Here is a 281,349-nt window from a genome sequence, read left to right on the forward strand (position 1 = left end):
AAGTTTCGCTTTCATAAAATTAGATCGGTAAGGATTTCTAGAATGGCAAGGATTTATATAATTTTTAAAAACTATTTCTAATATCATTAATTATAGCCATGTTCACAAAAAGAGGTGAAATGAAAAATCATTAAAAGATTTTCTCAAAGAGATAGTGGGATACAGAAATATAGAAAGACGTAAGGTTAATATTGAAGACAATAACATAGTTTCTCTTTTCCATGCTTCAAGAACAATATGGCATGACAATAAGGTTCTGTTTTTAAGCCAACCAGTAACTAAAAGGAAAATAACACTTATTAATTTTAATTTATTTGGAAGCATAGTGGCAATTTTATTTATATTTTTTGGTTATCATTCTTTCCATATGTTTGTTTCTGATAAAGCATAGATTAATGAAGCGTAACATGGAACCCCCTCACCAAAAAGATTTTAAAAAAAGTTGGGCTAGGTCTAGGCAGATCTTTAAATTGATGAAATATGGTTGGTTGACCATTATCTTCCCAAAAAACTAGTTTCCTAATACAAAATAGGAATAAGATTTCTTAAGTTCTAGCTATTGCTCTTATTTGAAGAAATCTAGAACATAATAAAAGTCTTTTATGTAAAGATGAATTTAACCTCTCAATTATCAGCTGACCTCTAGGAAGTCAATCATAAGAAGAATGTTGATATCCCTTCCCTTCTCCTTATATGTCTTGGCAAAGTTGCACAAGATCTCTTATAGTCTCCTCTAAAATTGTTCTATGGAAATATTTGGTTTCTCAGGTTCCTAAAAACAAATATCTATAAATCATAATTCTCTACAAAACATATATGTAAAAACAAAGGAATCTATGTTTCTTCATAAAACTTATTCGTCAGGTTTCATGACTTGTCATTTTAGCAAAACAAGATTAAGAAAATAACCAAACTACGAATTTTATAAAAACCATTCATGTTAAGTTTTCTTTATATCCATTTTGATAGAACTTGTTAACCAAATAGCCTCTAAAAGTATCTCCATTATACTCATTATTGTTCTTCAAACATTATAGTCACCCTTTTTAGTTGAGGGTATGTCCTGTGCCCCTAAACTTGAAGTGAATAACTTTTATATAGGATTTTTCTTGCTATTGCTAATCTAGCTATTCAAACAATTTTCTCTCGATTTGCTTGTCTCCCTTGGGAGCATACTGAAAACTTTGCCAACACTTTTAGATGTTATGATGCCTCCTTTAACTTCTCCTCAAAATAGAAAACTATCTAAGTCCTCAATGACATACAACTAAAATACCATATTTTTTTCTTCTAAGCTTGAAACAAATAACTTGTATAACCTCTTTTATAGCAACTCATGTTATCATCCTCCCACTACAGTCAAAGAAGTTGAATAAAAATATGATCTTAGATAATCAAGGAGAAGAAATCCATGCTTAAGAATAGTCTCCATCTCTTTTTATATGCCCATCTGAAAACCTAACAAGTGCATTTAAATATTATATGTATAATTTTATACATATACATATGTGAATCTGTATATATATACATGCACATATGCATATATACATACATATACATACACACACACATATACATATACAAACATACGTACATAATATATATACATATACATATACATACACATACATATATATATATACACATACATACATACATATATATATATATATGTACGTATGCATGTATATGTATATACATACATATAAATACATATATTGAGAGAGAGTTAGGCTAGGATCAACTTGATGCATTTAGCCTCAAAATGTTTCCTAGTGGAAATCAATAATGGACCTTTCAAAATAAAAATTGATATTGTTAAACATGATCTATGATGCATAAAATTTCTTGAAACAAATAACAATGCATCTTCAAGATCTTTTACTCATGCATCAAATTTGTTAAATTTTTAATAGTATGGTGTTATGTCTTCATTTGATATGTACTCTAGAAGCATCCAAATTAGGTTAAATTTGATTTATATATATTTTAAAGTATTTAGATTAAGATCAATGATCTAGATTTGCAAATTACATACTATATATATCACATACTTTAGCTCACTAGCAATACCATAACCATTCATATTGTGCTTGAAGCATACTCAGAAGACCTCTAAAATAAATGAGTTTTTGTCTCTATGTATTGTATACACCTTAAATCATAATCAATGTGTCAATTTTCATTTTAAGTGGTATACTATTGATTTTCATTAGGAAGCATTTGAGGCCAAATGCACTTGAGCACATCCTAGTGTAACTCTCTTTATATATACATACAGACATACATACAAACATATTTATATATATAGGCATTATTATTATTTTTTTCAAGATACTATGATTTTTATATCAAATTTGTTTCTCGATAAAATAGTATTTTATAATGTTTTCTTCTTTTGTATATAAATAGGTAGGATAGGAAGTATTGGAATTTTAAATTTTTGTATGACATGACCAACATTGGAATTTCTTGAAAGCTTTTTTTAGCCCATATCTCTTAATCCTTAATTTTTCAAGGAATCTAATATCAAAAATATACTCTTCATTTCTCCTTGACCTCCTTGTTGCCTCTCCTATATATTCTATGTCTAATGATTCTTTTAAAAAAAAGAAATGAAGAAAAGAGAAAACATAGAACAAGCGACGATCTATTTGCTACTCCCAAGCTATCTAGCTAATCCTCCTTCCTTTTGCCTAAATTGTCTATCAAGCCATTCATATCTACATATGTGATTATTTATGTTTATTCTAAAGAAGATAAAAAATAAGAAATATCCCAACCAACTCATGTTTCAATCCAATTCAAGACTCTCATTATTTCCTATTTTGATGGAAAACATCAACCAATTTCTAAATCTTGACCAAGTTTTATGATACTAGGGACATCATAATGAGATTATAACATGCACATCATGTATAGAAAATTTTTATCTTTGTTGCTCTCCTTTTTGATTGTCTCATCCATGAGATATAAACACACCCATCATCCTAGCTATCCACAAAAAAATTGCATGCCATGAGTTGCAAACTAGTCCATTGATAAGACTCATTGTAGCTATACCAAAGATTAAAGATTTATTTGCCACCTTCATCAAGATCTGTGTGGGTTTAGGGTTATCAAACAAAGCAGGTATCCATGTCTTGCTTTTTATTCCCAATCCTAAGAAATAAAAGATCAAAAATAAAATAGATGAATCAATATATTGCTTCAAGTTCAAACATACCAAATATATACTAGCAAATCAAACATAGATCAAGACCATAACAAGATTCAACCTCTATGACCTTAAATATCCTTATCAAGCTAATAAAAATATGTAACCTAAGTCTACAAATATAAATCAAGACCATAACAAGATCCAACCTCTCTGCCTTAAATATTCTTGTCAAGCTAATAAAAATATGTAACCTAATTCTACAAATATAAATCAAGACCGTAACAGGATTCAACCTCTATGCCTTAAATATCCTTGTCAGGTTAATAAAAATATGTAATCTGATTCTACAAATATAAATCAAGACCATAACAAGATTCATATAAAGTGGCATCAGAAGAAAAATGCATTTCATCTAAAGTAATCAAACAAAATTAAAAAAAATATACCTTAATCGGCTGAACATGCTTCTATCCTCGTTTGATACGATCGATGAAATAATATCTTGATATACTACAAAAAGAAAAAAAATTAGAGAGAGGGCTGAAGAAGAAGGAATGGCATAAGATTTGTGAAGAAAACAAGAGAAAGAAGAAAGGTAGGACTAGAAGAAAGAGGACAGAGAGGAGGATAAGGATGAGAAAAGCAGGTGGTTTACCCCCACTAAAAAAGTTATGGTTTTTGTTGTTGTGCAATTTGTTTAAAAGGATAACTTATGGTACGTACCAATTTAAGCTAAGGTGCACGCCTTACGTGGCTTTCAGTAATTGATTTATTGGCATTTTAGTTTATCAATCACTAGTTGGAATATAACAATAAAAACACAACAGCGATATATCAGATTTATTTGTATAATATCTTTATGAGAGAATCAAAAACTAAATATACTGAATTGAGATATATGCTGGAGCCAGCTAGTATATTTAATTCTGCCATTGAATACCTTTTTAAATATTAGAATAAAAAATACATCATGCATGTGATTAAGGAAAGAAGAAAAATATCTTGGAGCTGGTGTATATCTTAAATTTTGAAATTTTAAGAAAATCAAAATTGTTGTGATGTGGAGCTTGTAAATGGGAGTCCTTTAAAACTTAAAAATTTATGGAGACTTGGTATTCAAATTTGTGGTAATATAACTAAAAATATTTGGCTGTATTAAAATAACTCAACTATAAAAGCTTTCTATCACTTAAAATAATTTAGATTGACAGCTCACTTGGGCCACCATTTTAAGCTAAAATCCAATCACCTCAGGGCTTAAGTAAAAGATGCTTCACTTGACCCAAACTATAGTTTGAATGATGGAAAACCAATCCAAATGGGTCATATTGGATCGGCTCTATTTGAGATTGCGATGTTTCCTTGAGTATCACATTACAAAATATGAGGATTAAAAAAACTTGATTTTAGCACTTAAGGCAAGGGGTTCCTATGATTCTTATCTCTTTTCACTCTACTTCCTATCCGAGATAAAATTCTTTCGATATATTTTAGAAAAGTATAATTTATGATGATAAAATCAATTTATTATTTATCGAGGAACAAGACTTTCAGAAGGGTCTTTGGCTAAGGTATAAAGCCTCACGTATGCATATATTTGCCCCTTTGCTAGAGTTTTATAGGCATTATTTTTTTTATTTTAAGGGCTTTTAGTAAGCCAATGTTCCTGACATACCTTATGTTTTTGGGCTCCTCCTGTTAGATGTATACCCTAGAAGCCAATATGGCTGACACATTACTTTTTTTGAGACTTAGTTTTGTACTTAACTTTGTTATTATTTAATAAGATTGGGCATGTTTTTCTATTCATGTTGTGTATGTGTCCATGAATCGTCCAAAGAATTAATAAGATGATGATATATATTCTTAAGAGTTGAGAATTTGAGGCATGTATCATTGGTGATTAATTCCTAAATGCTCCTGATCGATGGATCATCACGGAGACGGTGATAGATCTGATTAGTGCATAGATCGCTTTTCTTTTATGGAAAGACGAGTCTCGAGTTCACAGTACAGGAATATTGGAGTGATAGTGCAGATGCTTGTTAGAGAAAAAGGGTACCAAGCGTGATCAATATAAGAAGTCATTTGGATGTCTATCCACTCGTTAGTGACTTACTTGATACTGCAGTGGTAGGACTAGTCCTTTGACTTGCGGTGCCTCGCCTATTCACAATGAGATCGCTGTAGTTTGACTGCACATATATATGGTCTCTAGCCATATGGACCTTGTGGTGCAGATTGGTTGCAATAGGTTCACTGTAGGAATAGAGTGTGCACCTACATAAAATTTATCGATCTTGGTAGATAAGGAGTGGTCTTATGTAATTTATGAGACTGAGTTCGAAAGATCTCGATCGGAGCAATATGTACAGTGAAAAAAAAAATTTTCCGCTCTCGAACTAAAGTCGAATAAATCTTGATATATGATAGACGATGGAATTTGGCGAGTTATGTATGACTTCCGTCTAGTCGGAATCCACGATAGAAGAACTGTATCATACAGTAACTGCACCTAGAGGTTCATCTATTTCATTCTGCTGAGTTGCCACTACATGCTACTAGGTGTCACTGGTGGATGGTGAAACTCACAGGAATTATCTTGATGGTCAATAATTTCTAGTGAGATGAGTTGAAATTGTTCCAATCAATTGAAAAGAGTTTCAATGATATTATGATAGAGATCACAATATATCTAACTACCAAACAGAATAGAACTTATGTGATCCTACATATAAGAGGTTTTGATCGATCCGATGGTTGGATTGCGATTTGGAATCGCAATAGATTATAATTATCAATTTGAATGATAGTTGGTTTAACCTACTAAGAGTTAGTGAGTTGAAGAAGGAAGAATTACAATTGGATTGCAATTTGATTGATTCAATTGGATTAAATAAATTGGGCTTGACCTTATTAGATAAGATTTTAGAGTCTTACTTAGAGTAGGACTCCTAAAGTCCTAATTAGATTAGGATTGAAAGTTTTAATTGAAGAGTCCTAATTGCAATAAGACTCCTTATTAGATAAGGATGAAGAATCCTAATTGCAATAGAACTCCTTATTAGATAAGGATGAAGAATCCTAATTGCAATAGGACTCCTTATAAGATAAGGATTAAGAGTCCTAAAGCCTATGATTGAGTCATGTTCTAAATGGATTAGGTCACCTAATCCTACTTAGAGGAGGATTCACGCACGCAAAGAGGAGGGGTGTGCGCCCCTCCTTATTTGGGCTAGGCGTGGTGATCCTCCTAATTTTTAGGGGACTCCACGCTAAGGGCTAATAAAAAGGAAACGGTGGCCTCCTGCTTCTTCTCCCTCTCTTGAACGGCTTCCTCCTCTCCCCTTAATCCTTCTTCTGCAAGCAAGAAAAAGAAAAAGAAGGGGGCGGCCTCCTCCTCTCCCCTTTCTCCTTCTTCTTTCTCAAGAAAGCAATCAAGAGTTGGTTGTTTTGTGAGAGATCTTCAACCATCAAAGGCGATCTCTGCAAAGGAGCTAATACCCCGGTGAGATCTAAGTGCTTGGATCAGTCTTTTTCTCGTGTGGATATCCTTAGAGCCGGACACATGTGCGGCTTCAAGCGAACCTTTCAAGTTATCCACGATCATCATATTGTAGTGAAAATCTATCCGCACAAGGTGAAGATATGAACCCTTTCTTATGTTTTAATCTTAATTTATCTACAAACGATTTTTGATTTGTTCATGAGATGAACAACCGTGCATGCATCTTTCACCGCGATTTTTTGCAGCGTGCATGGTTTTCCAACACCTCCATCTTATGGTGGAGCTTCTTTTGTTATCTTTATTAGTTGATGAGTGACAAACTATCTAAATCATTATATTTCTCTTTGATTAGAGGGAAGGATATTTTTTTTCAACCTTTTCAACTCGTATCCCTCAAATAAAATAATAAATAACAAGAATTTTAGAAAATGAGGCTCTAATCCTTCTACTCTCATTAATTTTTTGACTCACAAATTATGGTACATTTTATAGAAGAAAAAGATAGAGTTTTTAGTCTTTACTTTCCTCCTTCTGTCAGGGTTCTAGTAGAAAAAATAGAGTGCATGCCTTTTATTTTCACTCTCGTTATTCACGTTCTCCAAAACTATTGTATATATCCCCTATCTACACTAGTAACATCCTCCTCATTTGATTCGAATTCTTCTTCTAGTTAAAAAAGGAGAAGCTACAAGTTCTTCACTATTCTCTAGTGGTCCCCTTTTTATTTGAGTTGGATTCCTCTTCTAGTTAAGAGAGGATGAAAATTTTCATCTAAAGTCCGATCCTAATCAAATTGGATTCCTCTTATAATTAAAAAAATAAAATATAATAATAATACTTTCTTTAAAAAAAATTTTAAATTTAGAGAGGAACTAGATCTTAACTTTTGTATCTACTTTATCTTTAGCCACATTACTAAATAGTTTATAGATTAAAAGATATGGCTTCCTAAAATTTCAATACTAAACTAAGTCTCGGATGTGGCAGATCTTTCTCTAAAGGCTTGTCCAGACATATCCAAAGTGGCTAGATTAGTCCATGATGAGTGAAGTGATCCTGTTAGATCACCCTTAATGAGCTTTATTTTTATTTTCTCCTCAAACAAAGAAGTCTAAGTTTTGGTAGTTTGCTTCAACAATGTATAATAATTTGTTTGCTTAGCAAGTGGATGCCTCATTTTTATGCCCTAGAAGAAAGATGTTTATTGCACCTGTTAACTCTAATTTGGTTCATTTATTAATATATTTTTGCTAAATAATCCTTCAACATTAAGCTTAGGTGCCTCCTCTTACTTGGATTGATTCAATGTAGCGTAGTTTACTCAGAGGATTTTTTTTCTTAATATACTGTGTTAATAAAAAAACCTAAAAAAGAAATGCTTGCTTTATATAAGGTTGGCAAATACCTATCAGCATTTTATGAAAATAGCAATCAAAGTACAACCACAAAAGTAGGTGTATATTTAGATACCTATAGAAAAATTTTCCTTGATATATTCTATATATTTTTGAAAAGTGATATGGAAATTTATGGTTCCAGACCCATCGATCGAAAATAGTCCATTCTCATATTTGTAAATAGTTTCTTGCTCAACGTTCCATATATTATTGGCAAGATTACTAACTTTATACAAAACTTATTAGTCAGATACTTTGGAAGAATTGAATTTCTATTTATAGATGTATAAGTAATTCCTGCAATGCATCTATTTTCTTTATAGTACAAATTGCTAAACTGTCCATCTGCTAGATACCTTCAACTTTCAGTAAATTTTATATTTCTCAAACCATATGCATCACAAAAGCCACAGCCTAGAATACTATCATCTCTACAAGAAACCTGCAACTTAAGAATTTTAGGTGAAACTTCATCAAATTGGAGACATGGAATTGATCTCATATGAAAATAATTGTATATCTATTTGGGGACTTATGATAAATTTTCTCGTCACATGCCATATTTCCATCGGCACACGATATGCAGTCTCTATACACTATTTGTAACGTAGAATCATTTGTAAGCAATTTAAAGTTCTGATAGGGACGCAAAGGTAATTTTTTCATTTACTTAACTTTGTGGAGGCCCCCACGGTAGGCGTCGGAGCTCCATCTCTTCCGTTCCCTCTCCTTCCTCCGTCGCCCTCCTCCTCTCATTCGTCATGGTCTTCTTCTCCTCCAATCCACGGCGATCACCGAAGCTCTTCCCAAATCCGGAGCCTTCTTCAATGGCTATAGCTTCGCCTTTACTCCGGAGCAGGTAAGCGATCCGAATGCGTCTAAGTGCCCTTCGTCTGATCAACCCTATCTCCCATGGCTTTAGATTTCGTGGTATTGAAGGAGTAAAAGAACTCATGAAATAATCTTTTCCTTCTTTTATGCAGTTAATATACTTCAGATTGATGGTTGCAAAAGATTACAAAACTGAGGTTCTGAATAAAAATTTAATCTTCTTTATCCTCGCTTCTGTGTTTGTTCTCGCTTTGGGTCAATTTCAAGGAAGGTAACCAATGTTCTGCTGTTTCCAATCTGGGAATAATTAGCCTTTGTTATTAGAAGTTCCGTGTGACTGCTTGAAGAGTATGCTATGCTTAGTCTGGCTATACTAGATGACCATGATTAGAAAAACTAATAATATGTGATGAAATGGACAATGAGAGGCCAATGATTTAACTAATGTGAATTGAAGCTAATCACATTGATTTGGAAAATTACGCTCTCAACCATGAACTACAGTAGAGCAAAAGGGAAAGCCAGAACTGCGCACTGATATGGAGAAGTGTTTAGATGTTCTCCTGAATTAACTGACAAATGAAATGAAGCCGTCAATGGTTTTGGCATCAATCTTGAAGGAATTAAACAATGCCTTTTTGTCGATGCCAGTTGCCTAGGGAAGCGATGTTGTGCTGGCGTTAGCATCGCTGAATGCTGAAATGGCTAAAAGCATTTGGGGAAAAAAAGGTAAAACAAATCCCCAGTCTGAAGCAGATGACTGAAGAGCTTATTGTTGGAGTTGGCAACTTGGATTTGTTTGATTCTTGCTTGACGAGCAAAAGCTCCACTAAATGAGGACAGCTGTGGGGTGCATTGATACCCCCAGCAGCATACTGTAGCATGGCATAGAAGATGCTCTGTCCCATGATTGCTAGGAAACTTCACCTGGTTTGCTTTGATCACATTAAATGATGCATGCTTAAATGCGCCCCACAAGGCTTGTTTGAGGCTATGAACCTGAGCCCCATGAAGATGAAGCAGTTAGCATTTAGAGGGGATTCTGATCAGAAAAACAGAATCCAACAAGATATTGGGGTTGTCTCCATCTTCCATGGTGAGAGGGTTAGTGACTGCAAGCATTCATTGGAAACCATTTCTTTTGGACCAAAAAGATTGGTAGATGATTGGTGATTGTTTTCAGATGATAAAAGCGGTTACAAATAGACACTGTTAGAGAATTAAGAGGAAGAAATTCTCAAGTTACCGTACTTGGTATAACCTTACAAGTTACAAGATTAGTAAAATTACTGGTGAGTCAAATAGACACTGGTAGAGAATTAAGAGGAAGAAATTCTCAAGTTGCCAGACTTGGTATACACTTACAAGTTGCAAGATTAATAAAATTACAGGTGAGCCAGGCATTCTTGTGATGTTCTCAGCACTTTACTCTTTTGATTTGACATGATTTCAACTTGATACGGCCCAATTTATTCTAAAAACTCAATGAATTGAAGTGAACTATGGATTCAAGACAATAGTGAATGTAGAAACGGACAGCTGATATAGCTAAGTACATGACGATGATATTGATTACTGTTTATTTGTCTTATAGGGACAGTTACATCACTGAAATTCATCCCTTATTTTGAGGCGGCCATGGATGAATTGATAGTTGATGAAAATCCCCTTACATTAGCATTTTTATTATACAACTCCTAAAGGTAACTAGTTTTTCATGCTTTTTGTTTGCTTTTTTGTGTCACAGCTCTCCTCCTTTAGATTACATTTATGTGTCTAATGTGAATGTCTGGAGAATCTATAAGAAGCTTGCTAGACATGGTTGTAGATGTCCAAAATGAAAGGCCCTTTACCATCATTTGTGCAAACAAGAAGCACTCTCACAACTCTTCATGTCGTACTCTTGAGCCACCATTACTAGGTTAAGCCATTAACATGCCCTTTAGTTCATGTGGTATGCCTTTGTCACCCTCAATCTTTGTAGTTTGGACACTTCTGAGTATTATACTTTAGCCTTAGTTATAGCTACAATTATGTGCTCCACATTTAGGAGCAAGCTGGCTTGGGCTATAGAATCGATACTTGGAAAAATTGATATTGCCAAAAATTCAAATAGAATCCTAAAAATTAGAAATGGAATTAGAAAAATAAGAAAATGAAGAATGTTAAATTAATGAGACATTTATATATTTATTTACTTGAAAAGAAGCATTAGAGGAAAAAAGAGCAATAAAAATAACACAATCATTATAAACAATAGCATATAGCATTGCCAATTTGTACACTGTAAAGGTTTCTTGAATTAGTCATGAATAATTTGTTAAATAAATCATTAAATCTTTGAAAAGTTCATGAGTAATTAATATATCTTGATTGATGAGTTTATTAGGAATAATTTGGAGAAATATATAGAAAATGAAAACATTCGAGAATGGTATGAAAATATTTTATTAATTTGCAGAATATGGTTAGTAGTTAAAGCAATGATCGCTGAGCTGACCCAAACCAGGCAGTTTGGCCCATACCGAGTTGTATTAATGCCGGCCTAGGACAGTTCAACTGCTGGCTCTCTCGTCCACTTGCTCCCGAGAAGTTGCCTTTGATGGTATCAATGCTGCTGGATGCTGCCCGCTCCTTTGATGTTGGTCGTCATCGGTAAATCTCCCACCCCCTCTCTCTCTCTCTCTGTGTGTGTGTGTGTTAGGGTTAGGATTAGGGTTTAGCCCTTGGCCTTCCGCTTCTTTGTCCAATGTTCTTCTCTTTTTAGTCGCTCTTCTTTATTTTCGGGCATTAGGTGCGATGTCACTGAGACTGAGTGACTTGCAGAGGTCTCTCCTTCCTCCCTCCCTCTCTTCTTCGTTTTCGAGCATCGGGTGCCATGTCACTGAGTCATTGGTAAGCCTCCCCCTCCCTCCCTCTCCCTCTCCCTCTCCCTCTCTCTCTCTCTCTTCCTCTCTCTTCTCCCTCTCCCTATTTCAGTGCACCTCGAAACGGCACGATACAAACCCGTACTATACTGAACCGGCCGTCGACTAGTACAAGCCCCAGTACTGGTCCGACAAACCTAGGGTTAAAGTAGCTCCTTCAACCCTATTTGGATGCTAGGACTATGAGAACTTATTGGCCCAATAAGAACCTCCTAACTAGTTTTTATTTTGAAAATACTATGGAGAATGGATACTTTGTAAGAGATCTAGACACCTTGGTAGACATAATTAATCCATAGTTTAAGTAATTGCTTTTCTAAGGTGATTTAACTTATCCCTTAATTTTTGGATTAGTTGTGTCAGTAGGTAAACCAATCTAAGGTTCTACTCAACCACCAAAGTGCATGACAAATTGGTTCAAGCCAGAAGCCCGTCAAGGTGTGCTAATTCATCAATGTTCTTAAAATATTATCTTTTTCTTTATATTTCTATTTAAACTGATCTTCTACTATGTTCTAACTTCTATGTTGGTGCGCAGCGCCCAGCACATGCACCTTAATAGTGGGCTGGTGTTTCCCATGCTATTATTTGCAGAACTCTTTTGGATGGAAGAGAATCTCTAGAGGGTAGAGAATAGGGACACGATATTATATGTTGTGTAGTTAACCTCATGCGATGCCACATCCCATGTCAATAGCAATCACCTCTTAGGTCCTCATCCTAACTTGTTGTCCTTTGCTTGCGGATGAGCAGGCTTGCTCATCCTTGAAGCTGGATTGATCCTATTGACTTGTGTATGAGTGCTTTGGATTATGCCACTGGTTGCACCAGCTGGCAATATTATCTCATGATGACATAACATAATTCTACAATATCTAAAGTAACTTATGTGAACACCTAGGATACTGTGATTGTTTGTAAGAACATCTACTTACACTTCGTCGAGTGTGAGCTATGCCATGTTGCTTATGGAGATACGTCTACCGTTAAGTTAGTAGACAAGATAGCATTGTTACAAAGTAACTCTACACTAGAACCATGCATCACATTCCTATGGCAAGTTTACTCTCTTAATGGGACTAGATAACATGCATCACATTCTATGTGACAATACCTCTGAGATCTGAATTTTCCTTTTTCTTTTGTAAGAGAGAAAGGGAGGGAGTCCCACCAGCGCTGTAATTACTCAAGTTAAAAAAAAGAATTTTTTAAAATGCACCATCCAAGAATCGAACCCAGAACCTCTGTTTGCTAATCGGAGGGGTGTGACCACTGGGACAAAACCCAGTTCACCTGGATTTTCCAGCCTTAAATGGAAGAATTGGCTCTAGAGTCCAGAAGATCAGCTGTATTGGTTTAGCTGTATGCTAATGATCCAGCCTTTTACCATCCTCTTTTAATTAAAACTACAAATAATTGATCATCTGTAATTCTGCTTTCAAAGGTTATTTAGCAGTGCACTAAGATTTGATGCTCTAATATTATGCGGAAGCACTTCAAGAAGTCTTTTCAAAGAATCTGGTCTAATTAGAGGTTTCTAGCAGTCCAAATTGGTATTTTTCAAGATTTTTGCTGTTCAGTCTTCTAAAATGCGTAGTCTTTGCTGTTAGCAACACCATCTAACTTGGGTAAGCTGAAAAATCTTGTTTGCATGGTCTTTTCATAGTCTTGGTCGAGGAAAGAAGTTTGTGCAACAGCTGTGATATCCTCAAATCAAATGTCTGAAGGAAATTCTCATTTTTGTTAACAATGGCCTTAGAGACTGTTTTTATTTGTCTGTTCTGTTTCTTGCAGACACAATTGGACTAAAATGGCCCTCATAAGATATGTTTCAATCATGTTGCTGCCTATAAAAACATTTCTGACCTTCCCAAATATCTTTCGCATGTAAACAAGCTTTAATTCCATCTCGAACTTGATGCAGGCCCTATACTTTGGCCACAATTGCAGGCTATTCTTTCAATGTTAACTGTAGAATATTAAGATGTGTCTTTTTTTGGGTTTGTATCAGAACTAAAACAAAAATATTATATATATGCTGAAGAATACATTTGTAGATCTCATATAACTTTAATAAGATTATAAAGTATCAATCTTTCAGTGACCTGTTGTACTCATATCACAATAAACTGTAACATTGAATAATTTTCAGTCATAGTTATGCTTTAGCCTTGTGGTACGTGTAAATTTTTTGAGCTCTTTGTAAGTCACAAACTTTTGAATTTTTATAGTTTTCAAATGATGCGACGTTATAAGGGTTTAGACATCAAGTTACAATTGACCAATTCCTGTCCAGGCTTTAAGAAACATGTTGTTGGCTAGAAAGTTGGGATCTGTAGCATCTAATGGCATCACACAATAATTAATCTAACAATGTATAAAATATTAGGGATACGTGGGATGTGTTAATGGCCTTTTCTTTTATATGTACATAGATTAGGCTTGCCTTTTAGTTGTTCATTCATGAATGTTACCCGGATACATAAGTTTTGCCTAAGTATCCGAACCTGATATTTAAACATTAAGATTGATATGACACTTAGACAAGCCTCCATAAGAAGCGACTTAGATATGATAGGGCCCGATGATTAGACATGCAGCCACACCTGAGACACCAAGCGAAATCCCAACATAGATTTTGAAAGGGAGTAGATGATGCATACGCATCAAATGCACTGAGTCATTTTAGGATTTCTAGAAGGATATAAAGGCATGGATAGGAATATAATTCTTTGATGGATGAGGCTATCGTGCTACATCTTGTATCAACAAAGTATCAAGGATTCCTAAGGAGGGAATGAAAAAGAAAATAAGGCCGAGCGTCAAAATATGCATCTAATGGACTATGGTAATAAAAGTTCCATGACTGTAAACCAGGTTTTCAAGCGCCACACATGGAAGGTTGGCGGTTAGTTGTGGCCAAATTGCCAACCTTGCTCTTGACAGTTCAGAAAAAAATCAAATATGTTTCGGAGATGTTTTGGGGAAGACAAAACATTTTCCTATTTGAACAGAGCAGGCACACATGGTGCACATCTTAAGCTACCTTTTCATGATTGATATTTAGCTCATTGGAGCAACCGGATGGCTGTTGTTAACACCCGTGATCTCGTACAGGTTGGTTAACCTCATTTGGATTCTATCCCTTGTTTTGAGGTGGCCATTATTGAGTTTTTTAGTTGATAGAAACCTATTCAGAGTAGCATTTCTTGTACTACTAATACCATATGCTTCAAGACAGCTACTCTCATTTTTTTCCTGTTTGTTTTGTATGCCACCGGCCTCCTTTAACCTCCATTTATGCAGTTATTACAGATGTTTGCAAAATTTTTAGGAAATCTGTTAACCGGTTGTAGAAGCGAGCCGGCCCTTCACCGTTATTCATCTACCGAAGGTGACCTTCCATGACTCTTCAGGTTTGTCGAGCACACTGACTCTTCGTTAGGTCACTAACAAGTCATCTAGCTTAGGAAATTATGCCTTCGATGTGTTGCCGACATGTACTTAGTTTCAGACTCTTCTGATATTGGTTTTTGTCCTATTTCTGAGTTATAGGTTACTGCTTCATGCTCTCTTCTTGCTGTATCTACACCCCCATTGCTCTCCAGTCATCAACCATGAGGCTGCTCCTGCTGTTTGTTAGGGATGATTGGGGGCCTGGTTGGCCGTTAGTTGGGGATTGGGCTGGGTCCATATGTAACTCATGCATGTCTGGCCCCAACTCGGACCTAATTTGGGTTAGTAATCTGGGCCCTACGCATCCACAAAAAGGTTTCAGTTTAGCTGATGCTTTAGCTGGCTCAGCTGAATCATTTTTCACTTGGTCAATCACATTGGGACCAACTCAGTCCAAGCAGCTCGGGGATTTTAAGCACAATCATAGTTTATCTAAAGTTACTGCATTCCTGAATATAAAAATGCATCACTTTTCCCCATGGATGATAAATATGTTATGTATGTTTACAAATCCTTAATACTACGACGCAGTTCAATTCTTGAGCAAGTTTGTCAGTATTCCTTGTCCTGCTTGTTATATGATTCTCTTGAATAATAAATATATCATAATAGGGAGGAATCACCACTTGCTATCATGTATGCTCTCATCTCTGCGATCAAATTTGAGTTTTATCAGATGCTGCTTATGTTGATGATCCTATTTATTGGTGTTTTATTCGACTTGTCTTTTAAAACTAAGTTCAAGAATCAAACCGAGCCAAAGAGCCACACTTGACAGCCTTCCATTTAGAAGGGGGAAAAAGCTTCCTGTTGGGCATCCTTGCTGTTTTTATGCTTTTGTCTCTGCAAATTAGTGAAGTATGACATGTAGATTGATGTCAAACACAGCATTTCCATAAAATTTCTGTTCTTCCTTATATATGTTTTCTCTCATTTTTGAGAGCATGATACCAAACGGCCCCTTAGTTTTTTTAAAAAAAATTGTTGAAGTAAGGGGAGGGGAAGTCTTCCTCACTAGGTAATAGGAACTAACATATCTACATCTTTCCTTGGACTGCAGAAGAATGTGAAAAGTTTTTCTCTTGAAAAAAAAAAAGAACATGAGAAGTTCACCATCCTAACCTCACAAGAACAAGAATCCTCTCCATCAAATCTCTTTCAGTTATTCCTTCTAAATTGAGGAAGATCTTCTTCAAAGAAAAACCTGGGTGAAGACAAGTTCGGTGGAACCTACACACCCTTTCCTCCAAGGCACAAAATTAAACAAACCATTCTCAATTTCATTAAACAAGTCAGAATCCAACAAGCAGTCGATGGAAGGTTTTTAATAACGAGAGAGAGAGAGAGAGAGAGAGGGGTGAAGAGAGAGAAAAAAAAGAAAAAAGAAAAGAGAGAAAGGAGAGCAAGATTACAAAAAACATAAAAAGAAAAAGAAAGCCATTTCTTGATTCTTCTCTTCTTCCTGTGTCTTCAGCCTTGCTGTGTCTGACCATGGAAGTATAGTTTGCAAGTTGAGAGCAGACCCTTCGAGCCGCACCCAATCAAACCAGTCCATCCTCTCCTCTCCAAGGATTTCGGAATACTCTGAACAGACCTTAAATGCAAATCTTTCCCCAAATCCAAATCCAAATCCAATCCAATCCACTTCCATTTCTCCTACAAACCAACTCATTCCCATCGGTCCTTGCAGATGAGAAACCAAGCACCATCGATCAAAATTCCCTCCACAGAAGTCATCACCAACCAACACTGTACAAAGAACAAAAGAAGGGAAAAGGAAAGCAGCCAGTCTCTCCCTCTCCACTCCAACTGCCATCTCCTTTGGATTTCACTACTTTCTTCTCCTATATACACTACCAGTCCATTCCTTCATTCATTCCTTCCCTTCTTTCATTTCTACCAGTACTTCTATGAGGAATAATACTGAAGGGGAAGAAGTATAGATGCCGACGGTGAGGAAAAGGAGTAGTAATACTCATCGGAGGAGCCGTCGGCCCAGACATTGGGGAATTCGTCCAGAAACTCCTCAGGGACGACGGGAGCTCGGCAGAGGGGGCAGGTGCGCTGGTCGTGCTCCACCCACCGGTCGAGGCAGCACCGGTGGAACACATGGCGGCAATTGCTCAGCCGCCGCACCTCCGCATCCCCCTCGAACTCGTGGAGGCACACCGCGCAGCTCTCCGGCATCTGGCGCCCGCCGCCTTCCTCCAGGACCAGGTCGTCGAACCGGAGCACCGGCAGGATCTCTCGGATCAGCTCGGCCGACACCGAATTGGATTCTAATTGGTGGGGTTGCTGCTGCTGCTGCTGCTGGTGGTGGTGGGTGGTGGTGTCTAGCCATTGGGCATCGGAGTCGAGGCTGCCGAGGCCGAGGGAGTTGAAGGCCCAGGAGATGAAGCGCCTCAGGTGGCCTAGGAGGAAGAGAAGGTGGAGGAGGAGCTTTGGGAGCTCGGAGTAGCCCATGGGGAACCCCATTTCAGAGCCAAAGCTAGAGGTCTCTTTAGACGCAGGGGAATGGGTGGACGGAGAAAGAAAGAGAGCGAGCGAGCTTGCGGCTGAGGGATCTCTAGGCCTTTCTTGGTGTCACACTTTGGAGTGCTGCTCTTGGCTTCCTTTTAAGCAAAGGAGAGCTATGGCAGCTACAGCTCATAAGGGCTGGGAGGGTGCAGAGATGTGACAGTGGGTTTCTCTCTCTCTCTCTCTCTCGTTTTCTCTACTTTCTCTGTGAGCCTTGAAAGCAGCCGGTGGTTTGGCCTCTTATACAGGGAGGGTCGTGAAGGCTGGGGCTGTCCCCTTCTTTGATGGGAGAATCCCATGTGATGATGTCTCTGGAGGGTAAACCAATGAGGTTGGTAGTTAATTGATTAATGATTCCAAACGTCATTTGTTTGCTGTGTGGCTGGACTTATCTTGTTTAATTTTTTCAAGGCATCTCTGAATGGTTTTCCAAGACATTCACATTGGACCTTACAAGTTCTGTCTACTAATGCATGCATTCGAGCTGAAGGAAATGTGACATTTAAGCGTGTCGCGAAGATATTATTGCTTGATGAAGACACACCGAGCGACAGAATCCAAGGATGCATGGGAAAAAAAAAAACACTATAATGATGAAAGATGGTGAAAAAACTTGTAGCTATAGTAAAATGTATTAGCTTAGATTGTAGGTTGGTGAAATTAAATCCTAACAAAAGTTAGAAACTTTGGAAGTTATTGGGCAAAGGATTGACAAGGCATAGCACAAGAGGCTAGTGCATAGTGAGATTTATAGAGTTATTTCTGAATTTTTACCCTAAGGTGACGCTAAAGAGGCCTCTATGTTGATGTCTACCAATCTTTATTTAAAACTGTCTTTATGTTGATCATTTGTCGAATCGTAGGGTCCAGATGGATCGTATATATCCCAAAACGCGTAGCGATCGAATCTGACACGTGCTCATGCGTCCGAGTGCCAATAATCATTCCTGCGAACAACTCGATTAAGGGACGATCACGGTCCCTTTGTCATGACACCTAGAGGAATAATTTAGGATTCCATGTGACATAACCAAGCTCGAACCATATAAAAAAATTCATCCTTCTCCCTAGTAAGAAGACATAGCCCACATTTCCCAATAGAGTATGCAGGAATTAAGGACACATTTGTTTCATGGTAGAGAAATTAAATTATAAGCTAACAACGCCATGACAATTGTTGGCCGGTGGTTGCATCTCCCGCTCTGAGGAAGCTCTGACCAAACCATGTTATCATGATCTGGATTTCACGTTCCCCATTCCTCTCCTTTATGGTACAGACTAACGGCTAAATTGGACCCAGGTCCGTACCGGAGCCAGGCTAAGGCACTAAATATTGCAAGGAACTGAGCCCGAGCTGATCTGCTGCACTGGATTTTGTCCACTGGGTGACTTGGAGCCAACCCAAACCTCTCGATCTAATCCCACCTGAGAAAAGCTACAAGTATGTGGGACAAGGACAGGCCAAAACAATTGCAGACTGGTACGCAATAATGTGGTGTTTTGTTCCTTCTGGGTCATGCCCAACCTGGAATGCACCAAGCCAAGTTCTAGATCCAGGATGGGGAAGGGTGAAGTGGCTTGCTTAATTAGGGTTCTAGGTGCAGCCTATGCTGGATCTTGTATGGCTTTTGGATCCATGATTTAGGATGAAATTCGACTCGTCCATATGATATATCTTGTTGGGTCGGGTTCCGGTTGGATGGATGGCACTTAGTCGAATTGTAGTTCGATATTTTTTTATAAATTATGTTTTCAGGAAAGAAGAAGAATGCTTTGTTTTATAGTGTTATTCGAATTCAAATACTCATATATGCACCACCTAGATCTAGCCTAGAATCTCATGCTGCTAGGCCGAGGAGTATTATAACCACTGAGACAACACTAGTTCTTATTAGTCTTGTTAGAAGCATGATCTATGCAAGTAGTCCCAAAATCAGATATATAGGTCATATCAATGGTCTCGCTGCCGGCCGATTAGTTTTTATTGAGGGGTGGTTAGTTAAGATACATAATCTAGTCTTTTAATGCATTATTACCCTCATATAGTTGGATATCAAAGTATGACAAGGTGAACAATTTTTTCTTCTTCTTTCTTTTTTGGGTACAATGGCGGCTTACATCCGATGGATATGAATGCGGCCAACAAAATCGAAAAACAAAAGGCTACAAAGGAGTTCTGACGCAGACACGTGGTTCATTCAGATAAAACCCTTCGAGTGATAAACAGCAAAGGAGGCAATCCAGTTAACAATTTTCACCTTGATACTTAAATTATTCAACTAAAAACCGGAAATGAAGCACATTCATTCTCCACTTTGATCTAAAACGATGTAAAGCATTAACAATCTTTTTTTTAAAAAAAAATCTGTTTTTGTTTGAATTGCATTGGATAAATGGAATTATAAAGTGTAGAGGGAGTTAGGTGACCATGAGTCATGACCAATTGTATGGTGCCCATGTTTAAAGGACAGGCAAGTATGGTAGAGGTTGGCCTTCTGTCCCCTGTTCAAATTTCCCCCCATATGAGAGAGAGAGAGGGCGAGAGAGAGAGGGATGTGGGCGGTGTGGTCCTTGAAGCCTATAATATTGTGGCATGGGCCGAGCAGTAGCATTCCTCTCTGTCTTTCCCTCCGTCGGGTAACGAGCACAAGAGTATGGAGAGGTTGTCTCCCCTGTCTTCTGTGCTGCTTGGGTGCCAAAATCCAGGATAGGGTCCCGTGGTCCATTGACAGACCAATTCATTTGGACAAATGACCAGAGAAAACCTCTCCTTTATAAAAGGAAAGAGGTGCAGAAAGTGCCCTCAGTGCTGCCAAGTAAACCTATCTGTCTAATAATAATTGACAGCAGTGTATTTGTACATCTCATGACTCATGAGAAAAGTGGCACAACTATCTAGAAAAAAAAATAGAATTTAGATCTCAACACCATGTCTAACTATTCTAAAGGAGAGCTTAAGAATTATCAAAAACTGAAAAAAGGGGGGAGCTTGTGATTTTAAGTCTATTTCCTTGTGGAAAATTAATAAAATCATGGTTGAAAATGACAAAAGCAGTTGGCCATATTTAAACTTTCAAGCAACTTCTGTTTATTATTATGATGGTGTCATGTGGCAGTCAGAATAGCCAAATTTTGGTAATGTTCATTGGTTTTAACTAATTCATTTGTTCCAAGATATTTGACATCATTAGTGCGTCTGCAGTGGCTATCATTGTACGTGAACAGCAGGCTGCTCAAAACCATGAAAGAGAGGCTCAAAATATCCTTTTCTTCAAAGGAAATATTCTTTAGCAATAACTGATAACCTTCTTCTTTTTCCCATCTCTTTAGCCAAATGAACATTTTAATCTCTTCAATCTACTATCTCCTCCTCCAACCATTCCTCTTAATCCGTCTCTCTAAACTTTGTATTACCTTTATTCTTTTAATGAAGTGGGTGGAATCTAACTCCTCCTTTTTTTAAAAAAATAATATATTTTTTACAGAAAATTATGGTTCTTCATAACCACACAACCGTAAAATTCAAATGCATTCATGTTCATTAAACATATATCAATTTCTATCAAATTTTAATTCTTCAGCAACAAGAATTGGTGTAGGTGAGTATGCAAGTATTTATATTGTGTTATGTTGTTGCGTTCTTAACCTCTTTCTCCATATGGCAGATTGATCCTCTTTTTTTTTTTCTCAATATCAAGCCAAAGATTTGGTAGCTGGCTTGCAACCAAAGCTAATACACTTGTCACGCCTCATGTTGTTTATATTGCTATTGGAATTGTAGACATAGTTGGGACTAGTACCTTATGGTTGCCATCTAAATCACATCTTGCTTTTGAAAAGATAAAATGGTCCAAAAGATGGAAGATTCACAAATCTTCTTTCACTTATCATGACATTGGCTCACATTAACACGTAGTTCTCTCGAACACCTTCGCTTTACATCAAGGATGCATGAATTGCATATGGATGCCCATGCCGATGGCACGTGGCCTCGAGCATGCGCTTTGGCAGAAAAGAAATGGAAGAAAGCAATGGAGCATTGGTGGTAGATAGCACTTTTGCAACAGAAGATGACAATGAGTATATAAAAATACAAAGGTCATGACGAATGGGCAGGAGAGAAAAGCTGGGTAAGAGTATGATTGTAGAGGGGAACATGAGGGGTATGAGCACTATAGTATGTTGCTGAAGGAAAGGGACAGCCCCGTGTGGGTCATCAGTGTCGTTTCAACAAATACTTGACGCATGGCCGAATTAAGGGGAGGGGGCTGGGGAAATGGGCAGTTTGGGCCCGGGCGGACACGGGGCTTTTGGGGCTTTTTGGCGCGGGGCGAAGAGGTTTTCCCCGCGGCGCCCGTCCGCCAACGGCCGAAAGGAGTGGGCGGGCAGCCCTTTATTTTATATATTGCTTGTTCCCATTGGATTTTGGGCTTAGAATTTAGAGGATTGGAGGGTGTGGGGAAGGTGGAGCTGTTCATGTTCTTCTTCCAAACATTTGGTAGGAGCCAAAGTAGGATTGGGTCCCAAAACACAAGGGTTATTTTTATTTTTTTAATCAACAAGTGGGGCCTAATGGGATGGCCAAGGATATGTCACTCACTGAGTTAATTGAGAATGTGATATTTTTTCAAATAATAATGGTGTACTATTTTGAGATTCAAGATATCAACCGTTGTAATATTTTCATGGTGCAAGCTCGATTTGAAATTAACTTTGAGCTTGCAATCAAGTTCGATTTGTTTACCATTATTTTGACCTAGTTTAAGCTTAATTTTAGATCACGTCAAATATGAGCTCAATCAAGCTACTTGATATTCCTAAGCTGAGGTGAAATCAATTCAAGCTTGATTTCAAGTATGGTTCAAAACTGAACTAACATTTGGTTAGTTCAAGAGTAAACAAATCGTGCATACTGAAATCTTAATAAAATGTTTCATTATCTATATAGTATATAATAAATAAAATAAATATGTCTGAACCTTTTTCAAGTCGAGCCTAATCATGCTAGGTTATTTTTAGCTTGGCTTGAGATTACCTTAAAGCCTATTTTTCAAGTTCAAGATTCATTTATTGAACTTAAGCCAAACCCTCACAAACCCAAGCTGCAAGCAAGCACAGAAAGATAAGATACATTTTAGTATTAATAGATACAAGAGAATTATATTTTCTCAAAAAAAAAGCAATATATTAATATATTATAAAGGAAGGTAGATGCATGCTCTCATATCTACCACACATTGTTCAATTCATTTGACCTCTACTTTGGATCTTCTCATATGGTCCCCTTGCGATCTCCTTTTAATGGCTATCATGATATGGAATATATCTTTCTTTTTCTCCCCTCTTTTTGTCACATATCCCATGATTATTTAACTGGATCCATTGAATTTGGAGACTAGTGAATTCTGTGGTTCTCATGAGCCATGGGGACCAACTTTAGTGTTCTATCTTGGTAGCAACAGTTTCCATGAGAGCATGGTTCTACTCCTCGTGAATCGCAGCTACTTCTGCCTGCATCTACTTTGATTATTAACATATGCGACCAATAATTTAGGAGTGAGATTGTGGCACTTAAATTTCAGGAGAGGTGTCAGCCAATGGGAACCAACTGCCAAGCCATGAAGAGCTGGGTGCAACTCAAGAGGAAGAAGGTATTATTTGATCACAACTACACCACAAGTATTACCACATCCATGCATCCCTTGGAGTTTGGGCAGAGAACCCAACATGGAATCTCTATTTACCTATAATTTTGAGACCATCCATGGTTCCATTTCATCTTTGTTTTGAAGCAGAATAAATTCTACATGCATCATTTTAAGATCATGTGCTTCCTCTTCCCTCAAGAAGAAGAAGAAGAAAAATAAAAATGAAAGAGAAATCCTTAATAAAGCTGAAGATCTTGACAAGTAAACCAATGACTTCTTGCTTTTTTTTTTCAGACTACTTTAATTCCTTAATAAAAATGAGCTTACCTCCTCATTTTCTTGGGATGGGGGGCCAAAAAAAGCTAAATTCAAGTTTGGCAAATAATATTCTTTACAAAATAATGAGATGGAAGACTTCAAAACCAATTCTTTTCCTTGGTAGATCTAGAGGGAATACCTCTTTTGAAACTTTCAACAAAGTAAAATCCTGCAAAACCTGTCCGAGCTAAGTTGTGGATCTTGATAAATCTCCAAGTTGTAAATTCATCACTATCCTCTATATACTTGATAAACAAATTTGCCACCCAGTCAACTTCCTTGAATGCATGAAATACTTGACACGCATAGTTTGCTATTATACCACTAAACCACCAGATCCTATCAGAACTCAGGCAAGCATATAGTGTAGAGCATTAGCTGAATATCCCTATATGAGAGATGACAGCAACTTTTAATGGCATTGTGATTACACATTGAAGATACGAAGTAAGTGAGCAGAAAAAGAGGAAGAAGAGACGATTCGATCAATAAGGTTGCACTTTGAAGATTAGCATGCAAATAAAAGTAAACTGTATTGAATAATCCTTCATCTGGTGGAGACAATTCTCTTAAAATTTTTTTATTAATAAATCAAAAGGCTACCATTTACAATATGATGTGAATATTTATAGGATATGGTGCTTTAACCCTAATTCGGTTATTAAACTCGACAGAGAATCATATTTGAAATAGAACTCAACAATAAAGAAACATATCAGAATTATTCTACTACAAATATGAAAATATTAAACCAGCTCATAAGCTTGCTCAAAGTCTCACGGGTTGACCTATTTTCATCTCTTGGTGTCACTCCATGCACCTAGCTCGGAGCCTTCATTAGGGCTAAGGTTGTCTGGATACACCAATCCGATGCAGATGGATCAGAAGTCTCCACGAGATCCAAACACAGCGAGAAAACAAAGGAAAGAAATAGACCTGTGGGTTCTCAAGCATCCTACAAAGAAATGATAGGATATCTCTATCCCAGATAAAATATCCTATCCCTACAAGACTATGATAAACCGGGATAATACTATACACACGGCGATCCGATAACCGCCCATGGTGGCCCTCCTGGCCTCGTGGCCGCTCCCTTCTTCCTCCTCTCGCTTCCGCTGCTGCGAGGACTCTCTCAGCAGCGGCAGGGTGGCGCCTCCGAGCCGGTTCCCGGAGCGGGCGGCGGCGGCGGGGACCGTCCCGCGGCCGCGGCGCATCATCCTTGTCCGCCACGGCGAGAGCGAGGGGAACGTGGATGAGAGCGTCTACACCCGGGTGCCGGACCCCAGGATCGGGCTCACAGCTCGAGGGTGGCAGGAGGCGGAGGCGTGCGGTGTCCGGATACGGGAACTCGTCTCTGGCGACGGCGCCGACGACTGGAAGGTCTACTTCTATGTCTCCCCCTACCGCCGGACCCTCGAGACGCTCCGCGGCATCGGCCTGGCGTTCAAGCCCTCCCGAATCGCTGGGGTCAGGGAGGAACCTCGCCTCCGAGAGCAGGATTTTGGTTAGTATTCGACGATTCCTCTTTCTTTTTTCTTTTTATTTTTTTTTTGTAAGTTTCTTAAGTGTTTGTTGTTGCGATTGAGCACATTACAATGCGAAACTTATTATATTGGTGAAATTTAGGATTTGGATTGCAATGGCATGTTTGGGTTGTGATTATCTACCAGGGGATTGAAGAAAGTTTGCAGCTTTGTTAAAGTCCAATTTGCTTTTAGTTGTTTGAAATCTGTAGGTTTCATGATTTATGGTGGCGAGCGTAACTGAATTTCTATACCGCTGATGCTACGGTTTGGATTGAGAATCCGAGAGGAGAGAAGAGAAAAAAAGAGGAAAGAAAATGCTAATTTCTCGTGTGGTTAGGAGAGGAGGGAAGAGAATTCTTTTTTCACGTTTAATTAGAAATTTAAGGAAAGAAGAGATTTAAATTCCCTCATTTGGTTAGTAAGCTAGGAGAGAAGAGAAGAGAAATGGAGAGATACATTTTCTCTCCAAACCCCTCTTTTAATTTCTCCGAGAGTGGAGAGATTTGGAGAGAAAAGAAAAACTCTTTATCTTCTCTTATTTTCCATTGTCCCAAGTTCTTTTCTTTTCTTTTCTCTTCTCTCGAGTTCAAGATTCTGTTCATCTGCTTACTCTTCTCTTCTCTCGTTTCCTTTCCTCTATGTATCCAAACAGGGCCTTAGACTTCAAGATTCTCTTCTTTTCCTTCTCTTTTTCTCTCCTTTCCTTTCCTTTTTTTTCCCATCTTCTCCTCTATGTATCCAAACTGGGGTTCAGAAGCTGTGGAGGAAACCTCAGATAATGGAGGGGGACAAGGATATTGAAAACACTTTGACTTATGGTTAACAGAAGTTGAGTTGAGGCATGAAGAAGCTCAAATGATAAAACAACAGGAGGCAACCCTAATACGGAACCCCCTTGTTACTTTCTTGTTTTAGTACAATTTGATTCGTTCCTAGATCAAACTTAGTTTTTTACGATCTCAGATTTATAGAAGTCTAAATAATTACAGTTCTTTAATGGATTAGCACCATTTCTTTCAGTGACAAAAGAAATTAAAAAAAGAAAAGAAAAGAAAAAGAGGATACAAAAGAACAGAAAGCAATTTAAACATGCAGATGAAGAGGGAAATAAATGAGGATGAGCCTTGGCACAGTGGTAAGGTTTCTCCAATATAACTTGGAGGTCATGGGTTTGAAACACAAAAATAGTTTCTCCACATGCAGGGTAGGATTACTTACATCTGACCCTCTTCAGGCCCCGCAATAGCGGGAGCCTTGTGCACTTGGCCTCCCTTTTTATGAAGAGGGGAATATAGATGGTGAAACACTTTTCAATTGCCACAACAAAATATGGTATCCTTTACGAAAAAAAATGGAGACAAGCAGGGCATTTCCTAGTGATATGGTGATGGTTACATCTAACCAAAGAAGCAACTTAGTGATTGCATCCTTTCTTCAGGTTAATTAATAAAACCAGTAAATTAGGTATTTTTGTAACTTGTTCTCCCAAGGAAGAGTTGAAATCAGATTAAAGGTCTTCTTAATAGGAATAATTTTATGAATGGTACTTTGAGTCTATTGTGTCTTAGGCAAATCCTGGTAAAAATTAACTTTGTTTGAAATGCATCTTTTGATAGTTGAACCCTCCATGAGTTGTTGTGATACCTTTGTTGTGGTACCTCTCTCTCTTTCTCATTCTCTCATCTTCATCATCTTCCTCTTAATTATCTTTGTAGAAAAATGAGGAGAGCCGAGAATACACCCTGCCAATCATGGGTTTGACACAAAGAAGGTGACAAATTGCTTATGCGTAGAAGTAAAGATCTGGAGTTTATTTCATATTTCATTATTTCATCTTTCATTATTTCATATTTCATTATTTCATATTTCAATCACAGTCTGCAGGTCTGATCTGATTATCAGACCGAGAAAAATGACCCCTCTCCTACCTGTTGATCTTAATTTCTAATCCCTTAATTTTAAGGTATCCACATCTTTTTCAAGCGTTAGTCTCTGGCATCTTTTTCTTTGCTCTTTTGATTTCAGAGAAAAAAAGTTAAAAACAATATGGAACACATTCAGATCCAGAAAGCAAGATATGGAATCTTTGAGCTGCAAAATTGTGACCCCTGAATGATGGGTGAAGTGTTAGAGAAGAGAGAGGTTAAATTGTAGACAACTTTGAGAAAATCATGAGGAGTGACATGAAGAAAGTATTCATTTTCTTGAGAACTTCTCTTTTGGTGGGTGGTATTAATAAAAAATGATCCATAAATATGGGATATTGCTTACTCTTGGATGGGTAGCCTGTTCCTTATATATGTACTAGTTAACTGTTCCCTTGTTTGTATCTTGAGTGCCTAATGAGTGTTGTGGCATAAAAAATCATAATTTAATTTTTTTGATGGCTATGAAACAATGATTAAGTCCATCTACAATTATTTTTTGATTGACAATGGATGCAAGGCCAATGAAATATTTAACTAGCAAAAAGCTTGAGTCCGACTTGTACAAGTTTGGCTTCGGACCAAGTTTGAGCCCGATCTATGTTAGTGATTATTTTGTGACTCTATAGGCTCATGTGAACTTCTAGAAGGTTTAAGGGCTGTTCCAACTCACACACCAATACCTATTTTGAGTGAACCCTTGGAAGAAGTTGTCAAAAGGGATACTATCTCGTGCTGCCACTTGGACTCTTTTACAAAGGTTAATACTATATCTTCTAGACTTTCTAAGGCTTCAGAGTTCATGTGAACTCCATGGACTTTAGCTAAGGAGCTATCCCATCAAGATGAAGACAATATAGAGTAAAAGATAAGTAGTGGACTCTTAAACTCCCATGTGGACACTAAATGGATGAATATGGGCTCTAGAATTGCATCATGTAAGATAATCCACATCTCTTTAGAATAAGATAAATTGATTTGCTTAGCACAACTATCAAACTTTTTCTTGAGCTTGGATTTGCTCTAGATAAAGGATGGAACTGGGGGACAAGAGGGACATAATTTTGCATACAGGGATGCTGTGGAAGAGGTTCTCTAGTGCTGTTCCGGGATCTTTGGCGACGTGTGCAGAAGGTTGGAAGCTTTGAATGACAAAGAAAACCAAACAGTGCATTGTAGACTTGATACAGCAGCACTAAGTCTTGTTTTATTTTATCATGACGTACAGAAGCCGCTAAATGGCCTATCCATGTAGTGATTGATCTTTCAACTTGTAACACGATCGTGTATGATATACAATATTTTATTTATGCAATTATTGTGATTTCTATATGATGGATGAAAATGTTTTTCTTTGTTTAATTTTTTTACTCTTATTAATTAAATAATAAAGAATTCTTATAGATCTTTAATCGCGCGCAGGTTGGGGGGGGGGGTATGTAGAGGTAACTACAATGGCTATTTTGTATGGCTATTGGAAAAATTGGTCTCCGGATTTTTTTTAAAAAAATCTTGATTTAATAATCAGGATGAATGAGTATTTTACATATTTAAAGTCCCATGATTAGGCTCAAATTTGTCTTCGCAATGAGTCAAAAAGTTTATACAAAGTTTCTTTGATTGATCTTATCAAGCACACTTTTTGTTGTGAAAAAGGAAATTTTCAAGACAGGGAGAAAATGCGAATTGAGAAAGACATTCGTCTTCGCTATGGCCGTTTTTTCTACCGTTTTCCCAATGGGGAGTCGGCTGCTGATGTTTATGATCGAATAACAGGTATGCCATCTGCTCAATTTTAGCTTTTTTGGATTTTCCGAAGCTTCTGAATTTATTCTCTGACATTGCTGGGCTATTTCTCTGAGTTGCTCAGCTTCATATTTATGCAGTGTTACTGCTACAGGCTTTAGGGAGACCCTGAGGGCGGATATTGACATTGGCCGCTTTCAGCCTCCTGGTGAACAATCACCAAACATGAACATAGTGATCGTATCACATGGCCTGACTTTGCGAGTTTTTCTGATGAGATGGTACAAGTGGACTGTAGAGCAGTATGAGGGCCTGCATAATATTGACAATGGAGGAATGCTGGTTATGCAAACGGGTAGTGGTGGAAGGTACTCACTTCCTACTTCATATGGAATCAACAATTTTATTATGTACTGCTTGTTAGAATTTCTTATTCTAGTACCTGCTAAAAGTTTTTTGTTCATTCTTTAATTTTAAATTGTGCCTCAGCAATTTGAACTGAAGTACGAAAAATAAATAACCTAATAAATTTTACTAGTAGAATATTTCTTTCTTTTTTTTTCAAAAGTGAACTAAAATCATCAAAGGTTCATGTTAATGTTCTTGCATATATAAAAACTTTTTGATTTGAATTGATCTCATACAGAGAGAACAAGCCTTATGAATTCAGCTAAAAATCACGACGAACAGTTTTCTTGCCTTACAATATTTTCTAGAAATACTTGTCTTTCATCAAAGAGTGGAGTGCAAGCATTTATTGGTACAAATATGATCATGATTTTAAGTGTGATAGCTTATCATTGTGAATATCTACAAACTGCTAATTGAATGATTAGCAAGCACTGCTAACTCATTCTTGAGATGAGATAGACAATTTGAAATGGCTGACTTCTTTGTGCTTCTCACCGGCATAAAAACCGGATTGAGAAGGTTGGAAGGGTTGTGGAGTTTGATACTGTCTAAAAAATGCCAGTAAATACAACAGTTGCAGCATCTTTAACTTATTGTTTGTTTGAGCACTTGAATCCAATCACCAGTTGTTGGAACATTATGAAATTGGACTACAATGAAGATACAAAAACATGTATACACACAAAATGTGTACCTGGATCACCTTCTTAGGCATCATTAGTAGCAGCAGACAATTGTTAGCTAAAGGTGCAGAAGGGTATGGCAGCATATGATGTATTGTCACTTGAAGTCATTCTGAAATATGCTGCAAGATATCTTGGAACTTGGGTAAACAATTTATTTATTTATTTTTGAATTTCTTTGGGGAAAGGTGGTGTCCAATGTTGTTAAGATCGGTATCAAGTCATAATTCATAAAGGGTTATGGATCGGATTGTGAATCTGATTGAAGATTGTAAGGTTTTTTCTGATTTTTTAAGAAATTTCTAAATATAAAAGAAACATAAAAATTTAGATACAAGTCAAATATAAAGTAGATGAATGGAGAATAAAAGAACTATAGTTTTCACGAAATTAGGACCATACATAGTTTATCTAATGAAACAAATGTTCTGTTTGGTTATTCATGATATTCATATACTATATGTCAATTTAATTATCATTTTATGCAGAATGCTTTAGAACAAACACGGATAAGAACATGTGGATGTGAAATACGAAAACTTGCATCTTATTTTTCAACTTTATAGTCCAATAATGGACTTGCTAATTTTCTATTTGAGATATATTAGTGATAAAGTAATTTAAGAACGGCATAGTCAAATAAATTATAGAAAATGGACCTCCACATGGTTTAACATATAAATAATATAATCAAATTGGATCCTATGATCCAAGGGAATGTATAGTCCATCATATGGATCTAAATCCTGTGATCGTAAACTGATCCTGATCCAAGGATGGGATCTGGATAGCTCAGGGCCATTTTGATTTGGATGGCAAGATCTGGATTGCGAATTATAAGATTTAAAGAACATGGGTGGTGTCTTTCATTCAAGGACATATTCCGCCAAAATCAAATACATTAAAGGGTAGTTATGTTAAAGAGGGAGAGAGACACTTCTCCTCCACCAATATAGTTGCTAAGGTATGCAAAGGGAAACCCGCTTAAATTTGCAAAACAAAAAGACGTAGACTAGGCTTATCAGAAAAGAAATTTACCTTTGACATGCATAGGAAAATGAGGGGAACAACTGAATAGTCTTGTGAGGACAAACCACAACCACAGTTCACCAATCTCTAAGGATTACCTTACTTTCTCAAAGCAAAAATTGATTGCTCTTCCAAAAGCATCATTCAACTTATGCAATTTTTTTTTTGTGTGTGAAAATAATGGAGCAAGCGTTTGAAGTTCGTAATATATATTCTATATACCTTTTGGGTCTATGTCCCCATATAATCATGATAAGGTTTTGTCTTGACTGGATTTCCAGCCTGGTCCTGAAACTTGCCAGAGTTTGTGCTTTTCTGTCATAAGTAATTTGACATAATTCCTGCAAATCCTGATTTCACATGCACCAAAATCACAAGCCAGACTATGTGCAATGATGAGTATTGGGGATTTATTATCTTGTTTGATATGATGTTTCCTGTAATCATTCTGCCCATATGGGCACAAGCATTGCATTTGTTGCATCACTAGAATATTAACTTGTTTTTTTTGGCTTATAATGATTAATCGGCAATTTCAAGTCTTCAATCTAGTACACCCTTTGATCATTATGATCAGAAAAGCAAGGAATATGTGCTACCTTGGATGCACACATGCAGGGGAAAAAATCTGGATCAACATTTATGAAATAACGGATATGCTCCACAAGACAAGTGATTGCTATCAATTTGCATTCTCAATAAAATGTTATTCATATATTTGCAGCTGCGGATGTCAATAAAGTTGTAGATGCACTGGTACTTGGTGTGACCTCCCCCCCATCCTACTACCCAGAAAAAAGAAAACCCCTCTTATCCATGATGATGATGCTTTCTTTGAAATTAATTTAACTGAGTTGGCATACAAAATTCTGATACTATGATAATGATCCTTACCAATTTCTTATTTCTGATTCTGTTTCGTCCTTGGTTCTAATCATATTTCGTAACAAGCTGCACCCTTTAATTTGTGGTAAGGATCTGTAAGATGTGGAAGAAAGTATATTGCTAATAAATATTATGGTTTCATCTTTCATTACAACAGGTACAGCCTACTCGTGCATCACAGTGTTGAGGAGCTTCAAGCATTTGGTCTGTCAGAACCGATGCTAAATGATCAGATGTGGTACTGGATGGTAGCCTTATGCTTTATAGAGACGAGCTCAATGTTTAATGCTTAGTTTGATTCAAGGACATTAATGATCCTTTTTTTTTGTTTTTGTGATGGCTGTAACTGCAGGCAAAAGACTGCAAAACCTGGTGAACTGAATTATAATTTTTTGACAAATGGACCTGCGTTCTTTGGACATTTTTGACTGGAAATTTGGACTGTTTGGAAAGGAAAAAGGCCTACAGTTTCATCTGCAGCCATATGACTATCAAGCTTGGATCCTTGAAGCTTTGTCCGACAGATATTTTTCCCGCATGCACCTGTTCCTCTCAATAGTGATTGGAATTGCCCTGACAGATGTCTTGAAGCACAGAAATTCATAATTTTGTAAAGTGTAAAAAAATAAATGTCACGATGAGAAATGCTATAATGAAATCGTTGTTGCAGTCTAATGGTGTTTTGTATATTTTCTATGTATTTCTTTTTTTTTGTTAGTTTATGAAATTACCCCTGATTTGTATTTATTCATTAGCAAACTGTAGAGAAATACGGGAGGAAAGAATTTCTCCCAGTTTCAAAGGAAAACTGAGACTTGCGCCATATGCTCAGTGTCACTGCATGGGTTCTTTAAGTTCTACAAAATCCTACTATGATTAGTGCACTTGTAAACCTTTTTAATTCGTGAACTTTGCCTATAGTTATGCATCAGTTCTCCCAGATTCACTGGACTAGTTATTGTTGCTCTCAGAGAGAAGACGAGCTCTAATGCATTATGGTCTCTTGATGGTTACGTCGGAGACTTGGGTCTAAATTCCATTGCACTTAGCATTTCTCTTGGTTGCTCGCATTAGCTAATCACCAAATTTGAGAGATAAAACTTAGTTCTTATGGTGCAGCTTTAAAAAGAAGATCATGGTTTAGCTTTGGGCATCTTAGTTTGTGGCTAATTCCTATGGTACTTTTGTCGGAATCTACTAACGGAAAATGCAAGAGATGTTTTTGAATGAGTTCAGCAGAACTTGCTCGCTAGATGTCTGCTGAAAGCCCTCAAAATTATCTTCCAAGTGACAAAATTGTTGGTTTGTGCCTCAAAAAAGAAGGGGCATTATTAGCAACTGGCATGCGATCTAGACTTTGGCCCAAATATGGGACTGGCCGGGCATGAAAAGCTGCTCTAATTTGGGTTGAGCATAGCCTTGGTACCCTCCGGCTCCATTTGGTTTGTACCCCAGCATTCACAAAGTAGGGGTGACAATCAGGTCGGATCGGATAAGATACGAATCGGTTTGGATACAGGATAAATCAAAAATACGTCTGCTGCGCAAAGTTATCTTTGAAAATGCGGACGCAATTAATGATGGCACATAGGGCCAAATGTTTCCACGGAGTTACTGGTGAAATGCGAGCAAGTCGCGCAAGACGGGCTAACATCATACTTTATATACATTCTTCTTCATTTGAGCACAATCTGAGGAGGGCTTTGCCCTCTCCATTACGCTTCAAAATAAATAAATAAATAAATAAAAACATCAAAACAATCTCCCCCACCACCATATCCGCATGCCCGCGCCGAAGGAATCCAGAAAATGTCAAATGGAACCCAAAAAAACTTCGAATTTTAAACTCATATTCACAGGATTGCGGCAGGATTGCAGAATTTTAACCGAGGCATTTGTTGATATCTTCTCTTGAAGGTCTATGCACCCATAGCCTAGAGTTCTTCAAAGGGGTGTAGCCTGTATAATTTGACGGGATCACAAGGACTAGCCGAATGAGAGATTCTAGGGCGTTCGCCTTTTGGATAAGAATCATATATAATCATCATACCATTCTTGAACATATTCATTGTATCTATTATACATAGATAACGTAATTGACTAAACTTTGAACTATTTCTATTCTATAATGACTTATATGCATTCTCGATAATACTCCAAGGGAATGAAATAACCAGATTTTATCTTGTTTTGACATGCTCAATCACCCACTTGTTATTTAACCTTATAGACAGGGAATATCATTCTCTCTAGATTGTGTAACTCTTACCAAATTTTCATTTAATGGGCATAGTTTATCGAACCTAGGGCTGTTGATGGGCCAGGTGGCCTGCCAGCCTAGCCCAAAATTTAGTAGCCTTGGGCGCCAAAAATAGGCCCTTGGGACAAGCTTGGGCAAAACAGTAAAGCCGATATAATAATTGGGCCGGGCCTAGAAAATTAGAAAAAAAGCCCGCCCGGGCCTAAAATTATCTATATAATATATTATAATTAAATAATAATATATTATATAGTTAATAAACTAATTAATCTTATATAAATAAATAGAAGTATTGCTTGGCTAGTATGTACTTTTTAGATCAGTATAGGAAAAACGGGTAATGCTGACGTATAGATGCCGACGCTAGGTAGAAGCGTCGACAATTTTGGCTCCGACACTTTTAAGCGTCGTTGAAGGCAAAAAAAAAAAAAAAAACGTAGATGACGCTTTTAAAAGCATCGTCGGAGGCTGGGAGTGGGTGAGAAGACGACGCTTAAAAGCATCATCGGACTCCCCACGACACTTAACAACCCCGTTATAAAAAAAAACCCCAATCCCATGGAAACCTAGCCGCTCAGAGAAAGAGAGAGAGAGAGAGGATGCTGCCGTCTCAAAGGCCGTGGAGGTGATCCATGCCCCGAAGGCTGATCCCTCACCATCTAGCCGCTCAGAGAGAGAGAGAGAGAGAGAGAGAGAGAGAGAGAGAGAGAGGATCCTACCGTCTCCGAGGCTGTGGAGGCGATCCACGCCTCGGAGGCCGATTCCACCGGTGAGGAGCATGACCAGGTCATCCAGATCTAGTCGTACGCGCGCCCGACGGTGGGAGAGGCACCGGTGAAACTGGCCGTGAAGATAAAGAAGTCGGCAAGCAACAAGTCGATGTTTGTGCACATTGAAGCTGAGGGGGCGGAGGTTGTTCCTCGATTGACGACGGTGAGGCCAGGGATCGGGCGGCGGGAGGCGAAGGCGGAGGAGGAGGACACCCATGCCGACGACTTCATCAATCCGTTCTAGCAGCAGCTCAAGATGGGGTTGGGGATGGGGCAGAGCACGATGGAAGGTTAATTCGGGGCATCTTTTTGTTGGTATTGTCCCTTTTTGTTGAATGGGGTTCCTTTTATTCGAGTTGCAGCTTTGAGGAGGGAAGGGGATCTTTTTGTTGGTAATTTGTAAATAGAACCAGATGGGGTTGGTAGTTTATTGTAATTTGTAAAAAAAATATCATTGATGAGATTGTTGTTATTTGTAAAAAAAAATATCATTAGCATCTAGATGAGATAATTGTTCTTTTTTTGATGGAGTTTGTAAAAGAAATATGTTTTCAGGCTTGAATTTTTTGAGTACGATCATGCCGCTTCATCGATAATAGACCTCTAATATTTGAAAGAATATTAGATATGCTGCTTCATCGACAACAGACCCCTAATATTTGAAAGAATATTAGACAGGAGGTTGCTCGGTAAAGGCTGATACTTATAAGCATTGGCGGAATCAAGAGAGCCTGACGCTTAAAAGCGTCAGCAAATCTTCCATTTTTGCCGATGCTTTTTAGAAGCGTCGGCAAAAAAAATTTCCACCCCCTCCTACCGATGCTTTTGCAATTGGCGCGAAAATTACAGACGCTTATAAGCATCAGCATTTGCACAAAAAAAAGCATTGGTATTGGCTCTAAAAACCATCGAGAAAGATAATTTTTTTTTGTAGTGGATGTTACTTTGCACTACAAAATTATATTGCACTTAGCCTATAATAGTGCGGGGAAAGAGGAAACTAGGTTTGATGGTCGGGCTTGGAATTGGCTCTTCAAGATTGGGTTGGGTCTGGGCAAAAATGTAAGCTCGATGTTCGGGTTGGGCCAGGCCCGGCATTGGCATTGGGCTAACTTCTACTGTGGAGCCTGGTTGAGCCTGACCCAGCTCGGTGTTTGATCAACTCCAATCCAATGCCACACACCTTACCAAGTCTAATGTTGCTTAATATATTGAGTTGACAAAATTCCAATATGATTTAATCTAATTTCCATCTTGAGTTACTTGCAAACTAAATCACCTATTAGTTTTGATCAAACTAGCGGTTTCCCAAGATATTGCTTTTTTAAAATTAAAGTGTTATTCAGTAGATCGATCTTTATAAAATTATAAATTATTAAATTGAACAAAAATTTTCAAGAGTTGGCTCTAGGCTTCATAGGCACATAGCAAGCTTAGAATGTGGTGCTAAGGATTCTTTTTTGGCATCAATGGCATTGAAATAGTCTTAGCATCACTACAAAAAAGCTTTCTGGCATTTTTTACATTCTTTACCGATGCTTATAAGCGTCGGTAAAGATCCGCCCGGTGTTGCACAAAGCGTCGCCGAAGCATCGGCGATACTTGAGTGAAAAAAGTTTTTTTCGATGCATTTGAAAAGCGTCGTAAAAGATCGGTTTTTAGCAACACTTTCTAGCCACGCTTAAAAGCATTGCTAAAAACGTCGGCTTTAGCCTTAATTTTTTTTAAAAAATTATTTTTTATGATTTAGGGCAAGAGGGAAGAGGGACATCCACATCTACATTAACAGAATACAAAATTTCTACCGTTCAACAACCCATCAATCATTTGATCGATGAATGCATCCGCGAGCTTCAGATTTTATGTCTCGATGCATACCCACCTATGATCAAAACTCAAGAACTAGAAGGTAAAAATTAAAGAATCAGAACATACTCGGCAATGGACTGGGAGAAGGAATGGAAGCCACCAAACTCAGCCTCTCCTTGTGGGTAACCTTTGGCCGGCTCTGCCTCTGCTTTCTTGCCCTCCAGATGTCGTCTTCCGGAGGACCCAACTCCCTCTCCTTTGTCACGATCTCCTTCTCTAGCCGCCTTTGAGCCCTTCGAATGTTTCTTAGGGATGCAGCAGAAGCAGCAACCCTGCTCTTTTCTTTCTTGCGATGGGCCATGGCCTAATCCAGTTTCTCCTCTGTCACAAGCCGCAGCCTGGGCCTCCGATGAGGGGAGGGTGAGAGGAGGAGGAGTTCTTGGAGGAAGATGGGGCTGCAAGGGTGGATGGAGAGGTGAGGGGGAGATGAAACTTACGAGATGGTCGACGGAGGCCTTGACACTCACCAACTTGGCCTCCATCTGCCTGCATCTATGGCCGCTCATCTCGTTGGACCCCAGCCCGCCCGCCGCCACCGCTGTATCCTCAGCTCAGAGGGGTAGAACACCTTTCTCGACGGCGCGAGTCGTCCTCAAAGCTCGGAGGGGGAGGGGGATCCAAAGCTCAGTGGGGAGTTGGGGGGAGAGGGGTAGCCAAGTTGGATCGGGGAGGAAGAAGGGGGGGAATGGGGTGGATTGGAATGATGGCGGCTGGGTGAAAGGGTTAGGGTTTGTTCTCCGCGTGCGAGAGAGAGAGAGAGAGAGAGAGAGAGAGAGAGAGAGAGAGAGAGAGAAAGGCAGGGGGATCAAGGAGGAAAAAGGCAGGGGGTTGGCTTTATTGCCTTTTTTTCTTCTGACATGCTTTAAAGCATCATCTAATTTGAATTTCACCCGACATTATAAAAAAAATGTTGACCAATTTCAGCACCGCTTCGAAATTTGCTGACGCTTTTTTATAGCGTCGGCGGGAAAGAGTCATAAAAAGTCTATTTTGTTGTAGTGCATGCATGCAGTGATTTGTCCACAGCTACAAAATGCATAAATAGAGTTGCATATTAACCTCTAAAACATCGTGGAAGCAACATTAGACCATACATAGTAATGCATGAGACAGGATTGCATGGAATGATACAGTTTGGGATGAAATGAAGCCTTTTCAAAGAAGTGGTCTCACGCATGAGCTGCAATATACGACTCATTCAGGTGGGTTGTAAACATTTGATAATGTGACTCTCATTAGTATTTAACACCATGATGGTAATCAGCTATTCCATTCTTAATCTCGAGCCACAAATTTACTCCATATCATATCCATATGTCAGAGTTAACTCCACTTACCTTCCTTCTTTGTAATTTCAGAATTCCACAACACAATGTAGGTCACGTACTCCCTCTTACAAGAGCATATCTTTTGCACTACTAGGGAAGTCCCTACACAATCATGTTAATGCCTCAAAGCAAATGCAATAAAGGAATTAAGAACGCAGATAATTTGGCGAATACTTGTATTCGTGAGATTAAGAAGGTATGTGCACATCTAATTCCATAACAAAACTTGGTGGGCATCGATAGACTTTTCACAAGAAAATGGCAGGGCATATATTAATCAGATGAAAACACAAACCACTGATCAAGCACTAGCATGGTGGAGCATTTACGTAATGGTTAAGTTCTTTGTAGTGCAGGAACTCATTTTCAACTTTATCCTTAATTTGATGGCAAATCATCCTTCTAGCCTACTGAAGAGCGAACATACACATGCTAGGTGCAGTAGGAAGATTCATACATAAAGCAAATTTATATATCCAAATTATCTCCAAGAAACTGAGCCAAGATGCTCTTTCAATTAGTCATATCTCTGGTGCATTATATGAACAAATCAAATAGATTAAGTAATAATGACACCTCGAATGCACGATAAAATAATTAATGAAACCCCCCATAACATTTAGCCCATTAAAGTACCGAACAAGAGTAGTGCATTTGCCTCATTTCATTTGAATAACTCCAATAAACCTTATTTATTTCATTATGCACGGTAGACAACACACACACACACACACACACGGGTATTTGATCTTTGAATGAAGTAGTTGTATATATAAATATATATCTTTGGTCCAACAAATTAAGTTTAACATGTATTAGTTATATAGTTGCACCTGACAGTGGCACTGCCCTCTCCAATTGCATAATATAACTATCGTATAGGATACAAATATAATACCAGGGGGAACCAATAAAGCACAAATTTATTTAGCCTAGCTACCGGCCAAAACAATATACAAAAAAAGTATAATATATCTGCTCTTGAGTCAGTATGTTTCTATCTTAGCCTTGCAGATTTGATGCCTTCTTTATCCTCTATCCTGCCAAGTCATGCAGCAACTGAGCCCCCATCATGTTCCTATAAGGAACGGTCTGTGCCTCCCCATCTAAGATGGCGAATTGGACCTGCTGGCCGTCGTCGACATGCTCTCCAGAGAAGAGGAGAGAGTGCTGGGAGGAAGGCGAGAATGATAAGCTCATGCCTCCCCCGCTGTGCTGCTGAAGGCCCAGAGTTAAGGACACGCCACTCCCCAAGTTTCGACTGCCACAACCGCTGTAGGAGAAGTCCAAGTTGGAAACACCAAAGCTCTCTGCCCTTGGAACCTGATGCTGCGGATTGTGATCTCGGGAAGCTTTGGCATTCATCGTATTTTTTTGATCGCTATGGTGGCTGCTGTTGATGATTGATGAGAGCGAGTCTGAATCATTGAGGAGCTGCACTGGCGCTGGCTTCTGGTCAAGCCCAGGGTTGAGGTTAGGGTTAGGGTTGGCATCGTCTTGCTGTCCAGTTGTGGCATTGGAGGACTGACTGTTTTGTTCTTTCGTCTCTTCCATGTACATCTCCTCCACCATTGGCTTCCAAAGCCTCACCCTTGCATTTATGAACCAATTGGAGACCTGGGGTGCAATCCATGCATGTAGTGAATATATATTTTTATGATCTAGAAATTTAAATGATTCCAGATATTGAGTGAACCAAGAACGTGAGAACATAGTCATATCTGCATATTCTATAAAGTTCACCAACATAACTAATTTGATTATATGAACCAAGAGAGCGCTTTCATTCTATATATATATATATAAGAAGAAGAAGAAAAGAAAAGAAAACAAGGGAGTGATCAAGGTAGAGATGAGGGATCAACTGGTATAAAGAAAGCTGTAATGCATTAGGGCATACCTGGCTTCTCGAGAGTCCAGTTTGCCGGGCTAAGATATGTTTGTCGACATCGGTGGGGTACCTGTTATCAAGAGCAATTGTTAAGTCCAACAATGGAACAAGTCAGTTGAAGAATGAGCAAACCTGGATGGTAACAGCTGTTTGTATTGGTTTTTCTCCCTAGTGACAAGGATTGGGTCTCTTCTATAGTTTATCACAAACCTAAACAAGGGAAATTGGCATGCCGTGCTAAAGAAAACAAAGAGCAGCTATCCAGAGACAGCTAGAAGGAGCTATGGGCAGCTTTACTGGCATCCATCCATGGGTGCTAGAGTCTTATTGTTTTTTCCATGTCTTATAGGAGAACCACCTATCAAAAGTTGTTGCATTGTTATGGGGAAACCGCTGCCAAAAAAATTGCTCTTAGTTTGTCATGCCAGAATCTTGAATGAGATGGAATACTTTACATTTTTTTTTCTTTATCAAGCTGAAAACATTGGATAAAGCCGCAGTATTAATTAGTTGCAGTCAAAGTAATCAAAATTAATTATGTTTTATTAGATCTATGGATATTTGTGGTTTAATCAATTATCCAAGATATTACTCAGCCAATTCCACTAAATAATGCCCTATGATCTTATTCACTTACATTAGAAAAAACCTATTTCCTCAACTTCTTTTTCGGATTTTGTCAAATACCTAATCAGAATTGTCAACTAACTACAAAGTTGGCGAATAGGACTTACGAGGCACAATAATTAAGAATCTACGGTGTATATTTTGTAAGCTAAATCCACGCATTATTTTCTGATTTGTGGCAGTCAATCAAAATGAATCCTATATGCTGGCTAAAAAGAAAGCCTCCTCCTTGTAGATCCTCCTCTACTTACAATTTAACTGGTCACTTTTATATTTCATATTATCCATTGAGATTTTCATAGAAACCAAAACACACACACACACATATGCACACATGCACACTCACACAGAGAGAGAGAGAGAGAGAGAGAGAGATAGAGCGAGAGAGAGGAAAGAGAGAGAGAAAGATATACGGGTGAAGAAAATGCTCGAAGAGCCAGGCTCGAAGAATCGAAACAGAGCGCTCGGGAAGGCCTCTTTGGGGCCGCCATGGGTGGTCTTCGAGCATCCCAGCCTGGTGAAATGCCTTCTGCTGCCGCAGGCACTGGTCAAGCAGCTTGAGCCGTGGTGTCTCACCTTTCGTCGTCCCTGGTGCAACTGCATCCTTCTCTCCGATCGCCTTTTCTGCGGCTCGTATCTGACCAACAATCCCATCCCTCAGGCACCGAAAGTGCCTCGACATGGCCTTGGATGCCAGCGTCGAATAGAATGTGGCTGCTCCTTTCCCGGCCACAGCCTCAAACGACGACACCACCGCTCTCATCTGCTCGCAGTATTTTCTGTATCTCCTATCCACCTGAGTGAATTAAAAAAAACAAATAAAAAAAGACAATAGTAATAAAAAAAAGGACAAATTTTGCAACCACTGCTCCTATATAATTGTACAGATGCATATCATGTTATGTTCCTTAGCTACTGCATGCTTCCAATAGTAATAAAGAACAAAGGATATGAGAGTACGTAGAAATCTTCTCTTGAAATCAGCATATTGCTAGAGACCATGCATGTGCTCTCATGAGGGGATGGAATTATTCATGGGGTTTTTCTCCTTTTCAACTTTGAATGGTAGCCATAGCCTTTTGCATAAAATGACCTAGCATGTGCCAGGTTTTGCACACTAGTGGTAAATAAATGATGACAACAATAGAAGGATAAATAACAACAGTGATTACAATAGTTACATTAATAACTGTTATGATAATAACGGAAAAGGAGGGGAAAAGATGGTGGGTTCCATTAAATAAAGGGGATGGAAGAATGGTAGGGCTAGATAGCTACGAAAAAGAAAGGGAATCGAGGTTTCCTGAAGTAAATAGAGAACCCCAAAACTGTCAATCTGTCCCTACCCCTGGCTCAGAACCACACCTGTGGTAGTTCTGCAGTCCCACATAATTGAACCCTCCAGATTCAAGCTTCTAAACCAATCAACTGGGATCCCCACTGATAAGATTAAAAAAAGAAAAAGAAATCTATTTTTTTCTTTAATTGTTGTTCAACCAGTAAGATGAGAAGGGGAAAGAATCAAGAAGAAGAAGAAGAAGAAGAAGAAAAATGAGAAGGAAGTATACTGACCTCTTCTAGCATGGAAAGCAGCTTAGCTCTCCTCCTTTGGAGCTCCAAGGGGTCCATGGAGTTTAGGGGTTGATGCCATGAAGAAGAAGAGGAAGAAGGACCACCTTCTTCCCATTGGCTTGCCTTTTGGGACCTCTTACTCGAGCTGATCTCTCCTCCTAGGTTGCAGAACTCAGTCAGAAGCTCCTTAGCTGGGCCCAAATACTTGGAATTCTTCAACTGAAAGGGCTGATGCGAATCAAAACCCCTCCCTTCCTGCATGAATATCTGCTGTTGATGAGAACTGGCTGCTCTCGAGAGCAACCCATCCCTGGAATCACTCTGATAGCAGGATGGAGGCACTCCGATGGCGTCGGAGGGCTTCGGGTTGAAGAGGGACAGCGACAGGCCCCTGTTGGGCTGCCCGGTCTCTTCACAGGGAAAGAGAGATCTCAGCGAGGAGTCGTCCACCTGCCACGGGCTTGCCGGTGCCACCGTCTCGGTCGTGACCATAAAGTTCTTGCTCGATGCCTCGGGGAAGTCTCGGGGGACGAAGCCTCTCCAGAGGTTGGAGCTTTGATGCTTGGAGGGTGCCCCCAACATCTCCATCCCACCTTGGAGACCATAGAGCTCCTGGTTGGGCTCGAAGCTTTGCATCGCCTGGTGGCCTGCAGAGGAGAATTCAGCGTAGTGGGATTCATGGGCCATCATACGAAAGCTCTAGGATTGATCACGGCCTGAAAGATAAAGGAGGTCTCCCTTCGATGGATTCACAGGAGGTCGGCATGGGGAGGGGGAGAGAGAGAAAGAGTGAGGGAGAGAACAGCCATAAAGCGAACCATTATAAATAGTGGTTTTTCTCTCTAGAAAAGTCTTAACGGAAGACCATAGGACGAGCTATGCTTCCGCTTGAGCAAGTCAAGTGCTCGCAAGTCTAAGGAGAGCCAAAGGAAACCAAAAAAAGCAAGGAAAGAGATCCTGGTACTTTAATTTGGAGAGCCTACCACCCTCTCCCCTCTTCTACACTTATTACGGCAGGACTTCCATAAATTGTTCTCTTCCCTTCTCCTCGGTGGAAAAGGTGGTAAACTCGGATTGGCTCGAATCCCAACTCCTCAAAAGTGAAAATTTATTTTTTCTTTTTTTCCTCCCTCCCTCCCTCCCTCTCTCTCTCTCTGCTTCCTCTGTCTCTCCTCTCTTCCACACTTAAAAAAAACTTTTCTCAGATGGGCTTCTGTCGGCCCCTCTGCTTTCTTTCACCAGAGCACCGAGATGAATTGGACCTTCGGAGATTTGTATCACTGCTACTCCTCTGCTACAAGTAGTACTCTTAGTGCTACTAGAGAGAAAGAGGAGAGGGGGGGGGAGAAAATATTCTGAATACAGGGGGCTGGCGCCGACGACCGAGGTTGGGGAAAGAGTGGTCCTGTGTTTCCAACTAATCCCCATTAAAACGGGTATTAAAGGAGACTTGGCCGCATGGGACCGCAGTCTCCCCCACTTAAAACAATTATCTTCTTCTACCTTATGAGAATTATTTTACTCTCTAGATGCGATTTTATTTGCCATCTTCCTCATCTACTACCAACCGGTCCTTACATGCATGCCTTTTTCTTTTGCAGTGCGAGATAGATTTTCATCATCTTTTTTTTATTATTATTGTATTTGAAAACATATTATAAGAAATGTATAAATAAGTTATTTCAGCAGAAATAAATAAATAAATAAGAGGTCAGTGAAGATAGCTGATGAATAATCCAATAGTGTCATATAGTATAAATTTATGATTATATCATGTTCATCATCAATTTATGATTGGTATGTTAATATCTCCTGAAAATATAATGCAGTATTTGTAATATGGATACAACAAAATCTCTCTTACTTTGACTATTTGAGGTCTATCTACTATGAACGCATGCTTAAAGACAAAGACCACCTACGGGTGTTGTGTGAGCCACATCTTACACTTTTCTAGCATGGCCCATGTTTGATTTAAGTATGAAAGTCCTGAAAGCATGGTATTGTTCACACATTGGACAATCTTGTTTACCAAGCAGATACTTGAAGGACGTGTTAGGTAGAGGGAATAGTAACCTATCCCCGATCTACCATACATGGGATAGTTTATCTCTTGAATTATGTTATGTTTTGGTGGTTGGTTGCAAGGATAAATCGTATTAGTATAAAATCGCCCTCTCATTTTTTTGATGTATTTGAAGAGTGGATAGGTGCAAAATTATAATTAGAAAGGATAAGTTTCTTATATTCTGTAGAATAATTCTATTCCACCACTTTGGTGGAATAGAACTATCTGCACAAGCGGTCTCCTCCGAATAAAGCTAGACCATGGTCTTATGGGCTGCTCGGCATAGGATAACCCCATTTATCATGTTTATCCTTCGTATTTTTGTAGCTATTTTGTATAACTTTTATATGTATTAAAATATTAATATGAAAGAAATATTTGCCATCATGCACCCATGCTCCCAAGTTTCTAGCCATCATTTATTACTTGTTTATCTCAATTTTTTTTATGTTTTAAATTCTTCACTGTTGCTACATCACGACCTCATATCGTCTCATGCATGCATACATTAATTTTATATTTAGTATAATTAATATCAGTATTGCATCCTTCTCTTTTCTCATGTTAGCTGTTAATCTTTGTCCTTAAAAAAGTAACTATATAGCTAAAAGAAAAACTATGATGGATTGGGTTTGTTTCTTTTCAGAAAGAATGATTCACTTTTCTCTGCACAAATCCCCCATGATCACTTACCACAAAGATCTCTAAGTGCTCCAAACTCTGTCATTCATACGCCTACACAGATCTCAAAGTAACCAATGGATGATCCAATTGTGGATTCATGCGAAGGAAGGTGAATCCTTCTTTAGCACGAAAGATGCACCCCGATCCAGCCATCATTGGTGCAAGTGTAATTGTTAGAAAAATATGTTAACAGAGGTCATGTCCTTTTTTGGTGTATGTTAACTCATGGTTGATGGATATTTGTGGTGTAATACACTCCATGCATATCATATATGCAGCAATCTAGAATCTAATTCAAAAGGACTAGCCAGAGATTATTATTTAGCTAAGATCCGGAATTGTTACAAATAGTGTCAGAACGGACTTGCTCATGACTCATGTATAACTAGGGGATACCATAGAATAAGAATTTTTGGGACTGATCGCTGGCCAATCTTGATGTTTGTAATTGGATTTGATTGGATTTGGATCTTTAGCATGGAAAGGATGTCAGGACTTGAACTAGAGGAGTATTTGAGGATAAAGGAAGCCAAATAATATTTTCTAACTAGTTTTTTTGGATAAAATCCTCAGTCATTATAGTGTACAACTTATGACTCTTTTCCTTGCATGGTTGCCCCCCATATATTTCATAGCGTCAAAGTTTTATGATTTACGATATATAAAAAGACTATGTTGTAATACTACATGAAAATGAGCACGTAGTCACGTCCATCATGTACTATATGAGGATATAATGGTCAGGTTTAGTTCTAGCTATTTTAGATGCTTGGGGTATTCGATTATGTGCATGCACTTCACATAATGTTATGGGGACGGACATCAAATAATTGTACACTTCACAAATCCCAGTATGTAGCCAACCACCAACTAATATATTAGATGGCCTATTAAGAGTTGAAACCGTTAGCTGTATTAATTTCTATTGTATGGGAGACTAAGAGTTGAAACCGCCAGCTTTTCTTGACTAGTGCATTTGATTCATGTAAAAGCCTGTTCTCAATACCTAATGCTTTTACATAAAATGCCCATCTAATGGAAGTTTAAAAAGAATGGAGGAGAATTTTCTAATTTGTATGACCAGTTCCATGCCAACATTCTTTGTCTCCATATATAGTGCTTGACTAATTTCACTCTTTGAATAAAATCCGACATATTATTACATGAACATATTCCACTTGCACTCCAACATTTCCCCATGGTTCACTCCATCTAATCACTAGATTTCTAAAGATCGCCGCTGATTAATTTAAAAAAAACTGATGATCATAGTTTTGAGGCCATCACTTGCTGAATTAGATGATTGTGCAAAATGTGGACTATGGACGGAAGAAAATATTAATCAAGACGTATGGGAATTGACAATGAGATAACGCTATTGGGATGAATTAATTCTGTCGTGAAATCCAGTAATCATATCACGTGGATGCAATTGATAAATGTGAGTTGGTCCTGAAATAAAGTTGGTATTATACTTATGAAAGCCAAGCTCGGAATGGTACTTTAGATTAGGTTACAGCCTTTTATGTAGCCTTCCTACCAAGATATTCACTACTTTCTACATGGAAAGGGATGGGTACTAGAAACTAGATAGGAGATATTGAGTATTTAAATGCTCTCCTCTATCTCATGCATGGACCTTGGTTGGACTAGTTCTTCACCAAATGTTGACTTGCTCCGTTATAGGATGTGGGTCAAGTCCCCTGCCGCACACCATTGATTTTGAGATCTTTGTTTGCCATCACCCATTAAGTGATGCACCAAGAAATGTGCATGGGAGCTACTCTTGTATCTCAAAACCCGCCATATATGGCAAGCAGACCCAAGGTGAAAAATTAACGAAGTTTTCACAATGGAGAGAACATAAGGCACATTCTCCGTTATGAGAGGCGGCAATGACAAAGCATGGTGTGTTGAATAATATTAATTCTGAGGGATTGACCATGCTATTCAGAATTGAAGGCTTCTCACATGTATTTACAAGGGGACTCTATGATAGTTATCAGATGGTTTTCTCAGCTCAACTACCTTCTGCTGATACAAGACTCTATCCTTTTTTTATAGAATTGCTGACGAATGATGCACATATTGCTCCTTATTGAGGTATCATATATCTATAGAAAAGCTAATAGTGCAGTCGAGTGGATCTACATTATTGAATTCTTCGATAAATCTTTCTATTTAATTGTTAAATATTTTATTTTCTGACTTCCATGGATGAACCTATACTCGAATATTTTAATTCATCCATTTTACCAAAAAATAAGATCAATTCTCCTTGTGTTGTATACGTCGACGAACATGTCAATCAGAGTTACATATTCCCTAATTTTTGATCCTTGATTTGTATATATGATTGAGTCAAAAAAAAAAAAATACTTAGGTGGTTGTCCAATAATTCATGAGACATTTTTCGCTTAAATAAACCATAAAAATACTCATAACATATTTTTTTTCCTTGTTGTTGTTCTCTATTTAAATATATTAACATTTTTTATGGATGTACATTTCAGTCATTTCTAGTTTCATTTATACTTTTATTTGTAATAAGGCTTCATGATAGTTGCTAACTTTGTTCAAAGCTACCGCAATGAATGGTGTTAGTTGCAGTTATATGACAAAATATATAAAGAACACATAAATTGGAAATCCATTTTATCAGTCATGAACTATGTAGCTTAAAATATCCATAGGTTCAAATCTAAAATGTCTTGATAACTAGATCATAGCAAAACCTAGTATCATGGTATTATACCTTTTAATTTATGCACCTAGTTAATGCTTAATATCTCTAGGCATTTTTTTATGGTAAAAGTCATGTTCAATTGTTCAAGTCTTACTTTTGAAATATTAGATTGGTAGAACTTTAACATTTATTATGCAGTCCAACTATACATATATGTATCCATATATCTTTTTATGAACATATACATAATGTACATATACATATATACAAAAGAAGTCTAATTGGCCAAAGAAGTAGGAGAAATTAGTTTTTTTTTCAATTTTATATTATATAAATAAATAATTTTTTAAGCAATCCACCAATGTAAATTAATCAATTCAACTCCATCTTTTTTCCTTTTTTATTCTCTCAAGGCAGCACATTATGAAACATGCAAGAATTAATAGAGGTAGGTTGTGGTCAGTATTAAACTAGCTTGTTAAATATATAAGTACAAGCACATATACAAACATACATATATAAATACTTTTTGAAAGTTATTTGGTGAAAATTATTTGAAAGTACTTTGAGAAAATTAAATTAATAATATAAATTTGAATTGAGGACTCCTTGCCATCTCAATTAAACTAAGATACAACCCAAAAGCTGGAACTTATATAGACTTGAATTCAGGACTTTTCTCAACTTTGGCATTATCTCTAACAAAAGGAAATTATTATCTGCTACACATAATGAAAATACATGTTCATAAATAATAATCATTTTACCTTTTTCAGGAAAGAAAAACAATAGCCATTTTTTCATGTTTGTAATGGCTACTAGAACAAATTCAATGCATCTTGACATGCTATATGCACACATACATATGTACATATATACAAACCTAGATACATAGATACATATATATATATATATATATATATATATATATATATATATATATATATATATCCACAAATACTTTTCAGAGCTTTTGGTCTCAAATGCATCCTAGTTAAAATCAGTAACAGACCTCTCAAAATCAAAATTTCTCAAAAATCTAAATCATGTATACTATATATGTATGAAAAAGGAAGTTTCAAAATCAGAGAATTTTCTCTCCTCATTCCATCTGTAAATTTTTATACCAAAAATACCCTACTATTTATCTTAAAAATATATTACTTACCCTACTGACTTTCTCAAATTAACACTCTTCCCTTCTTTCATAATAAATCTGGCTTCTCTCATAAAACTTCTAGAGGAATTGGACTTCATCTCTTCCTCTACTTCGACATCAAAACACATTGAAGACTCATATCCAACTACTAAATAAATCAGACTATATTACTAACTCAGATTCGACTGCATCTTGGATACCTGGTTGCTAGCATTATTTAATATGAAAACAACTGACATTAGTTTTTAAAATTTATTTAGCAATCGTCATTAGCCTAATAACAATTAGTGACAAAAAATTAATATCTAGAACAAATTGGGGCCACAAAAGGGAGAATGTTACAAATATAAATTGGACATCTTCTTTCCCTTTCGATATTTATACGGTATATACATGCATTTTAACTGTTCGACGCTAATAACTCAGCACCTTCGTGGTTGCAATAACCATTTTATTTTCAATCAAAAAGAAACTGGCCCACAAATGATATCCAATCCTAATGGTGCCACTAAAATTGTACTGCAAAGTCTGCTAGAGATTGCCAAGCTGTAGGCTTCTAGCATCAGCACCCAGTTTGATCTTGCATGTACTTCCCAGGTGGGCAAAAAATTTGCGACGTATGGGAGTATAAGGTGCACCAGACTTTTATGGGGGACATCATCCTGTCAAAATCCAAGAAATAAGAGAGAGATGAGAAGAGTAGCAGCAGCAGTAGGTTGCACTTCTCCTTCATGATCTGTGCTTTAGCTTGTGAGGCCCCCTCCCATGCCCCCATCTGAATCACGAGGAACAGTAGTCTCTGCATGTGAGCGTTGGGACGGGCCGGGTTATCAGTTGGATGGACGTCGCGTTTGCTGCTCCCACACGTTAGCATTGGACCCCGCTTTGTTGGAGATGACACAAAGCTAGCCCAACCGGGTCATTTGGAGACCAGTAAATCGACAGCCACCACATAATCTCTGAGTCTATTCGAAGTGGTTCAAGTCAAGGTTTTAGCAACTTGTATTCTCTAACACTAAATCTCTTTTGTGATATATTTTTATTTATTATTATTTATTAGATTCTGATATCAAACAATTTTTCTTCTTTCAGTTTGAATAAAGGACAAATGTTTCTCTAGATTTTGTTGAGTCGTTACATCCATTCATTGAATAAGAGATAGAGGCGTACCAAGCGCTTGCGCGAAGGAAGAAGCGAATCAATCAGAATGGAGATAGGGAGGAGAAGCAAACTGCAATTCGTTAGCTCCAGCTCTAATCCGAAAGCTAGAGAAAGGTTACACGAAACCAGATTGACTCTTTTTTTTATTCCTATCCCGATGATGCAAGTGTGAAGTGTTAACATGGCTCGCATGTGAATTTTTTTAAAAAAAAAGATAACCCTCTGCTCAGCAATCAACGATTCTAAATTTGACACATGGTGCATATATAAAAATTTGAAATTAGATAATTATAATATGAGGGAATATCTACCCTTTTCTCTCAAGAATAGAATATATGGATAATCGTGACCTTTTAGTGTGACTAGAAGCAAAAAGATGGATTTAAGTTTTAAAGACAAAATTTTTCCATATGATTTATTTGATTTTTGGTGAGTCGAACAATTTTCTTTTTAAGAGATACGATAGAGCTGAATGTTTAGGATTAATGTTCTTTTTCTGTACATTTTGTTTGGTTTACTAAGAGTCAAGCAATTTTTTTTAATATAATGACATGTGAGTTGAATTTCTAGAACCAACATTCACAAGGAAAATTTCCTTATATATAATACTTGTTATTACCTGTCCGAGCAGATATATTGAGAATATAGATGGTTGGTGGTTGCAATTTATTGATCATTTTTGAAAATTTAAAACTTTTTATTTTAAGTGTTATTAAAAGATAAAGCTTACATCAATTTGATATTATAAAAAAGATATTTGAAATGGAAGGAAAATTGAGACTCATAAAAAAAAAGGGCAACATAATAGAATGCAAGTTGGTTTCTTCTTTTTCTTAATTTTTTCATAGAAGAGTCTATAAATAATAAGCCATACAATAGGGGTAGCTCTTTCACTGAAAAAATATCTCCAATCCCTCCAATCGTAGTGAAAGCAAGATTCGATTATGGATCATCTGATCCAACCACCAAGAACTTTATCAGCTTAGTGAGCAAACACCTTCGAAACTTTCTTCTTTATGAGTTAGACATTGATGTGACGTAATTTAAAATTTTTATATTATAATATATAGATAAGAGATTATAATAAAATATTAATTATCAATATCTGAATTATAAATATTTAAAATCTAGTAATAGTGATTATCATTATTATAATAGCTATTTATTTGATAACATAAAGTAGTTGAAAATTTGTGGCATTGTATGTTTGATATTAAAAAAAAAAATTATTAACTTCTGTAGAAATTGGAATTGAAAGAAGAATGATCTAATTCAACAAGAAAATTGCTAAATAATGGCAATTATTTTTCAATATATTGATTTGGATAACAAAAATAGCAATCAGAGACTTTCATCTCGCCCCCCCACCCCCCCCCCCCCTGTTTTTCCCCCAAAAAAAAACAAGGACTTTCATTTCTTACCAAAATCAGAACAAGGGATCTATTCTAATTCTTATATCTCGTCATTTAACCAACAAGGCGACCTAGAACGTGGAGCCCACCTTCCACCGTAGTGGCGTCATAACAGGTTGGTGGGGCCCGGAGTAGATGCTGGAGGAGAATTATTTAGTACGTGGGTCCCATTTTTGGGTCCCACAGAAGAGTCGATATCCCGGTCGTACCGTTTCATTAGCCTCTCCACCACAACCCCGTTTCCACGATGGTCCCAACCACCTCGATGGCAGCTGGACGACGAACAGTGGACGGGAGAAGGTGGGGCCCTCTGAGCTCTATGATTGGTGAGAGGACGTGACGCCATTATTCCCGGGCCGCTTCCCCTTGTCCTCCCTACGCATTGAATCCGGCTTTTGTGTTTACAGAGACTGCCGATAATACCCTTGATAGCCGCTATGTCGCTTAAAATTATTTCAGTCATTATTACTTTTTTATATATATTATTTCGATTCGGTTTCAGATTAACAATTTAATTAATATTTTTTTAAAAAATTATAGAATAAAATATTGGATAAAAATAATTTTTTTAAAAAAAGCATAGATTTTTTAAACTTAAGCGTAATTTATCTTTAATCTCAATATGAATTTTGTAATTTATTTTTTTCTAAGCAGTAAATATGTGTCGTTTGAAATAACAGGATCCATCCATCTCGTACATGTAATAAGCAAGACATTATGTTTTATGAGAATTATTGAATTTTTCTTCATAGTCCATGTGATATGCGTATTGGTCTCTTATCAACTACCACTATTATGTATGAAACTACAAGGCATCGTTTCTTATCTTGTTGTTCATGTGATCCTGTAGTATTTGGTACTATATTTGATGGCAAGAGTCAATTTTTAATTTTTTGCACTATCGACACATTACAGGAGAAAAAAAACTACTTCTGATGCTTTCCAATGAATCTAATGACGCCTATAAGCGCTGGTATTTTGATTGCCGACATTTTTTAAAGCATCGCAAAAGTGCCGCTAATGTTAGAGTGGAAAATTTATTTGCCAATGCTTTTAAAAAGCATCGGCCTATCTTTGGCATTGGTCGACACTTATAGGCGTTGGAGCCTTTGCTTGCTAAACTGCAAAATTAGTTGATGCTAAGTGATGCAGAGGTTTTTTTATTTTTCCTTGGTGCTTGTTTAGCTTAGCCTTTTAACTATTTGGATAATCATGACATGTCTCTATCATTTATATAGTTTAACTGATCATAATGATGATTCTCTAATCACCAAGATAAAAACTACTTTGCATATTAAAAGTGTCTCAAAAAATTAATTATTTTCTTTTGATTACACTACTTGGATTCACATAATACACATGCTATAACATGTTGTTTGATGACCATCCATCTTCAGATGACGGCCGTCGACGGTTAAAGAGCATTCCATAGTGCGGCGTTTGTATAGAGAGAATCCATACTTAGAGAGAATTTATTGATATACTAATTTTCTTATTTATAGTAGATAATAACCCTCTACAAATACTTTAATTATTCTCTACTCAATAATATCATGCGATTTTTTATCAAAATGGCACGAAAAAAAAATCCATAAAAATTCACAGCATCCATGACAGATGGATCAAATCACCACATGCCAAACAACAATCATGCTAGTTATAGCTAGACTACCTGCACTTTATAACATAAGCCTCAGCTATGAAGTGCAAAATTAATTTACGCTATCAAAATTTATTTTGTATCATATACCAAAATCATACAGATATGCGAAAGAATAAATTGGTTTGCATCCTCCGCAGCCTAACAAAGAGTAATGTGCATCATTTGGCTAGTGAAGAGAACTGTATAGAGTGAAACAGGGAATGCAACAACTTTTGTGGTAATTCGACACAAATCAATACGTCAAAATGGAAGGAAAAGGTAAAAAACATTTGGAAGATCTAACCAACACGGAATCCAACAACCCTAAAAAAACATTTGTAAATTGAATCTAAAGCATACAAATGATTAAGGAGAAGAGGCGCCGAAGAGGAGGGAGGAGGAGAAAGAAACCTTGGGCGGAGGCGGAGCTCGATCAGAGGTTAGGGTTGGTCGGTCAGCGCCGGAGAGGAGGAAGGAGGAGCAATATAACTCGGGCAGAGGCGGAGCTCGATCCGGGGTTGGGGTCGGTTGGGCGGCACTGGAGATGAGGAAAAGGGGGCTAGGGCTGGTGGAAAATGAGGGCTGGTGTGGGTCGGGCACTTGGGTTTTGGTGATGGGGGAGTTGGCCTCCGATGATGCTTATAAGCGTCGTCTTAGGTATAGGCCTCCGACAATGCTTATAAGCTAAGTTTAGTATATTCATCCATAATTCTTGATTTGTCCTGGTCTTGCGATCAAAAAACTTATGTTGCTTGCTATAAGAATTTTTCATAGTAAGGCTTGCAGAGAATTCAAACTTAGATCCCATTTGAAGTATTAAGTAGGATTCATCGATCTTATGGACTGCGACATCTTATCATCTATTGCAGTAAGCAAGACATCATGATTTATGAGGATAATTAGATTCTGTCTCACAGTCATAATATTAGTATTAGACAGGAAAAGTACGAAGAGTACAATCTCAAGGGCAATGCTACAATGGCATGTAGAACTTAACAGCAGCTGATAATCTGCGAGAGTTGGGACTGCAGAAAATTTCTTTAAGACACAACTATTATTAGTAGGTTTATATACATAATTCTTGATTTATCATTGCCTTGGAATTAGAAACTCATGTCAAGTCCTTCAAAAATTTCTTACATCTATGCTTGTGGAGAATCCAAGCTTACATGCCATTTGAGATATCAAATAGGATTCATCCATTCTATGGATCGTGATGCAATAAGCGAGACTTCATGATTTATGGTTTTTGGATTCCACTTCAAAATCCATGTGGTACGACCATCTATTATAGTTATTAGTCTCTTCTTAACTACTACTCCTCTATACCAAATTACATCATTAATTGCCTGAATTCTTTGATCGTTCTTCATGTGATCCTGTAGTGTATAGTCTTATGTTTGACGTGAGAAGGGTTGATTTTTAACTTTTTGCAATATTCATAACTCTGTTTTGATTAGGTCATGATTTATGTATATGTTATGCTCGTGATGTTTCGCTAGCTTGCATTGCATGTGTCACAAAACAATTTATCAGATAAAATATAAATGCATAAATTTACTTGCAAAATCTTCACTTGCATAAAAAAATTGTTTTAAGTCTAGTTCATCAGATGATAACATACATTGCAAGCGCAAATTAATGATAACATATTGGAGCTAGAACCCCCAAAAACTTCATCAGGGCACATAGCTAATTTTAGTAGGCTCAAATATAATTGATAATTTGTCCTGATCATTGGAAATCATAAGAACTCTTGAGTCAATTTCTATACAGCTAGGCTTGCACTGGATTTCGCACCAAGGATTCAAACATGTTTGCTATTTGTGATATCAACCTGGATTCATCCATCCGATGGATAATGACATTTTATCATGTACATGATAAGCAAGATACCGTGATTTATGAGAATTGTCGGATTTTGTTTCGCAGTCCAGGTCATATTTGTAGTTATATGTGCCAACTTTTTTGGAGACGGCCACGACCACATTAGGGATAGGTTTGGGGTCATCATCAGCTCTTTAAAGCAAGAAATTTTTTAAAAATTAAAAGAAAAGGATAGATAAGGATAGACAACAAAACTCGAGCCCAGAGTTAAGGCATGAGAGTGCTATCTAAAAGGCTCAAAGTGACATATCTCCTATAGTTCTGGGCATGAGATTCTAGGCTCATACTTTCTTATAAGGAAGGTCTTAGGGAATGCACGCCATGAGCCTTCAGAAACATCCTTGAATGCTAAAATTAGGATTTAGATGGCATAAACGCTTTCTAAATGACAATATCAAAAGGTCTTGATAGTCACTGTCAGAAGTGACCCCTGTAATTCTCCTTGCAGTTGCACACTCCTGTTCTTTCCTCTTGTCTAGACCCACTCTTTCCCAATCCCTCCTTTCACCAGTAATGAGCTGAGAGCTCGTTCATTGTACCTAAGTTTATTAGCAATAGAGTAGCAACCGGAGAAGGTCTCCTTCCCTCATTTTTTCCTCAAGAAGAAGAAGAAGAAGAAGATCAAGGGTCTTGGATCTTATACACTAATTAACTTAGGTATCCTAAAAATCAAAAAGAAAGTAAAATTCTATAAACTACTCAATTAAGATACAAGAGTTAACAAGAAAAGAGAGATACAAATAATTTCGTCATTAAGGAGAAAAAAAATTTATTCATAGCAAGTCAATTACATACTATTTATGGAGATTACAAGATCAAAATAAAGAAGACATAATGAAAAAGGGAAATAAGCTTCTCCAATGATAGATCGGCATAATCCAACTTACTTCCTCCTTTTGTTTTTGAATTGGAGAAGAAGGGCTGAGATGATACCAAGTAACATCCAAGGATTGACTTTAGGAGAGAGAGCCATGGATCAAGATTTTAGTTCAAGGAATATGATATTGTCTCCTAGATATAATAGTTAAGAGTGCTTCCCTCCTTTTAATTTTAAGAAAGTTAATTAGAGCTAAAAAGTATCATATCTATTTAATATCCTTACATTTTTTTAATTTATTTTTTTAGCTTTTTGATGGTTTTTAGATTTTTTGGATAATTTTTGTTGGTGGGGTAGAGATGTTGAAAATGTGAAATTTTAATAGATATACTTACACTATAGGGGGAGGGTCTGTTTAAATTTGAGCTTAATCCGAGCTCATTTCATTTAGTTTCTAAAATGTCAAATTTAGGCTTAAAAGTTAACAAAGTTGGATACAATCAACTCACATATAGAAATTGACCAAATTGGAAATCCTAATTAGATCCTAAAATCTTTAGTTTGGATGGAGGAGAGATGGAATTGATGGGTAATTTGGAGAGAATTGGATCATATTAGTGAATCAAGTTAGTTCGACGAACTTGAGTTGGCTTATTTAGATCAATTGATGAAATTAGACGGAATCTCATTCAACTAAGACTATAATTGATCAATTGATGATGAAGTTAGATCAATAATTGAGTGAATTGGGTTTTAAATAAGTCATAGTAGGTAGAATAGGTTCAAATGAGGGGATTAGGCTTTATTTAAATATGATTGAGTCTAATTGAGAGCATAATTGATTAATTAGAGGTGTGATTGACTAATCTTTGGCTAATTGTAGGGCTAGCAAAATGTTACCTGACTCGTCAACTCAATCCAGGTTCGATCTGCAATAAATAGGTTTGGATTTGGGCTTAACAGGTTCGGGCGTAAAAAGATCGACCCGTTTAAATTATTTGATAATCAGGTCAGATTCAAGTTAAGTAGGATAAGCAGGCTACTTGTTTTTTGAATAGATTAACAGGTTAATAGGTTATATAGGTTATGTAGCTTAACAGGTTATACAAATTAACTGGTTAATATGTTAAGCAGGTTACTTATTAAATACGTTAAGCGGGTCAAATCGGATTACTGTTTATTAAATGTGATAGGTCTAGTTTTCAAATCCTGACATCTTTAATAAACATATCAAGTTCAGGTTTGGAATTTTCTAATCCAACCTCCATTTGACCTGACCTGTATATGATCTGATCCGACCTAATTGCCACCCCTAGCTAATTATAGCAAAGAATTGGGAGTTAATGAGATGAAGATCCACTAAAACCAATGAGCTTTTGATTTAAGAGCATTATCTTTGTTGATTTTAGGCTTAAGAGTGAATGCTGTTAGAAATAGCAACAGGGTAGGTATGGGTCAAGTAGACCATTATCCATATCCACCTTGCAATTAGGATTCACCTACCCATACCCATCCTATACATGACTCGGGGCGGGTAGAGTTAGATGGGATGGGTTGGAATGGGCTAGGGTAGGTAAAGCTATAAATTTTTTTTTTTTTGCATACAAATCAAACAAATTAGAAAAATAAATAAAAATAAGTCTCAGTACTTCACATAATATTACACAAAATAAGAGTTAAATTTATAGAATATAACAAATCAAAATTTCAATAATGATAGAAGTACCAAATAGAAATATTGTTTCTTAAAAAGTCAAATATTCCTTAAATTAAGAAAAGCAATCAACTAATAAAGTGAACAACTAAGCACGTATCTTGTAGCATTTCATATGATTAATCTTTCTCATAATCGATTACAATACTTTCTTTTATATTATCATCGTAATCGTCATAATTGATCGGGTTGAGTTTAGGGCAAGCATTGCTATTATCCACTCACCCCAGATCCACTAGGGTTTTAGAACGAATACCCATCCCCACCGCAGACTTTGAATAGGTTGGGTAAAACCCGTTCCATTACGGTTAGGTTGGGTTAGGTATCTGATAGAGGAGTAAATTTACAATATGTATTAGTTTCTTTTTAACTACCACTCTTATCACCAAACTACATGATTTACATCATGTTTGGTGCTTTATTTTTGACATGAGAAGAGTTAATTTTGAACTTCCTGCACCATTAATTTTGCTAGGAAGGTTTATTAGCTTGCATAATTATTGATTTGCCGTTGTCTCAAAATCAGTAACTCATTGGGGACTTGGCAGAGGTCACTCGCATGAACCTTAGCGAATCCGGCAATCCCCCCATTACATTAAGGTTCTGCCATAGCTTTATGAAGCAGCTCTATCTAATTATTTATTCTCATACTCTAATATCAGAAGAAGATCGATCGAAGATGCTTTCTGCCCACAAAAAGTCCTCAGTAGGTGACAAAAGAGCCACCTTGGAGTTCCTTTCGTTGCATAAAGATCTCAAGGCCATCGTAGAGTCATCGCACGTTGTAGGAACTGGAAGAATATATTGGAGATGTGGATCTTCCCACGTTGAAGGATGAGAGGAATGGCACAAAGCTTTCTTGTCGTTCATCACTTTGTTCTCATGCGGCACCCATGTATCCTACTTGTGACTTGAAAAGATCTCTCTCTCTCACTCTCTCTCGCTTGGATCTCGATTCCTTTTGAAGTACTTGCTTTGGTGTCTACACTCATCCATTTTACATTCTCCATCACCTTTTATGTATTTTTTTTATATAGATAGCATTTTATAGACTATTATGATGTTAGACTGAGCAGCTCTTCCTTGAATATAGTCATATAGAATATTTTGCATAGAATTGTACAAATCTCATCTTTCATGATAAGAGAGAGAAAAAAAAGACTAACGGAAGCAAACCATGCATCAACTTAATAGCTTTACATCATGAATTGGATTTTGAGTTTTCTTGTAGAAGATTTTCATGATGTTAGAATTTACATTCCCAGTGAACTTTTATGTACTTTTAGTATAAATAATTTTTTTTTGTACTTTTAACTATGATGTTACAACAAGCTAGCCTCTCCAAAAACATTGTTGCTCATTTGATCCGCGAAAGAAAAAACTCAACGAAAAAACAAAAAAATGTATCTTAAAAAAATAACATTTCTATAGAAATATGATTCTCATATTTCATAAGAAAGAAAAATTCATAGAGGATATGGTAAAGCTTCTTTTCCACCGATTATGAATTAGGTCCTCTCTTTTTTCCAAAAATATTTTTAAGCCATCAAAATCTATGGACAAGATATTTTCCTTTATTAAGGGTATAATAGGTATTTCATACAATCTCTCAAGAAAGTAGATATTCAACCAAACATAAGTCATACTCGGATGTCACTTCTCGTAATCAACCAAATATGCCAAAATCATTTTCTCAGGCATCACATTCTTAGGAAAAATATTCTAGTGAGAAAAAACTTTTCCACAGGACAAACGAGTCCAAATTTTTTTTTGTAGAATTCCTAACTTTTATGAAATTAAGTTTCTGAAAAATTTCTTAAAAATTGGAGAAAGAAAGTTGACTAGTAGAAGGAAGCCAAGCGGTATAATAGTTCTTAATTAGTTGGATACTTGAGCAAATTGTTTTTAAGTTGCTTGATGGATCTGAGATATAAATTTGTTTTGGTTATGATTCAGATTCTTTCCAACTCATATTTGAATATAATAAGTCTAGTGCAAACTAATTGCTCCTCATTGTTGTAACGCTAAACAGTGTCTGATTGGATAGAACACCATCTCCAATCGCTCACTGCTCCATGTTTTGCGAACAGTTCATTAAAACTTGCAACCGTATTAGGTGGTCCATAAATTCTTCCCGGGGCAAAGGTAAACTACTACCGTTTGGAGCAAAAGGCTATTGGGGTAAAGTACTCTTCGCACTAGAACGAAAGTAATCATAGGGTGATAGACAAACCTGATCAAAAAGTACGAACCAGGAAGCAAAAGCTAGCTGTCCACATAAGTGCTTCTGTGAGTATCATGTTGGTTTGAATTGACATATTTTAGGCACATTTATCACACCTTGGATCATAAGCAATTAGAGTTTGAAAATGGATAGGCATGGATTGATAGCCAAAATCTAGAAAATATTCTATAGCTCTTCTTTCTCAGGTTTGACGCTCTCCTGGATTCATAGCTTTCTTGTTTTCTCAAGATTAATTTGGATGGCAGTGTTCGGAATAAATATACTTATGGTAGTTTGGGCTTTGTTATTCAAAGCTTCATAGGTTTATTTATTGCTGCAGATGAAGTTGAGAACAATATGGGATGGTTTGATATGTACTATAAAAATTTTAAATGCCTTGTGTAATATTTTGGAAGTGAAATTATTTGATAATCGTTGGATGACTAATGTTTGCATCACTTTTTAAGGCTTGTTAGCATATGCTGGTATAAGATTGTTGGCAAATGATTGCTATCTTTCTTTTTTTTTTAGGCGGTGCATGTTTATAAATAAGCAAATAGTATCGCCGATTGGGTTGTTGTTTATATAGCCAATTATCCAAGAACTACCTTGCGGACCTCTTTTTCTATGATTCCCTCTTGGTTTTTGAATATTTTGCACTTTGTTTGTCATGGATGTATTTATACAAAAATTAGGTAATAAATCTAGTTCACACTAATAAAATCTAAAAAATATTAATTTAATTAATTTACATATTCTGATATTGTTCTCAAAATAACAAAAACTATAGAGAAAGACTTACGCACATTGCCGTCCATTTGGTGTCTGGAAAATGGTCTCCTTGCAGGCCTCAAGGATTACACTAAGTGCATCATTCAAACAAATAATTCAACAGTGAAATCACAATTACGTTGCTATCTCAAGATATATATATCTTCCAAAACTTTTTGATGGAATAAATTTTTTATTTCAGCTACAAGCCAAACTTATCATATGGTTCGCATTTATAACTTTCCCTTTAGTGCACTACGTTTCAGGATTTTTATATTCTTATAATCATAATGAAGTTGAAGGCGTACGTGCATGTCAACCATGTTGGCTAGGAAGCTATTTAACTAAATTCACGAGGTTCCAGCCCAAGTCCATGAAACATCGTGTCTAAGATATACTTGGAATTATGACTTCTCCATCTTTTAGATATTATATATATATATATACACACTTATTCCTCGCTAAAATGTAAGGTTATGAACTTCTTGGATGTACTTGGAATATATTTTTTAGATATATATCTTTTAGATATATGATATACTTTTGTCTAAGATATACTTCGTCTATATATATCAATTTTTTCTAGTATGATGCACATGAGAGGAGAAAGTGAAAGAAAAGAAAAAAAATACGCAAAAGTGATAGAGAGAGAGAAAGGTGTTGAAGATTAAGCGTTGGGAGACGCGGAGACTTTGAATTGTCAGTGTCTTGAAAGAGAGGATCTCCATTCGAGAATCCTCAAATCTTAATCTTATAAACCTTTTACTTTTTTTTAATAAATATAGATTTCATTCCTCTCTCCCCTCTCATCCTGGGAGCACGGAAAGAAGTGAACGGATGACTTGTCATGCACTGTAGACTAATTAACTGTGCTCCTTTTCCGTTCACATTAGAGGGTGACCTTCGCTAGGTCCTCAAAGTTGACCCAAATAGCCTGGTGTTCTTATCAGTGATTAAGGAGTTGAAGGGCCCTAAAAGCTTAATCACATGCCTTATGTTTTTTGAGGTGATGGTCATAAGCCATTTTTTCACTTTCCAATAAATACACTGGTTTAAGGGAAAGGACATCCAAAGAAGTGAAAGCATAAAACCTTACGTCAAGGGGTCCCCTCGCTTGGAGCTTGATGTGAAGGGCTACCTACGTGATGGTCCGGCTTGTTGTGCAAATGACATGAGTGGGGTTAGGGTCGTTGTCCTCGTATTGATGTTTATCTAACTCCAAAGATGCCCAAATTTGCTTACAATTACACTTGGATATGCTGCTATTTGGCTTCAAAATCCAATGATAACATTGGTTAAATGAGGGGAAAATGATTCCAGAGACAACAATTGATGTACACACTTGAGGGTCCCGAGTTTCTCGGGGGTTGTCTAGGTGCTTCATCCTCTGCCATGGAATTCAATAGTTCGACAATAATGTGGATTGTAGGTTAAGAAAGCACCTAGGGCTACTGATATCTCTATATACACATCTTTAGGTTTATCGATTTATTAGATATATAGATCCTGGGCTGCTGGAACATGGTAGAAGTGCCGGTACTTTTTATTGTTTGGAACCCATTGAAACTTTCAGGCCCTGTGCGGTGGTATGTTTGGTCCTATATTGCTTATACGTTGAAAAGATTTTGAACACTTATATAGGATCAAGAATATGAATATTAACTTCTAGTTAGTTTTTTTGGATAAGGTCCTGGATCGTAAGAAGATATAAAGAAGGGATGCACACCTTACATTTGCCTTCTAGATTCAGTTTGTGCACATAGGAGAAGATAGGAACTGCGCAGCACGACCATGCTAGCTCCCTTGGATCCTGGGGCCACATGAATTAAGTCGCCGGGCCTACTTACAGAGGTGGTTGCTTATACATTTAGCAGTACTAAAGTCGTAGATGCTAGAATCAATTATTATTTTGGGTAATTTAAAATAATTAATGGAATAAGACAAAATAAACCAAAGGATAATAGTGGCCACCATTGATATATATCCCCTTGTTTGTACCAAATGATTCATAACTTGCTTCAACTTGCAGATTGCTTGAAGATATATTTTTTTAGAGAACAGTTTCATTGGCTACCAACATGGATTTGGATTAGAAACTTATTGACGATAAATTTGGCTTGTAAGGCTAGTTGGAATTCAAATCGTCCAATTAGAATTGATGATTCACCATTCATACCCTGCATCTTGAGTTTCCTTGCCTTCTTGGATCCCATAATCATGTAGCTATCTCTCTTATCATGATTGGTTACACATTTGTACTAATGTTGGCATGCACACAGATCAAGCATGGCCTCAAGGCCTCATTTTTAGAGGGTAAAATATTGGCTTTAAATTGTTGTTTGACCCAGCCAATTTGCGTAGCAAAAACTTAGGTTAGGTTCAATAGGTTGAATCTAAATATTACAGGCTTTGAGTGGATGCAATTCATTTAGAAAATTCAGGCTTAGATAAAAAAACCAATGCTTTTCCAATATGATCAGACTTATGTTGACTCTGATAAACATCTATTTTATTTGCTTGCACCTTGCACACATATTCAATCCTTTTTTTGGGAATCATACATAACATATCCACTCATTCACCGAACAGTTTTTAAATTTTAATTCAATTTGGAAGCATCCTCATGTATTTTATATTACCACTAATTTTTTCTAAGAAATAAGCATCGCAACACAACACCCATAAATTTGTGAACTTTGGACCATCAAGCCATGGCTGCTTCCCCAGTGGTCAATCCATAGTGCCAAATAGACCTAACTTCCTACTAAAGAATTGTTAATGAAACATGTTGCCTCCCATAAGCAAGTATATATATGCCTAGAAGGCCAGCATTTCCATGCCTTTGTTGTAAAGGTCTCTCTCTCGTCCCTCAAAAGTCTTCACTGAAAACAAACACTAACATTCCTCAGAAAAGATGACAAACACAGCTTTCTGTCCCTTGCTCAATGTCTTGTAGGTTGTTTTATTGTATTTAACCCTTTTTTTTTTAATGAATATGGGATCTATTCTTGGTGGCACATCTGAATCTATAGCATCCCACTATAAACTAATTCAAGTGCATTAAACCTTGGTGGATTCCTTAATGAACAAGCATATGTGATTCTTGTTTGATCCCACTTCCTCAGATGACAAGGTTTTATTATGATAATGTGTCAATATACCTCCAAATCATGAAGTTACATGCATGCAACGTTTTACCCGCTTATGGAGATGTAGTTTTGATGCTCAAGCGGGCGGTACCGCCCCATTTGAGACTAGTTAACATTATTGATGTTTGCAGGCCAATTCAATGGAGGTGCCTAACATTTGAAGTATCTCATGTCCTTCATTAGGCAAATCAAGCTGTTGATTGTTTTGTTGGTTCTGGAGGAAAAAGGTAAGCCTGTCTTGATTTTTTTTAAAAGAAAGGTTTCTAGCTTTCTTACATGCATCCAACAATGATCCCAATGAGTTTGCCACCTTATATTTGGGGCAAATAGCAAAGTTTTTTTAGAGTAACACAAATGATAGCTTGGGCTTCTTCATACAAATTTCGACGAAGGGCTTTGAAACTTGCGATTAACTTAAAGAATGATGAGTGAGTTAAACGGTTGAATAGTGACCGACTTGAGTAATATGCGAAGTACGTCAACTTTCTTATGAACGTCTAGATGCAACTCGATACATATTCTATCCAATTTATGATGTTATGATTTGCATGTCCTCTTTTAAAAATCTCGAGGCATAAGGATTTGTCCCTCGTGCTTCTTCCCTTTTCCGTTAATTGTTTTTGCTAATTGGCTTTGTTTTCTCATAATGAGCTTTTTAGGACCTGAGCGCAAGTAATGCAAATGGTTCTTAAGCAGATCACATCATCTCATCTTGTGTTTTTCACATCAATAATCATGCCACCCAAGTTCTAAATCTCTAAATGTTATATTAACTGACTCGCTTTTAATGATCATACTCAAGAGTGTCCATTGTTCCAATACTAAAGTCCATGGGCTACCCCAAGCAGTCCCAGGAAAGCCCAAGTTCATATAGACCGGCCTCGACCTTGGGCTTTGAATAGGCCTGGCCAAGCCCATTCAGTTGCACGTGAAACTCACGTGCCTAAAACTAAGCACATTTTGCGGTCAGCCCTTGACTTTGTGATTGTCGAGTACTCTAAGCTCCTCGTCTCGTCTCATTGGCTCTTCGGAAGAAGTCTTCGAAGGATTTCTTGGAACGAAGTACCCCGAAGTTCACCAAAAAGTTCGCACTAAATCCTTCATAGGGCGTGGAACACCGGCAGCGCACGGCAGTTTGGCAAAATCGTTGGGCCGCGTACAGTTCATCTTGACGAACACGTCAGTTGACCGAGTCGTCGTCGTCTCCAAAGCTTGGAGCATCGAAACCCCTCCTCTGCTCTCCTTCAGTGTTCTGACCATTTATTTCCATCCCTCGAGCTCTCATCTCTTCGCCTCCACCTCTCCTCCTCTTTGCTTCCATTTCCAGTTCTCCATAGAATTCCTTCTCTCTCCGTCCTCTCGGCCGGTGGAAGATGGCGTTCTCGTCGCAGGAGAATCTGGAGAAGATGCAGCTGCGGCAGAACTACCGCAATCTTTGGCACACCGATCTCATCAGCACCGTGCGGGCGGACTTCCCTTGTAACTATTTATAATCACAATACTGTGGCAATTCCTTCTTTTCTTTACCTGTTTATTCCTAACTTCAGATCTCTATCTCTGTTTTTCTGATTAAAATTTCTCTGTTTTTTGCTTCTGTCTGCAGTTTGCTGCTTGGCTCTGTGGTGGTGAGTTCTCTGATGCTTAATTTTTTCCTTTCTTTTCTTATTTTTTGTCATTTTTATATTTTGACTGCGTTCTTTATACATCATTTCTTTTTTGGTGGTTTAGATTTGAGTAGTGGAATGATGGAGTTTGATATGATGTGTTTCAGATGTGCTTGCTCAAGTTTAATTTGAAGATCACTTGATTTTTTTTTATGCTTTGTTTTTAAGGATAGTAAAGATCATATGTTTCATTGATGATTATGAATTGGTAAAGGGATTGATGGTGTTGTGTCTATGAGTCCATCAATTGTTTCTAAATGATGAACGGATTCGATCTTTGGAGGTAACTGAGTGAAAAGAATAGCAGATTGGATGCATAGGGAACCAATGGGGAGGAGAAGGAGAATTTTAGCTTGGAAAACTGATCAATTGTCTCAAATGAAATATTTAGAGGCATCAAGACACTTCTAAACTGTATTTTTGACTTCAAAGTACCTGTTAACTGAATAAAAGGGTTTTGCATACTGATTTTGTAATTGTGAACAGAGGCACCTCATCTAACTCTGTTAAATGGTAAATTTGTGAGCTAGAAAATACCATAACCGTGGTCGATACAGAAGATAAACCCTAAAATGTTTTGTTATGGAGGCTATTGACTTTTAATCAACTGAAGCTTTATCTAGTGATGAAGATTTGGAGATGACCTGAAGACAAGCACATCAAGAATAAAGAATGGAGAAAAAATAAATTTCATCAATTTCGCTTATTCACTCAATTTAATTAGGGTTAGAACCATAAAACATTTTATTTGAAGAGCAAGGAATTGATTTGACAACTTGAAGTTTACGAACTATTGCTATCAATATGCTCCAAGTGTTCAATTGCTCAGGAATGTTTAAGACTATAGATTTAGAGAAATGACCTAGGGATGATGGGTTGAGGTATCCTTTTTTAAAATTATTCAATAATTGGCTCTTCGAGTCGTTCATATGACACTTGACAATGTTCTAAAAGGTTAAGTTTGGGAAAATTAGCTGCAGAGCAGACTATGTCAAGGAAAAAAAAACATTTGTTGATTTCTGGTAGTTAGTTAAATTATGAATGCATCTGAAATAATAGGAAGAAAACACTGATCTAGCTATTGAAGGATTCTGTATCATTGTTTCCAACATTCCATGTTATTTATCAAGATTCCAATAGAAAATTCTGAAATAACTCGTTAGGAAGATAAAAATTGGTATAATGATAAAGTAATTATGGATAATTTGCCCCAAGAGACAAAAACATCTTCTAAGGTTGAAAAAGGACAGATCCAATAAAACATAGTAAGGGGACAGGGATAGAGTTTAACATTTAAGGATTATAGACAGTCTGCGAAGGCGCACTATGGTGTTTGTTCTATCTGCAATTTTCCTTCCCTCACTAGCTAATGATATTGGTGTTGCCATTACAAAAGCTGCAGTGATGATCCTACTCAGTGAGCCTGTTCTAGTTTTCATATCACCATCATATTCTGGACTTCTGATTCAAGAGATAAATCTTTTGTTTTGCTTTGCACATTCTTCAATAATCTATCAGTTGAAATGAGCAAGGTTCGCTGTCTCGGCACCAGACCCTACATCGACACCATTCTATTAAAAATGTGTCGGTATGCGGTACAGTACAAGATGGCAAAGTGTACCGAGGGTCAGTACGATACGAGATTATATACTAGTTCGGTACCGGTATAGTACCGACCAGTACGACAAACCTTCTAATGAGTATGGCACTATGTATGTCAGCAATGGTGAGCGCTTGCCAATCTTATATACTGTCTGCTAAAATTTTCTTCTGCTGTTTTCTTAGGTCTTATTAATGCTGTTCATCTCACTTGAGTCTGGTCTATTTCTAAGTTGATAACAATTACATTGGCAAATTGTTTTTCCTTTGATGTTCTTTTGTCAAATAACTTGTAACATAAGCAGCATTGCTCCAATTATCTCCTTCTGTAGTGACTCCTTTTGGACAGTAATTCAAGCCCACATCGTGGACTTCAATTCACCATCATATACAACATCAACATTTAGATCATCCCTCTACTAAGGTCCTGTCTTCTCAATAATCTCATTCCATAGTTAATTATTAAAATTTTGTTGGTAAGAATCACATTTCTGAGTTTGCTAACTCGCCAAGATTAACTATCATTTGTCTATTTCAAGTTTGTAGTGTGTTTGTAAAGGGCGCTGCTCATTGTGGAGGACCAGGTCCAATGCTCATTCCTTTTTTAGTTGTTCAACAAAGTATTAAATGAGCATCATGCTTGTGGATGCACCACATAGCAACCCCGCATTTGCATGATGCATATCTTGAACATCCCATGGGCATAATTTGCACCTGAGTTTACATCAGTAGCCAAAGTCTGCTCTGGATCTAACTTCTTTGGAATGTGGGTACCTGCCTATACTCCATTAGTGGTTTTTAGTCATATGCTATCTTCATGGTTTATTACAGTAGATTAATATGGCACTGCCATATGCTTTCTAAATCAAGTGTATAACACCATGACTGAAAACATGGAGTCAACAACATAAAAGGCTTTCAAATTGATGGAGCACTTGAACACACTTAACTGCAACCAACAATTGAAGCATTCGGTCTATGCTGACCATGCTGAGCTGATGCCTGCAATGTGACACTTCTCTGCTGTCACCATGCGCCGGGCCACTGGCTACTGTTGAGATGTGCTGGTCTGCTGCAGGTCAATGTGGCACAGAACCAAGCATGTGCCATCCTGGCTAGTGGCTGGCACACTGCCAAGACTAGCACTTGGATCCTTTAAGGTTTACTTCGATATTTGTCACATTGACCTAGGAACATCCTTTGGTTACATTCCTTATAAAAATCATGCTGCAGACCACAAGAACCAGCATATACTAAGATGGGTTTGTTACTGCTCGTTTAGGCATATTTACTGAAACAACATTGGTTAGGGACATTTGGGAGAGCAGTTTACTGTTTACCTAATCATTTTAACTTCCCTTCAGTTCCATATGGAAAGTCTCCTCATTCAGCGTTTTTGTAAATCCTTATCAATTGCCCATACCTAACTATTGCCAGATCTGTGTTGGTATACTGTTCTAGCTTTCTTGGACTACTATGCTCATTACGAACTACATAGTTCAATGCAGGCTATATTTTCTAAAAGTAGAATACTTCCTACAAGAACATAGTTAATTTTGGTTCTTCATTACTGCTGTTACCTACTCAAATTTGATAACGTACACTATTCCTTTTGATACTGATTTGAATTTAATATAAGCGCTGCTATATGGAAAAAAAATTATTTGTATTACCTTCGATCCTTAGTTGACTAGTCTTAACAACTTGTTTAAGACTCTAGTTGATGGATCTTACTAAATATTGTTCTTTTTTTCAATTGCTTACCAACATCACATGATTGCATATTACTAATATCTAGATAGGGGACATCACCGAGTTATCAACAACCTTCTGTTCTCTTGACAGTCCATATTTAGCATTTTCCCCTAGGGCATGTTCTAATGAGTTCCTTTTTAGTTTTTCATTCTTTACCCAGTTCTACATACACATATTTTGATAGGCAGTAGTTTCATTGAAGCACTTTTTTCCTTGTAGTGCACCATGTGTGTCATACATGCTCCGCAAAAGGGCCCTTTATAACGACATGTCAAGGTAAATCTTCTTCACTCCTTATCTACAATTCAGTTTATGGAACATCATGATGATTTCTGATTTTGATGTTCTCATTTGTTCCTTTTCTTGTAGGTATGTCTGCTGTGCTGGTTATCTACCATGTAGTGGCAAATGTGGAGAAAGTCGATGCCCAGAGTTTTGTCTTTGTACTGAGGTATAAAGTTTGTCCTGAATTTCCAGTTTCACTTCATTTTCATGTAAAGTTCTTGTTGTCTCATTATATTTGCTGGAAGTTTATCATTTGATATTAGTATAATATGAGTGTTAGGATTGTAACATTAAAGTGGTAAGCAAAGAGCATTAATTTACAGTAAGCATATTTAATTCAACTAAACTAATCTGAGGTACATAGACCAGTTTATCAGAGTATCAGGTTTAGTATAAATAGCCTGGATATTATTCTGGACCAAGGTTCGCGGTACCGATCGTACCGACGTACCGGTCGGTTCCGGTAACGGTACGGTACTGGTGCCGAACCGAGCCGAACCGAGCCGAACGATACCGTACCGATAGGGCACATTCGGCCTGGTTTCGACCCCATCGTCGTTTTTTTTTTTGGAGTTCTTTCACTTTTGGATTTTTTTTGATGTTTTTATATTTAGGTTTAAGGTTAAAACTAGATGATGCAACTTATTACTTCCAAATGATTCAAATAATGAGATGACTAAATTTTTTTAAGCAATTTAAATAAAATATTAAAAAAACAATGTAGGGGAAAGAAATTTTACCTTATTTAGTTTTTGCTGGATTTTTCTTCAAGAAAAACAACGCTCTCCGACTCTTCTAATTTTTTTTCATGCCTTTGTCTTTGCCTTTCTCTTCTTTTCCTCCTCCTTTCTCTCTGCCTTTTCTTTACCTAAGCTGATGGATTTGGCTTTAGCATTCGGTCGGCTTTTATAGCCAACCGTTGAGGCACTGTGGCACTTTGAAAAGTGCCACTGTGAGCCACAGCGTGGCACTTTCGAAGTGCCGCACGAAGTGCCGCACCGGCACTTTCATTTGAAAGTGCCGCACCGGAGCACAAAGTGGCACTTTGAAAGTGCCGCAGTGTGGCACTTTCAAAGTGCCACTGGCCAGCCAGAGGCACTTTGAAAGTGCCTCTGGCCAGCGCTATGGCAGTTTCAAAGTGCCACAGCGCTGGCACTAAAATCCAGCACCGAACCGGTGCGAACCGAGCCCATACCGGTGCGACCGAACCGGTCGCACCGGTTCGAACATGTACCGGTTCGAACATGTACCGGTGCGAACCGGCAAACCGATCGGTTCTGCCCCAATTTGGATCGGAACCGATTTCCACCTCTGTACCGGACTGGTGTCAGTCGGTACCGGTCCGGTACGGGCTGAACCGACCGATACAGGTCGGTTCAGCAGACCTTGTTCTGGACAATCTGTACTTTAAGCTCCTTGACTTTGTACTCTTTTTAAATGTTTTGTCCTTTCTAGGGAAATTAATCTGTGCATGGCAAGCGTTATTTCACCTATTTTATAAAAAAATTATTTTCCACTACAAGCTCATGTGGACTTGTATCAAGCTCCTATCTCCAAAACCCTGCCTTCCATGTATTCGCTCATAGCAGTAACAACATTTATCTGAATAACTCTTCAAACAGCCATCTATAATATCCTTTTCCAGGCAAGTATTCTTTGCATTTCGTAGATTCATCGTTCAATCTTAGCTACAAGACACATGTACTAATAAAATTAATTCACTCTTCTCTTATGCTAACTTCAAAAATATGAAACTTATTGCTTATATTTCTAAACTCACCAATGTTATCCTCCTAGAGTTCATTTTCAGTGAAGGTGCTGGTTTACTTTGCTGCCAAAGGCTCTTTATGGTTGTACTAGAAACATAGGTTCAATTCCTGCCTTTACCAGGATTTAGGGGGGTGTTAAAGATATCTGATGGGGGGCTATCTCCTGTTGTGCAGCTCATTGCCAATGGACCTCTTTCTATCTATAAAAAAAGGGAAAAAAGAAAGTATTCTTATAATTATTTATTTTCAAGTATATAATATCCGTTTTCCTTCACAACAGATTTATTCGTTGCAATTTTATGTTGAAATCCACCCATTTCAACTAGATAAACAAATTTTCTTCTTATACGGTATGTTCTCGACTCACTCCAGGATCCCGTTCCTCTAATTGCAGCTGCATGCACATATTTTTGTGGGCTATCATGAACATGGTTCATTGTACTTGCCTAAATTGGGTAGCACGGAGCATACTGTATTGCACCGATATAGAGCATACTGTACCGGTTTGGTACTGGTATACGACATGGGAGATGTAATGACATTTGGTACACTGAAAATATTCCGTACTGTACCGTACCGATACAGTGCTAGTATGGCACCGGTACGGGTCCGATATCGAGACGGTGAATCTTGATCATGACTAATCTTTGTAGTTTTCCTGTTTCTCTATATAACCAAGTTGTGGCACATGGAGGAGTCCTAGTAAATGTTTGCCTACTCATTGAACTCAAGTCTATTGGCACCATGCTTCTTCAGAACACCCTGCCTAATCTGCTTAAACCTTCCAACATCTTCATTGAGTTTTGACTGGCAGTGTCTTCAATTAGTTAAAGGTCCATTAACTTTGTACAAGCAGAAATCAATTCATTGCTGTGACACTTAAACACTTAAGCACATACCCCGAGCTCGATGTTTCTGTCATGTGAGAATTGCATTAGTAGCAGCTCGACTTCTGCGCATATTACTTCCTCCATTTTGTTCTAAATGAATGTTTTTCTCATTCAGTGTTATCTGGACCCTTCAAAATCTTGGTTCTTTCTGTATCCAGACACTTGGACCCTCGGATGCTTCTGGACACTCTTTGACACTTCAAAACAGTAAACCATGATATGATCATGATTATATATCAACTTTTGTTATCTATTCCTAGAAGCGGTCAAGTCTAAAATACCATTTAGCAAAGGTTTTATGATGTTTCTATGAAATTAGAAAGCAATTGATCCAACAATCTATTCATAATATACATATATTTATACATATTTAAGAGTGCTTCTGTATAGTACGTGTGCGTCCCCATGTCCAATATTTTGAAAGATACTGTACCCAATGCTCTTGGACACTAGACACTTGTGTCATGTGTCCAGGTAGCATTGTGCTCATTGAGAAGATGGAAATGAATCTATATTTTGTATTTCCTTTGAATTTAATAATTTTAGCTTGAAGTTTTTGGCTAATAATGCTTTCTGAACTATGTTACTTTTTCAGGTTTTTCTCTGCTTTGGTAATTCAGTTGCCTCAACCCGCTTCTTGCTGCAAGATGAATTCAATATCCAGACAACCCAATGTGACAACTGCATTATTGTATCTCTCTCTCTCTCTCTGTCTCGTAAAATTTACCATGTCTGAAGCTAGTCTAGACTATATTAATAAATAAGAAAGGAATGTGCTATTTTAGATTTTGTCTGTCAAATTCTGTGATAAGAATAATCTTAGTTGCTCTCTTTCCAAATATCAGTAAAAAATTACGATAAAGAAATTAGATATATGATCCATGTGGGCCTCCATGTGTTTCTGTGCCTACTCAAATCAAATGGACTCTATTTAAAGAGTTCCACTCATCTTTCATTCACATCCCTAACCCACTGGACTCTTTTTTTAAAATTTAAAAACAAACAAAAATATCGACACTCTTTTTCTAATCCATGTGTTTTATCTTTCTTATCCTCTAACCTGTAATCTTGTTTAATTTATTCTTTTAACATGTATTGCATGTTTCCAGTTGCTAGTAGTAGAAATTAATCGCCACTATTCCATGCCCAATAACTGCAGGCTTTCATGTTCTTCCTCCAACAAATTGCATGTATATTTTCCATCATTGCAATGATTGTTGGAAGCGATGAGCTTCAAGAAGCATCGCAGATACTGTCCTGTTTTGCTGACATGGTTTACTGCTCGTAAGACTTTCCTCCCTTTTCCAACTTCCACCTTTTAATCTTCTTCTTCATCATAACAACATTCTTTCCATCGACTTTGCAGGGTCTGCGCATGCATGCAGGTAAGCAAAAACATTCTCTACACATTTGAACTCCTTCAAGCTTCTGCCTCAATGACACTTCATTGATATCGTTTTGGGATAAATTCAGACACAGCATAAGATTGAAATGGACAAGAGGGATGGAAAGTTTGGACCAGCACCAATTATGGCTGTACCTCCATTTCAGCAGATGTCGCGAATAGAGCAGCCCATTCCGCCGTCCATTGGATATCCACCCCAACAAGCATATGGGCAACCATATGGATATCCACCTCCCCCTCAGGGCTATGGCTACCCACCTGCTGGATACCCTCCGCCTGCTTACCGCTAGGCTCTGTACCTGTCGCCTGGTTATCCTCTTGCTGTCTTTACCAAGTAGATATGAATGCGTTTGCTCAAAGTTTAAGATGACTTTGATGTTCTTCTCTGAAAGAACTTATTTGTTTGCTGAAGTATATGAGGGTGCATCTATAGAAGTCATTTTTTGTTCATCTAGGATTTCAAAAATGCCAGGTTTCTGGTTTGTAGTTTTGTGAAAGTCTGAAAAATAGATGATGTGTGTATGTTGGTGATTGGGTGACATTTTCATCTGGACTGCTTTTCTTGTAATGTGTCTTGCTTGCAATGGTATTTGTCTTCCCCACTTTCCATACTCTTTTTCCTATGTACGAGTTGCAGCATTAGCTTAAAATATTTTGGACTAGTGTTTTCTACCATCTGACAATAAATACTTCTGATAATAATTCAAAGAAATCAACCGGATTGTGCTAATATTCTTTTTATTTGGTGTATACAAATATTGAACCAATTGCAGGATGTAACATTAGCTGGAGCAGATGTTATCTATTCTAGGTATAACTGATAATTAGCAAACCTTTGAATCTGCGTTCACATTCTACTGAAATTTGATCACCTTCAAAATTTATTGTTTAAAGTTCTTTAATCACCCAAGATCATTCCAGATGAACATCTTACTGTTACAAGTTCTCGCTGTAAGAATCTATGGCAAGTTGGCAACTGTTATATCAAAATGCCTAAATTCGCAAACAGATTATCACAGTCTACGATTGCAGGCATCAGTCCAACATTATTGCTATTGTCCAGGAATTTCTACTTACCATTACATGGAAATTTAGACCGTCCAAAAAACATATATAGTTTCATTTAATTGATGCTGTCCAATTTTTTAACCACTTGATACATGAGCTAAAGGTTTTCAAATCATATGAATTGTTGTATACAAGTATTTTAGATATAGTAGATCACATCCAATGGCTCGGATCATCAATGTAAGATCTCTATCGTTCCATCTAGACTTGATTAGATCTAAGTGGAGATCTATTTTAGTGTAGTCCGTCTGGCTATACATACATATAGATGTATGTATGTGTGTGTGTATATACATATAGATGTATGTATGTGTGTGTGTGTATCTATGATTTTATAGTAGTTCTTAAATGTGGACCAAATTCATCAGTTAGGGGGATGGACTACGTTCATCTCGAGAGAAGAGGATATCTATTTTTCTCGATTCTAAAATCAATAACAAAGTATCCAAATTAAAAATCATACATCTATCATTATCTACACCTTCAAAAATGCTTGGAAAACAAAAATCATGTATTTTTGGTAGTGTCTAACCTGTGCATCATGTCAACATAAAAATAGATATTTCTTATTGTGCTAGTGTACTAAAATATATGATAAAATATTTAAATTAAGAACCTGCCTTCTTGACATATTTGACATATATTAAACATGTATAGATTGATAAATAAATAAATTTTAATGCTTAGATCATAAATAAATATGATCTCATATTTTTTTGCCATTCATTTTTGTACTGATTTGATGTATAGGCTAGAGACCACCAAAACACATGATTTTTTATTTCTAAGAATTTCTAATAGTATAAATCATGATAAAAAATATGAACAGTTAGTTTGGAAGCGCTATTATAGATTTTAGAGCTGAAAGGAGTTGATACCTTCTTTTCTTGAGATAAGCAAAGTTCACCTCTTAGTTGGGATTCTATAGCACTACTAGATTAGGATTTCAGTAATTGTTAAATTTATTTTCTCTTTTTTTATATATTGGAACTGGGATGCTATGGGGCATGTCGGATATGTGTCTTAGTAAACCAAAAACCAGATGCATTGCAATTTTGGGTCGAAATTTGTTCTACACTCGACCTATAAAAGCATCGGGTCAAGATAATAAAAGTATTATGAGACCTATCGGATCTTAAAGTCAGATTCAAGTCCGTTAAAATCCATGCCCTATCCAAGGTTGGTGTGGATGGATATCGAGTAACAAGCTATATAATTTGAACTATTAATCAAATTAGAGCTATTCATGCTTTAAGAAGCATATCAGTGAAATATCCAACTACAAATCCCAAAAATTAAATCACCACAAACAAGTACTTGGCAGTTATTCAGATAGAAATGATTGATTAAAACTTTAAAGATACTCTTAGTTCTAAATCAAGTACAAACATCCAAATATGTTCTAACATGGTTATTTTTGCTCCTATCCCATTAAGATATAGAACAAATTTTTATGTTCCTATAGTTTAGAAATGAATGATATACAAGTATATTGGGTAAATAGTTGGGATCGGGTTGGATTGCGGGCTAAAACCTTGAACCTAGACCTGGTTCAATTTTTTAAAGGATCCAACTTTGGACTGGGATTGATGACTCGGTAAATCATTATTTAAAAGTCTATCTATAAAATAAGAATATAGTTACAAAGAAGAAAAGAAAAATTATAGTGATACCCTCTCAACTTTGAACGTGTTTTAGAGACGCCCCCTCAATTTAAAGTTTCAAGCCAACACTTCAAATTCGTAAGTCGTTCTAAAGTAGCCCTTTCATTCATCTTCATTAACAAAGCGGTGGCATGTGACCATCATATAACAGTATAAAGCAGTTGTAGGACAAAAATGCCCTTGATATGTATTGAATGGGGTGGAGTCTTAAATTAAAGATCTTTCGTGAAAAAATCTTAAGGCATCCTTAGTATATATGTGTCACGACCCCCGCCCCGTTCCCGGCGGGCCGCCGCGACGGTCCTAGGGTGCGGGTAGGCATAAGGCCACCAGCCACCGCATAGAACCCTACTACCTATCAATTATCAATAAATCTTGAAAAATTTGGCATGATGCATGCACAAAATGATCACTTTTCCTATAGTGACCTGTCAGGATTATCTCAATACATACAACACACTACCTGTCAGAGCAGCAATCATATAATCTGTCACATAATAAACCTGGACAATATATAGCAATACATTATCACAGGCACACAACTGATCTGCACACATATATATACCTGCTTCCCAATCCATCCATGGTCAAACCCATATTCACAACAGGATCTATGACTGTAACTATGCACTATATATTATAGAAGGTTTATAATACACCAAAAGGTATAAACCTCTATCTACATTATACTATACTATGGAGCGGCACAGCTAGCAGGCAATCTCTAACCCTGCTCCTCTCTATACAATACCTGCCCTGCAATAAAAAAAAAACCAAACTAGAGAGTGAGTATATGAATACTCAGTGAGTGGAGTAGAGAGTACTATGCACATGAGACAAGATATAATTATTGCTCGAGATGAAATCTCAAGAGCATATGAGCAGTCGTCAAGAACAGGGTACACATAACTCAACATAAGAAATAAGGAGTAAATCATCACAATCCTAATCAACTCATCTGGAGCATATATAGAATAATCAAATAAGTATGTATGATAATATAAATATGCTCAACAGGTCATCGTACTGAATCATATAAATCAGGTGTCAATAGGCTAAATCATCAACAAGACAGCTATCAGAAGGTGGGTTTTACGCCCCAGGCGAACCAGCAACAACTCTCTACTGCCATATGCATACATCGAATATGACACCACACCAATATGTAAATCATCACTAGACAGCTGTCGGGAGGTGGGTTTTACGTCCCAGGCGAACCAGCAACAACTCCCTACTGTCACATGCATATGCAGGATAAGACACCATACTGATAATGTAAATGCTAGACAGCTGTCGGAAGGTGGGTTTTACGCCCCAGGCGAACCAGCAACAACTCCCCACTGTCCCATGCATATGCAGGATAAGATACCACTAATCATGTAAATGCTGGCCAGTATCCAGAACAGAAATCCATCTCACATTTACATACTAAACGGCACCTCGCGGGAATTCTACATCCGCGGAAAGCCATACTGCACCTCGCGGGGTCTTACTATGCTCGGCGGTAAGCAGAATATAAGTCGTAGGACCGGCCGATCCTACGCCTTGGGCCGTGTCCCCCCTAGGAAGGGACTGGGCTCCGCCCACCCAGAAGGCTACTATGTGCACAAAGGCCGATGTTCAACCCCCATCGACTATAGGTGTCCTGCAGATACTGCCAAGCCATGCATAAATGCCATAATGCACCCTTTCAAGTTTCAATACTCTACTAAAAAGGAGTATGATCAAGACTACCATTCACTCGACTCCGACCCAATCATAAACTAACATCAGGGTTGGGAGTGAGGGGTCAAGAAAGTGCAATACAACTCAATATACCACTAAAAAGGCTCTACAAATCTTTGAAATAGAGGAAATGAAATTAATTTACAAAAGAAATCATTTCACAATTCGGAATCAATTTGATTACTCATCAACCCCTCGTAATTCCTCTCAATGTTCCCTCAAATGCATGTACAGAATAACCAAGCATGGAGAATCAAGATTTATAGAGGAATCTGCTACAACAATTAATCAATAAGCTCAGGTGGAATCAAGTCACACTTGGCAACATTCATGAAAATGAATAAGGAATGTGCTCATGGTGCAAAGTACAAACTCCCACTCACCTGTCAATCCGGCACAGCCCTGATACGCCTCCAAAAATCTACAGCTGGCAGTGGAGAACTTCTTCCTCTTGTTCCCTAGCTTCTTGCCCAACTGATACATGCATTTACAATATATTTAGTTTTGTATCAAGGGCTATAATCTACGTGCCAATTATAATATAGGAAACTTTAATTGATTCAACTCCCCCGTTTCCTAAATCTTTTTTTTTCTTTCTCTTTTTCTTTTTCTATTAATTAACTCATCATTTATGTGTATTAGGGACTCTCTTGCACGAGTACAAGGTCTCCCTTAGCCTAATCTAGGCTTAATACCCTATTTTGGCATAAAATTTCTTATTTTCCCACCCGGATGAACAGTAACCCGGACCGACAGCCGGTTACTTCATCCCGGGTTTGATCCACTTTCTAAACTCTAGATTTGATGAAATTTTTACCTAACATTCTACACTCATAGGGGATTCTAAAGAGGTAACATGCATTGCTATCGGAGGTCGTTTGATCCCTTAAATAATTCGCCGAAGTTGGGACTTCGACACAGTTTTTCCGTAGTGCCGGAAAAATTTGTCAAAATCCGATTCTTCCTCTTTTAACCGCCTCTACAACCCTTATCCGACCCCTCTAGACTATATCCACCCTTTGTATAGCCTAATGTCATCAAAAGACTAGATAGGGACGGATATTTACCTTTTTCTTTTTGGAAATCGAGGTCCTTGCGTAGAGGGGAAGGAGATCTACGTTTTTTCCTTCAGCTGGAAGTGCAACCGGGATCCCTCTCCTCCTCGAATCCCCTTCCTCTTCTTCTTTCTTCTTCTTCTTCTTCTCTTTTTTTTTCTTTCTCTCTGTGTTTCCACGCCTGAGACCTCCTCTCTGTGACTCTCTCTCTCTCGGTTTCATTCCACCGACAGCACAACCCTCCCAATTAAGACACATCAAAATACTATTCATCCTTTTTTTTAATATTATTAATTTTTCATTTTGCCCCTAACACTTCAACATATCTACTGTTATGCCATTAACTTTTGATTCCTTTCCAATTTTACCCTTACCACTTCAACGCATCTACAATTATGCCATTATCTTTTGATTCCTTCCAATTTTACCCCTTATATCAATTTTAAAGGACAATTCTATCCCTTTTTATATAAAAAAAATATTTTGGGGTTATTACATCCTCCCCCCTTATATAAAATTTGTCCTCGAATTTAAAAGAGTAAATTACCTAATTACTCAAAGGGGTGAGTGTATCTGCTCTTCATATTATGCTCGGTGTGGTATTGGGAATCAAATAAATTGGAAGTATTTTACCTTCTATCTCTACCACACAGGTAGGATACACATATCTCACTTCTATACTATCTCCTATAAGTTCTATAGCCCTTGCATCAGAACAGGGCAATCTCCGTATCATCTTTTCAGTCTCCTCCAGGAATCTCTAAAGATTTTCACCTTCTTCCCCATTAAACTCCGAGGTTCTGAGCCTCAGAAATTTCTGTACAGTAATCCCCTCATCATCTAGAGCCCGCCTGGCCAAACTTCTTGGCACAGGTACAGGAGGTGAGATGGATACTACTGACGGGGCAGGAGGTTTCCTCCGAGCAATCTGCTCTCTCAGAGCCTGATTCTCCGCCAGTAACTGTTCCATCAATGCATCTCTACTTCCTACCTCTCCTTGATCATTAACCCTCCGTCTATCAGCAGGAGGAAATTTTTCTCTTTGGGGCTCGATATGTGCGGAACCCGAATCCAATGCTAAATCTGGCTCCATCCTCCTTCCAAGACGAGCAGGTCCTCTCCTTGGAGGTATTTTTTTATATATCTACATACTGAGTCATAATATATTTTACTGAATTATAAATGACTCATAAATTAACATATAGAAAAATCCTATGCTCCATAGTATAATCCTATACTTAATCCTGACTCACCCTATTGCTCTGACAAGACTCTTCTTAACCTTTGCTCTGATACCAAGCTTTGTCACGACCCCCGCCCCGTTCCCGGCGGGCCGCCGCGACGGTCCTAGGGTGCGGGTAGGCATAAGGCCACCAGCCACCGCGTAGAACCCTACTACCTATCAATTATCAATAAATCTTGAAAAATTTGGCATGATGCATGCACAAAATGATCACTTTTCCTATAGTGACCTATCAGGATTATCTCAATACATACAACACACTACCTGTCAGAGCAGCAATCACATAATCTGTCACATAATAAACATGGACAATATATAGCAATACATTATCACAGGCACACAACTGATCTGCACACATATATATACCTGCTTCCCAATCCATCCATGGTCAAACCCATATCCACAACAGGATCTATGACTGTAACTATGCACTATATATAATAGAAGGTTTATAATACATCAGAAGGTATAAACCTCTATCTACATTATACTATATTATGGAGCGGCACAGCTAGCAGACAATCTCTAACCCTACTCCTCTCTATACAATACCTGCCCTGCAATCAAAAAAAAAACCAAACTAGAGAGTGAGTATATGAATACTCAGTGAGTGGAGTAGAGAGTACTATGCACATGAGACAAGATATAATCATGGCTCGAGATGAAATCTCAAGAGCATATGAGCAGTCGTCAAGAACAGGGTACACATAACTCAACATAAGAAATAAGGAGTAAATCATCACAATCCTAATCAACTCATCTGGAGCATATATAGAATAATCAAATAAGTATGTATGATAATATAAATATGCTCAACAGGTCATCGTACTGAATCATATAAATCAGGTGTCAATAGGCTAAATCATCAACAAGACAGCTATCAGGAGGTGGGTTTTACGCCCCAGGCGAACCAGCAACAACTCTCTACTGCCATATGCATACATCGAATATGACACCACACCAATATGTAAATCATCACTAGACAGCTGTCGGGAGGTGGATTTTACGCCCCAGGCGAACCAGCAACAACTCCCCACTGTCACATGCATATGCAGGATAAGACACCATACTGATAATGTAAATGCTAGACAGCTGTCGGGAGGTGGGTTTTACGCCCCAGGCGAACCAGCAACAACTCCCCACTGTCACATGCATATGCAGGATAAGATACCACACTGATCATGTAAATGCTGGCCAGTATCCAGAACAGAAATCCATCTCACATTTACATACTAAACGGCACCTCGCGGGAATTCTATATCCGCGGAAAGCCATACTGCACCTCGCGGGGTCTTACTATGCTCGGCGGTAAGCAGAATATAAGTCGTAGGACCGGCCGATCCTATGCCTTGGGCCGTGTCCCCCCTAGGAAGGGACTGGGCTCCGCCCACCCAGAAGGCTACTATGTGCACAAAGGCCGATGTTCAACCCCCATCGACTATAAGTGTCCTGCAAATACTGCCAAGCCATGCATAAATGCCATAATGCACCCTTCCAATACTCTACTAAAAAGGAGTATGATCAAGACTACCATTCACTCGACTCCGACCCAATCATAAACTAACATCAGGGTTGGGAGTGAGGGGTCAAGAAAGTGCAATACAACTCAATATACCACTAAAAAGGCTCTACAAATCTTTAAAATAGAGGAAATGAAATTAATTTACAAAAGAAATCATTTCACAATTCGGAATCAATTTGATTACTCATCAACCCCTCGTAATTCCTCTCAATGTTCCCTCAAATGCATGTACAGAATAACCAAGCATGGAGAATCAAGATTTATAGAGGAATCTGCTACAACAATTAATCAATAAGCTCAGGTGGAATCAAGTCACACTTGGCAACATTCGTGAAAATGAATAAGGAATGTGCTCATGGTGCAAAGTACAAACTCCCACTCACCTGTCAATCCGGCACAGCCCTGATACGCCTCCAAAAATCTACAGCTGACAGTGGGGAACTTCTTCCTCTTGTTCCCTAGCTTCTTGCCCAACTGATACATGCATTTACAATATATTTAGTTTTGTATCAAGGGCTATAATCTACGTGCCAATTATAATATAGGAAACTTTAATTGATTCAACTCCCCCGTTTTCTAAATCTTTTCTTTTCTTTCTCTTTTTCTTTTTCTATTAATTAACTCATCATTTATGTATATTAGGGACTCTCTTGCACGAGTACAAGGTCACCCTTAGCCTAATCTAGGCTTAATACCCTATTTTGGCATAAAATTTCTTATTTTTCCACCCGGATAAACAGTAACCCGGACCGACAGCCGGTTACTTCATCCCGGGTTTGATCCACTTTCCAAACTCCAGATTTGATGAAATTTTTACCTAACATTCTACACTCATAGGGGATTCTAAAGAGGTAACATGCATTGCTATCGGGGGTCGTTTGATCCCCTAAATAATTCGCCGAAGTTGGGACTTCGACACAGTTTTTCCGTAGTGCCGGAAAAATTTGTCAAAATCCGATTCTTCCTCTTTTAACCGCCTCTACAACCCTTATCCGACCCCTCTAGACTATATCCACTCTTTGTATAGCCTAATGTCATCAAAAGACTAGATAGGGACGGATATTTACCTTTTTCTTTTTGGAAATCGAGGTCCTTGCGTAGAGGGGAAGGAGATCTACGTTTTTTCCTTCAGTTGGAAGTGCAACCGGGATCCCTCTCCTCCTCGAATCCCCTTCCTCTTCTTCTTTCTTCTTCTTCTTCTTCTCTTTTTTTTTTTCTTTCTCTCTGTGTTTCCACGCCTGAGACCTCCTCTCTGTGACTCTCTCTCTCGGTTTCATTCCACCGACAGCACAACCCTCCCAATTAAGTCACATCAAAATACTATTCACCCTTTTTTTAATATTATTAATTTTTCATTTTGCCCCTAACACTTCAACATATCTACTGTTATGCCATTAACTTTTGATTCCTTTCCAATTTTACCCTTACCACTTCAACACATCTACAACTATGCCATTATCTTTTATTTCCTTCCAATTTTACCCCTTATATCAATTTTAAAGGACAATTCTATCCCTTTTTATATAAAAAAATATTTTGGGGTCATTACAATATGTGGCCCATATTTAAGGATCATCAACAATGCGGCTCTCAAAGCACTTCAAACCCCTTCATTCTTTTGTATGTACAGATCTCAAAGCATACTTAGTATATGACCTATGGTTAAGGATAACAGATATCTCAAAGCATCCAAACCTCTTCATTCATCCACTTTCTGGATTTCAAATCATCCTTAGTATATGGTTCATAGTGAAGGATCATCCACCGGACAGATCTCAAAGTACTTCGAACTTCTTCATTCATCCATGGTCAGGGATCTCCCACCATATAGATGTTAAAGCACTTCGAACTGCATACATCTCAAAGCACCCTTAATATATGGCTCATAGTTAAGGATTATCCGCTGCAGATATCAAAACACTCCAAATCTCTTCATTTATCTATTTGCACATATCTCTAAGCATCTTTAATATAGGGCCTACTGTTAAGGATCACCCATGATACAATTCTCAAAGCACTTTGAATCCTTTCATTCATTTGAAAATACACAAATCTAAAAATACTCTTAGTATATGGTCCATGGTTAAGGATCATTCACTGCATAGAACTTAAAGCACTTTGAACTCCTTTATTCATCCACATGGTCAGAAGACATTTTATAGATATATTAAGAGGATGAGGATATTTGGTCATTTGCAATGGCAAGCTAACAACATCGGCTGGTTGAGGAGTTGGAGGACCGCTTTGGTATGATTTGGAAATTTGAAGGATGGATTTGAAACTTTTTAAAATTCACAGCTGTCTCATCCAAAATTGAGGAGGTATTACTATAATTTTCTCAAAAATAATAATCTAGTTGCGATAGCTTCTCCTAGTAAAATGGTAGGGATGAGCTGCAGGGCCTCATTACGGGATATTTGGGCACCAACCAAGATATCCATCCTATATATGAGTACATGACGGATGACTAAAAAAATGATATCCTACCTAGCAATCAACAACATGGAACTATCCATGATAAAGATCAACAACTCCATAAAATCTTATAACATCTTCAAACCTCAAGCTCATTTTTGTATTTCTCCTCTCAGCAAGAAAACGAGAAAAATAATGATAATGCATAACTTAGTTTGTTGCACGTTCATTTTGAAGTAGAAACTTGGCACGTTGCCACAGCCGACCAAGTTTGATACCTTTGGCCTCCCATGAATCCGAATTCAGAAGTCAAATTCCAAAATCTCTGAAGCACCCCATATGATCTCAACTCCAAATGAGTAGAAAATATGGTCTTCACTCTTCAGGCTAATTTGGCCATTACGGTCGTGTGATTACACAACTAAATTCGTGCCACCAACTCAAAGCAAACTCTCATGTCAACTCTTATGGGTCAAAATTCCTTAGCCATTATATATACCTTAGGAAGGAAACGCAACAACTTGTTCCCAAATAGTTGGTGGCAGTTTGGTCAGGGGATCAGAGGAGCAGCATGGCCTCCTTCTCAAGGTCATACATTAACCTTAACTTCTTGGTGGTGGCAATGGTGATGGCGATGGCGGCAGATAGGGTTCGTGGCCGGTTTCAGCCAAGCCCATGGTCGCTAGCCCATGCAACTTTCTACGGCGACGAGGGCGCATCAGAAACCATGGGTTTGTGTCTCCACCATATCAAGCCTCTTGCTTAAATCTTGAAAAAGTCCATGTCCATGACTTCATGCTACTTCTCTTGCCCTTTTTTGAATATATAGAAAGAGAGAGGCTAGCATGTTTGCTATTAACTCTAGCAACAAATGACCATGCCATGCAAGGCACAAATTCCATCCTCCCAACATTTCTGGTCTGGTATAATTTTTGAAATAATACATGATGCACTACGCCCATTCTAGTATGCTGGTAGAATAGAGAATGACAAATATGTGGCTATATATATATATATAAGTTATTAATTTAGTTGAAGGGGATGTGCTCATAGTTGTAACAATGTTTAATGTAGGAATACATATATGAATGGTGTATTTCTCATCCTATTCTCTTATAACGTCAGGGTACTCTAAGAAAAGATTTGATTGACTCGTATGACCATTATTGATCAATGTCATCATGCTTTTCTCCCACAGGTGGAGCTTGTGGCTATGGAAATCTATTCGGCACTGGCTATGGGACTGATACTGCAGCACTGAGCACCACATTGTTCAATAATGGATATGGCTGTGGAACCTGCTACCAGATACGTTGCTATGGATCTCCACATTGCTACCGAGGTTCCCCTTTCACCACTGTGACTGCTACAAACTTCTGCCCACCCAACTGGTTTCAGGACTCCAACAATGGCGGGTGGTGCAACCCTCCAAGGGTACATTTCGACATGTCGAAGCCCGCCTTCATGCAGATCGCAGACTGGAAGGCTGGTGTCGTGCCGGTCATGTACCGCAGGTAACTAATTCAAGGGCTTCTCATATAAGAAAACTTTAGCTTACTGGAAAAAAAAAAAGGATCGTCTTATTCTCTCATGCAGAGAGACTGTTTCCATATTTCAAATTCGTGATCTCCATATTATGTTAGTTACTTCGAGACTCACCTTTTAGCTTGCTTAAAAGCATTCTCAATGATATGGGTAAAAATGATGGTTTTATTATGTTTTTGGACACATTCAGGGTGCCATGCCTTAGGGATGGTGGAATCCGGTTCCAATTCCAAGGTAATGGGTATTGGTTGTTGGTGTATGTGATGAATGTGGGAGGTGGAGGAGACATTGCAAGCATGTGGGTGAAAGGATGTCACACGGATTGGATCAGCATGAGCCACAACTGGGGTGCTGCTTACCAAGCCTTTGCTTCTTTGGGAGGCCAATCACTTTCCTTCAAGATCACCTCTTATTCCACACAGGAGACCGTCATTGCATGGAATGCTGCCCCTTCTAATTGGTACGTGGGGATGACTTATGAGGCAAATGTAAACTTCAATTGATATTTGTGATGATTTTTGAGGACATACCTTCATTTCGAGCACATATAACTCGAGTTTCGTTTCATAAGTTGAGCTGTCTTTTGTAATTCTATGTCAACTCCTCAGCCTCTTCATAAAAAGCCAGTCCCAACTATTTTAGACTTATGAATGTGGCTGTAGAAAGTAGAATGCTTCTCTTTCATCGGACATTATGTATAAAAGAAGTTTTTTTTTTTTTTGGCTAAAATTGATGTTTCATACATTATGGGTAGGGACATAGTCAAAAAATAATAAATCCAGAGTGCACCAGGTAACTCTCTCTCTTCCCCACCCAAAGAGTACCGCTGCAGTGGTTGGCTACATAGGAGGCCACCTAGTTCGCTGCCCCGTTGGCCTCTCTATACCATGCTTCACCTACAAGGCCATCCCACCACAAACCATAGCCCAGATGTCCCTAAGCAGCGAGTGGTAGTTGCATACCCCATTCACGTTCTGCTGAATCCAGCTAATGACTGTCGCCGAATCATCCTCAAGCAGTATGGCTCTAGCCTGCACCACCTGCCAAGCATAACTCGAGCCAGCCTAAGCCAAAACCTCCTCTGAGTTTAGTTGATATGAAAGAAACGAACCATTTGAATTTGCCTTAGCCCATTGGACCGGGGTCAAGTCCCATCAAACCAGAATGGACATGGTTGTTTGGGTGGCAATCCCCTCTATATTGGCATAATTAGCTCTCAATTAAGGCTCACCCGAACTATCATGCAAAGCATGGGATCCTATTTTCCCATGTTCACCAAAAAGGTGGAAGAGAAATGAGAACTGTGCTTCTCACCTCTCGTTCAAATTGCTACAAACCTCATAAAATCTGTGCATTCCACCAAAAAGCAAGAAAAGAAGGGTTGAATTGACTCATGATTATTGGAATTCAGGAAAACATTTTCAGGTTGGAGTTTTTATGGTTTATTCGCCAAAAATATTGCTCTGTAGGCTGCTTACTAATTCTTGGAGCTGCGTGAATGCACTACAAGATGTTACAGCCAGACCAAGTGTCATGAAGTTAGATGATCGGAATAAAGAAGGTAACAATAGCTAGATTGGCATCTCCATAATCTAACATTCGATCCCTAAATCGGTCCGACTCGAAACATAAAATTATGATGACATAATAAATATTTTAATTATTAGTTATTTATATAAAAATAGACTAAAATTATGAATATGTAGAAAAAATACAGCTATTGACTATTATAATAAATTATTCAGCTATTGACCATTATAATAAATTACTGAGTACCAAATTGCATTTTCCTCTAATCTGCTATAAATGATTAAGAATAAATAAATTATCAATTTGAGGTCTCATTCATGGTGTAGTAGGTAAATTAACAAAGCTTTAACATTTGACACTTGACAATTAACGTTTAAATGGTTGGGATCCCATGTAGACATTCATTGATTAGTTCTTGCCATGGAGAGCTATCCACCGAGGATAAGAGACCCATCCACTGATGACAGAGGATAATGATTGGTAAGTGAAAGAAGGGGCCATCTGTTACAAAGAACCATCCACCAAGGATGAGGCCAGCTTGACCATGACTTGATTCAATTTCATATTTGGATCATAATTTTGGACTTAGAACCAACTCATTTATTGATCAGGTTAAGTTCAACCCATCGAAAGGATTTTAAACCCAACAAGTCACTCGTATCAAGTTGGGATTAAGTTTGACCCAAACTCAATCTAAAATGTTTAAGTTGAGACCAGTCAAGTCAAACTTAAAATTCGAATCAATCTGTAGTTCTTTTATAAAAAAATATAAAAATTAATAATTAAACGTAAAAAATACTAAAATTTTTAATAAAATTAAAAAGAGAAAATTTAAACTTGAATTTTTATTCAAACCTTTTAATTTTATCTAAGTAGTCGACATCATCAAATCTACAAACTACATCTTTTAATACATGCCATGCAAACTTGAGGCCATTATAAATAAGAATCCACCAAAATAAACAATGAAATATAAATATTTAAATATAATTAGTGAAAATAGATGAGAGATATGACAATTAAGATGAAAAAGAGTAATTAATTTAAGTGAGAGTTTATTTGATAAATTAGAAAAGACATTTAGGGGCGCGTTTGGTTGGCAACGGGAATGGAGATTGAAATTTGAATTGGAATGAGAATTGGAATGGCTATATCCCCCAATGTGTTTGGTTCCTAACCATAATTGGAATCGAAATCGAGCTGGGATTTGAACACTAGGGAAGACTAGGAATTAAATTTTGGAGGACTAGGGCAATTCCTACTCCCTGCTGGAATTGAAATATGAATGGAACTCCCTCCAACCAAACGACAAGATTAGAAGTCATTCACTCTCATTCCCATTCCAAAGTCCAGCTCCTCCCAACCCAACGTGCCCTTTGAGTGAAAGGGAAGGAGGTTTATATGATTTGGATTATTGGATCAAGCAGAATTGGTTTTGATCGGATTTGGTCTAGTTGAAAGTTAAAAGGGCTGATCATGCCCTTAGATCCAATCCAACCCACAAATCTTAATCTTCAAATACAAATCTAGTCGGATCTAATAAGGTTCGGACCAGGTTGAGTTACGAGTCAACTTGACCCATTTGTAGCATTATTGAGGATAGGGGACTACTGCCTACCGACCTACCACCAGGGTCTATCAAGAGAGAGTAGAAGAAGTTAGGAGGTTTCAGTTGCTGCTAGCCTACTACATTCCGACTTGTTAACAAGCTCTAATCGTCATGCCAACAAGGTGAAGAAAGAATGAGTTCAGATCCTTTTCGGTGTGATTTTTACCCTATAAATTCTGTACCACGATAACCACCACATCATCTGTCTTAGAAATATGTCCGGATATACACGTGTGAAGAGATGAAGGAGAGCAATCTATTTCCAAGATGGACGATATGGTGGTACTTTGCATAGGAGAAGCGAAAAGAATCCAGCTACTGGCTTGCTGCTACTCTCTGGCTTGCCACCGAGCTCCGGCCATCAGGTCAGCGAAGTGTTGAGAGGTAGGGGAAGGCAGGGAGATTTTGCCCCATTGACTTAGCTACCATCAAATCGGTCTTGCCTGCCATCAATATTTGGCCATCTAGAGAAGGCGGCAAGAGAGGAAGGGGGACGGGGTCTTGGTGCCTCTCATCAGCCATTAACTGAGATCTTGTGAGAAATGGGAAGAGTAAGAGTGATCCAAAATTTCCATTCTAAGGTACAAGGTCATTTGTGCCGAATGCTGGACCCGTTGACAATTAAACCGGTTCAACGGATCGGTCCGGTCCGATTTTAAAGATATTTATCGGAACTCAGGTTTTAACTGCGCGGTGAGTATGGATGAGAGGGTGACCCGGCCATAATAGTCCGAGGGGTGGTGATGAGAGATGGAGTGGCATTCCAGGTTAAGCATGTATTTAGATAGGCTAACGGACTGAGAATTGGATGGCTCTGCTTACGTAGCCAGCTACTCCGGAGGCATCATGTGGGCCGAGAAGGAAAGGTTGCCGCATGCATTCTATGATTTTTATTTTCTGACTTTATTAGATGTATTCATACTCATAATGTAGGAATACCTATTTTATTAAAAAATAAAAAAATAATAATAACATCACTCTTAACATGCTTTAAACTTTCTAAACCTGGGTTTCATGTGAACCGATATTTATCCAGACATAATCTCAGCCGGCTTATAGCATGCCGCGAGCCAAACGAGCCCTTAGGGTCTGCGTAGCATCGCTCTCGAGGCGGTTTTTTCTTTTTTCCTTTTTTTCAGCTGCGAGGCGGTTCCGAAGTGCCGTTCTCTGTTTATTCGAGCGTCTAGCGTAGGCTTAAAGCTCTCTCGTCGTTCTCTCCACGTTCCCTCCTCTCCTCTCGATCGAAGCCATGGCTGGCGACGGTAATTTCTCTCTCTTCTTCCCCTCGAACTCCAATCGATCTCCCTTCTTCCCTTCCTCCCTGTCCTCCCCCCTTCCCTCTCTCTCTCTAATTTCTCTCCATTTTCGTTTCAGGAGAAAGGGGTCGGCCTAGCAAGAAGCTAAAGATCTCATCAAAGGTGAACCAATCGATCGAAACCAAGAAACGCACATCCTTTATGTTTCTCTCTCTAATTCGTTCCCTCTTTCAGTCTCCCCAGATCGTCGAAGACGATGACATTGGACATTATGCCGACGATTTCGATGAAGATAGCCGAGAAGGTATTTTATCCTTGAAGATTTTTTTGGAAACAAATTGCCTGCTATTTGGTTATTTTGGCTGGTTTTGACTGTTGGAATTTGGTATGGGAGTAGTGGAGAGGGATACCAAGAAGAGGGATTTTACCAAGCTGGAGCTGAAGCCGGATCATGCCAACCGCCCCCTCTGGGCCTGCGCCGATGGCCGCATCTTTCTCGAGACCTTCTCTGCTCTCTACAAACAAGCCTACGATTTCCTCATCGCGATCGCCGAGCCCGTTTGCAGGTCCCTTCCCCAATCCTATTGGCGATTTCTCTTTTTGGCATTTTCTTCAGTTTGATCGTTCTTTCGATTATATGAACTTCTTGGGAATAGGCCGGAATCGATGCATGAGTACAATTTAACGCCGCACTCTTTGTATGCTGCTGTCTCTGTTGGACTTGAGACGGAGACCATCATTAGTGTTCTTAATAAGTTATCAAAGACGAAGTTGCCCCGTGAGATGATTGATTTCATCCATGCTTCCACTGCCAATTATGGGAAAGTGAAGCTTGTGCTGAAGAAAAATCGGTATTTTGTGGAGTCACCTTTTCCGGAGGTAATGATTGTTCAAAATATGAAATTTTGGATTTCCAATGAGTTTTGTTAAAGGTTGCTTGTTAATTGGATTGCTGAGAATGTGATATTGTGAGTGCAGGTGCTGAAGACGTTGCTTAGAGATGAAGGTATAGCACGGGCGCGGATTACTCCTGAGGTATTCCCAATCTTTGAGTGGGACTTTCTCTGTAGTTTGTTGGAAACAATCTCAAAACTGGAATCCTGTTGCACCCAGACCTCCTTTTTTGAGATTTTGTCAATTTTCTTTCATTTCTAGTGGTCCTGGATAATTTTTATTTTACACAGTTGGGTGTGGATAGGCATTTGCAAAGCAAGATGTCAAATATGAGTTCACTGGATCCTCTCAAGTGCATAACATTCTCTAATACCACGCTTTTCAGAGTTGTTTGGTGCTTTCAAGGAGCTCCTTTAATTGCATGATTTTGTCACAACTTCTCATATATCCTGCTTAAACTAAATTTTTTTTATGCATGTATTTTTTTTTTTGGGATTTTAGAAATTTTTCATGTTAAATGCGGTCATATCAGATATCAAAACCTTCCAAGTCCAACCATTTAGTTCAGTAACACATGCTTTGATATATATGGTCAGATCGAATTTTAGTAATTTATGTATTGGAGATGTAAGGACATATACTATGAGTGATGAGTTTTACTTGGTTTTTTTTTTTTGTGTGTTTAAATGCATCTCTAAGTCTTTTTTTCAAATGAGCCCCTAATTGGAGATTTTAAACAAATGGAATTGTTATTTTTTTGTTGACCCAAACTCTGTAATTGCTGCAATGGTTTTTAGATGGTCATCTTTGCATGTTGCCATTTCCAGCATAATAAAAAGTTATTTTTTTTTTAAATTTATCTAATGGTTCTTTCTTCAGAATTCCCAAGGTGGTGAAGCTTTTACAATTAGCAGAACTGCGGGGGAGATAGAAGGGGGTCATGAAGAGTTGCTGAATGGAGCAGAATTCGCTGCTGCAGCTGAAGAAAAAGAAACTCATTCTTTTGAAATAGACCCAAGTCAGGTAATTTATTGTTTATACAGTAAGCTACTAGAAGCTACTACAAAGAATGTTATAAAATTGCCACTTGAAATAATACTTCTTTTTAAAAAATGCAGGTTGAGAACGTCAAGCAGCGCTGCTTACCAAATGCCTTGAATTTTCCAATGCTGGAGGAGTATGACTTTAGAAATGATACGGTCTGTTGTGTTTTCTCATCACCACTTGCTAAATATAATTTTAGAAGTTTCTTAGTATTCTAATAAGATCTCAGAAACCACACCTTATTGTCGGCTCCATGTTGTGGCTCCAGGCCTAGATTATCGGCTCTTCTTGTTGAATTTTACTTGATAATTTCTTAGTACTATATTCCAGGTTGTGGCTCTAGGCCTAGATTATCTGGCAAACAAAGCTAGAAGAGAAAAGAAGAAAGATAATGGAAGAATGGAATGTAGAAGGGGAAGTGGAAGAAAAAAGAGAAAAAAAGGAAGGTGATGAGGGAATGCACCGATCTTGAACGTATCCTCATTTCTACATATATTAGGGTGTGGAAATAGGGGTAATCAAGGTTGGTCACTTGTAGAGTTGTTACAAGATTTAAAACTTAGGCCTCAAGGGCATAGAATAGAATAACAATCTGAGGAGCCCTTTTACACCTTAAATTATGTATATTTGACAAATAGGTTTTCAACCTAGAGCATTTCTCTCTTCTGCTCACCTAGTACATATAGATTGAAGTTGATGACATAACTGACTTTGCAAGGTCAGCTAATTAATTCTTTGCCCTTACTTAAAAGAGAATGTACTTGCTTACCTTCCACCTTTTCTTGAATAAAAGGATGCTCAGTTTCAATATGGTTCAATAGCTAATTGACCATTAGTTTCTCGATATAGAATATGGCCCAGTTAACATAATGCATCAAAATTGGACCATTCACCATAAGCTTATCGCTTGCATCAGTGTCTTTACCCATAAACTCTCAACATTTTCTCTGAGCCATTACCTTGTATTCGACTTTGACATTGAGTGTGGTGAAACACCTAGGTCTTTTGCTCTTCAAGGTCACTTGGTTTTCTATATATGACAATAAGGTGCCAAGTTGTAATTGACTGTAAAGCATTTCATTTTCTATATGACCCCTTTCTCATGATTTTTCCTTTTTAATTTAACACAATTCAGGCTATAAAAGTTTAACAACATATTTTTACTCAACTTTCATCGATCCAATTAGGTCTTGGTTTGACAGCTGTACATTGAGGTTGAGAGTTTGAGTCAAAAAACTAAAATTAGAACTTTCATCAAAATGACATTTAAATTATTCAAGAAAGTATATAATATCATTTAATAGTATATCATAGTAATTGAAATCGTTGAATGTTCTATGTATTGTTTTCATGGTCTATAAACTTAGGACTAATGATCCTTTGAGTTTCTTCCTACTGAACATCTACATGTTTCTAACTATGCGATATTCACAACTCTAAGATTTAAACATTTCAACCATGAGGAATCCCGACAGAAAATATAATAATTTAAAAAAATCTATTAGAATTGGCTGGTCTCAGTAGATATCACTAAAATGTACCAAAATCATACCAAAAAGTCAATTTTGACCTAACCTATCGAAACTTGCATAGCTTGGGGATGGGTTGGATGAGTCCTGTCCATTTTGTCTTAGAATTGATTTTGGTCATAATATCAAACATAAAGCACTTCCTCCCAAGAATAAGTTCTCGGAGCCTCATGACCATCTAACCGAGCTCTAATAGAGATGATATTTAGCCTAGTGATAGCTGATAATAAAAGCTTGCCAACCATCCTTATATGTTCTTGTAGGTCGTCTACCATAGCTCCTTAATCCACTACGGGATCCAATTGGTCCTGTAGTGCATCTTTTCTATCCATAATTCTGCTTCCTTCCAAGCATTATGACTTTATGTCATAAGATAAAATATATACTATGTTTTGGAACCAAACTAGGACTTAGTTTAGCTCTTATTGCTTCTATATCTAAGAATAATTTCGGGTATCTTGGGTTATATTGTTTAATAAGTTATCCCATCAATTTCAATTCCTTTACTAGCACAAGGTTCGTAATGTCATTCATATAAATGACTGTCATGATTGCCCCTTGGGTACTAAGCTTTACACATATAATGACTTGTTTTCCTTTTGAAGCCATATGAATTCTTGGTTTACAAAATCCAAGTTTGTGAAACATTACAATTTGTGAAGTGCATTCCGCAATCTTTTGCTAATTATAATGAATGCCTTCATGGAATTCATTTGAAAAAATGACATTCCCGCAATCACCCTGACTGTTGTGATTACTTGTTTGAATTTAGTTTTTAATAGTGAAAAGAGTTCAAAGTAGTCAACTCCATAGGCCCTAGTATATTCCCTGATAGAATACAAGCTTTGAACCCATCGACGGTTCCATTCAAAAGATACTTGAAGCCTTTTATTCCTCAAGAATGCTGTTCGGAAAGATACTTAACTGCGTACATCCAGTGACACCTTCTGACTTGTTATTGATTGGTAGCTCAATTAGTTCTTTGATCTTATTTGGTTTGAGAGCACCCATCTCTTCCTCTTTTAAGTCACCTCTAGTGAGTTATTTAGAGCAGGGAATGTTGAACCATGCCAAACTGCCAATGGTTCGGGGTGTGCTGAACCAGCTCGGTCGAGAACCGTTATGGTTCAGGTTTTTAAAATGAGACAGCTTGGTTCTTTTTTAAACCCGCATCGTCTAGCTATTAAACTGTGCAAATCATGTGCCCCCCCCTCCCCCCCCGGCTTGGGATCCTAGAGAGCATGCTCGCCTCCCACTTGTGAACACCTCTCCTTCCCCCGGCCGCTTGCGAAGGTGTGATTGTCTGCCCCCCATCCACCACTTGCGTTTTGGTAGGTAGTCCTCCCTCTCTCTCTCTCTTTGGGTCGGGTTAGGTTGAGGGTTTTCGCGCCCTCCTTTTTCCTCCTTCCCTCACTTACTCTCTCCTTTTCTCCTTCTCCCCCTCTCTCCTCGCCCATCTTCACTTCGAAACGGGGGAGAAAGGATTTCAGCACTTTTTTTAATTTTGGAATTTTGAATTTAATTTGTGGGATGAAGCTGTCCCAATTTGCAAATGGAATAGGATGTGCTGCCGTCTCACCCAATCCGGACACTTGGGATAGAGAATGTCCTAAGACATGCTGATCGGAACGCTGGGACAATGGCGTGACGGTCCTATCCCAACACTTGAGATGGCATCCAATCTCGATGTCCTGCAAGATGTCCCATCAAGACTTGAGACCATCAATGTTATAAAGAGCACATTAAATAAAATCTTTGATATTTGCTGTTTCATATAGATTGTTGTCTTTCCTTGTTAATATTCTGACCATCAAAAGGGGTTATCTTGGAATTATAAAATATGCAAGCACCATGCCCCCCCCCCCCCCCTCCCCAGTCTCTTGTAGTACTAGCTTTGTGATTAGAAATAGATTTTGTTGTATCACTTAAGTAAGATCCCAGCTGGTGAACAATATCTGTTTATAGGATAAGGAAGTTTAAGCAGATTTAGAAGTAGTTTTGCATTGCATGTTAGATTGCTCACAAGTTAAACATTATTTGATGCATGAAGCTTTCACATTCCTTTTATTATTATGCTTTTTTTCTGGATTTAGGTGAATCCTGATTTGAATATGGAGTTGAAACCTCAAGCGCAACCAAGACCATATCAAGAGAAAAGTCTGAGTAAGATGTTTGGAAATGGTAAGTTTCTAGTGCACATGTGCAGCATATGTTATGTGCAGTATATGTTATGTGCAGATTACATGTCTGCTTGCACATTAAGCTTTCTTGCTATATAATAAAAATTTGATAGTGAAAAAATCTAAACAATATTTGCAGTTTTATATAAGATGTAAGGACAAACTTAAAAGTGATAATATGCCTACTAAAAAGGTGTTAAAAATAGTATTTGAGGACAGTACAAGTAGTGACAACATCTAAATGATACCACATATGTGAAAGAAAAAGATATCATCTCATCCCCTAAGTTAGTATTAGTCTCTCATTTACTTCGATCGAAGTCTTGATGATATCTCACTATTTCATGATCTGCCGTTGGCATCTACCAACATGAGAATCTTGAAAACGAACACACACACACACACACACACACACACACACACACACACACACAGACACAGAGACCAGTCTGGCCGCTATGGGGACCTGAAACATAATTGATAAATCTTCTCCTGGAAAAACTAAATCTAGTTTAGTACAACCTGGGAGGGGATAAACTCTGGCAGTGGAAATCTGATCTACAATTAAAGGGTAACTTCTGCTCCCAGTGTTGGGTTGCACGCTATATTTTCTCTCTAGATTATGATGTATGCATAAGCCTCAATTTAGTTTGATTGCCAGACATGCAAAATATCTCCAAAAAGATGGATGCTGTTTTGTTGCTAAAGCTGCTGAAAGATCTTTTCCCTATTAATTTGTCTACTGCAATCAAACCCCATGGCTCTCCTTGTAATCTTTAACTGCAATTAATGAGATCCGATCTTTTCATTATTTCAGTTGCTATCAGCTACAACCTTTAAATGATACCTATCAGTATAAGAGCTGCTTAGATTTTTTTTTTTTAAATTGCAGGGCGAGCAAGATCTGGCATCATTGTACTACCTTGTGGTGCTGGGAAGTCTCTAGTTGGTGTTTCTGCTGCTTGCAGGATAAAAAAAAGTTGCCTCTGCTTAGCTACCAATGCGGTTTCTGTCGATCAGTGGGCTTTCCAGTTCAAGCTTTGGTCCACTATAAGAGATGATCAGATCAGTCGCTTCACATCTGATAACAAGGAAAAGTTTCGTGGTATGGCTGGTGTAGTTGTGACCACTTATAACATGGTTGCTTTTGGTGGTAAACGATCTGAAGATTCTGAAAAAATTATTGAAGAAATACGGAATAGAGAATGGGGATTGCTTCTCATGGATGAGGTAATCTTTTGTTTGAAGACTATTAAATTACTCATAATCCTTTGGGATATTATTAGTTATGCATGAACAATCTCAGAGTAATTCTTCTAGTTGATCTTTTTGCCTCTCAATAACTGTAAGATATGTTTTCTTTTTGTTAATTTAATTTTATTGTGTCTACAGGTGCATGTTGTTCCTGCGCATATGTTTCGTAAGGTTATCAGCATCACGAAATCTCATTGCAAACTTGGGCTTACTGGTCAGTGTTTCTTCTGAATAAATTACATATCCTGGCTGTGCTGAGTACATATATATTGTTTTTCTTGTTGCTTTTGCCTGAACAGTGCTTTGGATGTTATGACAGCAACACTTGTGAGAGAGGATGAGCGGATAACAGATTTGAATTTCCTTATTGGACCAAAACTGTATGAAGCTAACTGGTTGGATTTGGTAAAAGGAGGGTTTATTGCTAATGTTCAGTGTGCTGAAGTATGGTGTCCCATGACTAAGGAGTTCTTTGCAGAGTATTTGAAAAAAGAAAATTCAAAGAAGAAACAGGTAGACCTTTATATTACAGACTATATATGTTATGAGGAAGCGTTGAATCCACTCTATTCATCCCTTATGATTAATTTCCTATAGGTTTATTTTAATTTCAAGTAGATCTGGACCTAGCTTATTAAAGTATTCAGGTGTCGCTTTATTTCATCAATATATTTGATGCTTCCATTTATTAGTACTTGATTCCCTCTATTAATATAGAATTCCATGTGCAACATATGCGCTAATCATATTTAAAGTGCTGCAAGTGAGGGGAAAATTATAGTTAATCTATGGGGGTAATGAGTATTGCAAATAGCTAAATTATGCATAGAATTTCCTTGTAGTGTAGCTTTGACATTTGAACTTTTCTCTCAAATGGACCTTTAGGTAAATCAGATTTTTTTTCCGACCCCTTATCTGTTACAAAACATGGCCATCAGGACCTTGGATAAGATGAAATACTGAATATTGAGATCCTTAACAGAAAAAACCAAAGAAACCATTTGATAAACACTAGGACGAATTTATGATCTCCCTTCAAATGGTATAAATGATTGGATCCAGCGTATGACGAATGGCATCCTCATTTATAGTTATGGAATTAATGTATTTGAGTTTCAAGATTTCCTCAGAAAAAGCCTAGAGTTCAATGAATTAGTTGACAAAAATTCAGGAATGAAATTATTTCAGAAACTTATGAACAGCTGCTAATACAATATAAATAAAGTTTTCCAATTTAAAAATTTGGCTTGATGATATTATAAAGATGAGGCTATGCATGAAAACACTGTATATTTCCTTCTATAAAACAATTTTTAGCCTCCTACATATTCTATGTGATAAATACAAATACCATGAGCATGCCTGTATACATCTTCAAACATTTAACATGTATTATGTTTTTGTCCTATGGTTATGATTTTGGCCATGCCATTATCTTTCCAGCATCATTCTCATGCTTCTTATTGTCCATCTGCTACCAGGCGCTTTATGTGATGAATCCAAATAAATTCAGGGCTTGTGAATTTCTAATTCGCTTTCATGAGCAGCAGCGTGGTGATAAGATAATTGTCTTTTCTGATAACCTTTTTGCGCTGACTGCATATGCAATGAAGCTCCGGAAACCTATGATATATGGTGCAACAAGGTTTTCTTTTTGCTGGAAATTAATTGTTCTTTATATGCATTTGCTTTTCTTGCTCTTCTTAATCTTTTTTTTTTCCAAGTCAGCCACCAAGAGAGGACAAGAATTCTTCATGCATTCAAGAACAGCCCAGATGTCAATACAATCTTTTTATCTAAGGTATGCTGTATTCTCACCACGATTTATCATCTTTAACTGATATACTATTGCTAATTTGGAGTTTAGCATACCTTGTTAAACTCAATTAACTATGTATTAACAAGTTAAAACCATGTTAGAATTATGGCTATCAATCAACATTGTTATGTGATAGCACAGCTGAGCACTATGTATTAGTGACATGGGCTATGATATTTGTTCAAGAAAACTCCATATCAAGGGACAACATCACATTAATGCAAATGCAAATTCCCTGCATGGAATGGCTCTTTAGTTTGAGGATTGAAAACGTACTAGAAGCTCTGAAGTCTGCTGTTCATTTGTGAAGGTTAACTTTGTGCAAACATCCTGTATGGGGTATTTTCTAATTATTCATCTCAAAAAGTGAGGTTGGTGATATGAGAATGAAGTGTTAGTAGACTAATCTTTCCCATGCTTTAATTGTTTAAACCCTCACATCTGTACATATAGTGAATGTTTTTAGGTCAGTGTTTGTGGCATTTACATCTCTCTGTTGCTGGTTAGAGTTAACCTTTCTTATGTTTAAGATTTTATAGGTTATTGAATTCTGTGACAAATTGCTGTTGAACGCGCCTTCAAATTTTTTTATAGATATGGTAATCTTTGATTTCAAGCCAGTAAAATCTTATCTTTCTTTTATTCTTCTCAGGTTGGTGATAATTCAATTGATATTCCTGAGGCCAATGTAATAATACAGATATCATCTCATGCGGGGTCACGGCGTCAAGAAGCTCAACGTTTGGGCCGTATTCTTAGGGCAAAGGTATACCTTAACTGCGACATACTAAGTTACTCATTTGAAATTAGTGAAGACTTATGATTAAGGGTGCCAATGTGCTGAGACATTTTTAGCTCATTCTAACTGGTTGACTTTATATTTTTGGGCTTGCGAGCTGACTTTAAATTAGCCTTCAAATTTTAATACAAAGTATACTGGCAGTATTTTTGGGTATTGGTACTGGTATGGGGCTTGGGATGCATCTATATTGACACATGGTGCTATTTGTTTGTGTCTAATCCAACAGTGTACGATGTGTATATTGTACCCTACCTTTAAGGTACTGGTGCAGGATCTGTATTGAGACATAACATTGTTAGAGGTTTACTTAGCAAAAAGGTCTAACTGGGTATGGCTTAGGACCATTAGCAGTCTATCTGCATGTCACATGCGTATTGCTTTAAAACTGAATATTGTAGTAAACTGGTGACTTAAGATAATTTTACAGTGATTTTTCTCTGTGCCTAGGACTGTTGTGTTCAAATTTTCTGGATGACAGGCATGTTGGCTTTGATTTATTGAAATATGAAGTTTATGGAATCAAGGCATAAGTAGGTTCTGTATTATTAGTCAGACTAAATTTGAGCTCGGCAAAATGTAAAAGAGTTGGACTAGAGTTTGCCTAGGAAACCAAAGCCCAAAAGAGCGGGGCACAAGTTGCGTTCCTCTACTAGGATTAGTAACCTTCCTTGAGTGGTAAAAAACTTGCTTCTTTGTATTATTCATATGCTTATCTATATTTTGTACCCAATCCCACTCTTTTGACATAAGAAACACTTTATACACATACAGAAACTTTGCAGTAATACCTATATGCACACTTGCTTTATTGTAGTTGCGTGTTCAAAGAGATCTCCAGAATCATATGAGTGATCATTTTAGGTAGCTTGTGATTTAGGAGGATCATTTGACCCACTGTGGACAAAAATGACCTCTTCAGGTAGTTCTGGATAAGCTTTGGGCGCAAGTCTACTACATCCAAGACTTAATCAAGTATCAAAAATTCAAGAAGCCATAACTTCTAATAGGGAAGAATTTGGTGATACAGTTGAAGGCGAAGTTGATGTAGGAGTCAAGATTTAACTTCTACCTAAATTTAAGAATTTTTAAAATGTTCTATTATTTTTGATAATTTACATCCTTTTCAATGAAGAGAGAAATCCAATCGAATTTGTGCTGGATTTCACTAGCATAAAAAGGGAGACAAGGTCTGCGGAATTGTCTCGAACCGTCCGGTTTGGGACGTCCTGGGCTGTACTTGCGGCGGACCGGGATAGTTCCATCATTGATATTGAGACGGCTCGCCAGAGGGAAAGGAGAAGAGGAAAAGAGAGAGAGAGAGTGGGGAAGGGAGGGAGAGGAAGCAAGAGAGGCCAGCCGGGGAGCCTTCGCGCAAAGGAGGCAGAGTCCGGAGAGATGTGGAGGCGGAGCTTTGCCTTCGAGCCTTGTTTCGTTAGAAACAGGGGCCCGGATGGGGCTTCTTTTATTTTTGCTTTTCTTAAGTTGAAGTCGGCAAACCCAGTATTGACTTCACTTAATTTTTTTAAAGGATTTGCGGATTTCAACTTAAAAAAAGAAAAAAATAAAAGACGCCCCCTCCGGACCCCTGTTTTGAACGAAATAGAGCCCGAAGGCGGAGCCCCGTCTCCCCGGCCTTCGCCTGCTCCGCACGGAGGCTCCCCGGCTTTCACCGACCGGACCCGGTTGACCTTTCTCTTCCCTTCTCTCCCTCTTCCTCCCTCCCCCGCTCTCTCTCTCTTCCTCTCTCGTTCTCCCTCTCCCTTGCCGTAGAAGTTGTGTCGGTACGGGCCCGGCATGGCACGACACGAGCTTATACCGACTCGTCCTGCTGAGCAACCGGTATGGTGTCCGGTACTGATTTTGCCGTCCTTGAAGTAAGATGTTTTCATTCTTTTCTAATTAAAAGAAGAATCTGACTCAAATAAAGGAATTAAATTTCTATAAAATTGTAAAAAACTTGCATCTTCTCCTCTTTTAGCTAGAAGGGGAATCCAACTCAAATAAGGACTTTATAGTATAAGTAGAGAACAAATGTCATGGTTTTAGAGATCAATAACAGAAGGAATGAAAACAAAGAGCATAGATTCTACTTTCCATCTACCGAGCCCTAACAACATGAGTGAAAAAATGATCATGGAGTCTACTTTCCACCCTTGATATATACGACAATTTGTGAATCATGAGAACTTAATGAAAGTAAAATCCTTATAGCCCTGCTTTCTAAAATTCTTATGTTTTTTTTTTTTTTGAGAGAGAGATACGATTTGAGTAGGTTGAAAGAATTCTTTCTTCTCTCTGATTGGATCAGCTTGACATGAGTTTGATTGTTTTTAATTCTGAATTAAATTTTATCTTATATGGAATTTGGACATACATTCACACATATACATGCATGTTTATGCGCTTGCACACACCCATGCATGTGTACATACAGGAGCATGCATATGATTGTAAAATTTCTTGTCTATTTGTTAGTTATTAGGCATTTGCTGGATTTTCAGGGTCGACTTCAAGATAGGATGGCAGGTGGAAAAGAAGAGTACAATGCTTTTTTCTATTCCCTTGTATCCACAGATACGCAGGTGGGACTCTATTTTCTTCCAACTTTCAGCTGGTACTTGAACTTTCCGTATTTAATATCGTGGAGAGAAATTCCTATCTGTATGTTTTTTATATTTCTGTTATGGCATAAAAATAACTTCCTTTTGATATTGGGTACAGGAGATGTATTACTCTACTAAGAGACAGCAGTTTTTGATTGACCAAGGATATAGCTTTAAGGTATAGCCCTTTTCCCCAAAAACTTTTCCCTGAGGCGTAAAAATGAACAAATATGGTCCTTTCTTCCGGCTTACTGCTTATAGAGATCGGAGAATGCTATGGTTATGAAAGTTGGTAGTGTAGTTTATTTCTTATTTTGGGATATTGCTTGTTTAGTGCATAAATAGTCGTGTACTGGCGGAACACTAACAGGGGAGGAGGGATTTTTAACTGTGACTATATTTCTTCACTAGTTTGTGGTCCAATAAGATGGTACATGTTATATAAGGACTGCTTATGCACTATTTGAGGCCAACTTCTTTATGTAGAGGACTTGATCTTTATACCTCTCGATGTACGATTTAATGTCCCCATTTAGAAAAATTAAGTTCTTTCATGAATTGCTTATTTTTATTTGTCCTGGAATTGTGGAAAGTTTCCTCTATGATTTTTTTTAATTCTTTTTTTTATTTAATATGAATTATATCTTTACCTTGTCATGTGTATTTTTGTTTGGCATAGCCTTAACCTTGACCAACAAACCTTTTCCCAATACAGATATCAAAATATGATATACAGAATTTTGTGAACTTTTTACCACCGGCTTTTCAGCATGGCATTAATCCTGTAAATTGATGTGGGAAAACCTGAACCTGCTGACTCCGGTAAAGAAAGAGGTTGCCATGAAATTTAATGCGTGAATTGTGAGCTTAGCCTTAGGAAGAGTGGTAGATATAAAGAAGGATGAAGGCACAGTTGCCATATTCACATGCCAATTATGTATATAATCTACTAATAAAAAGATCTTATGATGAAAAATTTCAATCTGTTTTGTTAATTTACGTATTTTCCTCAGCCCAATTTCAACTGGGCTTCCTCCTGTCCTAATTCTCAAAAAAAAAGGGAAAAAAGAGAAAAAGTTCTTTTTTCTGATTCTTTTGAAGGAAGCTTATGATTTTAGTCTTGCTGATCACATTTTATTCCTTAAGCAGTCCACTTCCAGTGTCAGTCTCTAGTTTCCATCGTGAAATTTTTTGCTTCAATTGTTTGCCAGTTCAGGGGCCTCTGTCTGCAACTGTGCTCAAATCATGCCTCAGATCAAAATGTCTTCTTTGGATATTATTTTGAGGAAATCGTGCCTATTCTGACTAATTTATGTTTCTGACTGTAGGACTGATTTTCGGAGCCTTGAGAATCAAGGATGACTCCTCCATATACAGTTTGGCTTACATAATTTTGGTTGATTCATACCTTCTATTTTATTGGTGTTCAGCAAAATCTCTATCACATGCACTTGTAAAGGATGCATGGTTCCATGGACAGAACTAGAATCTAGCCATGTCTTTGCTCTCATTGACTTTGGTGCCTTGTCTGCAACCACTGTTACCTCGCAATGGAAGAAGATTGTAGCCTATAGTCTCGCTGTTTGTGTACTGATACATATATGTGCTCTCATACATAGTGCTCGAACTATGATTGATGTTGTGACTGGTACATGCCATATTTTGCCATAATTCTCTGTTCACTAGACCTCTTCTGCCCAGGCTCATAATTCTGAGGTCACAGTTCCTGATTGCTTTTATTCGTTAAATTAATACTGTATATCGATACCCTAGGTTTCTGTGTTTGACCTGGAATTTATACTAAAGGACAGTTCTGGGGCAAAATGACATTATATTTCTTTTCATGTCTGTTAATACTCATCGACATGTTTGGACATGGCTTTTTTTGTCCGTATTTGGCTTCACTTCATAAATACGTTTCAGGTGTATGAGAACTTGGATTCATTTGTTATGTTAATTTCAGATTATCACCAGTTTGCCACCGCCTGATTCTGGAGCTGATCTTAGCTATCACAGCCTTGATGAGCAACTTGACCTGCTAAGCAAAGTTCGTTATCCTCACCACTGTTACCAATTGGGTAATCATGCGAGGTTGTTTTTACCACCTTCAGAAGTCTCAATGGTGATCTTTGTTATACTGCAGCTGCTGAGTGCAGGGGATGATGCAGTGGGTCTTGAGCAGCTGGAAGAAGATCAAGATGGCATGGCCCTCCAGAAACACCGACGCTATGCAACATCAATGAGCACTCTCTCAGGAGCAAGTGGGATGGTGTACATGGAGTACACGTATGGCTTTTCTTTAAGCCTTTTTCTTCAAGCAATTCTTTGTGTTTCCTTTTAATCACGTATCATTTCTATTGTTTCTTATCCTTGGTTTTTTTCCCTCTTATGTCCTAATTCCTAGTTTTTTTTTTCGTGATTTTGACTGAGCTTCTTGTTGGCAGCACGGGGAAGCACAAGCAAGGCGGTCAGGTCAAAAGCAAACCAAAGGATCCCTCAAAGAGACATCATTTGTTTAAAAAGCGATTCCAAAGTTAAGTTGCTCTATGGAAAGGCAAGCAACGTTGTTGATGAAGAATCACCAACAGATATCCGAGAGGATATATATTGATCAAGAAATGATGATTCATCACAGCATTTTAATTCAGCAAAGGCTTGCCTGAATGGCTGAATATGATACACACGGCTATATTCATAAGCAATTGTAATTATAATATATTAGGGGCATCATAGTTTTTCTAGACCACCAGTCTTGCTTTCTGCATCCATTCATGTTGCAGAAAGCTTGTCTGTGTACTATTTGATCCTCAAAGAAGTGCTCGATCATTTTTACCTTTTACATTTCACCTTTGATGGATGAAAGGAGTATGGAGCCCTCTTAGAACGAGATAGGTGGGAGAGGATCCTTCGCCTATTAAGGGGCAGCAGAGAGTTAAGACGTTTGTTATAAAATTTAACAAGTCTTAAGTGGATCTTTAAGGTAATGTTGATTACACTGGTCTTAGTTCTAATCAATTACGTTTTCAATCCCTTGTTTAGCATAATTAAGTGGACACAGCTCCCTGGTGTCAACCATTAGTTAGGTGTGAACCAAGCAATGAATAGACTGGTCTAAGTCCGGTGGAAAGTTGATTCATTGACTGGGCTCGCATGTTATGTTCGTTGTATAGCCCTTCGTGAGAAGGGATGAAATAGCAATTCTCGGTCACCTTTAATTAAGAACCATAAATGGAGGGATAAATAAGGTTACAAATAGATTGGGTTGACCCATGCCTGGCCTGATTTGATCCATTTTGGAGGGTTTGTGGGGCTAGGTTGGATTTTAAAATTAGGCCCGTTTTATTTTTTAAGTCGGGTTTTGGCTTACTGAATTTAAACCTATTTCGGTCTGATCTATTTAAGATTTGGCCCCAATACGATCCGAATAATTTGTTGGGTCAAAAATTGATCTGATCTTTTATTAGGTTGGATTTAGGTCTAAAATTAGGATCCGAACAAAAAATCAGGTTGGGTTGGGTCACTCATCCGGCTCAGTTACACTTTTAGGAATAAAGGGATAAAATATAGAAGGAAAATTATAGAAAAGAAAAATATAGAAATAGAAATTTGGAAGAAGAAAAAATTATTATCTATTTCTTTTGTTTTAAATAATTTTGGTAGTTTTTCCATGAAGATGAAAGTTCATCAAAACTCGAAAAGTCTCGAAAAAAGGTTCACCGGCATCAATATATTCACTAGCAATATTTTTCAAAGTATTTATTTACTCAGCATTAGGTTTTGAATCTTTCATTTTAAAATTAATGTAAGAAATATTGCCGATCATTATCTTTGTTGGAGTGCATTCCGCAGCTCTAAAGCCGTACTCTATTTGTAAAAAATATTGAACCGATCATTAGTCATAGCATTGATAGAAGTGTATCGTGGTATATGTAGTCATCTTTTAGCCACTTTCTTTGTCATTCTATGTACTTTTCACTGCTTCCTTCCCCTCGTGTATACTAGTAATGATGAGTTGAAAATAAATCTTCGTCGCCTATCTCTCATAGCTAAAGTCTTTTCAAGCCTCTTATTTCCGTAGTTTGAATTTTGGTGGTCATAGAATCCATTTGGAATTATCACTATTTTTAAATTGTTATGCTTTCAAAAAAATAGAAAATGGTGCGGCAAACATATAGAAAGATAAAGAAAGAGTTCAATTAGATAAGATACTTCTAGAATGCTTTCTTAATGATAGTGATTTCTTTTTTTCTTCTTTTCGGTACAACAAGACTCTTGGAAATCCTATCCTTGGAATACAATATGCAACTCGAAGGTGATGTAAGATTGTACTTCTTAATCACCTTTAATCAAGAATCGTACCTAGAAAGATAAAGTGTAGGAGGACAATTATAGAGAAGAAGAACTACAAAAATAGAAAGTCAGAAGAAGAAAGAAAGTTATTCTCTATTAATCACGATTCCGATAGATTTATAATTTATAAATGTTCTAAAGTCGCATACGTACTTTTTCAGAGATGATACAATTTTGCTTAATTTTTTCTAATGTTGTAAAATGTTTCCAAAAGCTAGTAGCTACCTAAAAGTTTCAAATAATAGACATCCTATTAGAAGTGACCAACTAAGAATGTTTTATCTTTTTAAAATTATTATTATTAGTAAATATTATACAATGTTGTCCACCGTGAAGGGTATAACAATCCAGGAGCTCACCTAAAATGGCTAGCTGGAAGTTACTATTTGGATTCCTTGATCCTGTATAAATACCCAAGATCTACCCAGCGAATAACCGATGTGGGACTAAATACATGCCCGCACGGGTCCTCACATACTCCCCTCGTTCAAGCCCTGACGTCTTCGTCAGGCTAAGGGTTCAAATCCATTCAAATCTAATTACAAACACCACGATCTGCTCATTGTTAGCTCCAATGGATCCGTACTGCAGTATCCCCTAGTCCACATAGATTATGGGCCGGATCCGCTCTGATACCATTTATAACAACTCAGGACCTCATCCAAAATGGTTAGCCGGAAGTTATTGTTTGGATTTCTTGATCCTGTATAAGTACCCAAGATCTACCCAGCGAATAATCGATATGGAACTAAACACACGCCCGCACGGGTCTTTACAGAGGGCCCGAAAGGACTGCTATTTTTATTAAAAAAAAAAATTCACACTTCCCTTGTTCCTCCACCGTTCGCGGGCCCACTCTAGCACCATCAATTGTTCAATACAATTGATGATGATTGATGAGCAATGGAGAGCTTGTATTTCCTCTTCGTCTTCTTTTTTTCCTATTTTTCTCTTTTTTCTCACAATTGTTTTTTTAAAAAAAATCGTTAATGCCGTCCAGTCTTGTTGATTGTCATATGTTCTTCACGATAAGAAAGAAGCGACTGCCATTTTTCATTTTGCTTCTACTTTTTTTTGTTTCTATTTTTCTATTTTTTTTTCTCCTCGCCTTTTCTGTCTTTTTTTTTTTTTTTTTTTTTTTTTTTTTTTTTTTTTTTTGTCGATCCAAGAAAGGAGACCAGGTTAAAAACAAGACTGCATCCACAACAGACATCAGAATTGAACAGAACTCCCAAGGCATCAGCTGAAAGTATGCATCCCAAATCCAGCAGTAGCTGATCAGCAGCAGAGATAGAGAAGTCGCCTTGCAATGCTTTGGCTGCCGCCTGCCTACCTTCTAGCAGCACCTGTCACCTTAAACATCCATCTCGACCTCTTCCATTGGCCATTGCAGCACACCCTTCAGCAAGGGCATAGACCTCTTTTTCTTTTTTTCTTTTTTTCTTTTTTTTTTTTAAGTGAATCGGCATCTCACTACACACGACCGTAAGAAGGCCCAGAGCAATCACAAGACAAAATACGATCTAATGGCTGCGGCACACGATCGGAAATACTCCATAATACAAATCTGTGGTGGTGGGTTGCATAGGAGGCGAGCACTGTTCGTCTTTCGAAACACATGCGAGACTTGGAATAAATCTAACTCCTCCATCATGGGCCAGATGTTCTGGAGTAGTGGGTGCAGATCCGGCCTAGCCTGCCGGCACCGGATCCAGCCGACTACAATGGTCGAGTCACTCTTTAGAAATATCCGCCGAGCACCCAAGTGCACTGTAGCAAAGGCCTGTATGCAGGCATAGAATTATCATGAATCTAGTGAATATTGGTTGCAGAATCCTAGAATTATCATGAATCCGCGAATATTGGTTTCAGAATCCCCCTCCAACCATGCTTAATGTGTTGCCCAACACATTCACTGTTGTCTCCATACCGAGCCATGCATGCACCCACAAGTTCAGGTAGGGTAACTGAGGAATGAAGCAGGCGCTCACTCATGGCAGCAAATTGGCAGCCGTAATATATGGTTCCTTGTATTGAGACCTGCACCTGCCAAATTATATCTAACGTACGGAACCATCAAACTTAACTTTCAATACTCCAAGATCTGGTCCGAAAATTTATTAGGTGCTATAAAGCCAGCCACCTACACATTGGAAACGTTCACCTCTACATTAATATAAGGAGGGTACACACTAAGGACAGTTTGGTTTGCACGAAAATAAGGAGGAAAGTGACCTCAATGGGGAAAATAAAAAAAAAATATTTATTTAAAAATTTCAAAGGAAGGAGATAGGAAAATAATATTTCTATAGGATGACCAGAATAAAGTTTTTATGTTTCATGCGAATGAAAAATCTATTAAGGACATGTAAAAGCTATTTTCCCACTTATTGAGAATTGAGGCCTTCTTTTTTTTTTCAAAAATATTCTTAGGATAAAGCCTTCCTCTTTATTAAGAGTATAATAGTTATTTCATACAACTTTTATATGAAAGTAGATGCTCAACCAAACATAAGCCACTTTGGAATGTACTACTTTTTTATGATCAATCAAATATATCAAACTATTTTTTCGGGTATCATATTCCTAAGAATTATCTTTCTAGATAAAATATTTTAATGAGAAAAAACTTTTTTTACGAACCAAATGAGTCTCGAGAAAAATAACAGAGAGCCAACGGACATGCAGCATATTAATGGCAGATCCATTTCTCACTAGCCATATGAAGCTATATTGGATTATTTGTGTAGGTAGACAAATTCTCCATATGATAGCAAGGCCAGCCCGACCCTTAGCCGACCTAGGCAGTCGCCTAAGGCCCCGACCCAAAGGAAGGCCCATCGCAGAGAAAAAAGAGCTACAGTAAAATTTTAAATTTTTTTCGCTGCTACAGTGCTATGGCTATCATTGAAAGAGCCCTCGCACCAGGGGCTACTTCCTATCACACTGGGGCACTAGAGGCCGAAAAGACGTGGGAAACAGTCTGAAAAGTAGAGTTCTCTTGGCCTCTCCTAAGCCCCCCACCTCTCTCTTCCTTTCGAGGGAAGAAGAGAGCTCAGGAACCAATGAAACCCTAACTTTAATCCTCTCCATCAAACCCTAGTCTCCTCATAACCCCTTTGATTCCCCTTTTTCGATCTCGATCTAGTGATTTCTTCCGCAGAAAGGGCTTCTTCTCTGTGATCTCGAGCCTCCCCTTGATCCCTCCGCACTCTCCTCCAGACCCCGTGCATCCGATCTTGCTCCTTTTCTCCAAGATCGCAACCATGGTGATTCGCCTCACCATCTCCTATTCCAGCTACATGGCCCAGTCCCTTACTGCCTCTACCACCCTCTGCTGCGGCCACCACCGCCTATTCTGCGACGTCGGTGGTCACAGCCCCCTCAACCTCTTCGCCGGCCACCGCCACTCCGACAATGATTATCCCCCCGCCTTGGGCGCCGATCTCAATCAATCTAGGGCTTCCGATTGGTCCAAGCCCCCGGCTTCCTAAAGGACTCCTCCTTGTCATCCTTCTCAAAGGACTCCTCAGTGAATGGTTGCTGCGTGCCAAATCTAACTGTTGGGTTGCTCTCTGTTAAGGTTTCCAACTCTGGCTTGTTGAAGTCTGCAGCACGGGCCAAGGCGGTTCTACCTTCGGGCTCGTTCGGACTGAAATCGGACGGATTCGCAAACCTCTGCAACAAATGCAGGTATAAATTTTTCTCTTTTTCTCTTCTCTCTTTTTTGAATTTTAATCTGTGAACTATTTGTTTTGTTTGATCTTTTTTAGTCCTAAGAATCTTGAAGTGTCTAGCTTTTCCTTTAAGCAGTATTTGGAGATGGTTTTTGTTTCTTTGTTGGAGTTGATGGAAAGTTTGGATTTGGGGGGTGGGGATTTGGGTTTCAGGTTTTGTTGTTTTGAGGTACAAGATCTTATGGCTTGCACTTGTTCTCTTATAGTATTTGTTGGCCGTAAGATTATGTGAAGATACTGATAATGTTATTGATTTCTTGATGTACTGGATTGTCTGAATTTATGATTTTTGTAGCATGTAGCTGCGCATGCTTTGTTGTATTATGAATTTCTAATCTGTTTTACTCTAGTTACTCTTTTTTCAATATGTTTAGGGCTGTTATGTAGGCTTATATGATTAATTTTTACCTCCTCGAATTTTTGAAATGCACAAGCATTTTTTGAAATTATCGCCACATATTCTGCAAGGTTCTCTTTCATTGGTTATTTTTTGAGTGGAGCATTCTGTCCTTGCTTAGATGGGCTTATTGTTCCGAACTCTCTCTCTCTCTCTCTCTCTCTCTCTCTCTCTATATATATATATATATATATATATATATATATATATATATATATATATATATATATATATATATATATATACAGCATTTATTTTATGCCAATAATACTAATGCTCTTCCTATTTAAGCAGGTCAATTAATACTTTATTAAATTTACTTTATGACATATAACATCCTTATGTTGTATTTATTTTATGCCAATAATACTAATGCTCTTCCTATTTAAGCAGGTCAATTAATACTTTATTAAATTTACTTTATGACATATAACATCCTTATGTTGTTGTCATGTCCGTCCTTGGTTCTAGTGTGGCATATGAGCAGTTAATTTTCTGTGACATATTTCACCAGAAGCAATCAGGATGGAGGGAGTGTTTTTTCTGTGGCAAAGTAAGTGGATTTTTTGAAGACATTTGATAATTTGAATTTCCATCTGTTCTTGCAATGAACGTTTTTAAATGGTGTCTCATATTCAATGTGCTATTTGCAGCGCCTTCATCGTGGATGCATCGCTTCAAAGTTCTCATTTGATTTGCTTGACAATGACGGAGTTCAGTGTATTAGCTGCCTGAAGAATTCAGAAATTTCCTCCGTAGGATTTTATACAATATATGTAGCTTCATCTATATGCTTATATAATATATGCATGCATACATCCATATTCACTTAAGGACTCAAAAAGTTTGATTAGTAATTTTGCATATAAAAAAACTACACAAATTATTTTTAAATAAATTTCTAAAATATTTTGTATTCATTAAATTTTTTTATTATTAAAAAAAAGATCTTTCTTAATGAATTCATCTTAGGCCTCCAAATGCATTGGACCGCTCCTGTATGATAGGACGTGCATCCAACTGCTTTAAATTTATACTTGGCACTCACCAGTTTAGCCCACAAAGCGTCATCTAGGTGGTAAGTTTGCACACGAAGGTCTGCTGCCTACTTTGTAATAGTTGAATTTTTTTTTGTTTTTTTTCAGGCAAACATGCAGTGTCCAAAGATATGAGATGCTGCAGCCCCTTTCAGTCTTTGTTAATGAGAAGCAAAGAAAGAAGAAGGGGATGCTTCCCCTTCCCTCTCGGTCGACGATGGCTCTGGATCGTCTAATAAATACACCGATCAGTGTAGAGGCAGTGATTTCAGAAGGTGATGGCAGAAGACGGTGACGTGGGAGCATCAAACGCCTATCCTTTCGTGCTCTCGACTTCGCAATATTATACCGCTGCTCTTCCTCTTTATGTGCCGGGCTATTTTTTTAAAAAAAATAATTTTTAAAAATATAATGCATGAGAAAATAATTTTGATCTATTTATTTGATGAGGGAAAAATGACGTATTTCAAAATGACTTATGTTTGGTTGAATATTTACTTTCTTAGTAAAGTTGTATGAAATATTTATTATACTTATAATAAAAAAAAATTTATTCATAAATTTTGATGGCTTATTGGTATTTTCGAAAAAAAAGACCTCAATTTTTAATCTAAAGAAAAGTTGCTTTTTTATGTGCTTCATGTACTTTTCTTTTCTATAAAATATGAGAATCTTATTTTTATGGGACAGGAGCTCGAAAGATGAAGTATGCTTGCTCATTCATCTCGTTATAGACAGGATTTTACTGTTGAATTTTTTTTTTTTTGGGAATACTTTTCCTTACTGAAAAAGGATTGTCTAGGATTCTAATGGACCAACATAATAAGTGTGACTGATGTGACAATATTTGACCGAGCAGTAGGAGCTAGATCAATCAGTGAGGCTTTGGGCTTTGAAAAAAAAGAAAAAAAAACTTTTGAGCACAAGGTTCGCCAGACTTGCTTCTCGCTGTGCTAAATCAAAGAAAAGAAAAGGGAACAAAAGGTGCATTTTTATGGTAGAAACTCCCAATTCTATAGCAAATATAATATTTTTGATTATTTCTTCATATGTATCCGCAATATCATTAAAGTAATACCCTTTGATTTCACCTATTTGGGCATGCGCTTGATAAATTGCTTCGACACAAAATAAGAAATAGTCGCTCTAATGCATAAGTGGTTGTGAATTCACGTTTGCATCACCTTTGATAAATTAAATTCACCACGTAGACATTTATAAATCGCTCTACCACTACTTTTCGATTTTATTTTTTTTTTGGAAAACTCCAATCAAATAACTAACATTTTTTTATTTTTTTTTATTTTTTTTGCTGAAAACGGGTATTTCATACAATACGTGTACGAATACATCCAAGAAAATCAAAATAAAGCAACTCGCGGAGCGCATGTGGCAGCTCCTCCTCCCCCGACCAAAGGGTATACCCTGAGTGATGAGCCGCATGGGCCGCCACCCAGTCGGCTGTCCCATTAGCTTCTCTAAATACATGTTGAGCTTGGAAGGTTCTCTCATCTCCCGTCATGCTCCCTATGTCGCGGATCAAAGGGTGGTCTGTACCATCACCCGTCGCCCCCCTCCGAATCCATCCGATGACCGTGGTGGAGTCGCCCTCCAAAATGATCGACCTGGCTCGCAGGATCATCCTCGCATGGCGCACGCCCGCCCAGGCTGCTCGAAGCTCTGCCTCCGGAACCGACGTGTCGAACAGCTGGCAGCCACCTGCTGCAACTACCCTGGAGTGCGGGCCTCGTATAACAAAGCCCGCACCACCCCGCGCACCGCCGTCCAACACCGACCCGTCAAAATTGACCTTGAGGAAACTCGGGGGTGGGGGCTCCCAGGTGAAAAACACCATTTGGTGGGCTGCCGAAGCAGAGGGGGGGCCCCAGGTGTCCCGAGCTGTCAAAGGTCTATCTGAAGAGGTGGTGGGTACAAACTCAAAGGCCTGAACACGAGCAAACTCCGCAGCAAACCTCGGTGACACCCTGCAATCGCCGAGAGTACGAGCATTTCTTGCCAGCCAAATCTGGTGCGCTATGCAAGTCGCTCTAATAGCCTCCTGACACGTCCCGGAACTGGGGAGCCCCTGTCGTATCATGTGAAGGAACTGTGGCCTGTCACTCCGGTTCTCCTGCGGGATCCCGGCTCACTGCCATGTCAATCTCGCCCATACACACTGAAAGAGCACATGGTCTACCGACTCCACAGCCCCACACGCTCCACACTCTGCAGGGATCCCCCAACCACGCCTGCTCAGCGCAGCTCTCGTCGGAAGGAGATCCTAGAACACCTTCCATAAGAAGAGGGCTACCCGCGGGTGGAGACCGTGCCTCCAGATCCATGTGCAATCCGGCCCCCTCTCCCGCTCTGACTGGATGACACGGGAGAGGTCTCCTAGCCTGACACTGGCCTGGCTCGATGTGCCCCATACCCTGACATCCAGTCGATCATATTTCTCTCTCTCTCTCTCTCTTCCTTCAGCGAACCACCTAGTCCGCTATCTATGACTGTGACCGTTGACTTCTCAAAGTTGGCAAGCGAAAGGTGCGACCCTTGGGAATCATTTGGCCCTTGCGAGCGGGAGAAAAAGTGACATTTTATATTTGATTAATTTTTTTAAAAAATAGAAAAAAGATACTTTTTTATAAAAATAAATTTTTTAATGAAAAAGTTCGATTTTTATTGGCTAAAAATTAGAGGAATTCCGTACTGGGCTCGTCCGGGTCCTGCAGACCCCGTACGTTGATGGGGGTTCATGCCATAAGGCCGGCGGTCATGCGACGCAAAACCGTGAGCGCCATAAAACCGGACGTTGCACGTAAGACCGGTCGAGTTACTCACAATGGATGTAACTTAGTGATGAACCAGTCTTTGCAGAGAATGCGAGAGGGAGAACCGAACAAATGGATGTAATGATGGTAAAAAACGATAAATAATGATGGGCTCTTTTTTATTTAATTTTTCTAAATATTTTAGATACTCATCTTATTGAGTATTTTTAATTAACTGATTATTATTATTAGAATTTTTTTTATGGAAGACATATCCATCATTCGGCTAAAAAGATGATGTTCCAAGCATAGATTCATGATGTTATAGGTATTAATTTCATTATTCTATGATCATCTACTATATTAGTTATTAATGAAATATGAGCAACCGAAGCAGGATGGATTTATGTGGCGAAGCTAAGAACAGCCAGGAAGCCCTCATCAGGCCGTTAAATTTTTATTAACTCCCTCGGCATGGGCATGCGCGTTAGAGATGATTCCATAACCATGGTCTGCAGATAAAATGTTGCATAGGTCCTGTTGTAGTTCAAATCTGGCCCGAGGGTGGCCACGCCGAAGGAGTCGAGGGAATTGTCCGAGTGTGGAAGAAGAGAACGGGAGTCACTTCCTACGCGGCGGCGTACTTGCACAAAACATCACCGGTGTTTCTGGTGAGGACCCTCCGACGATGAAGTTAGGGTGGTATTCAGTTGGTCCAGCCAAAAAGTCCCTTAGGTGTTACCTGACGGGGCTATTTATAGTCCCGGTAGGGGTGTTTAGGTGGCGGAAGTATGGCCTGTTTCCATCATGAGTGGGGATAGTGCGTAGCCAGAGCTTGCTTGTGGCGTGCGGTGCAGTCCGTTCTTGGCGACGGTAAGGCGTTGACAATCGTAGCAGGATATGACCAGAGTAGCATGATGCTGTCCTTGACTGTCGTGGGCAAGCAGGCAAAGCATTGTGTGGTGGCGTCGCAAGGTACGACCACGTAGGAGGGCGTAGGCACACACATGGGTGCGGCCGTTGGCAAGGTCGAGCTCATTGAGAGGTCGCATTATGCATTTGGTAAGGTCGGCTTGACGGGTGCTGAGGTTAGCCTAGCATCCTGGATTCCGAAATGTGCTCGGCAGAGCGCCCCGAGCACAAGGGTTGGGGCGTACCATTGGAGAGGGCACCCCGAGCTCAGCCAGGGCGAGTCGGTGAACACAGGAGGCACCCCGAGCTCGGCCGGGGCGAGTCGGTGAACACAGAAGATGAGTCGGCGAACACAGGAGGCACTTCGGGCTCGGCCGGAGCATCCCGAGGGTTACTGTGGGTCGCGGCAGCGGAGAAATTCGGTCGAAGTAAACTGTCCCTTTGGCGGAATCTGGACTTGGACTGGCTCTTGGCGGGGACTAATATTCAGCTCGGCCGGTGCTGGGGGCCCATTTGGCCGAGATTGATTGGTCCCTTTGTTGTGAGCAGGACGATCCATGTTGTCCCTCAGTCTCACCAGGTTCCTTTGAGGACACGCTTGTGAATTATATATGGAGGGGACCATTTTAGTGGGGTGAGGTCGATGTACCTTTTTTTTTAATTAAAAAATTTCGTTCATACTTTTTTTATTGGCATCACTAACTCTCATTTCGACCCCATATAAGTAAATCACTTTGTGAATAGTGGTTGGGTTAGATTGGGGTGGGATGAATATGGAGTAGATGAGGATGGGAGTAGTTCCTTCTGATTCTGACTTATCACTCAACAAAAATAAATAAAATAAAATATAAATATTAAAAATTATAAAAGTATAAATAAATAAAAAATTATGCAAGATAAATATTAAAGTAATGCAACAAGTATTAAAGTAACTGGCTGTCAACATCATCGAGTCTGTTCACAGAAATTATATCTTACACTAGGTGTACCAACTTAGCGGTGCACCAGGTCAATTATATGCCGCCACATGGAATTTTTGGCTGTCTTAGCGTAAGACAAAAAGAAAAGTAGATTCGCCCAAACGCTCCACCCTTTCTCCTCAAGGGAACGAAATCCTAGCCGAGCGTTCCGCCTCCTGTCCCAAGTGAACAAAACACACACATGTGGAGAGCCATGGGCGGCTTCCAGAGCCGTGAGGATCTAGAGCTCTCTGATTTCGACATCGAAGAAGAAAATGTGAAAGAAGAAACAAAAATAGAAGAAGAAAAAAATCAACCCTCACGATCTCCAACTTATTGAAGCTGATCCAAAACCCTAACCCTAATTTCGACCTCCATCGACGCCATTGATGAGATTTTGCAATCCCTCAACGTCAAATACTCCGAGCCCTCCTCTTTCTTCTCCCAAAACCCTAACAACCCCAACACCGCCCCCAGGCTCTATCTTCACATCGGCGGCAGCTCCCCCATTGCCTGCTAGCTGAATCATTTCTTAGAAGCTCACCTCCTTCTTCTTCTCCTACTCCGACAACTCCAACAACGACACCACCACCCTTTGGTTCTCGACCATCAAGTCCAAGATTAGGGCTTGGGTAGGCCTCTTGATGCGGCTCAATCCCTTCCCAAGCCAGCACCATATTGATTTTATGTCAGATAGCATCTGAGCCCTCAAGTTATTCACCCCATCAGATGCCGGAAGTTGTCCAAGAAGCACCAAAATTGTTTTTTTGAGAACAACTACGGCCTCGTGGCGGCCAAGAAGAACAAGATGAAGATCTTGGAGGAGGGCTACTATTTTTTTCTTGTCATATGCTGTGGTGGCCAAAAATATTTATATTATAATACATTATCAATCTACTTAGCTGGTATATTAGATGTAGGATATAATTTTTTGTTTTCCCAATTTTGGCCGGTGCTGTAGCACAAGTCCATGGCAGAAGAAACAAGATACCAGTGGGTCCCGCCAACACCATTTCTGGAAAAAGGCTACTGGAGATCCAAACATTCAGACACAATGTTCCTGGGACCACTTTGTACCGGCCACGATTCAAAGGAACCCGGGACCACTTTGTACGGTCCATTATTTGAAGTAATTCGGAGGCAAGGTAGTTCGGAACCGGGAACTATGGCCCATTTCAAGCGTTCATTATTTACTTCACATAATAACTAAAATAAATAATAGCCACTATGACGGCTTATTTAGCATTTATAACATAAATAATAGTCATTGTTTTTCATCTATACTACTTTTAATATATATATATATATATATATATATATATATATATATATATATATATAATTTTATCTATTTTTAAAAAATATGGTATAGTTTAAAAAATAATAGTTTTTTAGTAGTGCTGTGGGCCTGTAGCAACATGTTTTGTTTATATGAGATTTTTTTTATATATATATATATATACCCTGGCATTGGTGTAACTCTTAATTAAATAATTAGTCGGAGGATCCGCGTGGGCGTGTGTTTAGTCCCACATCGATTATTCACTGGGCAGATCTTGTGTACTTATACAGAATTAAGGAACCCAAATAATACCTTTCGGCTAGCCATTTTGGATGATAAATGGTATCAGAGCAGACCCAGCCCATAACCTATGTGGATTAGAGGACATTACAGCACGGATTCATTGAGGCTGACTATGGGCCAATCGTGGTGTTTGTGATTAGATTTGAATGGATTTGAGCCCTTAACCTGACAAGAATATAAGAGCTTGAACGGAGGGAGTATGTGAGAACTGAGAACCGTGCGGGCATGTGTTTAGTCCCACATCGATTATTCGCTGGATAAATCTTGCATATATATACAGAATCAAGGAACCCAAATAATAACTTCCGACCAGTCATTTTAGGTGAGATCTTAAATTGTTACAATTAGTGATTGAAAAAAATAGCATTAGTCATTTTTCTTTTGTTGTTTTTAATAGCAATTATTATAATAGTCATCATTACTCTCAATTCGTATAATGTAGAACAAATTATAGCCGTTACAATAGTTAACAAGATTTTAGTGGGGATTTATTCTAATAGAAGCACATCGTTATTGAAACCTTTGTCAGGAATTGGATTCGGAACACGAGAACAGTGGTGTAACTGGGGGAGGGGAACCATAAAGGCAACCGCCCCCCCCCGGTCTCGCCCATCTTAGATTAATTATAACTTAATTAAAGAGGTTTATTAAATAATCCAAAGGGGTAGTAAATTTATTTTATATTAATTGATTAAAAAAAAAGCATCAAGGAGGACGCGGTCCGCAAGTGGTGGCACGTGACGCGGTCCTACCGAGGCGACGGCCTGATGCAGTCCGGCTTTCCCGCGTGTCGAATCCTCGTAGGCTCTTCGTACGAGCCTCCTCGTACGACCCGGGGACCTCCACCGATGCAATGGCCTCAAATCCACCCAAAATATCCCCATCCCCTCTTCACCTCCACACACCAAACACCCTCCACACCGACGTGTACATCACTATGTACGCCAAGTGACGGTGCATACCACCAATCACAACAACAATTCACCAAACTATATGCTTGATGAATCTTGTCCACAGAAATAAGCAGCTGTCGTCAATAATATACACAGTCATATGATGCACGCTGTCATTTCTATATTTTTTTTAAAGAAAAAAAAAGGAACACTCTTTAAGTAGAGTTATGAAAGGTAAAACTTGTATGAGATGCATACTGCATCCATATTGATATCCAAATTCGGTAAAGAAGTCGAGTTCATCATCAAAATAAGAAAGCTTCCGACTCCTATCGACACTCATTAAAAAAATATATAAAATTTAGATATTAAACAAAAATTAATACAAGCTATGTTGTCAATTTTTTTTTATGTTTTTATTTTTTATATCACATATATAACTTATATATGTGTACTCGAATTTGAATGTAGCTAGATTCGAGTTTAATTCGATAAAAGTCGGACCCCATGTATAAAATTCTAATTTGATCGCATAAGATTATCAAATTTTGGATCTATTTTTTATTATTACAAAATAATCAGATGAGGAGTTCTTGGTATTTTGTGATCCGCGAATAGGAGGAAATCACGTCAAGAATTTACACGAATAAGAAAGGAAATAGAGAGAGAGAGAGAGAGAGAGAGGCGTCAGAAAAGGTGGGAAGAAATAGTAACAAAAGTCCTTTCCCATTATGGCTAGAGCATTATACCTTGCATCTCATTCGCTGCTTCCTTATCTTTCCTTTTATAGCCTCTATCTTGAGGACGAATCTAAGCAAATCAAAGATTAGAGATCGGTAATCGTCGTAATGGTGCGAGGGAAGACGGAGGTGAGACGGATCGAGAACGCCACCAGCCGGCAGGTGACGTTTTCCAAGCGCCGGAATGGGCTGCTAAAGAAGGCCTTCGAGCTCTCCGTCCTCTGCGACGCCGAGGTCGCCCTCATCGTCTTCTCCTCTAGGGGGAAGCTCTACGAGTTCTCCAGCTCCAGGTCCTCCTCTTCCTCCTCCTCCTCCCCCTCTCTCTCTCTCTCTCTCTATCAATCATAAATATCCCTCTCGATTCTTTTTTATATAATCTTTTCTGAGGCTATCTGAGAACCAGTACAGTACTCCCTTCCATCTTTGTTTCAGATCTTGTGATATAGGTTTTAGAATAAAGGCAAGGGTATGAGGACAATACCTAACTCTTTTGCAGGACTGATATTTGGTAGCCATATGAGCGTTGGTTCTCTTCTTAAGTTCTTTCAATTGTTTACAAACAAATGATCCATGATGTCTGTGCTTTAAACTTCATGATTTCTTCTGGGAAATGGAAACTTTTTTTTCTTTTCTTTTTTATTTCTAAAAAAGCTTCGTTTCTGGTACAAGAATCTGTACCATTTCTGCGCTTAAATGGGTAAATGGGTTGCTCTTTTTTTTCTGAAGTATAGTGCAATAGCCTATGGTTTTTGCAGCGATTTCCACTACAAGTAACAGGAGGATTCTTTAGGACGACTAGGCAAGTTGCCTTGTTGATTGGTGTTGATATATCTACTGAATAGAAGTAAGAAAAGAGACGAGAAATAAAGAAAAAAAAAGTACCCTAGAAATGCAAGTTGGATGCGTCAGATAGGTTTAGAGGTTGTACTTTATGTTTTAGATTATATTTTTATTGCTCACTTCCGGTTTAGTATCATGCGATAGTACAATAACCACTGGGAACTTCAAAAACCAAAACTGGCCCCGGAATTTAGTCTGGAACTGACTTATGACACCAAATGACGCATGGCGTTCGGCAATTGTTCCTGCCATAACTGGGTTTCTTTAAATAACAAGAAACTTTTTTTTTCATGTACTATATATATTGAACTTATATTTTTTCACACGTTTTTTTCAACTTTGTATTTTAAAGGATATTAATGGGAAGTAACCACTTTGGTATTATTTTGACTTTTCCGAAATCTTAGAATCTCCTGGGTTGTATCTAGATTGTCATATGTTAGATTGCTATCAAAATCTTTACCCTTAGCATGATGTTTTTAGTGTTTTGATCTAATAAACAGATTTGATCTTTTCATTCTGAAACCACCAAAATGATGCATTATAAGGTCCTGAAATAGTACAATTTACTGTAGAATGATATCTTATTCATTTTCTTGACTTATTTTTGTATGTTTTTCCGTACTTCCCGTTAACTTCTTTTTTTGATTTTAGAATTTTCAGCTAAAAACGTGAAATTGAAACCAGAACCACAAAAACGAAGCTCATTTTCTCCCACCAAAGAAGAATCAAATTAAGTATTCAACCTTGGGTCAAACACCATAATTTGTTGGGTTTACTGTATTAAGAGGGGAAAACAGTAAAGACTTCTAGTTTTCAGATATTTTATGTTCAAACAACCTTTCTGTGAAGAACTCTTCCATTCAGAGACAAATGTATATTCCATGTCCAAACTTTCGTCGGTAACATCTTATACTTTTATGGTATCTCATCTTTTTTCACTGGCACCCAACAAATGCAAATTGAATACTTTTATCATCTATCTTTTTGGGGAAAAAAATAATCTCAGATGTAATGTGCACTTAGGATTTATCATTTAGTCGATTAGGTTCATATGTACTGAAATCGATCTATTTGGTTCATATGTTCCCCCTTCCGTGCTCTATGAGATACATAGGACTAGCTATTGTTTTGGTGCGCACAGCTTTTGCAGCCCTATTCCTTCAATATTGCTATCTCCATATGTACTCCTTTGTCTTGCTCTTTTCAGCACCCTTCTAGTGTAAACTAAGCAATTTTTTTTGCAAGTACCATGTTAATTTATTACAATTAGTTAAAGCATATTAAGGGCTCGTTTGGTTCGCAGGAAAAGGAGGGGGGAAAGTGTGGTCAACGGGAAAGTAATGAAATGCCTCTTGTTTGGTTGGAGTTTTCAAAGGAGAGAGATGGGAAAGTTGTATTCCCATGGGAATATGATTCCCACATTTCATGGGAAAGTCTTTCCCATGAGAAACATGGGAAAGTTACTTTCCCATGAGGTGGGAATCACTCCTTTTTTATTTTTTCCCAAAAAGACCCTTCAGCATTAAAGAGGCATTAAAGACCTCATTTTTATTAAGGGCATAATAGGAATTATACATAACTTTCCTAGGAAAGTGGATGGTCAACCAAACATAAGCACTTTGGAAATTAGTCACTTTCCCATGGTTAACCAAACATGTCAAAAGTACTTTCCTAGGTATCCTCTTCCTAGGAATCTGATTCCTAGGAATCATATTCCTAGGAGGGAAAATACTTCCCGCGAACCAAACGAGCCCTAAATTATCTGATGTCAATTCAACACCATGAGACATCATTTAAGATGATAATCATTTTCTTTCTATATAAACTCTTAGATGATGGGAAATTAGACAAACTCCTTGTTTCTGAATGCCTCAAGAAATTTCGCATAGAACCACTTATATAAGATGCTTCTAGAGTTCTTACCTTCATTAGGCCACCCACTTGGAAAGGGGTTTTGTGAGCTGTAAATGCAATTACACCACATCTGGCATGCTGCAGTTGAAAACCATTACCTTAATAACATCATGTGTGTCATTTCTAGTGCAGAAAATATGATGGAACGTAGTGTGTGAGAATGTGCTTCTTACATTGCTAGTCCGTCCCTAATTGGAAGACTTGCTTTTCCTCTTCTATTTCTTGTTCACTATGTCTCGAGTAATCAATTAACTCCAAAAACTTAAGTTGATAAGGTAAGGGTCAACAATGTATATCAGGCTTAATATCCGCCCTCCATATATGCATCTAGACTATAAACATGGAGGGACAATAATGACTAAAATAAGTAATACAATAACAGGGATAGTTAAAAAAATAATTAGTAGGGAAGGGATTCCAACTCACTATCTCCCCAAAAAATGATCAACAATATATGTTAGGCTTAACACTGTGAAACAATCAACTCTAACCAAAATCATCATTTTGTCCGGCCAGCTATATATTTATATCTTTGCGGGCACTTTAACCCAAAATATTCAGTTTCTTACCATGTGACTAAGCATTTTAAGGTAGACATGTAAACACCCCTGAAAATTAATGAGGAAACCCATGGGACAAATGATCCCATGTAACATATCTAACACAAAATACCAAACAGAAACCAATAAAAATATAAAATAAAATGTTTTTTTAACTTTGGATTACTAACACCTGCATTGCCTTCCTTAAATCAGGTTCTTCAAACTTGATCATCCTGCTCATCTCCTCAAGGTTTAGAAAAACATCAGCATTTAGTGGCTTTGTGTAAATATCTGTTATTTGATCTTCAGATGAACAAAACTCAACCACAATCTCCTTTTCCTTTACTAAATCTCGAATGCAATGTAACTTGATATCCGTATGCTTCTTGCAACCATAAAATGCAGGATTTTTTGTCAATGCAATTGCAGATTTGTTATCACAAAAAATTCTTGTAGGCATGTCTTGACGATATTCCAACTGTCTAAGCATGTTACACAACTATACCATTTACTTTAATTTTTTTTTCAATGTTTTCAATATTATAAACTTACTAAAATCAATTTGATCAATGACCAATATTAAGAGAATGAATTTGCTTCATGAGACTTATAGCAATTCAGAAGTCTGAATGGATGTTCATGGAATAGACATGATCTGTGTTCACCAAGCAGTTATCTAGTATTGGACTTGAACAATTTTATGAAAAAAGAGCGAATGTAAGTGCAATTGTAATGTTAAAAGCACTTCCTTCTTGTTTTGTTAATTATCTCGATTGGGCATTGATTATGACAGGCTTTCGCATGTTAACATATCTTGGGAAATTGCCACTCTGTGTTCTCATAAAACTCATAATGAATGTTGTCTTCCACAATTTAGGGAAAGGTGGTTTGAGGTTCCTTGGCTTTGTTTTCATTCTTGCTATATGAAAGTCATATAAAATTCATTTTTCATCAATTCCATATTCCTAGTTATGTTGTAGACATTATATTGTTTTTTTTTAAATTAAAAAAGTAGTTCGATCATGAAATTCATCAAAAGAATGTGAATGCATTTGCAAATGATATAGAGCTTTTGGTTTTTCTCTATTAACGGATGTCTTCTCCCTCTATTTTAGAAAACAAAAGTTTATCTATATTTCAGCAAGGCTTTTGGTATATTTCATCATTAGTTTGTGCTACTCACTTCATTGTTTGCCATCTTTTTGTTCTTGTTTACACCATTGTGCATGGTGGCTTAAGTTTGACTGTAACGAGGGAGATTTGATTTTGCCTATTAACACTATAAGCAATCAGCACATAGCGCAAGACCCACATTAATCTATCAAAGAAGGCAAATTTTTGCATGACTTCTACATACTAGATACTTGTGAAAAACCTATTTTTCTTCTTGCATGCATCAACGTAACTATATTAGCCCATCCACCTTTTTGCTTTCATGATAATTGTTCTTTCCTCCATGTCCCGGATTAAAAATGTTAGCATAAATTATGTTGAAATTCCTCCATCTTCTGAAATATTTAGCTACATATAATGCCAAGAATATCATGTCTAACTCATCTCTTTTGCCACCTTTCTCACAACATTTCATTGTATCTTTAAATTGTGGCTGAGATCATAATATTATATTATTGCACAAACAATGTTATTTTGATGGAAACTTGCACATTTTTTTGATTTGATTAATAAGCATTTAGTAAGTGAACACCTAGGATGACATATTTAAAAGAGAGAGGAAGAGAAGAAGTAATGGTGAGGAGGATAAGTTTGAGCAAGCAAAAAAATTATACTCTATGCTCGTTTCACTAGAATTTTCTAATAGTTATCGATACTATATTTCAAGAAATATAGAAAATAAAGATGTAGCCCAATTGGCTGGGCCCCCTCATCCATCAATAAAGGCTTGCATACCTTATGAAAAGAAGGAAGAAATGCAGCAAATTGCTAGGTGGAACCTTTCTCTAGGGGCAATAAACTGTTCAGTTGTGGTGGTTTTTGAATTGCTTAAGGTATGACATGTAGTCATACTTGTATGCTTTCATAGCAAACTTGTTACTCCACTTGTACATTGCAGTTATATTTGATGTTTATATTTTGTGAATCGTAACACGAGGCAGTAACATAAGCAAGAAAATGCCACATGAAGTTCAGAGCCCCCATAAAGGATTTGGCCCAGCTTATTATTGTTGGTTCAAATGAAGGTGGGCATGTCGATTGTAATGTCCTTCCCCGTTGGAGAAAGAAACATGTATAGATAAGCACACATGACACTCTCATACCGTATGTATCATTGTATTTAGTTACCTAGCCATAGAATTCATCCAAGCTTATTATAATTGCTTGAATGCTATCGAATTTGATTGCTTTGACATGTAAATGGTTACAATGTTTAAAGCTCACATTCATTTATGATCAACAATGAGTGACTTGTTAGAAGGCTGAATTTTGTTGGGATTCATTTTCAAGTCCTAATCTTACTAGGATTCTGATTTAGCTGGTCATTAGTTTTAGTAACTTTAGGATTTAGGTCTATATAAGTTAGGTTGAGCTTTAGACTTAATACAATTGAGTTTGTTTTTTAGTGAAAGTGGGAGATAGTAATGTTTATATCTTTATGGTAGGGAGAGTTTTAGAATAGTGCCTTAGAGAGGCTTGAGGCTTCTTTACGAGAGGAGCCAAACTCATTATTTCAGTAAATTCTTTTGAATAATTTTTTTCCTCATTCAAATTTTTTTCTTCCGCTACTGTTGCTTGTTTGGTGATCTTAGGTCAGAACATTTGATCTACATTGAATAGTGTATAATTCTACATGATACTAGACCCGTAGGTTTTGAGATTGGTGGTGTTAGCGTAATTTTAGGGATCACGTAACAATTTGTATCAGCCAATATTAGTTAGTATTATTTTTTCTATTAGCATGATTTTGTTAAACTGATTTTAGAGAATACATACCAACTTGTATCAACAAGTATTATTTTTTTTATTAGAATGATTCTATATGAGCCTATATTATTTTTCTTGTATGAAGTCTCTTTTTTTTTTCTTCTTCTATCAATATTTCAACATAGTATCAGAGTCGTCGATTACCTAATCTATTGCTGCCATCTCTTTCACTTTTGCTATGGTCGTTGTTATCATGTCTAGAAGCTTTGAGGACCTCTATTGCCATGTTATAATTTTCTATTTTCTGATGAATCGACACCCAAAGATCCTCTATTTTTGGAGGATTTGCATCCTATGTTTTTTGCAGATCCTCTATTTACTAGTGAATAAATATTTGAAGATTCTATCTTTCTTAGTAGATCTGCATATCCTCTATTTTTGATAGATTAATATTTGAAGATCTTTTATTATCTAATAGATATGCAGCTCCTCTCCACCATTTTTCTTCTCAGTTTCAGATTTTCGATTGTCTCTCCTCACCGCCACTCAACCTCTTTCTCTCCATCTCCGATTTCATTTGCTGCCTCTGGCTCTATCACCATCCTGTTTGAGGTATTTTACTCCTCTTCCATAGTGCCTCCATCTATAAGGATCATCGAATTTCGGTTGCCTTCTATCTGAGCTTTGTTCATGCTACAACTGACATCTTCTATATGTCTTCTCACTGCCACATCATCAGACAAGTCAATTAGCTACATTGATAGACATGTCAGTCTATCACGTTAGTCAGGTATACCAATCTGCTATGTTAGTTAGCTATGTCAGTGGACACATTAGTCTGCCTTAGCTACTATGTCAGCTTCTGTTCTGCAATATCAAATTCTGTATTATCACATCAGTTTGTCATATCGACTTCTGAGTTTCTATGTCAACTCCTAATCTGCTACATCAGCTTCTGAGCTGTTATAACAACTTGTGTTTTACCACATCAGCTCTTGATCTTTCGCCATATCTCTTAGCTGCTATATCGGCTCCTAGTCTATCATATCAACTTTTGAGCTGCTACTTCAGCTCTTGATTTAGTATCTCGGTTTCTAGATACATTTGTGATCTAGTTTCCAAACTCAAACTGGCACGTGTAGTACCATCTTGAGTTTGAGAGAAAATATTAGTGTAATTTTAGGGATCATGTAACAACTTATATCAACCCATAATATTTTTTTTTATATTAGCATGATCTTGTATCAGTCAGTATTATTTTTTTTTATATTAGCATATTTTTGTTAGAATATTTTTAAGGATCATATAATAACTTGTATTAGCGAGTATTATTTTCTTTTATTAGCATAATTCTATATCAATCTATATTATTTTTCTTGTGTAGAATCTATATATGAGTATATATAACCCTTGAGATGTATTGAATGTGCTGGAAGAGAGAAATAAAATTCTTTTTCTCTCTCTTTTTCTTTTGTTTTCCTCTTCTTCTGCAAATATTTCAACAGGTGGTTCGTGTGTTTGTGGTTTTACATGATATTAGAGCTACAATGGGTTTTGGTTCTAGGAAGGTGATGTGAAGTATCCAAGCTATAATGGATAAAGAAAATTTTCCCCATATCCAAGATATAATGGAGTCGAAGAAAGCATGAGATATTCTTACAGATGTCCACTGAACATCTAGTATGATGAGAAATCAAGGTGTTCTCAAACAAAAGTTACATGAAGAGTGAGTTTTGATTCCAGACTTTTCTAAAAATCCAAAAGATGAGTAGAGTTGGTTTAAAGATGAAGATTTGATGCAGGAAGAGCTTAATCGGTCAGAGATCGTCTCAAGGATCAATCAAGTCTAGAAGAAAATCTGGAGTAAGAGGAGTCTAATTAGATGGATGCTATATCAAGTTTAGAATGAAGAGTTGTCATTGTTAACGGACATTCTAAATTATGAATTCATACTAGTTCCTCAAAACATTTGAAAGTTCAAAAGAAATTATCATTGAAGAACCAATTAATTTTGAAATTGCTCAGAAAAAATTGAAGGAAGCTATAGTTGATCTGATCATAGAGATTCACATTTAGGAGTCAAATTATATGGAAGAGTCTTATGCTGAAGCTATCCAAGATATCAATATTTTAGGTGGAGATTTAGTGAGTGATGAGATTGATGAGCTGACTAATTTTGAAGTAGCTTTGAAGATTAAGTAATAGAAGATATGCATGGTGTAGATTCCTGTTGTTCTTTAGTATTCGATAAGACTTTTGGTACACTAGTTGATTTTAAAGCCACTCCAAAGTTTAAAGTTGAAAAATTCTATACATGAGTATTTAATTTTGTATGTTGGAGCTAGCTGTATGCAGATAAATAGAGCTACTAAACTAGAGGCAAGTAAAGGTGACAAAAGTTTTCTTGCCGATTTTACTTATTCACAAGGAATGGTGATGCTCTAGTAAGCAATGACTACAACTAGCAACTTGATGTTCATTGGCACAAGCTGAATGGTTTATGGAATCTCGGCATGGTAGCCATGAAGTCAATACTAAGAAGAAATGTTGAAGAATATCATCAATTGCAAGCATGCATCGAAGGGGACAAACTAATAAAGGAGTGATTATTCGAGCTAATAAAGGAATTGTGTTGTTTAATTATTAATTCGACAAGTCATTGCATGCTGCTGTTACTGTGGTAATAATGGCAAAAGCTATGATGATGTTTCACGATATTGGCAATTGAACATTATCGATATGGGCTTTGCAATAAGGGAGAGTGTTAAGATTCATTGCCAAGTCCTAATCTTACTAGGATTTCTATTTAACTGATCATTAGTTTTAATAACTTTAGGATTTAGGTCCATGTTAAGTTAGGTTGAGCTCGAAGCTTTATATAATTGTTTGTTTCTTATTGAAAGTGGGAGATAGCGATGTTTACGTCTTTGTGGTAGGGAGAGTAATAAAGAGATGTCTTAGAGAGGCTTGAGGATTCTTTGTGAAAGGAGTTGAACTCATTGTTTTGACCTTTATTTTTCTTCCACTATTGTTGTTTGATCTACACCGAGTAACATGCCATTCTACAGATTTGTGGTCTAGTGTTGGAACTCTTATGATTTACATGTTTCTTGAGCCTTGCTTGCAATCTACTTTATACAAATGAATTTCAAAATATCGCAAATAAACTATTATAGATACCATATGGGAGATTATCAGATGGAGTGAAATAAGTAGATCAATTTTTCGAAGAACAATAAATAAATCAACTTTTTGCATCTTATTTTATTATTAAAATCTTCTTGATATAAAGTAATAAAGGAAATCCTTACTTAATGTATTTTCACAGAATGACATTCGTTTTCAACGGCTCAACACTGTTTTGGGTTTTGACAATCGCCTTATCATGAATTTCATTAAAAAAAGGCCAATTCATCCACATCTAGTTTGGCTCAACTGGCCTCATGTTATTAGAAATGGAGGTAAAAAAGATTACAAATGAAAGATGGCCTATTTAGAAAATTATATGAAGTGGCATGAAGTGATGGTGGTTTTCCCATCCCATGATTTCAGCCCATGATAACTATTGCTTGTACATACATACATACGTACGTACGTACGTACATTTAAGTATATATGTATGGTTGTGTATATATAGTTTTCTTTTTAAATTAGTTAACATAGTCAATTAACTAAACTTTGAAAGTTCTAATATGATTTGCGACAGATCCAAAATGCAATCATTTTGATTTGGTTGATGAAAATGGATAAAGAGAATAATAAGATAAAATGTATATGAAATCAGAAATTGAAAAATAGATGTTGAATGACTTGCAAACATAATCAAATAGAAGGCAGACCACTCCAGGACACTTTTCTGTAGATAACGGTTGGATTTCACAGAAGCCCGTAATGTTGGTCCTTTGAGATATTAAAATGTTAAAAGGAAAGCCTCTTGTAATCAAACAAATATCAGACTGCAATGAACACCACCGTGCGAGGGCCAGGGATTCTTATCATTGTAACTGATAAAGTGTCCTTATGGTGTACCTTCAGACATCTATAGTGGCAGTGTACAGTCCATTATGAAACTGGTGAAACCTTTTATTAATATAGATAATATCCATCCAATCTAGCGCAACCATATTCATACTAATGAAGCATTTAGGTCGCACCCGAGTAGGATGGTATCCTCAATAAGCACTATTCTGAGAGCAAATTGGACCAAGATGAGTGTGGGACTTGGGTTCTTTCTCTATTTCTCTCTGTTTTTGTTTAGAAGGCATGGTTAGAAGGCTTTAGCGTAGATATAACCTGTAGCATCAGCATGAAGAATATCTCGTAACTGGGATAGGATATGCTGGACCGAACTCCATACTATGGAGCCTAAGTTGTATCACATGCATAAGAGGCCACCCAATTGGCCATCCTGTTCGCCTCCCCGTAGGAGTGAATGGCCTCCAAACATAGGTTCTCTTTTGGATTAGGAGGTTTTGATTATCCTAGTGTTTTGATTGTTTTAGTTTCATAACAACCATCCCATTTATGTCTCAACACCAGATTTACAGAGATAATTAAAACAAGGACCAGGACACCTTTCTTATTTTTATTTTTTTATATTTTTGTTGCTACCGGCTGTTTTGGATCTTCTTGACTGCCTTGTCGCATCCTAGTGTAGTACCATCCAGGAACAAATCGAGACTAGACCCAGTACAAAGATTTAAACCCTTGGATCTAATGAACGGAGCTTTTTTGTTACTTCTGGTCATTAGTATAATTAACTACACACTTTAGTTAAATAATTAAAATACTAACAGGTGACTGATTTGCTAGGCAGAATATTTTATATTTTGATCAATTTTTTAATTTTATAAAATATGATTAATGTATTTTGCAAATGGAAATATTAGCTTAGGAGTCGTTGGAGTTTCAGGACCAGATATGGTAGGATTCAGACATAATTGGAGTTTCTTAGGGTGTACAGACCGAGAAATGGATTTGCATTGTAATATCCTAATTAGCCCTAGGATTTTCGGAGGTCCTACAACATTGACAAGAGTTGTTAGGACTTAGAATGTCAAACTTAGTGAAGGTTGAGATAGGTTCAGTTGGCCATGCACCACTCGCTCCTTCGGCGGCAGGAGATTTTATGAAGGCAGAAGTCGAGGATATAATGGATTATAGAGGGAGACCGGAATACTAGATTTTTTCACCAATCGACAATTATTCGACGACAAAGGAACAGAATTTGCAGTATCAGGGAGAGTAGTGGGTAGATGGTGGATGACTCTGACACTATCAGGAGGGTGCTGGAGCAGTTTTTCAGATCTAGATAGATGGATCTATCAGGTGGTAGGGGTCCAACTCACCCTATTTTTAGTTGTTTGGATGGGATAGATTAAGATAACTTATTCTGTTTGTATTTCGCTTTCCAAATAGAGCCTTAGGCTATAAAAGCCTTTCTTGAATAGTGATTACGTTTGTCACGCCCCAAACCCAGCACTCGGGTCCGGTACGCGACCGGCCTCATGAGCCCTAGAGTAGTGCCCTAAAGATCATGCAAAGCCTAAGATAAACAAAAATCCAATAAATCCACAACTAATTAATTAATTCAAATTGACAAATCCAACATATCCAGATAATCAATTTGGTTCAATTACAAGATCTTCAAATGTTCATCGAAATCAAAGAAACATAAACTAACTAGCTAATGACCTTGATACTCGCGCTCCGCGCCCAACCCATCCATGTTTACGCATCCTGCAACTCTGAAAAGAGAAAAAAGAAAGTGGGTGAGCTTTACAGCCTAGTAAGAACCCCTACACATCCACACCAACATAATAATAATATAGATTTGAAAACCACGACAAATCGATGCACATTTCATGAAATCATAAACGGCTTCCAACAGGCTCAAATAATCAATATAAGTATCTACATCAACCATCAATGAAAATCCAGCCACACAAGAATGATATAGCATATGATAGCTCATAAATCTTCATTACCGTTTTCAATGCTTTCAATTCCATTCCTTTTAAACTTGATCCGGATCAATTATCTTTTCAACTTTGGGCCAAATTCCGGTCACGTTTCCAACCCGTGATGGGGCAAACTAATAGTGTCACATTTAGAGCCTGTGCCGGGCAAACCAACATTGTCACACTTAGAGCTTGTGACCGGAAAACCAACATTGTCACACTTAGAGCCTGTAACGAGCAAACCAATAATAACGAGATGGCCCAAAGTTAATGTTCATTTAATCAATTTCACATCCACACGTCAATCCATTTTATTAATTTCCAGCTTTAGACTAATTCGGTCATGTTTCTAGCCCATGACAGGCAACCAATAATATCAAGGTTAGTCTATAGCACCACATCCATAAATCTAATTATGTAGGTGTAGATTATGCGCATGCATGCATCCATCATGATACCAACCACAAGCGAATACGATCAAAATACAATTTAATATAAAATCATTTTTGCTTCTTACTTATTTGGATCATAGAACATCATACATAGATAGGTGCAAAATATTTATATTATGCAGGATTGGCGTACAAGGATTCTTACCTCTTTGCTGACAACCCAGACAGACCACCGTGATCTACGAACTAGGGTGCGCAGAATCCTGCTCAATATCTCTTTGTCCAACAGATTGTTCCCCTACAGAACCAAATCAATATTAAAAATTATCCGGAGTATCTGACAATGCAAAATCCTCTATTGACCCACGACTATCCAACAGTCCTTACAAACGATGATCTCCCCGAATCAAACTAGAAAGAAAACTGTAATCTAGAGAGAGAAACTAGAGAGAGAAAACCCATAAAGTGAGAAAGTCTCATAGAGAGAGTCCCAACAGATTGAAACATAGAGGGAGAAACTATGAGAGAGAAATCAAGGGAGAGGAGAGAGAAAGAGAGGAGAGCGGAAGAAGAGAAGGAAGAGAGAGAAACCCTCTCTCTCTACTCTTCATATTCGGCCGCCTCCTTCCCCTCCCCCCCTCAGAGGTCCAAGGGGCGGCGGCCATGGCAACCCAGCCCCCACTTGATGGCGGCCACAGCCTCGGCCAAACCGGCGGCCCCAGCCCCGGCCAAACTGGCGGCCGGCATTGTCAAAGCAAGAGGGATGAGGACTGAAACAAGGCATCCCTGTTTCGGTGATTTTCTGGTGATCCATCGGCTCCGATCACGACGAACAAGGCCGGAAACAACAGAGAAGAAAGAGAAGAAGAAGGAGGAGCTTTACCTCAGTCCGGTGTGGCACTCCAGTGGCTTTCCGGCGACAAATCAAGGAAGAAGGACTCGGAAGAGGAGCTTCAGATTCGGCAGCGATTTCCAGCAATTTGGGTGGAGAAAATCAGAGGAGGAGAGGGGGAATTATATAGGCAAAATCTCCTAGTTCGATTCGAACTCGGAGAGCTCTTGAAATGCCCTCTTCTCCGCTGGATTTGGGGAGGAAGAAGACCCCAGCCGGGTTTTCTTCTCGACCGCCCCCGTGCCAGGCACGGGTCAAGTTTTTGGGCCTGGCCACTCTGGGCCGGCCCACGAGACCTTTTTTTTTATGGGTATTACAACATTAATAACTAATAAAAATTTCCACTCCCATACTACTTTGCAGTAAGGGCGGCCATGCTTAATCGTTTAATTTGTTTAGCTTATTTCAACCCTTTGTAGATCGAGCTAGATTACTTGTTTAATAAAATTGCCATATTTGGATGTAGATGTTTGACCGGTTTAAAAAAAAAAAATTAGGTTCGGATTGATAGGTTTTTGATCTAGCGTATACCTTGACTAACCCAACCCAATTGCCACCCTTACTTAACAGGGATGAGTTTATCATCCCATATTGCTAAAATCACCCAATCAAACAAGATTAGCATGTAGAAGTGAACTTTATGTAATAAATGGACCCAAAAAGTAAAAGAATTTGAAAAATATCGTTAACTAGATAGAAATCGAAGATGACAAGCCATCATGCTACAAAATTATGATAGATAGCTTAAAAAATTAAGCTAACAATATAACAACTGACCTAAGACGGTATTGTAAAAGGAAATGATGCTCAAAGGGTGGTAGTGAAAAGTGTGAATTAGTGAAGCATGGCAAAAAAATGAGTTCTTTTATGCGTCAGAGCATCTCTTGCACTTTCATGCTCATGTTGGCATCTTGATTTTAATAGATTTGTTCGTATCAAAATGTGTCAGCTAATTTCAATAAAAATGATTTTTAGTTGAGGGTAAAAGATATTGAATGTTGGGTATTAGTAACTTGAGTCCTTGCCCAAATTTCGAAAGGAATTCTTGCCATTCTAGTTCTTAAAAAAATTTAAGGAATCTTCACTTTGCAGTTTGCTACTAGGTATAGACCATACAAAAATTTAGCTGAAGATGGGTGTTTAGATGGATGTTTAGGCGAATCCTCCTAGGAAAATAAAGGGGATAAAATCTAACTAAAACTAAAAATATTCAAATTAAATTGAAAATTAGACAAATTTAAATAAATTAAGGAGATAGAGGGTAAATTAAAGGAACATTGTGATGTTTATTTTTATATCATTGCACTGCAACATTCTGAACAATACTATTTAAAGAAAATTTGTGAATCGGTAGGACCACAATTATTTCTAATTATATCATAATATAAATTGATCATCCAAATAAATATGCCCAAGAGTTCAAGTTAATGCAACATGAAGTGTGAAAGGATGAATCAGCAAATGCAAAATAGGAAATAAGAAATGAATTGAAAGGTAGCGAAACCTCTAAGTTTTAATTTTGTAGGGTGTTTAGTGTCACTAACTTAGCCTAAAAGATTAAGTTGTTGGAGGATCAACCCATGCTGATAAACCGATGCAGCACTCCTTTTATTAGTTAACATGGGACTATAACAATCTTTCGCACCCAACCTCCTGATGCCCTCATCATGGTTAGCTCCTACTAGAGAGAAGGGACCCACCCATGGCCCTAAACCCTAAACCCTAAATCCTAAACCCTAAACCCTAAACCCTAAACCCTGGGTCTTACTCAACCTCCTGATGCCCTCAACCTTACTAGGCCCTCCTCGACCTTGGTATCTCCCAGTGAGGGCTTCACATGTAGAGATTGTGACACATAATGGATTTGGCTTTGATACCACTTTTTGAGAAGACACAATCCAAAACTTCAGTTATTTGGAGGAGGATCGGCCAGGGCTATTAAATCTATATGGCACCCTTTTTATTAGTCAATGTGGGATTATGACATTAGGAACCAAAACAAATACTAAAGTGGGCTTGCTATCTTCTTATGAGAGCTAATAACACCACCTAGCCCGCCAACATCTAACCCATCATGGAAGATAGTCTAGAAACAATTTTTCTAGCCATCTGACCTCGGGAAAATTAAGTAGCCTATAAACAAGCTTCCTCACCATCTGCACTGCAATAAGAGCATGTTTGGTTGGTGGAAGTTGGACTCTATATTGAGAATGAGAATGTGTGACTCCCATTATAACCATTTGATTGAGGAGAGTCCCATTCCCATTCTGATTATGCGGAAATAGGATTTTTCCAATCTCCCAAAACTCAATTCCTACTCTCCTATACTATTCAAATTTCATTCCAATCCCGATTTCAAATTCGGTCACGAGCCAAACACATCGGGGGATATGAGCACTTTGATTCTGATTTCGGTTGCGAACCAAATACGCCCTAAAAGTCATTAGAGTACACAATAGGCCTAACTACCTTGTTAGTTGGGCCTTAAACTAGGCATCTACGTGGCAGCTTAAGCATAGTTGGATTCCTTGGTAGCTCAAATGGCCACCTTCAGAAAACTTCAACATTCTTTTTTGAATTGAAAGTCAATGAATGTCGCATTCATGCAATAATTTTTTTCTCATTACTAGCAAGAAATCTACAAGCTTGCCAATAGCTGATTTCATTAGAAAGCTAATTTGGATGAGTTTGGTGGAAAAGCAATATGAAAGTTTGCATAATTTTTATTAAAATTTTAGGGTTTAGAAATAGCAGCAATTTTATAAAAAAAGAGTCTTGTTTCAGGACAAAACTTGGTTCCTACAAAATCATGTTCTTTTAGTTATTTGTTATATATCGTCATGCTTAAATAATTAAATATTTCATTAGTGTAGGTTTACTAAAGCATACATTAGATACAACATTAAAGGTTCTTTGGATACACACACACACAGAAGGAATCAGGTATATTTTGTGGTTTTATGTTCAAAGCTGGACATGCTATCTACGCTGCTGAAAAGGACCACAAATTTACGATAATACTTTGTCTGGTTCCTTGATGTTCTTTGAACAAAATTGCTATTCAAAGGGCCAACCGAGCAAGTGAGCAACATAAGTCTTGGTATGTGTACACCTCTCAGTTTCGAGATGGTTAGGTAGGCATCGGATTATCTACAACCCAAGGTACGTACATGGCAGATTTTTGAGGGCTGAAAACGAATCCTGGTCAATCTGAAACCAGCCTCCACTAGCTAAATGAATTCTGAGCCAGAGCTGCACAAAAACAAAAAAAGTTCTCCAATACCTTCTTGCAGGGGTTCACTACAACCAGGGTTGTATAAGCTTTGCACTTGGTAATTAACGGGGTGGTGTAGGGAAGGTGAATCATGTTGTGCTATTCATCCCTCACCTCCATCTCACTCAAACTTTGTATATTGGACCTATTATCAATAGTTTTGGTTGTTTTGGAAAATGTGAGCTGTGAGAGAAGGGATGGTGATGGGAAGAGGTGGGGATAAGATGAATATGTGAGGAGGCAGATTACGAAATGCTTTGCGAATTTGTATATGTGATGTCTTTGAAGGCACTATCAGTGAGGGCTGGAAACCATGGATTGAATATGGTAATGAAATGAGGCGGATGGGAGTCAAGTAGTGGGGAAGCCATCTAAGGAGTTCTTTTACTTGTTGCCTAGCTAGGGAGGCACTAGCATTGAGAGAAGATGACATGAGGTCGACGTGTGAAGAAATGTTGATGGGGGAAATGGCTGGAGAAACCATACAGAGGAATGGGATTGGGCTAGGAGGAAGAACAGGGATCCGAATCGTATTAAATGATGCAAATAAGAAATTTTGTAGCTCCCTTTTTTGGATCATGCTAGGTCAAGGGACTGCTGAGACATGGTTGACCTGAACACCCCATCACGTAGTCACAGGAATTTTGGTGCTCAACCCTAAAAATCTACTTACTAAACATGCATGGGATGCGCGCGTGCGTAGACGCTCATGCACGCAGACGCAAAGCACGCACGGACTCCCACACACATGGACATGCGTGCGCATACAGAGACATATATATATATATATATGTATATATATATATATATATGTATATATATATATATATATATATATATGTATATATATATATATGTATATATATATATAAAGGCTTATGCAGACTAGGTTGCAGGGGAGTGGTTCTACGCTACTTTCAGTAGAGGAGGTTCAGAGTGCAAAACTCGAGAGAGATTTCCCAAGATTTGGATATAGGTAGGTAACTATTGCATCATATATATATATATATATATATATATATATATATATATATATATATATATATAAAGGTTGAAAATAAGATGTTGACACATACCAAACCCACACATGGGAGTAGAAATATGTAAAATTGAACCATGATATGGTTTACAAAATCTAACTTGCTTATAAACAGATAATCAAATGTTTCAGAGACTTCTTGCCTTGGTTCATAACAGATTAGTTATTCACACGGTACTAATGTTGGGTTGACTTGATGAATATGTGAGGAATTGATGAAAAATATGATTTTTGATGCACTTTAGAACTTGTAGATCATATCTAATGGCTTAAATTTCTATTTTATTGCTGCAACATTTAAATAAGTTGAAATTATTGGTCCTATATTATGCAAGAAGTTCCATTATGCATGAACAATCTTATAACATGTGCTTTCTTTCAAGTTCTTTATTTTAGTATGTACAAAAGAGTAGGCTTTCATTTCCCCGATCCTTTTAAAAATTCATAATGCATGAAATCTCTTTTTGTTTTTGATCTACTGATGCTAGTAAGTTTGTAAGGATCCATGAGAGCTTGTTTTATTCTCACATTTGGTGTATGTTGAGGTGGTCCTAGGTACTTGAGTATGACTAAGAATCTCAATTACTATTCTAGTCTTTTTTGGTTAAAATTCTGGATCATTATAGATAGTATCAAAGCCAATCCAGCTATGACTTGTATGGCTAGAAGATATTGTAGTATGAGTCCTTTGAGGGTTGACCACGATTGGTCCTGATGTTTGTAATTAGATCCTTCTCCTGATGATGGGAAGTCTATGCATGTATGTATTTAATGCTATATCAAGTGTGTTGTGAGTATTCCTGCGGGTGTGTGTTTAGTCCCACATAGGGTATACAATGGGTATGTCCTAGATACTTATAAAAAACTAAGAAATCCAGATAATATCCTCTAGCTATCTTTTTCTTTATATGAGATCTTAAGTTATTAAATAGTATCAGAGCAAACTTGGCCTACGGCCTATGCAGACTAAGGGACACTATAGCATGAGTCTAGATTGGATTTGTGGTATTTATGACTGGATTTGAATAAATTTGGATTCTTAGCCTAGTAAGAATGTTAGGACCTAAACTGAAGGAGAATGTGAGGATCTATGTGTTTCGTGTGTTTAGTCCTTCACCGGCTATATAATGGATTACTATCCTGAGTACTTATATAAGACTAAAAAACCCAAATAATACTTTTTGGCTAGCTTTTTGGGGCGAGATCCTAGGTTGTTTCATGTGTGTTGAGGAGTCTTGGAGTAAATATGAGGACCTAGCTAATAATCTTTTTGCTAGTCCTTTTGGAGTGAGGTCTTAGGTTATTATAAATGCTAACAATATGAATCCAGCCCATGGCCATGTGTCTCTAGGAGTCACTACAGTGTAGGTTCCTTTTTTTCTTTTTGTTTGTGCAAATACAATGTAGGTCCTTTGAAGCTGACCACAAGTATCTGTGGTGTTTGTGGATGGACCATTCCCTAGTGAGTACGACGAGTCTTAAGAAAAAGAGTGTGATAGGATCCATGTAGATATGTATTTAGTCTCACACTGAGGATGCATTAGGAAGGCCTTAGGTAATTAAACAAGGTTAAGGATTTTAATTAATAACTTCCTGGCTTATTCTTTTTGGACTGTTACAAAGTGAGGGTTTCATAATGAACTTTAAAAGCAAGTGCATATAAAATTCTCTTCCTAATAGTTGCCTGTTTTTTTATTATTTTGGCGTTTGCATGTTCGTCGACTACCAGGTTGAATCAGTGCATATGCGGCAGCAATTAATTTTTATTGGAGCTATTTTTGACGTACTAATTCTTATTATTTTTACTTCTATCCTTCTATTCAAGATTTTCAAGATTTTTCTGTGAGAGTGAAAGAATAAAACTTGAAGCTCATTTGACTTGGGATCATCCAAATAAATTATTCTAGACATCAAACCAGTCGAGCTCTGGCAACAGCTAAGGTGCATATGTCAAATTCGATGGTCTACACTCTATATTCTCTTATTTTTATATATAAGAAATTACTCTAAGTTCATTTGAATATGTTTCTAGACTTTGTAATTTTAACAATTTTCCGCTTCTTTCTTTTTTTTAAAGTAATTAGAATCGTATAAATCATGATCCAGTCCAGTATGTTTATGAGATGTCTCCGGTGACAACAGCATTGATTTGTATTGCAATACTGTACTTTAATTTACATGTTTGATTGGCTGCAATGGGTGAGATATATCTCTTAGATACCTTCTTTTTTCGGAAGTCAATTAATTAAAATGCTCATTTTTCATCTACTGTTTCGAACATGCTGGGGTGGTTTAGAGATTTCTCTGGTTTTGATCCAAATGCAATTGCATCTGCCTCTAAGTTGTTTGAAGAATTAATACCTTTTAATAAATGTTCTCTGCAGATTCCTGTTATCTGAACATAGTCATGAATGAACCCTAACTTTTGTTTTTGTGGTGTTTCAGCATGGAAAAGACAATCGATCGTTACATAATGCACACGAAAGATGTTGGCGTCAGCAAGAAAGCAAAAGAGCATAATACACAAGTTAACATTCCTTCACCATTCTCAGTGATCCTATTTTACTTTGATGAGATTAGTACATTATATGATTTCTGTTTAATATCAGAGTGATCTGTTCGATTTGATGTATTAGTCTACCTATATTTCATCTGCTGTGTTAGCAAAGAAGGAAACATAGCATTCAGTAGCTAGGTTTTGGGTCTAGTTACTAAAAGCGCATAAATAATTAAATATACCTATAGTTTCATTAATAATTATCAAAGTCAATATGTTTTTTTAAAAAAATTTATAAAGAAGGGAAGGGACTAACCCCACCCATTTCCTAATAAAATGAAGGGATAGCAATAGTTAGAGCCCAACAAACAATGGAAAAACTAAGAAACCAACCCCAAATTCAAAATATAAATTCAAACCAACCCCAAATCCATGCAGAATAAAAGAAAGAACATTTTTTTCCTGTGGAAATAAGGTGGTTGATGCCAACCAACTGGGCTAGAGCTGATTGGCAGAAGAGAAGAAAAAGTTGTTTCCAAAGCCAAGTGTCGGGTTAAGCAAAGCACCTGAAGTATCTTTAAATGCTTTTCATTAGTACCATCGGCGACATCATATGGGAAGGATCAGAAAATAGTAACCAGTAACATAGGAATATAAACATTGAAGGACTTATATTATGGTTATCAGGCACATAAGACATTGTCATGAACTGTGAACGAGTCTTAAATAATCATACATAAAAAAAATAATACACCTTTAGAAAAATCATTAAGACAAACTCCCATAAATTATTTTGTCATTTTTTTTATAAATAAATTTTTATATGTTTTGAAATTAATTGCCTAAACTGCAGCAGTTGAAGTCTGATACTGCAAGCTTGATGAAGAAGATTGAACGGCTTGAAGCTTCTAAAAGGTGCAGACGGAAAATTCGAGAATTTCCCTCTCAGTAGAACTGGAAAATCTTTGTCATAAGATAAAATCCTGACATTTTCTTTTGTGCAGAAACCTCTTAGGTGAAAATTTGGAATCATGTGCAGTTGAGGAGCTGCATGAACTAGAGCTCCAGTTAGAGCGCAGCCTAAGCAGCATCAGAAAACAAAAAGTACGATATAAGGCCTTTCCTTTGTTATTGTATTTGGCTTTAGCTATCAACAAAATCTCATTGTCTCTGACATGGTCATTATCTTATGTTTTGTTCAGTATCAAATGCTCGAAGAGCAAATCACTCAGCTAAAAGAAAAGGTAGACTATTAATTGTTCATTGTGATAGCAAGGAAGTTCTGTTTTGATAAGGAACTACATCAATTTTTATTTGTAGTACTTACTGAGACTTCCACTTACATTTTGGTCATCAAATTCAGGAAAGGATGCTCACTGCTTCGATACGAGAAAAGGTAAGAATTTGAATAGAATTTGGCCTTTATATTGTTCCTTAAAGTCTCTATCACTAATGATTAGTGACTTCTTCAACAATGTCTTAACTAACTTGATATTTGTCCTTTATCTTAAGTTAAACGCAAAACCTCGGCTACAGCTATGTGCTTCTGCTGTTTCTGAGGATTATGATAGTCCGAATACAGACGTAGAGACAGAGCTGGTAATTGGCAGGCCAGGGACTTGCAAGGTCAAGTGATTCATGTTATCATTACTTATGGATTAAATGGATACACATAAATATAAATGCCCATTAAAAATAAGGGCACATCAACTCTGTTATTTTGTGAAAGATTGTAAAATCCAAAGAGCATGAAGTGGCTCAACTAATTATTCTCTTACTGATCCTGTATGAATAAATAGGTGGATATTTCCTGTCTTTCTAAGATTGGTTTGAACTTCTCTTTCAGTTATGCCACTGAATTCTTGAATTGTTTGTATTATTCATGGTTGTCTCAGGATAAAATGCATTGCTCAAACAATTAAAATCCTGCTTGTTTCATATATGGATTGATTAAGGATTTTGTAAGCAGAGCCCAAACCGAGTGGAAGCTAATACGATATGTGTCTGTTTGACCACCCTGGCCATTATCAAATGTACCCTGCTGTTAATTATAAGCTGTTTATTAAATCATTAATTTATGCTGCACTTAATTATTGTGGAATTATCGGTAACACCTTCATATTATAGTTTTCTTTTCTTGAATGATATGTGTAGGATACCATTTATTAACCTAATCCATATATGTTTCTTTGGCATGTCTTTGGGATATTTTTGACACAATCAGTCTAGAAAATCCGATCGATCGAGAAAACAAATCTTAAACCCCTCTGACTCAATCTGCACGGAATCCGATCAAGAATGGACTCAAACATTTTAACCGAACTAAGATATGAACTTGGTTTGGATCATGCAAACCATGGGCCATGGAGCAGAATTCAAAGGCTGCCACCAATTTTGATGCCTTGTCCTATGGGCAATGGCCATGATGTGGCATTTCAACCTAGGCCAAGGGCCAAATGGCCTGCAGTATGGACACACACATTCACAGATTTTGACAGGATAAGTCTCATCTGATCTGGACGCATCAGTCATGCAACCAAACACAAGAAAAACAATATGTTATAAACCTTAAGAGAGAATCATCAATCACAAGTGAGTCCATGCCTAATAAAATTGGACATTGTGTTTACTCAAAGACATAAATATCCTCCTTTAATCCAGTTCTACTAATGAGGACAGGCAAAGAAAACTAAACCAGTGTTTAGAACTGCCGAACCTATATATACCAACTTTGCCAATCAATATCTTCAATGACAATTCTTAGCTTTCACATCTTCCAAAGGATTGAGAGCCATACATGGATACACCAATAAAAGCACAAAAGCTATAGTCCACCAATACTTCCTTGGGCAAACAAAGGTAGATGGGAAGGAAAAGTATATTCCCCCTATTCATCTACAAGTATATGACATGAGGCTTTATGTCAAGGTTGTTAGTGAATTCTATCTTGATGTGGATATGGGCATCCTGTAGGGTGATGTTGTTGATAAACATCAATTTCTAGTAGGTGTCTGACCTTGGGACTTCTCATCGTATGTAAGGTAATAAGTGGATCGACCTAGCAATATTCAAGAGGTTAGAGATTTGAGATAATGTTGGAGTTCAACTCTGTGGGCATGAGAGTTCAAGTAGTATGCATGATATTTATGTACTCATAGGAGTAGAACTCCAAAGTGTAATTTTGTCGCCAAGCATGGCACGGTTTTTTGAGTGCTAAGAAGTGTAAATTGTAATAATGTATACCTAGAAAAAGATCCATTTAAATCCTATAAATCTCAAAGTTGTGGAGCTCTTACAAACAATCCTAAAATGAGAAGGACTAGGGGATGCAATACATTCATATAGCTCAAAATCACATATTATGACTAATTTATATCAATTACTCTCTTGGAACAGATCATCCTTGGTATAGATGATATGCATTTAGTAATCCTAAGCCCGGTTTATTAAAGGCTTGAACAGGGAATTGTGTTTCAAACCAATTCCATAGAAATCAATTTATTGTTTTATGAAGTTGAATTTTAAACCAAATTAAGCATGGTGGGGGTTGTCTCGAGCTAAGAACATTCCATTGCAAACACCAATTTGACAGTGGTTCTAACTTAGGTTCATGCATAGGAATATACTTAATATGCTATTGGGCTAATCCAACTAGATAGTATAGATCCACCAACAACTAAGTCTAGTACACTTAGCAACTTATACAATGCTTCTAGGCTTATATTGCATGGGCCTATCATTTTTGTTAGACTAATGCTGGAAAAGGTATATACATATGTACAACATAGGAGAGGTTGATAGCATCTTGAGACTAAAGAAACCAGTCATAGAGGTGAGGGAGCAAACCTTTAGAGATCAAGACCACACTACATGAGGACTACGACATACCTGTTCACCTTTTAAATGTAAATACATGGTGACAGATGGGCTACTCAACATCATGCGTGAGGATGAGCGCAAGATATGCATACTCTCCAACATCTACTCCTATGTTTAAAATCAGAAATATATGGTGAATAGATTTTTTTTTTTTTTTAAATTTATTGATCAAACTATTCTTATTTTTTTAAAAATATTATATGTTTCTATTATAAAAGAATAATAATAGAAAGACAATTCCACTTAAAAACTTCTCATGTATCATCTCTCGTCTCACTCACTTGTGTTGAAAATAAAATTAAATCCATTCCTATTTCTCCCATCCAAACTCTTTTCTTTCCAACCAATCTCTCTTATTGTATCTCCGATTTATGTTAAAATCAATTCTATCTCTCCTATTTGATCTTTGTTTTCCCTAACTAATCTTCTCACTTTCTTATCCAATTTAATCTCTCTAATAACTAATATTCTTTATGAACTCCCACCTTATCCTTGTATCCTCACTCACAAACCCTAATCTAAACTCTTTTTAATTGTATCTCATAATCCAAACAAGGGCTAGAAATGGCCTCGGTTGACTTGAGACTCATTGGGATGGGATGGCTTCAAATCAGGTTTTAGGCTAACCCCAAGAGAGTTAGGGCTTAAGTCGTAGAGCCGAAAATGAGATTAAGCTCGGAACAAGTCTGGCCTGAAACTCTACTTGGGATCAGACCAGGCCCTTAAGCAATCCTACCCGTCGTCCCCTCCTTTCTCTCCACCTTTCTCTCTTCCTTCCTCCCTCCCCCATATTGCTCTTATTCTTTCTCTTGAGCTCTCTCTCCTCTCTTCTCCTCTCCTTCCCTTCCGGCGCCCCCCTCTTTCTTGATCTCTCCTTTCTTTCTCTCTTTATCCCAGCACCCCCTTCCCCTCTCTCTCCCTCCCTCTCTCAATCTCTCTCCTCTCTCTCTCCAATCTCTCTCTCCTTCCCCACTCTTTCTTATTCCCTCGACCCATCTCTCTTAGATCTCCTCTCCCTCTTTCTAGATTGCTCTTCCTCTCTCTCTCTCTCACTCCCATTTTTGCACTAACATAACATGGACAGTGGAAGGTGCCGGTAGAATATATACTTGTGGCAACTTTTTAAACTATATAAGGGTCTTGGATTTGGGTTGGGTCAAGCCTAGAGGTTCAATTGGGCTCGGCTAGGTCAAGACCATCTATGCTTCAAACTGTGGTTAGATCAGGTTCAAGCAGGAGCTTTGAAAAAAATTTTCAAGCCCAAGCTTGGCATACAACACAAACTGTAGGAAAATCCAACCAGATCTTGCCCATGTCCAATATTATTCATTATTTTACCTCCTCTCAAGCTGCCATCTCTCCTCCTCTCTACCATTCCAATGTTGGATTTTGTAAGAGATATACATCCATGTTTTATGTCCAATTTTATTGTTTAATTGTTTGTTTGCTATGCTTTACTTATTCGATAACTTTTATCTTATTACTTTTTTTTGTTTGCTGTATTTTATGTTTAAATTTTCTTCATGTATTCTTAGTTTATATGTTTTTTGTATTTTCTTCATATTATCACTTTCTTAGTTTATTTTCAACTTTATTTGTTTTTGATTTTATTTTTCAAATAATTTTATTTAATAATATCCTATATTTATTTCATTTTACTTATCATACTTTGGTTGTACTTTTGATTTTAGCATTTTGTTTTTTTCATTGTCTTTTTAAGATAAGGGTTTCGTTTGAAATTTTAATTGATTTAATATTGTCTTACATTTTTGTTTCTTTACTTTTGGTACTTTGTTCATATTTTTGTTTTGCCATTATATTTTATCTTTTGGATCCTATAAATCCTATTTATATTCATAATTTTTAATGTTTATCCTATTTTTTATTTATTTAATATTTATCTACTTTTATTCTTCATATATATTGTAACGACTTAGGACCTCAGTCAAAAAGGCTCAAAAGAACATATTATCTAGGTTTCTTTAAGTACTCGGGCTCTACCTAAAGCACAATCAATAGGGGATAAAACATATGCTTGCATGGGTCCTCGCACCTCCCCTCCCCTCCCGCCCCCCTCCCTCTGCTTAAGCTCCGGTATTTTTTCTAGGTTAAGGGTCCAAATCCAATTGAATTCAATCGCAAGTATCACGATTGACCTATGTTCAACCTCAAAAGGGCTCATGGTATAGTTTCGTCTAATCCACATGAATGACATGCATGGTTTGCTCTGATACAATTTGTAATAATTTAGGATCTCACCAGAAAGACCAGCTGAAATATATTGTTTGATTCCTTGGCTCTTTATAAATACGCAAGATCTCTTATGTGCACAACCATTGTGGGACTAAACATATTTCTGCATAGGTCCTCAAATACTTTTCTTGTTTAAGTCTTAGCATCATCATAGGAATAAGGAAGTCCAAATAAAACCAATCACAAACACCATAAGTAAACTATGTTTAGTGCCACAAGAGATCATACTTCTACATAGGATATAGGCTGGGTTCACTTGGATATCATTTGTAACAACTTAGAACCTTCCTAAAAAAACTAGTTAGAAGGTGTTATATCAATTCCTTGAGCTCTATATAAGTATTTAAGATCTACCCGACGTACAATCAATATGGGACTATATACATGCTTGCACAAGTTCTCATATGGTTCTTCCATTTAAATTCTAGCATCCCCACTAGCCTAAGGTTCCAAATCCTATTAAAGCCAATCACAACACCATGATTAGCCTATGGACAATCCTAAAAAAGCTCATGTTGCAGTGTCCCCTACATACATGGGCTATAGGCTAAGTCCGTTATGATATATATTATTCATAATGACCCCAAACCTAACATGCAACAAATGTGGGACCAGGGGCGGCCCAATGCATTTGGGGGCCTAGGGCGAACTCACTAAATGAGGCTTTTTTTAAAATAATAATAATAATAATAATAAATTTTTAATAAGCAGGGGCGGCTCAATGCATTTGTTTCATTCTTTTCATGTCATCTTCTAGCTCTATTTCAGGTGCTTGTTCTGTTGCTAATTCCTGAGTTGAACTTGATGTAGTGTTTTGTTTGTTTGTCATAATAAATCTATCTAGAGCTTCTTTTTGAGATTGAACGAGTTTTTCGATTTTTCTTTTTTTTAAAGTTTTTCATATCCACATTCATATTTTCTATTAGATGTTTGAATCTAAAAATTATATTACCAAACAAAGCAATTAAGACACTTACTACAAATAAATTAAAATATAAAAGAGAAAAAATATTAGAGAAAAATTATAACAAAATTATAGAAATTGCAATTAAATTAGGGGAATTAAACGCTGGATGTTGAAAATATAATCAAACAAAGAGGGGATTAGAAGAATTACACAGGTGCCACTGACCCACTGAGGCACTGAGTCACTGTCACAGTCTCACAGACTGACAGACCCAGTGAGACGGATGTGAAGGCCTGAGGGGACAGCCGGGCCTGCCGGGGTGACGGGACTACCGTCTACAGGAGCCGGGGAGGGAGGCCGGAGGCGAGGAGGTCACGTTGTCACGTTGTCACGGGCTCACGCCTCACGGGAGTCGGGGCCGGGGAGGAAGGCGACTGACGAGAAGGTGGAGCCGTGGAGCCGTGGAGGTCACTGCGGGCTGCGGCACTGCCTCACTGGTCACGGGAGGCGGGAGCCGGGGGCCCGGGAGGGAGGCGAGGAGGTCGTAGCCTCGCAGGATCGCCGGGATGCCGGGGAGGCGCTCGTCGCTCAGGCGGAGGAGACGACCTCGCCGGCTCGCTGGATTGAGCCGGACGGGCCGACGGGGTCACGGAGGAGGTCGCGGTCGTCTCCTCCCGGCGGGGAGGCGGGGACCGTCACGGGATGTCGGGGCCCGGGGAGGCGGGGAGGCGGACTGGCGGAGGCGCTGGCCGCGGAGCCGTGGAGGAGACGAGTAGACGACCCAATCACCCAGGCAGTCACGCCTTCACGGAACAGTCGAACAAAACAGAAGAGAATTGAGGAGTGGAGGAGGAGCGGAGCACGATGAGGATTTTAAAGAGAGCCAGAGAGGAATGATGGGCGATGGCCTGGCCGATGGGAATATAGGATCAGGATTGAGCCATTGAGGAGGAGTGGAGCACCCGCATCTTGTCGAGGTAGCCGTTGGCTCCTGCGGCTGCGGGCTGCGGCCTTACCTCTGCTCTACGGACACTGTAGCTAGGAGCGGGAGCTGGAAGGCTAGGAGCCTAGGATGCCATGATGCCATCGCGCGGGGCCTTCTCTTGAGCCGGGGCCTTGGGCGACCGCCTAGGTCGCCTAAGGCTTGGGCTGCCCCTGTGTGGGACTAAATACATCCTCGTAGGTCCTTACATGCTTCTCTGATTTCAGCCCAAACATTCTCACCAAGCTAAAGGTCCAAATATAATCGAAATCACTACAATTAGTTCATGGGGCTCATGCTGCATATTTTCTAGTCTACATACACTCTGGGTTGCGTCTATGCTGTTACCATTCATATCAGGATCTTATCCAAAAAAGGCTAATTGAAAAATATTATTTTGGTTCTTTGGTCCTTTATAAGATCCAAGATTTACTCAGCACCCATCTAATTAAAGGCTAACCACTTGCTTGTATGAGCGCTCACATACTAAACCCATTTAAACCCTCACATCCTTGTAATTGAAGGGTCTAAATCTAACCAGTCCAATCACAAACATCATGATTAGCTCGTGATCAAATTCCAAAAGACTTGTCCTACAGTATCCCCTAGTCACACATGAGTCATGGGCTCGATTTGCTCTGGTACATTTTATAATGAACCAGAACCTCACCCAAAAGGCTAGTTAGAATACTTTGTTTGGTTCTAGATAAATACTCAAGATCTTCCTCGTATAAAATCTATATGTGACTAAAGACATGCTCGCATGGGTCTCCACACACTCTCCTGTTTAAGCTAAGGATTGTTATCGAGCTAAGAGTCCAGATTGAATCAAATCTAGTAACAATTAATGCTACAACTGGCCCATGGTTAGCTTTAAAAGGCCTATGTTACAGTGTTCCTTAGTATACATTGTCCATTAAAATTTTGCAGCTACGCGTGTTAGGTGAGAGTAATTCTAGAATGGGTGAACTCTTAGCAAGTCCATATTTCATACACGAGGACCCGTATTATTGTGTGTATAATCCTATATTGATTGGGCACTAGGTAGATCTTGGGTTCTTATATGGACGAAAAAAATCTAAATAACACATTTGAGTTAGCCTTTTTGGATGAGGTCTTGAATTGTTATAAATGGTATCAGAGCGGATCTTGGCTGTGGCTTTTGTGGATTAAGAAAGATTGTAGTATGAGTTCTTTTGTCATTGACCATAGACTATCATAATGTTTGTGATTGAATTTAACCCCTCAGCTTAGAAGTGATGCCATAACTTAAACAAAGAAAATATGAGAGGACCCATACAGATATATATTTAGTCTCATATTAATTGTTCACAAGGTAAATCTTAGATACTTGTACCAGACCGATGAATCTAAATAACACTTAGCCTTTTTGGATGAGATCCCATATCATTATATATATTCTAATTTACTAATTTTATAGGAGCCATTGTTTGGTGGAATAGTAGAAGGCTTAAGATGACAAGCAAATCGTGTACATTCGAGTCTTGGGTCAGCTATTTTGTATAAAATAATACTTAAGGTTAGGTCAGTTCTCTCTTTGCCCCTATCAAGACCCAAGATTACTGGGACCACAGCTGGGTAATGCATCTGATATTCTATTTTGCAGTTTTCTCAATATATATTTTTTTATATAAAAAAATATATATTTTCAATTTATATATTTCTTTTTTATTTTTAATTAATTATTTTTTGTTTAAACATTTTTCTTTTGTATTTTTGCATTTGTGTACGTGTGTAGGGTCTCTTGCTCAGTTCCTCATTACAATATGAAATCTAATCCCAATTGGTTATTGTTGCTGGTGGTCCAAACCGAGAACGATTGGCACAGCGGTGTGAACGGGGTTCCGTTTGAGTTGCCTTGGTTGATGTTGATTGCGCTCCACCTTCCACCGGGAAACCTGCAAGCAAGCCTCGCACCACCACTGGGGTAGTGGGGGCCCTCCGACGATCAAGTCAGAGGAGATTGGAGGAGAAGGAGAGATAATAGTAGCAAGTAAGAGAATGCTCTGGAAGTTCTTGCTTACCCCCCCCTCCTCCTCCCAGCCGCATATATACCAGGCTGGGGGGTCTTTCAGGGGGGTTCGTCATCGTGGGGCACGATGGAGCTGCCACTGACACGGCCGTTACAGGGCGTCGTGGGGCAGCGCTGGGTACGGCCATGACAGGGCGTAGTGGAGCTCCGCCTTGTACGGCTGTTACAGGGGATCGTGGAGCAGCGCCAGATACAACCGTTGCAGGGAGTAGTGGAGCAGGAGGCTGCGGCGTGCCTCTGGGGAATAGCCTGTCGTTGTCGAGAGATGTCCGACTCGGGGTCGGGCTGCGGAGCGGAAGATGTCCGACTCGGGGTCGGATTGCTGGATCAAGGGGCAGCCGACTCGGGGTCAGGCTGCGGAGCCGAAGATGTCCGACTCGGGGTCGGATTGCTGGATCAAGGGGCAGCCGACTCGGGGTCAGGCTGCGGAGCCGAAGATGTCCGACTCGGGGTCAGATTGCTGGATCAAGGGGCTGCCGACTCGGGGTCGGGCTGCGGAGCCGAAGATGTCCGACTCGGGGTCGGATTGCTGGATCAAGGGGCTGCCGTAGTCTTCCTGGGCACGCGTGCCGGTCACGTGGGGCATGGTGGCTAAGTTCTCCCGTAACAGTAGCCCCCCACTTCCGAGCCTGGAACCAGAAGGGGAACGGGTGAAGGGAGTGATGCTTCGAGATTGCCGCCATCCCTCGGAGAGGCGTGCGCGCTTCGAGCTCCCCGCCTTCTTTATGGCGTATGGCGATTGTTGCTGACCTGGCAGTCTGAGGATTTCGGCGGACATCCTTCCTTAATGGCGTCGATTCGCCTTTGGGGCGCGAGCGACCCTTCGGCAGCCAGGCGTCCTCTGGCGTCACCGAGGCGTCACCCACCTTTCCGCCTATTTAACCGGGGGCCCTCCTCCGTCCGCCTTTCTCTTTACAGACATCTTCGAGTTTCTCCTTTGCGCTGCCGTCATTGCCGTCGGACTGTTCGCTTGCTCCTCCTTTGACGCTCTCGGAGCCGTTCTTCCTTCTCTTCCGGTGAGTTGCCCCATTCTTCAATTTAAGGCTCTCCATACTTTCTCCTTTTGTATTAGTGTACTCCAGTCGTTCCGGTCCTTTCCCCCTTCTTGACCCCGTCCTGACCGTAGATTCACTGGCCATTAGGGATGGGCGAAGTGAGAGCAGACCGCATTAAGTCGGAGCTGGTCGCCGAAGACCTAGATAGGTTCGTGGCTCGATACCACCTTCCCGAGGCCTGCAATGTTACGCTCCCGGGGCCTGAGGAGAGGATGTCCCATCCTCCTCCAGGGAAGGTTGCCATCAATGAGGGCATTCTTCAGGCCGGGTTCCGCTTTCCCCCCTCGGACTTAGTCGTTCAGGTGCTTCGGGGTTTAAGAGTGGCGCCGACGCAACTGGTGCCGAACTCATGGCGCGCCCTGACGGCCTTTCAGGTTCTCTGCCGCATGCACGAGGTTCCCGCCACCCTGAATGTCTTTTGGGAATGCTACGGCCTGAGCGGCCACCCCCAGGACAAAGGGTGGTGGTGCTTTGCGGCGCGGCGAGGGTGCGGCCTCGTCAAGGAGGCTCCTACCTCCATTCACGGCTGGAAGGGGCGCTTCTTTTTCGTTGACGCAGATCCCTCTTGGGGAATCAGGGCAACCTGGGAGACGCCGATGAAGTCTCCGATTGGCCTATCGAGGTTGTTGAGGGAGGAATCCGATGGCGTCGCCGTCTTGAAGGGGTTGGTTGCCGAGGGCCGGCTTCCCCCGGTGGCTCGCCTTATTTCCGAGGATACCTTGGTGAACGTCGGTCTGAGCTCGGTCCCCGCTGACCGTGAGCCCGCCACCATTTCTTTTTTAGCTCTTTTCTCCTCTTTCGTCTCGTTCTTTCCTTCAGTTTCTCAACCTCCGACCACCTCGTCCTTTTTGCAGAGATCGACGACGTCATGCGGTCGGACAAGGCAACGGCTGTTGGTAGGACGTCCCTACTGGAAGCAGTCCGGAGGAAGAAACGAGCTCCTCCGAGCGGGGCCCCATCGGCGAAGAAGTCCCGCCGGCAGGCGACTCCGACGCCGACAGACGGATCCGGACCCACCGATCAGGGGGACGCTGCGGGCGCGGACCGGCAGTTGACGCTGTATCAGCCCTCCGATGCCGAGACTACCGTTTTTCCGGAGGCATCACCCGGGCGCGCCCGAGATGGACGGGTCGGACGTGATCGGTCCCCAGCCCAGCCTTCGACTCGATCGGCTCCGGATGATACGAGGAGGGACGCGCCGAGGCCCCGGCCGAGCGGGACCCTGTCAATTCCAGGGGCGGTCCCCGCCCCGAGCATGGTCAGCATGACTCTTCCCCAAGCGATGGGTAAGGGTAAGGCAGCAGAACCACCGTCCGACTCCGGGGAGAAGTCGGGGTCGGCCTTCACTTTCGCCGGCGCCCGAAACCTCATCGAGACGGTGCTGCTGGAGAAGGACCGCAGGCAGGTCCGGGAGATGAGGGTCCCTGACGTTGGGGCTGCCAGCTGCGTCTGTCTCATGTCGGTGAGTGTTCTTTTGGTCGCTTTCATCATTTATAGGCTCTGTTGATCCCCGCCTGACGCCCTCGTTTTTCCTATCTCTTAGCTCGCCCAGTACATGATCCGCCTGGAGGAGTGCTACGAGGAACAGGCGAGGCTTCTGGCGAGGGCCGAGAGCCAACTGAAGGCAGTAGAGGAGGGAGGTCAGGCTGCGGCGGGGAGGACGACCAGGGACCTCGAGATGAGGCTCCAGGTGGCCGAAGAGCGGGCACTCGGCTTCGTCACCCTCGAGAAGCAACTGTTGGAGGCTCAGGAGCAACTCAAGGTTGCCTCGGGTCTCGAGGGCGAGATCAAGAAGGCGGAGGAGCGGGCCGAGAAGCAGTCCCGAAAGGCTGCCGACTACCGGGAGAGGTGGGAGAAGGCCCAGCGGTCAGCCGACAACGCCCGCAACCGAACCCGGTCTCTTGAAGCCAAGCTGGGCGAATTGGAGTCGGCCTTGGAGAAGTCCCGCGCGAGCGACCAGGAGCTTCATTCGCGCCTGGAGGAGGCTGAGGCTGCTCGCATTGCTGCCGAGGCGAAGCACAAGGAGGCTCAGGCTGATCTGCTGAGGGTCTCCTCCGAAGCGGACGACCGGATTGTGGCGAAGGTCTTGGAGGCGAAAGCTCAGATTATGGAGCGGGCAGAGGCGGCGCTGGCCGAGAAGAGTGCGGAAATCGGGCGTCAGGCGGTACAGGCTTATCGTCAGTCCGCCGAGTTCACCCGTGATATGTCGGAGGCGGTACAGGCCTATCGTCAGTCTGACGAGTTCGTCCGTGACATGTCGGACGCGGAGTCCGACTCCTTTATCTTAGGCTTCGAGGAAGGCCTGACAAGGGTGTCGGCTAAGTACCCCGAAATTGACCTGAGTGGGATCTCTCTTCTAGACTCCTCTCCGGCGCCATTGCCTGCTGATTCTCCAACCGCCTCCCTACCCCCTGCGGACGTGCCCGGCGTTCCCGACCCGGGGGTTCCTTCAAGCTGACCTTCTGTATTTTTGTTTTTTTCTTTGTGTGTTGGCGTTTTGCCAAGTTGTATGGGTCTCGGCCCTGAAACAATGAAAGTTAATGCAAATAGAGTTTCTTCATTTCACTTTCGTCCTTCTTCTTTTTAACTCTTGGTAGCGTCTCGCTGACTCCCGACTCTTGAAATTCTTCTGGCGCTAGGCCAGGTATCTGAGGGTTAGGCCTCAGGGAATTCTTCCGGTGCTAAGCCAGGCATCCGAGGGTTAGGCCTCAGGAACTTCTTCCGGCGCTAAGCCGGGCATCCGAGGGTTAGGCCTCAGGAAATTCTTCCGGCACTAAGCCAGGCATCCGAGGGTTAGGCCTCGGGAAATTCTTCCGGCGCTAAGCCAAGCATCCGAGGGTTGGGCCTCAGGTTTCTTCCGGCACTAGGCCAGGCATCCGAGGGTTAGGCCTCAGAAAATTCTTCCGGCACTAGGCCAGGCATCCGAGGGTTAGGCCTCAGGAAATTCTTCCGGCGCTAGGCCAGGCATCCGAGGTTTAGGCCTCAGAAACTTCTTCCGGCGCTAAGCCAGGCATCCGGGGGTTAGGCCTCAGGAACTTCTTCCGGCGCTAAGCCAGGCATCCGAGGGTTAGGCCTCAGAAAATTCCGCTCGTTGGTCGGCCAAGGCTGGCGCAAGCCGAGGCGACCGGTCGGGGCTTCAGGCTAGTTTGCTCCCGGGATGATCATCGGGTTAGCCTGGCATCCGAGGGCCAAGCCTCGGGAGATTCCGCTCGTTGGTCGGCCAGGGCTGGCGCAAGCCGAGGCGACCGGTCGGAGCTTCAGGCTAGTCTGCTCCCGGGATGATCATCGGGTTAGCCTGGCATCCGAGGGCCGAGCCTCGGGAGATTCCGCTCGTTGGTCGGCCAAGGCTGGCGCAAGCCGAGGCGACCGGTCGGGGCTTCAGGCTAGTCTGCTTCCGGGATGATCATCGGGTTAGCCTGGCATCTGAGGGTTGTCAGGCCTCAGGAAATTCCGCTCGTTGGTCGGCCAAGGCTGGCGCAAGCCGAGGCGACCGGTCGGGGCTTCAGGCTAGTCTGCTCCCGGGATGATCATCGGGTTAGCCTGGCATCCGAGGGCCGAGCCTCGGGAAATTCCGCTCGTTGGTCGGCCAAGACTGGCGCAAGCCGAGGCGACCGGTCGGGGCTTCAGGCTAGTCTGCTCCCGGGATGATCATCGGGTTAGCCTGGCATCTGAGGGTTGTCAGGCCTCAGGAAATTCCGCTCGTTGGTCGGCCAAGGCTGGCGCAAGCCGAGGCGACCGGTCGGGGCTTCAGGCTAGTCTGCTCCCGGGATGATCATCGGGTTAGCCTGGCATCCGAGGGCCGAGCCTCGGAAAATTCCGCTCGTTGGTCGGCCAAGGCTGGCGCAAGCCGAGGCGACCGGTCGGGGCTTCAGGCTAGTCTGCTCCCGGGATGATCATCGAGTTAGCTTGGCATCCGAGGGCCGAGCCTCGGGAAATTCCGCTCGTTGGTCGGCCAAGGCTGGCGCAAGCCGAGGCGACCGGTCGGGGCTTCAGGCTAGTCTGCTCCCGGGATGATCATCGGGTTAGCCTGGCATCTGAGGTTTGTCAGGCCTCAGGAAATTCCGCTCGTTGGTCGGCCAAGGCTGGTGCAAGCCGAGGCGACCGGTCGGGGCTTCAGGCTAGTCTGCTCCCGGGATGATCATCGGGTTAGCCTGGCATCCGAGGGCCGAGCCTCGGGAAATTTCGCTCGTTGGTCGGCCAAGGCTGGCGCAAGCCGAGGCGACCGGTCGGGGCTTCAGGCTAGTCTGCTCCCGGGATGATCATCGGGTTAGCCTGGCATCCGAGGGCCGAGCCTCGGGAAATTCCGCTCGTTGGTCGGCCAAGGCTGGCGCAAGCCGAGGCGACCGGTCGGGGCTTCAGGCTAGTCTGCTCCCGGGATGATCATCGGGTTAGCCTGGCATCCGAGGGCCGAGCCTCGGGAAATTCCGCTCGCTGGTCGTGCGCCTGTCGCTTGCCGCCCGACGGGATTTCTCCGTGGCCAGCTGCGATCGTGTTTCTCCTCCTCTCCAAGCGTCGCCTGGGGAACACCAGATGGGCATTAAATGCTAATTGAGGGGTTACCTGGGAAATCGGATCGCCAGTTGCTGCTTGCGAGGAGTGTCAGTTAAGCGGCCGCGATACGCGCGTTCTTCGAGGCGGATGCGGCCTGGGCGCGAGCGGAGATATGTGGACCTAGGGGTACAGGCCACCCGGAGTGTCCTGCACAAAGAATGCGATTAAGGAGAATAACGCTTAGGAAATCGCGGGAAGATACGCCTCGAGAGCCGGATCGGCTCCGGATTCAATGCGCCCGCATTTATTGGAGCCACCCGCATCGGAACGACCGGGGGGCCGCAGTTTGGCTATAAATATAGGTGCAGGTGCGATGGAGCCTGCCAAGCCGGAGCTGTTCAGGTTGCCATGGATCGTGGGCCTCCTCTCCGGCGCATGGTTGAGAGACCCCTACCGAAGGAACGGGAGGCGCGCCCTTCGCGACTTCCGCCAACTAGCCGTTTCATCTGGGATCAACAAGGAAGTTCTCCCCGGCGGAACTCCGCTCTAGGCGTTTCATCCGGGATCACGTCTCCCCTCCTTGAAGTTCAGCCTCCCGATTGAGCTCCGCGCCAGACGCTTGATCCGGGACCGCGCCTCCATATGCTCTTCTCCCTTGTATCCCTTCTCTCCCCTAACACTGGGGAGGACCGGAATATCCCTTGGAGATGGCGTTCCCCTGGAGGCAGCGGGAGCTTCTTCTGCGGCGGCTCCTCGTCTTTTTCGTGAGGCGTGGATGGCGCCTCTAGGTAGGAGCAGTGTGGACTTCTCATTCGTCCACTTCTTCTTCATCCGCGCCGGCTCTTCGTCTTTTTTGTGAGACGTCGATGGCGCCTCCGGTTGGAAGCACCCACTTCCGGTGGGATTGCAGCCGCTTCGGATGGAGGTTTCGAGATCCTAGATCTTCAGCTCCTCGGAGTCTCCACCTCTTCTTTACTTTCTTTACACCCTAATTCCCCTCTGGGAATTCCTTGTAATCACACGAGCACGCCATTGTAACCAAAAATTATTGAAATGAAAAGTGTTATACATTTTTGAACTGTCTTTCTGGCATTGTTGTTCTACTGGTAATACATCCGCAGGTAAGCGGAATTCCAGCTCCTGGGAATTTCTCGACCATCTAGGGCCTCCAACTGGTAGGAGCCAGGTCGGTTTACCCAGCGAACCCTATACGGGCCTTCCCAATTTGGCGCTAGCTTCCCACCTTCCGCAGGTTGAGATGCTTTAGCTCGCCTTAGCACCAGATCTCCGATTCTGAAAAGCTTCGGTCGGACCTTGGAGTTGTAATATCGGGCCACCCTCCGCTGATACATCGCCATCCGAACCTGCGCCATTTTCCTCGCTTCTTCCAAGAGATCCAGGTTCCCTCGGAGTTGCTCCGAATTGGCCTCGGGTCGGTGCGCGGCCACCCGAGGTGAGGGGAGTCCGAGCTCCACGGGGACAACGGCTTCCGTGCCATAGGTTAGGCTGAAAGGCGTTTCCCCGGTAGGGGTCCGATGCGTGGTCCGATACGCCCAAAGGACATTCTCGAGTTCTTCGACCCAAGCTTGCCCCGTCCGACCGATTCGCGCTTTGATTCCTTGGAGGATTGTCCGATTTGTGACCTCGGCCTCGCCGTTGGTTTGGGGATGCGACACAGATGTGAACCGATGCTCGATCCCGAACTCCTCGCAGAAGTCACGGAAATGCTTGTTGTCGAACTGTCGACCATTATCCGAGATGAGGACCCGAGGTACCCCAAATCGGACAATGATGTTCTTCTTCACGAACTTCCGGACTTGCGCCTCCGTGATAGTGGCCAGCGGCTCTGCCTCCACCCACTTGGTGAAGTAGTCGATTGCAACAATCAAAAATTTCCGCTGAGCTGAAGCGACGGGGAATGGTCCGAGGATATCCATTCCCCACTGGGCGATGGGCCAGGGTGCAGTGATTGGTGCCAAGGGGACAGAAGGGACTCTCTGGACGTTGGCGTGGCGCTGGCAGGCGTCGCATTTCCGTACATGATCCTTTGAGTCCTCCAACAAGGTAGGCCAATAATAGCCTTGCCTCATGATCTTGTGCGCCAAGGACCTAGCCCCCAAGTGTGATCCGCAAACGCCTTCGTGGACTTCGCCGAGGACGTAGGCCGCTTCCGAGGGGCGGAGGCACTTTAAGAGGGGGGCGGTGAACGAGGTCCGATACAGCCTCCCTTCATAGAGTACGTAGTGGGCGGACTTCATAACAAGTCGCCGAGCTTGATCTTCGTCTTCAGGGAGGATCCCTTCGGCGAGGTAGGCGACAAGCGGGTCCATCCAAGACGGTTCCGGATCAATCGCCATCACCGCTCCAGCCTCGCCGATGCTCGGGACATCCAGGGTCTCCAGGTAGATCGCCCTCGACAAGTTGTGCGCGTCTGCGCCCACTAAGCGGGACAACCTGTCGGCCCTGGCATTTTCACTTCTTGGGACCTGCTGGATGTCGACACTGCCGAGGTCGGGAATGAGTGCTTGCACCTTCCGGACGTAATTCTGCATGGTCGGGTTTCGGGCCTCGAACTCCCCACGGACCTGCCCGACCACCAGCTGGGAGTCGGTGAAGACCTTCAGGCGCCGGATGCCGAGCTCCTTGGTGAGTTTGAGTCCCGTGACTAGGGCCTCGTACTCCGCCTCGTTGTTGGTCACTGGAAATCCGAACCTTAAGGCGTACTCGGCTATCACTCCATCAGGACTGGTAAGGACCAGCCCGGCCCCTCCACCTTCGGGGTTCGACGACCCATCGATGTGAAGCGTCCAAATCGGGAGGTCGAGGCTGGGTGTTTCCGGCGACCTAGGTTCCGCCTCCTGCACCGTGCACTCAGCGAGGAAATCCGCGAGCGCCTGGGCCTTGATGGCGGGTCGGGGCTGGTAGCGGATGTCGAACTCACCAAGTTCTACTGCCCACTTCACCAGCCGTCCCGCATTCTCAGGATTGCTGAGGATCTGCCGCAGCGGTTGATCGGTCAAGAGGGTGACAGAATGGGCCTGAAAATAGGGGCGAAGCCTCCTGGTCGCGGTCAACAGCGCGAAGGCGATCTTTTCAGCCTTCGTATACCGCATCTCGGCATCCCGTAGGACCCGGCTGATGTAGTACACAGGCTTCTGGAGCTTTGCCTCTTTTCGAACCAGTACCGCACTGACTGCGGTTGGGGAGACCGCCAGATAGAGGTAGAGCATCTCCCCTTCTTGCGGCTTGGACAGCAGGGGAGGAGACGCCAAGTATTCCTTGAGCTGGTCGAATGCTGCTTGACATTCGGCCGTCCAGAGGAAGTCTTTCGGGCGTTTCAACACCTTGAAGAAAGGTTGGCAGCGTTCGGCCGATTTTGCCACAAATCGTCCGAGCGCGGCGACCCTCCCAGCGAGCTCCTGAACCTCCTTCACTTTGGTCGGAGGGGACATATCTTGGATGGCCTTGATTTTGTCCGGGTTGGCTTCGATCCCCCGCTGGTTGACAATGAAACCGAGGAACCTCCCGGCCGAAGCGCCAAAGGCGCACTTCGCTGGATTCAGCTTCATGCGAAACTTCCGCAAGGTGGCGAAAGTCTCCTCCAGATCCGCGATGTGCTGGTCTGCATGGCGGCTCTTCACCAGCATATCGTCCACGTACACCTCCATGTTCCGACCGATTTGCTCTTTGAAGATTTTGTTGACGAGGCGCTGGTAAGTGGCGCCAGCATTCTTCAGACCGAAGGGCATTACCTTGTAACAGTACAGCCCCCGGTCTGTTATAAAGGCAGTTTTCTCCTCGTCCTGTGGAGCCATCATTACCTGGTTATAGCCGGAGAAGGCGTCCATGAAAGACAGCAGCTGATATCCGGAAGTCGCGTCGACCAGTTGGTCTATCCGCGGAAGCGGAAAGCTATCCTTGGGGCATGCCTTGTTCAGGTCGGTGTAGTCGACGCACATCCTCCACTTTCCGCTCGCCTTCCGGACAAGTACGACATTTGCCAGCCATTCGGGGTAGCTGACCTCCCTTATGAATCCTGCCTCCAAGAGCTTGTCTACCTCCTGGTCGACCACTCGGATCCGATCCGAGGCACAGTGTCTCTTCTTCTGTTTTACCGGTCGGTGGGTCGGGTCGACGTTGAGGGCGTGAGAAATGACCTCCGGGTCGATCCCAGGTACATCGGCCGCCGACCAGGCAAACACATCGACATTGGCTCGGAGGAATTCCACCAACCGGGCCCGAGCTCCCGGGTCGAGATTGGCGCCGACCCGGATCGTCCTGTCCGGGCGACCTTCCTCAAGGGGAACTTCGATCACACCCTCGGCCGGCTCCCCGTGCCGCAAGGCCACCTCGTCTCTGGCGTCGAGGGACTCGACGCTTAAAGCTTCTACGGGCTTCTTCCCTTTGAGAGTTGCTAGGAAACATTGCCTTGCGGTCGGTTGGTCACCTCGGACCTCTCCAATCCCGGCCGCCGTGGGGAACCGCATGAGCAAGTGGTACGTAGAGACCACCGCGCGAAGGGCGTTCAGTCCGGGTCGTACGAGGATAGCGTTGTAGGCCGAGGGAACACGGACGACCAAGAACCCGAGCCGCACCGTGGCTTCTGCGGGTGCAACGCCCGCAGTCACGGCAGCTCAATGACACCTTCGGCCGAGATAGCGTCACCAGTAAATCCTATGAGGGGGGTGGATGTTTTGTGCAACAATTGTCTGGACAAGCTCATCTTTTGGAAGGCCTCGTAAAACAAAATATCAGCTGAGCTTCCACTATCCACAAGAACACGCCTTACATCATAGTTTGCCATAGTGAGGGAGATCACCATGGCGTCATCGTGGGGGGTCTGAACCCCCTTTACATCTTCATCACAAAAAGTGATTACATTACCGACCCTCTGCCTCTTTGCGACGGCTGCCCCTGACGCTTCAGTCGAGCCCCCTGCGTTCCTCTCGGGCCGGGGGCAGCCCCCAGTGATAGTGTGGATCACGCCCGCGACGGGTCGATTCTGCTCCCGAGGCTCCTGAGGAGCCGGGTCGGCCGGACGCGGGTCTGCGGGGGGACGTCGGTCGTTCACATATCGACCGAGACGCCCTCGGCGGATGAGAGCCTCGATCTCGTCCTGAAGCTGGAAGCAGTCTTCGGTGTCGTGGCCGTGGTCCCGGTGGTACTCACAGTACGCCCGAGAGGGCCTCCTCCCAGGAATCTTCTTCATCTGTCTCGGGACCGGGAGGTCCTCCCGCCCCTTGATTTCCATGAGGATCTGGGCCCGGGGAGTCAGGAGAGGAGTGTACCGGTTGAAACGTCGGGGCGGAGAACGAGGGCGTAGGGCGTCGTGGTTCCTCGCCGGCGACAGGCTTCTGCGCCGACGTTGAGGCGTCGGGCTCCTCCTCTGGCGTGCCTCTTTTCGCCTTTTCTTCCCGAGCTTTGGAGGGATCTCGGCGGCCTCCTTGCTCCGGTGGGCGGCCGCCTCCTCGGCGTCCGCATACTGGTTCGCCCGGGACAACAGCTCCGGGAAGCTCCGCGGCAGGCGTTTGTCCAGGGAGAAGGTGAGTCTGCCCTTTCGGAAGCCACGCTTCAGGGCTGAAAGAGCCACCTCCTGGCTCAGGTTCCGGACTTCCAGCGTAGCCTTGTTGAAGCGGGTAAGATAATCCCGCAAGCTTTCTCCCTCGTTTTGCCGGACATCAAAGAGGGAGTCGGAGACCAGTCGCCGCCGGCTACTGACGGCGAAATGGGTGATGAAGAGGCGAGTAAACTGGTCGAAGGACTGGATTGAGTTAGCCTCCAAGCCGGCGAACCACGTCCTTGCCGGGCCACGGAGGGTCGCCGGGAAGGCCTTGCAGAGGAGAGGATCTGATGCTCCGTGGAGGAGCATAAGGGTCCTGAAACTCTCGACGTGATCCCGCGGGTCCGCCGCCCCGTCATAGGGCTCGATCGCCGGCATTTTAAACCCCGGCGGATTCGGGGTCCGCAGGATCCTCGAGGCAAGCGCCGGCTGGGAGGAGATCTCCAAGTCGGCGAAGGGATCTTTGGAGTGGCCCTTCAGGACCTGGAGTTGTCGGTAGAGATCGTCCACCCGCCGGTCCAGGGAGCGCGACCGATGGGTGGGAGACAAGGAGCACCGAGAGGGGGACCGACTGGAGCGCGGGTTCCTTGAGGACTGGGGGGTCTGGGAACGCGCCCGGGCCCGCCTCTCGTACCCCGCGCAGCTCCGATGGGAAGGTCCCGGCAGAATGGACCGTGCTCGAGAATCTTCCTCGCGCCGGCGCTCCTCCCCATGGGAGAGGAAGGAGCGCGGGTTGAGGAGGACAGGTGAGCGCTCAGGGAGCAGCGGCTCCTGGGCCCGCTGCGACGCCCGAGACATCACACCCTGCAGGTTCTGCACTGCCTCCGCGAGGGTGCGAACCTGCTGGGCTAACTGGTCGAACTGAGCGGCTTCGACCATCTGAATGGGAGGTGGAGCGGTGGAGTGTTGCTGAGAATGTGTTGGAGACGCAGCGGCCTCCCGACCGGAGGCGCGAGAGGCCCCGCGACCGGAGGCATTGGAAGCTCCACGACCACCTCGCCGTGCCATTACGATCGCTCTGAGATTCGGCCCTTCCTCTAGCGCCAACTGTTGCTGGTGGTCCAAACCGAGAACGATTGGCACAGCGGTGTGAACGGGGTTCCGTTTGAGTTGCCTTGGTTGATGTTGATTGCGCTCCACCTTCCACCGGAAAACCTGCAAGCAAGCCTCGCACCACCACTGGGGTAGTGGGGGCCCTCCGACGATCAAGTCAGAGGAGATTGGAGGAGAAGGAGAGATAATAGTAGCAAGTAAGAGAATGCTCTGGAAGTTCTTGCTTACCCCCCCTCCTCCTCCCAGCCGCATATATACCAGGCTGGGGGGTCTTTCAGGGGGGTTCGTCATCGTGGGGCACGATGGAGCTGCCACTGACACGGCCGTTACAGGGCGTCGTGGGGCAGCGCTGGGTACGGCCATGACAGGGCGTAGTGGAGCTCCGCCTTGTACGGCTGTTACAGGGGATCGTGGAGCAGCGCCAGATACAACCGTTGCAGGGAGTAGTGGAGCAGGAGGCTGCGGCGTGCCTCTGGGGAATAGCCTGTCGTTGTCGAGAGATGTCCGACTCGGGGTCGGGCTGCGGAGACGAAGATGTCCGACTCGGGGTCGGATTGCTGGATCAAGGGGCAGCCGACTCGGGGTCGGACTGCGGAGACGAAGATGTCCGACTCGGGGTCGGATTGCTGGATCAAGGGGCAGCCGACTCGGGGTCGGGCTGCGGAGCCGAAGATGTCCGACTCGGGGTCGGATTGCTGGATCAAGGGGCAGCCGACTCGGAGGCTGCGGAGCCGAAGATGTCCGACTCGGGGTCGGATTGCTGGATCAAGGGGCTGCCGACTCGGGGTCGGGCTGCGGAGCCGAAGATGTCCGACTCGGGGTCGGATTGCTGGATCAAGGGGCTGCCGTAGTCTTCCTGGGCGCGCGTGCCGGTCACGTGGGGCATGGTGGCTAAGTTCCCCCGTAACAGTTATGACCGCTAACGATATAGGACTTGATCTGGTAATGGCCTATTAATTCCAAGAAAGAATAATCCATTGGGCGCTAGGCATATTAGGCAACATAAGTTTCCATAATACTTTTTGGACTTCAAATAGGTCTGGTCAGATCGGGGCATGCTTGAAATTGACTTCACTGGGTTTCACATTTGGGTCTTGATTTTAGACCTGCACTCAACTCATTAGCTAATGGGTTAATGTTAGGTCCATGAAAATATTTTAGATCCAGCTGGTCATGGGTTGGGTCAAGGCCAAGTATAATCCAGACCCAACCCAACATATTTGCATTCAACTCGGGATTGAGTTAGGTCAAGTTAAGGTCAAGTTGAGCCCATTGACTCATATTAGACCGGGATGTTCTGCAGATTGGTACAAATCACGTCGCATTGTGAAATAGAATACCTAGAGTCGACCTAGCTTTTAGATTGGATCCAAAATTTTTGAATCCAACCTAACTCACTGGTCCTTAAACATGAAGGAGGTCAAGTCTAATTGGGTCGGGACCGAGTAATTTGAGTCCTTGGTTGACCTAACTCGTTTTTGCGCTAAACACTTTTGAGCTATTCAATTGTTGTTTTCTTTTGTTTTAAGAGTACACAAGTACTACTAGAATGCTCACATGAATTTGATTCTCCATTTTCATCATGTCAATGCATACAATGTAAGTTGTTAGCATTCTTTTTAATGTTTATTTGACTTAAAATGATGATAGAGAGCCATCCAGACACGTTGCTGTTATGAACCACCAGTCTATTTAAGACTTTTCTTAGGATGGGACAACTACTTACGCTGGGCTTGCAACTTGAGGGGGTTAGGTCGGGTTAAAGGAAAACCCTAACCTAGTCCAATCTTTAAATTTCTTAATCTTAATCTAATCCAATCTGGTCTTGGATTGGAAATTCTCTAACCCACGCCAATGAAAATCTATTTTAAGCTATATTCAAGTTGAGTTGGGCTAGTTCAAGTCAGGTTGGGTTAGCAAGGTGGAGTTGGGTTATGCCATGTTAATTTAGTTTACTCAATTGAAAAGAGCTTTGGGGCATCATTATTGGCTTAATGTTTATTAAATTGAGATCTTGATCATTCATAAATTTTGATGGTAGATTTTGTGCAAGATGCACCCTAGTTTTTTAATTAAGAATCACTATTTCCAAGAAAGGAAATGTTTCATGTTCCTTAAAACATTATTTTAGTTAAATCATTTACATTGCGTACCAATAAACCAAATTAAATATTTTTTCTGGTAAACTTTCTTTTCAATCTATTTATGACAGTAAAAATTGAAAGTTGGAAATGGAAGGTCCTCTCTCTTGCTGGTAGAGCAACTTTACTTTAGTCGATACTCTTGTCAATATCTATTTATTGTATGTCTTCTGTGCATGTGCCCCTTTCTATTCTTGCAAAAATAGAAAAAGAATTCTAGACCTTCTTGTAGGGCCATCCTTTGGAGCGGAAGGGTCACCATCTTATTTCTTGGAAAAATGGTTGTTCATCAAAACAAAGTGGTGGATTGGGTCTATGTTCTTTGTATCTCAGGAAAGAAGCTCTTTCATGCAAGCTTGCTGTTTAGTTGGTTCTGAAGCCTCAATTTCTAGGGGCCAGATTGTTTGAGCTCTACAATTTGGGCCAAGATTTTCGCTTGTGGACCCCAAGATACAATTTCAATTCTTATGGTCTGTAGGCTTTGGCTCGTCTATTAGCTTGCTTCATGACCCTTGGGTGGCCCCAGTTCCATTAGTTGTTTGGCCTACTTTTACCAACATGGATATTGATCATGCTGGATTTTTGGTTCAGGATCTCATTACGCCTAATAGGATGTGGGTAGGGACATATTGGCCTCTTTGTTTTTAGCTTACATGATGAACCAGATTAGTACCATTGCCATTGGGCAGGGTCTCTAGTATGATCAAATATGCTGGGGCAATAGTTGCGAAAATCATGTTACTTTAAAGGATATAACCACCAAGGTGGTAGCACAGTTGGAACGAGGCTTTGTTTCCAACGGAGTGACACTGGTTTGAAATGCGCAGGCGTCGATTAAATGTGGAGACCGAATGCCTCCTGCCTGGTTTGCCTGTTGGAAGCGCTACTGATCCTCTGGTACTGAGGTGGTGCTGAGATGACGTACTCACACGCAGGTTCGCCCATACTAGTGGGTAGGGTATGAGAAACTTTCTACCTGCATCGAACATTCTCTAGTGAAAGGGGGCCTAGTGGGGGCTGCTACGCAGGTGGGGTTAATTCCCCTACCCCCTCCTTTTGCCTAAGGAAAAAAAAAAGAAGAAGGATATATATCCAATCCTTGAGCAGGTAGTTGTATCATAGGAAAATATTTCTTTTAGATGGGTATGGAAGTTGGATGTGCCAATGAGGGTCAAAACATTTTGATGGAGGCAAAATATTCTTCTTTTGTAGCACCAGTTTTGTGACTTGTGTATCACTGAGGTAGAGGATTGCCATAATGTGATGGTGCATTGCACCTTTGCAGTAGCTTGTTCTACTTTGCCAGAATTGGAGAAGCTTATCTTCGATACCCACCTAGAGAAAGGATTGAGACGCCTTATGGCATGTAAAGCATGGCTCCACTGGAAGACCTGCAATGAATAGATATTTCAACAAAACTCTATAACTCCTACTCAACTGGATGGAAAAGCTATGTACGTATATGTTGCAACAATATGCTCAACACTGACACTTACTTCAATCAGCGAACCACTGGGGAGCTATTAATTCATCTCGAGGACCAAATGGGTCACTCAAGCTTGTAAGTTGGCTTTCCATTCCCATGGTAGTTATCAAATTGAATTTTGATACTTCGGTGTCTTCTTCTAAAGCAGCTACTTTTTATGTTATTTGTAATCATCAGGAGAAACTGTTGAGAGCCGGCAGCAAATTACTGCCACCCTCTTCAGTACCCTTTGGTGAAATGGCAGCTGTTTTTTTTTTTTTTTTGCTAAAGCAAGTAATTTATACATTACGTATATGAATGCACTCAATAAAATCAGAAAACAGAATAGTAGCTGCTTGGGTGAAAATTAAAGTGGCTATATTTGAGATGGATGCACACCAACTCTGGATGGAGGGAGATTCGCTAACGGCAGTACAATGGTTTTATAAATCTTATGTGCCTGATCGGATATTACATCCTTTGATACAGGATTTGATGGTTTGGAAAAATACATGCATCTCAAACCTTGTGGGTTTCTCGTGCATATTGTGAGGCTAATTGAACTGCTGATTACATAGCAAAATAAAGCTCAGATTTGAGTTCACGGTTGCAAACAGTTATATTCTATCATGGTCGTGCATACTTCTTCCTGTCTTGCTCAAAGAATCAATTCTGATTCATTCACTTTTGGAGCTTGTATGTAGGAGCTAATGGACATGCCAAGCCATCGGAGGGTTCTCAAAACGATCATGGTCCATTTCATTTTATCTATTTACTGTTCAGCAGAACTCAAAATGGTTTGTAAAGTATGGGTTGATATCTCTCCGTTGTATGGTTGGTGTTTGTTTTGTTATACTTTTTGCAAAAAAAAAAAAAAAAAAAAGGTCTGAGAATAGAGGACCCACCTTTTCCATTATTGTTGCACGGAGATCCAATAAAAACTGAGACGAATAATCTAAAATTTTTGGTCCATCCCAATAGTCCGCATCACTGCACAACCAAATAAAATCTTCCAAACGTGTGATTGCTATGAAGCCATATCTTACTTGAATCTTAGCTTAACTCTAAAATAAAGCAAAAAAAATCACTGAGATGGTAACACGATTGGAACGGGGCTAAGATTTCACCGGAGTGGCTCAGATTCGAAATACGCGGGCATTGATTAAATGCAGAGGCCGGATGCCCTCCATCTGGTTTGCCCGATGGAGTCGCCATTTGATCCGCCGATGCTTAGATGGTGCTGGTCTGACGTACTCACACATGGAAGAGGCTGCCACGCTGGTGGGGCTTCCCCACAGATGGGAAGGGTATGAGTAAAAAATGTTATACTCGTATTGAACATTTTCCAGCGAAAAGAGAGCCAGTGGGAGTTGCCATGCGGGTGATATTCTCCTCACCTTCTTCTTTCCTTTTTCTAAGCAAATAAATAAATAAATAAAACAAAAATCCTCCTTGACCACTCCAATTTTATGTCCTGCTCCCGCATGGTTGCAAAAGATAACCAAAGAAAGCTATCCAAGCTAGCCCGGCGTACCACCACTTGTTTGTACAAATGCCCCTAAGGCCTCGTCGGAGCTGCGCATGGATTTGCGCCGCGCCAACGTCACTTCATTCCACAAAACATGGAAAGTACAAGGGAGAGCCAAAAAAAAAAAAAAAAAAAAATCTTAGGGCCGAGCGGCGGGAACTTGCAGGACATGCCGGTTATTTGTGCAAATGCCGAGGACTGAGCCGGTCAATATCGACGGGCCAACGCTATTCGCGGTTAAGGTTTTCCCGCGACAGCGAATAGACATCCTGAGTTACCCTGCAATAATAAAGTGGATAAATTCTCGTGGGGCCCACTGTTTGAATGAATTGAAAATGGACGCGTAGCCAGACAGGAGGGAATCATGGATCTCGTGTAAGAAGAAGCGAGGTGGGGCACGTTTCAGAGGGCCAACCATGATACGTTACTCGACACGTTGCGTGTCAGTCTGCAGCTCCATTCATTCGAAAAGGACCGTGTGGTCCTTAAAAGAGAGAGAGAGAGAGAGAGAGAGAGAGAGAGAGAGAAACTGATGGGGGGACAAAGGCCATTGGAAGGCACTCATATGTTCCCATTTCATCACTAAGTATTATTGCATGGAGAGTGGAAAATTTTAATGAACGAAAGGACTTACTCCATCTGTTATATTCTTTGCCTCAGCTGGTCTCTTTGCCCACCTTAGTAATAGCATCCTATCTTCCAAGGTGAAGCAATAGAGAGACAGAGAGAGAGAGAGAGAGAGAGAGGCAAAGAAAGAGGAAATAAAATAATGGGGAGGGGAAGAGTGGAGATGAAGATGATTGAGAACAAGATAAACCGCCAGGTGACCTTCTCCAAGAGAAGAAATGGGCTCCTAAAGAAGGCTTATGAGCTGTCGGTTCTTTGCGACGCCGAGGTCGCACTCATCGTCTTCTCCGGTCGTGGAAAGCTCTATGAGTTCGGGAGCGTCGGGTAATGCCTTCATGATTTCTACACTCCTCTTATAAGCTTATATCGCCTGCGTTTCGTATGAATTTATTGTTTAGGGTATGTAGATTGCTGCATGTTATTGACATCATGCTTGCTTACTTTTGGGTAGATATTATGGCGATATCTAGTATGGAAATCTATGGAAATTAAGGAAGCTATAGGTAGGACACACTGCTATTTTGATGCAAGAAACATGATACTTTAATGGGTTATTAGTCTTTGCCCTTTTTCTTTTGTATCTCATTTCCTAGATTTATCATACGCAAGGGTCAGAGTAGAACTATTTATGGATTTTTCTCATATTGCTCTCTGTTTTCCGCCTAAGGGAAGGAGGAGAGAGAGGATATAGAAGAGTTTAGGAGTCAAGAGATCGCACGCTAATCTTTTCGGCGACACGCTATACTTCAATTTTTGGTTTCCTTTTAAGATTCTTTTCTCCTTGAGGTTCTCCTCTCCACCATTAAACCCTAGGTGCCGTTCTCCTTTGTTTTTTCTCACTCGTTCATAGAGTATAGGGATAGGGGTAGAGATAGTTTGAGCTGAAAACGACGGAACAGTCTTGGAAAAGATTGAAAGAGAGGTTACTTCTTTTTTACTCCCTCTCTCCTCATCTAAATCTCTCCTTGGATGGACCAAGCTATTTATATGCTGTAGTTATTTCCTTGGTATGATCCTAAGTTTTGATAAGAATAATTTTCCTAGGATATACTGTCATCGTTAAATGGAATCAAGAAAAGAAAAATGATAATAAAAGAGAATGAGATTTAACAACGAGAAGAAAGCCAAAAGAAAATCACAATTATTAACAAACAGATCTATAAGTCATGATGCTTTTTGGTACCAAAGAAAAATCCTGATGCCTATCTTTTTGTGTAATATTAGTGATTATAGGAAGAAAAATTAAGATAGTAGTGTAATTTGGAAAAAAGATAGAAATCGGGGTTTCTCCATTGGCTTTATATTTTTTCTGTCGAGGGAAAAAAGATGTCTAAACAAATATTGTTTGATCAATTTCAGCCTGATATGTTTTTGATGTGTATGAAACCTTAAATAGGGGGGCTAAACAGCAACCGTTCTTTGTTGAAGGTGCTTATAATTCTGAGGAGCAAGATACCCTACCTGAAGTCAGGATGACTATTTGTAACATTGTTGGAAATTAAGCTCTTGATTTAGCCTGAGAATCTGTAGATCTTTCTATTACTTAAATATAATAAATTTGCAAAAAAGTCTTCATCATGTATAGAAGTCAATCCGAACCAAGAACTTACCATCTATTGTAGTTTTTTGGTTTTAGCTTCACTTAGTGTTGTAGTTGTCCAAGATGATTTTTTGATTAGTTTTGGAACAACAAATTAGGTACATTAGGACATTAAGTTTATGTAGATTGTTCCAAATGATTATAACATATGTAATGGATAACTAAAGAGAGATGGTGACATTTGCACAACCTTTTACTTCTTTGTGGATCGAAGAGTACTCCTCTGATGGGTTTTAAGCTACTTCTTACCGCAAAGAAGATGATAAGCCTTCTGCTTTCACCACAGTTAGTTACATATCAGAGATCTTAGAGAAGCTCTTAGAGCCACCAGATCTGACCATTCAAGGGACATAACTTCAGCTGGTGAAATCATGCCTTTACTAGACGTTTAAGCTATTAGAAATCAAAAGTCTCCATCTTTATATATTTACCTTCTTTGTGTTGATGATATATGATGTGATTATATGGGCAAGCAAATGGAAGAGATTTTATTTGGCAAAAACTGTAGTGATTAGTTGTATTTTGGCCACTTACATCTCTTGGTTCTTTAAATTCGTCTAATGAACTAGGATTTGTCTCAGTGGTCATGCCTCTTTGCCTAGCAGCTAGAGTTTTTGGTTTGAATCTTGTGTGATGCATCCCCAAGTATTAGGACTTAAGTAATTATGAAAATGTGGATGGGCCTCCCTCCCTCCCTTCGCCCCCCCCTCCCCTTCTCTCTTTGAGAAGAAAAAATGTCTATGATTTTGTCAAGTTGTATTCCTAGTCCAGTTAATTAACCAGGCCAAAACTGAGAAAGTATTGAAAAGTTATTTCTTGGAAGAAGGAATCTAAGCATCCGTTCACTCCATAGCATATATCATAGGAAATTAAAGTTTTGTTGCTGGTTGTTCATAACAAAATTAATGGAGAATTAGCTATATATATGTGCTGCAACAGTGGATCATCGAATGACAAATGTTTGCTTCTAGTGAAGCAAATTGGCTCCATTTCAAGCACTACTTAAGATAAATGCGACAGCCAAAATTATGAAAGAACATAGCATCTATAACCTAGGTCACCAAGGAATAGGCTAGAACCTTGTCATGGACAACAGAAAGACCGAAATGAGACTCTATATGTTTTCCTTTTACAGCAGAAACAACAGCGTATTTAAAAGGCATATGCCGAGATGTACTAAGATTAAAGAATGTATTCTTTTAACATTCAAAAATCTGGATTAAGGGAAAAATCAACGTAGAGTTACTTAATTGGAGCCTTCCCCAATGGTCATACTGCTCCATGTAGGAACCAGAGGTTCTGTTTGGAGTCTTGGATGGCGCACCTCCAAGTCTCTGGGCTTGGGTAATTATAATATGGGTGGTTCTCCCTCCCTTTCTCTTAAAAAATGCATGCTGAATACTAACTACAAATAGCAAAGGATCATTTAATTCTTTTTTATTTCAAAAAATAGCATCCGGTTTAATTTGGATACTTCCAAAACAATAGTCAGTCTAAAAGATATCCGCAGACTCCATTGAGGGACATAGTTTCAGGAAATGTCGGAAAAAATAAATAAGTAGCTTCAGGCAGAAGCTTAGGTTCCTAGAATGAGTTTGGACTATGGTTTGGTGGTTTGAAAATCTTATTGAGGGTGGATCTATGCACTGTGCTCACTTTGGGATGCTTTAAAGAAGGGAAGGTCAATGATCAACTTAAGACCAATGGAAAGAAGCATGCTAGAATTTCTGATATCAATTGCAAGTGCTTCCTTTATTATACAAGAAAGATGTATAATATAGTATATCATGATAATTATAGTTTTCTTCTAGAAAGATGCATGTTAAGGCACTGTCCGTGATCAAACTAAAATCCAATGATGAAAAACTTGTAAAGGATTCATGATTGGATTGCAACAGTTAGCTATATTATTTATGAAGGATAACTTGGGGAACATATATAATAATGTATCTTATGACCCAGATTGATATTGTTAAGAAGGTTGTGTTAAATTTGTAGCTTGGCTGCGAACTATGACATCAATAGAAACTATTCAGAAGGATGTTTCTCATGGAGTGCGATAAATGCCTTCTCAATCTGCCATTTGAAGGGCGTTATGAAGATCATACTAGGACATCTTATCAAAATATTAAGATACATGGAAATGATTATCCAAGTGAATGTAATCCATTATCCAGTCTATACCAGAAATATAATTTCCGCATGTTGCTTTAGGAAAATCCTTATCTACTTTATCATCCATCTTTCTGATCACTTTGATAAAAATGAGTTGGGCATCCTAATGTCAGTTATGGCATGAATCATTTCTGATGAAATGAATATAGCACAGGAAGCCCCAGCCATTGTGCTAGAGTCCTAAATAGGATTATGAAGTACCAATAAAAAGGTTGATAGTCATACAGTCAATTATTTAATGCAGATATCTGTCTTTTAAATTAATTAGACCTTTTTTGTTGTGCTCATGAACAATTTTCTAGTGGAAAAAAGAGAAGGCATATTTGTTCAATACATGGTAATTATCACATGAGAAACAGAAGAAGAAAATAAGTAGAAGAGAAAACGAAAAACAAAGAGCGAAAGAGAAACAGAGGTATCTGAAACATGTCCATGCAATATTTACATGTCTGTGTCTAGCTAATATTAATATGACCGTCAATAAGTTAATTCAATGAAATATAAATATAATGACTTGAAACCATTAAATTCTTAACACTCTCAAGAACATTGAGGAATATACAGTTCCTTGCCAGCATCATCAAGTTGGATGATGCTTAGACCTAGAGCAAATATTAGAATGCTTGACAATAGATATAAAATATTACAGTCATAAAATTACGTGTGCTTATCTTTTGATGATTTGAACAGCTACTTCTTTTTTGCTAAATTAATTGACAATCCATCTCCTTTTATTTATTGTATTCATGAAATATTAGATATGTCTCTTTAAAAAACAAATGGTAATGCATTTGTAATATGAATGCTCGCTCTTTCTAAAGGTTAAAATTGTAGTTATCGAATTTCAAAATCAAGAATAAGCATTTAATGTAGAAAGTAGTTGGAGATTTTAACAGATAGCTTTTAGTTCAGCTGGTTGGTACCTTCCTCTCCAACTAAGAGGTCTCAAGTTTAAACTTGAGTGGCGGTGAACAACCACCATATTCTCAGAAAAGAAAAAAGTCACCACATTATATAGTCTCCTCTAGAAGTATCGATCAAGCAAAAATTGAGAGGTAAGGCCAGAGAAGTCTTGAGCTCATAAATGTTTCTATATATAGAGGGGACCACAACCATGGCATTGCCATTAAGAAAAAGCCCAATGAATCTTATCTCTTGTACCTCATTAGACCCTATAAATATCCCTATAAATATACTTATATTTATCAAATGTACTCTTCGATCAGTTCTAATAAAGTTTCTGTTTTGCATTTTGTCCCTTGTATTTCTCTTGCAAATGACTGTGGCGATATCAAAGACATTCCCCATGCCTCTCACCTTTTACTCTAGGTGTCTCAGATTTTCTCATTTTCAGTTATGTCAACTTTTTTATCTCCCACCAAGTCCTAGATTTACATAAATTTCCTTTATGGCCACAAAGACTAACAACAACATCAATTATTCCCAAAATTTGACTGCCATATTTGATTGGGAAAGCCATAATTTTTAAAACAATACTATGAAGGTATGAAGAATTATCAAATAATTAAGTGCTTGCAACATGGACTTGAGCAATGCCAAGGAAGTAAAACAAATAGAAAGAGAGATTCGAGACCACTATTTCACATCTAGTAAGGGGCAATCAGAAGTGTTTTTTCTAAATTACTGTGTGTAACTAAGTCAAAAGATGCAAGGAAAATTTTGCATGAGGGGTTTTAAGGCTTTTTGATGAGGAAATTTCCATCAAGCTACAAATTTGAAGGAGAGCATTTGGTATTTGGCAATGAACAAGAGCATCAATTCGGGACTTTTCTTCCGAAGTTACAGTTAATCAAGTATGAAGATATGGAGATGCTTTCCAATGTTAGAAAATGAAGTTCCAGTTGCTATTCGATGTTGCAATTAAAGAGTCGAACAGTTTGTTTAGACTCCCATTGTTTGAACGAACAAGGCTATTTAAAATGACTGAACAACAAATATTCCAGTGCAAGATCAATATTGCAAAAAGAAGCAATAGAAGAATGGAGCAAGAAAGCAAAGGAAGAGACACATCTCAAAGCAGGGAACAACAAAGAAGAGTAAGTTGAGAGCAGGATATTTTGAAGCTTAGCAAAAAGAGGTGGAAGAGGACAATTCAGCCAAAGAAATGCTAACTTCAAATTCCAATACTTAATTTTCCAAAAAAAATATATACATAGATCTTCAAATTGTCTTTATAATCAATATAGATTTCCATATTATTTTAGAAGAGATTGTTCGCATAAAGATCAAAAGAAAAAAATGATGCAAATTTAGACAAAGAAGATGATGTTGTTCGACAATTTTATTCTTAAACGAATGTGCAACAAGAATCTGAAAACACTTGGAATTTGGACTATGGATGTAGCAACCTTCTATAGAAAATTGAAAACATTTTGTATGGCTAAAAGGAGTGATTCTTCTCAAGTGAATCTTGGAGATGGAAAGTTGTAGTAAGTTGATTGAAAAAGAGTCATAAGTATCCATAAAAGGTAGGCTGAAAAAGATTTGTTTACACTGCTCTTTATCACCTTGCATTATCTCAAATTTTAGTTGGAGTTTATAGTTATTAAAAATGGATACCTAGTGAACTTTAATGTTAATGAATGCAAAATTTTTGATAACAAGAAAAATATAACAAAGCAAAAAAGTTAAAAATGATACCAATTAAAAAAAATTCCTTCTGGATACGCCACTAAATCGACCTCTTGTCTTCAAGAAGGAAGAAATTGATAAGTCATGCCGATTTCACTTAAGATATGGCCACTTAAAACCTAAAAATATTAAAAGAGGAGAATATGCTTGTTGAGCAACCGTCGATCAATAAAAAAGAGCAAATATATGCGGGCTATATTAGAACGCTATAAACAGCTTGATGTGTTTTAGAATTAACATATGTAGATATATGTGGTCTTATAGGAACCTCATTTCTTAATCAAAAATATATTTTCTTCTTTTTGGTAATGATTATATTGAAAGTGTTGTGGGATTACTTAAGAAAAAGATACAAACATTTGCTATTGTCCTTCCAAGCAAGGTGTGTATGTTGAAAGACAACAAAGCCACTAAATGAAGATTCCAAGAACAAGTCGAGGCATATTTGCCTCTAAACCATTTTTGAACTATTGCAAAGAGAAGGGTAGCTGGTGATTCACCACAACCATTCTTAAAATAGTATAGTGATATGTAGAGATGAGACTATGGTAGAGATGGCCCAAAGCATGCTAAAAGAAAATGGGCTTCCTAACAATTATTAGGCAATCTAATAACATTGCAGTTTTCATCTTGAAGCAATCTCTTGCCAAGGTGGTACAAGACAAAACTACATTTAAAGAATGATACAAAAATAAGTCTTAAATAAATCTTTCAATGCATAGCTTATGTGCTATTCTATTATAAAATAGAGAGAAATTGATGAAAAAAAGAAACATACATCTTTATTAGAAAGACTAGTGAATCAAAAGATTGTTGCTTTCTTAAACCAAGAGTAAATGTATTTCCGATTTCCAAAAAATGGTTATTGTTGATGAATTGGCAATATGGAATTAGAAAGATAGATTTTCCAATATGTCAAAAGTATATGATATCATTAAGCCAATCAAGAAGACCAAGATTATTAAGAGAAGACACTTCAAGACAAGATTCTTCGAACTTCGAAAAACCCAAGGAAGATATGCTTCTTGAGTGAAATCTAAAAATCTTATGATCTAGCATTTTTGTGTATGAACCACAGAATCTTGAAGAATCAAGAAAGCATATATGGCTGAAGGCAATGAATGAACAAATGATAGCAATTGATAAGAATCAACTTGGAGCTAAAGGCCTTGCCTAAAGGAAAGGATGTCATCAAGATTTACAATATCAAGTACAAAGATAGCTCCATCAAAAAGCACAAAGGCTTGCTTAATTGCACAAGGCTTCTTAGCAGTAGGATAAATGTCAATGAAACATTTGAACTAGTTGTTGCCATGGAGATAAAAAGTAGTCATCTTGTTCTAGATGCTATATTGGAATTGCAAACCTTCAAATTAGATGTAAAAGTAGAGTAGCATTCCTAACCAATGAAGTAGGAGAGGAAGTTTATGTTGAACAAATAAAAGGCTATGTTATAAACTAAAAAGAGTACAAAATATCAATGTGATAAGGCATTACTTGGCTTGAAGCAAGCTCCTCATAAATGGATTGACGAGATTCTTAGATATTTCTACCAAAATTGTTTTAAACAAAGCTTAAGCACATCAATATAATATCTAATTGTTTTCTCAAATGTTGATGATCTTATCTTTGGTAATACTGATTCAGTTATGGTATAGGAACTCAAGAAGATCATGATGTAAGAACATGAAATGATGGATCATGGTCTCATGATACACTTTTTTAATATATATGGCAATGGAGCTTTCTTGTTAATGACATATATAGCTGTTGCAAGAGTTATTGTAGCCATCTAGCTTCATATACACTGGCTGCTGATGCACCATGCTCCACTTGTAGAAAGCCACAATATCTTGCTATTTAGGGGTCCATATGAAGGCTATGGATCCAATATCGAAAATAGAGGCAGTGCTAGATGGAGAAAGATTGTAAGCATTTTGGAAAGCTGCAATTCCAAAATAATTTGAGCATGCAAGAAAAGCTGATAGCTTCAAGGATAATCATGTTTTGAAGAGGAGAAATGACAACCACACTTGTAATGTCACACCACATGGAAAGAAATTTAACAATATATGATACTAAAAGCAGTCGCAACATCACATGACTAGAGATAGAAAATATTGATACATCGATCAAATTAGAAGTTAAAATAGAGAATGATGCATTAGTAGAGGCAAAAGGTAAAAGAATAATAAATCCAGAGAAGAATGACATATCAATTATGGTCCACTAGTTTCCAACCTCAAGTAAAACTCTAACACGGATTGGAGGGCCTTGTGTAAGCTTCAAAGTTATCCAACAAAAGACTAAAGCAAGTGATGCAAAAAAATTAAAACTTAAGCCTATAATTTGAAAGGTAGTTCTAAATGAGAAACAAAACTAGAGAAAAGGAATAGCTAGTAACTCTTGTCTTGCTAGCAAGAGGGTCTCGTTATCACCAGAGACTCTTCCAATTAATTCCTTCAAGATGCTCCAAACTAAGGACTTCACCAACTGCCACATCGCTATTCCGTAGAATCTATAAAGATTATGCTGGATACACCATTCAGAAAGAGAACAAAAGTGCACCCAATAAAAGAGAAGCTTTATTAATTTTTCAATGATCAAAATCAAGTATATGGGGAGTATTTATAGGGATGTCAGTTCTTAAGACTGATATATGTCTTGAAATTGGTTTGACCTACAAATTTGATTTATAGTAATTATGGTAATGCTATTTTTAGGACTGATGTGAATTAGATTGCATCTTAGCTTATTATTGACTCAGTTGCAAAACATGAGCTTATTGGACACTTGTGAGTCAAGTGTCATTTTGTCCTTTCCTTCATTCAATCTTAGAGAGGTTCAAAGGCGACGCAAGTGACTTATGGCAACGAAGAGTCACCCTTGGCCCTTGACCTTGTTCTAATACAACTTTCTATGCATCCATGATGTTCTCTCTAATTTTGATGATGTCTAGTCATGTTCGCCTATCCTTTAATACCTTTGATCATGGTACTTGTTGTGTAAGAGGGTCCAAGATCAAATTACTATTGGATTGAGTATTTTGTCCTGCATCAACTTAATTCAGGGGTCACATGATGATATAAAATGGATATTCTATTAGAATATACTTTTATGGCTTTTTCAAACCATATATGACCATAATAGTTGGAGTTGATAAAGAGCTAAAGTGAAGGTAGAGGAGCACACTAATTTTTCATTTTTTGGATACTAATTTTTATATTTAATGGTGAAATATGAAAAATATACTAATGACGGGACAAGTTGATGACTCATGGCTATTGGTGCTTGCAATTTGTTTACTTCAATTCTATGTTCTGAAAATCCTATATTAGAACAAAAGGATGAGACACCTTCCATACATAAAAAGAACAGAATTTGTGATATTTGACTACTCGGAGAACAATAGCACAAATTATTTCTACATGGGGAGCTAGGGTAGTAACAATTCATTCCTTTTGCTGATAACTACACAAAAATGGTTTGTCTATTTTATGAGATAGATTATAAGTCATTTACATTTTGAAAAATTCAAGACTTTACAAGAATACTATTATCGATGTTAATGAATTTGACAAATTTTTTGGCGATGGAGTGGAACACCAATCATAGTGGGATATACACAAAAATAAATGAGGTTTTAGATCGAGAGAGAGAATACAAGAATACTATGATCAATGCTAAAACAGAAGGACTCTCCATGTTTCCTCCAAAGTTTAGTAGAACGAATACTTTTGATGCTTGAAGTGGAAGGGGGCCTTGAGAAAGCTCAAAGTTATGGTTCTATACTCAATAGAGAGAAAGTTGTAAGCCAAAAGAGAAGACAAAGGCGCATCTTCATGTGCTATAGCACATAGACAAAAAAGTATATAATCTAATTCACTGTCAATTAGTCGTTGTGCTCTCCTTGTGATACTTATAAACCAACCTAGTGTTTCCCTTTTTTAGCTCAAACTCCTAGTAGGCCAGTTGGACAAATAGTATGGTAGCAACAATAAAGAAACCCTATGTCTCTAATCTAATTGACATGGCTTAGAGTGTGAATGTTTTGCAACAATTTCAAATGGTATAATGAAGTATGTATGTATGTATATATGTGAGTGTTTACTTAATATGTTGTGTGCTTCAGTTTCTAACCTAGAAAAGATAGGCATAGTTTGGTAAATTTATGCATACTCATGAAAAGAAACTAGGTAGGGAAGGAAAATGAAATTATAAAATATAGATAAAAAGGTGTAATTAGAACTGCATGCATACTGTGTGTTCTCTCAATGATGAAAGATATTGGTGAAAATGAAATATAAGAAAATATTGCATGATATGAATATGCTAAAGCTAATAGAGCTTTTACATTTCATGAAGTCAACTAGAGGAGATGAAAATGATTAAGCATACCATGTGTTCTCTCCTTGATGAATGATGTTGGTGGTGCACAGAGAGAGAAAGAGAGGGAGAGAAAGAGCGCTTAAGTTTCCTTCCATCCATATAGAAAAGCCAAAATTTAGTTGACGATATCCATAGAAGATAGACTTTTGTTACTCTTTCTCCTTAATAGTGAAACCAGCAGAACAGTCTCATATAGTCGTCTCATAGTTGTCAAGGGCACCGCTCAAACTACTGGGGTCATAGAATGAGTAATAGGATAGGCTAGAGAACCAAAATACTTGTAGGATAAGGAAGAAAAAATTGTGTGATGGTATTCAGTCTTAACACGTGTCTTTTTTGCTCGTTTTCAAGATCTGTAGATGTAGAGGGGGAAACGGTGGTAGTACTCATCAAGGTTTACATGGCTTTTTTTTTGTCACTTGTGTTTCATTTTCTTTTTATCCCATCTTTACTTATCAATATGGAAAGACCTATTGTAATGGACAAATAAAAAGTGGAGACTTGTTCCCTTATTAGGGCTAATTACCAGTGATTACAGAAAGTAGTAGTAGTTTTCTAGTGACCTTTGTAAGTTGATAATTTAATGTTCATGTTCATTCACGATGATCTGTTGTATGCAACAAAGTTTTTTTTTTTTTTTGGGGGGGGGGGGGGGGGTTGAAGTATATAGTAAGGTTACAACTTGTCTCGCGATTACTTTGACCATCAAGTTGACTTATCATAAGATAACCTTGAGTTGCAGCCTAGTGAAACTACTTTTTGATATTTCTAAATGGTAATATTCGATATTTCTAACTAATACTCTATTTTATTTGAGACTAGCAGTTAATATTTAAGTTTAATTGTAGTTAGTAACATCATGTCCATGATTATGTTAATTGTGTTACACATAGACCAAATTAATATTAAAATTTGGAAGATGTGTACAATGGTGTATGCTATTTGCAAATATTATAGTATTAATTGATTTTTCAAAGAAAAAAAGGATATAGTTTTGATTGATGAGGGGAAATTAGATTTCATGTAACAAATTTGAAAAAAATGAGAGCTTAGAGATAAGCAAAACAAGAGGAGCATATGAAATGTAATTTTAATGAATTACGAGAAAAGGAGATCTAATCAAAATTGATGAGCAAAGGACACCAGAAAGTGATTGATTTATTATTTAAAACATATTATATAATAATAAAGGAAAGATGAAGACATATGCAATAGCCTTCAAGTCAAGGATTAACATTCAGTGCTGGGTCAAAAATGTTGCTTTGTCTCTACATTTATGTGAGGATATATAAAGATTTATACATATTTTAAAGCTTTTAGGTCTTGTGGATTATCTATTTTGCTTTCGGTTCGAGTGGCAGTAAGATTAAGGGACCTGTATTAATGTTTCTTTTCGCTTATGTACTCTACCACCTTTAGTTCAGCTTCTCACGATCATCATGTCTATTGATGTTAGCCATAAGTAGGATCACATGAATCATTATCCTTTTGTGCTCCGCTATTTACTTTGCTCTCCTAGATCTAGATTCTTGTCACAAAACTACATCTCTAGCCAACCAGCTTATCTTCCGGTAGACCTTGTTAATTAGTATTATTGCATTCAATCTACACCATTGCCACAATCATTTGCATTCATAATTTTTTTTGAAGGAAACATTTGCATTCATAGTTGATTGTGCTATCATTAACTTGAAGGTTCTCTTCCCGATTTGCATATTAATGCAAGTTTTTGTTCCCTAACCTGCCTTACTTACTTGTCATGGATATTGTGTCATTTAACTAATAAATTTTTCTCTACATCCTCAAGAATCTCCTCATCTCCTTCTTAAAACCTCCTTGACTGCACGTGCAAACAGTATTACCACTACTCTTCTATTCTTTTTAAAGAGATTTATTGTTCTTCGAGTGGTTACTCTATCAAAACCTTACTTTAAGTGGGGATAATTGCAATAAACAAAATAGTTTCCAATTATACATATATCTTACAATTTTCATATGTCTAACATGCTAGCCATGATAAATTCCTTGATTTTTTTTTCTTTTTTTCTTTCCATAAGCATTTCTATATTTACTCTAATCCTTTAAAACTTCATCTTAGGTCCTTGTCTCTTTTTTTGTTCAAGAGTAGTGCCACCTAGCCATCTGATGCTTTATCTATTTCCGCTTCTTAAATAAAAGTAAACCCTAATTAGTTAAGTTCTTTTTTAATGGAGATAAAAGGGAGAATGCATTTTTCTAGTGAGAGATCATGGCCACCACTACTTTCACGCCCCAAACCCATCACTTGGGTCGACCATATGACACGGCCACATAATCCCTAAAGTAAAACCTTAGAGATCATGTAAGGCCTAAAAAGGTATAATATGCACAAAAATGCCAAAAATTAACGATTAATGTATTTAAACCAAACCAACTAAAATGTACTGATTGATAACACAATTTCAAATGTCCATAAATAAAAGATAAGCTAACTTCTAACTATCTAGCAGTCTGACTCCAGATCGATCTCACTTCTTGCCCACCCGATGGACTCTACAAATCCAGTGCCTCTGAAAAAGAAAGTGTAGTATGAGCTTTTCCAGCCCAGTAAGAATCCCAACAGCCACACACAGTAATAATAATAAAATAGTCAAAGCATCAAATAAATACTATTTCATCATTCAAAAAGCTTAACAAACAACAACTATATATAACCGGTACATATACATAAATCCTTTTTATACGTTATGTGATCCACTTTCGTATTACTCTGATTTCCAAGTTTTAAAATTTTTCACTTCTGGCTTTGGACTAACCAAGATCATGATCCAGTCCAAGACTGCACAAATCCCACACATACGCTCGTGGCAGCTATTCCACGCGTAAGCCCGTGAAGGCTATCCTACGCATAAGCTCGTAGAGGCTATCGCACGCGTAAGCCCGTGGAGGCTATCCCACGCATCAGCTCGTGGCAGCTATCCTACGCATAAGCTCGTAGAGGCTATCTCATGACAAGGCTAGTCCAACCTAATTTACATGTCTAATTTTACATGTTTAATTCAATTCTAATCACATCACATATTTTCATAACTTCTCAAAAATATTAATTCTTCCCAATTTAATTATTTCAATATTTTCATAATAAATAAAATGCACACCTCATATGTGTCATATCAGCTTATAAAATAAATAACAATATAATTATAAAATAAATCCAACGATAAATCAAATATATGCATAGAGATGCTCAGATGTAGGAATTCTTACAGAAATTTGTGGACTGACTCAAATACGGATCCGAATCATAACCTACAAGCTGGGGTGATGAGTTTCCTAATCAAAACCTCCTGGTATCGCTGACTCCTTCCCTCGATCCGATGGGGGTGTTCCGGCGACCTTTTCGACAAGAAATTGGAGGGGAGAAACCTTGAGCAAACTCGGATCTACACGCACGGATCCAAGATCTCTTCACCCGATTTGTGGGGATCTTCTTGAAGGAAGGAGAGGCTTTATGGCTTCCTCCACCACCGGCCAACTCTTGGAATCGCCTCTCCCCGGTGCTCAAACCCCCCCCCCCCCCTCCCCGGCGAGTCGGCTCCCCTCCGCGTTTCAGCCCCCCTTCCACGATCGTGCCTAGGGCATGATCGTAAATGAGGATGGGTCCGGCTTCTTCGGGCCGCCCATCCATCCTCTCTTTTTTTTTCTTGGGTTCTTACATTCTTCCTTCCTAAAAAAAATTTCGTCCACGAAATTAACGTACCTAGAATACCAAAGAGTTGAGGGTGTTTGGCTTTTATTTCTTCCTCGAGCTTCCAAGTGGCCTCTCTTTCTGAGTGATTGCTCCATTGCACCTTTACATAAGGAATGGTCCGACGTCGCAACACTTGATCATTTCTATCCACAATCCGTACTGGGTACTCTTCATAAGTCAGGTCCTCATGCAGACATATAGGCTCAAAATCTACCACATGGTTCGGGTCCAGAATATATTTTCTCATCATTGAAACATGGAATACATTATGTACACCTAATAAAGCTGGTGGTAGAGCCAAACGATATGCCACTTCTCCAACTCTGTCTAGGATCTCGAATGGACCAACATACCTAGGGCTCAATTTGCCATGAACCCCGAACCTCATCATACCTTTAGTAGGAGATACTTTCAAGAAAACATCATCACCAACCTGAAACTCCAGTTCTCTTCTTCTATTGTCAGCATAACTATTTTGTCTACTCTGAGCTATAAGGAGCCGTTCTCTGATCACCTGTATCTTATCCACAGTTTGCTGTACTATCTCTGGACCCAATACTTTTCTTTCTCCCACATCATCCCAACAAATTGGAGATCGGCATTTTCTGCCGTACAATGCCTCAAAAGGAGCCATCTGAATGCTGGGCTGATAACTACTGTTGTAGGCAAACTCAACCAGCGACAGATGACTATCTCATGCATCTCCCAAATCCATGACATAAGCCCTCAACATATCCTCCAAGATCTGAATAGTGCGCTCCGACTGTCTATCAGTTTGTGGATGAAAAGCTGTACTGAAGTCCAGTCTTGTACCAAGAGCTTTATGAAGACTCTTCCAAAATTGTGACACAAATCTAGTATCTCTGTCAGACACAATTGAAACTGGAATTCCGTGCAGCCTCACAATTTGCTCTATGTACAAACTTGCCAATTTCTCCAAAGAAAAGCCAACTCTAATAGGCAAGAAATGTGCCGACTTGGTCAGTCGGTCAACAATTATCCACACTGCATCATTATCCCGAGGGATCTTAGGCAAGCCAGTCACAAAATCCATGGTGATATGCTCCCACTTCCACTGAGGAATGAGAAGAGACTGTAATGGTCCAGCAGGCCTCTGATGCTCAGCTTTCACTTGCTAACACACTAAGTACTGTGCGACATACTGAGCTATATCTCGCATCATGCCACTCCACCAAAAATTTTCTTTCAAGTTTCGGTATATTTTTAGTACCTCCTGGATGCACTGTATAAGTTGAGTTATGGGCCTTATCAAGAATCTCTTTCTTCATTTCTGGTACTTTCGGCATACATACCCTATTTCCGAATCTTAAAGGGCCATCTTCATGTACTCGAAATTCTGAATGCACACCTGACTCTACTGTTTCTCTGATCTTTTGTAACTCTGGGTCCTCTCTCTGAGACATTTTGATCCCTTCAATCAGAGTAGGTTGCACTGTGAGGGTAGCCAATTGTACCTTAGGATCATGTAGCCGTATCTCGATTCCTGATCTCTCCAAATCTAATAAAATATGCTTCTGCGTAGTGATCAATGCTGCCAGCCCACTTGAGGATTTTCTGCTCAAAGCATCAGCCACTACATTTGCTTTCTCCGGATGATAACTGATAGTCAGGTCATAATCCTTCAGTAACTCTAGTCATCTTCTTTGCCTCAAATTCAACTTCTTCTGTGTGAAGATATATTTCAAACTCTTATGATCTGTGAAAACCTCACAGTGATCTTCATACAAGCAATGCCTTCATATCTTTAGAGTAAAAACTACAGCTGCCAACTTCAAATCATGTGTAGGGTAATTCTGTTCATATGACTTTAATTGTCTAGAGGCATAAGCTATCACCTTTCCATTCTGCATCAGAACATACCCAAGTCCTTTACGACATGCATCACTGTAGATGGTGAAGCCTTCTGTTCCAGACGGAATAGCTAGCACTGGAGCTGTCACCAGACGTTTTTTCAGCTCTTGGAAATTCTGTTCATAGTCATCTGTCCATTCAAACTTCACTCGCTTCTGAGTCAAGCGACTTAGAGGTATGGCAATACGGGAGAATCCCTCAACAAATCTTCTGTAATATCCAGCCAATCCTAAGAAGCTGCGCACTTCAGTTACATTGGTAGGTCTACTCCACCCAACTACTACCTCCACTTTCATTGGGTCAACAGAGACACCTTCCTTGGAGATTACATGCCCGAGAAAGGAAATACTATCCAACCAGAACTCACACTTTGATAGCTTAGCATAAAGCTTCTTTTCTCTGAGAGTTTGCAATACTACTCTTAGATGTTCTTCATGTTCCTGTGAGCTCTTTGAATACACCAAAATGTTATCAATGAGCACTACCACAAACTGGTCCAAATAAGGTTTAAATATCCGATTCATAAGATCCATGAAGGCAGCCGGTGCATTTGTCAAACCAAAAGGCATAACCAAAAATTCATAATGCCCGTATCTGGTCCTAAAAACTGTCTTAGGCACATCCTTCACCTTTATTTTCAATTGGTGATAGCCAGAACGAAGATCAATCTTCGAGAAAACCTGAGCCCCTTGCAGCTGATCAAACAAGTCATCAATTCTTGGTAGTGGGTATTTATTCCGTACTGTCACCCTGTTTAATTTCCGGTAGTCTATACAGAGACGGAGGCTACCATTTTTTTTTTACAAATAATACAGGAGCGCCTCAAGGAGAAACACTAGGCCTGATAAAACCCTTATCCAGTAACTCCTGTAGTTGTTCTTTCAGCTCTTTCAATTCAGCTGGAGCCATTCGATATGGAGCTTTTGATATTAGACTAGTGCCAGGAATCAATTCGATGGAGAACTCAACCTCCCTATCAGGGGGTAATTCTGGCAATTCATCTGGAAACACATCTGGAAATTCTATCACCACAGGGATATCCTCTAACTTGGGCTCCTTTTTCTGGGTGTCTAACATAGCAGCTAAGAATTCTTCACAACCTTTTGCAAGAAGCTTCTTAGCCTGTAGAGCTGAGATTAACTTCATTTGATGAGGTGACTTGCTGCCCACCAAACCAAATATTGGCTGACCAGGGATCTGAAACTTGATCGTTTTCTCAAAACAATCAACAGTAGCATGGTATGCTGCCAGCTAGTCCATTCCAAGAATCAAATCAAAATCATTCATCTCTAGGACCAGCAAGTCTGCATTCATTTTTCTGTCCTCAATGCCCAAAATACAGTTCTTGCAAACTGAATTAACTAATATAACATCTCCACTTGGCGTTGAGACACGGAGATCAAATTCTAATGGCACAGATGATATTTCAGTATTCTTTCTAACAAAATTGGCCGATATGAAGGAGTGGGTAGCACCCGAGTCAAATAAAACATTTACAACATATGACAATAACCTAATCATTCCGTAAACATAGTCACAAGGCACCTAATCATAATCTTTAACCATACATGCACAAACATATATAACCTAACAAAATTTATGACATGCTAAACAAGAGAGAGTATTAGGAATGAATTTATTACCTGTCACCACTGAATTAGAAGCCTTGGCATCCTGCTCTGTGAGTGCATAGACCCGCCTCTGGGTCTTAGGCCTCTGCTGCCCTCCCTCTTGTTGCTATCCTTCCAGTGGTGCTCGGTTTGCATGGGCTCTTTGAGAGGACTAAGGTGCCTGTCGTCTCTGCGGTTCTTTTCCATTAGAACAAACGATAGCCTTATGCCCTTCTTGACCACAAGAAAAATATGTCCCTCCAACCCAAGTGCAATCTCGCTTGAGATGAGGTCCTCCACAGCGGTAGCATCTAATAGCACCTCGGACTTGACCTCTATCTCTGCTGACAACTTGATTCGATCTCTGATCTTCGACTTGAAAGGTCTACTGTTTTGACTTGGAGAATCAGTGGGTCGAAACCTTTTCTTCAAATTCTTTTCTCTGGCAGCTTGGGCATTGTCAAGCCCCTTTTCTATCATCAGGGCTTTGTTAACCATATCTTTATAGGTAGTCAGTTCAAAAGCAGCGACTTGTTGCTGAATCCGTCCCCTGAGTCCATTTTTGAATTTTCTTGCTCGGTCACTATCCTCTGATATCAAGGTCGGAGCATATCAGGACATCTCTTCCAACTTTGCGACATACTGGGCGACTGTCATATCACCCTACTCCAGTCGGTCAAACTTCCTATATTTCTGGAATCGGATACCCTGGAAAAAATACTTCTCATAGAAAACCTTTTTAAATTCTTTCCAAATGAAGGGGGCCTCATTCGGACCAAGCTTCCCTTTCTCCATCTCCCACCAGTCAGCTGCCTCACCCTGTAACATGAAGGTGGCAAAAAGGACTTTCTCCTCATCAGGGCACCTCAAGGCTTGAAAAACTTTTTCTGTCTGTTTCAGCCAGCTCTCAGCCTCCATCGGGTCAGCCGTACCTTTAAATGCTGGGGGTGCATATTTTTGAAAATCCAACAGACTGACTCGGTGCTCCGGCTGAGCTGTAGTGCCTTGAAACTGTTGCTGCTGCTGCTGTTGTTGATACATTGTTTGCTGCTGCTGCAACTGTTGCTGCAAAAACTGCTGTTGTACCTCTACCATCCTCATCATGTCTGTCCTGGCAGCAGCTTACTGTTGCACCATCATTTGCATCAACTGTGAAGCACCTATCGTCTCCCCAAGCTGAATACTTGGTCTTTCGGATGTCCCAATCTCCGGAGCTCCCATCGCTGGAGTACTGCCAGTAGGGTCGATAGTGTGCTCCTTCTGTTGCACACCTCGAGTCAGCGTGGATGAGGTATCTTCCTACTGTCCAGAGGGTGCCCAAGCTGTGGAGCCGTTCGCAAATTGGGTCGGCCTTCTGGCACGCCCCTGACCACGCCCTCGCGCCATATCAACCTATACAATTTTTCCAGCATCAAGATTATCAGATTGAGACAAATTTTGCATCCTTAATATGTTAAACACACTATTTAATATCTTATGTGTTTAGTGATTTTCCCCACTCATGCTTACTCGAGCCTAAACCCTAGGATTTCCTAAACCTTAAGCTCTGATACCAAATCTGTCACGCCCTAAACCCATAACTCGGGTCGACCACATGACACGGCCACATAATCCTTAAAGTAAAATCCTAGAGATCATGGAAGGCCTAAAATGGTACAATATTCATAAAAATGCCAAAAATTAACGATTAATGTATTTAAACCAAACCAACTAAAATGTACTGATTGATTACATAATTTCAAATGTCCATAAATAAAAAATAAGCTAACTTATAACTATCTAGCAGTCTGACTCCAGATCGATCTCACTTCTTATCCCATCCGATGGACTCTACAAATCCAGTACCTCTGAAAAAGAAAGTAAGTGTAGTATGAGCTTTTCCAGCCCAGTAAGAATCCCAACAGCCACACACAGTAATAATAATAAAATAATCAAAGCATCAAATAAATGCTATTTCATCATTCAAAAAGCTCAACAAACAATAAGTATATATAACCAGTACATATACATAAATTCTTTTTACACGTTATGTGATCCACTTTCGTATTACTCTGATTTCCAAGTTTTAAGATTTTTCACTTCTGGCTTTGGACTAACCAAGATCATGACCCAGTCCAAGACTGCACAACTCCCATGCATACGCTCGTGGCAGCTATCTCACGTGTACGCCCGTGGAGGCTATCCCATGCGTAAGCCCGTGTAGGCTATCCTACGCATAAGCTCGTAGAGGCTATCCCACGCGTAAGCTCGTGGAGGCTATCCCACGCGTAAGCTCATGGCAGCTATCCTACGCATAAGCTCGTAGAGGCTATCTCATGACAAGGCTAGTCCAACCCAATTTATATGTCTAGTTTTACATGTTTAATCCAATTCCAAAATACATCACATATTTTCATAACTTCTCAAAAATATATTAATTCTTCCCAATTTAATTATTTCAATATTTCATAAAGAGAAAGCACAAGTCCAAGCCCTGACAAGCGTACGAAAAGGTCATGGATAGTACCCCCTAGTGAGGGATCTTTATAGGTAGCCAGTCTTTCACTTCCGCCTCTCCACTCCCATGCCTTTCTTGGTCGGACCAACCCAACCGGCGATTTCCGACAAGTCTTTCTAAACAAAATGCACACCTCATATGGGTCATATCAGCTCATAAAACAAATAACAACATAATTATAAAATAAACCCAACGATAAATCAAATATATGCATAGAGGTGCTCAGATGTAGGGATTCTTACAGGAATTTGTGGACTGGCTCAAATACGGATTCGAATCACAACCTACGAGCTAGGGTGCTGAGTTCCCTGATCAAAACCTCCTGGCATCGCTGACTCCTCCTCTCGGTCCGATGGGGGTGTTCCGGCGACCTTTCCGGCGAGAAATCGGAGGGGAAAAACCTTGAGCAACTCGGATCTACACGCACGGATCCAAGATCTCTTCACCCGATTTGTGGGGATCTTCTTGAAGGGAGGAGAGGCTTTATGGCTTCCTCCACCACCGGCTCTTGGAATCGCCTCTCCCCGGTGCTCAAACCCCCCCCCCCCCCCCCCCGGGGAGTCGGCTCCCCTCTGCGTTTCAGCCCCCCTTCCACGATCGTGCCTAGGGCACGATCGTAAATTAGGATGGGTCCGGCTTCTTCGGGCCGGCCCATCCATCCTCTTTTTTTTTTCTCCTGGGTTCTCACAACTACTTCCACTTGATGTCACGGCCATTATGCTTTTCATCATATATTACATATGCCTTGTGCTAGTAACTTATATGGGATAAACATGTAATTTACGCTTTGCTAACTTTCTTTTACTAGGGTAAGCAAAACTATTGAGCGATATCAAAGTTGCTGTTATGCATCTCAAGATGCTACTATAGATGATCATGGAACACAGGTTTGCGCTTTTTTCTTTTATTGAATGTAATATTAGTCATGCAGTTATTTCTAAATGTGCTACATCTTTCCATTTATGAATAAGAACTATTTATGCCTAAAACTTTCTTATGTACAAGGAATTACAATTGTTAATGTTAATTTTAGAATAAACTTCAAGCATGAAAATTAGAAAACTCTCCATTAGCAGATAATCTATTTGGGATCCATTTTTATATAGTAATTAGTTCTAATATAATTTGAGGAAACAATCTAAAAACATGATGTCAATCCATTAATATTTACTAAAATTTAAGTCAAGATGCATAAGAAAAGAATTATCGAAATAGTCTCATGGAGACTTTAGGGTTTACAACATTTGTAATCTATCATGAAATTACTTTAACTAGTAGAATTTGATAAATATAGAATTAGGTGGGGTGCGTATTGCATGCGTGCAACTTGCTATATTGTTCCTTTTCTTGAGGTTTGAGCTAGAAGGATTTTGTCTTTATGTATAGATGAAGGAAAATAGGGAACCAATTATTTAGCAGAAGCAAAGACCAAGTCCCTATTGTCTATAAATTAATACAAACTCTTCGCCAAGAAAAATACCAGTACTATCCCATTTCTAGTAACATTGATGTCAGGATTGAGACAAGTGGATATTCAAAGGATAAAATGGAGTTCTACCATCTATCCCTTCTTTTTTTCTTCTTCCTTCTTGTTTTAAGAACTAGGATAAGTTCATCCAAAATAAAGATGACGGTGAGATCAAATCTAGATCACTTGTATTGGACACCCAATGAACTCATTGAGCTGGCACCTTTAAAGGTGTACTATTTCTCCTACAAGATTATTCATAATAAATTGTCTAAATTAGATATGAACACTTCTTACCATTTGTTATGCCTAACCCACCACTTAGGTTGGCACATGATGTAGGGTATAACCTTAGGAAATATGCAAGGCCTACTTGTGAACAAACCTTAACATTGGTATAATTGTCATCCAAGAATAATATAATATTGTTCCAATATTATTAGATAATAAAAATAGTCTAACTACAATTTCCAAACATTAGTATTAGAGGCATTCTAATTCCTTCTCACCTCTTGCTAACTTTAAACCTCGGCCTAGTATTAAACACCATGCAGCCATGAAAAGGAAGACAAAGAAGTAGCATGAGTTGCAGCTAAGTAAGAATCCACCCCTACACACCCCAACATAAATAAATAAGTAAATGGTGGTTAACAACAAATTTTCTATAATAAATAAACCCATTGAAATATTATTGAAATAGTTTTATCATAAAATGCACAAATCAGTTAACTAGAATTTGGATTCCATTTTCACTATTCAACAGGCTACAATATCTCAATACCTAATATGCAACCCAAATGATAATTCCTTCCAACAATGCTTCAATATCAACAATTTATGATCATTTTATAACCTCTAACAAGGGCTAGCTTTGGCAAACATCCTAGGAGTGCTCCATAAGAAATTGAAGCTATTTTTGGTTTTAGACTAGCTATGGTCACATTTCCCACCAATAAAGGGGCTATCGATAATATCATATTTCTCGCCCATGATATAAAAATCAATAATATCATATTTCCTACCCCTAACAGAGCAATCGATAGTGTCAAGCTCCAGTCAATGATGAGGCAAACCAAGACATCTAGAAAATAGGTCTATGTTTCTCGGATCTTTTCATCTCTTTTATCACCAACTCCATTACCGACCAACTCAAAAATCTAAGAAATAGGTCTCTGCCACCACCACAACCACCAAGTTCATCATAGGTAAATCTATAGAAGAAGAGAGAAAAGTTCAATCTTTCTAGGTTTTCCCTCCCATCTCCATCTTCCTTGCCTTGAACACCATCAATCATGGAGGATGAAATTTGTTGGAGGAAAGGAGGCATAGAGAGAAGGAAAGTAGGGCTGGCAATATTTTGCTTTAGCATTAATGTGCTGAGTTGGCCACAATCTCAAGAAGTTGAACTCTCTTTAAGAGAAGCAACCAAAAGAACAACAAGAATAACAACAAGAGAAGGAAATCACTATAATTAGAGAGGTTTAGATGATTATCCCATTGCAAGTTGGGCATCGCTTATCTACCTTAGGGAGCACAAACATTTTCTTGGCTTGGAGGTTATAAGGTGAATGGAAGGCATCCTTGTTTTTCAAGCATGAAGTTCTAAGAAAATTCTTGAAAAAATCATTAAGATGAATTGCAAGCCCATGTCTACCTTGATGGAGCAAAATTTGAAATGAAGAGTTGATCAAGAAAGGAACTCAAAGATGCTCATGCTTATCAGATGCTTCCTGGATGTTTAATTTATTTGACTATTACAAGACTAGATAACTCTTTTCTAATGGTTGCAATTAGCCAATTTATGCAAAAGCCTAGAAAGCTTCATCTTGATGCAATAAAGAGGATTCTTCAATATCTAAATTAAACTATCACATATGGCTAGTTGTACAGAATGGACGAACGAATCTTTTTAAATGGTTTCACGGACACAGATTGGGTGGGAGACCCTTCTACAAGGCAATCGATATCAGGATGTCTTCGGTATTAGATTAGCAGCAATATCTTGATGTTGCAAGAAGCAACCGACTGAGACATTATTAAGCATTGAGGCCGAGTACAATGCAATGATACTTGCTCCATAAGAATTCATTTGGTTAGGAAAGCTCGTTGAAAATATTTTTCATCTTGTGGATGAATTGGTGAAGATTGGAGGAAACCTTAGCACCATCTGACTAGCATCCAATCCCGTGTTTCATGCTCAGATGAAACACATAGAAGTTCAATATCTCTTCATACGAGAAAAGGTACTAGAAGAAGTAATTCATCCCATCAAGGTGGACACCAATGTCCAAGTGGTAGGTATTTTCAAAAGGCTTTGTCCAGAAGAAAATTTGAACATTTTAGAAGAAATTTCTGTATAATTTCTCATGTTAGCACAAAGGGGAGTGTTGAAATTGTTGTGTTAACATGGTTCTTCATCATCTACATTATTATTATGTGCATGAGTACATGTAGATATTTCATAGAAGAATATGTAGTATACTAGAGAATCTAAAATGGGAAGATGAGGAATAGCATTAGAAGATAACAAGTTGGATGGGAAGATGAAAGGTACATAATATCATGAAATTTCGATGTCATGCACCAAACACACTGCTCAGGCTGGTGCGTGACATGATTGCATATTCCCCAAGGTATAGTCATATAAAATATGCAATACCTACTGAATGAACAAACCATCAACAATACAATTCACTATTTTCAAGAATAAAATAAATAGTTCATTATTTTTAGACAATAAAAATAGTACAACTACAATATCCAACAACCAGTGGTACCAGAAATGTTCTTATTTCTCTCCTCCTTTCACTAGCAAACCCCAAATTTCAGCTGAATGCTAAGCATTATGTGGCTTGAAAAGAAAGAGAAGAAGTGGCATCGGCTAACAACTCAATAAGAACCGTTATACAAATGCACACACCAGAAATATTCTAATTCCACCATGGGTGAGAAAGGTGATTGTGTTTAATCCAAAGCTAGAAAAAAATTACTTATGGAGTACTTCTGTGAATATTGGTCGAATTTAATCCCCGCCATATGTTATGACATGATCATAAATTGTTGACACGGAACCACCATCAAAGGGAAATTTCATTTGGATCATATGCAATGCATTGAGATATTGCGCTCCGTTGAGTAGCGGATATGCACATTTTTGGTAGTTGGTGATATATTGTTCTGGTAAGCTTCTAAATTGCTTCTCCCTGAAGTCTAGACATGGCTAATAGTTTTCCCATTCACTTAGACATGGAACCTGTCCATTTTACTTTTTGAGTTCCAGGTGTTTACTATGTTTTATGCTGCTCTTCTGTTCCATGAGACCATGAGCCGTCTTCTCCCTAATTCAAACATAATTCACAATGGATTGATAATGTGTCATTTTTAAAGGTCCAGGCCACAGTCATACCAACTAATCTGATCAATAAACAGGTCAAGCATCTTAACCCAAACCTGACCATTTTAACAAATGAGACCGTTTTGGCAACCCATCTAGGACTAGAACATTATTATATCCACCTGAAACCAACTAGCTTCTTTTTAGGTTGGCGGGTCATGTAAGGAATATTGTCTCCCTAATCTTTAATTTTCTAACAAAACATTATTAGTTGCAGCTGTAGTTTTAATTTTTCTTTTCATCAAATATATATACGAAGCCCATAATTCTGATTGGAAAATCTAACCGCAGCATTTTGATTTTTGTATCAAAATACAGAACTGGTACCAGGAATTTTCAAAGCTGAAGGCAAAATATGTGTCCCTACAGCGTACGCAAAGGTTAATTTTCTTCTGAAGACAACCATCAATTCTTGTACAGCAGCTTAGCATCTCTTAACATATTTCTGAAACTACCTATTTGTAAACATGTTATAATGAAATCGGTCTATTACATAGATGAAGACAAAACATATTCTGGTCATAGTATGGAAGAATCTAATTGCTAATTGTTATTTAGGCATTTGCTAGGAGAAGATCTTGGGCCCTTGAGTGGGAAAGAATTGCAGCAACTAGAACGACAACTTGAATCAGCTCTGTCACGAACCCGACGAATGAGGGTATTGCATGATGCATCTTTTATCTTGTTTTTCTTAATTAGTCTTGTTTATTGTCAAGCAGGTTACTGAAAACCTGAAATTAGCTAAGTTTCTATTTTATTAGGACTCTTTTATGTTTTTATATATGAAATGCTCTCTGTTTTTCACTTAGATCATGTTACTTTTGTCGTGCATATTAGAAAAGTTCTTGAAAATAGAGAGGATGAAACTCGTAAATTGCAATCAAATCAACTGATAAATTAAGGACCTCAAACTTTATGGGATGGTCTGGTAAATGAAATGGGATCAAGTGGCATGTTCTCCTAGAAAAGGAAAGACAAATCTTCTTTTTCATGGGAAAGGTTTTGGTGTAATATATAAGAATGGTTCTACTTCTCCTTCTGAAAGATGGAGTTGTCTCTTCTTGGTAAAAAAAATGGAGGAGAATTTTTCTAACACGAAGAACGGATATGGAAGTTAAAAAAAAAGTAATTTATATATCCTTCCAAAAAGGGGGGCTTTCCTGTTGATAGAGATGAATAACTATTTTTTGGTTGAGGGGCAGGGCTGTCTTTGATGGAGTTGATGGGATTTCTCTTTCGTTAAATGGAAACAAAAAAAATAAATAAAGCTGACAGGCGGAAAAGTAGAGAAATAGAGGAAGAGTGGAAGGCCAAGTTCTTCACCTCTGCTTCCAACAACTTTTCTCGCCAAGTGGAAGATGGCAGAGTTGCCCGTGGTTTGTGTTTACTTCCTAATTTTAAGGAGGGAGACCTAGCGTTTGTGTATGGGCAGGTTCTTACAATCTTGCAATAAATGTGGGAACTGGAAAGAGATATACCTGCTTTCCCATTTCTGCATTATATTTTAATTTTTTGAAACAACTGCTTTATATTTTATATTATGTTCAAAAAATCATGCTGCATACAAATGGGACTAGAACTACACATCTACCTTATGAAAAGCAGTGACCTTAACAGTGTACATGAGCAACCAGTCTTTCCATGGCCTGCCTCTTTTCTTTTTATTTTTTCTCCTTTTAATTACTTTTTTCTTATTTTATTTCTTTCTTCTTCTTCGCTCATTCTCTTTGATCGTGTTTCTTTCCTTTTTCCAGAGGTCTAGGGCTGCATTTTAAGTAGCCCTTTCCTCAAAGTTCAATTATTTGATTAGCGATTGTTGTTAAAATTAGTGGCATCAAGTTCTTCAGTTTCTGGCCACTCCACAACCTATCTATTACTCTATGAATCCAGAGTATAGCAGACGCCACATACCCGTATGACGGACTATACAAGCATGTAAGGCTGCAGATCATATCAAAGTAATAATAATTTTTAAAAATTTATTTAATCAAAAACTTATCCAAATAATTCTTACAATAGTTCCAAAGTGACATAAGTCAACATTTGCTAACTAATAATATAAATCAAATAAAATACTCTAACTACTCTAACTAAAACTCCAATAACTAAAAGTATCTTCAAAATATCTAGCTCACTCCAAGTTCTGAGCAATCATGCATCTAGATCTAAAGAAAATAGAGAAAGTGTAATAATGAGCTATACTATTCTAGTATGCAATATAATACCCTAAAGTGGGATATGAACATATCAAATAAATAAATAATTAAAGAGCAAGATATTGACTGGAAAGTAAATCAATTCTTGAGTAATACATTTTTTCTTGAAATATACTATTGTTTTCATTAAAAAAATACTAGAATTTCGACATTAGGATATGGCCATGTAACCCAGCATCATGGGTCAAAATGCACAAAGTGTCAAACACCACTATTATAACCATTCGTGGTACGGTATTCAAATACCACTATTCTTATCACCGGTGGTGCAATGTCGAAATCAGTTTCTTATAGATTACAAGTCGACAGGGCCAACAAATAATCTCCATTAGTAGGGCTAGATCATAGCCATACCGAGAAAATAAATTTTTCATAATTTGTCTAGTCCTATTTTTCATATTTCATAACATAGCATATAACATATTTTAAAATAATTAGTATCATAACATTAACATACCTCACCCATTTAAATAAATATAAAATGGATATCATAATCAAATTTAATCAAATAATTATTATTTTACCAAAAATTTAGAAAACACACTTTGAAACATTAGGTTACTTACCTTTTCTTGCTTCAGAACCTTATTTCAGGTAGGCAAGTTAGGTTCATTCGTTACAATATTATTAAAATACTATTTAATTTTATCATTATCTTAGAAGTAAAATAAAATTAAAAATTAAGATACTATTGGGGATACGATCTCATACCTAAATCAAGATGGATGAAAGACAATGTCAATCAGGTGGCGGTTTTCGACTGCATGGGTCGGTATGAATAAGGTGATTTCATCGAATCATGTGCAGACTAGGGCACAGATGGTTCAACAGAGATCGAAGGTGATCAAATCTAATAATATTGGTAAGGACCGAGATGGGGGCTGGCAAGCTGCCAATGACCCTAGATTTGGACCTTTTACCAAGATCGATCCAAAAATCACTAAGAGTCATATTTATGAGGTCCAATCAACTCTAGAGAGAAAAAGTTTAGATAGAGAAAAACTTTATAGAGAGAGAAAAAAGAAGAATAATAAGAGAGAGAAAGTAGGAAAGAGAGAGAAAAGAGAGTAGAGAATAAGAGAGAGAAGCTAAACTCTCTCTTTCTCTCTCTATTTTTTTTCTTTCTTTCTTTCAGGTAGGCGGGTCAAATTCATCTATTTTAATATTATTAAAACATCATTAATTTTATCATTATCTTAGAAGCCAAATAAAGTTAAAAATTAAGATACTATTGGGGATGTTGGGGGAAAACATCACCACGACAACCGAGCGGGGGCCGACCGAGCAGATCCCCTCCGAGCAGGGGCCGATCGAGCAGATCCCCTCCGAGCTGGGGCCGACCGAGCATATCCCCTCCGAGCAGGGGTCGGTCGAGCAGATCCCCTCTGAGCAGGGGCCGACCGAGTGGATTCTCCGATCATGGAGCTCGGTGCGTCCGAGCAGACCCTTCGACTGTAAGGCGCACAGGCGCCCAAACGATGCTACCGGCCTAAGGACGCCCGGTTCCCACGCTGAGAACGTTCTTTCGCAGTACGATCAGTAAACCTAGCCAGGTCCTTGTCAACCATTAAAGCGCATGGCTTCGACAAACACCTAGCTCACTCAACCATTAAAGCATATGGCTCCAATGGCTGTGCAGCCAACTCAGCCATTGAAGAGTATGGCCTCCGCTGTCTACAGACATCAAGCCCCCTACGGCCAGCCGGCCCGGTAGCAAATGACTCCACGGCCGGTTCGACTGCTCCGGCCAGATCTCCTACAGTGACAACATTAATGCACATGATCGAGCGTTGAATTCTACCACGCGCCCAATCATACGACTGGCCGGCTGCATCGTCATGTCACAGGTAACCCGACCCCCTCTATAAAAGGAAAACTTCCCCATTCGGAGAGGGAAAGGGAAAAACATTATTATCACAGACACTCTGCTGCACCACAGATATGTTCTTCTGCCCCCTCTGACTTAGGCATCGAAGGGCCGGCGCCAGAAATCCCGGCCACCGGCTTGTTGCAGGTCCCCAGGAGACGCCGCACGCCGCCGAGCCGCCGCCTGCCAGTCTCCGCCCGCGCTCCACCTTTCCGGCCCAGTGGTCGCCCTCGGGTCCAAATTCCAGCAACAGTTGGTGCTAGAGGAAGGGCCCGAGTCGCGATCATGAAGCTGAGAAGCAGGGGAGCTTCTAATGCTTCCCGGCGTCTCCCACCCAGCCCTGGACATTCCGTCCAGAACTCTCCGCCTCCGGCCGATCCGGTTCATGTTCGGTCGGAGCAGTTTGACGCCCTAGTGCAGTAGGTCCAGGCCCTGGCTGCCGCTGTCCAAAGCCTGCAGCCTAAGGGCATCCAGACAGCACCGCTCCCCCCGGCCCCGGTGCAACCGGAGCCTCCTCCGAATGACCCAGCCCTCCAGGGTCGGGATTTTCATGCCTCCTCGAAGGCTGACGACGGGGAGCAGTGCCATCACCAGGGGTCAGCCCGAGCATTCCCTTGGGGGGAGTCCCTAGTGAGGCCCCAGGCGACTAGCCACAATCTTCAGAGGTCGAGTCAGTCCCGGGGCGACTGGCCCCTGAGCAGACCACCGTCGCGATTCCCCAGGGCGACGGACTCGACAAAAAGGTTGAGAAGCTGGAGCGCCAGATTGAGGCCCTCCACGACAAGAGAGCAAGGTATAAGGGCAACTTCAAATTCTCCACGAAGTCCCCCTTTTTCCGACAGATCGAGGGCGAGCCGGTTCCGCTGAGATTCAACATGCCCCAGGTGGAACCCTACAACGGCATGACCGATCCCCTCGATCACCTGGAGAGTTACCGAGCCTTGATGGCATTGCAAGGTTCCTCGGAGGCCATGCTCTGCAAGGCCTTCCCGGCGACACTCCGGGGAGCAGCTCAGCTCTGGTTCATCGGGCTGAAGCCCAGCACTGTTTTCTTCTTCGAGCAGCTCGGCAGGCAGTTCGCCACCAATTTTGCTGCCAGCCGACCCCAGCGGCGGACCTCCGACTCCCTCCTCGACATAAAGCAACAAGAGGGGGAGTCGCTCAGGGAATATTTGGACCGCTTCACCGCCGCGACGTGGGAAGTCCACGAGCTAGACCAGTCGATAGCCATGTCTGCGCTCAAGACTGAAGCTCGATCTTATAGGTTTCTCTTCTCCATCGAGAAGAACTTTCCAGCTGATTTTACCGAGATGCTGGTCCGGGCGCGGAAATACGCAAAGGCCGAGGAAGCCGTTGCTTCCAGACGGGGTGGAGCCGAGCAGGGCTCCAAAAAGCAAAAGAGGCGCCGCGAAGAGCGCGGCCGCCCCCGGAGCCCGTCTCCACGCCGAGCTAACCCGCCTCGTCCAAAGAGTCCACCACGACCACGGGGACCGCCCCGACCAAGGTCCCCGCCTCGCTTGAGGTCTCCAATGCGGCCCCGTGCACTCAATGGGAGGTACGACAATTACACTCCCCTCAACGCTTCTCAGACCGAGATCCTCATGGAGATCGAAGGCCGGGACTACTTTCGGCCTCCCCCCTTGATGCGGGACTCCGGAGCTCGGCGCAACCCCCGGAAGTACTGCCGCTTCCACCGCGACCATGGCCACGACACGGAGGACTGTTTCCAGCTCCGTGACGAAATCGAGGTACTCATCCGCCGAGGGGTGCTCAACCGGTTCGTGCAGAGCCGGCGTGAGGAGAAGAGGCCCGTGGAGGAGGCTGCGCAGCATGGAGAGCCGAGCACCAACAAGCCTATTGCTGGCGTCATCAACACCATAGAGAGGGGGGTCCCAGCCGAAGCGCCAGACGCAGGAAGACCTCTCCTAAAGCGCCCTCGCACGTCTGAAGTTTCTTTTTCAGACGAGGACCTGGAGGGAGTCGAAACCCCCCACGATGATGCTGTGGTCATCTCTATGGTCATAAATAAATTTGATGTAAAACGGATTCTAGTAGACAATGGAAGCTCGGCGAATATTCTGTACTTTGATGCTTACTCTAGAATGGGGTTGACGGAAGGGCAACTACGAAAGATGAATGCCCCACTGGTCGGATTCACCGGGGACTTGGTCCCCGTGGAAGGCGAGGCCGACCTCTTAGTTACGGTCGGGCTCGCTCCCCGAGAGAGTACAGTGAGGATGAACTTCCTCGTGGTGCGTCTACCATCAGCCTATAATGCAATTCTCGGACGACCAGGGCTCAACGCACTTCGAGCCGTGGTCTCCACCCGCCATCTGCTCATGCGGTTTCCCACTAGTCAGGGAGTTGGCGAAGCCCGTGGGGACCAGACGGTGGCAAGGCGATGCTACATGGCGACCCACGGGGCGAAACAATCCGCCAAACCGACCACTAGAGCGTCGAGCGATGAACACCCAGCGGAAACCTTGGAGGCGCGGATTAGCCCCCAGAGGAAACGGGTAGAGCCAGGTGAGCTACTTACCCAAATCTCCTTACAAAATGGTTCCCCTGAGCTCACCGTGCAGGTCGGCTCCGGCCTTGAGGTCCACGAAAGAGATCGCCTTGTCAGCTTCCTGCGGGCCAACATGGACATCTTCGCCTGGTCGCCCGCTGACATGCCGGGAATAGACCCGGAGGTTGCGGTCCACCGACTCCAGGTGAAGCCGACTTGCAAGCCCGTGCGGCAGAAGAAAAGGAGTACCGCCCCCGAGCGGCAGCAAGCGGCGGCCGAGGAGGTAGACAAACTCCTCAAGGCCGGTTTCATTCAGAAGATATTTTATCCGGAATGGCTCGCCAATGTTGTCCTTGTCAAGAAAGCGAGTGGAAAATGGCGTATGTGCGTGGACTACACTGACCTAAACAAGGCCTGCCCAAAGGATAGCTTCCCACTTCCCAGCATCGATCAGCTCATGGACTTCACCTCGAGACACAAATTGCTCACATTCATGGATGCCTTCTCAGGCTACAACCAAATCCGGATGGCGCCAGAAGATGAGGAGAAGACGGCCTTCATCACCGATGGAGGCACCTACTGCTACAAGGTGATGCCCTTCGGCCTAAAAAATGCTGGAGCAACCTATCAAAGGTTGGTCAGCCAAATATTCAAAGATCAAATAGGCCGAAATATGGAGGTCTACGTCGACGACATGTTGGTGAAGAGCCGAATGGCAGAAGATCATATAGCTGACCTTAATGAAGCCTTCTCCACACTCCAAAGGTACCGGATGAAGCTTAACCCCGCGAAGTTTGCCTTCGGAGTTACCTTTGGCAAGTTTCTTGGCTTCGTAATAACCCAGCGGGGGATCGAAGCCAACCCTGAGAAGATCCGGGCACTCCAAGAAATGGTGCCCCCAAGGACAGTCAAGGAGGTGCAGCGACTTACAGGGCGGGTGGCAGCCCTCGGGAGATTCGTCTTCCAATCGGCCGAGCGCTGTCTCCCATTCTTTGCAGCTCTCAAGCGGCCGAAGAACTTCCTGTGGTCGGCGGAATGCCAGCAGGCCTTTGAAGAGCTGAAACACCTCCTCGTGATGGGGACATCAGCTAGGTCCCCATCTTATTTGCATATTTGTTTATTTTATTTCTGGGTTTATTTGCATTTAGGGGTTTATTTGTGGTTTATTTTATTTCTGGACTCATTTGCATTTTAGGGCTTATTTGTGGGTTTTATTTTGTGTAAGGGGTTTTATTTTAATTGTTCTTATGGGGCCCTATTTATAGGAAACTTTATGTTGATTAGGATTAATGAAGAATTAAGAAATTTTCTCCCCACCTATTCTCCTCCTCTCTTCTTCTCTTCTCCCTCTTCTCCTCCTCCTCCTCTTTCTCTTCTCCCTCTTCTTCTGTTCTGATTTAAAATCCCACTGAAGTTTTCCTCCAGAATTAGTGCGGCATCAACTTGGTATCAGAGCCAGGCTGGTTTTGCCCCTGCTGCCAAAGCCCCGATCCAACAACAGCCTTCCTTTTCCATTGGTTTTCACGGTGCTTCAAGGAGAACAGGGCCTTTTCCTCTGTTAGTTCTGATCAAAAAAAAAAAAAGGATCTGTCGATCTCTCAGTTCTTACAAGAAGGAACAGAGGGGAACAAGCCCTGGTTCACCGGGCAGATCTTTCTTCTTTCCCTCTGTCAGATTCAAAAAAAAAAAAAAAAGACTTTCTGTAGCCGAGAGAGAAGACAGAACAACAGTCCCTGTGCCGGATTCTCCCTGCCCGTCGTCGCACTTGATCCTGCCACCGCCATCAGTCGTCGCCGTTTCCCCCACCACCGGCAACCACTGTCAGCCGGTGTATGGCCGAGCGTCGCCGGATCCCCGGACTCCTGTGGGCGCACGAGCTCTACGCCGTACCTCGACCACGGACACCGGAGCATGTCGAAGGGCCACGAGTGACTCCTGCTGCCGGAAAGAGGAAGGGCGTCGCCGATCTATTTTCAACCTTGTCCCTCGGCACTGTCGACGCACCCGCCGACCACCGCGCACAAGGGAATCCCGGCCGCCACCACGACCAGCCGCCGCCTGTCGCCGCCGACAACGGGGCCACGGCTGCGATCTCCGTCGCCGTTCTGCTCGGCCGCTCCGCAACCACCGCCAAAGCGACCGGAACGCCCTCCCGAATCGATCGGGAGGTTGAAGAAGAAGTTACGGTAACGGGTCGGCTCTAAACCCATTAAAAAAAAAAATCTGTAGAATCACGTGACCTGCACGTCTTTCAAAAAAAAAACTGTTACCTCTGTTTTCACCGAAGGAAACCCTAGGGTTTCGCTGCCGTCGCCGCCTCCCCGCCAGTGCCGCCGCCGGGCATCCAACCAGAGCTTCCCCGCCCGTGCCGCTCCGCCTTCGCCGCCTCCGCCAGTGCCGCTTCCTACCGCCGCCGAGATCCGCAGTCGTCCGAGATCGTCTTCTCCATCATCCGAGCCCGCGCCGTGCCGCTACGTTGTCCAGACCAGCTGCGACGCCACCGATCGAGGTGCCTCTTCCCCGCGGCCAACCACAGCGCCGCCCGAACCAGCCGCGACGCCGTTGGGCAGCCGGCAGACCACCCGAGCTCCGCCCGCTTCCTCCGAGCGTCATCGTCTCCCTCCCCACCGAGCCGCGCCACCACGCCAATTCCGTCACACGCCACGCCCACCTCCATTTGCCGCTGCACCAGACCGCCGCCTCCACCTTCTCCTTTCCCCTCCGCTTTCCCCCACCCCCCCCCCCCCCCTCCCCCTTTGTTTCATTTCCCCTTGTTTCATTTCACCCCCTTTTCTCTCAAGCTGACTCCACCCGTGGACCGTCAGCAGGCCCACAACCCCTCTTCAAGCCCACGGCCCGCATGCCTTTCTGAACCCCACACCCACAAGGCCGCCAGCCCTTTGAGCCCAAGCCCAATCGGCTGCAGGTCCTATTTCAGACCCGATCCAGCACCTCTTTTCAGCCCAGTACAGAAGTCCGAGAGCCCTTATGCTACAGATCCAGGCCCATCGCTCCAGTTAGCTCCACCCGGCGCCAATTTCGTGTTCGAGAATCTACAACGGACGCTTCCGATCGACTGCATCTGCCACAGGTAACAGGTTCTCCTTTCTTCTGGACTTGTTTATCTAATTATGTTCTAGTTCTCTTGCATGACAGTCCTATTTTGAAACTTATTTTCTTGTCGACCGGAAAACCTAGAACATTTACCACCACACCCATCCTACCCACCATTTAAATCTAAATATTAAATTAGCACGCCTTAGCGACAGGATAGTTCTCAACAGCCATAGATCAGATTACTTTCGGACTTTGAATGACCGTAAAACGTGTTTGCAACCTAATTTCTTATAGTGACTAATTTTCTACTTTAATTCTGAAATAACCAAAGTACAAATTAGTAACATTTAATTTTAAGTTACTTTTGTGAAAATTTGCTGATTTTCGAATTCATAATAGATTGCATTAGTAGGTTGTCTTGCATTGCATTTGGTAGATTAGGGTTCAATAGTAGCATTGCATATCATATCACCAACTAGAGTAGTCCCTGCATGCCAACCCATAGTGGTAGAGAGTACCTCCTCACTGATTCTCAGACCTCTTCACCCACCATGGACCCCAGAGTTCTACAAGATATTTTGGAACAATTAGCTGCATTACGAGCTGATCAAGACGAATTCAAACGAGAGATCCATGCTCTAGTGCAACATCCTAGGAATCCTGAATCGTCAACCCCAATCGCAGCTTACCCTGAGCTTGGTTTGGCTACACCACCGGTAGCTTTTCCCCATCCTCCTAGGAACCAACTTCCTCCTGATCACCAGCGCGATCTTGACGAGCGACTACTTCGTACCGTACGAGTAGATGCCCCCACATTTGCTGGTCAATTAGAGCCGAGCGTGTACCTTGATTGGAGAGCAGCCATGGATAATTATTTTGAGTGGTATGATATGACTGATGATAGAAAAGTACGGTTTGCCAAAATGAAGCTTATTGGGCAAGCTCACTGGTACTGGCATAACGTTGAACATCGGCGTGAGACCCAGAGGCTTCCACGTATCACCACCTGGGAGGATATGAAAGAAAAACTGAATGAGAAGTATCTGTCATTCTCTTACCGACAACGCCTTATGGATAGGTGGCAGAAACTAACTCAAGGAACTTCAACTGTTGCCGATTACATTGCACGATTTGAGGAGTTTCACATGAGGTGCGGTGTAATCGAAGAGGAGACTGTTACTCTTTCTAGATTTCGGGCAGGACTCCGCGAGGAGATCCAGAAAGAATTGATCCTCCGAGAGATTACCACCCTTGGCCAGGCGTACCAGTTGGCTCAAGATGTGGATAGTTTTTTACGAGTCCCTGTAGTGAGACGTACCGACTCTCGATTCTTACCCCCAGGAGCCCGACCTAATCAAAGCTATCTCCCGCAACCCAGACCACTCTCCAACAATCCTACCCAGCCCGGTTCTAGCCAAACGCCGACTAAGACGTTCCCGATGCCTGCGCAAAGTACGTCAACTGATAAAGAAAAAGGCATATTAGGGCCCAACCCGCCCTCACGAAACCAAACCCAGTATTTCAGGTGCCAAAAGTTTGGCCATATCGCGTCCCAATGTAATGCCAAGACTTATTTAATGACTGAACTGGAAGCAGGAACCCAGGAGACTGAATGTGTCGAAGAAGTCTATGAACCAAACATCGAGGATTTTGTAGAAGACTTTGGAGACGACCAGACCGGGTTAGAGTTTGCCCAGCCTACATCCAAATATGAGCCCACTGATCGGAATGACCAAAACCCTAGGCTTCAGGTGGTTAGGTGTACGCAAGCCCAAACAAAGACCGAACAAGACTGGCGTAGAACCTTCCTATTTTACACACTTATTAAGATCAATGGTAAAACATGCAAAATCTTATTTGATAGCGGGAGTTGCATCAACGCCATTGCATCTGGAGTTGTTTCTCGCCTTGGCCTGAACTCTACCCCTCATCCTAATCCATATAAAGTAGCCTGGGTAGATAAGACGTCCATTTCGGTATCGGAAAGATACCTTGTCCCGATTCAATTCCTATCTTATAAAGACGAGATTTGGTGCGACTGCCTTCCGATGGACGTAGGTCAAGTCATTCTAGGAAGACCTTAGTTATACGATAGGGACGTCACACTTAATGGTCGGTCAAATTCGTGTAGTTTTATGTTCCAAGGTCGGAAAATTATACTGAATTCATTGCCTCCTAGAGAGCCCGGCCCTGAGAAGAAGGGTGCTACACCACGAAAAGACGAGTCACTTCACATCATTACTTTGAAAGAGGTAATGAAAGATATCGAAAGCCACTCACCTGTGTTCGCCCTTGTGGCTAGAGTTGTCAATATGGAGAAAAACACCGAGCATCCGGCCGCCGTAGTTCCCCTATTGGAAGAGTTTCATTCTGTTTTCCCAAATGATCTTCCAGCTGCACTTCCACCGATGCATGATATCCAGCACGTAATTGATCTCATTCCTGGAGCGTCATTGCCAAATTTTCCCCATCATAGACTCAACCCAAACGAGCATACTGAACTGAAACGTCAAGTTGACGAACTCTTCACTCGAGGGTATATTCGTGAGAGTCTGAGTCCCTGTGCTGTACCTGCACTCCTCACTCCCAAGAAAGATGGCTCTTGGAGGATGTGCGTCGATAGCCGTGCTATCAATAAAATCACGGTTAAGTATCGTTTTTTCATTCCGAGGCTGGACGACCTTTTAGACTATATGTCTGGTGCTACAGTTTTTTCCAAGATCGACCTAAAGAGTGGGTACCACCAGATTCGGATTCGTCCTGGGGATGAATAGAAAACTGCATTCAAAACCAAAGATGGACTCTACGAATGGTTAGTAATACCTTTCGGGTTAACAAATGCTCCAAGTACTTTTATGAGGGTGATGACACAGATCTTTCGACCTTTCTTGAATAAGTTTGTCGTTGTATATTTTGATGACATCCTCATCTATAGTCAAACTCAAGAGCTCCATCTCTCACACTTAAGGCAAGTTTGTGAAGTCCTGCGGAACGAAAGCTTCTTTGCAAATCCTAAGAAGTGTGCCTTCCTGACTGATCACGTCACTTTCTTAGGGTTCATAGTGTCTTCCAAGGGTGTCTCCGCTGATCCAGAAAAAGTAAGTGCGATAGTCGAATGGCCTGAGCCCAAGACCCCAGCAGAAGTACGTAGTTTTCATGGTTTGGCTACTTTCTATCGTCGCTTCATTAGAAATTTTAGTTCGATAATGTCTCCCATTACAGATTGCATGAAGAAAGGAGACTTTATCTGGACTAAGTCGGCATCCCAAGCATTTAAAGATATTAAGCATAGGATGACCGAAGCACCTGTCTTGCGCCTCCCCGATTTCACTAAAGTATTCGAAGTCGCATGTGATGCCTCTGGCGTTGGCATAGGTGGCGTGTTAAGCCAAGAAGGTCACCCTGTCGCGTTCTTTAGCGAAAAGTTAAGTGACGGCAGGTTGCGTTATTCCACCTATGATAAGGAATTCTATGCGGTAGTGCAAACTTTGCGACATTGGCGACACTATTTGCTACCGCAAGAATTTGTCCTGTATTCAGACCATGAGGCTTTAAAGTATCTCAATTCTCAAAAGAAACTAAACCTTCGACACGGCCGATGGATTGAGTTTCTGCAAGCCTATACTTTTGTGCTGAAACATAAGGCTGGAGTTGAGAACAAGGCTGCTGATGCGCTCAGTCGACGGATCTTCCTCCTATCCATGATGAGCACTGAAGTAATTGGTTTTGAAAGGATCAGGGAACAATATACCACCTGTCCCGATTTTAGTGATGTATACCTGACCTTACGAGATGGTGTAGAGAGAGAGCATGATGATTTCTTTTTACAAGATGATTATCTTTTTCGCTCCGACCGATTGTGTATTCCTCGAACTTCTTTGAGAGATTTTCTAGTATGGGAAGTACACGTTGGAGGATTGTCTGGGCATTTCGGGAGAGACAAAACCATTGAAATGGTGGAAAGACGTTTCTTCTGGCCGAGTCTCAAGAGAGACGTGGCCAAAATCATCGCTCAGTGCCGCACATGTCAACTAGCCAAACAACGTAAACAGAACACTGGGCTTACACTCCACTACCTGTTTCTGATTGTCCGTGGCAAGATGTTAGCATGAATTTTGTGTTAGGGCTTCCACGTACCTCGACCAAACACGATTCCATTTTTGTAGTAGTGGACCGGTTCTCTAAAATGGCTCATTTTCTCCCATGTTCTAAGACTTCTGATGCTTCTAGGATTGCGAAACTCTATTTTGACGAAGTCGTTAGACTCCATGGTCTCCCAAAATCTATTGTGTCCGATAGGGATGTTAAATTTATGAGCTATTTTTGGAAAACTCTTTGGCACATGATGGGTACCAAATTAAAATTTTCCTCTGCCTATCATCCCCAAACTGATGGCCAGACCGAAGTTGTCAACCGAAGTCTAGGGAATCTTCTCAGATGTCTGGTAGGTGAGCATGCTAGGACTTGGGATCTCATGTTACCAACTGCCGAGTTTGCATATAATAGTTCGGTCAATAGGACCTTAGGCATGAGTCCTTTTGAAGTGGTGAATGGATATAAACCTAGGCAACCCATAGACTTGATTCCCATGTCTCATCAACATAGAGTCTCTAAGTCTGCACAATCATTTGCTTCACACCTGCATTCATTGCATCAGGAGATCAGCAAACAAATTCACTCTAATAACTTAAAATATAAATCCCTTGCTGATTTGCACCGACGTTATAAAGAACTAAATATAGGCGATTCAGTCATGGTAAGAATTAGACCTGAACGACTTCCTTCGGAGACGTTCAAAAAGTTGCAATCTCGTAGTGCGGGACCGTTCAAAGTCCTAAAGAAAATCAGTTCGAATGCTTATGTTGTAGATCTTCCTGAAGACTATGGGATTAGTGCGACATTTAATATTGAAGATTTAGTCCCATACAAGAAATCAACATTCATTCCTTCTGACCCTTTTGTTGATACATCTACTGTTGTTGATCACCCTGATCTAGCACCTGCTAGTGAGCCTCCACCTCCACAGTTTCATGCACGCAGAGAACACATAGAATATATATTAGATGAGCAGGTTATATCTACCAGGAGAGGAAGCTACCAACGTTACCTTGTTCGGTGGAAAGGTCGACCCGAATCAGATGTGTCGTGGATTTCGCGAGCTGAGTTGCAGCGCCTTGACCCGGATCTTCTGGAGTAGTACGACAGCCGGCCCGATCTACACTCGACGGGGTCGAGTTTTTCTCACCCGGGAGGAGTTGATGGGGACATCAGCTAGGTCCCCATCTTATTTGCATATTTGTTTATTTTATTTCTGGGTTTATTTGCATTTAGGGGTTTATTTGTGGTTTATTTTATTTCTGGACTCATTTGCATTTTAGGGCTTATTTGTGGGTTTTATTTTGTGTAAGGGATTTTATTTTAATTGTTCTTATGGGGCCCTATTTATAGGGAACTTTATGTTGATTAGGGTTAATGAAGAATTAAGAAATTTTCTCCCCACCTATTCTCCTCCTCTCGCCAGTGGCAGTGAGCTCGGTCCTGGTCCGAGAGGAGGATAAGCTCCAAAAGCCAGTATACTACACTAGCCGGGTCTTAAGAGATGCTGAGACCCGGTACAGCAAACTGGAGAAGACCATCTTCGCTTTGGTCGTCTCGGCCCGGAGGCTCCGGCCCTATTTTCAGACTCACACAGTGGCCGTACTGACCGATCAGCCGATCAAGCAAATTCTCCAACAGTCGGATCGCGCCGGTCGGACTATGAAATGGGCGGTAGAACTCGAAAAATTTGACCTCGAGTACCGCCCGAGGCCAGCCATCAAAGCCCAGGCGCTCGCCGACTTCATCGTCGAATGCACAGTGCTCGACGAGCCTGAGCCTACACCTACGACGGAGCACTCAGAACAGTCGTGGACCCTGCACGTGGACGGCTCCTCAACCTCGGGGGGTTGCGGAGCAGGTCTTATCCTTTCTAGCCCCGAGGGGGTAGTTGCCGAACAAGCACTGCGCCTCGAATTTCCAGCCTCATAATGCGGCGGAATACGAAGCACTCATCGTCGGACTCAAGCTAGCCAAGGAGCTGAAGGTCGAGGACCTGAAGGCCTTCAGCGATTTCCAACTGGTCGTGAGCCAGGTTTTGGGAGACTTTGAGGCCAGGGAACCATCAATGCAAAAATATTTCCAGAAAGTGCGGCACCTCACCTCGACACTGGGCGCCTTCCACATCGAACACATCGCCAGGGCGGAGAACGCCAGAGCTGACCAGGTGTCAAAGCTAGCATCCTCCCGGATGAGGGGGCTCCCCAAGACAGCGGTGTTGGAGTACCTCCGAGCGCCCAGCACGGAGGAGCCCGAGCTGGCTCTATGCATCGAAGTCGAGCCAAGCTGGATGGACGAGCTAATCAGCTACCTGCAAGATGAGGCTCTCCCTAGCAATGAGCGCGAGGCCCGCCGAGTCAAGCGCCTTGCTGCCCGGTACATATTTCATGAGGGCAAGCTCTACCGAAGGTCTTTCACTTCCCCTCTCCTTAGATGTCTCCGCCCGACAGAAGCGGACTACGCGATGCGCGAAGTCCACGAGGGGATTTGCGGAAGTCATGTGGGAGGCTGTGCGCTGGCGCACAAAATCCTACGCCAGGGATACTACTGGCCGACACTCCAAAGGGATGCGCTGGACTTCGTCCGGAGATGCGATCGATGCCAAAGGTACTCTAGCATCCAACGCTGACCCTCTGCCCCTTTGACCTCGATTGGCTCCCCCTGGTCTTTCACCCAATGGGGGATTGACATCCTGGGGCTATTCCTCCAGGCCACCGGGCAGAATAAATTTTTGGTCGTCTCCATCGACTACTTCACAAAATGGGTCGGGCCGAGCCGGTCGTCCGGATCACCGAGCAAAAGATGCAGGACTTCATTTGAAAGTCGATAATTTGCAGATTCGGACTTCCCCGCGTCCTCATATCCGACAACGGTCGCCAGTTCGACAACGTTCGCTTTAGAGAGTTCTGCTCCGACCTCGGCATCGACCATCGGTTCACCTCACTTGCGCACCCTCAGACAAACGGAGAAAACCGAGGTAACGAATCGAACTATTTTGCAGGGACTCAAAGCCAGGCTCGACCAGTCCAAGGGACAGTGGGTCGAAGACCTGTACAATGTCCTCTGGGCATATCAAACTACATTCCGTGTCCCTACCGACGAAACTCCCTTCAACCTGACATACGGAACGGAAGCCGTCATTCTACTGGAAATCGGACTCCCTTCTCCGAGGACAGAACACTACGACGATGGCTCCAACTCCTCGCAGCTCCGGAACAACTTGGACCTGGTCGAGGAAATGAGGGAAGCTGCCTGAATCCGTATGGCGAGATATCAGCAAAAAACGGCGCAATATTATAACGCCAGAGTCAAAGTCAAATCTTTCAAAGTGGGAGATCTCGTCCTCATAAGAGCCGAAGTTTCCCGGCCGGGCTATGTTGTGGGGGGGGGGGGAGGGGGCCTTGAATTTAGTCCCACATCGGCTAGTAGCGGAAAGGTTCCGTGCCTTAAATGGGGGGTAGAAATCCTTTCCTCTCAAGGGCCCTTTTGTAGGACAAAACCGTGAGGAGGGCTCCGGGTACGCTCGACCCTCAAAGCGGACAATACCTCGGAAGGAACGCGGTTCTCTTTCTCTGCTAGCTTAATGTGGGCTAGGCTGTTGTGTGAGGCTCCGGCAGAATGCCGTCCCCGCATCAGATGGCGCGCCAGGTAGGGGCGCCTCCTCTCTCCATTGACTACCCTCCAGGACTGTGGGGGCCCATTAGGGTAAAACCTGGTCGGAACCTTCCCGCTGGGGGAGCTATATTGTGTGGGGGAGGGGGCCTTGAATTTAGTCCCACATCGGCTAGTAGCGGAAAGGTTCCATGCCTTAAATGGGGGTGGAAATCCTTTCCTCTCGAAGGCCCTTTTGTGGGACAAAACCGTGAGGAGGGCTCCGGGTACGCTCGACCCCCAAAGCGGACAATACCTCGGAAGGAACGCGGTCCTCTTTCTCTGCTAGCTTAATGTGGGCTAGGCTGTTGTGTGAGGCTCCGGCAGAATGCCGTCCCCGCATCAAGGGATACTACCTCATGCCCAATTCAGGATAGATGAAAGGCATTGTCAATCAGGCGATGATACTCGACTGCATGGGTCGGTTTGAGCAAGGTGATTTTAAGGAATCATGCTCGAATTAGGACACATATGATTCAATAGAGATCGAAGGTAATCAAATCTAACAGATGGTCTCTCTATTTCTTTTTCTTTCTTTTCCTTCTTCTTCTTTGGTGAAATAGGGGAACTTCTTCCCCCCATTAGCACCAGAACAACTATGCCAGAGGTTGTGGTAGTGTCTCGGGTCAAAGGACGCATGGCCGCCCTTAGTGGACGGCGATCTACGGTAGCCGGCGGCCCACGGTGAGAGAAAATAGACCGTAACAGGCCACCTCTATTTCAAATGGTTTTTCGGCGATTCGCCGGCCCAAAATAGGGCGAAACTCAGCTAAAATACCACGAGAGAGAGAGAGAGAGAGAGAGAAGAAGAAGGAGAGGAAGACCTACCTTGGTCCAGCGAGGTGGTCCGATGGCTCCTTCTGGCGATAGGTCAAGGAAGAAGATTGAGGAAGAAGCTCGGGATTGGTGGCTCGATCTCGGATGAACTCGAAGAAGAAGGGAGAGGGTCTTTAAATAGATAGTCCCGGCCTTATCCAGCCGGTCTCTGGATCAGGATGAACTTCCGATCTTCATTGCGATCGGGAGGGAGTCTTCATCGCAATCGGGATGACGAAGACTTCTAGCACAATCCACAAGGTTTCAGACTACCTGCCACATTATAACTTATCTATGCTGTCGAAACTATCGAAAGGAAACAATCCATGATTTAGTGATTAAGTTCACCACAGCTATTTGGATGACAAAGCATCTTTGAGCTTGTTCTTTCATTGTCATCTAGGCATTTAGAACTTGTTCCAAAGAATCAAGATATCCCAAAGTGTTTAATACTTCAAAATCTTGTTTGATAATTTTGTCTTGGTAGACAGACTATTTGTCTTAGATGGATAGAATGTCCTTTCTACAGTTATCTATGATCGTTATTTTGGCTAATCTTATGTTTATTAGCTTTGTTGACAAGCTATATGTCTGCTTGTAATGAAGATTATTCTGCATATGCTATCTTGTGTTCTTATTCTTAAGGAACTCTCCAGTACTGGAGAAGAGATTATTACTAGATGACAAGATTACACTTATTTACTGCTTTAGTGCAGATACAGAAAATGCTGGACCAGATGGAAGAACTTCAGAAAAAAGTAAGCAACTTAATATGAACCTGTGTTTAGAAAATAAAGTTAAAAAATGAGATCTATTGGAATATCTTATTGTTATTCAGAATATATCAAATATGGTTTGTTAGAATTCTTCTTTCTTTGATATTTCCTTTCTTTTTCAGAAAACCTTCTTTCATATATTGATTACTACATATCCTTTGGGTGGTCCTGACCTCCCCTTCAATCCCAAAAAAAAGGAGTACCACATGTTATAAACTTCTGTAGAATATCTAGTGGACATGAATTTCAACCTTGTCATCATTGTCCTTGGCGTATCTTGATTAATTCTGTTCAGACTTTGTCGATTACCTTGGGAAACTAGATGTCCTACAGAATATTTGTAATCACTTTGTTATGGCATTTTATACTTGAAAGAGCTGAAAGGAAAAAGTTTGGGAAAAAACGGTTCCTCTTCCTCTATGTCATTGTTAACTAACATTCTAAATTATGAATTCATGCTGGTTCCTCAAAACATTTGAAAGTTTTGATTTCTAAGGGTGACTATTTTCCTTCTTGATAAAAGTGGCACTTTAATCATCGTTTCCCTGTCTTAATCAATGAAAAATACCTGGGCACGTCCATGATGAGCATGGAATTCAACAGGAACAACTGATATTCCCCTATGATTTCATTTTTGTGAAGGGGGTTTTCTAACAGGTGCTTGGTAAAATTAAAAACAGGAAGCTGAAAGAATCAAGGTGTTAATAGTGGTAGTAGAAGCCAGATAAATCACCTGTGTTTATTTATGCCGAGGACCACCTACTGGTTTTTAATGCTTAACTGCAACAATGTCAGAATATCAAGGCTATAATGCAAGAATTTAAGAGTGTCTGGACCAGACAAGTTGATGTGGATTCTCTTCAACACTTCACCATTGACTCTTAAAGATAATTAGACATTTATTAATGTCATAAAATTGAAGGAATATATAATTGTGCTGAAGTCCCTGAAGCAAGTGAGAGGCTAAGAGCCGGTGGCTTCTATGCCCCTCGGAAGCAGGGTTCTGAAGAATATTAGGCTATTAGCAGAATGGAAAGCATGGAGAACTTTTAGAGGACGCTAGAATAAGCATCTATTCCTCAGATACTTCTAATATATGCAGTGGAAGCAACCCAGGTTGCAAGGAAAGTCAGAAATGATGTAGAGAAGACACTGAAAGATTTTTTTGTGGAATAGAGGTGAGTGCAACAGCCAATCTTAGCTGGGATAAGCTAAGTGATCCTAAAGATATGGACAGTTTAGGAATTATCTACCTCTCTAAATTTTAAGTGGCATTTTCCTAAAGATGTAGTATATATTCTAAATTATAAGGAAAATTTCTAGTCTTGTATGACTAGAACTAAAAGTAAATTGAATGATGTAATTCTGGTAGGAAATACAAAGAGGCTCTGTTCTGTTATTTGGAAGAGCTCGTGAAGCTGGTGGCTTGGAAAATCTACCTTTAACATGGTGTCCATGCTTGGAGGGAAAGGATCAACACTAAAATAATACATGGATTTTGGATTAATGCTGCAAGCAGATATAATTGAGATTGGGTTTGGAGAATGTCTTTTAGGTCCCTAGATAGAGGAATTTGTAGTCAAATGCTGATAAAAGGAAAAACTTGGAGAGAGATGATTCAGAAAATCTAACAATCCAGGACCTCACCCAAAAATACTAGCCGGAAGGTATTATTTAGCTTTCTTGATTCTGTATGAGTAAGTAAGATCTACCCAGCGAATAACCAATGTGGGACTAAACACACGCCCACACAGGTCCTCACAAAAAATGTCTAAACCGAACCAGCTGAAGTTAAACACTATTGGTTGTACATGTTTAAGATGAAGGAGCTGGTTCTGTGGCTGTATTGAGAGATGATATGGTAAGATTTTTACCGGCTTTAGCTGACTAGTGCCAAGCCATAGGTATTGGAGTTGTCGAGCCTGTTGTTATGAGAGATGAAAATTTGTTTATTATCACCAAAGTGGATTCAGATATTTTAGCTGAAATGTGATCAATATGCATTGTTAACTACTTGCAAGGGAGGATCTCTGGCTGACTCGTATTATTTTGCCTGAAAGAGGCCTGCAGCCTTCTTAGTGGGTTTTGGGAGAATGAAAGCAACTGCCGATTTCACGGCAGGATGGGCGACTATAAGCAAAAGTTTCTTTTCCTTTTCTTTTTGTCTACTCTACAGGGTTATTAGACAAAAGTTAATTTGATATATAAACCGGTTGCATCAACCCATCCGGTTTAGCATGCCCTGAACTTGCCAAGTTAGCACGGTATGGCTAACCTTGATATAAACCTATTGAAGACCAAGCATCAGCCTAAATAACCATAGGGAGGCAACTACAATTATTCTGATCTACTTATGAAATAATCAAAGAATTGATATTCTTTGAGCTTTTTTATGCTTAATTCAGGTCATTGATTGTAATTAAATTGCTCATTGCTATAATGATAACATGTTGATATTTAAAATGGTTGTGTTTCTTTTCATATGTGTTATTTTGATTATTTTTACCATGTTATGCTATAAATATCATTTAATTTGTGTGTTGAACTGTCAGGAGCATCATTTGGAAGACATCAACAGGGAGCTCAAAAATAAGGTTTTGTTTTAATCAGACAGAGCACTTGCAATATAGTAGTTCCTGCACTGCTATTTGTATACCATGTAACTATATTTCTATTCTTATTTTTTCAGCTTGAGTCTGGAGGATGCTCCTTAAGGGCCATTCAAGAATCTTTGGAATCTAATACCATGATTGAAGGCAATCCATTCCCTTTGCATCATTCTCAGTCCAACACGATGGTCTGCGAACCCGCTCTACAAATAGGGTATAATTCCTTTTTTGTCACAGTTTGCTGGTGATGAGATCAGGAAGTCATTTGCTAAAAGATAGAGCCACCCACGAGCTGAATCACTTATTCATTTGGGTCAATCTTTCAAGTTTGAAATTAGTTTCTTCTATATTTATTTTTCCAAACTACAGAGATAGTTTGTTCTTACAAGAGTTATTGTTCTATAGGTATCACCACTTTTTCCCTCCTGAAACAACCACCTCAAGGAACAATACTGTGGAGAATAATTTCATGCAGGGCTGGTTCTTTGAACAGAATGGACATGATCCCTGACGTTAGACATAGGGTATCAACACCAGTATTTAAAGACTGAGATGCCTTCTTGATGAAAAATAATGATTGAAATCTTTAAGCAGTTTTTTGTTTGCTGAAGCTGGACTTCAGTATTGTGTTGTCTGTCATAAGTTTTTAATCGATTGTTTATTTGCTTAATCTGAATTTCAGTATTGTGTTGTGAAACCTGCTCACTGTATAAACATTGACTCTGCAGTAATTTTCGCTTACGAAGAATGCCATTTTCGGTGATGTAGTAATTAAACCATAAAAGCAAGACTGGTGGATGGTGATGCATAGGTGCAAAATTTCATGTTGAAAATTGTGTGAACCGAAATTTAACCAATTAACATGCACTATGAAAATCTGGTCCCTTTGTTTCTTGTTCTATTAACTCATAGTCTTTTGATGGCGTTCAAGTAGAATTTTCCTGAAATATGGATGACCGTACTGAAAATGTTTGAGACAAGAGGTTCTCCAAATTAGAGTCAACTTCTAATCTGACTTCATTCTCCTTGAGGCTGTGTGGCTGCTTTCACAAACTTGAGGTTGTTTTAGAGGAGGCACTGGAACTGGAAAGACCAGGAAAGTGTCGATCCTGCAGGCCTATGAGATCAATTTTTCATCATTCGAACTTATAAGAATTGATCGATCATCCATCAGCCCGAGTACTGTTCTAGAATTAGTCTCAAGAGCCAGGATTTGAACAGGCTTACCAAATTTCTGGAATACATTATCGCAGAGATCCTGCTTTCTGATGCGTGTATGTACCATTTTCAAGTCATACAGATCTACCAGCTCCCTTTCAAAAGTGGAGTTGTTCCTGGGCATACTCAAAAAATAGGTTTTTATGCACCCCAACCCCATCCATTGGAAAGAAAAAGGTAGCACCGAAGAAAGGAAAGAGCGAGATGGTGGTTTTTGTTGTTCCTGCACTTGGACCGGGCTTTGGTTTTTGGTTGTCATCCTAGAACCAATAGTTAGAAGGGCCAACTATGTATCAAAATTGAAGCAAAAATTGCGTATGGATGAATATCGAACATCTCGGATGAATCCTCTGCTAATATCTTGGTCTTTTAGAGAGAAAATATCTTTGATCTGTCTATGATCGAAGGCAATACCCAATTCACTTCTACCAATGCAAAGATCAAATATTAAAATACTCAGGTACACTTCCTTTTTGTTCACGCAAGCTATTAAACTATATATTGATAGGCGAGACCTGTAGGATAAATTTAGAAATAGCAGGGTAGGCATCTCCTACTCCTGGCTTGGACTTTGGGGTTTTTAAGTTCTCTCTCTTTTTCAAGAACGAGTCTTTTTCAGGCCCTAATTTTCAAAGTAAAAAAAAAAAAAAGGCGCTTCGTAAGGGTGAGCAAGGTCCAGCCTGAAAATTAATAGATAGTCCTTGGCTCGAAAACAAAACTTTTTTCTCCTTCTTGATTTTCTGTTTTGATTTCGGTATGATAACATAGTCATCTATTTCATTTGTTAACTAAGAGAAAAGAGCAAAGTTTGACATGCTCGAGCCCATGAAATGGGTTTGGTTTTAGAAAATGCTGCAGAGCAATTTGTTTTTCCTTGGCTGCCATCAAGCTATTTGGACTGGGACCCAGGCAATGCGATCCATTGCATCTCTCAAATAGGAGCACCAGCATTTATTTATTTTACTTTGGAAGTGGAACTCATCATACAATACTCCCTAACCTTCTGCAGGAATGAATAGAGAAACACTTGGGTCTCCCTAGCGTCAAGGGTAGAAGGAAATGCACTATCACTTAGAACTGCACACATGATTCAGTGGTCCAGAGGCAAAAAAAAAAAAAAAAGAAGTGGGGGTGCACAAGACCACTGTTACCCCCCTCAGCAACCATTCCTGACAAACATGCGTCATGATCAACTTCAAAGCTTCACATCAAGCCAATGGCTATCCCTTTCTCATCCCTTCCCTTGGGCAACAACTGGGCTCTACACAATGGACAAGTGACCTGACCCCTGTCCACCCACTTATCTATGCACCCCTTGTGGAACGCATGGCAGCAGTTGCCAAGCTCCCTAACCTCATGCCTTGCCTCCAGTTCTCCCAAGCAAACAGCACAGGTGGGCTCCTCCCCTTGAGATGAACTCCTGCGAAAGCTCGAGAATTTCACGACCGGAATCCCGCTTTTGATCGCCGAAGGGGTGCTCGGAAGAGACGATGGGACCGAGAAGTCGGTTGCCGAGAGAGGATAGCCGTAGTCTTCAGGCAATGAAGTGAGGCCAAGATAGTAGAGGATCATCGCCACTGCGAGCTTTAGAAGGGCGAGGAGTTGGACTACAAGGATCAGAGGTTTCGGAAGGATGACACAATAACAAACAGAAGGGAAGCCCATGATGGAGATGGGAGTATAGTTGTGCTCTTGCTTAAGTTGGAGGAAGTAGGTGAAGGAAAGAATAGATATGGTGGTGACAAAGGAACAAAGGGTGTGGGTGGTGATAAGGAGAGAATGGCGAAGGGGTTGAATGGTGGGGTCTATAAATAATAGGAAGGCTGTTGTGAAGTTGGGAGGAAGTAGAGATGGTTGACACGCCATGTGACATCTGGTCCTTTACTGTACGAACCAAACAGACGACTTCACGACTGCTGCTGACGTCCTCTCCCACTGCCGGCCTTTGCCTGTTTTTGGAGCTATTGATTGATTGGACCTTGTGTGGGAAAAAAACAATATAATCTAAACTTACAACAATCAATATCTTCTAGTGTGTGTATATATATAATCTAAACTTTTAAATACATACCTAAGGTCCATCTGATACACAATTAATATAAAATAAAATACACATCCGCAAATACCATCTTCAAATTTAACACCATGATGTGTACAATTATGTGCCTAATATTATTTTTTGAGATGGATTATTGCAATTACTAAGCCATGGAGATTTACTGTATTTGGAAATTTATTATTTTTCAAATTTTTTGGCTGTATCCGTTTAACAAAAAAAAAACTATTGCTTCCAAATATTTAATATATTATAAATTTGTTTTGCGATGATAATAATAGACCTAATAATTATAGCTATTTCAATGGATGCAAGTGTTCTAGTAATGCTAATATGGCTGGCTATCCGTATTGTCAATGTTATAAGGGTATATTGATTTTTTTGTTTTTTTGAGAAAAGAGATAGGGACGTCAAACCTACATATTAAAGAGATGCAGGAGTACATGGAGTAGAGAAAAAGAATGAGGTACGAGAGGAAGGACGCTGGAATTATGAACGTTTCTTTGGCTAAAAAATTTACTGATTTACCATGGCCTCCGTCAACTATTTAACCGATGTACTGTAACAGCTATTATGGCCCACTACATGGCAGCATATAATGGTTGGATCTACATCCTTATATCTACAAATAATATGATTTCACCTTAAAATAAAATATATAAATCAGTAGTAATGTATAAATAAATAATAGATTTATTATATGTGTAGCATGTATTCAGTCTTTATAGACTGTAATTTATGTTTTTCAAGCCGTCTTAATTAATCTTAAAATTTACCAAGGTCACAAGGCAATAGTAATAATCAAATTTAATTGCGACTTAGAATACTATTCCTATTTGTGTGTGTGTGTGTGTGTGTGTAAGCGAGACGGGTCTCAATTTTATTAACTTCTTATATCAGGACAATCAATAGTATTAGCATTTACAAGATAAGATAGAGGCAACCAAAGTAGGGCACTCACCCCCAAGCATGACATGAGCAGGTTGTATCAAAAGAATAGTATAATACTATAATAGTGAGCCTTAATTATGCTTTCAATGTTTGGTTTTAATGTTGGTGAACTCAAATGGCTGGTTCTTTTGAACCTGAGAAGCTTCCTGTAGACTCTTTGGGAGGCACGAGAGAAGAGCCTTGATTATATTTTGAGTGACAGGACGGTGCAGCTATCTCTATATACAAATTAGAATCAGTACTATACCAGAAAAGGCGGTGCATGAATATATATATATTTTTTTTACTTCATTGGCTTTGGATTCATTAACCGTACAATGTTTATATAATAAAACAGTGGAATGCGCGCCAAATGGGCGACTACGCGAATCTTAGCATCATTGAAAACATTATTTAAGAGGTGGCATTTCTTAGGCCTTCTTACGTTTAATTAAATAAAGGATGCGGCCATTAGGACATTGTTAATGGTGTAAGCCTTGTGCTTGGTGCACATAAGGAGGGTCATGGTGCAACGATGCCTTTTTAATCTAATGGAAGAAGAGAAGTCGTAGTTGTTGGTAGAAGAATAGCACTACAAGTGTAATAACTCAGGATCTTATCCAAAATAGCTAGCCGAAAGATATTATTTGAGTTTCTTAATTTTGTATAAATAATCAAAATCTATCTAGCAAATAACCGATGTGGGATTAAACAAATGCACGCACAGGTCCTCATATACTTCCTCCATTCAATTCCTAACGTCCTCGTCAGGCTAAGGGTTTAAATCCATTCAAATCTAATTACAAACACCACAATCGGATCGTGGTTGCCCCAATAGATTCGTGCTATAGTGTCATCTAATCCATATAGGTTATGGACCGGATCCGCTCTGATACTATTTATAACAACTCAAAATCTCGCCCAAAATAGCTAGCTGGAAGGTATTATTTGAGTTTTTTGATCCTATATAAGTACCCAAGATCTACCCAGCAAATAAACATGTAGGACTAAACAAACGCCCGCACGGGTCTTCACATACTTTCTCCGTTCAAGCCCTAACGTCCTCGTCAAGCTAAGAATTCAAATTCATTCAAATCTAATTACAAACACCACAATCGGGCTGTGGTCAGCTTCAATAGATCTGTGCTGCAATGTCACCTGGTCTATATAGGTTATGAGCTGAGTCCGCTCTGATACCATTTGTAACAATGCAGGATCTTGCTCAAAATAGCTAGCCGAAAGATATTATTTGGATTTCTTAACTTTGTATAAGTACCCAATATCTATCCAGCGAATAATCAGTGTGGGAGTAAACAAATGATCACACGGTCGTTACAACAAGTACGAAAATAATGCTATAGCTTTAAGACAATTTAGTGCTGCTAATTAAAGATATATGTTTACAAAGTGGCAAATGCATTATATGTATCTTTTTGCTGGTTGATGTTTAATGATTAAAGCTAAAAGAACAAAGGTGACAAGTGGGGGGGGGACACCAACTGCCGCGCAAGAAGACCAGACCGAGCCAAACTGGGTCTGCCTTTGGGTGGGCCCACATTGGTCACGGAAGGGCAGACGGGAGCCCGGTGGGGGACCGGAACCCAGCACGGAGAGGACCTAACTTGCTGGAAATCCGCGAAATATTGGAAGTTTTAGTACCTTTTTTTATTATCATTCAGAAAAGCTTCACGCAACGCAGGTTTCTATCACAATTTATTTATTTATTTATTTTTGCTGTAAGCCCGTAACAACGGTTTTACAAAGTCCTCAAATACAAACAACTCGTATATATCAACCATAACAATATTCTCCTAGATGTATCGAGGCAAAATAGAAAAAACTTTTCGTAATGCGGTGCTACTATGGTTGGCCATATGAGCAGCAACCCAATCAGCAGTTCTATTGACTTTAAACTAATATGTATGATAACCATCCCAGAGTCCCTACTCAAGGTTACGTTGTTAGCTCATAAAACAGATATTGCATAAACCACTCGCATCATAAGTCTCAATTTCAGCTCTTTTAGTCTTCCAGTATGTATTAGTTGACATGTTATCACTCTATATAAAGCCCCCCCAACTACCGTTCATTGAATAGAGTAATAATTTTTTCCCTCTCTCCCTCTCTTTTCCCTTGACATTGGCGATCATTTGCGCTTCTCTTTTAAACTCTATACGAGCCATCCATCTATTATTATGGAGTGCAATTAGGATCCCCTGCGGTGTGCAGAGGATCAGGCAGGCCCGAAACCCATCACACCGGGCTAACATTGGGTTGAGCTTCAGACTAGGCTCAAAAGAGTTTAAATCGGATTGGGGTTTAAATATAGAGCTCATTTATTTTTCGGACTGGACTCAGATTTGTTATTAGCCCAGCCAGCGCCCGGACCAAGCCCGAGACCAAATAATGCCCAAAATAGAGCCCGAATTCAAGCCCGAATCAATTTATTTTTGTTTGTTATTATTTAAAAGAAGAATGAGAAAGTAAATAATAAATTAAAATAGGTTTAATTGGAAATAACGTATCATGTGTCATTTACTTATGTTATAAGAAAGAGCTAAATTTTTAACTAGCTCATTTAGTTGTGAAGCAATATTATAAAATATTGCTTCACAATCGGGTGTAGGACGAATCTATTTTTGGTCCAAATGCAACCCAAACGGATAATTCGGGCTGGGCTCGGGCCTAGGCTCAAGCCCGGATAACCATGTGTCTGGTCCATTGAAATTTTGACTTCACTAAATAATGCATAGCCCTTCCATCCATCATTTTAATGACTCGGTATAAATTACAAACAAATTGACGATATATTTTATTTTTTAATACTATTAGAAGTGTTAACTAGTGCAGTCAGTAAAGTCGTGGAGCTTGGTATGAATAACTTGGGCTTGAGTCACGCTATTCTTTGATTTTTTTTATCTGAAATTCCCACCCATTCTAGTCCTAAAAGATCAAAAAAATAATCAAATAATGCTTCGCGTGTGCCCACAAATGAGCACTCTTTATATTGTTGATATTATACACACATCAGCTGCTGAGCAAGAAAACAAAGAGGTTGGACATTATTCACCTAAGAGTGAATTTAAGTTGTTGTTATTATTATTATTATTATTATTTTATTTGTGTGTATGTGCAAGGATTGAGAGTGCTAGGTCACCACAAGCACCGCGGTTCATGGTGGCCTGCACGTAATTATTGTTCTCTTCTTTTATTTGTATATAATTATGACCTTAGTCTTTTTAAACGTGGTCATGTCGAGTTGCATATAAATTTTGGGCTGGTCATGTCAAGCAGTCTTCTGAGACCAGTTCAAACAAAACAAATGAAATATATCTGTAAATTTAATATTATGTAGAGGGTTATATGTAAAATACTTCACGTTAAGATTCCAACTAGTCTCGTCATGCGACCGTGGAAACTAGTTCAAAATTCATTTATTGACATTTTGCTTATAACCCACTGTTGAGAGCAATATTTACCATCTCAAGTGTAGCGACCATGCCAACCTGTTAAATGGGATCCAACCAGAATAGATTAATTACTCTTGGGCTTGTTTCTCATTGGACCGACCTGCCTGCTCTCTTCTGGTATGCAAACACTATGTAAATTGGGCAAATTATATCCTACACCACGTATACCAACATGACCGTACACCATGCCAATCATGTCGTCTCATTTCTATGGGCCAATCATCGAGATGCATACATGATGAATGGAGCCTACTGAAATCAGACGACTTAGTTGGCATGGTTCATAGCCACATGATGCATGCAGTGCTCGATATAATTTTTCGTGTAAATTGGGTGTAGGTGTATGTAAATCTATTTCACCTGCACACATGCATAGGTTTGGCACTGTCTCTACTAGACTAAGGATGCAGCCTACGGTGCATTTGACCGTGGCCACGAACTTATCAAATTCTAGCATTGAGATTAGCACATTTGCTTCCTACGGCAGTTGATATTATGCAATTTGCTTCTTTAGTCAATAAAGACATACACATGTAATATGTGGATATATAGCTCACCAATTTTGCTTGCTAAGTTTTATTATTCGAATGCTTAAAGTATTTGTTGTGCATCTTAACGTTGTTAGAGAAGATCCATGATAATGACTTCGAACCCCCAAGGTCGGTTTGGAAAAAGAAACAAGTTATGTAGCCAAATTGGCAACCGATAACCATTTTAAAATTTTCGGGGTTGTACTAGGTCAAGGCTCGGACCTTTCGGCCGGCCGGCGTGAAAAGAAATTAGAAATGCCACAATTTTTCTGATTATATAGTTGAGGTAATTCCAGAAAGACTTCTGTGCTCTGCAAAATTAGCATGCCTAAAACCATAGACCGGCTTGGGTCTCATGAAATCTGTGGAAGTACTTGTTTGATGTTTTGGTTCTCTACAAGAGAAAGAACTAATATTAATTAGCATATGAAAGGAACTGGAGTTTTTTTCAGTTGTTTTCAGTGATAAAAGCATTAGTTAATCAGATTGGATATGTGCAGTCTTACATTACTTTCTTTCACAAAATTAATTAAAAGACCGAGCAGGATGCTTGATAGCTGCATATCTATATTCTAGACCGATACTTCTTAGTTGAGGCAATGCTGGCATGGAGCCAATCCTATTATATATGTTTGTACTCAGGCCACTTACAAAGGAACAAAACCAATATATATGAACAGAAGTAGGAAAACAATAGATTACATAAACAAAAGTAGGAATTAAAACAACAGTACAGCTCTTTACTCTTTAGCAGTATTTATTATGATGACAATACCAAGGATTCGAATGAAAAACTTTCAACCAAAACCAACAACCAAATATCGACGACACAAGCAAAGATCAAACAAAGTATATATATTCCGATCTACTTGGTGAATTCAATAACCCAAGCAGTGGAAAAACAATACTGTGCTTTAAACCCTGTGAAGCCTGCTCCCTTGGCCAAAGCCTGGTACTCTTTCTCCGTCCTCTCTTTCCCACCAGGGTTGTGAGCCAACATGATCATGTCCACATGGAAGACACCCTGTGCTGAAGGAGTTGGTTCTGGAGCTACTGGAAGGATACACTCGACAAGGATCACCTTCCCGTTGTCCGGCAGAGCTTTATAGCAATTCTTCAAGATCTTCGCACAGTGTTCATCGCTCCAGTCATGCATGATCCACTGCAAATCACATTATTCAACCTTAATTAGTTGCTAAATCTAGGGTACTCATTGTTCTTGTTTTGAAGGTTGCAAGCCAAAAAAAAAACATTTTGGAGGTAATGATCAAGTCAAAAGTGAAGCCATTGGCCCAAGATGTTTAGCCGAGGACTTTTCTTTTCTTCCACCAAGCCAATCGGAGACATCTGAAGTGGAGTTGAGTGGTCGAGATAAGATATAACATATAGGATGCAGAAGGATGGAAGCATCTCAATCCAATACCAGAAGTTGATATTGACCGATTCAACCCGCAATTGTATTTTGCTACGTCTTTATTCATGCTATTTTAATGTCTATATAATGGCAGGTATGATTAGTTCCAATGCACATGGAAGTTGAAAAAAACCTATAGAATATCATAAAATAATCTTCCTACTGAAGGAATTATATTAAGCAAAACTAACAACTCTCTCTCTCTCTCTCTCTCTCTCTCTCTCTCTCTCTCTCTCTCTCTGTGTGTGTGTGTGTGTGTGTGTGTGTGTGTCTATCAAAAACAAAAAAAAATCTATATCTATTAACTACTCCAAGGTAAGATATTCTGGCACTTCTATACAGCATATATTTTTTTCTTTTTTTTTCTTTTTTTATTTCTTTGGATAAGACACCTATGTAGGGTAGATTATGTGTCCAAGTCTTTAGGATTCTTTTACTAGTGATCCAATTGCAAATTTTAATTTATTTCTTTAGCATTAAAGAATTTATTATTTAAAACTAATAGGGATTTCCATGATAGTCACACCTCTTGTCGAGCTGTGGACATGATAATTATAGTGCAAGTGGATCTCTCTTCTTTATCTTAAAAATTTATTATAGATAAATTTCATTCTCCATGCCTAGGGGATTGTAACTTGTGCATCACTACTCCTATGTTCATTGTAAAGCAAAGATAATTTTCACTTCAAATGAGTTGGAGCACAAGTGAAACTTTAAGATTTACGACAAAAAAAAAACTATTTTCACTGCAGTCATTGGCAAGAATAAGATAATTTGAACTTTAATTACTTGGAGATTATTTATCAAGGATGGTGCAGCTCCATATAAATGTAGGTTGCTCTCGCCTATGCCTAGACTAAACATGCATCCCATGCTACATTGACCATTGGTTTTCTCGATTTATACCTAATTTCGCCCATTCTCTTTGCATGGAAACTAATTTTAGTTAAAACCAGCTCAAATAATCATTTGATACAAGCTTGGACAAGGATGGTTAGTCATTTTCGCTAGCTTATATTTTATTCAAGATTAGGTCAGGCCTCGTGTTTGTGGTTGTGAGGTGTGGAAGCATTGCTCCACTTGCCTACCCAAAAGAAAGAAGAAATGTAAAGAAAGAAGGATAAGAACGTCTTGTGTTGACAGGTTCCAAACTCGTGAATGCGACTTCTATGGAACTAAAGCCAAGTTTTCAGCAAACCTCATTTTAAATTCTTGATCTTCTGATAGTGAATGGCTTGGAGACATTGGACGGCCAATGTGAACAACAATTAGAAAAGTGATACTTCTGGGAGACTTTTGTAACATCAATTAGACTAAAGAGACTTTGCCATGGAAATGTGCTTGTGCACTTGCTTTAATTACCTAAATTTCACCATTCAATTAGTGTTTTTAGATTGCTTGTCGGCAAAAATCACTAGATTGCTTGTACAATTTTATAGTGGTGTGCTTCTGCAATTTTCTAGTGGTTTTAGGTTGGGCAGGCTAATGTGGTCCTCTTTGGACAATTAGACTCGAACATGAAAAAGGGCTCGAGATAATTGGTCCAAATTGGATATAGTATAAACCACGATGTACGATCCTAACAAATACTCAATTTGCTTTTGTTTTTCTTAAAGGAATTTTCAAAGGATATGATGTAGGTTGATAGCGACAACGTACTGTGCTGCTCCATAATTTTGGCATGCCATGTGTCTTTGTGATCACCATTTTTATGACTCAACTTAGAAATTTCTAACTTCAGGGCTTATTTGCAAGTCATTCTAGACCTAAGTTGACCTGCTTGCACCCAGTATAAACACAAATGATGATTCACCTACCCAAAAGGACATATCTCACTTGCACATTAGTCATACATATAGTAATATATACTCTGCAAAAGCCTCTTAAAAAACTAGTTCAGCTCTTGCTTTATATATACTCTATATTTGATTGTCTAGGCCTCTCTTCTTCCGTGTACCTAACCAAAACTACTCCAATATATACAAACATATACTAATTTAAATATGTAACATTTTAACTTCTATCATAAAGTAGTTGGCAAAACTGACCTTCATGAGAATAGAATCCCCGCTAGGAACACTAGCAAACATGTCTCCACCAACATGCTCCACATCTGCACCAAAATCACGCCATGTAGGACCCAATGAATCTGAGGGAATTTCTCATGACAAAGCAATCAGAAAGAACACAAACAGGGTCTAGCAAGTACAACAAACCTGGGAATGGTGGTGCTTCAGAGATGACATGAGGAAGATCAAAGTTGATGCCCCTGATGTGAGGATACTTGGCAGTGATCATTTGGAGGGTGGCACCAATGCCACCACCGACATCGACGAGCACATTAACATCTTCGAAGCCCTTGTAGAACTCCAAGAGCTTCTTGGTGATGATGATAGAGTGGTTCTTCATGCCCTCATTGAACACCCTATTGAACCTGGGGTCGGTGCCATGATACTCGAACGCCGTCATGCCATAAGCCTTGTTGAAGGGAATTCCCCCGTCCAACACCGCATCCTTTAAGTAGTACCTAATATTGTTGTTGAAGATAATTTACAAGATCAATCATGAGGTTTATTTTTTTTCTTAATTCTTCTATATAAGAGCTACATGGATGACAAAGCATCATGAAAAAACAATTGTGATAGGAAACAATTCATGGATGACAAAGCATCTTCGAGCTTGTTCTTTCACTGTCATCTAGACATTTAGAACATGTTCCAAAGGTTCAAGATATCCCAAAGTGTTTAATATTTCAAAATCTTGTCTTGATAGACAGAATATTTGTCTTAAGATGGATAGAATCGAATATCTTTTTCACAGTTATCTATGATCGTTATTTTGGCTAATCTTATGTTTATTAGCCTTGTTGACAAGCTATGGTTTGTCAGGCTGTAATGAAGTTTATTCTGCGTATGCTATCTTGTGTTCTTATCCTAAAGTAACTCTCTAGTACTAGACGACAAGAGAATAAAATTGGAAGCTTCAAACCTACGCCATGAACCTCGTTTCCCAACCAAGGGAAAATAGCTGTATTTTTTTTCCTGCATAAATCCATCGTTGGATCATCTACTAGTTACTTTGAGATTTGTGCAAATAAATAAATGATGAAGGAAAGATTACTTTGAGATCTACCAATGGTGGTTTCAAAGAGGGCGAAAGATACAGACCCATCCCAAGGCTGGAGATGGTCTCAAACTCATTCCAGTCCACCAATCCCAGATATGACACTCTGGGAAATTAAGGTATTTCTAGACGTGAAACGCGATCTGTGCTTGAGCTAGAGAGGATTTTAATTTTTAGAGAAATGGTTGTCTTTATCTCTTACCAGCTCTCCATGAGGATCTTGTCCTGGTTCATGAGGGTCAGCGCGGCCATGGACACCCCATCCTCGTTCTTAGTCAGCCACTTGCACACCGGTGCCGGGCCATATCGCCGCAATGGCTTCCCATCGGCGTCGACCTCCACGGAGCAAGTGAGAACGTTATAGGAGGCAAGAAGTCGGAGCATGCGGTCCAGCATGGCCGCGGCCATCGGATTCTTGGTAGGTAATTGGGCCGCCACCTCGGCCGGGCTCAGCTTCGCCGCCGAGCCGGCTTTTGCGATGATCTCAAGGACGTCGAGCTCGATGGCGTTCTTGAGAGTCATCGGCAGGATGGAGGCGCTCGCCAGCTGCAGTGCGTACATGCACGCCTCCTCGTCCGCCGCCTGTTTCTCCAGCGACATCGTCGGCACCCCCTGCTTCTCAATGGACCCCATTCTCTATTTCTCTTCTTCTTCTTCTTCTTCTTCTTCTTCTTGTATCTTAAGAGGACTACTGAGCGAGGAGGAAGGGGGACTCAAGGGAGAGGGTTTATAGGGCCTTGGGTCCAACAACCGCGCCACCTACCGACGGGGACTTGTAATTATTTTAGAACTTGATGTTTTTTATTTTTTTTATTCGGTAAATGACTAAACGGTATGGGAAAGGATTGGCAGCTTTCATAATTGGCCGGAGCACGCGTTTCCCGAGGATTGGACTGAACTTTAGTTGATTATATCCGTGTGTTCGTTTGACTTTGATCTGCTCCGTCCAGAAGAAAACTATTCCTTTCTTTGATAAATTGACTTCAGATATTAACTTCATTTCTCCCCTTGAATGATTTGAGTTGGGAACCTCTCACATTTTCTACGCTCGCCTAATGTGATCCGGTCTCTAAAATATGAAGCACATGGATATTTCCGTACCATGTGAGATCCATTCAATTATGCATGATCGAACATGAAAGAAACAGGATCTATTTTATATATTTTCTTCTCTAAACTATGTGAGGTTGGAGAGAGAGGATGCTATATGCGATTTTTTTTTTTTTTTTGAATTATGGAACAAAGATGGGCTTCAGGGGAAATATAGCAAACAAAACTGCCAACTTTTGTTCCACGGCCTGCCAAACGGAAAATGCCAATGAAAGCAATAATTCCGAACCGCGTTTCCCAAATTAGATGCCCGTTGCGGTTGGTGGAGATATTTTGCGTGCCTAGTGGGGATCCTATTGGCAATCCATCGTTGTTAAGTGGCGTGGTTGCAAAAGGGTTAGTTTGGGCTCCGACAAGGGGAAAGTGGGCGAAAAACTCTCGCCCCTGGGAATTCTACGCTTGTGCAAGAAGACAGGCAGGGTCATTCTCCACCTACAGGAAAATATTGGTGCACCCAATTACATGGGACCCAACATTGGTGTCCTCTCCAAGGTAAGTAAGAATGAATGCCACTACCCTGTCACAATCAACATGTATGATTCTATGTGGGGCCTCGTAATGTCATACTGATGAGAGTAAAGGATAAGCAATGTCGGTTGTTCCATGTCTAGCTCTGTCTGGATGATCATGTGGCATGGTGTGATTTGGTCAAGCCAATTGGACCGGCATTTCCATGGTTACTACTCCATTTTACTTGTTCAGAGTCGGATGGACTGCTCTTATTATATTATAAACTACCCTACAAGCTCAACTATGGAGAAGAAAAATGAATTTTAGTTTGGAGAGTACCAACTCTTATCATTTGAGTTTAGGGTGAGTATTTAATCTCGAAATGTATCAAAAACCCTCAATTCAGCCCCCGTTAGTCAAGGTCTTCGAGTTGTGAATTCAAAGCTCGATCTGCTTGGGAACTTGAGCTTCAAAAAGAGCAAGTTGGTATGCTCATGACTATGCTTTACAGGCTTCGTAAATCTCATCCATTCTGAGGTTTTTTTTTTCTTCTACGCATCAAAAGAAATTTTTTTAAAAAAAATTGAGGAAAAGGATGGGAAGAGTCTCATAGGAATTTTATTAAAGATAAAACAGAAAAGTACAAGACAGAAAGAGATATAGTGGGAGAGAAGATGAGAAAGAATTTTTTTAACTTGCTCAACTCGAATCTCTCAAAAAAATTTAGAAAAAATAGAAAGTTGTTGGAAGTAGAATCTAAGTTTTCTTTTCTTTTATTGATGAATAATAAAATATGATACATAGTTTCTACTTATGGTATTGAGGTCCACTCTTATATAATTTGGATTTGATTCCTCTTCTAGTTTTAATAAGATTCAGCTTTTCTAAAATAGATATGATCAGTAAAAATAAATATAAAAAAGCTAAAATCTATAGAAGGTAGATTCTGACTTTTCATCGATTTTGCATTCGATTGCACTGCCTAATTCTTTCTGGATTAGGAGATACATCCGATTAAAGTTTTTTTAAAAGTAAATTTTTGATTTAACCAGCCTATTTCAAAATCCAAATGATAGAATTGGAGCTTTATCGCTCAATATATTATCCTTAAAAGGTGGCGTTGCATTGTAGAGCTTGAAAAATTATCTTTGTATTGAAAAGATAATTTCAATCACACATCTTACAGCCAAGTTATGGCATTTGAAAGTTGGCACGCAAACCAACTTTCTAATATAATGAATCTTGCTCCTAAATCTTATCCAGCTCCACTTGTAGTGGCCAAAATGATCTACGTTGAGTCTGATGATTTTTCTAGATCAAAAAAATCAAGAAGTCATATAACAACATAGAGTGGGGCTTAGAGGGGAAGTCAAGAAGAAATAGTAGGAGAAGAGACACATACAAAGGGGGGCACAATAGAGGCCTTGCAAGGAGAATGGGGTCCAATAGGGAGGGCATAGAGAGGAAAGAAAATAAAGGGGTAAAGAAGGTGAAAGAAAAGAAAGGAGGGGCATTACTCTAAGAGAGAGGTGCACGCCTGGAAGGAAAGGGAGAGGAGAGGAGGGAAGGAGACTAGGAATTAGTAGGGAGGGGTACTCCCAAGCTAACTTAGGCTAGGGGGACCCGAAAGGGAGAAGCAGCGAGAAGGGAATCCATTCATGGAGAGAGGGGGAGGGGGGGACAATACAAGAGATAGAGGTGATAGCAAGAGAGGGGGAGGGGAAGGGGAAGAGGGGTCTGGTAGCCGACTAGAGATAGCTGACCACTAGAGAGGGTGAGCAACCATGGAAGTTTTCGCTGAAGATGGTAGTTTGTCGTTGCAGAGGAAGGAATCATCTTATAAAAAAGATGGGCATTAATAAAAATTCACTTTAGAAAACTATAATATGAATATAGATGAGAAGAATGCAAAATAAAGAGATTTTAAAAAGAATATATATACTACATTCTCAATAGAGACCCAATTAGCCCATTCGGACCAAAAGATCAAGCCCCACTTCTTTGATGATACCTGTTGGTGGAAAAATGGACCACCCCACAAATGTAATTATAGCACCCAAATCCATCAGCAAGCTCGAGCTCATCCTAAGTGATGGAGCTCTTCCGCTCTCGAGCTCATCCTAAGTGATCGGGCTCTTCCGCTCTCGAGCTCATCCTAAGTGATCGGGCTCTTCCGCTCTCGAGCTCATAGACCAGAGAGCCGAGACCAGAGAGCCGAGACCAGAAGGCCGAGCACAGCAGGCCAAGCCCATGCCTTAGCCAAATATCCAATTTCCACCTGACCCTCTAAGGGACCTGACAACTCCACTATAACCTGCCGCTATCTTCAAGCCATCAAGGCATAAGATCTTTGCAGGCATTCGCCACGACCTGCCATTAATGCACGAGACTCCCTCAAGTCTCCGATGCACTCAAGTCATTTAATGAACACGGCCCAAGACGATCTCCGGATCACTGAACCATCAGAGCGTATGGCTCTACCTGACCGCCGGTTCATTCGGTAATAAATGCACTTACCATCCACGGACCCCAGGCCCACCACGGCCGGCGGTTCAACAACTCCAACAGATCCGATCGACCGTGACAACTCCCTGGTTCCGGTCTGATCCGGTCCCGTTCTCCACTACGCCATTAATGGGCCAAATCGTGCCCAATTATCACAGAACAGGACAAACCTCCTGTCACCTCCCAGGTAACCAAATCCTTTTATAAAAGGAAGCCTGGGGGGAAGAGGAAGGGGACTCTGGGGGGACTCTTAGGACTCTCTCCAGACGGACTCTGAGAAACCCCTAACAAAAACTCCCCGGACTGGACCCTCCGGGAGGGGGTGGGAGGAAGCACAGACACAATTGATGACATCATCCCTTTCATCTTCTTGATCTTATCCAGATATCCTCTGTGTCTTCTCCATACACTTCCTCTCCCCCGCTCTCTCCACATACTTGCCCCCTCTGACTTAGGCATCGGAGGGCCGGCGCCGGGGAGCCCGGCCACCGGCTTTTTTGCAGGACAGGACTGGACGCACCACCCCTCTTCGGACTTGCACACCCCCCGCGGTGGAGGACGCAGCCGGCCGGCGCACCGCCGTCCGCCTCCTGCAGCAGCGGAGCTCCTCCTTCTCCGGCTTTGCGGCGGCCCCGGGTCCAATTTCCAGCAACAATACCCACAACATTAGATATATGTGTGGCAATCGAATCGGGTTGGGTCGGGTCAGGTTGGGTATGTGTTAGATCATATATGGGTCTGGTCAAAAATTCGTCAACCTGAATTCGACCTGTTTAATAAATAAGTCAAAAATTTAAGTTTGAACCCAACTGATTTATTAAAGAGGTATTTCAATACGATCCATATAACCTGTTTATTAAATATGTGAAGTTAGGTTAAACTGGTTAAATATACTTTTAACGGGTTAAATATATTTAAACAAGTTAAGTTGGCCGGGTTAAACAAGATAAAACAAGTTAGGTAGGTTTTAAAAAGATTAAACGTGTCTTAAACATGTTAAATGAGACCTAACTATTGAACGGGTCAAAATAAGTTAAATGAGTTAAAAGTCTAAATCTCAACCAAACTCATTTAATAAATAGGTTAAGGTGGGTCAATTCGTTTATAACCTAAATTTATTTATGTCAAATCCAAACAAACTTAAAATGAAATGTTTACCAGCCGAATTGATGTAACGGGTCATAAGTTATCATCCTTATTTAGATATTATTTTCCAAAAAAAAAAAAAATCAGCTATCTCCGCACTCTCCCCCAGCCGGCCACAATCAACGCATCTCAGCCAGTTTATAGCCTTTTTGTTTTTGTTTTTTAAGTCCCTACGGTAAACAGGATCTGCTCTACCCTTGAACCCCAGCTCCTAAGAATGATTCCAAAGAGTATTGGCAGACCTGCAATAAAATAAACAAATAAAAAAATGTTCCTGCGTAACCTTTTCATGTCACCCATCCATTTGGAAAGGATCAACTCTACATCCTCGAATGTGACTCCTAATAACTAGTGGTTGACAGGCTTTGATATCATAAGTAGCGTTTTATTTACGTCGTCGGTGGGAACTCCCTCCTCCAGAAGATGTGAGTGCCTAACAACTGTTCTGTCCTTTTTCTGAGAGAAGTCTAGCAAATATTTTCATTTTGCAATATCCTGCGGGCCGTTACACTCAAAGAATGAAAAACATTACACAAGTGGGCCATTTCGTGAATAAGGTGCAAGATTTATGAGTATCATGGAAACGTGTTTGTGAAGTATGTGTTTGGCCATAATCACCCTTTTAACAAGAGTGGGTCCAAAAAACCACCACAAGTGGCGCATATGAGGCTACACTGCATGCCTTCGTGCTTAATATCTAAGAATCATTTTGTGGGCACCCGTTGATTAGAAATTTCCCTCATCGACATGTAGAGTCATGAGCTGAGATCATATAAATATGGATTATGGTCGACTATTGTATGCTCGAAAGCCTCCTTATTCTTCTTAATAGAAACGAATTTTTTCTGTCACATTCTAGATCCATCACTTAGATCGGCTAGAGATCATGCAAGGTCTAAGATAAATGAGTATCCAAAAATTGAATAGATAATAGCTAAAGAATCCAACTAAATAAATTCACTGTATTCAAATAATCAAACCGGTTTGATTATAAAATATTCAATTATCTGTTTGGCGTTTGAAATTAAACTAACTAAGGACTTCATCACTCAAACTCTACGTCTGACCCATCCAAGACTAAGCATGCTCCAACTCTAAAAGAAAAAGAAAAAAGGTGGTGTGAGTAGGAGCGGCTCAATACATTTGGAGGCCTAAGACAGATTTAGTGAATGAGGTCTTTTTTTTTAATAATAAATTTTTTTAATAAATATAAAATATTTTAAAAAAAGATATTAAAAATAGATAGCTATCAAGCATATTATTTCAAGGAAGATATATGAATGCAACAAAGACCGATAATTTTTTTTTTAGTTTAATATAATTTTTGAATGGAGGCATGGAAAAGTAATTATACTAAGGAAAAGTCCATAAAATTGATTAAACAACTGAGATAATGCTTGGCAGTAGTATTTACCATGTCAAGCAAGTGCAGAATTGGAAAAGGTTATTCTATGGCACTTCATGGTCAAGGTAAAGGAAAGAATTTGTCCAGAAAGGGCCCTCTCTATAGGAGAAAGTAGGGGCATTATGGAAAATTCACTCCATCTAATTAATAAAAGTCCCATCCCACCATCTCCCCTTCAAGCGAGTACCCAAGCAGCAACTGCAACCTCACAGCACAGCAGCCATTCAATCTCCAACCTCCCTACTTTGCTCTCTCTACCAACCAAGAGGGGAGAAGAAACCGAGAGGAGAAAATTAAAAGAATCTTCACCCTCCAAGAAGTCCATCTCCAATCCCCCTATCTTTCTTCCTGATGGCCCAGCTGGATCAGGAGTAATGTGAGGGAAGGAAAACCAAGACCAAAACCAAAAAAGAGAAGGGATGAAAGATACGAGTGGCTTCAGACGTGTATCAAGCCAACCAAATCCCTCCTCTCTCTCTCTCTCTCTCTCTCCACCCAAAACAAAACTACCGTCCCCAACATCCCAAATTGCCCCTCTGCAGGCCAGAAAACTCTCTCCACGACCCTTCCATCAAAGGGGAAGACTCTTGTCAGCTCCTGTTCCCGTTTTATATGGGGCCTTTGCTTCCTTCTGGTCATTGGCCCGAGGCCTTTGCTTCCTTGGTCATTGGCCCGAGGTCTTAGACGATCGAGGCGGTCGCCTAACGCTCGGGCCGGCCCTGGGTGTGAGCTCTACAACTCAGTAAGTATTTCTACACACCCACATTTTTATAATGATAATAACTATTACTTATATAGATTATACACTGAAAAATACCATAATCATAAAATGAGCATAGCGAACACATACTTTCAACCCGTGGCAGGGCATCGATAAGTACCACATTTCTGGCTTGTGGTAGGCATCGACAACATGGTTAGTCTAGAGCACCATAATCTATAATTTAATTATATGCTCATTATGTCAATATAATTCAGGATCATACTTTTTAACAAAATTTGATGCGTGCAAGTTTTAATGTTTACATAAATTAGTATCAGTAATATATAATACATAAATTCATTAAAAACTACATATATTTAACAAATAAGTATACAATAACAAGTCACAATATATCATACAAAGCAAAGTCACCGATGTACAAAATAACTTCTATAACAAATAAGTATATAATAAGTCATTAAAGATGGCAAATGTTAAGTATACAACAATAATATACTTATCTACCATTTTTATAGGCCACCTTCATATCTTATTAACTAGAGCAACCATTATTCAGCTTGTGCACGTACAACTTGTGGGTTGTATGCTAAAATTGTAACATTAATTTTTTAGCTGATCAAATTGAATAGGAAGTGTTTTTACATAAGAGCCCTATGAATTCTGCGGTATTAAAATTTCAGTTCGAAAGTGCCGGAACTGGTTGAAATTACCACAAATAGTTTCATATATAATCCATGTAGAGTGTACATATTATGGATAAGTTTCTAGTAGCTTGGTGCAGGAAAAATTTGTGACTCCAAACTCATTATTGTGATATATTGGTCAGTAATACACTTTATTGTTAATCTTGTTTGTCAGTTATGCTAACCTTTGCCCAGGGCAACAAGGTAAGTGAAACCTTTTTCAAAGGTTGAGCAATGTATCTTTAAAGGGGAAAGAGTCACCTGAAGAAGAAAAAGGAAAAAGTAAAAAAAAAAAGGTTCAATACATCGTAGAATAGTTGAGATGCTTCTATCAGGGTGGTTCGAAAGTCCCCTTCTAAAGGTTTCATGATATCAGATTTGGACTGCAGCGCTTTTCTTAAGGCTTTATTTGTTCCCACCAGATAAGTATGCATGGAAAATATACAATAAAAATTTAGGATACAATGAAGCTCAAGGCTTGATCTAATAATGAACATTCACCAATGTCTACGTAATGAAGTTGATCTAATAATAGTGGTGTATCATGGTGTGGCTTTTTTCCCTGAAGAGATGAGGGAATACACCTTTTGAGAAGAGACTCGAGTTTGAACCTCTTTTGAAAAAAAGGGTCAGCCAACCACCACCACAATGGTCAGCTGGTTGTGATTTAAAATAAATCTTAGTTTTTGTTATTTTGAAAATACCCAACAAAATAAAGAATTCTATCCTATTATTTTTTGACTTTTTTTTGATTGTATTCGCACTCGGTCTGTAGGATACATCCGTCTTAGCGCAAAAAAAAAAAAAAAAAAAACTCTTTTTAGATGATATTGTCAAACAATTATTTTTAGAAAAATCTTTTTTTATTTTCGAAGTCCAAAACGCACTTTTCTACGCAGTATGGGACATGCTTTAGATCCTCTTGCTTTAATTGGAAAAATAGATGTTTATCAGATCATTAGCATAGATAATTCTCAAATTAGTAGATAAACTATAGAGATCTTTTTTTCAATCTCATTACAACCACCAACTTCTTTTTCCCTTTCTGAGAACTATGATGGGAGGAAGTCCAGTCTAGTTGAAACCAAGGTGGAAGCAAGTCAGACCTAGGGCAGTAACCCAACCTAAAACTTTTTTATCAACTGAATCACTTAACATCCCTGACCACCGACACTCCAAAAGAAAGCTGTAATTATTCCATCTTCTAATAAAAGATTGCTCTCTCAGCCTCTCTTTACACTTCAACAAAAAAGAAGACAAACCTAATACAATTAGTTCGATGTACCGTTCTTAAATGGCATTTAGGTATGACATATGGTGGGCAGTTGAGGAGTTGTTTTAGATTAATCGATATTTTTCTGAGCCAGTAGGCATATTGGTAGATTGGGTCTCATAAATATTGACTAGATGGAACTACTCACCTTCCAAATATCTCCATCCCCTCCCTCCATAGAAGGTACCCTTTGAGTAATGGCACAACTAACCCTTTATTTGTTCTATGTAGTGGAGTAAGACCACTTCAACCCATCCTTCTCAAATTAAGGCCATTTTAACCTATTTATTCCACTACAACCTGTCAAACTCTGTTTCCTGAGCCCAAGATTAGAGTAGGCATTCTATTAAAATGAAACCAATTAACTTATTCCACAACCAAAAACAGTGTAAGACAGTAGTGCTGCATACTGAGAGTTTGACATATATATATGAAAAGATTTAACTGGTCGAATGATCCATCAATTTATCACCAATAATCTCTTGCTAATCAAAGAGGCAACCGATCACCAATTTGAAAAAGGTTGGGTTGGTCCTCTGGGAATAATACTACTAATTCTAGGTGAGTTGAAATGTCGAGAGGATGTGAGAATTAGTTGAAGGGAGCTGTAGGCCATGATTGAAGATTTTAAATGAAGATTATTCTAGCAGGACGTGGTTAGATGTACTGGTTCTTGATTGAATTATTTAGAAAAACATCTCGTTTGGACCGTTCTAAGTTATACCAAATCAGACTTAGATAAGTTTAGATAGCATCCAATGAAAGAGAGATGGGATAACAGTGGTGAATAAGTAGGGAGTTGGTGAGGGGTGAGAGGCTTGTACGCCGTCTAGGTTAGGGAGTTGGTGGCCAAAGCTGACTATTAAGAGTCAGGAGTTTAACCATCAATATTAACCAACAACCAGTTCCATTACAGCTATTATGTGAGCAAACTAAACATTGAGTGGTTTGTAATGTCTTCATGAGACCAAGGTTTGGGGCTAGATGGAGGTTGACCTCGTCTGATTTGAGCTATTTCTAATTGGACTTGATTAAGTCAAACCATTCAGCCTATCAACTATTATGGTTTACTTCTAAGCAGAGTAGATCAAAATCAATTGACGCATATGCAAAATATCACTTAAGATAGAAAAGTACATATACATGTATATATATATGTTCGTAAAACTTGACTTGGTCCAATTAGCTGGTTATTGGTATTTGTCAACATCAAGCACCTATCGATACTATTATATCTTTATTGATATAAGGTGACATTTTTCAAGATACCAGCCAACATGATATTAATATATGTAGTCAATGATTTCCAGCCTTACCACTTTAAAATGAAATTTGTTAACTGATAGATCATAGAACCAATGTTTGAATGTGGTTGCTAATCTAAGTTTTATCCCAATATATTAGGCAACATATCTCAATTCAAAAAATTTCCACCTTCCATCCTTTATTGATATAAAATGAAATGCTGATTCATCTTGATCTTGGTCACCCATCAGGATGATTAACATCTCAACTTTTTTAAATCCTTGATTAACCACTAACACAAGCATCTTGGAAGGTGGACACTGACATTGAGAAAGGCTTTGCTTGCTCATTTGTGGGGCTCAGGTCTTACCTTCTCTTGTTTCTACTTCCCATCCGAGGACAAATCTGCTGAGCAAATCCCTGTTTTCTATCTTTATCGTCTTACCGAATCTCTTAGCTAGGACTTTCTCAAATTTTGTTACTTAATTATGATCAATATAAAGGGGGAAGATCTTTCACATTTAAGCTCCTAGGCTTCTTTTTGTCAGGCTTCACTCAAACTTTAGCGTTGCTTACATCTAATCTCCGAAGTTACATTCGACACGGCCATAGTTATCTTAATACAACGACAGCATGCTGTCAAGCTTAAATCATCCTCATCAACATATGTATTAGTATAGACCAAAAACCCGTCCTTATCAACCAGTCATCTGTCCTAACTACTACGAGATGTTTTAAATTTACATAGTCACAGGAAAACTTTGGATGCTTGTTACAATTGCCTCTTTTTCACGTCACCTCACAAGTAAAGCGTCACCATTTCAAATATTGGTGGAAGCCAAGTGGCTGGCTGTGAAACAACATTCTTTTATGTCCATGACCAATCTAGGATTTAGCCTCATCAAATTGGGTTTTGGTTGTATCTTTCGTATGAGAGAATGATTTACCTTCTTTAACAACCTCAACTGTTGGATCGCGCAATGACTGCTTCGAGAGCTGTACAGATGGATGGAAGAGAGAGGCTGGAAGAAAGAGTTTGGAGTGCTTTGAGAGCTATGCAAGTTGCAGTCTCATGGTTGATGTCGCGAAAGAAGAATCTAAACCCCATAAAATTTGGGCCAAGCTAAGATTTTGGGTATTAGAGTCTGACATGGCTGAAAGCCCAACAAGCTTAATTGTTTTTGGGCCCTTGGGTCTAGGTCATAAGCTGCCAGAGTTGAGCCCACCTTGGTCTAGATCATAAGCCTTGGATGTCTCAAACTTGCAGTCTTGCAACAATAATGCCAGTTTCTCTATGTAAAATCTTCAAGGGTGGACAAAGCAGCATATCATTCTATCCCTCAAGATATACCTTCAATAGGTGGCAAAACATCTCGAAATTAATATGAAGTACAAACCTTTCTGTCCAAAGTTAAATTTATGATTAAGAGGATGGAACCCTGGCATGCCTGCATTGGTATCATACTGCAAAAGGTCGAAGTTTATATCTACTATGATATCCTACTAAATTGCACACCGAAAAAAAAAAAGAAGATCCGCTTGAGCATGTATTAGAATTATCAATCAAGATGCAAATTATTATTTAATTAGGATTCCAGAGTCAGAGTGCAATGGGAAATCATATGAATCCTTGTGCAAATTTGTTTAGTAGCAAGCCTTTTATGCAAATCTTCTAGTACCATCTTTATGATATCCTAGACGTTTGACACAAAAAAATACTATACTGAAAGTGCATCTTGCAAGCGTTCCATGCAACTCTTGAAGCGTGTCTATAAAAGTCTTGGCTAAGCACTGACCAGTGAAGGAAAACTTGACGTCTCTTTTGGAAGATTAGTACTTCTGATTCTGCGAAGGGATTTTCTCAAAAAGATACTCCAAAGCGAAGCCATGGTTAATGCAAACATGTTGCCTTTTTATTGAGAGGATCAACCACTTGCCTGAATGGCTTTTTTGATAGCTTTTTATTCCCATGGACTGGTTAAGCTCAAGCTCTAACCAAGTACTATACATAAATAAAGAATAGTATCATTATGTAACAAGGAAAGATGTAAGTTATCTCACAATCTTTTGAGATAGCAAGAATTGATATATAACGAATTAAATGATCGATCGAACATCACCATATTCTCTCAAACATAATCCAGGTCTATTAGTTGTAGATCTCGATGCTTGTATTAATAAACTTCATAGGAACTGCACACTGTTTATGCAGCAGTAATTCTTGTAATAATAGTGTTCCCGATCTACGAAAATTAGTGGAGTGTCTGGATTTCCTATTGACGATTTTCCTAACGAATGTAGTTAAAAGATTCTTCTTAAAAACAAGAACTGATCTACTAATTTCCAATCACTGATTAAAGATGAGAGATTCAAGGACTAGGATATCTAGAGTGAAGAATTTGGAATCTTCAAGCATAATTGGCTTCATTCTTCATATCTAGTTGTGGGTGGAGTGTTTGGAGGTAGTTTATTGCAGTTAGATCATAATTGCTCATTCTGATTCACGAACATGATTAAGGTTATACTGTACTCCCCTATCATATCATCTCATTTCATGGATGAAGTCCCTTGGCCAGCTGAAATAAATTACTGATTGTTTGCTCGTACCTCTCGGGTGCTAATTAGTTTCCAAAGATTCTGAAGTCTTCATGAATTATGTGGATAAGCTATAGGAGGAGAATTTTTGAACCTTATGTCGGCAACATACTCCTCTCAAACATATTATTGTTTCCATTGTTTCACTCTAACCAGGCCTCCTTTTATTCCCTATGGGAATTTCATTTTGTGTCACCTTGGAACTTCTAAATCCACTATGGTGGAGAAATAGGAGATGAGGGCCGATCAGTATCCAATAGGGCTTGATCAGGATCCGAGCCTGATCCAATTGCTAGATCTGAGCAATTTCTCCTCTTCTCATTTTGATATCTCTCCCTTGAATCCACCCTATTGTCTCCTGCAGCCAATTGATCTTTGCAAGATCCCATTGGATGCTATCATTGACAACAATTGTCATGCCGTCCCTGCCTAGATCAAACCCTTAACCCTCAATCCAACTAGGTGTCATACATTCAAATAATTTTGGTGGCCAAGCACTATCATTTGGCCGGTCTTGTTCCCTCCTCTCTCATTGTTTATATCTACCATGACCCTTTGCTTCCTCTAAATTCTTCCCTAATTCATTAGTTTTGCATGGTTTCATGTAGGGGTGCAATCGTTCAATCAAGCAGTGGTCTGGCATGGAGGTTCTATACTTGAACCCCTGAATTGTTGTAAAAATTCTAATTTCCTCATTTAGTTAATTTAGGTAATTAGTGTTGGAAAACCTAGGGCTTAGGGTTAGAAAATTATAATCACTATAAATTATCGTTTGCCCAATCATGGATAGAAAATATGACATTTGTTAGTATAAAGTTGAAATAACTTAATAATCACTATAAATTATTGAAATGAACTGATGGGTATGAGTTCTAGAATAGCCACATTAATTTAATAATCACTATCAATTATTCCATCATGGGCGAAAAATATGATACTATCGATCCTATCATGAGCAAGAAATGTGATATTATAAATTGTCTTGCACGAATAGGAAACATGGCACTATCGATTGCTCCATCATGGCAAGGAAACGTGATTTAAGTTAATCTAAAACTAAAAATGAATTAGTTATGGAGAGAATTATCATTTGGATTGTATGTTATGCATTGAAATATTGTGGTCTATTGAGTTCTAGATAACTAGCATGTGCATCTCTCGATAATAATAATTTAGTATGATTCCAATGTTTATTATTGACATATAATGCTGCTGTTCACTGTTAGTTTATTTATTGGTTTGTGCATGTGTATGTGGATTCTTACTTAATTCGTAGCTCATATTACTTTCTAATATTTATTTATAGAGATGCAAGATGCCTAGCATTTAGTTGAGACTTGGGACTTTCTAGTGGGAGATGGAGAGAATCTAGAACATTTTGATACCCTTGGATGTTGGGGTATTATAATTGGACTACTTCTATTAACTGAAATAATTAATGAACTATAAAAATTTATTCTTGAAAATGAAAATTATATTGTTGATATTTTGTTTATTTAGTAGGCCTTGCATATTTCACAGGGTATTATACCCTATGAAATATGCGGCCATGTCCCATGCCACCCTGAGTGGTGGTGGTAGGTTTGAGACATGATAGTATACAACTTGAAGAGATGAGATAATGTACAAAAGGTACCGTAAGCTAACTTGAGCATCATTTCATATTTTTTTTTGATGAAAAATAGGAGGGAGGAAAGGAGAACCCACCCGCGTAGTAGCCCCCACTGGCCCTCCTTCCACTAGAGAATGTTCGATGCGGGTCGCAAGTTTACGCGTGCCCTCTCCGACCCGTGGGTTACCCCACGTGTGAGTACGTCACCCCAGCGCCACCTCAGTACCAGCTGGACCAGATAGTAGTCCCACCAAGTGTGTCCAAGGTGGGGGCATCCAGTCCCCATATTTAATCGACGCCCATGCGTTTTGAATCTGGACCGCGCCAGTGGAAGTAAAGCCCCGTTCCAACTGTGCTACCACCTTGGTGGCAAGCATCATTTCTTTCTCAAAAAGGCTTGAGCTTTGTTTCGATATTTAATAGCCTTTTATCACAAGGCTGTGCAACCAATAGCAAAAAAGCAGCTTCCACTGTTTCTATTATATTGCTGTTCACATGCTAATGACCATCATGAGAAACATCACTAATTGTTATGAAGCTAAAAGTTCAGAAAAATGATTTTGAAAACATTAATTTTTCACTGGCTGAATGAGACTTTTAGCCATGGGTTCTTCGTTTCTCACAAGGGCTTTTGCACAATAGTTTATAGCAAACAGGGCGCTGCAGCATAGCTGTTTGAAGTTTTCTGTCTATTTAGAGTTGTAAACATGCATGCGATCTGATTCATTTCTTGCATGAGTAGATGTCATACAACCACATTATCACAAGTACGACTACCATAAAATTTCAAGGGTCGTATCTTCCAATTACAGTGATGGGTTAAGTGAAAGAGGGATGCCATGCATGTTGTCTCCTTGCATTGGTCGCATGCTTAGGTCATGTCATATATTAGAACATGAGTTTGCTACTTCTTGAATAACAAGAATATATATAGTCTATCAACCAAAAATTGACATCCAACAAGCAAAGAATACAAGCATGCTCACCTTTTAGGTAGAAGTTTGCAATGTGCTTTTTAGATGAAAAAGTTGCTAGAGTTCTACCATTTTTGTAAACTTTGCATAACTTTCCTTCATGATTTTCTTTAATGCCTAATTTTGTTGAAAAGAAACGAGATGCATTTCTTGGCCATCTCCAAGGCCATAATGGCTGAGGATGACTAAATTCCTTTTTTGGCATGGTTGTGATTTCTTGTTTTCAATTTTTTTTGTAAAAAATATAGAAATTGAGGCAAGAGTAGTATTTTTTTTCTCGAACTTTGTAAAAGCTGAAAAAAAAAGGTTCTAAAGATTTTGAAAACTAAAATCATTTGTGACCACCATGGACCGCCTCCTTTGTTGCCATCGTTGGCACCACCCTCATTACTGGCTATAACTGTCGTCTGCCCCAAATAGGGCTGTTAACGAGCCGAGCCGAGCCCGAGCCTGGGAGAGCTCGGCTTGGCTCGTTTCACAGAAGCTCGGGCTCGAGCTCGGTAACGAGCTCTATATTGGGCTCGAGCTCGGGCTCGCTTGGCAAAGCAAAGGCTCGGGCTTGAGCTCGTAAAGCTCGTCTCAATTACAAGCTCCAGAACGAGCTCGAGCTCGGGCTCGTAATTGGGCTCGAGCTCGGGCTCGGGCTTGATAATAGGCTATTTTTCTCTATGTGGTCAGATTTTTATGAATTATAGTGCTGAAATAAAATTTTCCAGTGGGAGACTAGAGCTCGTTTGGGCTCGTGAGCTGCTCGGGCTCGAGCTCGGGCTCGGGCTCGGGTGTAAACGAGCCTCATATTGGGCTCGGGCTCGGGCTCGTTTGACTAACGAGCCAAGCCCGAGCCGGGCTTTTACCGAGCCGAGCCCGAGCCGAGCCCGAGCAGCTCGGCTCATTAACAGCCCTAGCCCCAAACCATCATTATTGTTGCCACTAACTCGTTATAGGTTACCTTCATTAGCCAATATCATACCATCTTCATCATCCCATTATTATTGTTATTATCGCTGCCATCATTACAACCATTATATTCAAGCATTGTTACGTAGACTCTACGCCTAATTGAAAATAGTGTTTGAATGCGATCTAAATTATCTTGGACAATAATTGTGAGGATCCGTGCGGACGTGTATTTAGTCTCATATCGGTTATTCGCTGGATAGATCTTGGGTACTTATACAGGATCAAAAAATTCAAATAATACCTTCCGGCTAGCCATTTTGGATAAGGTCCTAGGTTGTTACAAATGGTATCAGAGCAGATCTGACCTATGATCTATGTGGACTAGGGGCCACTGCAGCATGGATTTATTAGGCCTGACTACAGACCAATCGTGGTACTTATGATTAAATTTAAATGGATTTGAACTCTTAGTCTGACGAGGACGTGAGGGCTTAAACAGGGAGAGTATGTAAGGACTTGTGCGGGCATGTGTTTAGTCCCATATCGGTTATTCGTTAGGTAGATATTGGGTACTTATACAAGATCATGAAATCCAAATAATACTTTTTGACTAGCCATTTAGGATGAAGTCCTGAGTTGTTACAATAATAAATATATTGTACTAAAACATTATATTTAAGATTAGTATACATGGTAGGCCTTTTGTCATGTTATATTAGTATGGAAGTTATCAGACATGCCTTGACATATTAATTGCAACTGATCACCCATAATATTGACACATGAACCTAAAATATTGGTTTTTGTCTAAGATGAGAGCATTGAGGTGTGCTTCTCTTGATTCTTTTATGGGCCAAAGGCATGATCTCATTTTCCTTAAATTAATGATTTTTGAATGCATATCGAGCATGCAAATTGAAAAATCATTTCTCCCCCTTGTACTCGAAACATTATAAAGCTAAAATTGCAACAACAATTTCCTAGAAATAGATTTTAAAATTATTATAGATTTGGTAATATCGTGTAGTGACTTATAAAAGCAAAATGACACCTTCCTGAACATTTTAAGCCCACATATTACTAACCATTATAGAATTGTTTGATTATAGTTTTATAACTATGATCTATCTTTTGTATTAAATTATATTGGCTCTATCAAGGTGTAATCCAAGTTGTGATGGAGTACAAGGCTAAAATAGAATATATAATGGGTGTTATAGAATGCTAATCTCTTATAGTGAAAGGAAAATTATAGTTAGATCCCATATGGGACATGGATAAGAGGAAAGAGAACTTACCTATTAATTAACCCTCACATCTCCTATTAACTCTAATATTCCATCATCTTTATATACATGTATAGAAAAATAATTGATAGAATTGATCCTTGATGATCTATAAGAGATGAAGGACACCTATGAATTGAGATGTCGAATATGATCCCTTGCCATATGACCTGCATCTTCCACATGCACCATTGCCATATCACATATCATCACAAGGTAGTTGTTGCAAGATAGCTGTAATTAGCATGCCAGTCTATTGAAGCTAAATATTTGAGATCTTTGTTCCTCGCCTGTGTAATTTTAACTCCACACGCAATACCAAGTAAGGTTATAGCAAATTCCCCATGGTCACTTTCTTCCCATCAATGGAGCTTGCATGAACAAAACAGTACACACATGCATGGTGTCTCCTTTCTGGATCCCATGCTTAGATTTTGCTTTGATATTGGAGCATGGGCTTGCTATGCCCTCTCCAACACGTAAGGGACCTATCCACTCTATCATGTCCATCCATGCAGCACACGTAACGAAAGCCCACAAATCCATTCTAATAATCAAGCTTTTGTGAGGCCAATAAAGTTGCGAATTGAGTAATTTCTTCTATGACCTGTCACTACGGAGGCATTCTATGGGCTAGAGAGAAGAAGTTGCATAGAACACTCCATAATTTATTATTTTCTGATTTTATTGAATATATCCATACTCATAATAATAATAATAATAATAATCAAGTCATTTGGACGGCCGTGATGTACCCATCAAGCTCTTCGTGATTAAACACCGGAATTGGGGCCCAGCGGGCGACCGGTTCTAGATAAGGTGATGGGGCAAGTGGGCCACGTCCCCTTCACGCGTGGGTCCCGCCGCCGGCTGCTGAGAATAGAGCGCTGCCGCACACTCACGAGAAGCATCGCGACGCCCACAAACCCATCCCGGTGGTCCGCCTAGAAGATTTTATGCGTGATCATAGGATGTTTCCCATCCTATCCGTTTATCCTTTATTCAAATGGTGAAGATGGTCCCAGGCTTTAATAATAGTGTTCTTTTGTTATATTAATAGATCATAACCATTGTTGTAAAAATATTGTAGTAGAATACAATGAAATAAAAATAATTATTTCAAATCACTATTTATACAATAAAAAAACTATTTTTTAAATATAGCAAATATTTTAGAATTTTTTAAATTTTAAGTTAGAATAAAGTATCTTATGTTGAACATATAATCATTATTTGTGTTACAACCTATCATTATAATACTAATTTTTCTCTTCCAATAGATATTATCTTTTTCATGTTATTATGTATAGAGTTTTTTTTACATAAATACCTTTCTAAAAATTTAAATTTGCTTGAATATCTTTTTAAAATTTATATTTATTTCTGTACCTTCATAAAATACTATTTTTCTACAAATTTTTCTAATATAACCATTCTAACACCGTTAATAAAAATCATATTTATTTAATTAAAAATAAAATAAAATTTTAAAATTATTTTTTATCTTTTATCACGATCGCCTTATAAATATTTATTTTTTTGTCATTTTAATTTGAAATGACTAATTTTTTAACCGCTTTGGCATGGGTTCATATAAAAATAAGAATTAAAAAAAATAGAATAGTAAAATAAATATTTTACCAGAAAATACATATAAATGTAAAATTTAATATTTAGAAGGGTATTTAGGTAAAACATCCTTATATATATATATATATAAAAAATACGGAGCCATTACTTTTAGAATTAGTGGTTGATCGTTCTCCCGCATAAAACGTTTATGCAAGCGCTGGTGAGTTGTAGCGCACGACAGGGAGCTCCAGTTCCTGTGGATCAGGGCACGCCACCTCTTCTTCCTTTCGCACCTGGCCTCTGAGTAGGCCACTAATTTCTCGCCACTTGGCACCAGCTCCTGCGCCGCGGTCCTTGTCTTTCCCCTCCGCCCACTTCCAGCCTTAAGTTTATAAAACCCCACCATCCATGCCTTTTTTTTAATTCTTTTTCTTTATTTGCCCCTGTCCCCCACAAGAAATTTTAGTGGCTGAGATTTCTCCTGGCCTCACCCCCTGAAGAGCGAGAGCGAGAGCGAGAGAGAAACAAAGAAAGCGAGGCCCGGACGCAGGCTTTACTCTCCTCCTCTCCTTCCTTCTCCGAGAAGCTTCCGCAAGGCGCCATTGCCACTGACCTCGAGCTCTATTTGCTTTGCCCATTGATAGATTCGATCGTTGGCTAGTTGGAGATGCGAGACTGGTAGTGGGCGGAGGAGAACGGATGAGCTGCGGGCGTTCTTGATGTGCCCATGGGCCATGGAGGTCGCCTGAGGTGAGCTCCTCGCCTAGGGTTTGGTTTTTTCGTGATTCTTGGTTATGACTGCCGATTTCGTGTTTCTTGATCTGTTCTTAGACCGTGGCGGCTGGATTCAGTCGGTTTGGTGAGGAATTTGATGGTAGTGGTCTTGGGTTTACCAGTTTCCTTTTTTGGATGAGTTCTTGAATTTGGTTGTTGTTTTCTTGAATTGGAGTAGATTTTGATGAGTTATGAGGTACTATCTCCGGCAAATGGAGCGACTGGTTGAAGATATGGAGGGAGGATCGCTGCTGTTTGTGGATGATTTGAACTCGAAGTGATCTGTGGTTGTTTTCTTGTGTTTGCTCTGCTGAAATTTGGGGTTGGAGATGGAAGAGGATTCCTTCGGGGAAGAGTTGGTTGGGAAGGTGAGTTTATGGTTCGATTTAGTTATGCGTGAAGTTGTCTTTTTCCCATGCTCTTGTTTTGTTTCGGATGATGAAAGGGATTTCTGATTATGACTATATGTATGTGAATGGGAATGTAGACTAGGAAGCCTTACACGATCACGAAGCAGCGAGAGAGGTGGACAGAGGAGGAGCATAATAGGTTCCTGGAAGCTCTGAAACTGTATGGGAGAGCTTGGCAGCGTATCGAAGGTTGTAGATCTAGTCTATGTTTCTCACACTCATCCTAAATTATATATATATACATATATATATATATACACACACATATGTATGTACATACGTATATATGTATGGATGTACACAAAGGCACACCCACACACACATGTATATGTGTGTGTGTGTGTGTACATATGTATGTATATGCATAGATATGTATAGTGTGTGTGTGTGTGTGTGTGTATACATATATGCATCTATATATAGATGTATATAGATGTATGTGTGTATGTATATATGTATATATACATGTATTTGTGTATATGTATATATTTTAAATATTTCTTATGGGACCTATCCAAATTGAGTACTTTATATTCTGTAACCTGAATTTAGATGTGTTGAATTTGTTATATAAGAACTATAATATACATCGAGTTTTTAGTTTTTAGAAACATGCTTTTCACCCTTTGTCTTCTGTCACAGAGCATATAGGAACAAAGACAGCTGTGCAGATTAGGAGCCATGCGCAAAAATTCTTCACAAAGGTCCAGTGCCCTTTTACCACTTACGACTTTCTTAGTCATTGTTAATAGAACAATTGACTAGATGCATTTATTTTTTTGGACCTTAATTAATTTCTAAAACCACCTTTTATTAACGAGCCAACCTAAAGATCATTCTCTTAACTTGAAAGCTCATAATAGATAAATAAGTGAAGAACTTGCATTTTTAGATTCATGTATTTTGCTGCTACACATGCTGTTTTGGTTTCATGAACATTTATTATGTATCTTTCAGGAATATTTATCTGGTGTTCTGATTTTGTGTGTTAGAAATTTTTACAAATGCACGAAAAAGTGAGATGAATCATGACACGAGGTTAAGCTGGCATAATTGTTGGGATTGCTTTGTCTGGATAATGCAGTATGCAATCATCTTCTCATGAAGCATAGCTTATCTTTTTGTGTTGCATCTCATTATCATCCCATCAGAATGTTGAAAATATAATGAAGATTCATGCTTGCTATGGTGATTAATGAGCAGTCACAAACTATGCATGCTATTCTTTTTTGTTAGCAGGCATTAATGTAAAAATCTGAAACACATGTACATTAGTATTGAAACAAGAACATATTTTCTAAGTGTCCATTCTTAACACTCCCCAAAGCTTCCTTATGGATGTTGGCATTGTGAAGCAATGTGTTTTCTTGGACTAGGTTAACCTGTAACCTACACTTTTCTCTGTCCTCTTTTTTGAGTATCCTCTTAGAAAAAACCCTTAAACTTGATATGACTGTAATAAGAACCTTAGTATGATATACATTTACAAGGTATCGCCAAAAAAAATTGCAGCTAAAGAATGTTTTTGTCTTGTATTCTATTGCTCTCTATATTATTTTTCCTCTTTCTACTATTTTCTGTGTTATACCGGTTTGTTATTTTTGTTGAAAAGTGTTACTTTCAAGATATGCAATACCAGTATCAGCACCTGTTCCAGTTGGCTGGCCGTGTGGTACCATTTGGTTCTGTTCTGGCACATACCAACAAAGGGAGAGCTGGCGAGAGTGGGGGAGAGGGAGAAGGAGAGAGGAAATGAGAGAGAGGGAGGAAGAGGGAGGGTTGGAAAAGGGCTTCCATCCTCAGTTACCTTGTTTCGAACGAAATAAGGGCCGAGTGCTTTTTTCTTTTATTTTGTGGTGTCTAAATGAAGTCGGTTTCTCAAATTGAGGGATGGAACCGAATCAATCCACTCTTGACACAGCTTGATACATTTTGAACTAGACAGTTTGGGCTGGTATTGCATTCTATGGTATAGCATTCTTAACTAATCCTTCCCACTAGTTATGTCTTGTGATAATTGTGAGATAGAATACTTACCTAAAAATATATCCTAAATTAATACGACTCAGCTTAACTAACTAATCCTTAATCCTAAACTAGTTAGGGTTGGCTACAAGAATTCTTTTTCTTCATTCCACTCTATTTAGGGTCAAACTTTCTAAAAGATGTAGCAATCTCAGATCTTTCCTTACTACTTTATCGCATATGATTTTTAATCTATCTTTGTCTCTCTTTCTCATCAGTGTGTCTTTTGGGGCCTGTATTGTATATGTCCAAACAATGTAGTCATCATTCTCTTAATCTATCCTAAATTGGTGCTATCTCTATCAAGGTCCATTGAACCAGAATCTGAATCCGTACCGGTTAGCGGCCGGTTCGGTACGGTACGATACACAGTACGCAATGACGTGCTAGTTCTAAACCGGCACGTTAATTTTTTTCAAGGTTTTTTAAGTTTGAGTTAATGGTAATCAATTTTTTTTAATTTTTTCAATAATTTTAAGTATAATTTTATATTTCTTGATGTTTTTTGATGCTTTTTTTGATATTTCTCCTTCTTCTCCTACTCCTCCTCCTCCTCCACCATTTTCTCCTTATTTTTCTCTTTCTCCACCTCCTCCTGCTTCTCCGCCTTCTTCTTTTTCTCCTCCTCCTCCTCCTCCTCCTCCTCCTCCATTTTCTCCTTATTTTTCTCTTTCTCCGCCTCCTCCTCCTACCCCCGTGAGGTTGGCTCGACAAGGCCTTTCCCTGGCGCTTATCCCTTGGCCTATGAACCCTCACAAGAGTAGTTGCCTACAAACTGGCCCGAGGTACTATCAGTAGCCTCCCTCTTGGACTCAGGACTATGAACTGAACAATGCCAACTTGGCTCTGATACCAATTAGGGAAGCGAGGCAGGACCAATTAGGGAAGTGAGGACCGAGGGGGGGAGAGGAATAGAGAACGCAACTCAGATGTGCAGAAAAGAAATTCAATTACTCCAAAGGTCTGAAAGGTTCTGCCTCAACAAGGGTGAGGAGGTCCCCTTAAATAGACCAAAAAAAAAAAGTTAGATTCCAATCTATTTTGGAGTCCGAAAGTTAGTTCTGACGCCTGTGGCCGACAGATAAAATAATGACATGACTAAAGAAAGAAAAAGGAAAGATCGAAAAGACTCAAAGCAATTTGCTTTCTGGAAAGAAAAGCATCTCGCTTTTACAAAAGCAATTTTTCGAAAAGTTGATTTCTTTTCTCTGGCTTGAAGTGTATTTTTCCGCCTGAAGAAAAGTCGACGATGACTTCGATGTGATCAAAGCTTTTTTTATTGAAGTAGCTTTCTCAAAAAATAGATTCCTTTTGCTTGTTGGAGAAGAGAATGCTTCGTCCTTAGTGATGTGCTGGCAAAGCTAATTTGACTTAAAGCAGTTTTATAAAGAAGATTCTCTTTGTTGCTGGCTGGAGGAGATATCTTCCGCCGAAATCTATTTGCTGATGTAGACACAAAGTTGATGTAACTATGCCGAAAGTAGATTCCTTCGGGATGATGGCTACTAATTTGGCCGATCACATTACTGTCGTTTTGCTAATGATGCTCAGTTAGAATGATGGGCTGGCTCTTTGCCCTTATCTGGATTGAACTTGATTGGTTGGAACTTGATTGCTTCTTTTCTTAGTCTGGTAGCTAGAACTTTCTGCCACATGGTTTATGTCAGTTCCTCTGGACGAAGCTTCTGTGCATGGAGAGACTATTTTTCTTCTTCAAGAGATTGAGTATCCGCTGCATAGGGATCCTGAGACTAGATACCTGTATTTGTTCTGATCTTCAGGTGTGGAACATGATGAAGTTCTTGATGCAGTAGACTTTATAAAAATTGTCCTGATTGGATTTGCTTCAAATGTGGAGCAGAATTGCTGCTTCATGTGGTCCAAACATTTAGCCATAATTTTTTCATTAGTACATTGAGGATACCTTCTGAAGAACTTATTTTTTAGACTAATAAAATAAGTATCATCCAAGTCAGCTGATTGCTGAGATACTGCATGATCATTCATGCTCTTAAAAGAAACTAGATTAGTTCTTATATTGGTGATTATATCATTATATTTATCCCTGGGCATGCCCAGCCACCACTTATATAAGAATTTTCTTTTGAGCACAGGAATATTTTTTCTATCTTCTATTTCTGCAGATATGACCCATTTTCATATACAGGGTATCTTGTTCTCAATTATGAACATCATTGGGCAAAGCTCTGAGGAGATATAATTATCTTCCAGTTTATTAATGGTGGGATGATTGTCCACCCATTCTTCAAAGTATTTCATTATTTTTTTGGGCAACATGTTGAAGTCTGGCCCAAAGTAAGTCTAACATTTATTGAACCAGCCTGGAAGAGGCTTTTGTAGCACGTCTGGGTTGACTTTTAAGAACCACGAGTGTCTCCTTTTGGGATTCTTGTAGTAAAACATATTAGTAAAACTCTGGACATAGTCCCAATAATTAACTAAGACTGTCTGTCCATTCATCACAATTTGTTTGCCCTGATATGGATCAAATCCCCATTCATTGGGTCGAATTACTTTGTGGATTGTGCACTTGTTGAAGTTAATAATATCACTCCTGATTAAATTATTTGTAGAAATTATGATTAATTTTTGCAGAATTAGTATGGAGTAGGAGTGCCTCCATTACAGTTCTATTTTTTTCTTCTAATGAAGGATAAATCCATTCGTCAAAATATTTTTGACATATGAACCATGGATCATTCAGATTATTAACTTCATTATGATCCAGATACATAATTACCTCCTCGGGTTTCTTCTTCGAGTAAGTACTATCCAGGAGATTCACCGGTAGTACTTTCTTCATCATTGTGCTCGACGATGAAGTTGACTGCAAAGTAATTCCTTGCGTAACAACATCTATTTGCTGTTCTTGGTCAACTTTCTTTTGTTCCCTTCCGAGATAAGTTGCCAAATCTACCATTTGTGGAATTCTTGTGGGAAGTGCATTGGCACTGCGTCCTGGCCATAATGAGCCATAACATTTTCTGTACTCATGGGAAGTGCATTGGCACTGCATCTCCGAATATACCGAGCAGAATTTCACCAGGTTAAATAAGGAACATGTACCCTAGAGTCAGCAACACATTGACAAGGTAAGGCAAATCAAGTCTAAGGTAAGAAATCTACCTTGCTTGTCTTTACCAAATTCTAATTGGTTTAAGATTGTAGAAACCGATGCATCAAACATTGGTTTTGAAGGAATCTTAAAACAATTAGATCCAAATATTGGTAAAGAAATATTGGTACGATTTGTCTCTGGTAAGTGGAATTCCACTTTGAGCAAATATTCAACAATTAAAAAGAAAATGTTTTCAATAGTTAAAAGCATTTCTAAATTCCAAGGTGATCTGTTGAATCAGCAATTCTTGCCGAGAATAGACTACAGTACAGTTAAACAGATCATAGAAAAGGATGTCAAAAATTTGGTATCTAAGCAAATATTTGCTGGATGACAGGCACAATTGTCTGATTTTCAAATTGAATTCATTAGATCTGAAGATAATTGTCTTCTTGAAAGGGATGATTCCTCGCAGAGGATCATATCATAATCGAGGCGGAAATTCTGCTCGGTATGTTCGGGGACGCAGTGCTAATGCATTTTCCATGAGTACTAAAAATGTTCTGACTCATCATGGCCGGGGATGCAGTGCAAATGCACTTCCCACAAGATTTCCACAAATGGTGGATTTGGCAACTTATCTCGGAAGGGAACAAAAGAAAGTTAACCAAGAACAATAAATAGATGTTACGCAAGGAATTACTTTGCAGCCAACTTCATCGTCGAGCCTAACGATGAAGGAAGTACTATAGGGTAATCTTCTGGATAGTACTTGGTAAAAAAAATCTGAGGAGGTAATATGTATCTTGATTATAATGAAGTTAATAATCTGAATGATCCATGGTTCATACGTCAAAAATATTTTGACGAATGGGGTTATCCTTCATTAGAAGAAAAAATAGGATAGTAATGGAGGCATCATAACCAACGACCTACTCAATCAGGAGTGGCATCATTAACTTCAGCAAGTGCACAATCCATGAGGTGGTTCGACCCAATGAATGGGGACTTGACCCAAATCAGGGCAAGCAAGTTGTGGTGAATGGGCAGACAATATTAGTTAATTACTGGGACTATGTCCAAAGGTTTACTAATGTATTTTACTATGAGAATCCCAAAAGAAGACACTCATGGTTTTTGCAGGTTAATCCAGACGTGCTACAGAAGCCCTTGCCAGGTTGGTTCCTCAAATGGTGGACCTACTTTGGGCCAGACCTTAACATGTTGCCCAAAGAAATAATGGAATACTTTGAAGAATGGGTAGACAATCATCCCACCATTAATAAGCTCGAAGATAATTACATCTCCTCAGAGCTTTGCCCAATAATGTTCATAATTGAGAACAAGATACCTTGGATATGGAAATGGGTCATATATGCAAAAATAGAAGACAGAAAAATATTCCTGTGCTCAAAAGAAAATTCTTATATAAGTGGTGGCTGGGCATGTCCAGGGATAAATATAATGATATAATCACCACTATAAAAACTAATATAGTTTCTTTTACGAGCATGAATGATCATGCAATATCTCAGCAATCAGCTGACTCGGATGATGCTTATTTTATTAGCCTAAAAAATAAGTTCTCTAGAAAATATCCTCAATGTATTAATGAGAAAATCATGGCCAAATGTTTGGACCATATGAAGCAACAATTCTGCTTTACATTTGAAGCAAATCCAATCAGGACAATTTTCATGAAGTCTGCTGCATCAAGAATTTCATCATGTTCCACACCTGAATATCAGAACAAGTACAGATGTCTAGCAGGAGAATCTCAGGATCCCTATACAGTGAATACCCAGTCGCCTAAAGAAGAACAATCTCTCCATGCACAAAAGCTTCGTGCAGAGGAACTGACAGAAGCCATGTGGCAGAAAGTTCTAGCCACCAGACCAAAAAAATGAGCAATTAAATTCCAACCAATCAAGTTCAATCCAGACAAGGGCAAAGAGCCCGCCCATCATTCTGACTGAACATCATCAGCAGAACGACAGCCATGTGATCAGCCAAAGTAATAACTGAGTCACTAGCCATCCTTCCGAAGGAATCCACTTTCGGCGGAGTCATATCAATGTTGTGTCTATATCAGTAAATAGCTTTCGGTGGAAGATATCTCCTCCACCCAGCAACAAAGAGAATCTTCTTTATTAAAGCTGCTTTAAGTCAAATCAGCTTTGCCAGCACATTAATGAGGACGAAGCATTATCTTCTTTAGCAAGCAAAAGAAATCTACTTTTTGGAAAAGCTACTTTAATAAAAGAAGCTTTGGTCACATCAAGTCATCATCGACCTTTATTCAGGCGGAAGAATCCACTCCAACTCAGAAAAAGGAATCAACTTTTCGAAAAGTTGCTTTTGTAAAAGCGAGATGCTTTTCTTTCCAGAAAGCAAATTGCTTTGAGTCTTTTCGGTCTTTTATTTTTCTTTCTTTAGTCATGTCATTGTTTTATTTGTCGGCCACGGGCGTCAGAACTAACTTTCGGACTCCAAAATAAATTGGAATCCAACTTTGTTTTGGGTCTATTTAAGGGGACCTCCTCACCCTTGTTGAGGGAGAACCTTTCAGACCTTTGGAGTTATTGAATTTCTTTTCTCCACATTTGAGTTGCATTCTCTATTCCTCCTCCTCCTTCGCCTCCTCCTCCTCCTCCTACTTCTTCTCCTTCATCTTCTTCTCCTTCTCCTTTTCCTCCTCCTCCTTCTCCTTTTGTCATGCCCCCGCCTCTGCGAGGCACGTGAGGCACCTAGTGCCCACGTGGAGGCCACATGAGGGGGGAACACGGGGCTCCCCTGCCAGATATTGTCTGGTTCTAGGGCTTCACGCAAGCGTCCTTCACCCGTCCCCGGTTTTGTTTTCCACCCAAAACGCGTCTGCATTATTTGGAGACATCCGCCTCATATGCCCCGGCTTTAGAACGAGTCTTTCCGATGTGGGACTATTGGGCCTCATACCCTTTCCACCATCGGACAAGAGTCGTCCTCGGCTCTGATACCAAATGTCACGCCTCCGCCTCTGCGAAGCACGTGAGGCACCTAGTGCCCACGTGGGGGCCACATGAGGGGGGACCGCGGGGCTCCGCTGCCAGATATTGTCCGGTTCTGGGGCTTCACGCAAGCGTTCTTCACCCCTTTCCGGTTTTGTTTTCCATCCAAAACGCGTCTGCAGGATTAGGAGACACCCGCCTCATATGTCCAGGCTCTGAAACGAGTCTTTCCGATGTGGAACTATTGGGCCTCACACCCTTTCCACCATCAGACAAGAGCCGTCCTCGGCTCTGATACCAAATGTCATCCCGCCGCCTCCGCGGGGCACGTGAGGCACCCAGTGCCCACATGGGGGCCGCATGAGGAGGGACCGCGGGGTTCTCCTGCCAGATATTGTCCGATTCCGGGGCTTCACGCAAGCGTCCTTCACCCCTCCCCGGTTTTGTTTTCCACCCAAAGCGCGTCTGCAGGATTTGGAGTCACCCGCCTCACACCCTTCCCACCATCGGACAAGACCCGTCCTCGGCTCTGATTCCAAATGTCTGTGGGACTATTGGGCCTCACACCCTTCCCACCATCGGACAAGAGCCGTCCTCGGCTCTGATACCAAATATCACGCCCCTGCTTTCGTGGAGCACGTGAGGCACCCAGTGTCCACGTGGGGGCCACATGAGGGGGGACCGCGGGGCTCCCCTGCCAGATATTGTCCGGTTCCGGGGCTTCACGCAAGCGCCCTTCACCCCTCCCCGGCTTTGTTTTCCACCCAAAACGTGTCTACAGGATTTGGAGTCACCCGCCTCATATGCCCAATAGTCCCACATCGGAAAGACTCGTTCCAGAGCCTGGGCATATGAGGCGGGTGACTCCAAATCCTGCAGATGCGTTTTGGGTGGAAACAAAACCGGGGAGGGGTGAAGGACGCTTGCGTGAAGCCCCGAAACCGGACAATATCTGGCAGGGGAGCCCCGCGGTCCCCCCTCATGTGGCCCCCACGTGGGCACTGGGTGCCTCATGTGCTCCGCGGAAGCGGGGGCGTGACATTTGGTATCAGAGCCGAGGACGGCTCTTGTTCGATGGTGGGAAGGGTGTGAGGCCCAATAGTCCCACATCGGAAAGACTCGTTCCAGAGCCTGGGCATATGAGGCGGGTGTCTCCAAATCCTGCAGACGCGTTTTGGGTGGAAAACAAAACCGAGGAGGGGTGAAGGACACTTGCGTGAAGCCCCGGAACCAGATAATATCTGGCAGGGGAGCCCCGCGGTCCCTCCTCATGTGGCCCCCACGTGGGCACTGGGTGCCTCACGTGTCCCGCGGAGGCGGGGGCGTGACATTTGGTATCAGAGCCGAGGACGGCTCTTGTCCGATGGTGGAAAGAGTGTGAGGCCTATTAGTCCCACATCGGAAAGACTCGTTCTAGAGCCTGGGCATATGAGGTGGGTGTCTCCTAATCCTGCAGACGCATTTTGGATGGAAAACAAAATTGGGGAGGGGTGAAGGACGCTTGCGTGAAGCTCCAGAACCGGACAATATCTAGCAGAGGAGCCCCGCGGTCCCCCCTCATGTGGCCCCCACGTGGGCACTAGGTGCCTCACGTGCCTCGCAGAGGCGGGGGCGTGACACCTTTCCCTCCGTCTCCTTCTCTTCTTTTCCTCCTTCTTCTTCTCCTGCTCCTCCTTTTTCTCTTTCTTCTCCTTCTCTTTCTCCTTCTCTCCTCCTCCTCCTCCTCTTCTTTTTCTTCACCTTCTGCTTTGAATCGATCTTCACAGTCAAACCGACCTGGTTCTGCTCTGATTAAGCTCGGGACAGCCAAAACCGGGCAGTTTGGGCTGATTTGGCAGACTATATTGTCTACTTTTTCTTTTTTTATGAATGGCTTCATTCCTTACTTTATCTTTTCTACTATTACCACATATCCTTCTCAAAATTCTCTTTTTAGCTACGCTTATCTTGTGCATATATTGTTTTTTAACTACCCAATATTTTGCACCATAAAGCATAGCTAGTTGTATGGTCATCCTATATTTTTTTTTTCAGCTAGGCATGTATTTGACGATCATATAATATCCCAATTGCACTTTTCCATTTTAACCATCTTGCTTTAATCCTATGGTTAACATCTTCTTTAATCTCCTTTTTCTTATAAATAATCGATCTTAAATGCTAAAAATGGTCACTCTTAGAAACTTCATGATCCTCAATTTTTGCTTCATTTACATCTCTTTTGCTAATTTTATTAAAGCTACATTCCATATATTCCATTTTGGTTCTACTTAAACCTGAAACCTTTACATTCTAATGCACTCATATGTAATTCCAATGTACGATTAACTCTATTTTTAGTTTCATCACTAAAACCATATCATTTGTAAATAGCATTTACCAAGAAATATCATCTTCAATATGCCTAGTAAGCTCATAACTAGTGCTAAAAAATAAGGACTTAGAGTAGATCCTTGGTATAAACTTATTATAATTGGAGACTCACTAGTTTTACCATCAGCAGTTCTCATACTAGTAACCGCTTTATTATACATGTCCTTAATTACGTTAAGATAACTAACGAAAACTTCTTTGTTTTCTAACATGCAAAAATCCTCTTGAAGCCAAAACCCATTCTTTGCTTCATTGACATCTCCAGGCATCCATCCCATCTCAGTTTAGATTAGGTTCATTGTATTCCTTTTTTGCCTACAATCAAAGAAAATATGCTTAATGGTTTCATTCGCAAGATTGCAAACAAGACATAAAGGATCAAAATATAGGTTAAAATGTTTCACCATAATATTAACTTCCATATACAGGTCTGAACTTGGGTGGCTGCCTTAACTCCCTATTATAGGGTGATTACATTTTGTGGGATATTCAATTACTTGCCAAAGAAGGCAATGAGTTTGCCTTCCTGGTTAAGCATCACATGATTTCTACATTTGAAGTGCCATAGTCCACTTCAGACATCGCTGAAGTTTGGAAGTGCAAGAATAGTAACCTTTGACCTTTCTTATTTACTTCTTGATGAATTCAAAGCTCTTTAGTGTTTTCTCCATGTAGTTGAAGATATTCACTTTCAGACATTTAGTGGTTTGGGAGATATCAGAACTAAACCGTTGGATGAAGTGGTGGTAAAGGTGGAAAGCTACAAATATACTTTATGAGAAAATTTAATGAGGCACTTAAGATGATAATTTTATTTTTTTCATCCATAATGGATGTGATTTATTGGTAGTATGAGTTTCCTTACACTGGGAAGATATGCAACTTTGAGAGGAATACTTCTTTTATAAACTGGTCACAACTTGGGATGAGTTTGGGTAATTCATTCATATGGTTGCCAATTGTGTATGGTGATTTTCTGAAAACAGGGGAACCTTCCTTGGATAAACATTAGCGGAAAAGAGTGAACAAACATAAGCAAGAAAGAGTAATTGGAAGAGGTGATATAAAGACTAGAGACATGTTGTGTGAGGGTGAAGATAAAGAAGGTTATAAAAGAAATTCCCACATGCACCCTTTTAGGGTTTCTTTTTTCATGCTAAACACGGCAATCCCCATGTCTTTTGGAATATCCAACATGTACGTATTAGCATCAATTTTTTGCCGACCTAAACATTTATCAATCTTTTTATATCTCTGCTGATTCTTTTATTTTTACTTGGACACTTGCATCCAACTCCAAAAATTTATGTTGGATACATACCAAACACTTGGATACTTATGAAGTTTTTTGTAGCCACTTTTAAAGATTGGAAGAGGTTTGAACTCTTCTAATGATGTCCCTATTTTGATGTCAGATAGTGAGTATTCGTTCTTTTTAGAGATCGGTCAAAACATATTGAAAAAAAGTTTGCACGATATTATTTTTCTTATATCCTTATGTTGGGTTGTTTGAATGAGAAACAATTTAATTGAAAGATCTTAATGAAGAATATGTTTTTAGTATTTTTAATGTTCAAACAAACAGTTTTCACATGCGTAAATATACACTTTAGCTAAAACTATATCTTATCCTATATCTCCTGTATTTCCTTCTTCCTTTGCCGAGTCAAACACTTGATATGCATCTGAATTAGATTCTTGTATTTGTGTTCACGCAGCACTGCTTATTTCATGGTATATATTTCTCATTGAAGGATGTTTCTCACCATTGACAAATTGAAACACAATATACAAAATCTCCATGGAGCTCACAATCTTTTAAACCTTATCCTATAATGTGTTATTGAAAAGTTTTTTGACCTCGCTCCTTTTTGCAGTTGTAGCAAATTCAGATTTCACCTACTTGATATATTAAACAATTTCAGTCTGTCTTTTCGAGATGTTCTTACTACAATGGAAAATTAAACGCACCTGGTCACACTAGGCTTCGACAACTCCCTCAGATTTTTTAACACATCAAGGGAAGAACCCATGATCAGGTCCTAACAACTTTAAGATGCTTTTTTACATAGTAAGATGCTTTAAGATGAACATTATGATGATTTTCCCTATCTTAACAACTTACTTTGTTCTTCTCTATATCCAAGATCAAGTCTATGCAATGTGCCACTTATATGGTCTAGATCTGATGCTTATATCTGTTTATCAATTCCTCCTAAACATAGTTGTTGCTCTTTCTCAATACCACCTAGAGAACATGCTAATCATTGATCCCTCTACAGTTGCAATTAATGATTATACAATGGTTCATAATATACTTTGTTGGATCAATAGATTAATGCATGATAATTTTCTTATTAGAGTACACAAGGAAGTTGTACCGAACTCTATCAGCCTGGTCCAAGCATCTCGTGATTGTCACACCATTTAGGTTCCATTGCTTTGTGGAGGAGGAATTGTATGGCTCTGCTCCTTCAACCTCCTTAACTAGATAGGTGCTCGCAATCTCATAAGGAGTGGTAGATCGACTCCTATGAGTCTAGGATTTGCTATCATTCAGTGAGGGATGTGATTGAAGTGAAACTTCAAAAACAGCACAAAACTAGTTTATGAAAGCATCTCATGTAATTGATGAATTTAGGTAATGGTTAGTTTTGGCCTTAACGTTTATGACTAGTTGACCATAATATCATTTTTTGACATAATATAACCTTAAAATTTATGAATTTTAGATATCCATCTTTCCTTGTTCAAGGACTCGAAGTTAGGGATGGCAAAAATTGACCCAACTTGAGAATCCAACTCTATCTAATTGGGTGAGGTTTAGTTTTTCTAGGGTCAGGTATGGGTCAAATTTTTTGAGCCATGTAAATGAGTCAGGTATGGGTTGGAGCTTTGGCCCGACTTGGATCATGAGGTATAGTTCTATTTGGATCAAACAATTTATGCTGGGATGTCATCATCTTGGATAAGATGGTTGGCCTTTTTCTTAATACTAGTTGTTTAAATAATTTTGGAATCAACCTGTAAAAGTTGTAAGCACCAAAGTTCACCATCTCAGTACTGGACACCATACTAGTACTATCTTGTTACTATGTTGGTATGCTTATGCTCGATATGGCGGCTAGTTTGGTATATCGACAGTCGGTACTCCCACTATACCACATACCAATTTGGTATCGGTATAATACAGTACAATGGGTAGCAAGATCTGCCGAACAGGTACCGAGATCTGTATCGGTCAGCGGATGGGTGCCGGTTTTGAACCTCCGCCTTCTTGGAAACCTTTTTCTTCGCTGCTATAAAATCAGCAAAATGCTTCTTTGTTAGCTGCCGAACCTTCCAGCACATAGATACGTCGAAATAAGTACCAGCTAAGTGCTGCTTCAACTTGTTTACCTCTCCTTTCTTGAACTTTGTGTTGCACCAGTTCACTTCCAATAGTGCCAACTTAAGAGTTTGCCCATGATCCTAACTAATGTCACGTTCTGGCTCCTTTTTCTTTAATGGTTCTATTCCTGCAGGTTTATGCCAATTTATCAATTATTAAAAATAGCAAAATTTCGGTATGATGAAGATAATTTTTTATCTCAAAAAATACAACTGATTTATCTCATATATAATTCTAATTTTTTATATTTTTTATTTATTTATATATTTTTAATAATTTTTAAATTTAAAAATATGTTTAAATATCATAAATTCAAAAAAATATGTTTTCTACTTTCAGAAAATACTTCTGAATTATGTAATATTTACTACTAATTTTTCATTTTTGGTATTAATTATATATTTTTAATTATTTTTTAAAAAAATAAAAATAATTTTTAAATAGAAATATTTTAAATAATTAATTTCAGCTCAGATGTATGTAGAATCCAACAATTGATGTTACATATATTTTTCTAGACCTGTGGACATACATCAAAGGCTACTTATTTTTTTATTTTTTTTCAAATTTAGGCTTAGGCCACTTTGCGCATGATCGTATTACAATATGAATAAATGGATACCAAATTTTGTTGGAGAGTAGCTTGCATGTTCCTAAATATGCTTTTGATTTTACAATTTTTTTGAATTTTATTTTTGTTATATTTTTTATTTTTAATACAAAATATATATTTAATTTTTAAAATATATATAATATGAAAATTAAAAATTTTTATGTCACTATGTAGATCATCTATAGATCTACAACATATCATAAAATCAAAACCAAATCAAAAATTTTGGGATGATTTTTTTTTATTTTGCAAATTTTGAGCTATTTTTTGGAGCCTTCCAAAAAATAGAGGGAATGAGATATGGAAGAGGAAGTATACCGTATTGAGGCTTGGATGTTTCCTCAATCATGCTGAATTGGTGTGATTTTGCAAATTGGAGGATAAGGGAGAGCCGGAAGACCTCTAAACGTTACAGAGAAGAAATATTGGAAAAGCCTTCACAACATCTTCTTTTAACAAAAGAAAGAAAGGGGGAGGGGGCCTGATTTTGAACCGGGCCGACTCGGTGCGAATCGGACGGTTCCCACCGAGTTCGAACAGAATCAGCGGTTCTGAACGGTTCCGGTTGGACCGGTTCACACCGAGTTCGAACAGAGCCGGTTGGTTCCAAACGTCTCCGACCGGTTCTGGCTAGTTCGGGACCTATTCCGGCCGGTTTGGATCTGGTCCCGATTTTAATTGGCGAACCAACCTAGTCCCTGACTGGGTTGGCTCGGTACAGGCTGAACCAGGCAATTTGGTCCGGTTCGGCTGACCTTGGTTGGTACACACCGGGACTAATTGATAAAGGATTGCATGTGATATGTTTGGTTAGGTCCATTAGGGATTGTCTTGCAAAATAGATTAGGTTAGGATGTTATAAGTGACCAGGATGGCTTGTGGGTGGGTATGGATCAAGTGGTATTGACCTGATGTCATGTTGGGTCGGGTATGGTTCAAGGTTCTGTATGTTGGTGTCCTACTTTACCTAGCTTAAACTCCATCTGGTCTGATCAATTGCCACCCCTACTCAAAGTCTAATTTATTTGGTTTTCCTAATTTATCATTTTATAGGTCAGTTTGCCTAGTTTGTTGACTTAAAGGTAGATCATGATTTAATATCCGTAATTTTAGGAATTTGAGGTCAATTTGGCCAATTTAGGAACCTACAAAGCCCATCATTCCACCTTACCTAGTTTGCTCTTTTTCAATATGGTAATGAACAACATCAGCAACAATTTTCCTCTTTCTGGTGTCATGAATAGGCAACGTTGATCGAGGGATGGATCGAGGAGTTCATGATGTGGGATCGGTCATGTTTCCTCACCTTCCTAGTGATCCTAATGGGCAATAGCCATCAGGCAATGAGAGATCATGAGAGATCAGTCCAATGGTGTTGTAGATCTGAGGGACTAAACTTTGTTTTTATGCATTTAATTGATGCCCCATGGTTGAACAATCGTCAGACATCAACAACTTGAAAGGTTGTCGTGATTGACAACTTATTTGAGTTAAATAGATTTGTGGATTTTGGATCAGCTTGCTTGCAAGGTCTAGTCGGTAACATGTCATAGTAAGTAACATGTCATATGGGTTGGCCCACTTGAGTTTTAAGAGACTGATCTTGTGATCTCGTATGTTCAGTCAGTCAGTTGACATAAACTAAGACTACTTGAACATCCACTATGCTTTGTGTAAGTCTTTTGCTTAAAGATGGTAGAACTTTTTTTTTTTGGTTTGCATAACTTATTGCCTTGGTGTCAAGTATTATCTACTTGCAATTTTTTCATCCTAACATAACTATAATATTTATGTAGTTATCTAGTTTGTTTGTGACAGAGACTATCTGTGTTGCAATTCTCTGTGTTGCAATTTTTAGGGCAGAATCACCATGCCCCAACTCTTACCCTTTTCTCTGTTTTAGCTTTTGTTTCTATTAAGACATCAATTTTTGTGATAGGTTGCCAATCTGTCACTAGCAATGATTTCTTGTCAAATTTCTCATTTTCTGTGAGTCATACAAGCATGACAATTTTTCATCCCAACCTCCAAGCATCGTAGCGATATGAGGTTTCTTTTAATGTATTTACCCCTCATTCTTGTGATAACCAAGGTTTCTTGGTGGCATGTACATGTTGTACCATGTTGATGATGCTGACCAAATGTGGATGTTGCCTTTGAGTTGGCAAGGTTCTACCTGCTAACATCAGCCAACACTTAGAACCTTGGTAATAACACAAGCGCTATTCTAGTGATTGACTAATTGATATCCAGCATATTGAGGTTAATTATAAATTCACATGCCATCACTATCATACTTGAACAGCTATCCTTAGTCCATATTTCTTCATGTACTTACTAATATCTAATGAAGTCAAACATTACTACATGATCCTTAATCCTGGACAACCACTATGTATGATCCACTATCAGTTAATGAGATGTTTTAAATTTAATACACATTTTACAAGCCATAATTATAACCATTAATCCTTGACCAAACTACTCGAGATTTGCTTTGTGATTTCTCCTTCACTAAACATGCCTATTTAAGCAATTTTATCTTATTTAAAACTTCTTTGCATCCTCACGGGAAGGGGGATGCCTTTGCATCTCCAATTTTCGAATTCGGACATATTACGTAGCTTGGGACACATTTTAGAACTATTTGTCTACTTGATGTCAGCCAGCCCACCTTTTCTATTTGGGATTGGAATCGGCAAGAGTGGTGTTATACACATGCAAATACTTATATATAGATGTGTGTGTATATTAGTGCTAGTATTTACACATTTATTCATATAAATACATGATTATATAATATGTGTATATATATATAAACCAAGGATCAATCTGCCTAATTGTACTATATTGTATTTATATTGTGCGTTGTGCCGACAGGTTATCGATTGAGTATAGGGGGCGTGCCCCTCAATACCATTCGAGCCAACAAAATATGACTGCACGATTATATATACTGACGGTATGGGCTACCCTACTTTATGTTTTAAACCCTTGTCTAATCATTCTATATAACCTTTTCGCCATTTAAGATGTGGTTTGGAACTCTGCCATTATGAATATTTTCCATGTTGTTGAGGATTAGAAGTTCTATCTATAGATTGCATCAATTAAATCAACTGAAGTGATGGACTGGGATTGAAATCATAATAAACCGTAGTATATAAGCTTCGCAAAATGCCAACAACATTTATAAAAACATTTGTAATATATTTTTAATATGAAAGTGTAGTTTAATTCCCCTTTTGTAATGTAATAATTGTGCAATGAATTTTGTATGACATATTTGTTAATTTCTGCAAAACACTCATTAAACAACAATGGATATTGATATTTAGGATGATTCATGACACTAGATTTTATTAAGTTTTAAAAATTATTTATTTTAAACAAACACAATTACAGACTAGCAGAAATGGTCAAGGTTAGTCTATTTCGATAAGAATTGAATATTGTATAATAGTATTAGCTTTTAATTTATAAATCTTCTTACAGACTTATGTTTCTTTGTGTGTCAATGCATGCCAAGTGTCACACAGTGTGCATATCATGCCAACCATGGGCTAACAAACTTTGGATGCAATACTTGAAACCATGGTTTCAAGCTGATGGTGTTGGTTTGTACTAGCAGGCATGAACCTATTAAGTCCTTCACTCTTCAATGGAAAAGGGGACAATTGCTGACTTGGCTTGAAATATGCAATGCTGGCTATTAGCTAGCTTGCCCCCATGCCTATGGCACGTAAAATCCTTGTTTGATACTTAAATATTTACATAGGCATGGACACATATTTTCATGATTTACATGCATATGTTTCTATCTTATATCAATATCAACTATTGGCCTATATGGAACACAAAATGTCTCTCAGGCTTTATTAGTGAAGAAGAATAAAGTCTCCCTAATACATCTTCACATCTTTTATCCTAAATCCTCTTAACAACTCATATTGTACTACCTATTACAACCAGCAGTCCAGATCTAACATATAAACATCTTAGCCTGAACTAGGGTCGGCGAAACTGTTTCGAACTGGACGGTTCCAGCCGTTTCGAGCCGTACCGGCTGCTTACCGGTACGGTTTCGGCAATAGAAACAAAACCCGTTGCCGGAGCTGGAGAAGGAAAGAGAAAGCGAGCGGGGGGGGGGGGGGGGGGGGGGGGGGGAGGGAGAGGGAGAGAGGCCAGCGGAGGTTAGAAACGGGAACTGGCCATGGCATCCCTCTCCTCCTCTCTCTTTTTTGCTCTCTCCCACGGTCTGCGTGCCCTCTCCTCCGTCGGTACAGGCTTGGCACAGCTTGTACTGACTCGTGCCATTGGAAAACTGGTATGGTGCTCGGTACCGGTTCCGTCGACCTTGACATGAACTTAAGTCTTTATATATCTAATCATTTGATTAAAGACTGCCTGCATAGATGGTGAATACCAAAGATGTTGGAAGTGTTTCAGTGCAATAAAAATTACAAATTTAGATCACATATATAGGAGAATGCCATAGAGTAATAGAAGTGCTGTAAATATCTAAAATATATTAAGATCCTCCATTCCTGGTCAATAGAAATGCCGCTTTCTGCAATTTTTATTTGTTTAATGAAGTACTAAAAGATCAGCTTGATGAAAAAAAAAATTATAATCCTTGAATCTCCTTTTCATTAGTAATTTTGGGTATTTGCTGAACTTTCACCAATGTTCACTTGGGAATTGAAGGAAATGATAATATGCTTGAACTAATAGGTACTTTGACAGTTTAATGCTCTTGTGTTAGTAGTGGTTAGCTTCACTATTCAAACTAGATGTTCACTGACTTTTTCAATGATATGTTTTAGCATCAAGTGGTCATTAATATTGTCTTGACATAGATTTGTAATTGAAAATCATGTTTTGCATGACTAACAGTAATCAAATTGCAGTTGGAAAAAGAAGCTGTAATGAAAGGCATTCCTCCAGGACAAACTCATGATATAGATATTCCTCCCCCACGACCTAAAAGGAAGCCAAGAGGTCCATATCCTCGGAAGAGTAGGGTAGGTTCTGTCTCTCTAACTGGTGATGCAATGAACAACAAATCATCAAAATCTGTTTCTCTTGTGGGCACCAGTAAACAAGTCTTGGAACAGGGAAGTGATGCACCTCAGAAGGTACACATTTGTCTCCCCCTGTTGCTTTACATTATAAAAACTTTTGTGTGGTTCTTAGTTGTCTTTTTCATTTTTCCCCCTTTCCTGAGTTCTTGCCCCTTTATTCATTTTTCAGAAACTTGCTGCAACTATAACCTTGCAAAGGAAAGAGACTTCTGAAGATGGAAGCTGCTCAGAAGTTCTTAACTTCTTTCAAGATGCTCCATCTGCCTCCATCTCTTCTGTGAAGAGCTTGTCAAATTCAAATCCTTGTACATACACAGAATTTGTCACCAAGATTAAAGAAATAAAAGAGACTGCAACAGATAAATCTTCTGTCTCTATTGAAGTGAATAAGGATCTAAACCTAAACGGCATATCCTATGGAGATCAGGAAATTGAAGGACTCAAAGGATTTCGCATAGATTCACAAACAAATTTAGCTCATGGAGAGGATGCAGATGCATTAAAGCAGCAAGAGAACCTTGGTTCATTGTTAAGGGACAATATGCAAGGGAATCAAAGCAACTCAACACATATTCCTGTGCATTTTTCAGGAAGAAGCAGTGCTGAAGGCATGCAGACAACAGACTCTGATGGGCATAATTTCACAGCAGTGACTGGCCAAGTGGGAGGAGCTGATGAAAATTCTAAGTCATTCATCAATCCTACAGTTTCTGCCACATCAAAGCTCCACAACAGTTCTGCAATACCGTGTATTCACCAACCATTTCCAGCCTTCCCAGCTTTTACCCAAGTCCACAGCAATCATGATGCTTATAGGTCATTCCTCAACATCTCATCCACCTTCTCAAGTCTCATTGTGTATACCTTATTACAAAATCCAGCAGTTCATGCAGCAGCCAACCTGGCAGCATCATTCTGGCCATCTGCAGAGGTGGATTCTTCAACTGATTCAACTCCAGAAAACCTAGCTGGGCGATTTCCAGTAAGGCACATGAACCCTTATCCAAGCCTGGCATCTATTGCTGCTGCTACGGTAGCAGCTGCATCAGCATGGTGGGCAACTCAGGGACTATGTCCAATATTCTCTCCTCACATTGGTTTCCCATTTAATCCAGCACCCACAACTACAATTCCCACAATGGCCACAGCCCAGGGTCCAGAAGATAAGACAGATGGAAAAGAAGATGCATTTCAGAACATTGTAGAAGAAGATCAAGTAGTAAATTCAGATCAATCTGTGGCTTTAAATACAGAACACCCTTCTCCCAAGTCAGCGTCATCAGAAGCAGATGGCTCAGATGATAGCAGAAGCGGTGTAAGGTCACATTGCACGGAGGTCAAAGCTTCAAAAATTAGTGAGTTTAAACCATTAGCAGCTACTGGACTTTATGATTCTCATAAGACAGAGAGCAAGAAGAAACCAGATCGCTCTTCCTGTGGCTCCAATACACCTTCCAGCAGTGAAGTTGAAACAGATACCATAGTGAATAGGCATGAGAAAGTCGATGATGAAGCTAAACAAGCCTATTTCAGTAGTCCATTAGCTGGTGAGACCAACAGCCGCAGATCTCGAAACAGTGGGAGCATTAACGAGTCATGGAAAGAGGTCTCCGAGGAGGTTGTAATCTGGCAAATTTTCTGGTTCATCATTAACGTGTTTGAACACCCATCACCGCTGTTCTAATTTTACCCAATCTTTGTCTTTTCTTTGTTAGGGCCGACTTGCCTTCCAAGCGCTCTTTAGTAGAGAAGTGCTGCCACAAAGCTTTTCGCCTCCACAAACTGAAGACGCAATGGCCAACAAAGAAGCTATTACCTTGCTAGTCGATCTTAACAAGAAGGCATGTGCGACAGCCAGTCTTAATCATCTTCATAGCTTTACAAAGGAGATGTCAAGCAGATGCAATGATAACACTGGAAAAAGTTCTTTAACAAGTGAAATTGGTCAGGGGAAGCTGTCTCATCGAACAGGATTCAAGCCATATAAGAGGTGTTCAATGGAAGCCAAGGAAAACAGGACAGCTGCTGTTGAAGAGACTAGCAACAAGAGGATTCGTCTTGAAGGGGAAGCTTCAATCTGATAGCATGGGTGCAAGAACTCATGCAATTCAGGTTGCTGCTTCTGGCATGTAAGATTGGTTTTCCAACTTACAGGACATAAATTATGTCATGTACCATAGTTTTTAAACTTAATTTTACTCTGTATTGTTGTATTGAAATAATCAAGCAGCCCTGCTGCAAGGTGGACTGCTTATAACCTTGCCCATTTCACTTCAACTGTGCATATTTTATTTGGCATTCCAAATTAACTACTCCATGACCAAGCTTGATGTCTTTGCAGCAAGCGGCTTAGGTTTGGTGCCTTACAAATGGCTTATGAATGCCATCACTTTGGATATGATGCTTGTGATAAAGCTTAAATTAAAGTGATCAATCTTTCTGGATTGACAGAAAATTACGCAAGACACGGGATAAATCAAACAAGCTTAAAAGCTATTGCTCCCAAATTTTCAAGGATGAAGCACCCTGCAGCACGGCAGTCTTTGTTGCATTTTCTTACAGATTGGGAGGCATCAGATGGAACTAGAATAGTAGCTCCAAATGAGTCAAATGTAGTACATAAAAAACAAAAAAAATGTCAAAATGTACAGATTCATTCAAGGAGAAATATATGAATGATCTACCTTGGTGGACTGATACTGGGTCCTCAGGTCAGCAATTGCATCATCGAGCAGCTGGTAGGTGTGCCGAAATGAGAGATTGGAATGGCAAAACAATTGAGGGATCTTCTGGTGGTGGGGGTCGACACTCCCCTTGGACTGGTGACGAGAAACGCTCTTGGGCCAAGGTGGCATAGGGGCAGTCTCGGCAGGCTATGTGGACGAACCACAAGAGTTCCGAAGAGGAGCTTGACAACCTTCAAGCTCTTGTGCTGTCGGAGAGGATTGAAGCGCCGAGTCACGCATGGGTGAAGGCGGCAGTCATTTGTCGAAGCATCGGCCGGAGGATCCTTGCTGAATGGGTGTTGAAGGAGCTAAAACAAAGAGGAAAGCTCCTATATGAGGTGGAATCCTTTCCACTTGCTGAAGACTCACATGGTCTTCCGATTACAGTAGGAGGGCAACCCGGGTGCAGCAATTGCTGGTGGCCCATGGTTGATTGTCGGGCAGTTACTGGCTTTGGAGTCGTGGGTACCCGACTTCATGGAGGAGAGGATCGCGACCTCGAGGAACTCCTCGGCGTAGGCCTGGGCGACCTGGGCCTTGACTTGGTCCATCAGGGCCTCGGTCGAGGGGCCCGAAGAGCCGTTCGACGGCGCGGGAGACGAGAAGGGATCCATCGCTCACTAGTTTTCACTTGGATTTCGTCGGAGAAGAGGAGGGAGGGAGGTCCGACACCCCGCACGTGTACTGGTGTTCATCAAGGAAGTGGGAACCCAGCCCGGCCTGCACCAATTTGGACTGTTTGGGTCAGTCCAGGCTAGACTTTTGAGCTGCTTTTGAAATGGTTCAGTATGGGTTAAAAAAAAAAAGGTAAAGATTTGTTTCCCTAGATTGGGTTGGATCAGATCTAGTTATATACTTCCAGTTAAGTTGTTTGCTTTTTAAAAAAAAAACAAAAAAGGTTAACCTTAAGAGACATGAAGACTGGATTTTTGCACCACCTTAGGTGGTAGCAAGGGACCGGGCACAGAGAGGATATTTCTGTCTCTAATATATAATCTTCAGGTCATAATCGAATAATCTTATTATTGTATCAAGGGTCACCTACTTATTTTTATCCTCAAAAAAAGAATAATAAAAGAGATATCCCATCTAAAAGAACATAAAATGGGTTTTGCTTTTTTGGTTTCCCATTTTATGCTCAAGATGCAGGATCTATTTCCATTCTCACTATGCGCTTAGTTTTTTTTTTTCAAATTGGAAAAGCTTGGGATGCTTGTAGTACATGGAAGGACCAGAAGAGCAAAGGTGGGGTTTATAGCCTAACTGAATCCAAGAAACAAACCCTTAGTTAATTCAAGAAGCCCTAATTTCTTGGAGATAATAATGATGCAATATGTTTGTAATAGAGGATTCATTTAGCCACTCAAGGTCCAAGTTAGGAAAATTATACCCTACACCACCTGCAAGATATGACGGTGCACCATGCCAATCACCTCATTTCATTCCTATGGGCCTCATTCATCATGCACTCTCTCGGATTGCTACCCATAGGAATGAGATGAGATGATTGGCATTGTGCACCGCAATGTGGTGTATGGTATAACTTCTTTCAAGATAGGCCGAATTTAGGAGAAAGATATTGAAGAATTGAAGTGTCGATTAGCTAACCCCAAGAATGAGGAAATAAATATGGATTCCAAAAGATTAACTAGTTGTCAATCTTGAATATTTTGAAATCAAAAAATAGAGGGGGGACACTCTCCAAAAAAAAATAAATAATAAAATTAAGTGGGGAGTGTGATGGCTAGTGGTGGCAGAGAGCGATCTTTAGTGGTCAGATAATTAGATAGATATCAGGCAATGATTGAAAGATATTGAAGAATTGAAGTGTCGATTAGCTAACCCCAAGAATGAGGAAATAAATATGGATTCCAAAAGATTAACTAGTTGTCAATCTTGAATATTTTGAAATCAAAAAATAGAGGGGGGACACTCTCCAAAAAAAAATAAATAATAAAATTAAGTGGGGAGTGTGATGGCTGGTGGTGGCAGAGAGCGATTTTTAGTGGTCAGATAATTAGATAGATATCAGGCAATGATTGAAACTGTTTGCTGATCATGGGTGGTGGAAGTCGATGAAATGAGCTGATGTGAACTAAAATCAGCCTGCCGATCATGGGTCGATAAACATGCAGAAGAACCAATTTCAAGCATAATTCAATTCTTGGTAGATTAGGAGGAATGGTTACAGCTTCACAATTAAGGGGTTCTAGATAAGGAAGGACGGTATAGCTTGCCCCCTAATTTCGGTCTCTAATTGTAATGGAACCATGCCTCATCCTCTACATAAACAACGCCAGGGGACCTATGTGTAACATCTCATAGCTTATCTATCAGCTCATACTGTCATTCTGCTCTTCTTCCGTACAAATCAAAGCCCCTCCTCTAGCACCAATCTATTACCGCCAAAATCAACATCTCATAGCTTATCTATCAGCTCATACTGTCATTCTGCTCTTCTTCCGTGCAAATCAAAGCCCTTTCTTTAGTGCCTATCTATTACCACCAAAATCCGCCCTCATTGAGTTAGGTGAATTGACTGGAGTTCACTAGTTGGTTGGCATATTTTCTCAAATTGGGAGAGTCCAATCTAACCTGCGAACAAAAAAAACCTCAGAGGTTGCCAAAAACGATCCAACGGGGGCCCTCCAATGCTTAAGTCAGTGAGAATATTGTTTGAAATAACAGAAAAGAGATCTGTGAGAGAATAAGCTATGTAGAAAGATGAATGAGAGAACTCATTTGCTAGGGCCCCTCTAGCCCTATTTATATGGAGTCAAGGGTGTGGTGCCGCTGCACTTCTCGTGAACCAGCTATAACTATCGTCTTTAACTTCACTCATTAACTACATAGTAACCACCCTTCACATTTTGCCATTGTGATAATTGCTCCTCAAGTCCCTCCCAGTATCTTAAATACATGGTCTACATGTTGCTTGACTAGGGTTGGAAGTGGATCGGGCCGGGCTATGCTTCTACCGGAACCTGTCCCGAATTTTTTTTGGGGTTCGAGTCGGGCATAGGCCCAAAAGTTTTTGGATAATACTGGCCTGAGCCCGGCCCAACTTGATTGGGCCACCCCGAATTTACCTATTTGGGCCAAAAATATGTCCAATCCAAACCCGATTGAAATTTAATATTTCATAATATTACTTCACAAGAAAATGAACTAGTTAAAAATTAAGCTCTCTCCTATAAAACAAATAAATGATATGCGATATATTATTCTTAGCTAAACTAATTTTAATTTGTCCTTTTATTTCTTTATTATTCTCTCTAAATAATATTATACAAAAATAAATTGATTCAAGCCTAAATTCGAGCTTTGTTTCGGGCCTTGTTCGGGTTCGAGCTGGACCAGTGATATATCCGAGCTCGGCCTGAAAAACAAATGGACTCTAAATTCAAGCCCAAATCTGATTTGAACTCTTTTGGGCCTAGCTCAAAGCTCGGCCCGAGCCCATTTCCATCCCCATGCCTGACCATTGAAAGGCGGGGTCGAACGATAACAATTAGCCGAGCAATAATGGTCATCTGGGCATTAACCATCGGCAGAGCATTGAATTCGGGCTATATCACGAGCAAGCGTTCGAGCTGTACGCCTGTACCAGCGATGGATGCAGATTACAGGAGGAAGAGAAGACTCCTCTTAATTTTTTTTCTTCTTACTTTGTTGTACCATTTTGTGTCACCAGAAATGAGCATGCCTGTGGGCTTTTTTTAATTTAAAATAGAGCTGTTAAGTAAACAACTACTACGTTACTCAAACCTTTGGGCAAAAGGAGAATTTGGTGGTCCAATCATATCCTTTCGAGAGATCTCTCACTCTAGGTGTTCTCTCACTCTTTTTAGTTTTGTGGCTAGCGAATAGCAACCAAATCGGTATATACTGATCTAAAAGCAATGTAAACTTTCCCTTTGATGAAGAGTGACATCACCGGTTTAACCAATTTTGTAGTTGCAAGTCACTCTCCCACCTCTATCTTCTATCAGATGTTATAGATTTGTTTTTGAACTTTTTCATATAGTTCTTCAAGTCAAGTAAATATCTATAGCTCCTTGTTTATCAAGTTATTTTTTTTTTCCTAGAAAGTTTCTCTGGAGGCAGCATCACCATCCCAAGTGAAACTTTGGACCGATCCAAAGGGAGGAGCGCCGACCAAATGAGGCATGTCCAATTGGCAAAAAGCTTGCTGTGTAGGTTCTTGAGAAGTTACTTTTACAAAATAGAGGTAGAAATTAAAAGTTGTGTAGCTTTACTTACCACTTAATTCCATCTCTTTCTCGAAAAAAAACATCATTTTTTCTTCTCCATAAGAAATGTTTAGATACTTGAATCAATTAGTAAATACTCCTTGACCGCCATATCTTGTTAGCAATCTGGATGGATCAAAATTGAGATATTCTGGTCATTAAAATGAGCAAGCATGTGCTTCACCTTCATCTTTGTCATTTTGATAGTTAAATGAAACATTAATTTCTTCACTAAATAGAACTAAAAAAAAACATTTTTAATTTCAGATTAAAACTACAATTTTTCATATGAATATCAAATCCTTTTTCTAAAATCTGCCCTAAAATTAAGAAATTTGGACGTAAAGCAACATACCTTTGCTTTTCACCTATTACTAGCTCAGCGTAGTTGTCAAGTATAAGATAGTTTACTAATATGACTTCCATCTACCTATCTATCTAGTTCAACATTTCCCATCCATGATATATCACATTTGCAAATTCATTCGAGTTCGATTCCCTATCATAATGGACCAAAAACTATGAGTGATTACAGAATATAGATCTTGGATATCTATAAAAGACAAAAAAATCCAAATAATATTTTCTGATTAATTCTTTTCTGATTAATATTACCTTTTTTTCGGTTTTCTTTAAGAGACGATGGACATGAGATGGTCCCAAAGATGAACTTGTGCATGCACATATATTAATTAATGTATCAGAAAATCTAGCACGTGAGTTGGCTCTACTGGCCAACAAGGCTAGTTGATCCATTTTGACCTAAATGGATGAATGAAGAAGGGGGCGGCAGATACGACGGCCACACACACCTCTTCTTAGCCGAATAAAGCCAGATCCGCTACATGGTTAAGATCAGAGAAAGATTGAGAAAGCAAAATCAAACCTATTCTACTGTCGATTCAAATTAAAGGCGTAGTTGCTGCTGTCGTGGATGCCACTCCGACAACATTTAGTGTCACACCTAAAAATCTAGGTGCCTTGAGGTGCAAGCCAGTCATATTTAAATTAGCACCAATTTGAAGGCTACTTAGCAGCACCGTGGTGTGCGTGGGACAGCTTCAACGCCACGGAAACTTGTATTGGTGGTAGCTGAGCCATCATGTACATTTAATTATTGACCACGGGAGCCCAAGGGCACATCAAACTCCCATAGTCAATGTTCAAGGACCTTAAACTTATAGCCACATTATGGATTTTATTCATGAAATAATGCATAAATGCATGCCACTTAATTCAATTTAATTATGAACACCATGTGCTTCTGCTACAAATTAAAGAAATTGGATCTTCTGCGGTCTAATTAGTTTCATGGGCAAATGGTGTTTGTTTAATTAATTGTTCATTGAATTTCTTAGGTATCAATAAGTATTACTTCTTTTATAACTTGTGCGCATGGAATCTATGAGCTTCTCACAATACTTCAAAAATTGTTACAAAGGCACCATTAAATCGTCTATTTAAAATGCTATCAAGGGTGACAGCTGGTTAGTTGGTAAATCTCCTACCTATTCGTCACAGCCAATGAATTATTGATTGGTCCGCATTGCCTATTTCAATAAAATAGTCGTTATGTAAGATATTGTCAACATTCTTAATGAATTATTGATAGGCCAGCATTGCCTTTAAAAAAAACAGTACTATGTAAGATATTGTCAACATTGATAGTGCTCTAGTACTTTTTGTCTGCAAAATGAAGCAAATAGTTTAATTTGCTTCCCCGTTCTTTTTTTTTTCTTTTTGCTGTGGAGATGCAAAATCGTAATCTATACTTGCTCTCTCTCTTTTTTTTCTTTTTTCTTTTTTTTTTTTTTTGATGAAACGGGAGGAAGCCGTACTTTCTCATTATCTATTATTATAGTTACTCTTCCCATTATGCTTGAGGATCTTACATGCTAGAAGTTTGTAGTCATAAGTAGTTTGAGGAGAAATGATTCTAACAATGTTTCTAACCCTTTATTCTGATTTCTGAGTGTCAATTGCCTCTTCTCTCTCTTCTGGTTGCTGATGTTTTTTAATTCTCTCCTAAATTGATAGTCACTGATGTTTTAGGGCTCGTTTGGATCGCGGAAAGTATTTTTTCTTTTAGGAATATAATTTCTGAGAAGCAGATTTCTGAGAAGAGTATGTCTGAAAAAGTATTTTTGGCATGTTTGGTTGACCATGGAAAAGTGATGATTTTCAAAGTGCTTATTTTTTATTGACCATTCATTTTTCTAGAAAAGTTATGTGCAATTCCTATGATAACCTTAATAAAAAATTAGGTCTTTAATATCTCTTAGTGCTGAAGAGTCTTTTTGGAAAAAAATAAAAATGGAGTGATTTCCGACTCACGAAAAATTAACTTTTTCATATTTCTTATGGGAAAGATTTTTTTTATAAAACATGGGAATCATATTCCTATGGAAATACAACTTTTCCGTCTCTTTCCTTTGAAAACTGCAACCAAACAAGAGGCATCTCCTTACTTTTCCGTTGACCACACTTTCTCTCCTTTTTCCGCGAACCAAACGAGCCCTTATAACTTTCTCTTGGATTGGTAATGAAGGAATCTCTCTCTCTCTCTCTCAAATCTTAAATGAAATGGGCTAGAGTCAACCTTATAGGCTACGCCTCTTAAGACTCATTTGCCTCGTGTGAAAAGAAGAAAAAAAAGGTATAGTCAACAGAAGAACGAAGAAATACATCGTGTTTGGTTGGAGTTTTCAAAGAAAAGAGATGAAAAAGTAGTTTTCCCATAAACATAAAAAAATTCATAAAAAATATAGAAAAGCTACTTTTCTACCAATTAGAAATTCTGATTCTTTTTATTTCTAAAACTATTCTTAATCCATTAAAATTTATAGATAAGATTTTTTCTTCATTAAGGATATAATAGATATTTCACATAACTACCCTAGAAAAATATATGTTCAACTAAATATAAGCTAGTTTGGAATATACTTTTTTTCCATTATTAATTAAGTATATTAACATTATTTTTTCAGATATTTTATTTTTAGGAATCAGGCCTTCAAAATTTTTTGATAAAAAAAAAAATTCGACAAACCAACCAAGCCCTTATCCTACTTTACGGCCCACCAAGAAAGTACCAATCAGTGCAACTCATAACGTCCAAAACGCACCACCAATGGCGTCAGCAATCCGTACTTTTTTTTCTTGGAAAAAAACACACTACTGAAACTCTTTGGCCATCACGGTGTTTCTTCCCCGATCCCATGGCAGCAGACTGTAATAAATTAACGGCCAGCCTTTTTATTCTTTACTCTAATTATTGCTCCAACCCGTACGTACCCTTTTTCAGAACCACAAAAAATAACCCACTATATTCCCCAGAGAAGCAGCAGGAGGAGGAGGCGACAAATGCGCCGCTGCCTTCGTAAGCCCAACAGTAGCACTGAGGAGGATTGCTTCCATTAGGAGCAGAAAGAGACTCAAACAACGGTTTTCTCAGGGATGGCTTGTGCCCGTATCTTCGTAGGCCAGAAAGGGGCTTTCTCTTCTTGTTTATACGATATGCCTTCGCTTTTTTGTGTGTGTGTATATATATATATATGGCTAGACTGGCTTTGATAGATTGTTATATAGTAATAGAAGGTTTACAGCTACGATATAATACTATATATATTCTGCATGTCTGAATGAAGTGAATCTAAATGGACCGTTTGTAAGTGTCATTAATTATTACCTAATTAAGGTTTACAACTTGCAAGTAATTAAAATGCTGGATGGTGGGAACTAAAGCTTTAGAGCCAAGTGGGGTGGTGAGAAAAGGTGAGGAGAGTATGGGAGGGCTGAGGGAAAGAGAGGAGAGGATGTTGAAGGGGTGGTCCTAGCTCTATTCGCATATAGTTAATAGGATGTGATAACATATACTATGTTCATAGAACTACATTAATGGAAAATGACATCCATAAGATGGTAGAGATGGAGTGTGTGGGGCTACTAGATAGAGGTTCCCCACCACTCACCAGCCACGCCAGCCAGCCTTTCTTCAAGGCAACCCCCACCATTGAAGGGGTCTCCTCCACTTTAGAATCCCTCTTTCTCTCTCTCTCTCTCTCTCTCTCTCTCTGTTATACTGCAATGGCTATAGTGATATCTTCTAAGACCACTTCCTAGATATGCTGACCAGCACTACTGTACTTGCATTCTTAAGGCTTGTGGTTGGGAAGAGTCCACTACTTCACTTGGCAAAACTCCCACATGATACATCCTTATTTAGCGGTGCAATCACTAGCCAATGTGGTGTGGAAGACTGAGCATGATTAAGAGAGATGATGTAAGGGTAAACTATCATTGGTGTATCAGTGAGACTGGTGGCTGGGACACACCTGACTTGTTCGTAGTAGCGGTCCCCCTACACTACCTCTTCGATTGCTTTTGCGTGGAAGAAATCACAAGATCATTAAGTTTCCATTTGCTAGGAACAGTTGGAGTCATCCTTGATGACATGTATCTTGTACTATATATGGCACACTACAAGTTGCAGACTGGACCAATTCACTTTGTCTTTCCTTGAAGGTGGTCCCTATCATGGGACCATCCAAGAAAGTTCCTGCCTTGATAGCACACATCACTAAGACCATGGGAGGAACGAATATATATGTTTTAAGCGTATGGTTACCATACCATTCATTAAACTTACTGGTTTACTTCTGTAGCACATTCTTTCATAATTAAAGTATAAACAGGTTGAGCATTGAACATAAGATATATAGATGGTTGTGGAGCTTGATTTTGTTAATGAAGCAAAAAAATACTTAATTTTTCCTTCTTTGGCGTTATCATAAGGTTTGGTAGGTTCAACTTTTTAACAACTAATGTCAAAGTCAGTTGATTCATTTATCTCTCTATGCGCATAAATATTGCCTCTTTTGTAAGACACTTGCAGGTATAAATTAAGAAGGTGTTACGAGATTCTTTTCTGCTGATATAACTTCTTCAACTACTAAACCACTCAAAGACTGATTTTTTTGTATTGATCGATTGTGTAGGTCAAGAATATTCTCGAATTGGTATATTACTAATATCCAAATACCGGTGTTATAAATTGACTTCAGGACTTTATGTTGTAGATGCATAAATTACGTGCTTGGAAACACCAATATTAAAGCTATGCACTTCCTAAGTACCTCTCCGCCTGCACTAATTATAATACTTTTTGGTAAATTAGAGTTGGTGCATATCCTAATTATTAGCACCACATATTAAGTAATTAAAATTTCAATCTAGAGGGCACATGAAGGAAACCTGTGTCGCAAATCTAAGCCTCTAATTAAGTTTGGGAAACTCTTATTGTATTTTTTCTTAAATTTAACTAAAATTACTCTTTGATATACCTAAAAGAAGTTTAATGTGCAGTTTTTATTCCCGATGGAACAATAGCTTTGAAAGCTTCAAATCTAAAATTTAGAAAATTTATTAAAATTAATTTAACATCTGTCCAAGATGCATAAGAAATAATGATTAACCTTTTCTTAGGCATGTTCGGAGCCTAGACCATGCATTATTTATTAATACATTCGAGAATGTCCTTCAAAGAATTTTCTTGGCATGGATCTTGATTTAAATTTCTATTGCTTCTTGTACATCTACCATAAACGTCTGAAATTGATGAGCTCTTCTCATTTTTGATAGTACTAGCAATCCTCCATGTGCTAGAACTAATAAGCTCATAAGAACTTAAAATTCAAAAATATTTTCAGCTAAATATCTATTTTTTAAGCAACAACAAGTAGGTTTGCATTGTCTCAAGAAGATCAAATGGATGCATATGATAATAATAATTCCAAAAGAACAAATCAATTGTTACAACTAAAGTAAAAGTATGGAATGATAATGCCTGAAATGAAAAGGACTCGAGGAAATTCTTTATAATTAAGAAGCTCTGAGAGTTACACGTACAGTAGGCATGCATGCATGTGGAGGTTCTTGGAAAGGTGTATATGAATCGACTACTAAGGAAACTTTTCTCCATATTACTTAATATACTCTCGAGGTTTCTCTAGTTTAAAACTCTCCTGCCTACACAAGGGGCACTATCCATTTAAATTAAAAGGTCTTATTTTTTCACAAGAACCAGTTAGGGGGCTAATTTGAAATTACTTTTTCAGTGCTTGAGGAGCTACTTACAGTTGAATTTGAGTTCTAAGAAAAATTTTTACAGCATTAAATTTGTATATAGGATTTAAAAGTTGTTATTTGCAAATCAAATGGCATTAAGTTTTTTATCTATGAAATAGGTCATTTTTTCTCTTAGTTCTGAAATACAGTTCTCAATTATGTTTATTTCAATTTAAGATTGTAAACGCTTCAAATATTATTTGTCTACAAAAATTTTATTCCCAAAGAAAATAGAAATATTGCTCTTCTTGAGAATATACAACTGCATGCCTACATGATCTCAGCATGCACTAGTAAAAAGGAAAGAAAAAAATTCCACACTTTAAAAACTCTTGAGGCTTCCTTATTTGTCCTTTGGAAGCAATAAAAAGAAGGATCTCTACCTTTTTCATCACTCAATTTCTCTACTAAATAAGATTTGCAAGGGAAAGAATTCTTCCTTTTAACTAAGGCTAGCTACTTCCAATTCTGAACCTTTCAAAATTATCCAAGAGATGTCATATATACATTTTTCTTAAAGTTTTAACACACATGGCAACAAATAAAAATGTGAAGATGATCCACATAAAATTTTGGCTGAAGGTAGTATTCACATTTTGTCATGTTTCACCAACCTGACATAGCATGCTTTGGAAATTGACCATGCACAGGCCTATGATTTTGATCAAAAAGCATTGATCTCTTAAATTGTAATGTGTTTTGAATCAGTATTATGAGTTGCTGTAATTGTTCATCTATCTTTGTTACTTGAATTTTTTGTTCATGCCCTGACCTAATTCAATATTATCTTTTCAACCCTGAAGAATTATTATTATAGGTAGGGATCTAATACATGTGGATTATTTTTTTAGAGAAAGGGAGGGAGATCCATCTATATTATAATCATAGGGGCACAAATACTTGAGGAAGCATAT

At 39.7% G+C, this 281,349-nt stretch overlaps 10 protein-coding genes and 1 pseudogene across 25 annotated transcripts; 7 read left to right on the forward strand and 4 right to left on the reverse strand.

The window, feature by feature from the left end:
• Positions 1 to 16,538: 16,538 nt before the first annotated feature.
• On the reverse strand, positions 16,539 to 18,119 carry LOC103712215 (brassinosteroid-responsive RING protein 1 pseudogene; annotated as a pseudogene). Its single transcript, XR_015973997.2, has one exon. The product of XR_015973997.2 is annotated as a brassinosteroid-responsive RING protein 1 pseudogene (transcript).
• Positions 18,120 to 24,583: 6,464 nt separating this feature from the next.
• LOC103712214 (phosphoglycerate mutase-like protein AT74H) lies at positions 24,584 to 32,656 on the forward strand. 3 transcript variants are annotated; one of them, XM_026806621.4, is made up of 5 exons: positions 24,584 to 25,266; positions 28,870 to 28,989; positions 29,084 to 29,327; positions 32,125 to 32,215; positions 32,320 to 32,656. In XM_026806621.4, exons 1-5 carry the CDS (start codon positions 24,825 to 24,827, stop codon positions 32,341 to 32,343), a joined length of 921 nt encoding a protein of 306 aa, XP_026662422.3. In that variant the 5' UTR covers positions 24,584 to 24,824; the 3' UTR covers positions 32,344 to 32,656. The 3 variants fall into 3 exon arrangements, with proteins under 3 accessions (XP_026662422.3, XP_026662421.3, XP_008796901.3); XM_026806620.4 differs by having other exon boundaries at positions 24,598 to 25,266; positions 32,125 to 32,205; XM_008798679.6 differs by having other exon boundaries at positions 24,605 to 25,266; positions 29,114 to 29,327; positions 32,125 to 32,205.
• Positions 32,657 to 38,937: 6,281 nt separating this feature from the next.
• On the reverse strand, positions 38,938 to 43,853 carry LOC103712213 (homeobox protein BEL1 homolog). The gene is made up of 4 exons (XM_008798678.6): positions 42,285 to 43,853; positions 41,126 to 41,508; positions 40,095 to 40,155; positions 38,938 to 39,811 (listed from the first exon to the last, which is right to left on the reverse strand). The coding sequence occupies exons 1-4, from the start codon at positions 42,972 to 42,974 to the stop codon at positions 39,230 to 39,232; spliced, it is 1,716 nt and encodes a 571-aa protein (XP_008796900.4). The 5' UTR covers positions 42,975 to 43,853; the 3' UTR covers positions 38,938 to 39,229.
• A 20,819-nt stretch (positions 43,854 to 64,672) lies between these two features.
• Positions 64,673 to 73,636, forward strand: LOC103712212 (uncharacterized). Its single transcript, XM_008798674.6, has 8 exons — positions 64,673 to 65,137; positions 65,262 to 65,283; positions 68,896 to 68,952; positions 69,046 to 69,127; positions 72,216 to 72,311; positions 72,780 to 72,904; positions 72,987 to 73,005; positions 73,094 to 73,636. Exons 1-8 carry the CDS (start codon positions 65,032 to 65,034, stop codon positions 73,313 to 73,315), a joined length of 729 nt encoding a protein of 242 aa, XP_008796896.1. The 5' UTR covers positions 64,673 to 65,031; the 3' UTR covers positions 73,316 to 73,636.
• Positions 73,637 to 84,100: 10,464 nt separating this feature from the next.
• Positions 84,101 to 85,960, forward strand: EXPA7 (expansin A7). The gene is made up of 3 exons (XM_008790514.4): positions 84,101 to 84,448; positions 84,916 to 85,231; positions 85,453 to 85,960. Exons 1-3 carry the CDS (start codon positions 84,289 to 84,291, stop codon positions 85,763 to 85,765), a joined length of 789 nt encoding a protein of 262 aa, XP_008788736.4. The 5' UTR covers positions 84,101 to 84,288; the 3' UTR covers positions 85,766 to 85,960.
• A 3,496-nt stretch (positions 85,961 to 89,456) lies between these two features.
• LOC103706419 (general transcription and DNA repair factor IIH helicase/translocase subunit XPB1) lies at positions 89,457 to 104,621 on the forward strand. The gene is made up of 20 exons (XM_008790513.6): positions 89,457 to 89,663; positions 89,776 to 89,819; positions 89,892 to 89,961; positions 90,055 to 90,223; positions 90,314 to 90,536; positions 90,636 to 90,692; positions 91,431 to 91,574; positions 91,670 to 91,750; positions 95,218 to 95,305; positions 96,197 to 96,534; positions 96,697 to 96,772; positions 96,878 to 97,071; positions 98,040 to 98,203; positions 98,287 to 98,359; positions 99,030 to 99,143; positions 101,681 to 101,761; positions 101,901 to 101,960; positions 103,746 to 103,829; positions 103,926 to 104,068; positions 104,227 to 104,621. Exons 1-20 carry the CDS (start codon positions 89,651 to 89,653, stop codon positions 104,318 to 104,320), a joined length of 2,310 nt encoding a protein of 769 aa, XP_008788735.4. The 5' UTR covers positions 89,457 to 89,650; the 3' UTR covers positions 104,321 to 104,621.
• Positions 104,622 to 119,139: 14,518 nt separating this feature from the next.
• LOC103706417 (MADS-box protein SOC1-like) lies at positions 119,140 to 141,263 on the forward strand. Of its 2 annotated transcripts, none has more exons than XM_088712075.2 (7): positions 119,140 to 119,453; positions 139,345 to 139,426; positions 140,250 to 140,311; positions 140,401 to 140,500; positions 140,599 to 140,640; positions 140,760 to 140,792; positions 140,909 to 141,263. In XM_088712075.2, exons 1-7 carry the CDS (start codon positions 119,272 to 119,274, stop codon positions 141,029 to 141,031), a joined length of 624 nt encoding a protein of 207 aa, XP_088568201.1. In that variant the 5' UTR covers positions 119,140 to 119,271; the 3' UTR covers positions 141,032 to 141,263. The 2 variants fall into 2 exon arrangements, with proteins under 2 accessions (XP_088568201.1, XP_026660211.1); XM_026804410.4 differs by having other exon boundaries at positions 140,253 to 140,311.
• Positions 141,264 to 167,274: 26,011 nt separating this feature from the next.
• Positions 167,275 to 215,126, forward strand: LOC103706416 (agamous-like MADS-box protein MADS3). 2 transcript variants are annotated; one of them, XM_039114877.3, is made up of 8 exons: positions 167,275 to 167,714; positions 188,724 to 188,802; positions 193,096 to 193,157; positions 193,336 to 193,435; positions 211,705 to 211,746; positions 214,317 to 214,358; positions 214,454 to 214,587; positions 214,779 to 215,126. In XM_039114877.3, exons 1-8 carry the CDS (start codon positions 167,533 to 167,535, stop codon positions 214,882 to 214,884), a joined length of 747 nt encoding a protein of 248 aa, XP_038970805.2. In that variant the 5' UTR covers positions 167,275 to 167,532; the 3' UTR covers positions 214,885 to 215,126. The 2 variants fall into 2 exon arrangements, with proteins under 2 accessions (XP_038970805.2, XP_038970806.2); XM_039114878.3 differs by lacking the exon at positions 211,705 to 211,746 and having other exon boundaries at positions 167,277 to 167,714.
• A 1,521-nt stretch (positions 215,127 to 216,647) lies between these two features.
• LOC103706415 (brassinosteroid-responsive RING protein 1-like) lies at positions 216,648 to 217,467 on the reverse strand. Its single transcript, XM_039114879.3, has one exon. The coding sequence runs from the start codon at positions 217,455 to 217,457 to the stop codon at positions 216,795 to 216,797; it is 663 nt and encodes a 220-aa protein (XP_038970807.1). The 5' UTR covers positions 217,458 to 217,467; the 3' UTR covers positions 216,648 to 216,794.
• Positions 217,468 to 223,224: 5,757 nt separating this feature from the next.
• Positions 223,225 to 227,992, reverse strand: OMT1 (O-methyltransferase 1). The gene is made up of 4 exons (XM_008790507.6): positions 227,317 to 227,992; positions 226,208 to 226,518; positions 226,040 to 226,104; positions 223,225 to 223,739 (listed from the first exon to the last, which is right to left on the reverse strand). The coding sequence occupies exons 1-4, from the start codon at positions 227,745 to 227,747 to the stop codon at positions 223,443 to 223,445; spliced, it is 1,104 nt and encodes a 367-aa protein (XP_008788729.4). The 5' UTR covers positions 227,748 to 227,992; the 3' UTR covers positions 223,225 to 223,442.
• Positions 227,993 to 247,013: 19,021 nt separating this feature from the next.
• Positions 247,014 to 269,635, forward strand: LOC103706413 (protein CCA1-like). 11 transcript variants are annotated; one of them, XM_089927862.1, is made up of 9 exons: positions 247,014 to 247,344; positions 247,426 to 247,453; positions 247,547 to 247,736; positions 247,856 to 247,967; positions 248,421 to 248,482; positions 265,127 to 265,208; positions 267,157 to 267,384; positions 267,500 to 268,948; positions 269,046 to 269,635. In XM_089927862.1, exons 5-9 carry the CDS (start codon positions 248,460 to 248,462, stop codon positions 269,409 to 269,411), a joined length of 2,148 nt encoding a protein of 715 aa, XP_089783988.1. In that variant the 5' UTR covers positions 247,014 to 247,344; positions 247,426 to 247,453; positions 247,547 to 247,736; positions 247,856 to 247,967; positions 248,421 to 248,459; the 3' UTR covers positions 269,412 to 269,635. The 11 variants fall into 11 exon arrangements, with proteins under 11 accessions (XP_089783988.1, XP_026660209.2, XP_026660210.2 ...); XM_008790504.6 differs by lacking the exon at positions 265,127 to 265,208 and having other exon boundaries at positions 247,015 to 247,344; XM_088713053.2 differs by lacking the exon at positions 247,426 to 247,453 and having other exon boundaries at positions 247,015 to 247,344.
• The last annotated feature ends 11,714 nt before the right edge of the window (positions 269,636 to 281,349 follow it).

Source organism: Phoenix dactylifera, chromosome 16 (genome assembly GCF_051530095.1).
Source record: "Phoenix dactylifera cultivar Ajwa chromosome 16, Ajwa_hap1_PhDact_Kaust_v1.1, whole genome shotgun sequence".
Classification (NCBI taxonomy): Eukaryota; Viridiplantae; Streptophyta; class Magnoliopsida; order Arecales; family Arecaceae; genus Phoenix; species Phoenix dactylifera.

Coding starts and splice junctions, on each gene's coding strand:
- LOC103712214 (XM_026806620.4), top strand. CDS start 24,825: ATGGTGGCCCTCCTGGCCTCGTGGCCGCTCCCTTCTTCCTCCTCTCGC. Junction 29,328..32,124: donor CAAACGGGTAGTGGTGGAAG/GTACTCACTTCC, acceptor TCATTACAACAG/GTACAGCCTACTCGTGCATC. Junction 32,206..32,319: donor ATGCTAAATGATCAGATGTG/GTACTGGATGGT, acceptor CTGTAACTGCAG/GCAAAAGACTGCAAAACCTG.
- LOC103712213 (XM_008798678.6), bottom strand. CDS start 42,974: ATGATGGCCCATGAATCCCACTACGCTGAATTCTCCTCTGCAGGCCAC. Junction 41,509..42,284: donor TGCTTTCCATGCTAGAAGAG/GTCAGTATACTT, acceptor TAATTCACTCAG/GTGGATAGGAGATACAGAAA. Junction 39,812..40,094: donor CTGGACTCTCGAGAAGCCAG/GTATGCCCTAAT, acceptor ATTGCACCCCAG/GTCTCCAATTGGTTCATAAA.
- LOC103712212 (XM_008798674.6), top strand. CDS start 65,032: ATGGCGTTCTCGTCGCAGGAGAATCTGGAGAAGATGCAGCTGCGGCAG. Junction 65,284..68,895: donor TGCTGCTTGGCTCTGTGGTG/GTGAGTTCTCTG, acceptor TTTTCCTTGTAG/TGCACCATGTGTGTCATACA. Junction 68,953..69,045: donor CTTTATAACGACATGTCAAG/GTAAATCTTCTT, acceptor CTTTTCTTGTAG/GTATGTCTGCTGTGCTGGTT.
- EXPA7 (XM_008790514.4), top strand. CDS start 84,289: ATGGCCTCCTTCTCAAGGTCATACATTAACCTTAACTTCTTGGTGGTG. Junction 84,449..84,915: donor GGGCGCATCAGAAACCATGG/GTTTGTGTCTCC, acceptor TTTCTCCCACAG/GTGGAGCTTGTGGCTATGGA. Junction 85,232..85,452: donor GTGCCGGTCATGTACCGCAG/GTAACTAATTCA, acceptor GGACACATTCAG/GGTGCCATGCCTTAGGGATG.
- LOC103706419 (XM_008790513.6), top strand. Junction 95,306..96,196: donor GAGTAAGATGTTTGGAAATG/GTAAGTTTCTAG, acceptor TTTAAATTGCAG/GGCGAGCAAGATCTGGCATC. Junction 96,773..96,877: donor TTGCAAACTTGGGCTTACTG/GTCAGTGTTTCT, acceptor ATGTTATGACAG/CAACACTTGTGAGAGAGGAT.
- LOC103706417 (XM_088712075.2), top strand. CDS start 119,272: ATGGTGCGAGGGAAGACGGAGGTGAGACGGATCGAGAACGCCACCAGC. Junction 140,501..140,598: donor GCAGCATCAGAAAACAAAAA/GTACGATATAAG, acceptor TGTTTTGTTCAG/TATCAAATGCTCGAAGAGCA. Junction 140,793..140,908: donor CTGCTTCGATACGAGAAAAG/GTAAGAATTTGA, acceptor CTTTATCTTAAG/TTAAACGCAAAACCTCGGCT.
- LOC103706416 (XM_039114877.3), top strand. CDS start 167,533: ATGGGGAGGGGAAGAGTGGAGATGAAGATGATTGAGAACAAGATAAAC. Junction 167,715..188,723: donor TATGAGTTCGGGAGCGTCGG/GTAATGCCTTCA, acceptor TTCTTTTACTAG/GGTAAGCAAAACTATTGAGC. Junction 188,803..193,095: donor TAGATGATCATGGAACACAG/GTTTGCGCTTTT, acceptor ATCAAAATACAG/AACTGGTACCAGGAATTTTC.
- LOC103706415 (XM_039114879.3), bottom strand. CDS start 217,457: ATGGCGTGTCAACCATCTCTACTTCCTCCCAACTTCACAACAGCCTTC.
- OMT1 (XM_008790507.6), bottom strand. CDS start 227,747: ATGGGGTCCATTGAGAAGCAGGGGGTGCCGACGATGTCGCTGGAGAAA. Junction 226,519..227,316: donor AAGATCCTCATGGAGAGCTG/GTAAGAGATAAA, acceptor CAACAATATTAG/GTACTACTTAAAGGATGCGG. Junction 223,740..226,039: donor GGGATTCTATTCTCATGAAG/GTCAGTTTTGCC, acceptor TGTGATTTGCAG/TGGATCATGCATGACTGGAG.
- LOC103706413 (XM_008790504.6), top strand. CDS start 247,698: ATGGAAGAGGATTCCTTCGGGGAAGAGTTGGTTGGGAAG. Junction 247,968..248,420: donor AGCTTGGCAGCGTATCGAAG/GTTGTAGATCTA, acceptor CTTCTGTCACAG/AGCATATAGGAACAAAGACA. Junction 268,949..269,045: donor GGAAAGAGGTCTCCGAGGAG/GTTGTAATCTGG, acceptor TTTCTTTGTTAG/GGCCGACTTGCCTTCCAAGC.